Here is a 233888-nt window from a genome sequence, read left to right as displayed (position 1 = left end):
TCGACATAACCTGAAAGGCCGCTCAGCAAGGAAGAAGCCACTGCTTCAAAACCACCATAAAAAAGACAGACTACAGTTTGCAACTGCACATGGGGACAAAGATCGTACTTTTTGGAGAAATGTCCTCTGGTCTGATGAAACACAAATAGAACTGTTTGGCCATGATGACCATTGTTATGTTTGGAGGAAAAAGGGGGAGGCATGCAAGCCTAAGAACACCATCCCAATCGTGAAGCACGGGGGTGGCAGCATCATGTTGTGGGGGTGCTTTTCTGCAGGAGGGTCTGGTGCACTCCTCAAAATAGATGCCTTCATGAAGAATGAAAATGATGTGGATATATTGAAGCAACATCTCAAGACATCAGTCAGGAAGTTCAAGCTTGGTCGCAAATGGGTCTTCCAAATGGACAATGACACTCCCAAAGTTGTGGAAAAATGGCTTAAGGACAACAAAGTCAAGGTATTGGAGTGGCCATTACAAAGCACTGACCTCAACCCTATAGAAAATGTGTGGGCAGAACTGAAAATGCGTGTGCGAGCAAGGAGGCCTACAAACCTGACTCAGTTACACCAGCTCTGTCAGGAGGAATGGGCCAAAATTCACCCAACTTATTGTGGGAAGCTTGTGGAAGGCTACCCAAAACTTTTGACCCAAGTTAAACAATTTAAAGGCAATGCTACCAAATACTTATTGAGTGTATGTAAACTTCTGACCCACTGGGAATGTGATGAAAGAAAGAAAAGCTGAAGTAAATCACTCTCTACTATTATTCTGACATTTCCCATTCTTAAAATAAAGTAGTGATCCTAAATGAATTTTTACTAGGATTAAATGTCAGGAATTGTGAAAAACTGAGTTTAAATGTATTTGGCTAAGGTGTACGTGAACTTCTGACTTCAACTGTATATTTTGCTTAGAACACTTCTGGGGCCAAATAATATCATCAGTAGGTTGCCGTTTGGGGAACCCTGCTATAGTTCCTAACCACGGATTCTACTGATGTCTAGCTAAAGTCAAATTAGACCCTTGTCTGTCGGATATCCATACATCTCTGAAGATATTGCTTTGGATTTCCATGAGAAGAAACTTCATAAATTGTTCATAGCAAAGAAGGTGTCTGATTTCCAGCAGATTTCCTCCTGTAGCCTACTGTGTGGGTCTTCCTACCTTATGCCAAAGCTACTTCTCACTGGAATGAGCAACAGAACAAGAAGGTTGTGGCAGGTTTTTACCCAGTGCCCACCCTGTGCCTACTTCCTTTCAAAGTGTCAGCTCCTGTAGTGTTCAAAGAAATGAACGTACCCTCCTCATTAGTTCACTTGTGAGGTCCATTCTTGAGTGTTTGTTTAGACAGTTACCTTTCCTGTTACATAGCCTAAGTAGGGGAGACTTGGAAAGTTGTAACACTTTTGGGCTTTCTATGACTTGGTGCTCTCTAATGGTGTATCTTCACTAACTGTGACCTATACAATATTTACAGGCCTTTTCAATTTACACTCCAATTATTACATTATAATAGGGAACTAAAATATAATTGCAAAGAACAAGACTGTAACTGTATTTTACTCACCGTCTGCATAATCTCCCGTGGACAGATTCTGCGCAGCTGACCAAATTGCACAAGATCTTACTTCTGGGTTAAGATTTTACAGTCTGCATACCAGCAGCCAATTAACACAGCAAGGGCGGATGTTTCCATAATACACTAGAGCACATTCCTGGAGACGGTCTTCTGAAAGAGGACCGGGAGGCAGAGCAGCATAGCCACCCCATGTGATCTGAGGTGAATAGGATGTTCGACTGAGGCAGATATCGGAGATCTTTTTTTTTCATCCTTTTTTTTGTGTGTTTCTTGTATTCCTAAAGGTTATATATTCAAGATAATCTTTGAAAGACTGCAACTTTAATTTTAGCTGGCCAGGTTCTGGGTTCCCGAGAATATATTCCAGAGGAGGTTCTGGCTCTGTCTTTTTTAATGCACATTTGTGATCAAAATGAAGTTATAGACTGGAGAGACGTATTCTCAAAACAAGTATTATCACTTAACGGCAAAATAGTGATTGTGGGCTTCCTGCTTGGCTGAGGAGAATAGTACTAAGTATAAGGTGTGTTGTGGATGGTTTAGAAAAGAGATGTCTTTAGTCTAAATATAGGGCCCATGACAAAACCCAGGTGCTCCTAGCCTTTTAATTCAAACTTTTACGTCCATGTTTGTGTGATAATAGATTATTTATTTCAGACTGACTAAAAGTAGGTAGGTAAGGTTTTTCATTAAAGAGATACTTTACAAGAAACGTTGAAATATAATTGACCATTTTAATGGCAATCATTTTCCTGTCTTCGAACAATACCTCTGTCTCTCCCTCACCCTTCTCTATCTCTCATCAGAAGGCAAAATCAATGTGTCCTTCAATGCTGATATCTTTTGAAGCCATACACTATTGTGGCCAAGCACTAGTAATACCATGTTTCATCGCATTGCTCAAATCCTTTTTTTGTTGCACCTAAACATAGCCGCCAAAAAGAAGGAGAAAATGCTGTTAACAAGCCTAATTGGGGATAGAAGTCCTGTATCATCATACTTAACTTCCCTCTCTGTGCCTTTGAAAAACGTTGTTCCTCTCCACTGCGGCACTCAAAGTAGTAGCCTACTCACGGTAGTTAAAAGCTAACTTTGCAGGGGAGAGGGCATTATCTAGAAGCCAATTGATGTCCTCTCGCTCCCTGAGAACGACATAGGCGCTCCCAGGCCTAACGTTAGACCTTGAACAATACCAGATGTCACACAGCTTTTTACTGTGAGAAAACATGGGACTGAAGAATGGAATGTCGATAACAGCATTTCGCAACATACTGGATGCCAATTGTGCATGTGTTGTTGTTTTGAGTGATTTACAAAGTGGCATGGGTGGATTGAGAGATGAATCCATGTTGATGGATTTCTTGTTAGTTAGAAAGGAAGGGATGAGCCTATCCATCTATGAGTGACAGTTTTCAAGTAGTGTTGACTCCCGTGAGCGTCACCAACCAATGAAAAGACATCACTCAAGAGTAGCATTCCATACAGCAATACAGGGCTCCCAGCAAATAAGCTACTTTCAATGTATAATAAGGTGTCTGCTAGCCATGAGTTTCTCTCACCTTTTCAATCTGGATACTCTGCGTGGCCCTTGGTTAGAGAGGGTGGGGAAAATCACAGGGAGGCTGACAACACAACCAACCCTCTGCAGTGTGTGCGGGCAGGTGTGCTTTCAGATAAGGAGCAGCTAGTGGAATTAAACCCTGCCTAGTAGAAGACAGAGGAGCTGTGAGACTCATTCCCCGGAGGAAAACACAATCCATGTGCATGTAGAGCCTGAAAATCATTCTGAGCACAAGGATACAGTACATTGAATAGTAGTGCCCCACACAATCTCATGAGTGATCACATCGTTTAAGTCATTTACTGTTCTCCGTTGCTTTTGAAGATATCTGGTCATGGAAACATATCCCAAAACGTGATCATGTACAACAGATCCCTGGTTTTGGTGCTGTGGCTTAACTGAGAAAGATATAGGACATTTGCAAGAATGCAGTGACGCAAAACAGCTTAGGGGACATATAGTGCCCCCTACTGACCCAACAATTACCACCCCCAAAGACAATCAGCAGGTAAAGGAACAGTCCTGGGCTCAGATGCTACTGTTCTAACGATGAACTTAGCCTGAAGACGCTTTCGGGAAACTGGGCCCAGACATGTTTACTCAGTTGCAATGTTTTTTAAAGTCTGAGCAAAAGGTTTGCAGTCAAATTGGGGAACCAGAGGCATACAACAATACATTTTTATATAAAAACAGCAACACAATATATGTATATAGATGAGCAGTAGTGTACTTGAAAGGTCAAGAAACCCCCCATTTATTACATAGCGATGCACTGTACAGTTTTGTATAAAAGTACGACGCCTAATATCTTGTCAGAAAATACAAGCCAAACTGGACATATATAAATCATATATAAAATTATAAAACGTCTGTTACATCTTTTTATCGTCATTTGAGAAGGTAAATACGGTATACATGAATGTAGGCTGTGACACCATAGTCACTTTCTTTTTGTTGTCCTATCCTTGCGACACATTGATTAGCAATTGATTAGTGATCGGCTGGTAACAGTTGCGAGCTCAAAGCATCATAGCAGGTACTACTTTCTTTGAAGGAAAGTGTTGGAGGGAAAGTCGTTTTCAGTGCAATGCAAAAGATACACATCGCAGTGTTGCCTGATGATGCCTCGGACATAACATGAAAACAGAACATTCTAGTGTGATATGGACATATAAAAAAATCCTTCTTTTTCATTTTGTACATTTTATACAGCTCATATAAAACATTATCCCAATAGCGTACTGCAAAAGGCTATGCAACTGTCTCTCGTATAGTTGCCTCCAGTTTCTTTGGGAGTGGCTCTCTTCTCTCTTCAATATTGATGACGGGCTTCCGACAGTTCTGTCCCTGATCAAGGTATAACTTAGCGTATACTGGGTTGGAGTAGTTCATGGCCTGGGGGGGAAAAAAGCACAAAAACCCAAGGAGAGTATTACTTTGACACTAAACATGGCCCGGATGAGCTAATAACCATTTCATAGGCCAGGCATGATTTCAATTAGATTCATTATTCATTAAAGTATCTCGTATCTTTCAGATGCCCAGCCTATTTGGGTGTAAACAACAATTGACAGTGTTAATGTGAATAAAGTATTTTGCAGTAAGTCCAGAGCCTATTGTTGCTTAACAAGGCAAGACAAGGACACTGTCGCTGACATCCCACCAGGTGACTGTAGACAAGCTCTAGCCATGTGGAACACCAGCAGATGGTTTCTTTCAATTATAAAACTGGGTGGTTCGAGCCCTGAATGCTGATTGCCTGACAGCAGTGGTATACCAGACCATATACCACGGGTATGACACACATTCTGGAGGAAGCCTTTACCGTAGCTTTCATGAATACAACATGAGATCCTGGATTGTCTCATAAACCCTACTAGGAACCCAATGGCCTTGGCTTTGTATCAATATAGAGTAGGCTTTTATACAGCATCTCTCCCAGAGAGGACAGGAAATTCACAAGGAGTTTACCTGTCCAGGAAGGATCTCCTTAGGGAGATGATGTACTCTGTCAGGGTGAACTGACAGAGTGTGCAGGTGACTAGACCTCACACCAACACACCAACCCTACAACACATAATGAACACATTAACATCACACACCAACACAACCATTACAGTTTAACCTTCCAGAATATAATACAGTACATCTTTGCCTATTGGCTACATGCCAATATCCACACTGGCACAACACTGAATCAATGTATTGGGCATGCATTCTATGTAGCACGCTAGTGTGGGTATTGCGTAGCCCTTGTTAGTAACTCAGGGAAATGAGAGGATACAGGAGTAAGCGTTTCCAGACCTTGTGTGGGTCCAGGGTGAAGCTTGGCTGAAGGTGATTCCCAGCATCAGAGTGATTGTCGTGGTCCACCTCATACATGTTGTACGAGGGGTTACCGATCTCTACGTTTAGCCCACCATTCACCATGGGCTGCCGCTGGACTATTTTCCCCCTGTAAATCATAACATTGAAAGGTTAGGAGAGCATTATAACATTGATGGAGGTTCACCATGGGCTGCCAGAGCATTATAAACCTTCATGACTGCTTACTACGTTTAGCCCACCATTCACCATGGGCTGCCGCTGGACTATTTTCCCCCTGTAAATCATAACATTGATGGAGGTTAGGAGAGCATTATAAACCTTCATGACTGCTTACTACGTTTAGCCCACCATTCACCATGGGCTGCCGCTGGACTATTTTCCCCCTGTAAATCATAACATTGATGGAGGTTAGGAGAGCATTATAAACCTTCCTGACTGCTTACTACGATGCGCATGACCATTAATCACACAACAGAACATGTACAGTGCCTTCGGAAAGTATTCAGACCTCTTGACTTTTTCTGCATTTTGTTACCTTAGTCTTATTCCACAATGGATTCAATAAATAAAAATCCTCAGAAATCTACACACAATAACCCACAATGACAAAGTGAAAACAAGTTGGTAAAAAACTAAAATACCTTATTTACCTAAATATTCAGACCCTTTGCTATGAGACACGAAATTGAGGGCAGGTGCATCCTGTTTCCATTGATCATCCTTGAGATGTTTCTACAACTTCATTGGAGTCCACCTATGGTAATATTCAACTGATTGGACATGATTTGGAAAGGCACACAACCGTCTATATAAGTTTCCACAGTTGACAGTGCATGTCAGAGCAATAACCAAGCCATGAGGTCGTAGAAATTGTCCTTAGATCTCCGAGACAGGATTGTGTCGAGGCACAGATCTGGGGAAGGGTAACAAAACATTTCTGCAGCATTGACGGTCTCCAAGAACACAGTGGCCTCCATCATTCTTAAATGGAAGAACCACCAAGACTCTTCCTAGAGCTGGCCACCCGGCCAAACTGAGCAATCGGGGGAGAAGGGCCTTGGTCAGGGAGGTGACCAAGAACCCGATGGTCACTCTGACAGAGCTCCAGAGTTCCTCTGTGGAGATGGGAGAACCTTCCAGAAGGTCAACCATCTCTGCAGCAATCCACCAATCAGGCCTTTATGGTAGAGTGGCCAGACGGGAACCAATCCTCAGTAAAAGGCACATGACAGCCCACTTGGAGTTTGTCAAGAGGCACCTAAAGACTCGCAGACCATGAGAAACAAGATTCTCTGGTCTGATGAAACAAAGATTGAACTCTTTGGCCTGAATGCCACGTGTGGAGGAAACCTGGCACCCTCCCTACAATGAAACGTGGTGGTGGCAACATCATATTTTTCAGCAGCAGGGACTGGGAGACTAGGTCAGGATCGAGGCAAAGATGAATGTAGCAAAGTACAGAGAGATCCTTGATGATAACCTGCTCCAGAGCGCTCAGGACCTCAGACAGGGGTGAAGGTTCACCTTCCAACAGGACAACGACCCTAAGCACACAGCCAAGACAACACAGGAGAGGCTTCGGGACAAGTCTCTGAATGTCCCTGTGTAGCCCAGCCAGAGTCCGGACTATATCCTGATCGAACAACTCTGGAGATCCTGAAAATAGCTGTGCAGCAACACTACCAAAAATACTCTCAAAGTGTTCCAAGCAACAAAGAAGACTTGAGGCTTTAAACGCTGCCAAAGGTGCTTCAACAATGTTCTGAGTAAAGGGTCTGAATACTTAAATAAATGTGATATTTCAGTTTAACATTTAAAAAAAAATTAATTTGCAAACACTTCTAAAAACCTGTTTTTGCTTCATCATTATTGGGTATTGTGTGTAAATTGATGAGGGGAAAAAACGACTTAATCAATTTAAGGCTGTAACCTAACAAAACGTGGAAAATATCAAAGGGTCTGAATACTTTCCGAAGGCACTGTATGTAGTATGAAGTGACTGGGTATCTTTTGGAATCTGTCTACATAGAAGTAAAGACATACCTTTGCTTCCTCTTGCATATGAAAACACCAAAAGCCATGGTAGTGATGAGAATCACCAGCAGAACCAGTGGGACAATGATGGCCATGCTTCCTGTAAACACACAGATCAAACTTTTAGAGTTAACCTCTTGAACCTATGGGGGCGCTGTGTCATTATTGGATAAAAAGACGTGCCCGTTTTAAGCGCAATATTTTGTCACGAAAAGATGCTCGACTATGCATGGAATTGACAGCCTTGGAAAGACAACTCTGACGTCTCCAAAACTGCAAAGATATTATCTCTGCGTGCCCCAGAACTAATGCAACATGCGAAACCAAGATGAAGTTTCATACAGGAATGCCCCGGATTCTGAAGGCGCTGTGTTCCAATGTCTCCTTATATGGCTGTGAATGCGCCAGGAATGAGCCTGCGCTTTCTGTCTATTCCCCGAGGTGTCTGCAGCATTGTGACGTGTTTGTAGGCATATCATTGGAAGATTGGCCATAAGAGACTACATTTATCTGGTGTCCCGCCCGGTGTCATGTGTGCGTAATCTGTAGGTCCATGCGCGTTCCATTTCTTCAGAATTGAAAGTAAACTGCCACGATGGATTTTATCGTCGATAGATATGTGAAAAACACCTTGAGGATTGATTCTAAACATCGTTTCCCATGTTTCTGTCGATATTATGGGGTTAATTTGGAAAAAAGTTAGCGTTTTAATGACTTATTATTATTATTTTTTCCTTACCCAAACGCGATGAACAAAACGGAGCGATTAGTCAACACAAATAATATTTTTTGTAAAAACGGAACATTTGCTATCTGAGAGTCTCCTCATTGAAAACATCTGAAGTTCTTCAAAGGTAAATTATTTTATTTGAATGCTTTTATGGTTTTTGTGGAAAATGTTGCATGCTGAATGCTAACGCTAAATGGTACGTTAGCCATCAATACTGTTACACAAATGCTTGTTTTGCAATGGTTGAGAAGCATATTTTGAAAATCTGAGATGACACTGTTGTTAACAAAAGGCTAAGCTTGAGAGCAAATACATTAATTTCATTTAATTTGCGATTTTCATGAATAGTTAACGTTGTGTTATGCTAATGAGCTTGCGGATAGATTTACACAATCCTGGATACAGGTTTTTTTTTTCGTAGCTAAACGTGACGCAGAAAACGGAGCAATTTGTCCTAAACAAATAATCTTTCAGGAAAAACTGAACATTTGCTATCTGAGAGTCTCCTCATTGAAAACATCTGAAGTTCTTCAAAGGTAAATGATTTTATTTGAATGCTTTTCTGTTTTTTTGTGTAAATGTTGCCTGCTGAATGATAACGCTAAATGCTACGTTAGCCATCAATACTGTTACACAAATGCTTGTTTTGCAATGGTTGAGAAGCATATTTTGAAAATCTGAGATGACAGTGTTGTTAACAAAAGGCTAAGCTTGAGAGCAAATAGATTAATTTCATTTCATTTGCGATTTTCATGAATAGTTAACGTTGCGTTATGGTAATGAGCTTTGAGGCTGTAGTCACGATACCGGATCCGGGATGGCTCGACGCAAGAAGTTAAACAGGTTCAATACGTAACATACTTCCCTCCTCTCTGTAGTGAAACAATACAATATGTTAACATCCAAAAAGCTTCAGGGGTTGGAAAAATAACTTTCCAACAAGGTTCTATATATGGGGACTGCATTTCTATGGCTCTGCTAAAGTTAAAGTCAGTCCATGGAGGTAAAAGGCTCAGTCTGCACAGTTAAGCCTTGAGAGCAAGTCGACAGTGAAATTTCAGACTGCAGACCAAGATGAAATACCAATCTCTGGGAGGGTAGGGTGGTTCAAAGAGTCTGAAAAGGTCTCCAAATCCAGACAATAGCACTTTTAGAAGTGAAAATAGACTGTATTTTTTTTGTAGGATTTTGTGTCTATGTTTGTGTGTGTGAATGTGTGTGTGTCTGTACAGATGCAGGATCTTAATTTGAGCCAGTTTGCTACAACAGGAACATAATCCTGCAGCAACAGGAAATATGAATTATCACCTGGATTATAATTAATGGACATTTTTGTAGGGGTTTATACATTTTCCGTAGTGGACATCAAACTTTAGAAGCCTTTTTAAACTCAAATACACCACAAGTTTGCACATATTAAGCAACAAAATAGTGATCAAATTAAGATCTTACATCTGTATGTTTGTGAGAGAGAGCGAGCGAGCGAGCAAACAAGTGAGAGAGAGAGAGTCTCTTCACAACTCTTTCCAATAACTACTCACCCCCGCTGATGTTGCCAGACAGACTGTTCTTGGGGGCAGGTCTCTCACACTGTGTACCTGACCAATCAGCTGGACACCTAGAAAAGTCGCAATGAGTATGAATAGCTGTCTGTTGGTCAAACCAAATCTCTTTAACAAGAAGGCTATGGTGTACACACACTATAGCCGTCTTAATTAGGGAGGACGGGCTCGTGGTGATGACTGTATCAAATACATCAAACACATGGTTTCCAGGTGTGCCGTTCCGGCCCTTATTATGAGCCGCCCTCCCCTCAGCAGTCTCCTGGTGACACGCACACACATCTCTTAATTTCATCTCCTCATTTGGTAAAGTCTCAGGGAACATGCATGCATAATTCATTCCCTCATCGAGTGAAAGAAAATAAGCATAATCTCACACGAAGTCTGCATCCCAAATGGGACCCTTTTCCCTTGATTTTGCACTACTTTTGACCAGGGACCATATGAATCTGGTCAAAAGTGGCGCACTATGTAAGGAATAGGGTGCCATATGGGACCCATCAAGGTTTGGATGTAATCCAGAGACAATGATCCATTACTACTTTTCTCATTCCCCTCCCTTGCCCAGAGGAGAGTAAGACATGCAATTACGCTATATGTAATCTGACAAGGGGGACCGCATGATGATGAAATGATATTAGCTCATATTAAATAGACTGTAAGCAGCATTTAATCAAACTTTCATTAGAGGGACTGTGGCTCACTGCAGGTACCACATGAATCATAGTCCTGAAGGGCATGACAGCTTGTAGCTGACCTATATAAATCACACCATTGGTTGCTTGGGAATATGCTTAGCTGCAGAAAGTTGTTCTCGATCACTTAGAGACTTCGTTATTGTCCTGTTTTCACTGCATGCTTTGAGAGGCTAGGGCGAAGAGAGAAACGTAAGGCGTGTCTGTGCTGTGAATGAGGGAACGAGGAACATGTGTTGTAAGGGGTTCTATTGTACAATATGTTAGACAACAGACAGAGACAGAGGTACTGGTGAGATTCTGAGTCGGGGAGTGATGTACAGAGTGGACGCTGCTGGATAGTGAGAGAGTGAGGGCTGGTCTCGGAAATGGCAGGAGAGGAGGAGGGAAGGAGATGAGGAGAGGAGGAAGGAGGGGAAGGGAGCCAGGGAAGAGAGGAGGGGTAAAAGTCAGACCTACTTGCACTGGGGTTTGTTTAAGGCGGTTAACGTGCAAATCCCTTTATTCTGACAGTAGTTATCACATGGATTGGCCCGCTGGTCACAGCGCTGGTTCAAGAACCCAGGCGTGCAGCTGCAGCACAGAGAAATTATCGCCACATGAACGAATCATATATTGAGGAACACAGAGACAAAGTCTGCATCTGAAATGGCACCCTATTCTTTATATAACGCACTCCTTTTGACCAGGGCCCACATATGGAATAGGGTGCCATTTTGGACACATAGATAAAAGAAGGTAGAGCACAACACATTCTCACAGACCACCAGCTCGGGCCATTGGAGGATACGAAGTATGAAATCGAACAGATGCAGCTAGGCCCTATTTCATCCTAGTGTTTCCATAGGATGTGTGCGTGTTCAGGTGAGAAAGCAAAGCATTTATGGCAAGCAATCCATCTAATGTCACGCCAAGTGGGAGCAAAATAGGTTCAACTGCAGGAACAGCCCCAGATTGTTGTTTGAGACCTAGAGAATGACACACACTACCGGTCAAATGTTTTAGAACACCTACTCGTTCAAGGGTTTTTCCTTATTTTTTACTCATTTCTACATTGTAGAATAATAGTGAATACATCAAAACTATCAAATAACACTATCAAATCATGTAATAACCAAAAAAGTGTTAAACAAATCTAAATATATTTTACACTTCAAATAGCCACACTTTGCCTTGATGACAGCTTTGCACACTCTTGGTATTCTCTCAACCAGCTTAATGAGGTAGTCACCTGGAATACATTTCACTTAACAGGTGTGCCTTGATAAAAGTTCATTTGTGGTATTTCTTTCCTTCTTAATGCGTTTGAGCCAATCAGTTGTGTTTTGACAAGGTAGGAGGGGTATACAGAAGATAGCCCTATTTGGTAAAAGACCAAGTCCATATTATGGCAAGAACGGATCAAATAAGCAAAGGGAAATGACAGTCCGTCATTACTTTAAGACATGTCAATACGGAACATTTCAAGAACTTTTAAAGTTTCTTCAAGTACAGTGGCAAAAAACATCAAGCTCTACGATGGAACTGGCTCTCACGAGGACCACCACAGGAAAGGAAGACCCAGAGTTACCTCTGCTGCAGGATAAGTTCAATAGAGTTACCAGTCTCAGAAATTGCAGCCCAAATAAATGTTTCAGAGTTCAAGTAACAGAAACATCTCAACATCAACTGCTCAGAGGAGACTGAGTGAATCAGGCTTTCATGCTCTAATTGCTTTAATTGCTGCAAAGAAACCACTGCTAAAGGACACCAATAAGAAGAAGAGACTTTCTTGGGCCAAGAAACACAAGCAATCGACATTAGACAGGTGGAAATGTGACATTTTTGGTTCCACCAGCCATATCTTTGTGAGACGCAGTGTAGGTAAACGGATGATCTCCGCATGTGTATTTCCCACCGTAAAGCATGGAGGAGGAGGTGTGATGGTGTTGGGGTGCTTTGCTGGTGACACTGTCTGTGATTTATTTAGAATTCAAGGTACACTTAACCAGCATGGCTACCACAGCATTCTGCAGCGATTCGCCATCCCATCTTCAAGGGCTTAGTGGGAATATAATTTGTTTTTCAACAGGACAATGACCCAACAGACCTCCAGGCTGTGTAAGGGCTATTTTACCAAGAAGGAGAGTGATGGAGTGACCTGGCCTCCACAATCACCCGCCCTCAACCCAATTGAAATGGTTTGGTATGAGTCAGACCGCAGAGCGAAGGAAAAGCAGCCAACATGTGCTCAGCATATGTGGGAACTCCTTCAAGACTGTTGGAAAAGCATTCCTCATGAAGCTGGTTGAGAGAATGTCAAGAGTGTGCAAAGCTGTCATCAATGCAAAGGGTGGCTATTTGAAGAATCTCAAATATACTTTGATTTATTTAACACTTTGTTTGGTTACTACACGACTCCATATGTGTTATTTCAGAGTTTTGATGTCTTCACTATTATTCTACAATGTAGAAAATAGTCCAAATAGGGGAAAAACCCTTGAATGAGTAGGTGTTCTAAAATATTTTGACCGGTAGTGTAAAGCCCTCTAGGTGCGTGTTGTCTTTCTCCACCACCAACCCAATACAACAAGCAATTGGATGACAAAGATAAAAGCAAAAAAACGAACTAAACAAGGACACACATTATTATATATATATTTTTTTATTTCCCAAAAGGGAAACCGCTCATTCAAAGCTGTAGTATTGGAGGCGGTGTTATCTAACAGTATCTAGGCATACTGCTTAAATCTAGAATCCTTAATTGAAACAATAACAAAGCTGCACCCCACCTCTGTTTTGGTAATATGCTGAGGGGTGGGCCTGGAGAAATGTAACCACTCTCAAATTGATAGACAGAGCTACGGATGCAAGGGCTGGCCGTCCATGATATGCCAATTGTAGTTTAACAATGCTTTAAGGATACACAGTGTTTGTTTACATTTACATTGTTTACAAGCATTTGGAGTAAAATAAGATTACATTTTGGGTTCTGATGGGGTAGGAGAGTTGAACTAAGCTCATGAGGCATTTATACGTTATATTATTCAAGAATCTTTAGGTTGAGTTTAGTTTATTCATTCGACCATTTTACAAAACAAGCACACAAAAAACTTGAAAAAGCCATACATGCACATGAATAAAATCATTGAGGATAACGCACAATAAAGTCTGGGACTTATTTCCATTGTGGTCCTCTTGAATCAATGGGTATATATTATTAATTTGGCTATACAGACTGTATAATACTGAATATGATTAATTCCAAAAGTTAAAAAAATTGATGACGCAACTAAGGATTGATCAACTTTGAAAAGCGTCTTGTGAGTGATGCCAGCCCTAGAAACAAACACAACCAAAAGCCTCTGTGTACTTGAATGTAGGAGATCATACAATTTGCAAGAGAGAAAGGAAAATTGAAACCCTTTTCTCTTGGAAAAAAACATGGTAATAGCCACCTCAGGGTGAGACCTCATTGTCTTCTACTACGTTCCCATTTTAGTATCTTGGGTCTAATCCCGTCTCTACTACAGTACTCGCTCTGTCTCGCACAGCAAAACCACACAACCACTTTCAATACCACTAATTGTACTGCATCAGTGCTGTGTGTGTGTGATACAACTGAAAGCAGAATGAAGACAAAACACAATGGCTGCGTTTACACAGGCAGCACAATTCGGATCTTTTGCCACTAGTTGATGATGACAACTGACGATGACAACCTACTCAGTTGAAAGAAATATCATCAATAGAAATACAAAAACAAATGTGCTGACTTACTGGCAGAACGGCAGGCTGGTCTCAGGCTCTTGGTGACAGGTTCCTCCGTTGTAACAGTATCCATCACACAGTTGACAGGTGGCTGCCACTCTGCCATTACTGCAGCTGTAAGGACAGGAAAGGAATATGGCAATGACTTCATAAAGTGTTGCAAAGCACATTTATAACGCATGAATAAAATAACGCAAGGCCTGAACCATGGAGACAGGAGTTCAGGAGAATACTCTAACCCCTGTTCTAACCCTAAACTAATCCTTCCTCTAACCCCTGTTCTAACCCTAAACTAATCCTTATCCTAATGCCTGTTCTAACCTTAAACTAATCCTTACTCTAACCCCTGTTCTAACCCTAAACTAATCCTTACTCTAACCCCTGTTCTAACCCTAAACTAATCCTTACTCTAACCCCTGTTCTAACCCCAAACTAATCCTTACTCTAACCCCTGTTCTAACCCTAAACTAATCCTTACTCTAACCCCTGTTCTAACCCCAAACTAATCCTTCCTCTAACCCCTGTTCTAACCCTAAACTAATCCCTACTCTAACCCCTGTTCTAACCCTAAACTAATCCTTACTCTAACCCCTGTTCTAACCCAAAACTAATCCTTACTCTAACCCCTGTTCTAACCCTAAACTAATCCTTCCTCTAACCCCTGTTCTAACCCTAAACTAATCCTTCCTCTAACCCTTGTTCTAACCCTAAACTAATCCTTACTCTAACCCCTGTTCTAACCCTAAACTAATCCTTACTCTAACCCCTGTTCTAACCCTAAACTAATCCTTACTCTAACCCCTGTTCTAACCCTAAACTAATCCTTACTCTAACCCCTGTTCTAACCCTAAACTAATCCTTACTCTAACCCCTGTTCTAACCCTAAACTAATCCTTACTCTAACCCCTGTTCTAACCCTAAACTAATCCTTACTCTAACCCCTGTTCTAACCCCAAACTAATCCTTACTCTAACCCCTGTTCTAACCCTAAACTAATCCTTACTCTAACCCCTGTTCTAAACCCAAACTAATCCTTACTCTAACCCCTGTTCTAACCCTAAACTAATCCTTACTCTAACCCCTGTTCTAAACCCAAACTAATCCTTACTCTAACCCCTGTTCTAACCCAAAACTAATCCTTCCTCTAACCCCTGTTCTAACCCAAAACTAATCATTCCTCTAACCCCTGTGTTAACCCTAAACTAATCCCTACTCTAACCCCTGTTCTAACCCTAAACTAATCCTTACCCTAACGCTTGTTCTAACCCTAAACTAATCCTTACCCTAACGCCTGTTCTAACCCTAAACTAATCCTTACCCTAATCCCTGATCTAACCCTAAACTAATCCTTACCCTAACCCCCGATCTAACCCTAAACTAATCCTTCCTCTCACCCTTGTCTAACCCTAAACAAATCCTTACTCTAACCCCTGTTCTAACCCAAAACTAATCCTTCCTCTAACCCCTGTTCTAACCGTAAACTAATCCTTACCCTAATGCCTGTTCTAACCCTAAACTAATCCTTATCCTAATGCCTGTTCTAACCCTAAACTAATCCTTACCCTAACCCCTGATCTAACCCTAAACTAATCCTTACTCTAACCCCTGTTCTAACCCTAAACTAATCCTTACTCTAACCCCTGTTCTAACCCTAAACTAATCCTTACTCTAACCCCTGTTCTAACCCTAAACTAATCCTTACTCTAACCCCTGTTCTAACCCAAAACTAATCCTTACTCTAACCCCTGTTCTAACCCTAAACTAATCCTTCCTCTAACCCCTGTTCTAACCCTAAACTAATCCTTCCTCTAACCCTTGTTCTAACCCTAAACTAATCCTTACTCTAACCCCTGTTCTAACCCTAAACTAATCCTTCCTCTAACCCCTGTTCTAACCCTAAACTAATCCTTCCTCTAACCCTTGTTCTAACCCCAAGCGAATCCTTACTCTAACCCCTGTTCTAACCCTAAACTAATCCTTACTCTAACCCCTGTTCTAAACCCAAACTAATCCTTACTCTAACCCCTGTTCTAACCCAAAACTAATCCTTCCTCTAACCCCTGTTCTGACCCAAAACTAATCCTTCCTCTAACCCCTGTTCTAACCCTAAACTAATCCCTACTCTAACCCCTGTTCTAACCCTAAACTAATCCTTACCCTAACGCCTGCTCTAACCCTAAACTAATCCTTACCCTAACGCCTGTTCTAACCCTAAACTAATCCTTACCCTAATCACTGATCTAACCCTAAACTAATCCTTACCCTAACCCCCGATCAAACCCTAAACTGATCCTTCCGCTCACCCTTGTTCGAACCCTAAACAAATCCTTACTCTAACCCCTGTTCTAACCCTAAACTAATCCTTACTCTAACCCCTGTTCTAACCCTAAACTAATCCTTACTCTAACCCCTGTTCTAACCCAAAACTAGTCCTTCCTCTAACCCCTGTTCTAACCCTAAACTAATCCTTACCCTAACCCCTGATCTAACCCTAAACTAATCCTTACTCTAACCCATGTTCTAACCCTAAACTAATCCTTACTCTAACCCCTGTTCTAACCCTAAACTAATCCTTACTCTAACCCCTGTTCTAACCCTAAACTAATCCTTCCTCTAACCCTTGTTCTAACCCTAAACTAATCCTTACTCTAACCCCTGTTCTAACCCTAAACTAATCCTTCCTCTAACCCCTGTTCTAACCCTAAACTAATCCTTCCTCTAACCCTTGTTCTAACCCCAAACGAATCCTTACTCTAACCCCTGTTCTAACCCTAAACTAATCCTTACGCTAACCCCTGTTATAACCCTAAACTAATCCTTACTCTAACTCCTGTTCTAACCCTAAACTAATCCTTCCTCTAACCCCTGTTCTAACCCTAAACTAATCCTTATCCTAATGCCTGTTCTAACCTTAAACTAATCCTTACTCTAACCCCTGTTCTAACCCTAAACTAATCCTTACTCTAACCCCTGTTCTAACCCTAAACTAATCCTTACTCTAACCCCTGTTCTAACCCCAAACTAATCCTTACTCTAACCCCTGTTCTAACCCTAAACTAATCCTTACTCTAACCCCTGTTCTAACCCCAAACTAATCCTTCCTCTAACCCCTGTTCTAACCCTAAACTAATCCCTACTCTAACCCCTGTTCTAACCCTAAACTAATCCTTACCCTAACGCCTGTTCTAACCCTAAACTAATCCTTACCCTAACCCCTGATCTAACCCTAAACTAATCCTTACCCTAACCCCTGTTCTAACCCTAAACTAATCCTTACTCTAACCCCTGTTCTAACCCTAAACTAATCCTTGCTCTAACCCCTGTTCTAACCCCAAACTAATCCTTACTCTAACCACTGTTCTAACCCTAAACTAATCCTTCCTCTAACCCCTGTTCTAAACCCAAAATAATCCTTACTCTAACCCCTGTTCTAACCCAAAACGAATCCTTCCTCTAACCCCTGTTCTAACCCTAAACTAATCCCTACTCTAACCCCTGTTCTAACCCTAAACTAATCCTTACTCTAACCCCTGTTCTAACCCCAAACTAATCCTTACTCTAACCCCTGTTCTAACCCTAAACTAATCCTTACTCTAACCCCTGTTCTAACCCCAAACTAATCCTTACTCTAACCCCTGTTCTAACCCTAAACTAATCCTTACTCTAACCCCTGTTCTAACCCCAAACTAATTCTTACTCTAACCCCTGTTCTAACCCTAAACTAATCCTTACTCTAACCCCTGTTCTAACCCTAAACTAATCCTTACTCTAACCCCTGTTCTAACCCCAAACTAATCCTTACTCTAACCCCTGTTCTAACCCCAAACTAATCCTTACTCTAACCCCTGTTCTAAACCCAAACTAATCCTTACTCTAACCCCTGTTCTAACCCAAAACTAATCCTTCCTCTAACCCCTGTTCTAACCCAAAACTAATCCTTCCTCTAACCCCTGTTCTAACCCTAAACTAATCCTTACTCTAACCCCTATTCTAACCCTAAACTAATCCTTACTCTAACCCCTGTTCTAACCCTAAACTAATCCTTACCCTAACGCCTGTTCTAACCCTAAACTAATCCTTACCCTAACCCCTGATCTAACCCTAAACTAATCCTTCCTCTAACCCCTGTTCTAAGCCTAAACAAATCCTTACTCTAACCCCTGTTCTAACCCTAAACTAATCCTTACTCTAACCCCTGTTCTAACCCTAAACTAATCCTTACTCTAACCCCTGTTCTAACCCCAAACGAATCATTACTCTAACCCCTGTTCTAACCCTAAACTAATCCTTACTCTAACCCCTGTTCTAACCCCAAACTAATCCTTACTCTAACCCCTGTTCTAACCCTAAACTAATCCTTACTCTAACCCCTGTTCTAACCCTAAACTAATCCTTACTCTAACCCCTGTTCTAAGCCTAAACAAATCCTTACTCTAACCCCTGTTCTAACCCTAAACTAATCCTTACTCTAACCCCTGTTCTAACCCTAAACTAATCCTTACTCTAACCCCTGTTCTAACCCCAAACTAATCATTACTCTAACCCCTGTTCTAACCCTAAACTAATCCTTACTCTAACCACTGTTCTAACCCTAAACTAATCTTTACACTAACCCCTGTTCTAACCCTAAACTAATCCTTACTCTAACCCCTGTTCTAACCCCAAACTAATCCTTACTCTAATCCATGTTCTAACCCTAAACTAATCCTTACACTAACCCCTGTTCTAACCCTAAACTAATCCTTACTCTAACCCATGTTCTAACCCTAACCTTAGCAAGCAGTTGCTTATCAACAGATAGTCCGTCTTTACAGATGGTCATACTGTCTGGACTATCCAAATCAAGTGTGACCTATTCTACTCAGATGATACTCACTTGCAGGACACGTTGTCTGTCTCCGGGTTGACAATACACGGTGCCCCTCGACACTGGAGACATCTGTCCACTTCACACTTCACTCCCTCATATCTGGTTGAACACACACACTCCACGTGGCTCTTGCTCGACAGAGTACAAGCCTTCGAATTGGCACAGTAGTGATGGCAGATATCTGGAACCAAGGTGGATGTAAACAAGCTTATTTATTTCACGTGTTACGTTCCTGGCCTTCCACTGTATAAATCAGTGCAACATCTATTTGTTCAGCCCTTGATATTGAGCCATTGCAAGCAAGCAGCTTTTGAAGTGAGACTGAATGCAACACGTAATATGGATTGATTGCTTGTCCTAAAACAGGCCAATCTTAGTGTGTGTGTGTGTATGTGTGTGTGTGTGTGTGTATCTGACTCACGGTGGAGACACCGCTCCCCAGTGTACTCGGCCATACAGCGACACACTGGCTGGTTCCCCCTGCTGACGTCACAGGTGCCCCCATTCAGACAGTAGTTGTCACACACCTTCCTCTCACAGACCGGCCCTGTGAACCCCACAGCACAACGACATGTAGGCCTCCCTAAGAGATATCGAGAGAGAGAGAGAGACATAGATGGATGGAGGTAGGGAGAGAAAGAGAGGGAGGGAGGGGAGGGAGGGAGGGGGAAATAAGAGAGGAGAGAGAGCGAGAATGAGGAGGAGGGAGGAAGAGAGAGAGAGGGGGGGGGTTGTAGTTTGATTTATTTGACAATCTATTGAAATTGGCTCCAAATTCTGTAGCTGATATAAATATAATCACAAGCATGTCCTCTGTCCAACGTCATAATGGAAAAGCAAGCAAACACAAGGCAGATGTGATTTCTCTCACATTTCATATGAGAGATTCAAAACCAATTCCCATCCAAGGTGATGTCCACAAAGAGACCCCCAAGGTCCAATGTTTTCTAAACAGCCATGTCTATTTGCACTGGAAGGATTTTAACTGGTTTCACACTGGTCCTATGACCGCTTGGAGAGCTTACATCTGAAACACAACAATCTGCTGCCCGCTCCTGACTGGGATGAATAGAAACTTACTGTGTGTGTCTGAAGTTCTTCCCCCTGATGTTCCATCTGTCAGCTATAAGAGGTAAGTTGTCACTGATGTCGCCATGCCAACACTAACATTGAACTGTTCTTTCACGCCTAAATATTTGACCACCTCATTTCCTCCCAAAAATGTCATCGGAAGAGAAAGAAAAGAGAGAAGCTTGATCCATGCCATTTATTTATATCTCCACTCTCAATGATTTATTCTGAAGAGAGAGAAAAATAAACCTTGCTATGCATTTACTGTAACAGAACCTGGACTTTGGGGACTTTAGATGTGTTTTAACAACTGTTCAAAAATAGATAGCAATGCCAGACGTGAAGCGTGCCGTGCATATTCATGGTGGTACTGACGTCTTCGCTAATGCAATACCAAAGTGGGGCCATACATACTGTATTTTCAGATACATCTATAGCTTACATCTCTCAGGGTTAGTCAAACGAAGGGGTTTTGAACTGCACTTTCGTATGGCTCCCTGACACTGGGAAGCACTGGCACAAATGCTCACTAATGTCCCATCAACAACTACACAAAGCAGGAGATTCAAACTCATTCCATGGGGTGTCTGCTGGTTTGAGTTATTTCCATTAGATTGGTGTCCAATTAAGATCTAGACAACCAGATGTGGGGAGTTCCTTACTAATCAGTGACCTTAATTGATCCATCTAGTACAGCAGAGGAGTGAACCTGCAGACACTCTGCCCTCCATGGAATACGTTTGACACATGTGACGCAGAGCGATAGTTATTTAGAAGCAGATTATCAGTCATGAAGCCAGAAGTTGTCACAGCAGAACTGGCATCTGTGGGAAGGATCTCATTGGCTGACAGGACAGGGGCCTTGGTCCCAACGCTCATTTCCCATAGTCACGGATGGATGAGCGCCCTCTCCTGTCCTGGAGGTCCCAGTGGAAGAACAGGGAACACACACACACACACACACACACACACACACACACACACACACACACACACACACACACACACACACACACGTAGCAGAAGAGGCTTACCTATGGAAGAGCCTGAGCATGTGCCCCCGTTCTGACAGTAGTCTTTACAGTGGTCGACTTCACAGCGCTCCCCGGAGAAATTTGGCCAGCAGTAACATCGCAGCTCCCCCTTCTCGTTGGTGATGCATCGCCCTCCGTTCTCGCAGGCAGGGTGACACATTTCTCCTGAAAGCAAATGATGTAGGCCCACGTGTTAAGATTAAAACCATGGCAACCTTGACCTGCTCCCATTAATATCTAACGAGTAGATTAATCCACCTTTCTAAAAGGCTGGAACTCAAATGGGCTGTACTGACTGTTCTATGCAGGACTGCTTGCATGGTACCTTCACTTTCACTCCAATTTACTCAGCATAGGAAAGATATATATGAAAGATCCAGTCTCAGTTGGAGGTGGATCAAATGAAAGTACTGCAGGGTGACCAGGCCTACTGTACTGAGATGTTAGTGTCCCTGCAGCCTACTGTACTGAGATGTTAGTGTCCCTGCAGCCTACTGTACTGAGATGTTAGTGTCCCTGCAGCCTACTGTACTGAGATGTTAGTGTCCCTGCAGCCTACTGTACTGAGATGTTAGTGTCCCTGCAGCCTACTGTACTGAGATGTTAGTGTCCCTGCAGCCTACTGTACTGAGATGTTAGTGTCCCTGCAGCCTACTGTACTGAGATGTTAGTGTCCCTGCAGCCTACTGTATTGAGATGTTAGTGTCCCTGCAGTCTACTGTACTGATATGTTAGTGTCCCTGCAGCCTACTCTTCTGATATGTTAGTGTCACTGCAGTCTACTGTTCTGAGATGTTATAGTGTCCCTTCTCATTGCATAGCTAGCTGGTTGACAGGAAGGCGTATTATACCAAACTCATTGGTGTCTTAATGTACCTGATGTGTTGGTGTCCCTGCAAGTCCTGTTTACTAGCGTGGTCCCCTCAGGACAGAAACAGCTGGCTCCGGCAGGGTTGAGCAGACACAGGAAATCACAGTCCATCCTTAGGCACGGATTGGACACTGACACGTCCAATGGGATAAAGGTTAGAAAGCAGGATGTGTGAGTTTGTGGAGTGTAGCACATAGACGACTGTGCTCCGCACCACTGTGTTGTTTGTGGGGACCTGGCTGGTTGCAGTAGGTGTGAAATGCACAGACAGCACACAATACACTATGTAACACAGACAGCACGCAATACACTATGTAACACAGACAGCACGCAATACACTATGTAACACAGACAGCACGCAATACACTATGTAACACAGACAGCACACAATACACTATGTAACACAGACAGCACACAATACACTATGTAACACAGACAGCACACAATACACTATGTAACACAGACAACAAAATAATGAATATCAAGATGACACACACTAAGAGAAAATCATATTCTGTGCTTATGAAAGGCTCAAGCTTTTCAAAGTCAAACATGAGATCCTTTTTTATTGTGTTTAACTGAGAGAGAATAACAGTGTGATCCTCTGGGCTGGAGCTGGGGATAATGAGGCATCGGGGAGGGCTTCAACTGGCCCTTAGGAGTGGCATACAGAGGCATGAAGTAGGGTTCCCACCAAGCAGATGACCACATTGTCATTCAACTCTCACAGAACACCCGCAGAACCAGACGACAGTAAACAAACAACTGCCAGCAGTCATTGGAGAGAGGGAATAGGAGAGGAAAGGGAGAGGGAGCCAGAGATATTAAGAGAGACAAAAAGAGAGAGACAAAAAAGAGAGAGAGAGAGAGAGAGAGAGAGAGACAAAAAGAGAGACAAAGAGAGAGAGAGAGAGAGAGACACAGACAGACAGACACAAACAGACAGAGTGAGAGTGAGAGAGACAGAAAGAGAGAAAATAGGGAAAGAGAAAGTGATTGATAAAGCCTACCGTCTTGCTGTTTGAATCGATGGAGGACCAAGATAATGGAGGGTCTCTCTACCCCCAGATGGAGCCGTTCCATTGGCTGTTTTCCATACTTATGGACCCGGAAGACATCATTCCTCATCCCGATCCCATAGATATAGTCCTCAAAGATATCAATCCTTACAGGCTGCGAAAGACCTTGGGACAGAACAAGTGGTAACAACAGTAACACTAGACTAGTACGGGAGAAAGTGGGTCCTTCAATAATTCATCTGAATTCCAAATAATAGAAAACCATATTTAGCAAAATGTTCTATTGCTCTACCCTCCACCCTTGAAGGGATGAGCCGAGCACATTTGATAAGAATGACAACAACTTGAGGGAATGGACAATTAAAAAAGATGCAGCCTTTCCTCTCATACCTGTATAAGGGTTGAAAATGGCAGATTTGGACTCTGATAAGCGCCTACATTGGAAAGAAGTGGCTGTACAGTAACAGTAACATGCTATACAGGCTGTACAGTAACATGCTATACAGTACATGACATCAGAGCTCCATATGGGGGCTGACTGACAGCCACTCTGAAACTTGAGCACCACACGCGATATTTCACCCCCATCCCTCCCGCTAGCTTTAGCACATTCTTGGCTGTCTGAGCGAGGCAAACGCCATGAGTTAAGATGACTCAATGTAGTTTGAAAGACGAGATGTTGAGGCTGATTAAAATACTGCTTTGATGCCAAACACCCGCGAGTCCAAATGCGAGCTTCACATTTCCATATCATAAAACTCATGTAATATACACTGTCAACGTTTAGGATCACTACGTTAAGAGTTACAAGATGACATGGCATCATACCCTGGGTTGTCCTGAATCGATTGAGCCTGTGTTTGTTGCATTGTGAGGCGAATTTGCAGTGGCACACGCATCTCAATGCACTCATGACTCCATTCTATGCGCGCCAAAATGAATGACTTGCATCTCTGAATTGCCTTGGAGAAAGCCTAACACTGCACGGTCGTATTTTATAATTTAGCTAGTCATGTTGGCAATAGAACAAGCTCTCAACCAGCCATGCCCAACTGACTCAGATTACGATTTATAACATGGACCATTTTTTGGATTGAGCAAACAACAGTCATTGTGTAAAGGTGGGGATGCAGGGCTGTGTTCCCAACAAAACAACTACAAGTGTGCTTGCTCTAATTCCTCAACGGCACAGCTAGCAGAGCTCAGAAAAAAGTACCTTATAGTTGAAGGCGTTATTTGACTTCATTGAAACTACTTAGGATCTGTGCACACTTTGGAGAGGTGTGTGACCACTTGGAAACACCAGTAAGACCTCTCATTCAAACCCGCCATTTTTTGTCTTATGTTGCACCTACCCCCAGATTTTCTACGAATATTCTTATCACGTTACTGAACGTATCCCGAGCATTTTCAGATTTAGTTATCAGCATGTAAAATGCACATAAATTCAACCGGGTAATGGATTCAGTCTTGTGTTTGGTGAACTGTTGTGTCATCACATTTAGTCTAATCATTTCCCCATAATCCCCAAACTGTTCCCTTTTAATTGCTACCATGGTTACGCATAGGCTCTCCATATTTCTTCCTCTAGGAAACATTTAGATTCAGCCCCATCCACATAGGCACATTTCAACCAGTGTAAAGGGTTAAAGACATGCATGTCTTCTGTGTTAGTCAGTGCTTTGCTCACCGTGTGCACTGCTCACCACCAGCACAGAGTCCGATCCATCGAATCGAACGCTCCCAATCACAGACAACTCTGTATCAGCCCAGTACAGACGCTGGTTGAAATAATCGATGGCAAGTCCTGTGAAGATTTAAAACATACTAGTCGCTCTCTATGTGAGCCGTTGTAAAAGTGCAGCCAAACTTTCCTTCTGACCAAGTGGTGCTTTCTATCAAAATGTATCACTCGACACTAAAAGAAACAGGATATTGATGAGAAGAGATATGATATGTAGAAAATGAACAGACAAGTACACCGCTCCATACATCCTGCTTACGGGTGCTTCCTGAAGCACCGCTTGTTATATGTCAACAGGACCAGGAGTTCCAGAGCACCTACCACTGGGTCTCCTGAGGTTCTTCTCCACTAAGATTCTCCTCATAGACCCATCCATGGCAGCCTCCTCGATGAGGGAGTGGTCTCCTACCACTGTCCAGTACATCATCCTATGGGAAGTACAGGAAGTAAGTAAAGGAAGAATAGGTCATTGTAGCAGGTAATAAGGACAGGGCAGAGGGCCAGACATAATTTGTTGCGTATCTGCCCAAAGAGAAAATATAGTCCAAAAATGGGCAAATCTGATATGTGGTTGTTTTACCTAACAACTTTAGTTGATTGCACTAATTGTCAATTGCTAAGAACATCTGCTAAATGACTAACATGTAATTAATGTAAGGATTAACCTTACCCTCGAGCCGGGTTAACAGTGATCGAGTAAGGCTCCCCGGCGATGTCTGTGATGAGACGAGAGCAGTTTGTCCCTCCCAGCTGGCCCACGTTGATGGAATATCTGAGCCTCCTCCAGTGGGCGTTGTAGTAGCTGAACCAATGCATCCTGGAGTGGTCTGTCCAGTAAATGTTGCCGGTCACCCAATCTGCAGATATATCCCTGGGCCTTCTGAAGTCAGGACACTGGAGAAGAAGAATGTGTTTTCACATTTACTGACATGACTTTCATACTCCTTACCTGGAAATTGTTTTACAAACTTAGAGCATGCCGGCAAAAACACACATTCTCTCTCTCTCTCTCTCTCTCTCTCTCTCTCTCTCTGTCAAAATACACTACATGACCAAAAGTATGTGGACACCTGTTTGTCAACATCTCATTCTAAAATCCTGGCCATTAATATAGAGTTGGTCCCCCCTCTTTGCTGCCATAGCAGCCTCCACTCTTCTGGGAAGGCTTTCCACTAGATGTTGGAACGTTGCTGCGGGGACTTGCTTCCATTCAGCCACAAGAGCATTAGTGAGGTTGGGCATTGATGTTGGACAATTAGGCCTGGCTCGTAGCCAGCGTTCCAATTCATCCCAAAGGTGTGGATTGGGTTGAGGTCAGGGCTCTGTGCACGCCAGTCAAGTTCTTCTACACCGATCTCAACAAAATATTTATTTATGGACCTCGCTTTGTGCAAGAGGACATTGTCATGCTGAAACAGAAAAGGGCCTTCCCCATTCTGTTGCCGCAAAGTTGGAAGCACAGAATCGTCTGGGATGTATGCTGTAGCGTTAAGATTTCCCTTCACTGGAACTAAGGGTCCTCGCACGAACCATGAAAAACAGCCCCATACCATTATTCCTCCTTCACCATACTTTACAGTTGGCAATGTGCATTTGGGCAGGTAGCCTCCCCCTGGCATCCGCCAAACCCAGATTTGTCTGTCGGACTGCCAGATGGTGAAGTGTGATTCATCACTCCAGAGAATGCGTTTCCACTGCACCAGAGTCCAAAGGAGGCGATCTTTACACCACTCCTGCTGACGCTTGGCATTGCGCATGGTGAGACAAACAGTTATTGTGCTGACGTTGGTTCCAGGGGCAGTTTGGAACTCGGTAGTGAGTGTTGCAACCGAGGACAGATGATTTTGACCCACTACGCGCTTCAACACTCGCCGGTCCCGTTCTGTGATGCTTGTGTGGCCTACCACTTTGAGGCTGAGCCGTTGTTGCTCCTAGATGTTTCCACTTCACAATAACTGCATTTACAGTAGACTGGGGCAGCTCTCGGGGGGGAAGAAATTTGACGAACTGACTTGTTAGAAAGGTGGCATCCTATGACAGTGCCACGTTGAATGTCACTGAGCTCTTCAGTAAGGCCATTCTACTGCCAATACTTGTCTATGGCGATTGCATGGCTGTGTGCTCGATTTTATACACCGGTCTGCAATGGGTGTGGCTGAAACAGTCAAATCTACTCATTTGATGGGGTGTCCACATACTTTTGTGTATATAGTGTAATTACAGTTCAAGTGTCAAATCAGTGCTACAGTCCTCTTTAAAGTCATTGGCGGCTCCTGTGTTCTGTCCCCTTCACTCCCTTTCCCAGGGCTCAAATCAAACCAATTAATGTCAGAGATATTGAGTGGCTGTTAGATCCTGTTCTGTTCTCATAGGCAGAGCAGTTAAGGAGTATAGAGACCCACTGAGGAAATCCCGCTTTGCTACACTCATGGCTGTCGTATGAGCTACCATCAAAACAAATGTAATATATTCAAGTTTGTCAATGTGCGGGGGTACAGGTTGGCCGAGGTAATTTGTACATGTAGGTAGGCGTAAAGTGACTATGCATAGAAAATAAACACAGAGTAGCAGCAGTGTAGAAAACAAAGGTGGGTGTGGGTGGGGGGTTTCAATATGAATATTCCAGGTGGCCATTTGATTAATTGTTCAGCAGTCTTGGCTTGGTGGTAGAAACTGTTAAGGAGCTTTTTGGTCCTAGACTTGGCGCTCCGGTACCAATTGCGGTGTGGTAGCAGGGAGAACCGTCTATGACTTGGGTGACTGCAATCTATGACAATATATTTAAGTTTGCCTGCATGAAAGTCTCCGGCCACTAGGGTCACCTCTTCTGGAGGATCATTTTCCTGTTTGCTTATGGCCTTATACAGCTCGATGCGGTCTTATTGCCATCATCGGTTTGTGTTAGTAAATAGACGGCTACGGATAATATAGATGAGAACTCTCTTGGTAGATAGTGTGGTACACAACTTAACATGAGGTCTTTTACCCCAGGCGAGCAATACCTCGTGACTTCTTTAATATTTGACATTGCGCACCAGCAGTTATTGACAAATAGACACACACACACGCCTCTCGTCTTACCAGACGTAGCTGCTCTGTCATGTTAATGTACGGAGAAGCTAACCAGCTGTATATTATCCATGTCGTTGTTCAGCCATGTCTCGGTGAAATATAAGATAATACAGTTAATGTCCCCGTTGGTGGGATAGTCTTAATCGTAGATCGTCCAGTTTGTTTTCCAATGATTGCACGTTCGTCAATAATACATCTCTATGGGTCCGTGTAGCCTATGTGCGGTCTATAACCAGAACTGGTGGCTCGAGAGAAAGATTTTGAATGAAAAGATAGGAAATCTTTACAGATGTTTAGCTTAAAGTATATATGGATAATTAAGCAGCCCATATGATAGCGCAACACTTGTAGACTAGCACAGGAAAGGTTTACATGGCATCCACATATTGTGTCAGCATCCAAGGGACTGCCAAGTCAGGTCTACGGACCGGTCGATCTATCCGGGGTAAACCCGTCTGTCTCCTGGCATACTGGCCTTTTCTATATATTTTTTTAATGTTGGTTAATTTAAATACATTTTAATACTATAGAATTGTATGCATTCACAATTGTAGTCTGCACGATTAATTTTGAGTTTTATGTCATGTTTTTAATTTATGTGTCTGTCTAAACAGTATTTCTATCTCAACTCTGTGCAAAGTGTTTTCAAATGTCTGGCTCTTGGATATATTTACATCTCAAGCTGACTCATGGATAGACTAAACTGTGCCCCCGCACATTGACTCTGTACCAGTATCCCCTGTATATAGCCTCACTACTGTTATTTTGTTTTAAATATTTAAAAAAAAGTTTTTTTCACTCAACACTTATTTTTCTTAAAACTGCATTGTTGGATGTACAAATTACCTCAACTAACCTGTACCCCCGCACATTCACTCGGTACTGGTACCCCCTGTATATAGCCTCGTTATTGTTATTTTATTGTTAGTTTTCATCATTTTTTACTTTAGTTTATTTGGTAAATATTTTCTTAAGACTTTCTTGAACTGCACTTTTTGTCAAGGGCTTGTAAAGTAAGCATTTCACTGTAAGGTCTACACCTGTTGTATTCGGCGCATGTGACAAATACATTTGTTTTGATTTGATTCGTCTTAACTTGTTTAGAGTACTTACAATGCAAAAATATTGATTTCGGCTACTACAGTAGAGCCATTTGAAAGCCACTGATATCAATAGACTTCAGAACATATTTTATAAGATAATAGCCTCCTCTTGTGCCCCAAACAAAACCGAAGTAATTAAGAGGAATCTTAATATGAAGGTGGGGGTCTCTGGGGGAGACATTGATGAACAGTATTGTTATACCTCTGTTACTATTAATGGCACTACATTATGTTTGTCCTCCATTTACGCACCAAATGCTTTTGATAAATCCTTTTTTGAAAACCTGAAGCTTAAATTGTTAGACTTCCCAGACTCAGTGACCATCCTTGGGGGAGATTTTCACCTGACTCTAGATCCTACTATTAATATCACCAGTGCTAATATCTTGGCACTCTGGGCACCTTCAAATTATATTAAGACCTTTTTAGATGACATGAACACTGTGGATGCCTGGCCCCTAAGAAATCCTTGTACTAGAGATGATCTAATTTTCTCCCCATCATCAGTCTTTCTCACCAATTGATTATGTCTTCACCCCCCTTGTTTTTCTGAAATGTACATCCCATGCAGAGATTCAACTATGCTGTTATCTGACCATTCATTATCAATTTATTTTGAGATTTCTCCAGGATTCACAAGATTTAAGAAATGGTGGTATGGAATTCTTAAACTACATTTTGACTGGCAGTAATGATTTCTTACAGGTTAATGCACAACCAGGGGTAGGCCCACATACATTATGGGAAGTAATAAAGATGGGCAGAGATAACTCACCCCATTTAAAACTGAGAAAAAGATGGTGACTAGTTCTAGGGCTGAATTTATTCATTTGAAAGCGAGACAGAATGACTATGAGAACGCGAATAGACTGAGTAGGCACTTGGCAACGAAACTGAAGCAAACTGACCATTTGTCATCTATTGATGTCATTAGGGACAATAAACGGGGAACTTTGTACCCTCCCAAATTAATCAATCATAATTTCACTACTTTTTATTCAAAGAAGGATACTTCTGAGTTTCCTAAAGACTATAGGAAGATGTTGTCCTTTTAAATTCCTAGGTACTTCCTCCCCTTTCTCTTAAAAACCTCTTAAGGATCAGACCTTTTTTCTTCTTCAATTTTCGCCTAAAACGACAATCTAACTGCCTGTAGCTCAGGACCTGAAGCAAGGATATGCATATTATTGATACCATTTAAAAGGAAACACTTTGTAGTGTGTGGAAATGTGAAATTAATGTAGGAGAATATAACACATTAGATCTGGTAAAAGATAATACAAAGAAAGAAACAAATGCGTTTTAAATATTTTGTTTTTGTTCCATCAGCTTTGAAATGCAAGAGAAAAGCCATTATATTACTTAGGAGACTAGGCTCAGTTTATCTTTTGGACACTAGATGGCAGCAGTGTATGTGAAAAGTTTTAGACTGATCCAATGAACCATTATATTACTGTTCAAAATGTTGTATCAGGTCTGCCCAAATGTGCCGAATTGGTCAACTGATACATTTTCAAGTACATAACTATAGAGAACATACAATAAAACATGTCTGTTTACACACTCCCAGGAATGTCATAAATTATGGATAATTAGCTTCCCTACAGAAAAGACAGTAACCTTCACACATCTAGATGGGGGGGGGGGGACCCTCAGGATGACAAATCAGAGCAATATTACTGAAGGTAAGTACATTATTTACCTTCAGATGTGAAAGTATCAAACCAGTTGCCGTGATAAGTTTTTTTGTTGTACACTCTCCTCAAACAATAGCCTGGTATTTTTCAATGTAATAGCTACTGTAAATGGGACAGTGCTGTTAGATTAACAATAATTTAAGATTTTTGCCCATATAAGACATGGCTATGTCCTGGGAAATGTTCTTGTTACTTACAATGTCATGCTAATCACATTAGCTCAATCGTCACTCGGGGGGGGTCCGATAGAGGTTAACTTCTTTGGGATAGGGGGCGGTATTTTGATGTCCGGATGAAAAGCGTGCCCAAAGTAAACTCCCTGCTACTCAGGAACAGAAGTTAGGATATGCATGTAATTGGTAGATTTGGATAGAGAACACTCCAAAGTTTCTAAAAACTGTTTAAATAATGTCTGTGAGTATAACAGAACTGAATTTTTTTTAGCATACCACTGATTTCAATGTCTGGCACTTTCATAATAGGGCGAAATCATCCCCAATTGCAGTTCCTAGGGCTTCCACTAGATGTCAACAGTCTTTAGAAAGAGTTCCAGGCTGGTTTTTGGAAAAATTAGGGAGAAGTTGTAGTTTTTCTAAGTGGCTCCCATTTTGGCTGTAGTGTTTCCAAGTGCATGGCCGAGAGAGCGCACTCTTTTTGTTAATCGGTAAAGACAATAACGATTCTCTGTCTTAAATTTTATTGTTTATTTGCGTATTAGGGTACCTAAGGTTTGATTATAAATGTTGATTGACTTGTTTGGATAAGTTCATTGGTAACGTTTGGGATTCATTTTGTATGAAACCGAGTGGATTATTGATTGAAGCGCACCAGCTAAACTGAGTTTTTATGGATATAAATAAGGAATTTATCGAACAAAAGGACCATTTATAATGTAACTGGAACATTTTGGAGTGCCAACAGAAGAAGATCTTCAAAGGTAAGGCATATATTACATCACTATTTCTGACTTTCGTGTCTCAACTCCCTGGTTGAAAATGATTTGTTATGCATTTGTGTGCTGGACACTGTCCTCGGATAATCGCATTGGTTTGCTTTCACCGTAAAGCCTTCTTGAAATCTGACACCTTGGCTGGATTAACAACAAGTTAAGCTTTATTTTGATGTATTGCACTTGTCATTTCATGAACATTTCATATTTATAGTAATTTAATTTGACTTTGGCGCTCTGCCATTTCACCTGACGTTGGCCAGGTGGGACACTACCATCCCACCTATCCATAATTAAGCCATTTTGCCACAACTTTGGAAGTATGCTTTGGGCCATTGCTCATTTGGAAGACCCATTTGCCACCAAGCTTTAACTTCCTGACTGTCCTATTGAAGACTCCCTGTTAGAAGATGTTGCTTCAAAATATCCACATAATTTTCCCACCTCATGATGCCATCTATTTTGTGAAGAGCACCAGCCCCTCCTGCATCAAAGCACCCCCACAACATGATGCTGCCAGCCTCGTGCTTCACATTTGGGATGGTGTTCTTCGACTTGCAAGCCTCCCCCTTTTTCCTCCAAACATAACGATGGTCATAACGATGGCCAAACAGTTCTATTTTTGTTTCATCAGACCAGGACATTTCTCCAAATAGTACGATCTTTGTCCCCATGTGCAGTTGCAAACCATAGTCTGGCTTTTATGGTGGTTTTGGAGCAGTGGCTTCTTCCTTGCTGAGAGGCCTTTCGGGTTATGTCGATATAGGAGTTGTTTTACTGTGGATATAGATACTTTTGTACCTGTTTCCTCCAGCATCATCACAAGGTCCTTTGCTGTGGTTCTGGGATTGATTAGCACTTTTCGCACCAAAGTACATTCATTTCTAGGAGAGAGAACGTGTCTCCTTCCTGAGCGGTACGACGTCTGTGTGGTCCCATGGTGTTTTTACTTGCGTACTATTGTTTGTACAGATGAACGTGGTACCTTCAGGCATTTGGAAATTGCTCCCAAGGATGAACTAGACTTGTGGAGGTTTACATTTTTTTTCCCTGAGGTCTTGGCTGATCTCTTTTGATTTTCCCATGATGTCAAACAAAGAGGCACAGAGTTTGAAGGTGGGCCTTGAAATACATCCACAGGTACACCTCCAATTGACTCAAATAATGTCAATTGCCTATCAGAAGCTTCTAAAGCCATGACATACTGGAATTTTCCAAGCTGTTTCAAGGCACAGTCAACTTAGTGTATGTAAACTTCGGACCCATTGGAATTGTGATAATATAGTGAATTATAAGTGAAACAATCTGTCTGTAAACAATTGTTGTAAAAATTACTTGTGTCATGCACAAAGTAGATGTCCTAACCGATTTGCTAAAACAATAGTTTGTTAACAAGAAATTTGTGGAGTGGTTGAAAAACGAGTTTTAATGACTCCAACCTAAGTGTATGTAAACTTCTGACTTCAACTGTATTAGGTCCCACAGTTGACAGTGCATGTCAGAGCAAAAACCAAGCCATGAGGTCAAAGGAATTGTCTGTAGAGCTCTGAGACAGGATTGTTTCGAGTCACAGATCTGGTGAAGGGTACAAAAAAAAGGTCCCCAAGAACATCAGTGGCCTCCATCATTCTTAAATGGAAGTAGTTTTGAACCACCAAGACTCTTCCTAGAGCTGGCCGCAAGGCTAAACTGAGTAATCGGGGTAGAAGGACCTTGGTCAGGGAGGTGGAAGGTCTGGAAGAAACCTGGCACCATCCCTACAGTGAAGTATGGTGGTGGTAGCATGATGCTGTGGGGATGTTTTTCAGCATCAAGCACTGAGGGACTAGTCAGGATTGAGGGAAAGATGAACGGAGTAAAGTACAGAGAGATCCTTGATGAAAACCTGCTCCAGAGCGCTCAGGACCTCAGACTTGGGCAAAGGTTCTCCTTCCAACAGGACAATAACCCTAAGCACACAGCCAAGAAAACACAGGAGTGGCTTCGGGAAAGTCTCTGAGTGTTCTTGAGTGGCCCAGCCAGAGCCCGATCGAACATCTCTGGAGAGACATGAAAATAGCTGACAGAGCTAGAGAGGATCTGGAGAGAAGAATGGGAGAAACTGCCAAAATACAGATGTGCTAAGCTTGTAGTGTCATACCCAAGAAGAATTGATACTGTAATCGCTGCCAAAGGTGCTTCAACAAAGTACTGAGTAAAGGGCCTGAATACTTATGTATATGTGATATTTCAGCTTACATTATTTTATACATTTGCAAAAATTTATAAAAACCTGTTTTTGATTTGTCATTATGGGGTATTGTGTGTAGATTGATGAGGATTAAGAACTATGTAATACATTTTAGAATAATGCTGTTACGTAACAAAATGTGGAAAAGGTCAAGGGGTCTAAATTATTTCTGAATGCACAGTATATCACCTGTACTTGACCTCTTTAAAGAATTTGGCTCCTTCTCTGGCTATATGCCTCTAAACCCCACAGCCAAACAAGTCACATTACCCTCTGTACCTATCACTTTAGGGATTTACATAACTGGGCATTTCAATTCGATCCAATTTGAAAGTCATAGTTAATGAGAATTTTAGTGCAACATTCGAGAAAATAAAGCTCTAAGTAGATGGTGTCCATTTCGTGTTACTCTTTATGTGAGCATTTTGGTTATTCAAATGAATATACTCTCCGGTATTAATTAACTTCCTCCCCCAACTTCATTCTTTAAGGACATAGGAATACACTACCAAAATCATGAGCATTAATATTCTGGGATCCTTATTCTGGGATAAAGCAAAATACTGCCTCATCTTTTATGGGATCGATTGCAAAAAATAGATTGACTGTTTGGTACCAAATTGATTTAATATATATATATTTTTTTTTAAATCTCGGACTCCATACAGTGTTGAAAACCTACAGGACCATAAACCAGGCTACCACTCTTTATTGAAATAATTGAGGTAATGAATGTCCCCAATCTGAGGTGGGCAATTATATGCATATGTTTTGGAGCTGTGTACCAGTGAAGACTCTTTGGGTTTATGTTGTTAATATTATACATGTTATTCAAGGCAGGAACATACCTGCACATACCATCCCTCCTCTTGCTTGGTTGTAGCCCTAGCATTTCGTTATCTTATCAAGAGAGGCGGATTGTTATGGTTGCAATAACAGCAGGCAAGGAATTGGTTTGAACCGGGTATTGCCCTTTACAGATTTTGGTTGCTTATGTACTTGGACATTGCACAGCTGGAAAGAGCCACTGCCAGATTGTGCGGGGCCAAGCCCGAAACTCTGGTCAATTGGACACATGCTATGTCCCACTTGCAAGAGCTAATTTAACAACGATGTTTGGTCTTGCGGATGGGAGATAGCATTGTCCATCTCTGTCTTTTTAAACAATCTGTTTTCCTATGTGGCTCTGGGTTGGTAGCCTTTGAGAATCAAACGTGAATAGACTGACTGCATTTGTAAACACTGAAACATGTGTATTTCATCTGTTTTGTTATTTTTTATTTGTATGTTTTTTAAAAAAAGTATATTTTTATATCTTGTTTGTTTCTTTTCCCCCTGTACATATTGGTATGTTTGGTATCTTGAAACTGTAATTGTCTAGGACTTGCAAGAAAAACTAAAGAATTATTGTTCACAACAAAAAAAGTAAAGCATCGCCATAGATGAAATGAGAAATTAGTGATCAAATCTGAGTTAGCAAAGTAGCCTATATTTGATAGAACGTGAACTGCGAGAGTTAGAGATTTGTTTCATGAAAGTATCACAAAGTACTATAATGAGTAATACAATGCATTTACTTTCCACAAAGTAATATATTACCTTTTCAAGTAACTAATCCCAACACTGTTAATATGGAACAGATGAATATGTTAAAGCAAACCCCAAAATGTTTAGAGGTGCTGACTGAGGGTAAACTGTATAAAAAAATAAAGTCGCATACTAAATGATGCTCCCAACAATTTAACGGGTACAACTAAATTGTTGGGAGCATATTTAGAGTGTATATGGTCTAATATACCACGGCTTTCAGCCAATCAGCAATCAAGGCTTGAACTACCTAGTTTATAATAAGTAATAACCCTCCACCTCCAGCCCACTCAAACCCTTTACTTACTATGATTCCGCTATTTGACTTAGTGAGACTTCTGTCAACGATGTCTTTGTAAAACATTCCACCAGGATTAAACTGTGTGGCCCAGACAAACTTGTGTCGGTGAAAAAGAGCGTCCATCCCAATGATTTTAGCATTGTCCTCGATGCGAGGATGCAGCTTCTGTCCGTGGCTCTGCTTAAACGGATAGACAAAACTTCGGATTTCAGTGTCATTAGCAACGTAGAGCACTTGATCCTCTGGTCCTGCCCGTCGAGTTCATTAAGGTAGAAGAAAAAACACAAAGGAAATAATATAAATAAAGAGTGTACATTCCAGACTACACAATTAGCATATTTGAATCAAAACAGATCGTAGCAATCAGAATAATTGTGATGCATCAAGCATAATTAAGTAGAATTTCGATGTGATGTGCGCATATCAAATTGTCATGCATCTGATTATGTACTGTAATGTGTAATCAAAATAGTAATGGTAAGCTCTTACCTTTGGTAATACATTCACCATCGATTTCTTTAAAGTTACGGTCACACGTGCATTTAAAGGATCCTTTAGTGTTTGTACAGTAGTGAGAGCACATGCCAAACTGAAGGCATTCATTGATCTCTGAGAAAAAGACAAAGAACGAAGGCTATAATTCCCATCAAGCCACAAATAATCAAAAGAGCTTTCGCCACAATTCTGTCTGAGCTCTGTCCTTCAATACACAGGGATAACCTCTTAGGAGTAGTACAAACTCTATCTCTGATGGTTCATATCTAAAACTCGCCCGACACATTTATCCAAAAGAAAGCAAAGGCAGAGTAGCTACGCTGCGCATTGCCATTGTCCGGTGAACAGGAGCCATCAGAGCTTTTCTGCAGTGATAACCACAGACATGTACTGTGAAGTGTGGCCTTCTCGCCATCTGCTCTCTGTTTCGAAAGGCGACGTGACGTTTCAAACTCTCAGCAGCAAGTGAATGCCAAAGAAAACCCGGAGACGGAGGAGGTCAAAGGCGACATCATCACCGTACTGTACCTTCACACTGCCTCGTCGTCTGGCTCCTCTGAAAGCCGGCCTTGCACTGACAGAGTGAATCGGTTCCTGTATCATTGCAGAATGCGTCATCTCCACATAGACCCGCTCTCTCTCCACATACTCCTTCCTCGGAAACCACTGTATAAAATACGGACATCACAATAACACATCGTTATATGGTGGAAGTTGGATGCTGTTTGTGCACTCTTTAGAAAAAAGGGTCCCGAAAAGGGCTCTTCGGCTGTTTCCATAGAAGAACCCTTATTGGTTCCAGGTAAAGCCGTTTTTGGTTTTCTACATGGAACCCAAAAGGGTTCGACCTGGAACCAATAAGGGTTCTTCAAAGGGTTCTCCTATGGGGACAGCCGAAGAACCCTTTCATGTATTTTTCTCTAAGAGTGTAACATGGTGATCTGAATAATAAAAACATCTATTAGCACAGCCCTTTTCTCTCTCATTCAGCTTTTGTAAATAGAGTACTCTACATGCTGGGAATAAACATACCCTGAGTGCACAGATTTTTTATTTATTTAACCAGGCAAGTTAGTTAAGAACAAATTCTTATTTACAACAACAGCCTACTGAGGAACTGAGTTAACTGCCTTGTTCAGAATAACAGATTTTTACCTTATCAGCTCGGGGATTCAATCCAGCAACCTTTTGGTTACTGGCCCAATGCTCTAACTACTAGGCTACCTGCCGCCCCAAATGCTGACAGTGCCCAAAATCAGGGGCTAGAATGCATTATTTTATGGTTTTATTTCAGCTTTGTTTTTATTTCAGAATGTTCGATCCAGAAGAGAGCATTTATTTGGAAGATTGTTGTAGGACTTATCCTGCCTTCTTTCCTTATACAATCTTTCTTGGGAGTACTGAAATGAACTGAACCTGAACTGAAATGTGCAGAGAGAGACAGACAGGCATAGAGAGAGAGAGACGGATATACACAGAGAGCGAGAGAGACAAAGACAAAGACGAGAGAGACAGAGACAGAGACAGATCAAGATCGATATCGACATTTAGAAAGAAAGAGAGATAGAGGGACAAAGGAAGAGCGAGGGACTTTAGAAGCCACGTACCACCTTTACAGTCCTGTTCATCCGAGCCCCCGTCTCCACAGTCATCGAACAGGTCACACTGCAGCTCCTGTGGGATGCAGCGATGGTTGCTGCAGGTGAACTCCACCTTACCACAGGGCCTTGGGGTCCGCATCACATCTTCAGATCCAGGATACAGGACAAGCCAGGGGGAGAAGGTAACAGCCATGGGGCCAAAGACAGAACAGGCATGTTTCAACACCATAGCTAGGCTATTGCTATCTCCATTTTTTACACTAACAGTGATGGACGTGTGCGTGCGTGCACACACACAATAGCTATTAGTCAGCTATATAACTAGATGTAATGGTGCCTCTCGAGCAGTTCAAAGGATTGATTGGGGACCTCTTTGCTAACAAATGGGATTGTTTCTCTTGAGTATGATTTGTAATCTTGTATGTTTGTATGATGTTATATTTGCAAATTGTGGATGTACAGGACTCCCTTGTAAAAGGTATTGGTCTTAATGGGACTCCCAGCTAAAATAAAGGTGTAATAGAACACTTAGACAAAACAGAGGAGCTCAGTGATTCTGGGTCATTTGTGATCATCTGAATGATTAAGTATAGTATCGCTTCCGGGTTGGAGCGATCTGGTCGCATCCGCGCTTCGGTCTGCAGGTTGTATAACTTTTTCATTACATTTCATTACATTTCATTATAGTACAACGGTCTGATTTGTCTAATCTTAGCAATTTCCTCTTAGCTAGCTACATAGTCGTCGTTGTATCAAAGATAATTGCGTAATTATCGTATTTCGTCGTCTCCTATCTGTCCAACACGTTCACCGTCTACCGTAGCACTGTAGTACTATCACACTCAACTGAACGTCTTGATTAGTGTAGTGTTAGCTAGCTACATAGCTAGCTACATAGTTGTCTTTGCTGTCTTCGTATCCAAGATAATTGTGTAGCTTAGAGTGTGGAGTCTTAGAGTGATAATTGCGTTATTATTGTATTTCGTCGCCCTCCTATCTGCCTAGCAGCTAGCATACGTTCACCGGCTACCGTAGCACTGTAGTAACTATCACACTCAACCGAACGACTTGATTAGTGTAGTATTAGATAGCTACATAGTTGTCTTTGCTGTCTTCGTATCCAAGATAATTGTGTAGTTTAGAGTGTGTAGTCTTAGAGTGATTATCTTAATTCACCGAGGTTAGCTAGCCAGCTATTTTGTCGTCCTTAACGTAGGAGACACTCCTAGCTAGCCAATAGCCAGCCAACGTCTACTGAATAGAACTTTCGCATTCCGGTCGCATTCCGCGTCGCTCCACAGGTAGTATCACTTTTTCACTTCATTTCATTACAGTCCCAACGGTGTGATTTGTTTGATCGTAGCTAGCTACATAGCCGTCTTTGTTTCAAAGATAATTGTGTAGTCTAGAGCGATTTTCTAGGTTAGCTAGCCAGCTATTGTCGTTCTCCTACGCAACGTAACGTAACCAACACTGCTAGCTAGCCAGCTAGCTCCCGATAAGCAGCATTGTAGAAACTTCACACTCAACGGTACGACTTGATTAGGGTAGTGTCAACAACGCAGCTAGCCTACCCCAGCAGTACTCTATCATTTTAATCATTTTAGTCAATTAGATTCTTGCTACGTAAGCTTAACTTTCTGAACATTCGAGACGTGTAGTCCACTTGTCATTCCAATCTCCTCTGCATTAGCGTAGCCTCTTCTCTAGCCTGTCAACTATGTGTCTGTCTATCCCTGTTCTCTCCTCTCTGCACAGACCATACAAACGCTCCACACCGCATGGCCGCAGCCACCTAATCTGGTGGTCCCAGCGCGCACGACCCCACGTGGAGTTCCAGGTCTCCGGTAGCCTCTGGAACTGCCGATCTGCGGCCAACAAGGCAGAGTTCATCTCAGCCTATGTCTCCCTCCAGTCCCTCGACTTCTTGGCTCTGACGGAAACATGGATCACCACAGACAACACCGCTACTCCTACTGCTCTCTCTTCGTCCGCCCACGTGCTCTCGCACACCCGAGCTTCTGGTCAGCGGGGTGGTGGCACCGGGATCCTCATCTCTCCCAAGTGGTCATTCTCTCTTTCTCCCCTTACCCATCTGTCTATCGCCTCCTTTGAATTCCATGCTGTCACAGTTACCAGCCCTTTCAAGCTTAACATCCTTATCATTTATCGCCCTCCAGGTTCCCTCGGAGAGTTCATCAATGAGCTTGATGCCTTGATAAGCTCCTTTCCTGAGGACGGCTCACCTCTCACAGTTCTGGGCGACTTTAACCTCCCCACGTCTACCTTTGACTCATTCCTCTCTGCCTCCTTCTTTCCACTCCTCTCCTCTTTTGACCTCACCCTCTCACCTTCCCCCTACTCACAAGGCAGGCAATACGTTCGACCTCATCTTTACTAGATGCTGTTCCTCCACTAACCTCACTGCAACTCCCCTCCAAGTCTCCGACCACTACCTTGTATCCTTTTCCCTCTCGCTCTCATCCAACACTTCCCACACTGCCCCTACTCGGATGGTATCGCGCCGTCCCAACCTTCGCTCTCTCTCCCCCGCTACTCTCTCCTCTTCCATCCTATCATCTCTTCCCTCTGCTCAAACCTTCTCCAACCTATCTCCTGATTCTGCCTCCTCAACCCTCCTCTCCTCCCTTTCTGCATCCTTTGACTCTCTATGTCCCCTATCCTCCAGGCCGGCTCGGTCCTCCCCTCCCGCTCCGTGGCTCGACGACTCATTGCGAGCTCACAGAACAGGGCTCCGGGCAGCCGAGCGGAAATGGAGGAAAACTCGCCTCCCTGCAGACCTGGCATCCTTTCACTCCCTCCTCTCTACATTTTCCTCCTCTGTCTCTGCTGCTAAAGCCACTTTCTACCACTCTAAATTCCAAGCATCTGCCTCTAACCCTAGGAAGCTCTTTGCCACCTTCTCCTCCCTCTTGAATCCTCCTCCCCCTCCCCCCTCCTCCCTCTCTGCAGATGACTTCGTCAACCATTTTGAAAAGAAGGTCGACGACATCCGATCCTCGTTTGCTAAGTCAAACGACACCGCTGGTTCTGCTCACACTGCCCTACCCTGTGCTCTGACCTCTTTCTCCCCTCTCTCTCCAGATGACATCTCACGTCTTGTGACGGCCGGCCGCCCAACAACCTGCCCGCTTGACCCTATCCCCTCCTCTCTTCTCCAGACCATCTCCGGTGACCTTCTCCCTTACCTCACCTCGCTCATCAACTCATCCCTGACCGCTGGCTACGTCCCTCCCGTCTTCAAGAGAGCGAGAGTTGCACCCCTTCTGAAAAAACCTACACTCGATCCCTCCGATGTCAACAACTACAGACCAGTATCCCTTCTTTCTTTTCTCTCCAAAACTCTTGAACGTGCCGTCCTTGGCCAGCTCTCCCGCTATCTCTCTCAGAATGACCTTCTTGATCCAAATCAGTCAGGTTTCAAGACTAGTCATTCAACTGAGACTGCTCTTCTCTGTATCACGGAGGCGCTCCGCACTGCTAAAGCTAACTCTCTCTCCTCTGCTCTCATCCTTCTAGACCTATCGGCTGCCTTCGATACTGTGAACCATCAGATCCTCCTCTCCACCCTCTCCGAGTTGGGCATCTCCCGGCGCGGCCCACGCTTGGATTGCGTCCTACCTGACAGGTCGCTCCTACCAGGTGGCGTGGCGAGAATCCGTCTCCTCACCACGTGCTCTCACCACTGGTGTCCCCAGGGCTCTGTTCTAGGCCCTCTCCTATTCTCGCTATACACCAAGTCACTTGGCTCTGTCATAACCTCACATGGTCTCTCCTATCATTGCTATGCAGACGACACACAATTAATCTTCTCCTTTCCCCCTTCTGACGACCAGGTGGCGAATCGCATCTCTGCATGTCTGGCAGACATATCAGTGTGGATGACGGATCATCACCTCAAGCTGAACCTCGGCAAGACGGAGCTGCTCTTCCTCCCGGGAAGGACTGCCCGTTCCATGATCTCGCCATCACGGTTGACAACTCCATTGTGTCCTCGTCCCAGAGCGCTAAGAACCTTGGCGTGATCCTGGACAACACCCTGTCGTTCTCAAATAACATCAAGGCGGTGGCCCGTTCCTGTAGGTTCATGCTCTACAACATCCGCAGAGTACGACCCTGCCTCACACAGGAAGCGGCGCAGGTCCTAATCCAGGCACTTGTCATCTCCCGTCTGGATTACTGCAACTCGCTGTTGGCTGGGCTCCCTGCCTGTGCCATTAAACCCCTACAACTCAATCCAGAACGCCGCAGCCCGTCTGGTGTTCAACCTTCCCAAGTTCTCTCACGTCACCCCGCTCCTCCGCTCTCTCCACTGGCTTCCAGTTGAAGCTCGCATCCGCTACAAGACCATGGTGCTTGCCTACGGAGCTGTGAGGGGAACGGCACCTCACTACCTCCAGGCTCTGATCAGGCCCTACACCCAAACAAGGGCACTGCGTTCATCCACCTCTGGCCTGCTCGCCTCCCTACCACTGAGGAAGTACAGTTCCCGCTCAGCCCAGTCAAAACTGTTCGCTGCTCTGGCCCCCCAATGGTGGAACAAACTCCCTCACGACGCCAGGACAGCGGAGTCAATCACCACCTTCCGGAGACACCTGAAACCCCACCTCTTTAAGGAATACCTAGGATAGGATAAAGTAATCCTTCTCCCCCCCCCCTTAAAAGACCTAGATGCACTATTGTAAAGTGGCTGTTCCACTGGATGTCATAAGGTGAAAGCACCAATTTGTAAGTCGCTCTGGATAAGAGCGTCTGCTAAATGACTTAAATGTAAATGTAAATGTATAGAAAGTGAACAGATATGATTGAACTCACCACAGTCCTCTTCGTCGGAGATGTCCCCACAGTCGTCGACTCCGTTGCACACCTGCTCCGAGCGCAGACACACCCTGTCGTTCCGACAGCGGTAGGGTCTGCTCGGTGGACACGGCAGTTTAGCACACATGTCCGAGTCTTCATCAGAGTTATCTCCACAGTCATCCTCTCCATCGCACACCCAGATGTAAAGCTTACACAGTGTGTTGGTACAGATAAACTCATCCGCACGGCAAGAGTGGGCTGCTGCAAGAGAAACAATTTAGTAGGAAACAAAATGTTTTTTTCCCTAAATATGATTTTTCACCAAAATGTTGTTTTTCACCAAAAATAAGATTTGTCCCATAAATATGATTGACATACCAAAAGACCAGTAGGCCTATTCTAGTAATTGTTGCTTGATGCCCCATTGATGGTGTGCATGCCAAATAAACAACTGCATATTTATGGCAATCCTCTCCCCCTACAATTTGACACTGCGCCGCACCCGATCCTATAGCTGTACAGCAAATTAGCAATCTGTTCACTAGCTCATCCAACCTGTGTTGATTGACCGTTTGCTGGTCCAATCAGTGGACAGTGTGTGTGTTTCACCAGCCAATCGGTTCCAATCGGTTGATTTATTTTGAAAGTGCGATGCTGCGACTACTGTGTTTAACTGCGTGGAAAGTAATCCACTAAGACTCTGACTCAAAATGACTGACAAACCTGGCCAGAGATAAGTGCATCTCTCCCTACTGCCTCTGAACTGGCAGATTCACTAAACACATGTGCTTTGCTTGTAAATGTCTGAGTGTTGGAATGTGCCCCTGGCTATCCGTAAATTTAAAAAAGCAAGAAATCAGTACTGTCTGGTTTGCTAAATATAAAGTGTTTGAAATTAATTATACTTTTACTTTTGATATTTAAGTATATTTTAGCAATTATTTATTTAGATACTTAAGTATATTTAAAACCAAATTCTTCAATCAATATTTTCCTGGGTGACTTTCACTTTAACCTGACTCATTTTCTATTAAGGGATCTTTACTTTCACTCAAGTACGACAATCGGGTACTTTGTTTACGCCACTGCACCCATCAAACTTTCCTCCCAATTACAGAGAGCACTCTGACTGAAGGGAGACCGCAATGGACACACAGTTTTAACATAATACAGACTGAGTGAATAATACATCACACATGTTATAAAGAACATTGTGTGTGTGTGTGTGTGTGTGTGTGTTAGTGTGTGTGCGCGCGCGTGTATGCGTGTGTGTTCTAGGCTCACCCTGGACACAGTTATGCTCGTCACTGTGATCCACACAGTCAGGCAGGGCATCGCAGTGCCAGCGGCTGGGGATGCAGTGAGCTCGGTTCAGGCACAGGAACTCATCCTCCCTGCACTCCCTCACACAGTCTACCTGTCGGCACAACACACACACACACCTCAAGAACAACAAACACACACACCCCTGTCTGCCACCAAGCCATTCCACTGCCAGGTCTCAAAAAGGCTTGTCCAAGCCTTAACATTACATTATGATGTATGCGTAGAAGAAGAAGACGAAGACGAAGAATGACAATGACCATTGTCATTTTCAGATCAAATGCTCATTTTATTTTTGACAAAACATGACAGAATGATGTGTTACAAACTCTGAGTTATGGGTTGAATTAATCAACATGTACTTGGCCTTTGGGGAAATTGCTTTAATATATAATGCATGAGTCTAGGATGACGTTGCTCTCTCCAGGGGACTCTGTTGGCTGTGGAGAAAGACCTTATTAAAAGAGGTAGGCTGCCACTGCATGGACGTGAACTACTGACTCTGAACCAAGAGCATGGTTGTAATTACACTGAGATCCTAAAGGGACCCTGATGTTTGGAGGAAACGAGCAAAAAAAAGACCAAACTATCTGTATCCAGGTATTTGAGAGATAAGGATGTTGATTGACAAAAGCAGGCTTTACATTTTACACAAAGATGAGTAGTGCTAGCCATCATTCAACACCATTTCATGGGGATACTCCATGAAAATATGACGCAAGATAATTAGGTCACATTTTCCAATGTTGATGACCTTAAGAACAAATGGCATACATTAAAAGCAAACAGACATGAAAGGTATCCTGCATTATCGCACAGATGAGGCTCAGCGACTACAATCAGGGCTTCATCAGGGAGCACTCACCTCATCAGATCCATCTGAGCAGTCTCTCTGGCCATCACACCTCAGGGGGGCCGACACACAGCCTCCCCCGACACACTCATACTCACTCAGGGCGCAGGACGGAAGGACCGCTGAAACAGGTAACATAACACTTTTATTCAAAATCACCTACAGTACAGTGAGCGCATACCGGTACATTCGTATTACGAGTAGTTATTGAACCCATGACCTCGATGATGCTAGCGCCACGCTCTTACCAACTGAACCACGCAGGACCACACTAGATAAAAAGAAGCTGACGACATAGACAATCCCCATTAAACCGGTGCTGAAAATACTTCTCAACTGGCCACGACACCACCTGGTATACAAGTGCAACACTGTTCATTCTGAGTGCTATTCCTAGCATGTTTTGGAGCACTTTGGACCAATCAAAGCAATTCAGTCTCGCTCTCACCTGGACTCACTGGGAGAGAGGGGGGAAAGCTTTTTCATGCATGTCACGGTGTGGCCCTTCCAATTGGAGGAATTTACAGTGCAAGTGCAGCCACAGCTGTCCACAGGTACTTTCCATATAAATATATAAAGAAAATATTTGTAAAAAAACGAGTTGTTATGAGAAAGAGAGAGAGACAGACCAACAAACCTGCACATGCCTTCGTGTTATTTATTTTCTTAGCGATTTATATTTCTAATACAACCCCATCCACCACACCCTTGATTATTGTTCTTAGTGATTTTCCTCTTTGTGACAATCTTGAGGATTTTTGATGATGTTGTTAATGAATCATTCCATTGCCAAAGTATGCTTTGGCAATGTGTACATTGTTAAATCATGCCAATAAAGCAATTGAATTGGCAGACAGACACAGACAGACAGACAGAGACAGACAGAGACAGACAGACAGACAGACAGAGACAGAGACAGACAGACAGACAGACCAGGCAGGCAGACAGGCAGAGGCATCTCGGTGAGAGAGACAAAGCTCATTTTAATTTCACACCTTCGGTTAGCAGACAGGAGAGAAGACCAGCTTGCTGATATCGAACCATCTGCTCGAGATTTGAAGTGCCTTGAAGCTACTCTGGCCTTGCATTTATTCCTCCACAAGACTTCAAGTTTGGCATACATTCAATTCATGCAATGAAGCACAAAGGGATTACGAATCTTCGAATAAATGTGAATGCCAGGATATACGAGAGTGGAGTGAAATCTGTAATTGCTGTCGACGGAGAATTGGTCCACGTGTGGGAATACCTCTGTTGGTTTCTAAAGGCATTAAGGGTTATTTTCTAGCTGTCAATGCAAGACAGTAAGCCAACTGTATCTACGCTTACTGGGGACATCATAAAACTGCAACTGTTGCTGAACACAAACAAACACAGACGAACAAAACAGTCCCCCTATCACAAGATGTGTGACACACAAGCATGCTTTCCAACGGAGGGCAGTATCAACACGGTTGTTTTGAGTAAGACAGTGAAAGCAAGTCCCTACCTACAGCCGCAGCCAGCAACAGCTATCCGACATATACCCAACAGCTATACAGTAAGTAATCAAGTGTGCATGTGTACGTGTGTGTGTCCGTGCGAGCGTGTCTGTGAGCTCATACCAGGTCCTTGGCAGTTCCTCTCGTCCTCCCCCGTCTTACAGTCCTCCTGGCCGTCACAGAGCCACTTGTTGGAGATGCAGAGGTGATTGAGACACTGGAACTGGTCCGCGGGGCACGAGCGCGTCTCACAGCCTTTTTCATCAGAGTTATCAGCACAGTCCCTGTCACCGTCACAATGGAAACGAGCCGAGATGCACTCTCCGTTGTCACACACAAAGTCACTGGAGGGGCAGGTGGCTGGCTCTGAGAGGTGTACGGGAATAAGGAATGACAGTGATGTTCGGCGCATGACAGTGAGGCATGGTTCCCCAGGACATTCCTCATCATACCAAGCAGAAGTATTTGTTGGTGGTCATATTAGGTGGCTGTATTTTGCGCAGTCATGTAACCTGACCTGGCTTTGAACCTTTGAAGCGTTTTCATTGAATGTTCCCCTTTTCTTTTTGTGTGTCAGATGATCCAGCATCATACTCAAGACAATCGCTTTCAATTCTGGCGCAATTGTCATTTCTGGAGAAGGCTTCGGATACAAGATAGCATTTTGCTACGTCACATGATTGCTCAAAACACAAGGCTCTAGTTATAGTGTCAGGGAGTGAGCAAAAGTTCATTCCAAGGTCATTCCTTCCAGCGTGAACAACAGACCGAAGACGAGGGAGGGACTTACTGCAGTTCTGTTCGTCTGTGTTGTCGCCACAGTCACTCTGTCCGTCACACCTCCAGTGTTCCGGGACACAGTTGTTGTTCTGACACCGGAACTCATGAGGACCGCATGTCTTCTCATCTAGGCACAGAAACAACAAGACAGTCCATGAAGGCGTAAAACAAGCAAAGTGTTCCGACACGGGATCCATGTTGACGTTTTTGCATATTGCCAGGTGTGTGTGATGGTGATCGTCGGTCCCTTGAGTTTCCTCTAAGGAAGACGAGGCGATGACCGATAAAGAGTAAGACATTACATACTGCATATAAAACGCCTGCTACTGTCAACAAGAAAGACTGGAAGAGCAGTAACTTTCCTGTTTCCTGTCTAAAATAACAACCTAGTAATCCGTCTTTACATGGTGTCCCAACTCTGTAGAATCAGCAAAGTGATATCCTCTCATCTCCCTGTCAGACTTTTAAATCGAACTATGGGGAGAAAAGATAAATGCATCATGCATTATTAATTGACAATCACACAGTACCATGTCTGAGAGCTAATTACCAAACTTAGTATGACATTAACAGAATTCAAACTTGACCTGAGCACACTGCTGCGGTTGAATACTAAATCCATTCCTTCCCATGCCTGAAAGATTTATATCACATTCTAGAATTAAGAAAGAAAAATACGATGCTGGGAATTCCAGAACACTAAGTTGTAGCCTCTCGTGAATTAAGGTAAGTCAAAGCCAGTGGGTGTATACAATATGTTCTGTAAGTGTGTACGTCTCCTCTCATGCTTAATATCTGTCGGGATATCATCGGTAAGAGAAGAAACCTTTTAAATATGACCCATAGAGAAAATGTTTTTTTTTAAATTGAGCACTCACTGAAAACCAGAGAGAACGACTCAAATCACGGAGAGAACTTACTGTCATCCCCTCGATCTCCCGAAATGTCACCATTAAATGCACAGGCAGCAGTGGAAATGCCAAGGTCAAGCCCTAGCAGTCCATTTGATGAGAGGAAGAGCCAGTGAAAGGACTTAACCTCTTCCAGCTAATCTCTGGAGCTGGCCATATTAACAAGTGCTTTATGAGCATATCAAAGACCAGTCAGCATGAATGAGGTGGTCACCAGTAAAAAATGTCAGTTGATGTCTGCATAACGTTATCACATTCAGTTTAAGTCTACACATTTGCGTTTACCTGCCAAAGCTTGCATGTAGTACAATGAAACACAAAGTCGAGCTACAAATGTCCCCTTAGAGTAGGCCATTCCATTGTGATCAAAAACTGCTACAATAGACTAGACTACAAAAGATTAGACTAAAAAAGTTGCTATCTAGAACCTAAAAGGGTTCTTCGGCTGTCCCCATAGGAGAACCCTTTGAAGAAACCCCTTTGGTTCTAGGTAGAACCCTTTTGGGGATTCTACATGGAACCCAACAGGGTTCTACCTTGAACCAAAAATGGTTCTCTTATGGGGACAACCGAAGAACCCTTTTGGAACCTGTAGACTGTAGACTAGAATATAATATAATATAACATACATTGCCTTCAGAAAGTATTCATACCCCTTGACTTATTCCACATTTTGTTGTATTACGTTTTGTTAGAATCGCCATTGGCAGCGATTACAGCTGTGAGTCTTTCTGGGTAAGTCTTAAGAGCTTTGCACACATGGGATTGTACAATATTTGCACATTATTATTTCTAAAAATCTTCAAGCTCTGTCAAGTTGCCATTTTTTCATGTGTTGCCATACTTTTTCATACCATTTTAAGTCAAAACTGTAACTAGGCAACTCAGGAACATTCAACGTTTCCTTGGTAAGCAACTCCAGTGTATATCTGGCCTTGTGTTTTAGGTTATTGTCCTGCTGAAAGGTGAATTTGGTGAAAGGTGAATTCTCCCAGTGTCTGGTTTAAAGCAGAGTGAACCAGCTTTTCCTCAAGGATTTTGCCTGTGCTTAGCTCAATTCTGTTTCTTTTTATCCTAAAAAAACCTCCATAATCCTTGCAGATGAGCATACCCATAACATGATGCAGTCACCACCATGATTGAATATATAAAGAGTGGTACTCGGTGATGTGTTGTGTTGGATTTGCCCAAAACATAACGCTTTATATTCAGCACATGAAGTAAATTTATTGGCCACATTTTATGCAGTATAACTTAACTGCCTTATTGCAAAAAAGGATGAATGTTTTGGAATATTTTCCGTCTTGTCACTTCGTCATTTAGATTAATGCTGTTAATCCAGCCTCAGTTTTCTCCTATCACAGCCATTCAATTCTGTAACTGTTTTAAAGCCACCATTGGCCTAACGGTGACAGCCCTGAGCGTCTTCATTCCTTTCCTGCAACTGAGATTGGAAGGACGCCTATATCTATGTAGTGACTGGTTGTATTGATACATCCAAAGTGTAATTAATAACTATATTCAATGGACTGCTTGTTTTATTTATTTTGCCCATAGTTGCCCTTCTTTGTGAGCTATTGGAAAACCTCCATGGTCTTTGTGGTTGAATCTGTCTTTGAAATTCACTGAGGAACGTTACAGATGATTGTATGTATGTGTGGGGTGCAGAGATGAGGTAGTTATTCAAAAGTCATGTTAAACACTATTACTGCACAAAGAGTGAGTCCATGCAATTTATGTGACATGTTAAGCAAATCTTTACTCCTGAACTTATTTTAGGTTTGCCATGACAAAGGGGATTTAACCCCCTAATGACTCAAGCTCTTCATTTAAAAAATTTAAAAATTGTAAACATAATAAAAAATAAAAAAATCCACTTTGACATTACGGGGCATTGTGTGTAGGCTGGCCATTTACAAAAATAAATCTCAATTTAAACCATTTTAAATTCAGGCTATAACACAACAAAATGTGGGCGGGGGGGGGGGGGGGGGGTCAAGGGGTGTGTGCATACTTTCTGAAGGTACAATAGCATAGAACAGTAGAACTCACCGCAGTCGGCCTCGTCCGATCCATCGGCACAGTCCGGGTCCTCGTCACACACCCACAGGGCTGAGATACAGTGCAGGGAGGTCTTACACTGGAACTGGCTGGCAGAACAGGTGCTCTCAGCTGGGGGTGGAGACCGATGGCACAGGAGATAAACAGGGCGGACAAAGGTGAGAAGATATGCCATCACGAGCGTTACAATTAACGGACAGTTCTAAAATTGCAAAACTTGTCGGCAATTGAAGGTACCAAGATGATAAAGACATTACCAAAAACAATAGCAATACACATGTATTGTAGCTACATCAAATCCACACAAATTGTTTTATATGTGGCATACAAAACCTTGGGCGTGGAGCAATAGAGAAAGTCAAATTCATTTTTCCTCTGCACCCCTCCTTATGCCATCTGCACCCCTCCTTATGCCACAGTGCCTTGACACCCAGAGCATCCCATCCCCCTCATCTTTCCCAGCAGGAGGGGGATGGAGGTGGTTAGAGCTCCAGCTGCATCTCTAAACCCTCAGCCCTCCCAGCATGATTAGCCCTGGTTAAACCTCTCTCTGTCTCAGAAAGGCATCCCCCTCAGACGCAGGCTAAACCAACCTTCTGTCTGCCCTAATCTGCACCCTGGGTGAGACTCAGCTCCTGGAATACCCTCTCTGTGTCTCTCTGCCGCTCACACGCGCGCACGCAAACACACACGGTGCTCTATTTTCGGTTGGCGGTAAGGAGAAATGCACGTTCGTCATGTAAAAACTGGCGCACTGGCATTTTCCTGCCCTGACGCCAGGTTTGTCCGTTTACCTGTCTAATGTCAGCTGGTTTGCGCTGAGGTGGGAGGGGTGGAAATATTTGAGGTGTGTCCTTAAGAACTTACGCCGGGTTCGGAATTCTAATGCCAATCATTGCAGAATCCTATTTTTGCAGATAGAACCTTATAATCCCAAGCTCTTGACAACTTGAAGCAACCACATATTTAGCCATGGAGCATGTTCTGATTGGCCAGTGAGAGGTCAAGCCTCGATACACCGTCAACCTGTTTATTAATCAAAACCCAGCCCTTCCGCGCTACCGCCAGCAACTGCGCCCATAAATCTGGTTGTGAAAATAGCAACAAACATTTCTGACACACCCCCCAACCTACAGCTCTACCGCCAGCGCTTAGATTTACACTTGTGCTAGGTTTGTTCAAACAGAGCCTACAGAGACACACTTTACCTGGTGCTGTACATTCCTCCAGCCTCCCTATCCTTCCCCTCCCTCCCTCCCTCCCTCCAGCCTGGCTCAACCCCCTGCTGGTGCAATTACCAGTGTCTTCCTCTCTGTTCCCACTCTGTTCCCAGTGGCCTCAGGGCAACACAGCTCAACCACTGAGCCAGGCTGGGGCTGGATGTGAGCCAGAGACAGGGGCTCAGGGGGTGCAGGGAGGGAGATTAGACTGCTTCTAGGGACTGGAGCTGTGAGATGAGTCGTTAGCCCATCACTGGGATCTAATAAGGTGTTCATGGATGGTGTGTGTGTGTGTGTGTGTCTTGAGACCTTGCTCCAGTGTATCTTAGAGCTGTCACTTTGATTCGTGATGACAACCAGACAGGTGTGATTCCAGGTACTTATTAAGACCCTTCTTTCTGTCTCTCTCACACACGAGGAGTTGTCTCAACCTTTACCTGGTACTGTACATTTCAGACAAGCGAAAGAAGCATCCAGAAGTTCGGAACTTTAAAATGTCAAGCTAGAGGGATAACTAGCATGGGATGAAACTCCAATCAAACTCCACAGCGAAGTCAAACTAGGTCAACTGAAAAGAAATGCGCATCCTTTTCGTGTTATAACAAGGACATGTGGCTTTTATTAATAATGGACCTTCCTTGTGTCTTTGAGCAGAATTAACCAGGTATGGCAGTATGAACATAGAAGGCTGGGGGCTTTCCATAATCCAAAGAGAATTGTTAACAGGGTGAATGATTGACCAAGACTTAAAAATCAGAGGGGAAGTCACAGATTCTGTCCGTTCAAGGTCTGAGTTTCTCTCTACTGTTCCTTTCTTGTCTTTTGTCATTCACCAAAAGGGTTGTCTCTCCCGCTAAAGAAATGACCAGAGTGCTAACAACAAAAGCCTTTTCAATACTTCATTATCTATGTCTTGCGCAGGCTCATTATTCATGGCCAAGTGAAATTGAAATCTCCCGATAAAACGTACAGAGCTGGCAAACTGTCATCACGTAGTCAGCCTGTTCTTTAAGACCGTATCTATAGAGATCCATGTATGGATGATTTGATTCTTACGGCAGTCTGTCTCGTCCTCTTCGTCTCCACAGTCGTCCTGTCCGTTACAGCGCAGGTTCAGTGGGATGCACTTCTGTCGCTTCCTGCATTTGAATTGTCCAGATAGACAGATGTAGGATTCTGTAGATAGTATGAACAAAGGTGTTAGCCTTAGCCAAGGTAGTCTACAATGTAGTATTTGTTAGTTGTGGGAAACATTTGGGGCGGATTCAGAATAGGATGGAGAGTGTCATTTATTTCCTTTATTTAACCAGGTAAGTAATGAGTATGCATTGTCTTTTACAATAACGACCAGACATGTGAAGAAATGTGTATAATATGATAAAAGGTCTTTACCACAGTTGGCTTCATCAGAATTGTCCCCACAGTCGTTCTCCCCATCACAGATAAACGGAGGCAGAGCACAGAGACCAGTCCCACACTGGAACCTCCCTGGCTGGCATTTAAACTCAGCTGTGAGGAAAGGACACACACACACACACACACACACACACACAAACAGCTAGTAAACAAGACCAGGAAAAAGGGTTGTAAACATTTTCTTAATTTTTAAATATATATATTTTTTTATCATTTTTTTCCAATTTATTTTTCATTTTTATTATGAACACAACAAATAATTAAAAAAAACAGAAATACACAAACAAGAGTACATAATTACATATCAAGATGAATTTTCAATTTGTTAAATACTTTTATGGGGCGTATTGCTTTTTGTTTTTACATTTACTGATCATTTCAAAATAATATTTTAATTATATCTTAAATAATGTGAAAAGGGGTTTGTTCTCTGTCCACTTCCTTTTATGGATAAAAAATCGTTGTAACATTTTCTGTACTGTACTGTGCAGTTAGTGTCCTGCTCCACCAGGGGGCTGTGAATTGATTGAGTAATGGTGAATTGGTGTGTACAGAAAATGTACAAGCCCTAATGGGACCTTGTCAAGTGTATGTGTGTATGTGTTGATGGTGACTCACGGCAGTCTGGAGGCTCGTCCGACCCGTCCCCACAGTCATCCACCGTGTCACACTTCCACCAAAAGGGAATGCACTCATCTGTCCCACAGCGGAACTATAGGACACAACAACAGCAGAAAGCTTCAGATATCATCACCATCATCGTCATCATCATCAGCGTCGTCATCATTGTCATCATCATCATCGCCATAATCATTCAGGAAGATTGTGGGAAAACTAAAGTACTTTACTTGAAACTACAAATACTAATGTCAGAGCCCCTGCTGGTCCCTGCCCATCTTCCAAAAATACATTTTTAAGAGGTACTTTTTAATATATGTTGAATTATCCCACAGCAACCCCCCCCAACTAGCATGGACTTAGCTGGTAGCTGCTTTATTGGGTGGCAGATACAGTAGCCTTTGAGGTTAGAGCAATGGGCCAGTAAACCAAAGGTCGTTGGTTTGAATTCCGAATCCAACAAGGTTAACAATCTGCCGCTGTGCCCTTGAGCAAGGCACTTAACCCAATTGATCCAGGGGCGGTGGATAATGGTGACCCCACTCCCTATGGGTGTCTCAGGGGGAGTTGGGATAAGCAAGTGTGTAACAGGTCAAATATAAGCACTCCTCCAATTATTACTAAGGAAACATTTACTTACTATGAATGTGAAATGTAGTTGTCCCACCTAGCTACCTTAAGATGAATTCACTAACTGTAAGTCACTCTGGATAATAGCGTCTGCTAAATGACTATGTCAAATATTTTTGTAAGCAGTAGGAGAAAAGTGCCACTGACCTGGCTGGCTGTGCAGTTGGACAGGCAGGTCTTGTTGTCTGCAGCCAGGTAGAAGTGGGTGGGGCAGGCACACCTGTAACTTCCCCCGGGGGAGAGCAGACACAGGTGGCTGCAGCCTCCGTTGGTCACCTGACACTGGTGTTTGGGCACTGCGGCGAAGAGAGGGAGGCTAAAACCAACATCCACAGCTAGAGCCCTTTCCCCTCCACTCTGCTGTCAGCATCATTAGTCTGAGGGCACATTTCCTCATTACAATTCAAAAGAAACCTCTCTCACACACACACACACACACACACACACACACAGATGATTACCGTCGGGCTGGCGGAGAGGGTGGTACACCTTGATGTTGTGGATGGCTCTCCAGTATCTGAGCAGCTCTGTTCCCTGAGCCCCGGAGGTCTTGTGGGCCCGGTTCAGTGACTTGGACTTCTCATCCGTCCAATAGATGACATCCTCAAACAGAGTCAGCCCTGTCACCTCCCGGATGTCTTGACTAGGCACTGGAATGGAATACACACTGATTAATCAGAGTCTGGAACACAGCCAGATCTCACACACATGCACGCGTGAACGCACACACATGCAGGCGCACACACAGCTCGCCCTGAGTAATTGCTGTGACAAGCTGCCAGGCTCTGGGGTGTTTTATTGCAGGTAAATGGGAGTAAAGACGTGACTAAATGGACTGTCTGTCTGCCAGCATGGCTTAGTAGAGAAAGGAGTATACTATAATAAGTGTTACAGCTAATCACAAACTGGCTGTTGAAGATGAAAAACTGAAATTAAATTAACAATAAAAATAGGTTGAGCCTCGTTTAATAACATAATGTTTTGTCTGTGAATCAAATAGTACTTGGGGGGGAAATTGCGTTAGACCAAATGAATAAAAAAAGTGAGAAAAACATTTCTCTCATGTCTCACAGGTTGAATGCCAGAGATGGACAGAGACGCATTTCAATTAACACCTTGTTTTGAAGTGTATGGAACAGGCATAATAATGACTTGGCTCACACTCAGCTTCTATGGAGTTGAATCAATCACGAACAAACGTTTTCACAGTAAAGTCACGGCTTTTATCTAAAGTCTGAAAAAGTACAATCAATGACAAACGGATCTTAAATCTGCACAAACCATTATTTACAAAGCCAATTGAGCCATCACATTTTGAGAGTTGACAGAGAGAGATAGATACAATGTAAAAATGGTATAGAATCAGCTTGGATCTTCTTTTTTGATATTTTCAGTGGTATTATTAACAAACACACCCCCATAAATAAAATTAGAATTACAATCAAGTTCAGCCACTGGTTCGACCGTGGTCTTGAAGAGTTACTCCACCTCAAGAACTGCATATGGCTCGGCACACACATACTCAGGCTGACTGGCTCTCGTTCGGGCAAATGAGAAATAAGTGCACTCAGACTATCCGGAAGGCCAAAGTTAGTTACTTTAAGGAGCAGTTCTCTCTCTGTGGGTCTAACCCCAAGAAATTCTGGAAAAGACCTGGAGAATAAACCCTCCTCCTCACAGCTGCCCATGTCCCTTAAAGTTGATGATGTTGTTACTGACAAGACGCACATGACTGAGCTCTTTACTCACCACTTCCATTAAGTCCGGATTCTTATTTGACTCAGCCATGCCTCCTTGGTCGTCCAACATTTCCTCATCTCCCACCCCTTCTAATGCGACTAAACGATGCTTCTCCCTCTTTTTCCCCTGCCCCGCAACAAAGTTTCAACCTGCAGGCAGTCACTGAGTCCGAGGTGCTAAAGGAGCTCCTGAAACTTGACCCCAAAAAAACATCTGGGTCAGATGGTTTAGACCTTATCTTCTTTAAGATTGCTGCCCATATCATCCTTTCTGGGGAGGTTCCCATTGCTTAGAAGGCAGCCACGGTTCATCCTTTATTTAAAGGGGGAGATCAAGCTGTTCCCAACTGTTATAGGCCTATTTCTATTTTGCCCTGTTTATCAAAAGTGTTGGAAAAACTTGTCAATAATCAACTGACTGGCTTTCTTGATGCCTATAGTATTCTCTCGGGTATGCAATCTGGTTACCGCTCAGGTTATGGATGTGTCACTGCAACCTTGAAGGTCCTCAATGAAGTCACCATTGCCCTTGATTCTAAGCAATGTTGTGCTGCTATTAATTTCATTTTTCCCATTTTTTATTTAACCAGGTAGGCTGGTTGAGAACAAGTTCTCATTTACAACTGCGACCTGGCCAAGATTAAGCAAAGCAGTGCGACACAAACAACACAGAGTTACACATGGAATAAACAAAACATACAGTCAATAACACAATAGAAAAAAGTTGATATACAGTGTGTGCAAATGAGGTAAGAATAAGGGAGGTAAGGCAATAAATAGGCCATAGTGGCGAAATAATTACAATTTAGCAATTAAACACTGGTGTGATAGATGTGCAGAAGATGAATGTGCAAGTAGAGATACTGGGGTGTAAAGGAGCAAAAATAAAATAAATAACAGTATGGGGATGAGGTAGTTGGATGGGCTATTGTACAGATGGGCTATGTACAGGTGCAGTGATCTGTGAGCTGCTCTGACATATGGTGCTTAAAGTTAGTGAAGGAGATATGAGTCTCCAGCTTCAGTGATTTTTGCAATCCATTCTAGTCATTGGCAGCAGAGAACTGGAAGGCGGCCAGATGAGGAATTGGCTTTGGGGGTGACCAGTGAAATATACCTGCTGGAGCGCGTGCTACGGGTGGGTGCTGCTATGATGACCTGTGAGCTGAGATAAGGTGGGGCTTTACCTTGCAAAGACTTGTAGATGACCTGGTGCCAGTGGGTTTGGCAACGAATATGAAGCGAGGGCCAGCCAACGAGAGCATACAGGTTGCAGTGGTGGGTAGTATATGGGGCTTTGGTGACAAAATAGATGGCATTGTGATAGACTGCATCCAATTTGCTGAGTAGAGTGTTGGATGCTATTTTGTAAATTACATCGCCAAAGTCAAGGATCGGTAGGATAGTCAATTTTACGAGGGTATGTTTGGCAGCATGAGTAAAGGATGCTTTGTTGCGAAATTGGAAGCCGATTCTAGATTTCTTTTTGGATTGGAGATGCTTAATGTGAGTCTAACCAGACACCTAGGTATTTGTAGATGTCCACATATTCTTAGTCAGAATCATCCAGAGTAGTGATGCTGGGCGGGCGGGCAGGTGCTGGTAGCGATCGTTTGAAGAGCATGCATTTAGTTTTACTTGCATTTAAGAGCAATTGGAGGCCACGGAAGGAGAGTTGTATGGCATTGAAACTCGTCTGGAGGTTAGTTAACACAGTGTCCAAAGAAGGGCCAGAAGTATACAGAATGGTATCGTCTGCGTAGAGGTTGATCAGAGAATCCCCAACAGCAACAGCGACATCATTGATGCATACAGAGAAAAGAGTCGGCCCGAGAATTGAACCCTGTGGCGCCCCCATAGGGACGGCCAGAGGTTCGGACAACAGGCCCTCTGATTTGACACACTGAACTCTATCAGAGAAGTAGTTGGTGAACCAGGCGAGGCAGTAATTTGAGAAACCAAGGCTGTCGAGTCTGCTGATAAGAATGTGGTGATTGACAGAGTTGAAAGCCTTGGTCCGCTCTATGAATAAAGCTGCACAGTATTATCTCTTATCGATGGAGGTTATGATATTGTTTAGGACCTTGAGCATGGCTGAGGTGCACCCACGACCATCTCTGAAACCAGATTGCATAGCGGAGAAGGTACAGTAGGATTCGAAATGGTCGGTGATCTGTTTGTTAACCTGTTGCTTCTACTCGGGACGCTTGCGTCCCAACTAGAGCTCTGGAAATGCAAATGCGCTACGCTAAATGCTAATAGTATTTGTTAAAACTCAAAAGTTCATTAAAATACACATGCAGGGTATCGAATTAAAGCTACACTCGTTGTGAATCCAGGCAACAAGTCAGATTTTTAAAATGCTTTTCGGCGAAAGCATGAGAAGCTATTATCTGATAGCATGCAACACCCCAAAAGACCCACAGGGGACGTAAACAAAATAATTAGCATTTCGGCGTTACACAAACCGCACAATAAAATAGAAAACATTCATTACCTTTTACCATCTTCTTTGTTGGCACTCCTAGATGTCCCATAAACACTATTTGGGTCTTTATTTCGATTAAATCGGTCCATATAAAGCCTAGATATCGTTATATGTAGACTGTGTGATAAACGAAAAAAACATCATTTCAAAACGTAACGTCATTTTTTAAAATTCAAAAAGTCGACGATAAACTTTCACAAAACACTTCGAAATACGTTTGTAATGCAACTTTAGGTATTAGTAAACGTTAATAAGCGATAAAATTCATCAGGAGGCGATGTAAAGATCATTAGCTGTCCGTCTGGAAAAATGTCCGGCTAGAAACTCAACGAAAATATCCGGTCCTAGACCGGAGGAGATACGGTGTCCTGTATGTGTTTGACCAAGAAAAAACTCGAAGGGAAATGACAAGACTCTAGACACCGTGTGGAAGCTGTAGGTACTGCAACCTCAGTCAATTAATTGTGGTTCACGTTTATCAATGGGTTCAAGTAGCGCATGGATATATTTTCCCATTTTCAGTGATCAGTTTTTCCTGTGCTTTTCGATGTAAATGCCGTTCTGGTAAAGCCACAGCAGTGATTTAACCAGTTTTTTAAACGTCTGAGTGTTTTCTATCCACACAGACTAAGCAAATGCATATACTATATTCCTGGCATGAGTAGCAGGGCGCTGAAATGTTGCGCGATTTTTAACAGAATGTTCAAAAAAGTAGAGGGTCGACTTAAGAGGTTAACTTCTCTAGGGTAGGGGGCAGCATTTGGAATTTTGGATGAAAAGTGTGCCCAAATTAAACTGCCTTCAACTCAGTCCTAGAAGATATGATATGCATATAATTGGTATATTTGGATAGAAAACAATCTAAAGTTTCCAAAACTGTTAACATAGTGTCTGTGAGAATAACAGAACTGATTTGGCAGGTGAAAACCTGAGAAAAAATCCATTCAGGAAGTAGGATTTTTTGTTGTTGTTGTAGTTTTCTATTCATTGCCATTACCGTATCCATTGACTTAGGACTCAAATTGCAGTTCCTATGCCTTCTACTAGATGTCAACCGTCTTGAGAAATTGTTTCAGGCTTGTATACTGAAAAATGAGGGAGTAAGAGCAGTCTGAATGAGTGGACCCTGCAGTGTCACAGCTTTTTCATGCGTACGACCGAGAGAGTGTCTTTCTTGTTTACCTTTTATATTGACGACGTTATTGTCAGGCTGAAATATTATCAATTATTTAGGCTAAAAACAACCTGAGGATTTAATATAAACATTGTTTGACATGTTTCTATGAACTTTACGGATACAATTTGAATTTTTTTGTCTGCCTGTTGTGACTGCGTTTGAGCCTGTGGATTACTCAAGAAAACGCGCGAACACAAAGGAGGTTTTCAGATATAAAGAGAGACTTTATCGAACAAAAGGAAAATTTATTGAATAAATGAATGTATTCTGAGTGCAACCATATGAAGATCATCAAAGGTAAGTGATTCATTTTATCTCTATTTTTGACTTGTGTAACTCTTCTACTTGGTTGGTTACTGTTTGTAATGATTTGTCTGCTGGGCTATGTTCTCAAATAATTGTAAGGCATGCTTTCAATGTAAAGCACTTTTGAAATCTGACACCATGGTTGGATTCACAAGAAGTTAATCTTTAAACCTATGTGAAATAGTTATATATTTTCTGATTTTTTAAAAGTAGTATTTCTGTATTTTAATTTGGCGCTCTGCAATCTCACTGGATGTTGGCTAGGTGGGGCGCTAGCGTCCCACATACCCTAGAGAGGTTAACTTGGACTTCGAAGACCTTAGAAAGACAGTGTAGGATAGATATAGGCCTGTAGCAGTTTGGGTCTAGAGTGTCTCCCCCTTCGTAGAGGGGGATGACCGTGGCAGCTTTCCAATCTTTGGGGATCTCAGATGATACGAAAGAGAGTTTGAACAGGCTAGTAATAGAGGTTGCAACAATGTCGGCTGATATATTTAGAAAGAGAGGGTCCAGATTGTCTAGTCCTGCTGATTTGTAGGGGTCCAGATTTTGCAGCTCTTTCAGAACATCAGCTATCTGGATTTGGGTGAAGGAGAAATGGGGAGGCTTGGGCAAGTTGCTATGGGGGGTGCAGGGCTGTTGACCAGTGTAGGGGTGGCCAGGTGGAAGCATGACCAGAAATGGAAAAATGCTTATTGAAATTCTCAATTATCGTGGATTTATCTGTGGTGACAGTGTTTCCTAGCCTCAGTGCAGTGGGCAGCTGGGAGGAGGTGCTCTTATTCTCCATGGACTTTACAACGTCCTGAACCTTTTGGAGTTTGTGCTGCAGGATGCAAATTTCTGTTTGAAAAAGCTATCCTTTGCTTTCCTAACTGCCTGTCTTTATTGGTTCCTAACTTCCCTGAAAAGTTGCATATCGCGGGGTATATTCGATTCTAATGCAGTACGCCATAGGATGTTTTTGTGCTGGTCAAGGGCAGTCAGGTCTGGAGTGAACCATGGGCTATATCTGTTTCTGGTTCTACATTTTTTAAACGGGGCATGCTTATTTAAGATTTTGAGGAAAGCACTTTTAAAGAATAACCAGGCATCCTCTTCTGATGGAATGAGGTCAATATTCTTCCAGGATACCCGGGCCAATTCGATTAGAAAGGCCTGCTCGCAGAAGTGTTTTAGGGAGCGTTTGACAGTGATGAGGGGTGGACGTTTGACCGCAGACCCATTACGGATGCAAGCAATGAGGCAGTGATTGCTGAGATCCTGGTTGAAGACAGCAGAGGTGTATTTGGAGGGCAGGTTGGTTAGGATGATATCTATGAGAGTGCCTGTGTTTACAGATTTGGGGTTGTACCTGGTAGGTTCATTGATCATTTGTGTAAGATTGAGGGCATCAAGCTTAGATTGTAGGATAGCCTGGGTGTTAAACATGTCCCAGTTTAGGTCCCCTAACAGCACGAGCTCTGAAGATAGATGGGAGGCAATCAATTCACATATGGTGTCCAGAGCACAGCTGGGGGCAGAAGGTGGTCTATATCAAGCTGCAATGGTGAGAGACTTGGTTCTGGAAAGGTGGATTTTAAAAGTGGAAGCTCAAATTGTTTGGGAACAGACCTGGATATTAAGACAGAACTCTGCAGTAGATTGCAACTACGCCCCCTTTTGGCAGTTCTATCTTGTCGGAAAATGTTATGGTTAGGGATGGAAGTTTAAGGGTTTTTGGTGGCCTTCCTAATCCAGGATTCAGACACGACTAGGACATCCGGGTTGGCAGAGTGTGCTAAAGCAGTGAATAAAACAAACTTAGGGAGGAGGCTTCTAATGTTAACATGCATGAAACCAAGGCTTTTACGGTTACAGAAGTCAACAAATGAGAGCGCCTTGGGAATGGGAGTAGAGCTAGGCACTGCAGGGCCTGGATTCACCTCTACATCACCAGAGGAGCAGAGGAGGAATAGGATAAGGGTACGGCTAAAGGCTATAAGGACTGGCCGTCTAGTGCGTTTGGAACAAGAGTAAAAGGAGCAGGTTTCTGGGCTCGGTAGAATAGATTCAATGCATAATGTACAGACAAAGCTATGGTAGGATGTGAGTACAGTGGAGCTAAACCTAGGCATCGAGTGACGATGAGACAGGTATTGTCTCTAGAGACATCAATTAAACCAGGTGAGGTCACCGCATGTGTGGGAGGTGGGACAAGAGGGTTAGCTGAGGCATATTGAGCATGGCTGGAGGCTATACAATGAAATAAGACAATAATCACTAACCAAAACAGCAATGGACAAGACATATTGACATTAGGAAGAGGCATGCGTAGCCGAGCAGATACGGAAGACCATTCCATTCTTGTGGGCTGGCTAAGGAGTATTGGTGTCTCTGAGGGGTCTTTGGCCTGGTTTGCTAAATACCTCTCTCAAAGAGTGCAGTTTATAAAATCAGAAAATCTATTGTCTCAGCCACTGCCTGTCACCAAGGCTCAATCCTAGGCCCCACGCTCTTCTCAATTTACGTCAACAACATAGCTCAGGCAGTAGGAAGCTCTCTCATCCATTTATACGCAGATGATACAGTCTTATAGCCCATCCCCAGATTCTGTTTTAAATGCTCGACAACAAAGCTTTCTTAGTGTCCAACAAGCTTTCTCTACCCTTAACCCTGTTCTGAACACCTCCAAAACAAAGGCCTCTCCCCACAGGTGTGATTACTACCTCTGAGGATTTAGAGCTTGATGTAGTCACTTCATACATGTACTTGGGAGTATGTCTAGATGGTACACTGTCCTTCTCTCAGCACATATCAAAGCTGCAGGCTAAAGTTAAATCTATTCTTGGTTTCCTCTATCGTAATCGCTCCTCTTCCACCCCAGCTGCCAAACTAACCCGATTCAGATGATCCTTCCCATGCTAGATTACGGAGACATCATTTATAGATCGGCAGGTAAGGGTGCTCTCGAGTGGCTAGATGTTCTTTACCATTTGGCCATCAGATTTGCCACCAATGCTCCTTATAGGACACATCACAGCACTCTATACTCCTCTGTAAACTGGTCATCTCTGTATACCTGTCACAAGACCCACTGGTTGATGCTAATTTGTAAAACCCTCTTAGGCCTCACTCCCCCCCTATATGAGATATCTACTGCAGCCCTCATCCTCCACATTCAACACCTGTTCTGCCAGTCACATTCTGTTAAAGGTCCCAAAAGCACACACATCCCAGGGTCGCTCGTCTTTTCAGTTCACTGCAGCTAGCGACTGGAACGAGCTGCAACAAACACTCAAACTGGACAGTTTTATCTCAATCTCTTCATTTAAAGACTCAATCATGGACACTCTTACTGACAGTTGTGGCTGCTTTGTGTGATGTATTGTTGTCTCTACCTTCTTGCCCTTTGTGCTGTTGTCTGTGCCCAATAATGCTTGTACCATGTTTTGTGCTGCTACCATGTTGTGTTGCTACCATTTGTTGTCATGTTTTGTTGGTACCATTATGTGTTGTCATGTGTTGCTGCATTGCTATGTTGTTGTCTTAGGTCTCTCTTTATGTAGTGTTGTGTTGTCTCTCTTGTCATGATGTGTGTTTGTCCTATATTTATATTTTGTTTTTTAAATTTTTAATCCCAGCCCCCGTCCCCGCAGGAGGCCTTTTGCATTTTGGTAGGCCGTCATTGTAAATAAGAACTTGTTCTTAACTGACTTGTCTAGTTAAATTAAAGTTAAATAAATAAATAAATACAATAAATACACAGACAGACAGACAGACAGACAGACAGACAGACAGACCAAGGGCCATCCTCAATTCACTGTCACTTACCTTTGCGTCTTTCTGAACCGTCCATGTTTGAGAAGAGAATATGATGTGAGTCAGCCCAGTAAAGTCTTTTTGCTGTGTAGTCGATGGTGAGAGCTGCAGGGCTGAATATGTCTGAATCGCTGATCACCGTCCGGCTGCTGCCGTCCAAACCTATCCTCCCGATATGGGGATACTCTCCACTGTCGATCCAGAACACATAACTACAGAGGAATGACACAGTTTTCAGCTAGATACCTTAAGCTACACTTCTCCACTCCCTTGGTCAAATGGGCTATGTGAACTGTGAATTGTAGTTGTCTCACTTTGCTATCTTAAGGTTAATGCACTAACTGTAAGTCGCTCTGCATAAGAGTGTCTCCTAAATGACAAAAATCATGTAAATGTAACTGTGTTTACTTTCCATTATGGAGTAGCTTATGTGAGATATCAAATTCAACATCAAAATGAGTACTAGACTTCAAAGCCTGAGCAGAAAGTTTGCTGCCTCAGAAACAAAATAGCATAGTTACACTTACACAGTAACATACTGATTAGCCGGTATTTATTTTGAGAGTCTGTGGTACTGTCTCTCTCAACAGACATAGCTAAATCCCGTTCTGGATGACCCTCTCCAGATTATACTGTGACAGATATAGAATCTAGCATGATGTAGAGACAGACAGAGAAGATGGAGTGTTGTACATGCCCGGTGTCAGCATCCAAAGCCAGGTCAGTTGGGTTGTCCAGACCAGTGCTGACCAATACCACAGGATAGAGGCCGTTAGCCTTGGACACCTCCAGACTCTTCTTCACTATGTCACACCAGTATAGGTTCTTTCCTATCCAGTCCACGGCTAGAGCACTGGGGGCAGACATCCTGTGGATGACCTGTGGGTCAGAGGAGAGGAAACAGGTAGGGGCATTTTTATCTCAATGTCAAATCATTTCCCGGGTAACAATTATGTACCTTACTGTGATTGTTTTCAATTAAATTTGGCAAAAAGAAAACTTAACAAAGAGCGATTTCTCAAGCAAGAATTTTGCCAGGACTGTCTGGGAGCTGTTCGAAGTGGTGGAGGGGAAAACTGAGCTGTTATTGGCAGAACCTTAGGAAATATATTCATTGGTCTATTAACCAATTTACTGCCTGGTGAAGTCACCGGGCAGGCCAGATCTTCCTCCCACCAAAACTGGCTGAAATGTCTGGCAGTCTTTCTAAACAGCTCTTACACTAAAAGGACATCATCATTTTCACAATTTCACAGTGCGGATGTATATATATACAAATCAAATCAAACTTTGTCACATGCGCCGAATACAACATGTGTAGACCTTGTCGTGAAATGATTACTTTTACAAGCCCTTAACAAAAAGTGCAGTTCAAGAAAGTCTTAAGAAAATATTTACCAAATAAACTAAAGTAAAAAATTATGAAAAGGAACAATAAAATAACAATAACGAGGCCATATACAGGGGGTACCGGTAATTTTTTGGGCTTTCCTCTGACACTGCCTAGTATATAGGTACTGGATGGCAGTTAGCTTGGCCCCAGTGATGTAGTGGGCCGTACACACTACCCTCTGTAGCGCCTTACAGTCAGATGCCGAGCAGTTACCCTACCAGGCAGTGATGCAACCGGTCAGGATGCTCTTGTTGGTGCAGCTGTATAACTTTTTGAGGATCTGGGTACCCATACCAAATCTTTTCAGTCTCCTGAGTCTCCTCAGTCTCTTCACAACTGTCATGGTGCATTTGGACTATTATAGTTCGTTGGTGATGTGGACACCAAGGAACTTTAAACTCTTGACCCGCTCCACTACAGCCCCGTCGCTGTTAATGGGGGCCTGTTCGGCCCGCCTTTTCCTGAAATCCACGATCAGCTCCTTTGTCTTGCTCACATTGAGGGAGAGTTTGTTGTCTCTGACCTCCTCCCTATAGGCTGTCTCATCGTTGTCGGTGATCAGGCCTACTACTGTTGTGTTGTCAGCAAACTTAATGATGATGTTGGATTCGCGTTTGGCCACGCAGTCGTGGGTGAACAGGGAGTACAGGAGGAGACTAAGGACACACCCCTGAGGTGTCCCAGTGTTGAGTATCAGCGTAACAGATGTGTTTTTGCATTGTGGGCACAATGGTGTTGAACACTGAGCTGTAGTCAATAAACAGCACTCTCACATAGGCGTTCCTTTTGTCCAGGTGGGAAAGGGCAGTGTGGAGTGCGATTGAGATTGCGTCATCTGTGGATCTGTTGGGGCAGTATGCAAATTGGAGTGGGTCTAGGGTATCCCGGAGGATGCTGTTGATGTGAGCCATGACCAGCCTTTCAAAGAACCTCATGGCTACCGACACAGGGAAATCATGTTTGCGACTGCACTGGGCCTTTAAAGCCCTCAAGATGAATCAGAAAATCAGACAGTTGGGTTCAGTTACCCCAGTGTTAACAATTGATCGTGTGAATGGAGGGTAAGCGAGCCCTGGTGTGATTTTAACCCCAAATTAAGAAGATACATTGTGAAAAGCCCTTACGATTCAGAACAGCCTTCTATGGGTCTGCACGGCAACAGTTCTAATATCGCCCTTTATAGTGATTACATTGGTCTAATAACTACAGAAATGGTCTCTACTCTGAAGAGTTTTGGCAGCAGTGAGCTAAAGTACGAATCAGACGGGAGGGATCCTGGGTACAGTAAAGCTATAATGAGTCATTATCCCTGTATTAATGATAACGAGCCAAGGGGAGCCCCCTAAGGTACTCAGGTTCTGTTGGCACTCTAAACTCACCCAGACTCTGGCTCTGGCCTTTGCAAAGCTAAATGGGGAACCATGATAGGAGACCAGCCATGTTCAAGGAAGCAAATACAAGCATATACAACCACACTGATACTGTATCCTTGACATACTATGTCATCTTCCTCTGTGTGCCAATGTCACTGATTTTAGGAGTGGAAATCAAACCCCCCCAAAGAAATAAGGAAGCACATTCAGTATTGTACTGTATCTATGGTGCATAACATGATCATAACAGGGTTCAGTTACACTCTATTTGAACTGTACGACAAAAACAAAACATTTCATAAAATACAGCTGCACCTAAACCAACAGCCATTGTTCTGTGCCAAACACCATAAACTAATACTCACGTAAGCCATCAACTACATAATGCTGTGCATTATTAGCAGGTGGCTTAGGTCCAAAATAATGAGGTATTTCCAAGGTATAATGAAAACAAAGATGTCTAAGGAATTATCCACACACTCACATTCTATATTGCACATTTTATGACATAATGGAATGCATTAGGCACTACATGGCCATAAACCCTCATATAGAATAAATGCCATTGTTTTATGTGACTCGGCTCAACCTTCAGCCAGGGAAGACTGTCACCTTCATTCACATTTAAACCGGTACACAGTCATGGTGTTAAATTATAGATTTATAAAGCACCTATAAAACCACCTCAACATCTCATCTCCAGCAGTATAATCTTGCCCGGTGGGGAGGAGGAAAAAAAAAGAAAGAAAAAAGAGAGAGAGAGAGAGAGAGAGAGAGAGAGAGAGAGAGAGAGAGAGAGAGAGAGGGGGGAGGGAGGAGGAGAGAGAGAGAGAGAGAGAGAGAGAGGGAAGGAGAGAGAGAGAGAGAGGGGGGAGAGAGAGAGAGGGGGGAGAGAGAGAGGGGGGAGAGAGAGAGGAGAGAGAGGAAGGGGGAGAGAGAGAGAGAGGGGGAAGGAGAGAGAGAGAGAGAGAGAGAGAGAGGGGGGAAGGAGAGAGAGAGAGAGAGGGGGAAGGAGAGAGAGAGAGAGAGAGAGAGAGGAAGGAGAGAGAGAGAGAGAGAGAGAGAGAGAGAGGGGGAAGGAGAGAGAGAGAGAGAGAGAGGGGGGGGAAGGAGAGAGAGAGAGAGAGGAGGGAGAGAGAGAGAAGGAAGGAGAGAGAGCGAGAAGGAGAGAGAGAGAGAGAGAGAAGGAGAGAGAGAGAGAGAGAGGGGGAGAGAGAGAAGAGAGAGAGAGAGAGAGAGAGAGAGAGAGAGGGGGGGAGGAGAGAGAGAGAGAGGGGGAGGAGAGAGAGAGAGAGAGAGAGAGAGAGAGAGAGGGGGGGAGAGAGAGAGAAGGAGGGAGAGAGAGAGAAGGAAGGAGAGAGAGCGAGAAGGAGAGAGAGAGAGAGGGAAGGAGAGAGAGAGAGAGAGAGAGAGGGGAGAGAGAAGGAGAGAGAGAGAGAGAGAGGGGGGGAAGGAGAGAGAGAGAGAGAAGGAGAGAGAGAGAGAGAGGGGGAAGGAGAGAGAGAGAGAGAGAGGAGAGATCGAGAGAGGGGGAAGGAGAGAGAGAGAGAGAGAGAGAGAGAGAGAGAGAGAGAGAGGAGAGAGAGAGAAGGAGAGAGAGAGAGCGAGGGGGAAGGAGAGAGAGATAGAGAGAGAGAGAGAGAGAGAGAGAGAGAGAGAGAGAGAGAGAGAGAGAGGGGGGAGAGAAACAACTTTGGAAATAAACAGCTTTTCCTCTTCCGTTTTTTGGAGAAGTAATTGAAAATGGCTGCCCTTTTTCAATTTTCGAATCGGAATCTCTGTTCACTTCCTGAATTGACTAACTTCAATTGGAATTGACCTCAACCCTGCTGTGTAAGCTGCTGCTCTACTGTACCTTCAGGTCGCTCCCATTCAGTCGCATTCTGTTTATCCTCCGCTGGGTTAGAGCAGGAGAGCTCGAGTCAATCCAGTAGATCAACTCCTTCCTGTAGTCAAAGTCCACTGCTATAATGTTACTGAGGCCCTGTGGGACAAAATCATCATGGAACATGTTGTATTGTTGTTACAAAAAAAAAACATATTGAGCAATTGCTTTGCATAATTGGTTGGGGAGAGACACACAGGCAATATAAGGATATACTCAATGTACTCAAGTGAGATGACCAATGAAATGATTCTGTGCATAAGAAACCTTTCTCCATCCTTAAATATCAAGCTGGTTCAAGAACAAAGGAACACTTCCCTTTGTGTGTCTTACCTGTTTTAGAGGAGCATAATTGGATCCATCAGTGCTTATTTTCCTGATGTCATGATGGTCGGCCAGAATCAGGAAGGGCTCTTCAGCTGAAGAAAATACAAGAACAAAAAAATAAATACAGCAATTATAATACACCATGGCTCCTATGACTAACATTATAGTCAGAAAAAGTGATGATAGTGATGGTCCTAAAGAGTCACATATGATTATGCAGGGGTGACTGTAGCAGTATGCTCTCAGAGATGGCTCATCATTACTCGTAAGTCATTACTTTTAATGCACCGTCTCATTATCGTACTGCAGAGGCAGTAACGTTACAGTCAGAGGCTCTGGAGGTGTCAGTCTTATACAACCACTGATTGCCTCCCTAGCTCCAAGCCCTAGTATGTATATCACTGTCACAGGCTATTATTTGACTGGGCTCACTACAGGTACATTCCCATGGAGACATATTCTAGTGTTCTCTTTTAACCAATCAGAATCCTTGTTCCAATTCAAGGTAATTCCCCTGTGATTTCCAGAAGTCCCTGATTTAAAAAAATCTAATAAAAAAAATCAAGAGTAAGGTGGCTGAGAGAGTTGCAGACACATGGGCAGATGGGTAAGAAGGAAGAGAGAGAGAAGGAAAGGACAGAAGAAGATAAGATGGAGAAAGGGGTACCTCAAGCATCAGAGGCACAGATACAAGGACAGGTGGGTAAGAAGAGAGAGAGAGAAAACAAGAAAAATAACAGAAGAGAAAATGATGGAGGTAGAGAAAGAGGTATACCTGAGAGAGACCTGCAGATCTGCGAGTTCTTAGTTGGCGCCTCGTAACCGTCTGCACACAGACACTTGTACGATCCGTATGTGTTGACGCAGAGCTGGCTACAGGGGAAGTCGGATGAACATTCGTCAATGTCAACACACGTTTGGCCATCGTTCTTCAAGCGGAATCCGGGCCAACACTTGCACTGGATCGGACGTGAGGGAGAAATTGAGAGCCATTATTTTTCAGACAGAATCCATGTGTGGGCAAAAGTGATGGGGTACTGTCGCCATTGGGTTGGAGTGACTATGGACTATACAGGGATACTATGACACAAAGGGATTTAATAGGTTCTGAGCGCAAAATCCATGGTTTGTTTTGTTGGCGAACCACTCTTTGACGGTATGAACACCTTACAGAGTATGGATTTAAATACATTTTTCTCTGACAACCTATAGCTTACAGCAACCAGGCAGATCCCAACATACATACTCTACTGTATGTACCAGGGTCATGGTTATTGAGTATGAATAGCACAAGCAAACACATATTGTTAGCCAGGAGCAAAATGTTCTGGAAAACAGAACCGTTTCCATTCTGAGAAATATCATGTCCACATAGTATGTTGATTTAGGTTCTGTTTGTTTTATTGTTAAACATGATAATAGATGTAATGTAATAACCCTGGTGCTATCACACAGAAATCCTATCATTATAGAGACATTTGCAAAACATCAATAAACAGTTAGCAGCTGAGCCTTAGTTTTATGTTGTAAGAGCTTAGTGGGCTTACCATACTTAGGGCTATACCGTGTGTGTGTGTGTGTGTGTGTGTGTGTGTGTGATACTGTGAAAAATAACCTTGTACAGTTCATGACTTGTGATTGTGTGTGTATGTGTGTGTGTGTGTGTGTGTGTGTGTGTGTGTGTGTGTGTGTGTGTGCACTTCTGAGAAAGCAAGCAGGGGTACCTTCCTACCTTGTACCCTACAGGCAGGTCTTGACAGTCCTGTGTGCATCCACTGACTCGGCGGTTCAGACACTCGTTGACATGACAGTTTCTCTCGTCTGATGCGTCCCCACAGTCGTCCCTCCTGTTACACAGGCTGGCCAGCGAGACACAGCGGCCGTTGACACACATGAAGAAAGAGCCGTTGCACAAGCTTTCTACAGAACAAAGTGGCAAGTGTTAGATTTGAACTTTCTGTGAAAGCCAGGAATGCAAGACTTCTGTATTCCCAGAACCAGATTAAGCCTAGTCCTAGATAAAAAATATATACAGTATATATATATTTTGTTGTTGTCCAGTTCTAGGCTTAATCTGGGTCTGGGGAACCGGCCAACATAATGAAACAGTCAAATAATCATATTTCTATCAACCAGGAACGTGTACACATAGGGGTCTCTGTGTCAGAGCACCTGCCCCATTGCCCTCCCTCTCAACAACTGCCCTTTTGGGTGGTGGTATTTGTATATATTTTTGTACACAGTTTTTGACATTGTTGTTCTGAACCCACTGCTTGAAATTCGTTGTGATGTCATCAAGTTCGCCACCCCAAGTTGGCTGGTTGCGCCTGTTTGTTGGCCCTGTATGGAGTTCGTACCCAGTATCCAAACATGTATCGTGTCATGATGTGGCCCTTTCTGGGTATAGATCGTGGAATTCTGAACGGTACTCTGAATATCTGAATGTTACTCTGAAGGACCCATTCTAACCACGTAAGACTTTAGGGAAGCAGAGAGACGCTCGGATGAACTTTCCAACAGATGGACTGACAATTCCATCAGAGATCACGACGACACACTGGGTAAATACATATTGATTGCAATTATTCCCAAAATGAGTGAGCGTTCATGTGCAAAGGATTAGCATTTCAATTCATATAATTATCAACTGTGTAGTGACTTTTTTTGTCTTTCCTGCCATTCTCAGTCCACACCCACTTCCCTTTGTCCACCAAGCCGTCATATCGGCTTAGCCCACTAGGGAACCTCCCTTATCATTTCCTTGTAACCATATCTACTGTGTTGTTTGTTTATGCATTTCTGTGATTATTTAGTTAGTTGGTAAATAAATGATTAAGACAATTGATGTATGGATGATTCAGAGTAAATGCTGGGTTTGGTGCAGTTAACTTACAATTTAAAACGTTTGGAATGAGACTAACATGAGGTAAAGAATAATTAATGAATTAGAAGACTAATTGATCAGATATTAAAATATCAGAATAGTTATGAGGAAAATTATAACTTTGTAATCTGAAGATTTTCCTTGTTTCCCCGACTTCCTAGTTCATACCATTTACATGATTAGTTTAATCACTTAATAATAATTACAGAGAATTGATTTTATAAAATAACAGTCTAATGATGCCAAAGACACAACAATGGCTTGAGACGCAGTCACAGGTCGAGTGTATGTAGCAAGCTACCAATTATTATTATTATAATTTTGTATACTTTTACCCCTTTCTCTCCCTAATTTTGTGGTGTCCAATTGAGAGGCTATGGTGGGGAAATGACAAGATGATGTTATAATGCATCAAATGGTTGTTTATTGCAACAAAATAAGGGGTTGTTAGAACGCTCATCTGTGTATGTTCTACTGAGGATGGGCATCTGGAAGATTTATGATGTCTTTGGGTGATACCGCATTCCAGAGCATGGGTTAATGTTTCTGTACTGGGGTACCAGCGGGAGATGGTTCCAGTATCGAGTTGGGGGGCCAGACCCTGGTCTCTACACAATGAGGACAGATTTTACAGCAGATACTGTCTGCTTTGAATTATACGTATCTTTCATACAAATATTAACCTTGTGACCCATTCCATACATCTGTTGTTTGTCATCGAGACTGAAGGAGAATGGACTTTTCTATAAAATGCCGTGGCTCAAACCAGCTTGTTAAGTTCTCAGTGATCACCCCCAGGGTTGATTACCGACCAGCTCCATTACTGCAGTAATTAAACAATAACGTTTGATTGTTTGGAAGAAATCTAAAAGTCTCTCCTTTTGATTACAATAATTCCACCACAAGGCGCAAGCTACAGTACCTAATTTAAATATCAACAGTACTGCTACAGCAGCATAACATTCGATTAACACTTGATAACACTTGGTTTACATCATCATCAATATTCTGCCTGGTTGGCTGTTAACGTCTTGGATATAGGGGGCGCTATTTTAATTTTTGGAGGAAAAACGTTCCCGTTTTAAACAAGATATTTTGTCAAGAAAAGATGCTCGCCTATGCATATAATAGAATTGGAAAGAAAACACTCTGACGTTTCCAAAACTGCAAAGATATTGTCCGTGAGTGCCACAGAACTGATGTTACAGGCGAAACCCAGATAAAAATCCAATCAGGAAGTGCCGCATTTTTTGAAACCGCCTCATGCCAATGACTCCTTATATGGCTGTGAATGGGCCACGAATGAGCTTAGGCTTTCTGTCGCTTCCCCAAGGTGTCGACAGCATTGTGACGTATTTGTAGGCATATCATTGGAAGATTGACCATAAGAGACAACATCTACCAGGTGGTCGCTTGGTGTCCTCCGTTGCAATTATTGCATAATCTCCAGCTGCAGTATTTTTCTGTTCGCTTCTGATGAGAAGCCAATGCCACCACTGAGAGATTATCGAATAGATATGTGAAAAACACCTTGAGGATTGATTCTAAACAACGTTTGCCATGTTTCTGTCGATATTATGGAGCTAATTTGGAAAAAAGTTTGGCGTTGTAGTGACTGCATTTTCCGGTCTTTTTCTTAGCCAAACGTGATGAACAAAACGGACCTATTTCGCCAACACAAATAATATTTTTGGAAAATGAACATTTGCTATCTAACTGAGAGTCTCGTCATTGAAATCATCCGAAGTTCTTCAAAGGTAAATGATTTTATTTGAATGCTTTTCTTGTTTTTGTGAAAATGTTGCCTGCTGAATGCTAGGCTTAATGCTATGCTAGGCTATCAATACTCTTACACAAATGCTTGTGGAGCTTTGGTTGAAAAGCATATTTTGAAAATCTGAGATGACAGTGTTGTTAACAAAAGGCTAAGCTTGTGTTTCAATATATTTATTTAATTGAATTTGCGATTTTCATGAATAGGAAACGTTGTGTTATGGTAATGCACTTGAGGCTATGATTACGCTCCCGGATACGGGATTGCTCGTCACTAGAGGTTAACCTACGTGCAGCAGAGAGAGGCAGAAAGACAGAGAGGAGCGGCTGCATCTACGCCCCTCCGACCCAACTCCATCCCTTCTTCAGTCGGGAGTTGCACACGAGTGTCATGGCAGCAGCAACAGAGGTAGTCAAGACGTTCATCCATGTTTCTCAAACGTCAAATTTCTAAGTTGTTCCAAACAACAAATTTCGAAGAGTTTGATTACGTCTCCGTATCGTTCCAAGGTTAAGTTTAGGCATCAATCAATAAGAATATAAAAAACAACATATCGGTTGATTTGAACATGCATCCTTTGGGCTCTTTGGAACCAGAGGCGGATGCTTACGCCCATCTGCCATCCACGTCCACTATGCTTACTTGAAGGTAACAGTGCTCACTGTTGCCCCTAGTGGCCGGTTTCCACGACATCTCCCGAAGTCCTCAGACATGGATGGACGTCGAATAATGACTTGTATCACAGGTGATCTGCCTGATCTAACAACCATATACTAAAAATATCCACACAAGCTACTAGCCAGCCAGCCCATATATCATGATTCAGAAGATTATGAATATTATATTGTAAAGATGATAAATCACAATCAGTTAACCGGGAGTCGGTGGGTTCATTTTGAGCACCTGGATCCTGAAAGGTCTGTTCCCAGCAGGTCTATGAGCACAAAATGTGTTTGTAATAGGCTAAAACCAGCCGGAACATGGTGAGACTGGGGCAGTCTGTACCTCGTCTGTTCTCTCTCACACACACACTTGTGTTGTATCAGATGAAAGGCTTGCCTGCAGCGGAACACTTGGTGTTGTGTGGCAGCTCGTCTGATTGGTCGAGACAGTCGGGATGGCCGTCACACTCCCACTGAACTCTGGGTAAACAGCGGCCATCTGTGCAGCGGAACTCCCCCAGACTGCAGGACCTGTACTCTGTAGGACACAGGAGGCAAGAGGTGGGATGTGCAGTCAGAACACAACAAGAGGAAATAAAAGTCAGACAGACAGAGAGAGAGAGATTCTTACCACATTCCAGGGTCTCATCGGAGCCGTCTCCACAGTCATCGTCACGGTCACAAGCGAACCGCTGTGGGATGCAGATCTGATTACGACACTGGAACATTCCCTCCATGCACGTGTTGTTGGGGGCTGTGATAAGAAATATGTGGAGGGACAATTTGTTAAAGAAATACCTGAGATTTTGTCATATCATACACCTCTCTCAAAAATGATCTGAACTTCTATAGGAATGTGGACATTATTAACAAGGTACACTATATATACAAAAGTAGGTGGACTTCCCTTCAAATTTGTGGATTTGGCTGTTTCATCCACACCCGTTGCTGACATGTGTATAAAAATCGAGCACACCGCCATGCAATCTCCATAGACAAACATTCACAGAAGAATGGCCTTACTGAAGAGCTCAGTGACTTTCAATGTGGCACCGTCATAGGATGCCACCTTTCCAACAAGTCAGTTCGTCAAATTTCTGACCTGCTAGAGCTGCCCCGGTCAACTGTAGGTGCTTTGGGATGAATTGGAACGCCGACTGCGAGTCAAGCCTAATCGTCCAACATCAGTGCCCGACCTCAATAATGCTCATGGCTGAATGGAAGCAAGTCCCCGCAGCAATGTTCCAACATCTAGTGGAAAGCCTTCCCAGAAGAGTGGAGGCTGTTATAGCAGCAAAGGGGGGACCAACTCCATATTAATGCCCATAATTTTGGAATGAGACGTTCGACGAGTTGGTGTCCACATACTTTTGATAATGTAGAGTGTGTGTCAAGGTGAAATATGGTTTTACAGCACTGTAGAAGATGGAGTGCCGATTATTTTTCAATTTTTTTGTTGTAACAGAAACGTATTGAGTCATTTTTGCTTTGCAATAGCGATTCTGAATACACAATATTGACCGAATGTATTGACCAATGCACAATGACAGAAATGTAATGAGACATTTTTGCTTTACAAATGGGACTACGCTATGATTGTCTGCTGTTTGTTTTCTGTCTGGAGGCCTTCAGACGGCAATACCCTATGACAGACATGTATTGAGACATTTGTGTTTTACAAAAGGGACTTGGACTACACTGTTAGACACATGTCCTTATTATTATCATTATAATATGTGCTTTAGAAAAGGGAGTGAGTACACTATGACTGTGATTTCTGTTGGAGAACTTCAGAACAATATTATTACCACAGCCAGCAGCAGAGAGCTCATCACTCCCATCTGGACAGTCCCTCTCCCCATCACAAAGCCAGTGTTTGGGGACGCAGCCGTACGACTCTGGGCAACTAAACAACCCTGGGCCACAGGTAGCCGTACCTGGATATGTACAATAGGATTCCTGGTCAAAACATTATTTTACCGAACTGAAGAATCTGTAGCCTGAGCGCCAGTCTGTTTCAGCTCAATAGCCAACTCCTTAAGGAATTGCCATGCCAACCATGTTTGCTATGATAATGATTTGGCAAGACAGCAAAAACAGACTGGCAATCAAGGATACAGAATCTGCACAATTACAGTAATAGAAATACAGATATTTACAAGACTTTCTGAAGAGTCTGTGCAAATATTACTGAAAAACATGAAATCCACATCTCTGTAGCAAATTGCTCATCTATATATCTCCACCAACGATGTATCTCGTAAAATGTCAAATATATTAACTGAATCTTTCCCTGTCCCTTTCTTTTTGTTGTACTTTTTACGCCTTTTTCTCCCCAATTTCATGATATCCAATTGGTAGTTAGTCTTGTCCCATCGCTGCAACTCCCGTACGGACTCGGTAGAGGCGAAGGTCACGTCTGCACCTCGAAACATGACCCCGCCAAGCTGCGTTGCTTCTTGACACATTGCTCGCTTAACCCGGAAGCCTGCCGCACCAATGTGTCGGAGGAAACACTGTACAGCTGGCGACCGAATCAGCGTGCATGCGCCGGGCTGCCACAAGGAGTCGCTAGAGCGCGATGGAACAAGGACATCCCAGCTGGCCAAACCCTCCCCTAACCCGGACGACGCTGGGCCAAATGTGCGCCGCCTCATGGGTCTCCCGGGTGCAGCCAGCAGCGACACAGCCCGGGGTCGAACCCGGATCTGTAGTTTGACACATTTGAGTCAACATAGTGTTAATAAATTCAGCTGTGTTTTTATACCACAGATCTCTGCGCTCTCGTCCAATCCATCCCCACAGTCGTCCTCTCCATCACAAAGCCACTGCTTGGCTATGCACTTGTTCTTAGAGCAGGCAAACTGGTTCCACAGGCAGGATAAGTCTAGACAAAATGAAATATAACACATTATATGGTATTTCATTGGGACAGGAAGCATGTAAACATCTTCACAATTAACCGTGCAGAGAGCAGTGATAAATGAATGATATAGCACGGTAGTGTGCAAGTCCAAATGGGCCCAGGTTTCAACCGTTATAGAGTAATATGAAATTGCAGTCAAGTCACGTACAATAAAAGGTAGGTCAGTCTTTGAACAGAAAAGGTGAAGAAAATAATATCACATACGGAGGTGAAGGTAAACAATTTTGAAGGGAGTCTCTATTCTAATGCAGGTGGGAAATGATATCACTATATCAATGTCATCTGTGAAATTAGATACAAACAAACAACATTCCCTCAGTCGTAAGCACTTTCAAAGTAATGCTTGTCTTACATTCAAACCATGTACAAAAGGAGTGAAGGAGCGCCAAGTGAGGTAAAAATGATTCAGCCTTAGCAAGCAGAGAGAGAGAGAGAGCGAGAGCGAGAAAGAGGGAGAGAGAGAGAGGAGGGAGGGAGAGACATAAAGAAAGAGAGAGAAAGAAATGTCTGTTTATTTGTTAGCATTTCACATCAATTTTATGATGACACTGTGGAGCTGCTTCCTTGGGCAGCCAGAGAGCAACCATTAACAATAACTGTATGGCTACATGGACAAGGTCAGTGTGAACTATGCCACACAAACAGCGGGCACCAACAACACGGTGTGAACTATGCCACACAAACAGCGGGCACCAACAACACGGTGTGAACTATGCCACACAGACAGCGGGCACCAACAACACGGTGTGTGCATCCAACCACTACTGGCTGGGACTCATTCAAATAGACAGACGATGAGCAAATCCACAACAAATATAAATAGGATATTTGTTATTGCTATTCTGTTTGGGTTACAGCAGCATAGTCTACTGCTCTGCCCTGAAGAACCAACAGCAGGAGTGAAGCATCTCCTCCCATCATTATTCCTCAGGGGAGGCTTTGAACAGTGATTGTGGGAGATTTCCACATAGGGATCAAATCAGGGATGGAAGCATTGGGCTCAGCAGGAGACACCCCTTCACTGCTTCCTTTAATGACCCACATGAACAAACCAGCAACACTGGGTTATCTTATCTTCTTATCTGTCCGTATTGACCCAATGTATTGACCAGACACAACAGGGGATACAGGACAAGAGGAGAAATCTTTCAACCTAGAAATTCTCCATTATATTTGGCCACCTTGAGCATTGTCAGCATTTCATGCAGGACGTACCCTACAACATAATGATCCAACCGTTACTTTAAACAGAGTCATTTGAATAATTTAGACTCTCTCAAATCAATGGCAGTGGCTACAAATCAGTGCAATGTGCTTGCTGAAATAAATGTAATGTAAATAAATATTAGGTAAGTAAATATCTCTGATATCATACCACACTGGAATTCATCTGCTCCGTCTTCACAGTCTTTCACTCCGTCACACAGCCAGACAGTGTGGATGCAGTTTCCACTGGGGCAAGCAAAATGGCCTTCCTCACATCTCTTTCTGAGGGAAGGAGCTGGGGAGAAACCAGAAGCCAAGACACAATTTCAAGATATCTTAAAATGCATCCCACTAGGCCTGGTGTCTGTCTGGTACACGGCCACATCAACAGTAGCCGACAGAACTGGCGTCACAGAAGAGAAAAAAGGAAGGATAAAAACATACTCTGGCAGTTGGTTTCATCTGCATAATCCCCACAGTCGTTGGCTCCATCACACATCCAGGAGGGGTGGACACAGAGGGAGGTAGAGTTGCAGCTGACGAACACTGTCTCCTTCACCCCCAGCATGTAGTAATCCAAGCAGCCTGTGTTGCCTAGAGAAAGTGGGCATTCGACCGGCATATCCAAAGCCTAAGGTTAGGGATTGATTCCTGGCTACACACTGTTTTATCTATAATAGCATAGTGTCCTGATATAACAATGAAAAATAACTTCAAATTCCGAGGTGCGGACGTTCCTTCTTCTCTTTTATCTAACATTAAAAAGACACATGACCAGGCTAGACTACAGACCAGCTACGTGGAAAAGCTACATGGGAAAGGCAATGTCGTAGTGTGGCGCCTTAACAAAGTTACGGTATGGCGCTTTAACAGAGGCTTATCTTACTGCAGTTCTTCTCATCTGAGGCGTCGGGACAGTCGATGATCTGATTGCAGCGGGCCGAGGCCGGAATACAAACCCCATTCAGACAACGCCAGTCTGAGGGGGAGCATGAGGAATCTGGAGAGAAAATACAGGTCCGAAATGAAAAGATTAAGAAATGAGGGATAAAAATATGTTGTATTTGAAGTCCATCTCTTTGGTTCGTCGTCAGGTGAAGAGATAGATAAGAATAGATAACATTGGACTCCCGGGTGCCACAGTAGTCTAGGGCACTGCATCGCAGTGCTAGCTGTGCCACCAGAGACTCTGGGTTCACGCCCAGGCTCTGTCGCAGCTGGCCGCAACCGGGAGGTCCGTGGGGCGACGCACAATTGGCCTGGCGTCGTCTGGGTTAGGGAGGGTTTGGCCGGTAGGGATATACTTGTCTCATCGCGCACTAGCGGCTCCTGTGTCAGGCCGGGCGCATTGCATGCTAACCAGGTCGTCAGGTGCACGGTGTTTCCTGGTGCGGCTGGCTTCAGGGTTGGATGCGCGCTGTGTTAAGAAGCAGTGGGGCTTGGTTGGGTTTTGACCTTTGTCTCTCCTGATCCCGTACAGGAGTTGTAGCAATGAGAAAAGATAGTAACTACTAACAATTGGATACCACGAAATTGGGGAAAAAGGGGGTAAAATAAAAATAATAGATAATATTATCCTTGCTTGGAGAAATGTTCCTCTATGAAATCTAATAGGAGGGACAGGAGTTCTAAAGCTATTTATTTGTTTATACAGTAATAATATAGTACAGATTATGTTGTCTGTCGGACAGGGCATGTAAATTCATCAGATTCTTATTACTCACTGTTACAATAAACCTCGTCGGAATCATCTCCACAGTCGTTCACCCCATCACAAACCCGCCTATTGACCACACAGCGCTGGTTATAGCAGCTCTTGAAGCCCCGTCTACAGTTTCTGTTATCTGTAAGAGAGGAAGAAAAACAAAAGTGATACAAAGACACTTCAGGAAGAGATTCGACCAAAGGAATTACATGACATTCACTTGAATACTGTTTCTCTTCTCCTTCATGGATTTCAGGAAGTGAGTGAGTCTGAACTCATTCTATTGGACAAGAGCCCCGCGGGGGCTCGGTAGGGATTTTCATCTGAGGACCGGTGAACTAGTACAGTAAAGCATATTGGGTGCGTACTTACCACAGTATTTCATTTTCTCATCAGACTTGTCTTTGCAGTGTGCTATTCCGTCACATGTCAGCTGATAGTCGATACACTCCCCGTTCCCACACTCAAACTCAGTGTGGATGTTGCAGGAGGAGTTTTCAGCTGTAAAAAGAAGAGAAAATCATTTTGGGGGATTCTTCATACAAACAGAAGTGTCTGCTTTCTGCTATATCCCTCCCAGACAGTCTCCAACAAACATCCTTCTTCAATGCCCATCTTCATTGATTCATCTGACAGTGACACTATCAGATGCCTATTGTCTATTTGTCTATTAGCAAGACATTCACATGGTCCTTCGAGCCAGATGCTGTTTACCCATGAATTAGAGGGGAAAAGACAAGGTACTAGACTTACATACACATCTGTTATCTTCCAGTATTAGTCTCTCTCCTCTGCAGCTACAGTTGACTGTGCCGTGAGGGGTCAGAAGACAAAGGTCATGACATCCACCGTTCAGCACTGTGCAAGGGGACAGTTCACCTGGGAAAACAGATCATTGTGGGTACTGTAGTACATCATGTTACAGAAAACACACATCAACCTCAAAATAAACAGGACAATATATTGCTCATTTTTTATAATCCAAATGGCATGCTTTATTTCCTACTTGCAGTGCCTCCCATAAAGAGTTTCAGCTTCCACATTTTTCTAAATCAAGCACTGAAAACTTTTCAAGGGCAGTGTTGTGGTAGAAAGGTAGACTTCTCTGTTGGGGACCATCTTTGAACTCTGTTTGGCTTGAACAGTGGAATGGAGCGGTAAGCTATAAACTACGCCATCATGCTGCCCCCTTAGTACACACACACACACACTCACACACACACACACACACACACGTCTGCTCACTCCAGAGAGAGAGAGAGAGAGAGCGAGAGCGAGAATATATATTTCTCTGCTCGAATGGTACAGATTCAGCTGAAGCACTGTGCCAAGCTTGGGCTCCACTGAAGCACAGGCCCGACAACATGGGATAGCCTGTGGCACTGGAGGTTGGGATTGTTGGAGTTGTTTATTCAATAACAGATTTATATTGAGTGGTAATTAATCAGGGAAGGTAGCTGGGTCTATAGGAAGTACTGCATAATGTTCATGCCAAATGGTCAAACACAGCTACACAGGGTTGTAACCACATGCAAACCATCACAGGCTGCAGTTACATTTTATCACCCACAATTGCAAAATAGTCTACTCACAAAAATACCACATTTTGTGTGTATATTTTAGACAACGTATAGAAGATTCCATGTTGACAAGTGAGTTGTGCTTTGATGTACTGTATAGAATTCACTTACAATTGTTGGTATTGTTGGAAACTGCAACAATTCCCATTGGCTGGTGGGGGATGTCGGCTCTAAGGACCTTAATTTCGCCACCTGTGTACTTATTGGAGCGTACCACCGCCCTCCGTACCCAATCAGACCAGAACAGGAAGTTCCCATAGATAGCCAGGCCAAAGAAGGTTCCTGGACCTGACTTCATAATTACCTACAGATTGAACGTAAGAAGAAAATGGTGTTAAATTGGTTTTATGCTCATGTTTTAGTCATTTGTTTAGTCATATTAATTTAGGTTGAAATACATCAACAGATACTTGGACGTCACATACTCAAGCATGAGAAGAGGTATGAGACAGCTGGAATCATTTCTAAATCTGATGGTACACTCTTAGAGAAAAGGTTTCCAAAAGGGTTCTTCAGCTGTCCCCATAGGATAACCCTTTTTGGTTCCAACTGTCTGTGCAAATGGTTATTCATGGAACCCAAAAGGGTTCTACCTGGAACAAAAAGGGTACAAGCACCTGTAAAGGGTTCTTCAAGGGGTTTTCCTGTGGGGACACGCCGAAGAACCCTTTTAGGTTCAAGATAGCACCATTTTTTCCAAGAGTGTACAAGATGTGACTTAATCATTCTATTCAGAATAACATACAGTGTATGTATAAATATAAATATATATATTTATTTCTCCTTACATATCTGTGTGAGCCATCATATTCACATCGTTCAATCTTTCCCAGACTGCCATCGGAGAAGAAGAGTTTCTCAGCGGTGTGGTCGATGGTGAGTCCATTAGGTGTGAGGATGTCCGCGGTGATGACACTCTGGATGTTGTTCCCTGACAGGGTGGATCTCATAATGCTGGGGCGCAGTTCATTCCAGTTAGTCCAGAACATCAGGCTGCATCAGCAGTGAAAACAAAAACACTATTGAGACTTTCACAGAAGCTCACCCTCTCAAACACCTAGATCTCACCCAGATCTCCTGAACGCAGCTCACTCTCCAGATCCCAATCACCTGTTCACACACCTGTATGCCATTACCACACACTATTTAGTTCAGTTCTTTGCACCCCATCACTGTGAGGTATTGTTTGTTTTGTGACACACGTCTTTCAGAGCTCTGTTTTTCCCCGTGATTGACTCTTCCCTGCCTGTACTTTAGCTTATTGGATTTCTGTTTATCTACCTATTGCCGGATCTCCCGGACTACTTTACTAGCCTTTTCCCTGCCTGTCCCTGGACCCAGCTACCTGCCTCCTCCTGTGGTCCTTTGCAATAAACACCTGCACTTGAAGCCCTGCACTATAAAACCAGCTTTGTCTCCCCTCGTGTTCATTACAAATGTATAGTAAACATCCAACGTCTACACTGAATGATTATTTCCATTCTCCAGGGAAACGCAAATCTACTTCTTCTTTCTCTATTTTCTAAAGATATGAACATGTTCCCATCCTCACATTCTAAAGCAAAATAATTGTGTGATGTTTTTAAGACTCTCATGTTCTTGTGAAGGATAATAAGGGATAAAAGGGAGGTAAAGAAAACATAAAAGAACCATCCACTGTAAGACATTAGGATCAGTAACGAATGATGATAGAACACTTCTGACACTCCCCCAGAGCAGTTATAAACCTCATTCCCCTGATAGCAGAAGTTTTCAATAGATTTGCTAACCGAGTACATAACACAAACCATATACCCAAGTGAGCATCTAATGTAGGCCACTAAGGGCCTGTGTAAGACATTAGGAGCAGTGAAGGTTTAACACCTACTTCTGACACTCCTCCAGAGCCAGGTTATGTGGGTGGTCTTCCTCTGCCAGTGTGACCACAGCCTCTCTGGTGAAGGCCCCGGGGAGACTCTGGTCCAGGCTGTGCCTGCTGACGGTGGCTGTGGTGGAGCTGGTCCAATAAAGTGAGTCCCAGGCTCCATGGTACGCCAGGCCCTCTACTGACCCCACATCTACACGGCAACAATAATAATGATATAATTAAGCAATAAGTCACGGGGGGTGTGATATATTGCCAATATATCATGGCTAAGAGCCATGTTCTTAGGCACGACGCAACACGGAGTAAGCCGTGGTTAACCGTGAGATATTGGCCATATACCAAAATCCCGAGGTGCCTTATTGCTATTATACACTGATTACCAACATAATTAAAACAGTTAAAAGTAATTTTTTGTCATACCCGTAGTGTACGGTCTAATATACCACAGCTTTCAGCCAATCAGCATTCAGGGCTCCTACCACCCAGTTTATAACACTGAATATAACATTGACAAATACTGAATAACAATAATCTGACCTTTGCTTGAGTAAGAAGAGCTCAACAAACACACGTGATACAGTCAAACACAGTGAGCGAATTAGTCTTTTCTTTCATGGTAAAGTAAGAAAAAAAAAATATATATATATATGTATATTACCGTTCAAAAGTTTGGGGTCACTTAGAAATGTCCTTGTTTTTGAAAGAAAAGCAACATTTTTGTCCATTAAAATACCATCAAATTGATAAGAAATATAGTGTAGACATTGTTAATGTTGTAAATGACTATTGTAGCTGGAAACGGCAGATTTTTTAAATGGAATATCTACATAGGCGTAGAGGCCCATTATCAGCAACCTTCACTCCTGTGTTACAATGGCATGTTGTGTTAGCTAATCCAAGTTTATAATTTGAAAAGGCTAATTGATCATTAGTAAACCATTTTGCAATTATGTTAGCACAGCTGAAAACTTTTGTGGTGATTAAAGAAGCAATAAAACTGGCCTTCTTTAGACTACTTGAGTATCTGGAGCATCAGCATTTGTGGGTTCGATTTCAGGCTCAAAATGGCCAAAAACAAAGATTTTCTTCTGAAATTCCTCAGTCTATTCTTGTTCTGAGAAATTAAGGCTATTCCATTCAAGAAATTGCCAAGAAACGGAAGATCTCATGCAACGCTGTGTACTACTCCCTTCACAGAACAAACTGGCTCTAACCAGAATAGAGAGAGGAGTGGGAGGTTCCGGTGCACAACTGAGAAAGAGGACAAGTATATTATAGTGTCTAGTTTGATAAACAGATGCCTCACAAGTCCTCAACTGGCAGCTTCATTAAATAGTACCTGCAAAACACCAGTCTCAACGTCAACAGTGAAGAGATCCGGGATGCTGGCCTAGGCAGAAAAAAGCCATATTTCAGACGGGCTAATAAAAAGAAACGATTAAGAGGCCCATGGGACCGGGTTAGGGAGGGTTTGGCCGGCAGGGATATCCTTGTCTCATCGCGCACTAGTGACTCCTGTGGCGGGCCGGGCGCAGTGCACGCTGACACGGTCGCCAGGTTCCTCCGACACATTGGTGCGGCTGGCTTCCTGGTTTGATGGGCATTGTGTCAAGAAGCAGTGTGGTTTGGTTGGGTTGTGTTTCGGAGGACGCATGGCTCTCGACCGTTGCCTCTCCTGAGTCCGTACGAGAGTTGCAGCGATGAGACTGTAACTACTACCAATTGGATACCATGAAATTGGGGAGAAAAAAGGGGTGAAAAATACAAAAAAAAAAAAAGAAACGATTAAGATGGGCAAAAGAACTTAGACACTGGACAGAGGAAGATGGGGGGAAAAAGTGTTATGGACAGACCAATCCAGGTTTCAGGTTTTCGGATCACAAAGAAGAACATCTGTGAGACGCAGAAAAAATGAAAAGATGCTGGAGGAGTGCTGTCAAGCACTGTGCAATGTGATGGTCTGGGGGTGCTTTGGTGGTGGTAAAGTAGGATATTTGTACAGGGTAAAAGGGATCTTGAAGAAGGAAGGCTATCAATCCATTTTGCAACGCCATATCCTGTGGACGATGCTTAATTGAAGCCAATTTTCTCCTACAACAGGAAAATGACCCAAAGCACAGCTCCAAACTATGCAAGAACTATTTAAGGAAGAAGCAGTCAGCTGGTATTCTGTCTATAATGGAGTGGCCAGCACAGTCACCTGATCTCAACTCTATTGAGCTGTTGTGGGAGCAGTATGGTACGTAAAAAGTGCCCATCAAGCCATTCCAACTTGTGGGAGGTGCTTCAGGAAACATGGGGTGAAATCTCTTCAGATTACCTCAACAAATTGACAACTAGAGTAGAATGCTGTAGATCTGCACGGTTGTAATTGCTTCAAATGGAGGATTATTTGATGAAGGCAAAGTTTGAAGGACACAAATATTATGTCAATTAAAAAAACATTTATATCCTTGTCCTTGTCTTGACTATATTTCCTATTCATTTTACAACTAATTTCATGTACCATGTTTTCATGGAAAACAAGGACATTTCCAAGTGACCCCAAGCTTTTGAATGGTATTGTGTATATATTGAGATATCTTGCACGCCTTGTAAAAGTTGTCTCATGTGGTGGTGTCATGAAGGTTTCCACATAACGCATTTAGGCGTGAAGGAATTCAGTGGTCAACTGTACTGGGTAGCGATCAACACTCTGAACGCTTTGATTTCAAACCGGTTGGGTCTGAATTTGAATAACCTTCATCGGGATACACCTAGATATCCCTGTGAATATATCCCCATTATTTCATATTTTGCTGTACCGAACTGTAGAGTTTCTTCCTAAAAGATAAATCAATGCCAAACTCATTTGAATGGAACCTAACGAGCCTAGGCAGGTGTAGAAATGTCCCACTGTGCTAAGAGATTAACAATAGAAGACTGTGGTGCTGTGTCACAGCTGCTCACTGTTTCACATTCAGACGGGACAATAGCACAAACTAGGACATAAAAATCTACAGCCACTACCAGTAAAAAAAGGAAAAGTAATACAAAGAATTGAGAATAGAGCCAGGCAACACCACTATGAAATCTTTAAACAAACAGAAAAATCATATTCTCTTCATCTGCCCTGCCCAAATGTATTCAGAATAAATTCTGCAAATAGTGTAAAATCACACACTTGTTTGGACATGGGGATAGGCCTATATGGATGACAAAAATATTATTTTAGGAGATACTTAAATATCATATTCGTTAATCATTAAATAGCAATAGTGCTGGTGCTTTCTCCAGCCTCCTTTAAGTGCAACCATTATTCCCTTTCCTCTCCAACATCCAACCCCCCTCAGTTATTTTGATGGATCTTCCTTCCCCGTTTCTGGTCAGTCAGATATATTTGAGCCAAGTCAGCATGGAGCCTAGCCTACTACAGTGAAGCTACAGGGGCTATGGGGTGATGGGGATCTGCTGTCTATGTGCATTAGGGAACTACAGACCTCTGTGTGTGTGTGTGTGTGTTCACCTGATTCCCCCTAAAACACTGTATCAAATGGACATACAGAAGAAATGTCATATTCATCTATTGGCATTGATATTCACTGTATGTCTATCAGTGGAGGCTCCTCAGAGGAAGAAGGGGAGGGCCATCCCTCAGTGAATTTCATAAAATATTTTTGCAAAGGTTTACAGTTTGTAAAGGTTTACAGTAGCCTCAACAGCACCATGTAGGATAACACCATGGTGTAGCCGGAGGACTGCTAGCTTTCGTCCTCCTCTGGGTAGATTGACGTCATTACAAAACCTAGGAGGCTCATGGTTCTCACCCCCTTCCATAGACTTATGCAGTAATTGTGACAACTTCCGGAGGATGTCATCCAACCTATCAGAGTTCTTGCAGCATGAACTGACATGTTGTCCACCCAATCAAAGGATCAGATAATTAATATAGTTCTGAAAGCATAAGCTACAGCTAGTTAGCACTACAGTGCATAAAATGTGGTGAGTAGCTGACTCAAGGAGAGAGAGAAAGGCAGTAGTTGAACAGTTAAATGAATTTCTTCCAAAATGAAGGAGAAGCAAGAGAGAAATAGAGAGTTTTTTTTGTCATTTTCAGTTTCAAATACTTAGCTAGCAAATGCAGCTAACTAGTTTAGCCCACTGAAACACCTGGCTCAAACAGAGGGATGTTGTGTTAGCTAGCTGGCTATGACTTTCCAACACAACCCTGGAACTCTTCTAAGTCAAGGTGAGCTTTTGGTTTTACAAATTGACTGTACACTGTAATACTACTGTGAGATTGTAGCAGGTTTACTAACGTGTTAGTTCTACTAGCTATGCTAACCATGACGTTACTTTAGCTAATGACCGCCACTGATGTCTATATAGGATGAGAGTAAAGGCGTCCTCGTGCTTCCCATCTGAAAGAGTTCGTAACAGTTTGTGCATATATTATGATGACATTTTGTGACGATTTTGTTTGTTTTGGTCTTCGTAAAGTTTTTTTGGGGCTGCTCGTTCACATTTTTTCTCTCGAGGCAAGCTGAAGTCGGTAGCTGAAATCTACGCCCCTTCGTCGGTGATTGGTCAAGAGTGGGGATTCTTCAATGAAGTGGTTGTTGTCATTCAACAAGAGACGACTTGTTTTCATGAAAACATTTTCATTGGGTAATACTACAAAATTGCGTGACTAACATCTCCTCTGAAGAAACGTCAAAATGAATGACAGATTTTCTTTTGTTATCTTAGATTAATTCTGACTATGGCGTCTCAATATGGACAAACATTACAATTACTGTTTTTTTTCTCATTTTTAAAATGAAGGTTTTTTAACGGAGTATGTGAGCACACTCGTTCGGTTCGCGTATAGGCACCAGCCAAACTGAAGCATACGGAAGTTTTAAGTCCCCACCATATGAGTCATGCTTTCAACATAGCACAACATAGAATGCCACCTTTCCAACAAGTAAGTTCGTCAAATTTCTGCCCTGCTACAGCTGCACCCTGTCAACTGCAAGTGATGTTATTGTAAAGTGGAAACATCTAGGAGCAACAACGGCTCAGCCGCAAAGTGGTAGGCCACACAAGCTCACAGAACGGGACCGGCAAGTGCTGAAGCACATAGATATAAAAATGGTCTGTCCTCGGTTGCAACACTCACTACCAAGTTCCAAACGGCCACTGGAAGAAAAGTCAGCACAATAACTGTTTGTCGGGAGATTCATGAAAGTGGTTTCCATGGCAGAGCAACTGCATACAACTCTAACATCACCATGCACAATGCCAAGCGTCGGCTGGAGTGGTGTAAGGCTCGCCACAATTGGTCTCTGGAGCAGTGGAAACGCATTCTCTGGAGTGATAAATCACATGCCCCATCTGGCAGTTTGATGGATAATTCTGGTTTTGGCGGATGCCAGGAGAACGCTACCTGCCCCGAATGCCAAATGTAAGGTTTGGTGGAGGAGGAATAATGGTCTGGGGCTGTTTTTCATGGTTCGGGCTAGTCCCCTTAGTTCTAGTGAAGGGAAATCTTAATGCTACAGCATGCAATTACATTTTGAATGATTCTGTGCTTCCAACTTTGTGGTAACAGTTTGGAAGAGCCCTGACCTCATCTTCGAAAACCTTTGGGATGAATTGGAACGCCGACTGCGAGCCAGCACTAATCTCCCAACATCAGTGCCTGACCTCTCTAATGCTCTTGTGGCTAAATGGAAGCAAGTCCCCGCATCAATGTTCCAATATCTAGTGGAAAGCCTTCCCAGAAGAGTTGAGGCTATTATAGCAGAAAAGGGGGGGACCAACTCCATATTAATGCTCATGATATTGGAATGAGATTTTCAACAAGGGTGTCCACATACTTATGGTCATGTAGTGTATTTAATCACAGTATTTATCGGTTTATCGGTCTGGGCTCAAAAATGTTATAGAATAATAAGTCAATTTTCCTGTTGTTTTAGTTACTGTCTATTAATATTATTTTTCCTCTATTTCTTATGTTTGTATGTAACCGGTGTGAAATGGCTAGCTAGTTAGCGGTGGTGCGCGCTAATAGCATTTCAATTGGTGACGTCACTCGCTCTGAGACCTTGAAGTTGTTCCCCTTGCTCTGCAAGGGCCGCGGATTTTGTGGAGCAATGGGTAACGATGCTTCAAGGGTGGCTGTCATCGATGTGTGCAGAGGGTCCCTGGTTCGAGCCCAGGTTGGGGCAAGGAGAGGGACGGAAGCTATACTCTGTTACATGTACATCAGAAAGAAACAGGAATTAAATAAATATATTGTGATGATTGTTGGACAGAATTTGAATTAGAATGCTGAAAAAAAGTGAGAGGAAATGCCAGTAGTAGTCAGCTGTCCCTGACAGTGTGAAAAGACCAGGTAATATGTTATGGTGGAACTGATTTAACGTGTTTGAAGGTTTTGCGGAGTGATTTACAGTGGGGACAGAAGGGGTCATCACATCACTTCCTGTTTGCCATCCATCACCTATTACAGTTGGCTGCAAACGAAGATGGATTAACCCCCCTGTATGAGAGGAAATGCCAATACCAACTACCAACCACGCTCCTCACCTGCTCACAGCAAGTCTCAGGCCAACCCTTTTATACACCTACACCAAATCCTGGTCTTCTCTAGCACAGTTGGTAGAGCACAGCCCTTGCAACACCAGAATAGTGGGTTCAATTCCCCGGACTACCCGTATGCCTGTAAGTCTTTGGATAAAAGTGTCTGCTAAATGGCTTATACAATATTAATACACCTACAGCTTCTCTATATAGCATTCCTTTCATCATATACAACTCCCGTAGAACTAGATAACATTTACTGTATCACTTCTAAAAATCATTGCAACTGACATCTCATCTTGCTGTACAATGCAGTCTTTGATAGTTTTGCCACTTCTGTCAGCAACCAAATGAAAGCAATAGAAGTGGCAAAAGATCAGAGTTTCTGTCAGAGACGTACAAAAGAGGCTTGAGTCGGTCTCTAAATGTTGACATCAGTGGTACATGAAAGGCAGTCAGATTATGTGGGATCCCTCTGGTTTCACACTCCAAGTAACAGTTTGAGCTCTTGTCAATGGAGAGTTGAAGACCTTTGAAATTGGGGGAAAGAAATGTTCACTACTTGAAACAGCAGCTTTACTTGCTCATCAGTCTTCTCTCTCATCTTCTTTCTAAAGGCAGGGAGGAAGCTATGGCGCCCGAAATAAAATAATGAACGCATCCAATGTGAAAGGAGGTGAGAAGTGAATGCAAGTACATTCTACAAGGGATTTCCACTTCCCCGTTACTCTTTGCTACAGATGTAGGATCTTAATCACTCTTTTGTTGCTCAGACTTTTCCTGCACAGCAGTGTATTTGAGGTTTAAAAAGGCTTCTACAGTTTGTTATTTCCACTTTGAAATGTCAGACTTGATTTGCCCTCACAAAAAGCAGGATAGGTTAGCAGGATAATTTTTCCTCCTGTAGCAAACTGGCTCATATTAAGATCCTACATCTGTAGATTAACCAACTGTTTTCAGCTTTTCAAACTGTTAGTAATTCATTTAGTAATGGATAAATGAGCAGACAAACAAATACCACACTTACTCTCAACGATCACTCTCCGTCCAGTCCAGTCGTCATTGACAACCTGTATATTCCCAAAGTGAACGTCACTATAGAAAATCCGGTTGGTGACTCCAGAGTTCTGTTGTCGGTGATGAAAGGTCAGCGCTATCACATTCTTGAAGTAGGCAGGGTTCTCATAGGGCCTGATGGGAGAGTTGAGGTCGCTGTCGTCTGATAGGTGGATGCTCCTCAGGATCGACCTCTCAGAGTAGAGAAGGTAGCCATCGTACTGGTGACAGCTGAGACCGTCTAATCAAATCACAATGATTATGTAATTGAACCCTTGAAACTGTGATTATTTTAAATAAACATTTGATGTGAAAAAAAAATACAAAAATAGAATAACATTTAAGTGCATTTAAAATCGCTACACACTTAACAGTAAAACAACTATAAATGACAGAATACAAATCAAACAAGAGGCTATAAAAGAGATTAATAAAGGAACATAAAAACACAACAGATCACTGATGACCTTTAGCTAGGTAGCCGTGAGCACAGGAACACGTCCTCCTCCCACCGCCCAGGTGGAAACACAGCTGATGGCAGCCTCCGTTGTTCTGGCCACACGGGTTGGTTCCTGTAAGAAAGCCAACAGCAGGGTCAAAAGTCAACACAGGGTCATAAGGAATAAGATTCCATTATGAAGTTGCAGTGATATTGCAGTAGCGATGTTAGTCAATATGCAGATATTAGGTTTCTGTATTGCAGGACGTTAAAGGGGCAATCAGCAGTTGCTGCATCCATTTTTGGACTTATTAATGAATTATTTGTACCTTGATTCTTGAAAACTTCTAAATAAATACCTCACGAGCTTAGTTTAACAGAACCCCAAAATATACGCTTTTTTTACTCCAATGTTTGTAAACAATATAAATGTAAACAAAACATGGTTAAACTCTAATTTTGATATCATGGATATCCTTGCGTACGTAGCTCTGTTTATGAATTTGTTACTGTTTCAACTGCTGATTGGCCCTTTAATCTCAGGTCGATTCTAGAACACTTAACAACCGCAGGTACCGACTGGTAAGAACATTAAATAATACAGATGTGACAATGATGTGAAACCTCAACCTTTCTCCCGTCCTCGGTTAAAGACTTTGACATCGTTCAGGTTGACCCCCAGGCCACTCCTCAGAGTCATGGCTCCCTCCATTGCATAACTCTTGACACCTCGGCGAATGGAGCCATTGGCATGAGCCCTATACACACACACACACACACACACACACACACACACACACACACACACACACACAACAGGAAGAGGAAGAGGGGGAGTTTGACACCAGGTAACAGAAAGTTTGACACGGGGATAATCAATGGCCCTTGACTAATTAAAACAGAAGAACTCATTAAATTACACAAGACAGAAGCTAAAATATGCTCGGCAGCTGGTCTGACAGAAGGTGACGGGACCTAGCTACCCTTGTGGATGACATTGAAGTAGGTACGCACAATTTAAATAGAGAGACGGTGTCTTTTCTCCCTTTTTCTGCCATTTTCTCTGTCAATTAGATTGTTATTTCAAGTGACCTTGTTTTGCAGGTGGTTAATTCAACAAGGGTAGAGCAGCTGGCGAAGGCTTCTTTGGAGCCTGTTTGGAGAGACTGTACTATACTGTAACATTTACGGAGGAATAAATTACCTGTCAGCCCAGTATATGTAAGGCCCATAGACGGCCATTGAAAAGAGATCCGCTGTGTTGCTGGCTGAGGATGACAGTACTACCTCCCGGTCCTCTCCGCTCTCAAGGCTGATCCGTTCTATCTTGTCGGCGCGGGCGTCGCACCAATATAATTTATTTTCCTAGAGTACAGTGTGGAGAAAATAAACTTCAGGTATATGATGGTGGGAAGAGTATCATTATAAAAAGATGACACAAAGCAGAGTGTAATGCCACTTCAGCCAAGAGGATGAGAGGGAGGCTAAAGTGCTGTGTGTACACTCCGGGGGACAAAAACACCTGGTCCTCCTGTTTGACTCAGTAGGTAAGAGTGTGGAGCCAGCAACATCAACATCATGGATTCGATTCCCGCTCTACAATACCTGCTGCACCCACTGATTGCCAATAACTTTGATGGCAATCTTTTTTTTAGATGTTTTATTTACTTGTTCAACAAAATCTCTTTCTCTGAGCAATTGATATTACTTTGAAATAATATCATATTTTTTTGCATATAATATAGCTCGATATTTGTATTATTTATTTTCTACAGTCATTTTGCTCATCTTTATCAAGGGTGCCGTACCGTATATAAGATGTTTGGGATAAAAGCATCTCCTAAATGGCATTAATTAATCTATTATATAAACTGGGTGGTTCGAGCCCTGAATGCTGATTGGCTGACAGGTATATCAGACCGTATACCGGGGGTATGACAAAAAAAATACTGTTTACTGTTCTAATTACGTTGGTAGGCAGTTTATAATAGCAATACAACACCTCGGGAGCTTGTGATATATGGCCAATATACAGTACCATGATTAAGGGCTGTATCCAGGTACTCTGCATTGTGTCGTGCAGAAGAACAGCCCTTAGCCATGGTTTATTGGCCATATACAACACCTCCTCAGGCCTTACTGCTTAAATATACCTCATAGTCTATGGAGATCCCATTGGGCCATGCTATTCCAGAGTTGACCAGAATTACTCGGTCTGATCCGTCCAGCCGGGCCCGACAGATGCAGGGGCTCTGGCCCCATTCTGTCCAGAACAGAAACCTGGCCAAGAGGACAACAGAAGGGTAAGAAGAGTCCACAGCCACCAGCACCCCCAAACAATGCTCATACTTTACAGTCACCTCATACTTTGACAGGAAATGCTTTGGGTTGATCTAATGAGTATTGTTCATAATCGGTAGACCATTTTTATTTGGGGGGGGGGGTCTAGTTAAAGATCTATTTTTCAAGATAGAGCTGGACCAAGCCAGCAGCATCAACACAGCAGTATTAGACAAATAGGCACATGACGAAAATGACATCAATACATTAAGTAGCACGTCAGTAACAAACATATACACGGCACAAGCCAGAAAAACAGACGGCGATACGTTAAGCGTCAGAGCTTGCAAAGAAATCGCAGGGCCATAACAGTATCAATGGATAACTCAAGGAGGCTCAACTCCTTGGATGGACAGGGGAGTAGACATGTTCAACTCCCTTTCAGAATACTAATATTGAAGCAAGCAGTTGATCGACGTTCCAACGGTTATGGCTCACTAACTGTGAACGCACCAATTATAAAAAATAAAAAATAACATGACAGTATGCTCTGGTTCCAAATCCCATCACACAAAATGGAATATCCATAGGGGGCCAGTTGTTGACATATTTCTATATTGGCTTTAATTTAAGCAATCAGTGTGATTGCCACATCAAGGTCTCTCTCACTTCATGAGACCTCAGGGTAATGCATGCATACAATGTTATGAATAATAGGGGTTAGAGGGAGACAACATTAATTAGCCCGGCGCAGGTGAGGCACAAGCTGTGACAGTAGACAAACACAGCGCCAGTAGACTCATCTCTATTCTCCTCAGCTGCTTATCCTGGTTCATTAGAGTCTCTCATCAGGGGAGGAATCAATAGGAAAATGCCCTGCAGTCTAAGCTGATGTGGGGAAATGGACCCGTCCTTTCTATTCCTGTTATTAATGATTGAGAAGCTGAACATGTGAGACAGTGTAGTCAGTTATTAATGCAGAGAGTGGGGAAATACTGTATTTATACTTTATGGTTTGCTTTGGATGAAGGGCAGAGAGTTTAGATTTTATTGGTTGGTAAATGCTTGATGTCGTCTGTACATTTTGTTGTGTTACAGCCTGAATTTAAAATGGATTACGTTTATAGTTTGTGTGACTGATCAACAATACTCCATAATGTCAAAGTAGAGTATTTTGTTGTTGAAATGTTTTGAAATGATTGAAAAATGTAAAGCTGAAATATCTTGAGTCAATAAGAATTCAACCCCTTTGTTATGGCAAGCCTAAATAAGTCCACGAGTAAAAAATGTGCTTAACAAATCAAATAATAAGTTGCATGCCGGAGAGGAAGGAAACTGCTCAGCGATTTCACCACAAGGCCAATGGTGGTTTTCAAACAGTTACAGAATTTGTGATATGAGACAACTGAGGATAGATCAACAACATTGTACAGTCAAAATGCTTGTAATTATACTTCAGTATTCCATAGTAACATTTGACAAAAATATCTAAAGACACTGAAGCAGCAAACTTTGTAGAAATTAATATTTGTGTCATTCTCAAAACCTTTTGGCCACGACTGTATATTAGTGTTTTATTATTCATGATTTTTATAAATGTTCAAATTCAGTTTTTTCTTCCACTTTGACATTAGTATTTTGTGTAGATTGAATCAATTTAATTAAATCAATTTAATCCCACTTTGTAAGATATCAAAAATGTAGTTTAAGAATTCCCTACCCTGCAAAAGAAAAACACTGAAACGCCATCTCTTAAAACCTGTGAATACTGGAGAAATAAATCAATAATGGAGAATGGTCAGATAACAGCATAGTTGAATCTCTGCATGGGATGTACATTTCAGAAAAACAAGGGGGGTGAAGACATAATCAATTGGTGAGAAAGACTGATGATGGGGAGAAAATAAGATCATCTCTAGTACAAGGATTTCTTAGGGGCCAGGCATCCACACTGTTCATGTCATCTAAAAAGGTCTTAATATAATTTGAAGGTGCCCAGAGTGCCAAGATATTAGCACTGGTGATATTAATAGTAGGATCTAGAGCCAAGTTAAAATCTCCCCCAAGGATGGTCACTGAGTCTGGGAAGTCTAACAAATTAAGCCTGAGATTTGAAAACACTTTGCACAGAGTTGAGATAGAAATACTGTTTAGACAGACACATAAAATCAAAACATGACATAAAAACCCCAATTTGATCGTACAGTCTACAATTGTGAATGCATATAAATTCTATAGCATTTAAAAATGTCATTAAAATAACCAACAACAAAAAACTGAATTGAAAAGGCCAGTATGCCATCGGACATAAAAGTTTACTCCCGAGCGAGCCAGTAGCCCTGAGTTGGCAGTCCCTTGGATGCTGACACAATGTGGGGAAACCAAAGGGTGGAAATACTTTCTAAAGGCACTGTAATTATATAATTCTACTATATAGTCTTGCAAAGATCGTTTTACGACGTTCATTATTACTGGCTCTCAAAATCAATTAGAACATTGGTTATTTGGTGGCCATTTCTTGGGAATACATTATGGAGCTAGGATGTGTTCATTACATACCAAGCGGGTGGACTTTAAAGTGTTGACTGAAATGAAAGACTGTACACACCCTTTCACCGGGTGCACAGCAATGGCTTTGGGCTGGTCAAGTCCTTCAGCTATCACCACGGCTCGGTACAAGCCACTGAGTCGAGCAACCTCGATGATGTTGAAGCCATGGTCCGTCCAATAGATATTACCTAGTAAACAACACAAACATGACTTTGTACAGTGTTCAAACCATTGCATTTACAAGTCAGTCAATTCATTACATTTGATGTATGTCTTACTTGAGAAGTATGTCCTATGGCTCTTGTCTCTCTGTATGTCCTACAGTTGCAGTCGAATATATTGGCACCCTTGCACTTTACAATGGAGCAGAATGCTCTGTTGTCTTTTTTTGTGGTTGAACTGCTATTTTTTTTACTGTGTATCCTCCTGCAACTTACCACAGGTAAGATGTTAACACTGTAAACGAGAATCAGCTGCCTCCAAACAAATTCATTTTAATTCTGAAAAATTTTGTCCAGGCAAAGTGAAAAATATTATTTGGATATTTTTTTCTTAGTCCTGTGCGGTTGCAAATCAAACAAATACGTGTGAACAATGTAAAAATTTAAATTTTAAAAAACTTATTTCAGAAGAAATAGTGAATCGTGTAAGGGTGCCAATATACAGTGCCTTTCGGAAAGTATTCAGATCCCTTGACTTTTTCCACATTTTGTTATGTGAGAGTAATCTACACACAATACCCTATAGTGACAAAGCGAAAACAGGTTTAGACATTTTTGCTAATTCATTTTTTTTATAACAATAACTTATTTACGTAAGTATTCAGACCCTTTGTTATGAGACTCAAAATTGAGCTCAGGTGGATCCTGTTCCCATTGTTCATCCTTGAGATGGATGCTTCTACCACTTGATTGGAGTCCACCTGTGGTAAATTAAATTGATTGGACATGATTTGGAAAGGCACACACCTGTGTATATAAGGTGTGGGACCTTATATGGTTGACAGTGCATGTCGGAGCAAAAACTAAGCCATGAGGTCGAAGGAATTGTCCGTAGAACGCTGAGACAGGATTGTGTCGAGGCACAGATCTGTGGAAGGGTACCAACAAATTTCTGAAGCATTGAAGTTCCCCAAGAACACAGTGACCTCCATCATTCTTAAATGGAAGATGTTTGGAACCCCCAAGACTCTTCCTAGAGCTGGCTGCCCTACCAAAGCAATCGGGGGAGAAGGGCCTTGGTCAGGGAGGTGAACAAGAACCCGATGGTTACTCTGACAGAGCCCTAGAGTTCCTCTGTGGAGATGAGAGAACCTTCCAGGACAACCCTCTCTGTAGCACTACACCACTCAGGCCTTTATAGTAGAGTGACCAGATGGAAGCCACTCCTCAGTAAAAGGCACATGACAGCCCACATGGAGTTTGCCAACAGGCACCTAAAAACTCTTAGACCATGAGAAACAAGATTATCTGGTCTGATGAAACCATGATTGAACTATTTTCCTTAATGCCAAGCGTCATGTCTGGAGGAAACCTGGCACCATCCCTACGGTGAAGCATGGTGGTGGCAGCATCATGTGGGGATGTTTTTCAGTGGCAGGGACTAGGAGACTCGTCAGGATCGAGGCAAAGATGAACAGAGCAAAGCACACAGCCAAGCACACAGCCAAGACAACGCAAGAATGGCTTCAGTACAAGTCTCTGAATGTCCTTGAGTGGCCCAGCCAGAGCCCGGTCTTGAACCTGATCGAACATCTCTGGAGAGTCCTGAAAATAGCTGTGCTGCAATGCTCCCCGTCCAACCTGACAGAGCTTGAGAAGATATGCAGAGAATAATGGGAGAAACTCCACAAATACAGGTGTGCCAAGCATGTAGCGTCATACCGAAAACTCCAAGCTGTAATCACTGCCAAAGGTGGTTCAACAAAGTACTGAGTAAAGGATCTGAATATTGTGATGTGATATTTCAGTTGTTTATTTTTAATAAATTAGCAAAAATGTCTAAAACCTGTTTTGGCTTTGTCATTATAAGGTATTGTGTGTAGATTGATGTGGAAAAAGCTATAAATTAACAAAAATGTGGAAAAAGTCAAGGGGTCTGAATACTTTCCGAAGGCACTGTTTTTGACCACAACTACTTGTATGTCCTACTTTGCACTTGACATTGTATTCCCTTAAGTAAAGGTTAACTTTGAGAGCTCGGCTACTTACCTCCAATCCAGTCCACTGCAATCCCCTCCACACGGCCGATACCACTAGTGACAATGTCCTCTCTCCACGTCTGATCTCGCATGACTCTGGATATTCTGTTCAAGCCCATGTCTGTCCAATATAACGTGTCATTTCCTATTAGGGAAATCAATTAATTGAAAAGGATTAATGTTCTTCCCTTCATTTGTTTTTTTTTCAAACTATAATTAAAAAAAAAACATTTAAAAAAATGAGAACGATTAATTTGCATACCGAAGCAGGAAGAATAGTCCAAATAATCACAAAAAAACAATGCCAATACACTCACCAGCATGGAAGTCAATCCCCACAGCCATCATTGAGCCGGTCACCGGCATCAAGGCTTCACTGTTATCACTCGGTTCCAGGGATATCCCTCTGATGCCCTCATGAAATGAGTACATCAGGAAAGACCCTATGCCTTCAAGTTCAAACACAAAGCCAAAACCAATCGACTATATGGCATCTACTGTGCATGTAAAATGTAAATCTAACCTTCATATCACATCAGGAAAGACCCTAGTCATTCAAACACAAAAAAGCAACACTCATAGACAACGCCATATTTCAATGCCACTATGGGATCTGCAGTACATGTCAAATCAGATTCACATCATGGTTTTCATATGTTGTGTTCCCTGTTCAATGTACTCCCATGAGAAGCCGGTACAGTACCTTCACATGACATGCGATCAGAGTGGAGGTTGTAGCCCATGGCACAGGAACAGCTCCTTGTGCTCTCTGATGTTGGGAAGCAGAGCTGAGAGCAGCCACCATTGTTGTCCTGACAGAGATTCCTCCCTGCACAGCAGTGGAACATGGTTAGGTTACATTGTACGTTACACTGTAAACAAACAGTGTACATTAGACATCACACTGTAAATTTAACACGTAAGCATGGCCATTGCCTGTGTATTCATTCAGGAAGCAACGCAGTAATGACACAGCAGGACAACATGCTTATTATTTAACTGAGCATTACGGTGGGAAAAAGCAGAGTTAGACCGAGTACATCTGCATTGCATTGCGTTCCAATTATTTTCATGAGATTACAGTACTTCCAAGGCAGCATTAGCACTCCCAGTGTGTGAGATTGAGTGAGTGAGAGAGAGAGAGACAGAGAGTGAGTGAGAGAGAGAGAGAGGATGAGAGAGAGAGAATGAGAGAGAGAGAGAGAGAGAGAGAGAGAGGATGAGAGAGAGAGAGGATGAGAGAGAGAGAGAGAGAGAGAGAGAGAGAGAGAGAGAGAAGACTAACGAGACATGACCATACTCCCATGTGGTCTGTGTCAAAAAAAGAGAAATTAAGTAGCTAATCGGTCAGAGGAATTGAGAAGGAAGTTGAAAGATTTACATTTAAGACACCTTAATTGCCATTTTTAAATACTGACGGAGATCGAGAGCAATCCTTCTATTGGACCTGTCAATAAAATGGATGATACTGCCAATGACTCTACAAAACTGCTACACAGAATCTCAATGAAGAACCATTATTTTCTGGCCAGTTGGATTAAAAAAAGGACCATTTCTTCTGAAACACACATAAACACAATAAAAAGCCACGTCGGTACATTCTCAATAGAGGATCAAAGCACGTGGCAATTTCGAGTCAAAAGGTTACAGCAAAGCTTTAAAAGGAGGTAGGACATAATCTGAGTGAAAGCATTGAGTAGCAGTCATACTCCTTGCATTACCTGTCTGGCTGTCCTCGTCATACACCTTCATGTGAACAATCCCCGTGGTCTTGTTGCGTAAAATCACCATGTCCAGCCCGCCTCTCTTACTGACGGTCCCCAACTGGGCCAAGTTGTCATCGGCCCACCACAACTTGGCACCTGAAGACAGAAAAATCAACCATTGTTCATGACTAAATTGACAAGTATACTGATAAATCAGAGCTATTCAAGAAGACCATGAATACTACACGGTAGCAATAGTGGTTCTATGCCGTATCTGCGAGTAACCCTTGAATTAAAAGATAACGGCCCATTTGTTCTTGAATAGTAGGCTATAGAGCATGTTCACTAAAAATATCACTGGACCCAAATAACACATTGAATGATCGCTTTCCTAGGAACTTTAACGTACAATTGCAACTGAATCGAATACATTATAGGAACTGTATAATACTGTGTTATTCATAAGGTATGTATAGCTCTCACTGTACAATATTCCCTTGCTGATGAATACAGTAGGCCGGGGCTCACTCCTGGGATGCTTGTAAACGAAGGCACACGGAGGGAGCTGTGCAAAGGAGGACTTTCAGGTTTCGTCCTCTGAGAATCGGGTGATACGAGACGGAGAGACAGGATCTCAAGTTCATTCCCCTACGCATAAATCTTAGGGGCACAGGTCCAGGGAGGAAACAGAGGAACTGGGCCATGTGACATATTTTTTTTCTTCTTATAATATGAGCCCATGTACTATACTTGCACCCTTGACTGACAAAACACCGAGGTACCAGTCAGCCCAGCACAAAGGGACATAGGACGGCGGCTCAGCAGTCAGAAAACCTCTGAAGCCTGGCCAATCCTGTGCCTGTAGACAGGGAACTTAACGTTCTCTTCTTCTTCTTCTTCTTTTTAACCTGTCTGCATACTTGAATGGGGCACAGTGCAGTGGGTTTGAGACATACCATTCTTGGCTTTTGGCCTGCTGGACTACAGCTATCAACAAAGAACATCATCTCCTCGGAGAGCATGCAAAAAGAGGCCGTGTTAAAACCAAAGAGGAAAAAATACACGTCTTTCAGATAGGATTTCTGTAAACAACAGTCCCTCTACAGCTGCATTACATCAGAATCAAACAGTATTCCCAACAGAGTTACGGCAGACCATACTGTAGATAGGTAGATGGGACTTTAATATCCCAGAGGCTATTACAATATCCCAAGCAGATAAGAGAGGTACTATAAACTAAGGAATCATAGCAAAACCAGAGCAAGAAGCCCATCAATAATGACGTATCTCCCCTGTCTCCCCTAACTCTACTCCCTGTAGGGTTACTCAAGGGGAATAACCACTAAAAGTAGGTTAATGCACATCTGATAAACAAATTAATACAACCATCTAATCAACATGAAAAATAATTATTCCATCCTGTTAATAGCATCATGATCGACTTTCTTGAAGAGCATGGAGAGAAACTCCCCCTCAATGACCTGTACTATTAAAACGTAATAGATGTACAGTATTTATACAATCACCGTTATAGCTATAAGTAAACCTGGAACCTGGATGGATCCAAAGCCCAGGTTGCCCATCACTATGTCAGAAAGCCTGGTTACTGTGTTCTGTTTGTGTAGCGTGAGGCGGCTATGTCGCCCATCCCTGTAGAGGCTAAACAAGTCCCAGTGAAGCCAGAGAACGTTCCCTAATGTATTCTGTCGGGATGAAGCATTTTATCAGATGGGATGCAATTTTAAACGTGAATTGGAATAGTTTCAGAGACAGACATAAACAGAAATGGGGAATTGACAAATAATATAATGCAAGAAGACAGCAAAGGTTCATCACTGTCAAAACCCCTTTTACTCATGTACGCCAGATCAAAAACAACTCAGAATTAATGGACTAGTACTTAAAACAAAATACAATTTGGGCAGCAAATGCTTTTATGAGCTGGAAGAGCACAACATATTTATATTTATATTATATTTCCAAGACAAAGAATATGCACAAAGAGTCTCGGGGTAGTAGTGCTCATCCATAGAACCATGCTCCCAAAAAGCAAAACTGATCCTAGACCAGCGCATCTTACTCTGAGACACTTTATGAACACGGGCCCAAGCTCGAAACTCTCGCCACTCACCCATAACAGCTAGAGCCGTGGCTTTAACAAGCTCTTTCTTCATGGTCTCCAGCACTTCCAGACCACTGCCGTCCAGACTACACCTGTTGATGGTGGCGTTGCCTCCACTGATCCAGTACAGCTTGTCTGATGTGTAGTCTATCGACAGGCCTAGAAGAGACATCATTGATTACAGTTATGATTGACATATTATGGGGGTTGCTGTCCTACCAATCATCTCACTCAATATTGCAATATGGTTTGTTTACCAGATAGTGGTACTACTGTTGTCATGCAATATACAATGTCAGAAGATAACTGGCACTGGCCACTTAATGTGGATGTTTTGTACGTAAGAACAAATATTCAGAATTGTCAATGAATTACCAATGGGCTCTCTCTGGTTCTGGTGAATGATCTTGCTATTGCTTCCATCCATGTTGGCCACGTTGATTGTGTTGCCGTCTGTCCAATACATTTTCCTGGGAGGTAAAAACTCCATAGGATAACAATATTTTCCATACAGAAGACCAACACAAAAGTGCATCATTTATCCTATCATGTAACGAGCATTCACTTGACTATGTGTTGTTATACCTAATCAATATCAGATGTTGAACTGTATAACAGTACATACAAAAATGGAATCCTACCCTTTAGACGGATGTACGGTGAGACACCTGGGCTTCTCAATCCCGTGAAGCACAGAGGTTTTCAGGGACCCGTCTAGCCTCGCCACGTTTATCTGTGACTCGTCGCTTTCTGAACTAATCCAATACAGGTTCCTGGAGAGCCAGTCCAGGGCCAGACCTCTTACATTAACAATACCTGCAAAAAAAAATCATATGCTGAAAGACGACATCAAGGTGGCCATTTTAATCTCTTCAACGAAATAATGTACTGAGTTTATCGCTTGAACAACCTGACAGGTGGACTATGAATATTAGAACGGGTAGCTATGAAAAGGACATCAAATGGACGCAAAACACTGTAACCGTCTGATAAGACATTTACGACAAACATTTCGTTTCGTTACATAAGTGTCAGAAAACCGACACATTTCAAAACACAGAGGTGAACATCTTTCTCTACCTCCGGATATGATCGTCTCTATTGCGGTTCCGTTGATGGAGGACCGTTTGATGGTTTGTGTTTTGACGTCAGTCCAGTAGATTCGTTCCTCTGACGCATCGTAGTCCACCGCTGTGACATCGTCTATATCTGGGACCGTCAGGGCTGTGATGAGATTCAGGTAAGGGTTGTCAATGTCCACGCCACGGATCTCTGTTCGCCTCACATACAGAAGGAATCTCTTCAGTGCTGTTGAAGGACAAGAGAAAACTGGACATTGACATTGCTTTCAAAGTTCAGAATCAAGCGGGTGTTATTGGTGGCCTTGCTCTTCAACACTCAAACCACCTGAGGATGTCTCATTCAGGGTTATGAGTTTAAAATCCCATGCTCTTAACAATGTCATTGTAGTGTGAACATAATCACAGTCTGTGTCAGATACCTTTTTCACCTTCTCAAAACAGTAGAAACCTGTCGTGTTTGGAAATGACTCACTTTTGACGGACACGCACTATGATGTATGAATGTGGAGGATTGTATGAATGAATGAATGGCTGGCTAGAAGGAGCGATGGATGGGCGGAGAGGCTGATGTAAGGAGAGACCAACTGACAAACGGCTGAAAGGGTGAGGTTCACTCACTGAAGCAGGAAAAGTTGTCTGCAGATATCTTCATGAGGTGAGGGCAGGCACAGGACGCGGTGCGGTTGTAGTTGATAAGGCACAGATGGGAGCAGGGTCCACGACCGCCATTCGCCTCGCAGGGATTTGAGGCTATTGCCGAGAGAGGGAGAGAGGGGGAGAGGGAGAGAGGGAGAGAGGAGGAGAGGGGGAGAGAGGGAGGGAGAGAGGAGGAGAGGGGGAGAGAGGGAGAGAGGGGGAGAGGGAGAGAGGGGGAGAGGGAGAGAGGGAGAGAGGAGGAGAGGGGGAGAGAGGGAGGGAGAGAGGAGGAGAGGGGGAGAGGGAGAGAGGAGGAGAGGGGGAGAGAGAGGGAGAGGGGGAGAGGGAGAGAGGAGGAGAGGGGAGAGGAGGAGAGGGGAGAGAGGGGGAGAGAGGGAGGGAGAGAGGAGAGGGGGAGAGGGGGAGAGAGGGAGAGAGGGGAGAGAGGGAGAGAGGAGGAGAGGGGGAGAGGGAGAGAGGAGGAGAGGGGGAGAGAGGGAGGGAGAGGAGAGGGGAGAGGGGGAGAGAGGGAGAGAGGGGAGAGGGAGAGAGGAGAGGGGGAGAGGGGGAGAGAGGGAGAGAGGGGGAGAGGGAGAGAGGAGGAGAGGGGAGAGGAGGAGAGGGAGAGAGGGGAGAGAGGGAGGGAGAGAGGAGAGGGGGAGAGGGGGGAGAGAGGGAGAGGGGGGAGAGGGAGAGAGGAGGAGAGGGGGAGAGAGGGAGAGAGGAGGAGAGAGGGAGAGAGGGAGAGAGGAGGAGAGGGAGAGAGAGGGGGAGAGGGGAGGAGGGAGAGGGGGGGAGAGGGAGAGAGGAGGAGAGGGGAGAGAGAGGGAGAGAGGAGGAGAGGGGGAGAGGGAGAGAGGGAGAGAGGAGGAGAGGAGGAGAGAGGGAGAGAGGGGGAGAGGAGAGAGGAGGAGAGGGGGAGAGGAGAGAGGAGGAGAGGGGGAGAGAGGGAGGGAGAGAGGAGGAGAGGGGGAGAGAGGGAGGGAGAGAGGAGGAGAGGGGGAGAGGGAGAGAGGGAGAGAGGAGGAGAGGGGGAGAGAGGGAGGGAGAGAGGAGAAGTTGTTCAATAATCAATTAGTCTGGTTTATTTTAACCCTCCTGTTGTGTTCGCTTCACGTGAATTAATTCTGTATTCCCCGGACCACAATGGCCGCCCCCATTATAGCTGTTTATAAATTCATAATAACACATATATTATCAACTAATGTTGTGTTAGATCTTTTATCAACTTAGGTTCTTAGGTTAGGTGATCATTACACGTTTTGAACTTGTATTTGCCAGTTATAGGCCTCATTGACCTAAGCTCATACAACTCACTTTTGAATAAAGAAAAAACATCATGTATGCATTATTTTGACTGTAACAAATACTCAGATGAAACATATTGTGCTATTTATCACAGACTACTTTCTCCTCTAATGCATCTTCACTGTCAGTTTCCTGGCCTCTCCTCCTCACCAGTACCGTGATCAAAGATATGATCAAGAGCCTCACATACAGTATATCGTTTGGTCATTGTGCTGCCACAGAATGAATTGTGAGCAAGACCTCAAAAAAGCTTTATATACCAGAGCTGTGAGAAAAGTTCTATATAATATTGAAACAATGTTGCGATTGTTTGTGAGAATGCCAACAGGTGTGGTTCCCGTAGGGGAAGGATTCTATTGGGGAAAGGTTCCTGTGGGGGTTGCCATGGAAGCCAAGAAGGGGAGTGATGTGTGTGTGTGTGTGTGTGTGTGTGTGTGTGTGTGTGTGTGTGTGTGTGTGTGTTTGCTCAAACACACATACATTTGGGGGTCTGGGAGAGGAAGTGTGTCCATCTGATGAATGGGCATGTGCCTGAACTCAATTTTATAAACTAATTGTAGTCTCACCCATTCATTTCTAATGACCGGGAATACCACAGGTGTACAAAGGTTAAATAAAACACCCAAAATGTTATGAAAATATCAAAATGTATTGTGTGTATTCAGATGCCCTGTGTGGACAAAGGCATGGAACCTAATGGCAATCAGATTAAATTAACTACATTTGTCAGAGGACAAACATGTAAATCGGTCCAAATTGACCGGAACACAGCAGGAGGGTTAATACAAGATTCTGATACTCCTGGAAGGAAACATATTTGATTTGTGAAAGGCAGAGAGAGTCCTGTAAGTGAACCCTATGGCCAAAAGTCCAGACAGAGAACATGAAGCCAGATGAACCAATTCATGGGTTGCATGTTTCGTCACAATATTGTTTTGAACGTTCATTTTTGGGCTGATTGACTAGCCTACTGAGCATTCTACTCAATGCATTGTCAATGAGCGCTGATAAAGATTTCATCCAAAGTGCATTACATTGCCTTGGAAATACAATGACATTCAAAAGGAGACACATAATTAGTAGGAAACCTGTTGTTTTAATTTTGAAGTAGCAAGATTGACTTTAGACGCAGTATAATTTTAGCTAGCTAACATTAGCATTGCTAGCTATTTTTTGACAAACTTTGCAAGCTAATGACAACATTGCCGTCTGTCTAAAGTCAATTTGACGACATGGAAACGCTGGCAAAGTTGTTTCCTACTAAATAGTTGACTACTTTAGCAACGTCGTCGTCTTTCCAGGCGCCATAGTGTAATTTAGACTAAACAGTAGTCAGCCCCTGTCCAGAATGACTGGGCTTATCACCATTTTAGGGCAACACCATGGTGCCGCCGATAGAGGGTGGCCTGAGAACATTCATAACAGTGGCATGACGCAACCAAGTGATGGAGGTACAACCTATGAATAGTGACAGTTGTTATGATGTTTTGTTTCCAGCATTAAAACAGAGAATGTCATTTCTTTTGACAAGCCAGAGCAGATTTCTTATCTCTCAGACAACGTTGGATATAGAAAGCGGAAAGTATTTTGTGAGACACAGCTGGAACACATTTAAATGCAACCATACAATAACTGATTCGTTATGATCTAACTAAACAAAACTCTTCAACCAATCCAGATGGACTGAGGGTCAAGACAGAGAACACGCCACTCAAAACACGCCACTCAAAAGACGCCACTCAAAAGACGCCACTCTCTTTTCAACCTTGTGATCTGAATGTTTGAGACAGTGCGGTAGCCTACCTTGTGGTTGTCTGCTGGGGTGGTATATCTGAAGGTCAAATGGCTGGGCGCTGGTTTTCTGGATGACTGTCACATTGGCCCCTGTCCACTTGTTAGCCCTGGCCAGAGTGTTGGTCCTCCAGTCAGTCCAGTAGACACTACCCCCGTAGAGACAGACAGCGAAGGGATGTGACAGGTACTCATGTCCCTTCAGAATCTCTATCATACCAGTCCCATCGTACAGAGCGGAGAATATGGCATCAGACCTGTTGAGATGAAAATAGATGTTTGTCTATTATAATCATTTGATTCCACCAGCAGGGTTGGGGTGAATTCCAACTCAATTCAGCCAATTCAGGAAGTCAACTGAAATTCTCATCAAAATTGGCATTTCAGTTGACTTCCTGAATTGATGGGGAATTGACCTCATATAGACAGGTAGAGGCATGTAACCCACCTGGCATCGGTCCACACGACCCTCTTCTCCATAAGGTCCAGAGTAAGACCATTAGGCCAGGCTCCTATCTCCATGTCTCTGAAGACAACATGGCGTCCTCCTCCGCTCATAGAAGCAGCCTCGATCCGAGGGAAGGTGGCATCCCAGTCTGTCCAGAAAAGAATTCTAAACCACAAAATCATCAAATAAGAATGATCATCCATGTGTAATGGATTAAGGATGAATCAGAATCAAGTCAACCTCACCCTACGGTCATTCATAGCAAAAGGATTATGTAAGAAATGCATATCCTTGTTAAAGGGTACACTCACTCACTCACTCACTCACTCACTCACTCACTCACTCACTCACTCACTCACTCACTCACTCACTCACTCACTCACTCACTCACTCACTCACTCACTCACTCAGAGATAACTAACCCCTGTTCAGGATCCAGAGCGATGGCTCGTGGGTGCTCCATCCCTCCGGCGATCAGTGTGGTCCGGAGCTCCCCGTTTAGTTTGGCCACCTCTATCTGATCTAAGTTGCTGTCGATCCAATACAGGTTCCCTGCTATCCAATCAACGGCCAAACCCTCCGGAGTAGCCAATCCATGTTGGACCACCACTTCAATCCCTGTCACACCTGTAAGGAACCAATGACAGTAAAATACCAACACAATAACACATAAGAAGGCAAGAGGATGTGCTGAAACACAGGTAAAAAAAAAGGCTTAGGTTTAGGAAGTCTTCAGTGGAGCTAAAAGGAGAACTAAATATAACGAATGCAACACTTTCCCCACGACCTCAATTAAACATCGACAACTCAGCTTAAACAAAACACATTTCCAACCAAATTCTATGTGCTCCTACCAGCAGAGCCTAGCAGCTTCCCTCTGTATATCTTATCCTCAACCACATCGGTCCAGTAGAGTCGACTCTGATCGAAGTGGAAGTCTAAGGCGATCGTGTTCCTCAAACCAGGAACTAGAAGGCTGTAGTCTCGCCTGTGGAGATCGATCCTCCTGATCTCATGGCGGATGGAGAAGATGACGAATGCCTCAAAGGGATCTGAGGAAGGAGACAACAAATAAGTCAAGAAATGCATTTTTGACAATAAATATTGCATACTACTGCAGATTCTCACACACATACACAAAGAACTGTCGTGTTTCTTTGCTAGAATAGCAATTCATGTTCTGTCATAAAATGAGTACAGAAACCTTTGGAGGATTCATCTCCAATCGAAAGTGTAACATTTTAGATGGAAAAAACGAGCTTATTCAATACAATTGCCAGATGTTACATTAAATAACTGGAAGAAATTGATGAAGAGAAAAAAAAAGGCCTAGAAAGCTACTGGCGTATAAATGGCCAATGCTCATTGGGTACTGCTTCCAAACTATTTAACTACTATATAAACGGAATGTCCCAAATAACTGCTTTAGAATAGAAAGTACAATTAGGAATATAACCAATTTATCACAATGCTTTTTATCTGTTGGCTTCAAGGCACAAGGGTAAGTGATGGCTGTCCCATAGAATATAATAATATATGTCATTTAGCAGAGGCTTTTTAACCAAGGTGACTTACAGTCATGCGTGCATACATTTTACTTATGGTTGCTCCCAGCAGGTCAAATCCATGACCCTTGGCATTGCAAGCGCCATGCTCTACTGACTGAGACACACAGGAACACAGCAATAGAATCGGAATTCTCATTTCTATGGGCTGTCATTGGGCAGTTCCACAGAGCGCAGGTATATGTCAGAAAGACTTATCAGCCATGTCACACAGAGCTTAACACCAGCTACCTGTACTCTGGCAGCTGTCCCCATCTAGTTCCAGCCTCCAGCCTGGATAGCAGGAACACTTGACGGTTGCTTTGTACTGCTCACACACTTGGCTGCACTTGAGGTGCCTGGAGCAGTAGTCCAGGATCTGGCACGTCCTGCTGTCTGGGCTAAGACTGAGCCCCGGTGGGCAGGAGCACGCCACGCCCCTCCCAGGAGCCACTGCACACTGGTGGCTACAGCCGCCGTTACCCAAAATGCAATCGTCTGAGTTGGTGAAAGAAGCAGACGAAGAAAGGAGATGAGAGGAGAGCAGATTGATTCAGAGAACACAGACAGATGTATGGATGGAAAGTCAGAGAGTCGTGTTGAATGGAGACCGATGTACTGCACGTCCTCGTCGACTAGTGGCATAGGGGCTCAGTACACCACAAGAAAGTGAACACATCTTTCCTGACACATCTGTCTTCGCATTTTTTCTTTCTTCTATGGGACAAAGTGTCGTGTGGTAATCTCTGGGCAGGTCATTCATCTGGCCTAACCCCCATCAACATTGCCTAAGCCTGACCCCACTGCTACGATCATCTAGCCCATGTGGTCCAAACAAAAGACTCGTCTCTGTCATAAACCATAATCCCCTTCACTATTCAATATGTCTCCTCTGTCTCTTCCCTGCGGTCTTTGGAGTGTTTCCAGAGAAAACTAAGGGTCTTGGTTCTCCCTGAGGTTCTCCCTGAGTTCAGTGGAGAATAAGAGGACAGATGGTACGATGCCAAAGTAAGCACTGCTGCTCATTTACAACAGCTCAACACGGTCTGTCAACATACATTTTCTGGTCGGACTAGCGGAGAAAGCATGGATGGAACGATATTTAATAATTAATTGAAGTGGGGGACCGAGAGAATTGACTCAAGTGAGAGAAATGGGACCAAGAGAATTGGTGAGAAGTGATCTGAACAAAGGTCACACCACAGAAGTGTCCCTCGTCAGAGTGGTCAGAGCAGTCGTATCTCCCGTTGCAGATGCTCTCGGGAGGCAGGCAGACGGAGGTGTCGTTGGCACAGAGGTATCTGGGGGGCTTACAGGGCGACGTCTCACAGCCTTCCTCATCAGACAGATCCTCACAGTCATGGTCCCCGTCACACACCCAGCTCTTACTGATACACTTGCCTGTGTGGGGAGAAATAGAGAGAGATGGTGATGAGGCAGGGGACAAAATTGCAAGAATGTTCTAATTTTGTCCTTGTAAGAGAGATTGTGAATGATTACAAAACCCACATTTCAACAATTTCAAAAATAAGAATTGATTGTCCATTTTCTTGGAGAAAACGGAAACTATCAGAAAAAAACTGGCGAGAAAATTGTCATAGTGATACCCAAGACTAAACTGTCAATACCGAATGAAGCAATTCTGCTGAGTCTAGGTAGTTGGTGAAATGCTTCTAAAGTGATTGGAAATAGAAGCTTTTAGAAACAATTGCAGGAAACAGGAAGCAATTATTGGAAGCAGCGAGGTAAAAAGCACAGTCTCAGAGGAATCCTGAAAAGTGGAGGAATACAAGCCCTATAGGCATCAGAAGAAAGTAGTGTATGGAGTGAGAGGCAGCCCACCTCAGCTTTAATCTGTGTTATTGATGAGGAAACCCTGGAATAAACATGTGGTTTGCAATGAGGCCTAATGAAAGGCTATCTATCTGTCCCAAATGGCACCATATTCCCTATATAGTGCACTAGTTGTGACCAGTGCCTTATGGCTCTGGTCAAAAGTAGTGCACTGTATAGGGAATAGGGTGTCATTTGGGATGTCTCCTATATATTTTCAAAGGCTATACTTTGTCTGCCTCAGCGTAAGGCAGTCAGCTTAGTCTGGACAGACACAGTGAATACAGATCAGAGCTGAGTCTGCCAATTATTTCAATTCAAACAACAGTATGTTGATCTATTGTTGGAGGTATGTTCTTTCTGTTCGCTTTAATTTGGGAGTGTTTTGGAGTGTTTCACAAAATACTGTGATTCCAAGCTAGCATCCTAATGAAGCCGTTTCAGAATCCACGCTGAGGGGGGATCTATTTTAACAAACCTAACGCAATGGTGAATCTTAGTGCTGGCGGAAATCCGTTATAGCCAAGTTCGTTAAATAGCCTGCTCCATATTTGCTAAATATGTTGAACATTTTTTGCATTTCACACTGTAATATTTGCATTGCTTCCATATGGAAATACATTGTTAAACATTTTCTACTGCATTCACTCAGATATAGGGGCTATCCCCACTGAGCATTGTAGTCTGGGCATGGACATGCCAAACGTAGTCAATATGCAAGATTAAAAATTCACTGGGCTACTTACTAAGGCCTGAAAAGACTGTGTATAATTCTTAGCAAATTTGAATAAAAATTGAAACAACTTGTTAGTAGGCCATGTCTCAATACAGTTACAGGCACAATGCTCCCTGTCGGCATATAATACAGGCAATTTAGACTGTAAAGATTCAATGTAAAGAGAAAGGGTGGGGGGGGGGGGGGGGGTGTCCACTCACTGCTATACTGCTCGCAAATGTAACGTTTTATAAACATCATGGAACCATCTTACAGATCATATTTGCACTTCTCCAGAAATTGCATTGTATTCAGTCATGTACATTCTCTAATCTTTATAAATAAGTTTTGTTTTAATCAAATTAAACAAAAAAAAGACAACAATATTTCTAAGTCGGACCGGGTCACCATATCATAAATCGCTTCCCTCGTTCCATGGCACTGTGTGCACACTTAAGCCTCAATGTCTCGAAGCATCACATTCACACGTCTATACAAAATACTAGGCCCCTGACAATTGTATAGTCGCTTATATGCGAAGGAGATTCTCTCCTCCTCCTCCCCCCCAAGAAAATTGCAGTTGATATGGCATTATAGGAGGTTTGAATAGTTTGGAGGAGCGAGTGTCTTTGGTAATCGGACGCTGTGGGCTCTTTGAAAAAGGTGTTAGATAGCCGACTGAAAAAAGCGAAATGAAGTATACAGGTATGTGAATTGGGAATAAGGACATTTGATTGAAGTTTGCACGGTAATAAGTGAATGATGTATATTAAGACTTTTAACACCGTGAGATCAGTGAACTAAAAGCCAGAGGCTTTTCCCGTGTGAATTCTCCACTTTAAGACCAGTGATATATAACGCAGTGTACCTTGTTTGGGTGTAAGCCAGAGGCTTTTCCCGTGTGAATTCTCCACTTTAAGACCAGTGATATATAACGCAGTGTACCTTGTTTGGGTGTAAGCCAGAGGCTTTTCCCGTGTGAATTCTCCACTTTAAGACCAGTGATATATAAACGCAGTGTACCTTGTTTGGGTGTAAGCCAGAGGCTTTTCCCGTGTGAATTCTCCACTTTAAGACCAGTGATATATAACGCAGTGTACCTTGTTTGGGTGTAAGCCAGAGGCTTTTCCGTGTGAATTCTCCACTTTAAGACCAGTGATATATAACGCAGTGTACCTTGTTTGGGTGTAAGCCAGAGGCTTTTCCCGTGTGAATTCTCCACTTTAAGACCAGTGATATATAACGCAGTGTACCTTGTTTGGGTGTAAGCCAGAGGCTTTTCCCGTGTGAATTCTCCACTTTAAGACCAGTGATATATAACGCAGTGTACCTTGTTTGGGTGTAAGCCAGAGGCTTTTCCCGTGTGAATTCTCCACTTTAAGACCAGTGATATATAACGCAGTGTACCTTGTTTGGGTGTAAGCCAGAGGCTTTTCCCGTGTGAATTCTCCACTTTAAGACCAGTGATATATAACGCAGTGTACCTTGTTTGGGTGTAAGCCAGAGGCTTTTCCCGTGTGAATTCTCCACTTTAAGACCAGTGATATATAAACGCAGTGTACCTTGTTTGGGTGTAAGCCAGAGGCTTTTCCCGTGTGAATTCTCCACTTTAAGACCATTGATATATAACGCAGTGTACCTTGTTTGGGTGTAAGCCAGAGGCTTTTCCCGTGTGAATTCTCCACTTTAAGACCAGTGATATATAACGCAGTGTACCTTGTTTGGGTGTAAGCCAGAGGCTTTTCCCGTGTGAATTCTCCACTTTAAGACCAGTGATATATAACGCAGTGTACCTTGCAGATGATTCACATCAATTCCACTGAACTATTGGCCCAATAATATTACCTTATACACACACACACACACCTCATTCAACTTACTTACTTGCTAAATCTGCAACTCCTGGGCCAGATTGGTTTACCACAACCATGTGGAACTGTTTTAGGAGTCACATTAAATTCTCCCAAGTGTTCCCATTTTACTGTCATGCCTACATCATAAAGCATTGGAGAAGTCTACAAGATATCCTGCGGGTATCATAAAAGACATGAAAGGCGCTCTGGCTTTTTCTCACCATTGTGTGTGAATGCTAACCCTATCGGCTTATATCAGCTTCCCAATGTGTGCCTGTACACCAAGGACACAAATGAAGACAATTTGAGGGTAATAACCAGAGATAAATCAAATAAATGTATGTCTATGGTAATAACTGAGAGGTCGACATTAAAAACATGGCCGCTGAGATTTTACAGGTGAGCTTGGTGTCACAGTAGCTACAGTCCAGATGAAACCTTGATGAAAGCAGTGTAGCTTTCGACAGTTAAACATGGGTATTTCATTATACAGTACGCGCTGCATTAGAGCCACAGAGTGTGCAGCTTTTCCAAAGTGTTTTCACAGCAGCCTCAGTGCCGTACCTGAGGTTTGACAGGTGAACTTTGCGTGCGGGTCGCACATTCTGCTGGTGCCTTCACAGTCTGCCTCGTCACTCCCGTCCTCGCAGTCCTTGTCCCCGTCACACCTCCAGCGCTCGGGGATACAGGTGCCACCGTCGTCCCGGCAATGGAACTCATCTCCGCTGCAGTCATCAGCTGATACCGGGGCTATAGGAGAGACAGAGGTTCAGAGAGATAAACATACATTTACAAGTACAGAGTTCAGTTAGGGCTCCGCACTTTAGCAAATAAAGTACTTCTTTCTTGGGTAAGGTCTATTTTTACAAAGACAGTTATTGTACATCTCAAACCCATATTCCTAACTGCATCCCTTGAAGTGTGATGAATAGCATCCCCATTTCAAAGACTATATTGAGCATATTCCCCAAGTCCATTACACCTTCACAGATCTAAGACTTCAATCCAAAGGGTGTGTGTGTCCCATGAGGCAGATAGAAGAGTGAGAAGTTAGTGTGTTTTTCCTCTCACCTGTCCCAGAGCATGTGGTGTCCTCATCACTGTTGTCCCCACAGTCGTCGTCCCCGTCACAGGCCCAGTGGTCAGGGATACACTTCCCACTGGCACACTGGAATTGGGCACTGGAACAGGCATGGACACAACCCACCTCGTCACTACCATCCCCACAGTCATCATCTGGGTGAGGTGGAAAGGGAGAGAGGGAAAGGATGGGGAGATGGGAAAAGGATGGAAGAGAGAGGGAAAGGAAGGGGAGAAGGGAAAAGGGGGGAGAAGAGAAAAGGATAGAAGAGAGGGAAATGATGGGAGAGAGGGGGAACAGACGGAAGAGAGGAAGAGAGAGGAGGAAGAGACGGAAGAGGGGAGGAACAGATGGAAGAGGGGGGAACAGACGGAAGAGAGGGAGAACAGACAGAAGAGAGGGGGAATAGACGGAAGAGAGGGGGAATAGACGGAAGAGAGGGGGAATAGACGGAAGAGAGGGGGAACAGACGGAAGAGGGGGGAAACAGACGGAAGTGAGATTAAGAAACAGTGCAAGAGTCACAGCGTGGTTCAGAGAAAGTCAAATATGTTAATCCAGCAAGCTGCTTCCTGAGAGTGCGGTTCCATCCCATGGCATTTTCCCAGTAGGGAAAACTGGTTGAAATGATGCTGTTACTACCAGATTACAATACATTCTGGTTGTTGTAATGAGGCCATTTCAAATCAGGCAGTTTTTCACACTGAGATAGAAAATGGAACTGTAAAAAGAGAAAAGAAAAGTGTTCACAGAAAAGTGCCACTCACCTGAGTCACAGTGCCATTTCACGCTAATGCACCTTCCATTGGAACAGCTGAACTGTGTGAGGGGCTCACATGTGGGGAAATCTGTCAAGAAAGAAAGAAGAAAAACAGTGTTATTGTTGTAATACAAGAGGTTTGGACTTCAATTTGGGATTTTTTTCTAACAAAGCACTTTTGATGACAGGAATTGATCGATTTTCAACTGTCCAGAATCACATTGGCCAGTAATTTACACAATGCATGAACTGAAAACCTCAGAAACAGTGTGGGTAAACATTTTTATTGTTACACATTGGATGCAGGAGACATTGGCACAGTTATGTGAGTTGGCATTGCCTTTGAATTCTGAAGTTACAAAAATGAGAGTGAGCGAATTGTAATTCCTGTGAACACTGTCTGTCTCTGCTTGTACTTGTGAAACCGTTTATAAGTAGCACCTAAGGTTCACAGCTAAGGTTCAAATTGTTCTTGCTGATTGTTTTTGCAGACTGTTCTACTGCCTGTTACTTTTCCCTATTATCTCAAACTTGTGGAGAAGGTGATATCAGATAATTACTTTACTTTGGCTTTAACAACTGTGGTGATGGTGATACACAGTACTGTTAGATGTATCCTCGCCTCGAAGAGGGTGCATTTACACTGTGGGATACTTGACCTGGGAAAAGGTCATTTGGGGTTCATGTGCTTGTGTAGTGGCTGTCTTTGAACCGGTTTGAACTTGCATATGTGTCTTCATTGACATTTTCAACCTCTCCCTGACCCAGTCTGTAATACCGACATGTTTCAAGCAGACCACCATAGCCCCTGTGCCCAAGAACGCCATGATAACCTGCCTAAATGACTACCGCCCAGTAGCACTCACATCTGTAGCCATGAAAAGCTTTGAAAGGCTGGTCATGGCCTTCATCAACACCATCATCCCAGAGGAAAAATGTGCAGTTTTACAGCTAATTTCATGCACATCTACACATTTTATCATAGGATAGAGAAAATTGTTTCCGTTTTTAAATATGATATCTGAGTAAGAGTGACTAACAAAATCCATGAGGGGCCCTCCGGTCGGTAATTTGACGCTAGATTAACTTACCAATATAAAAATGTTAGCTGACATTGCTAATTGTGTGACTGTCAGTGACTGACATAACAAGAGAAAAATTGCTGATGCACAAATTGCATCTTGTGTACTAACTCTCAACAGTAAGGGGGTGGGGGGGGAATTGAGTCAGTTGCCAAACTCAGATCTATATTTTTGAAAGCCCATGCATGCTATTGTTTCAGAGAAGGAAGATATCATTATGACAGGGAGAGTCCCAGCTATTTCACATTTTAAATATTAAAAGCCTTTGTCTCCATCTCCGTGTTGAGCTGTCTGCTCCAGAGTATGTCAGACCATGCCTGGAGGCTAGCCTACATGCTAAATTGAATTAAAATGACGGGTAGGTAAAATACCAGGCTTACAGTGGAATGATATAATGCAACGACAGAAAAAGTCTCAAAAACATCGTGAATGATTTCTGAAATGTTAGGCTAATGTTGATATCATAAGAAAATGCCCACGCCAACATATCACTAACAATTCCTTGTCCAATGGACTGCTTCATGAGCCAATTGGAAACTTGTCCAGAAGCTCACCACAAGAGGCGGTCTCATCAGAGTGGTCCCCACAGTCGTCATCCCTGTCACAGCGCCAGGACTCTGGGATGCATCTCCCGTTCTCACAGGAGAACTGGTCCGCTCGGCATGATCCCGCTGAAAACATTAACAGTGATAATAAAACAGCCTTTTATTACACTGAACGTCGTTCTTCTATCATGCAACATTTACATTAGTGCTTTTCATGACCAGTATGGTCTCAAAAAGTACTTAAATAAAGTGCATCGACTAGGCCTAGGCTATTTGAGTGAGTGAATATACATCATGATAGTATGTGACAATTATAAGCCATGTCTAATATTTTGCGTTTACTGTTCATGCTATGTGTTTTGGAACGTTTGATTCCACATAGACAGCCAACAGACCCATGTGTGTTGGATGTCTTTCCTGTTCATGCTATGTGTTTTGGAACGTTTGATTCCACATAGACAGCCAACAGACCCATGTGTGTTGGATATCTTTCCTTTAACGCTAAGGCATCTGTATTTGGTTTCCCCGTGACTGGTCGTCCTAGAGAATTGGCTCGCTATCTATTCCCAGCAATCCATCTATTCACAGCGATCAAAGAAAGTGGACGTAAAAACGTGACACCCGGATATCGTTCATATAAAAAAAAAAAAACGCCATTTTCTGTCTCGTGGAATCATCCCATCCGTGTCCAGGATCCGGCGTTGTGTCAACATCTGGCAACTGAAACTCATTGATAAGGATGAAGTGAAAACAAAAAAAAAACATTTCTCCTCTACATCCCCTAACAAAAACCCCTTATGTCCCCCAGAGGAGGTGTGCATATCCTGGTCAAGTCTTCTGGATGGAGCAGATGATGAATTATCCCAGTATATAGATACATTCATGATGTGCAGCAGCACAGAGGCCATTGGGACATACAGGTCCCCCACCACCACGGGAAAATCATGCAGTAGTGTATGTATAAATCGTGTAATGGTTGTCTTCTCCTCTCTGTGTATTCTCCAATGGCCTCTGGTCTGACAGAACCTCTCCCAAATGACTATCTCGTTGGAGAAACTTGGGAGATCACCCAAGTTTGTTCTACAACATGGAATCTGGCAGTTGCATCCTGGTCCATATGAGCTAGACGGGCCTCTAAGTAGAGCAGACAGCGGCATACCAGAGCAGGTGAAGTTGGACTCGTCCTCGTTGTTCCCACAGTCGTTGGTCCCGTCACAGAGCCACCTCTTGGGGATGCAGCGGTTGTTCAGACACTTGAACTGATCCGCAGGGCAACTACGATTATCTGTAAAAATGGGCAAAATTGCTTTGATATTTAGTCTTTGATGTCAACTGTCATGCATTCATATTAATGTTCATTATTTGTTACTTTTATTTCTTATTTTTCTTCAGGTATTTTTCTTAAAACTGCATTGTTGGTTAAGGGCTTGTAAGTAAGCATTTCACTGTAAGGTGAAATACCTGTTGTATTCAGCGCATGTGACAAATAAAAATGTATTTGATTCGATCATAGACATTGGATAGATAGCTAGAAAGCATGACAAAAAAAAGTAAGCCTAGCAATTTCAGTCTTGCATAGATGATGTATGTTGTTAATTTCAACTTAATTAATTCACAAAAATGTCTCTGGGACATGTCCTGTTCTCCACAAATGCAAAATGAGATATGTTTTCTAACATGCAGAATAAGACCCCTACAGCAGATGTACGGTTCCTCATCACTTCCGTCCAAACAGTCATGGTCCCCATCACATTTCCAGGAGGCCTGGACACAACGCTGGTTCCTACACTGGAACTCTTCATTCCCACATCTCTGTGGCTCCCCGTGGTCCCCTGAATCTCCCAATGTGGCTGCAAGCACACACATACATCCACTTGCTGGCCCATCTTCACACTCTGCAGAACATATTCCTCAAAAGAGCCACAACTCAGGAAACATTTATTTTATGTTATATGCTGGCATTCAAAATCAATACTGGGATTTTGAGTTCTACATGACCATATCATATCTGCTGTCATTTATTCCTATTGATTGCCGTGGTCATTGATGTGGAGTGTCAGGCTGAACGGGCCTTGTATGTTTGAGACAAGAGTGTATTTGACAGGGCTTACAGGAGCAGGTGAGGTTATTCTTGTCCAGGTACTGGTTGTCAGCGCAGGCACACACTCTGCTACCGGGAATGGCCAGACACAGGCTACCGCAGCCACCATTATTAACCCCACACGCATTGTCACCTAAAGATCAATTAGATAAACCAAAGTAGGCTAAAATCTGCTCATTTTTCGGGGCAGCTTTAGCCTTTATAATGCAACCTATTAGGAAGACAATGACATAACTCAAAACTGTAATACTAGCAGATGTATGATCCTAGAGGCAATGACGCTTTTGTACCAAATACTCTATTCAAAAACGTTCATCGATTAAAACGGCTACACGTCTATATTCCTATCCGCATGCCAGGCTGTTCACATGACTCAGCCAAAGGCAGAATCATCCATACCCCGCTGCTACAAAAAGCCTGAGCGACAACATCAGATGAAAACAGAACAACGCGTCTGACGGATCCTTTGACACATCCCCCTTGAAGTCGACGAAACTGTATTTGGAGAGGGGGATATGAAGGGTGGTAAAAAAAAAAAGGAGGGATGAAGGCTGAGGTAAAAAGAAGGCATATGAAGGCGCGGCGAAGGCTGAGGTGGGTGGCACCCAGCCGAGTTCGGCGTTCCTTTTGGGGTAGTGAGAGACAGTACAGACAGGTGCTTCAATGTGCCAACCGATGACTGTTGTCATGACGAGCCCAGTGCAGCTGAGTCTGGAAACACGGCCTGGGGTTACTATAAGTAGCTCTTAAAGGATTAGAGTCGGTGTACATTTGAGGACTGCCTCAGCTTCAATTCCCATTGAATCAATCATTGGTCTCTCTCTTTGTTCATGACTCGTCCTCTGTGGCTATGAGAGGTTTGGTTGTTAGAGAAGGCTAGCACCAGATAGACTAAAATATGCCTGACCCCCTACTGTTGGGAGCCTGAGTTGCGGCATATCAAATATGCTAAAAGGGAAACATTGAAAGAGAATCTTCTGATTTATTAACTGTCATGCATTTCAAACTCCCTGGCTGGAGCAAAGCCCAAGTTTAGTACTTCAGTCATTTTCAGTGATGTAATTTCCTCAAAGGTCATCTCAGTTCACCATCTCATCAGGTTTGATATACTGAAAGAATTGGTTTCAGAGGGTTGAGAGACACAGGGATGCTGTACTGTACATAATGATTACATCCCCTCGTCTCTTATATGTTTATATTACAAAAAGTGAGCCAGTCTTGTATTTAAATCGTTTTGGTGCTTGACAATGACAGTGTGATGGTGTATTTACCTTGCTGCCTTTGAGCATCGTACACAGATAGCCCAAAAAGAGGGGGTTTCTCACTTCTCATAAGAGCAACCTGCCCTGACTGCAAGTCCAGTTGGAAAATAGAGGCGTTCATGTAATCTGTCCAGAAAACGGAATTCTGGTGCAGGGAAATTCCAAAGGGATGGTTTAATTCTTTGCCGTTATACACCACCTTTGGATAAAAGAAACAAAGAACACGTTAGACAATAATTCACAGTTAAAACCAATTTTATTTGACGAGGTCATGTATTTGCAACCATACAAATATTGAAAATAAATGTACATGTTCAAAATGTTACGATGCATATTTGCTCATTGTATCGTCTTGATCAGTAGAAAAGAACACTCACTCATTTACTAACCGTTCTGTGGGTACCGTCGAGGGAGATTTTCTCTATGTGGTCATAATAAGCATCGCACCAGTACATGTTACTGGAGCCATGGTCTAAAGTGAGTCCGTTAGGCCACAGGATGTCAGAAGTGACAAAGTCCTGCCGGTGGGATCCATCCATCCAGGCTCTCTCTATCTTGCCAACACTATCGTTCACCTCATCCTCCTCCCAGTCTGTCCAGTACATCCAGCTGAAAACCAGACAAAATGAATTATCAATATGATGGTTTCGCATAGAGAGATAGATCATTTAGCCCAAATAATACTGAGTATACAAAACATTAAGAACACCTGCTCTTTCCATGACATAGACTGAATAGGAGAATCCAGGAGAAAGCTATGATCCCTTATTTATGTCACTTGTTAAATCTGCTTCAATAAGTGTAGATGGAGGGGAGGAAACAGGTTAAATACGGATTTTAAAGCCTTGAGACAATTGAAACGTGGATTGTGTGTGTGTGCCATTTATTGGGTGAATGGGCAAGACAAAAGATGTAAGTGCCTTTGAACGGGGTATGATAGTAGGTGTCAGGCGTACCGGCTTGTGTCAAGAACTGCAATGCTGCTGGATTTTTCATGCTCAATAGTTTCCCGTGTATATCAAGAATCGTCAACCACCCAAAACATCCAGCTAACTTGACACAACTGCGGGAAGCATTGGAGTCAACATGGGCCAGCATCCCTGTGGAACACTTACAACACCCTGTAGAGTCCATGCCCCGACGAATTGAGGTTGTTCAGACTTCAGAAGGTGTTCCTAATGTTTGGTATACTCAGGGTATATATATTTTTTAAGACATGACACCAAATGTGTGAATATCAAATCACTCTAAAGTTCCCGAAAAGCAGCAGACGCTAGTCTGCTCTGAAACTGTTAAGCCTCTCATACCAGAGAGCAACACACTACTTACATTTTTGCCAGAGAAGCAATTCACAGCATTTCAGTCTCCATCTCACCTTTAAGCTCATTTTTATAATTAACTGACCGAGAACTGACTGTGTCCAAACTCAGCTCCTTTCCTCAGATGGAGATTTAGGCCGCGATTCAATCCAATCGCACTTTGTCAAGTTTCAGCATTTGCAGAGACCGCATTCTCGTAAACGCTGCATATGTCGTCTCAAGTGAAAATGACCTTTAAATGTCAAGAGTGCTATAACACAGATCTATCACGGATTGAATCGAGAGTTGATTTACTCAAAACAGTGCCAAAAAATGGTGTCCTAGCATCTTATGTACAAACCGATATCTATTGAAACGTCACTACATAAGGTGACCTGATCAGGGTGTCAACTGCAAAAGACACACTCACCTGTGCAGAGGGTCCACCACGATCGCTCTGGGGTGAGACATATCTCCTTCTAACAGAGTTCTCCTTGTTTGTGCAGCCTTCTCCAATCTGGCAACGTTGATGGTTTTCCTGTAGCCATCATTTGTCCAGTACAAGTTGTTCCCTATCCAGTCCACTGAGATCCCCTCCACGTTATCAAGGTCTAGGACAGGATGTGAGTCAAAAAAAATGTAATGCATAAGAGTATGCTGTTGTTATCCTCTACTTGATCATCCCTGCAGGAGCGTAATCTATCACTGTCTCCAGATCCTCGTTAATGGAATCGAAACCCCAAAGCATTGTTCTAGAATCTACTGTAGCAGATATATTAATCACACACAACACAATAGCCATGCAAAAATAATGCTGCTTACACAGAAAGCTTTTGGGTATTAGAGATCGACCTAATTCGGGGACACAACTTTAATAAGACCTTTTAAAGTATGAATCACCTATGATTCATTTGTGTACAGAGGTGTACAGGTACATGCTACAGTCAGGATGTAAAGAAGACATAGGACTTCTATACTCACATAATCCCATAACTTAAATCTTGCGTAATTGCGTCAGATGCTCGATTATGTTCTGGGGAAGTTGTATGAGAAAATGTGCTAACGAGACTAGAATAGTTCACACCGCTTCTAAATGGAAACTCAACCAAAGCATGGGCCAAATTATATATCTTTTTCTTTTCTTTTTTTAACAAGGCAAGTCAGATAAGAACACATTTTTATTTACAATGGCGGCCTATCCCGGCCAAACACGGACGATGCTGGGCCAATTGTGCGCCGCCATATGAGACTCCCAATCACAGCCGGATGTGATTCAGCCTGGATTCGAACCATGGACTGTAAATACTGGAATATCTCATCTAAAGGTCACTTGAAGTTGTTACCTAACAAACAGAACCATCTGAATGCACTGACCATCTTTAAGGATCGTTTTTCGATTGGTCCCATCCAGTCTTTGTCGGCCAATCAGAAAGCTGGTTGTGTCGGCAAAGTAGATGTGGCTGGTCTCTGCATGGAAGCCGATCGCCCGAGGGTTTACAAGATTGTCAATCTGTACCATGTGCTCAGCCTCCGACTTGCTATTCAGGTCCAGGCCTCGGATGACACCGGGTCTCCCTCGTCCGTAGAACAGGAATACCTCCTTCATAGGCTCTGCAGAGGGAGGTTATAATGCATTATGAAGAGGGTGCTTATAGGAAGTGTTATGAAGTTTACATAAACAAACCACTAGCTACTAATCTTCTTCACCCTGATCTCTGCCAGTGTATAATTAATTGACATAATTAGCTTTTCTTCCAACGAACACAGTAAATTAAACTATTTGAAAAAATGTATTCTAAGACCAAGTATAATAAGCTAATTACAATGACCTAAATTAAAGCAAGAATTAGTTCTGCTGATTAAACCTTATCAAATCAATCAATCCCTTTCTCCAAAAGGAGTCTTTGCCAAAGCAACGCTTGAGACTAAGTTACCGGTAAAGCGTTGATGCTGACCAAAACAATGTTGAATTGGGCTTTTTCACCAGTCATTAGTGACAGGCAGAGAATGAGATGCTGTTTGGGTTGACTAAATGTGATGTTCAGGAGACCTGACAGAGGAGTGCACTGGAGCAAAGTTGCAGGCGTTTTGTTCGCGCGGACGCTGTCACTAATTATAGACGTTACTTTGCCCCTGACTGACACTATGACCGTCAACACATGACATAATATGCCCTAATATGAACTTACTCTTGCAGGATTTTCTGTCACTTCCCAGTACAAAGCCTGTTCCACAGCGGCAGGATCGGGATTTGTAACTTCCGCTGAGCAGACACATGTGAGAGCATCCTCCTTTTCTTCCAGACGGATCGGGATCGCAGGCATGAGTCCTGACTGCAGAGAGAGATAGGAGACGAGGGTAGATACCAGACACACGAGACACACACACACACACACACACGCACGCACGCACACACACACAGCTATCTTTTAAACATGCAAGAAACACTGTATTTGCTTTTTACCTGTTGGTTGGGTGAGTTTTTGGTAAACACGTATTCCCAAGCAATTCTCCACGGTGGTTACAGTTTGAACATCTGCTACGCTAAACCGATTTATCTGTAAAATGTCCACTTTTGTTCCTTTAGAGGGCTCGGTGCGAGTTGCAAACAGATAATCTTCAAAGAGTGATAATCCGTGGAGGTGCAGCAACTGGAAGACAAAGAGAGCAGTATGACAAGAGGAAGGAGGAGTACAGTGCTATAGAGCAACGCTAGGCTACATTTACATGTTTCCTTCATCTCAACTTAATCCCCAGGTAAACACCTTTTCCCCCAGCTAGCACAAAACGCTCAGAGAATCCTATGTTTCTTAGAGCTTGGTGAGAGCGTGTTTGTCCTATGGTTGATTTACATACAATATTCCAAACACAGGAGGTTGGTGGCACCTTAATGGGGGAGGACAGGCTTGTGGTAATGGCTGGAGCGGAATAGGTGGAATTCCATTCACTCCATTCCTGACATTATTATGAGCTGTCCTCCCCTCAGCAGCCTCCACTTATTCCAACAACATTCTGGGAATGGTGCAGGATACCCAGCTAGCACATAACATTCTGAGAACCATATGTTTCTTAGGTAGGAATTTCTGTACATCAGCATAACGTTTCCCCATGGTTCTATTTAAAGTAATGTTCTCAAATTGTTCAGAGAATGTGAAGAAACAATTTCTTTCTGTGGGAATTTCAGTACTTCATAATGTTTTCTACAGGTTTCCTCATGATTCTATTTGAAGTCATGTTCTCAGAACATTAAGAAAACTTTCCATGAAAACCTCAAGAAGACATTAGTATTGTTCAAAGAACGCTCTGAGCATGTTATTCAACATATGCATTCCGTTCTCAGCGTCAACAAAACTCTCTGTCCTCTATCTTGTTAAGTGTGTTCAGCTGTGTAATTGGCCACACCTGATCTTAATGAGTGCTTGTTTCCTTTGAAATGCGGTCTGTTTGAATAGAATAAAATGAACAGCTTTGTATGAGTTTTAAAAAAGCTTGGCATGCTACAGTAGTGCCATCCTGGTTGCACAGTGGAATAATTCCACGGATAGAGAACAAAAGATCATAGGTTTGAATGTCACTGATGCCGTGCCACAAAAAAAAAAAAAAAATGTGTTCGCATGTCCTATCTGTGCTTCGAGTTCAAAACAGTTCACCCAAACTAAACTAAGCAGTGTTATTAATAGTCTTATCGAAACATGCTCTCAGAACATGACTTAATTGCCGTCAAATAACCTATAACTTAGAAAACCATAGTGAAACATTCTCAGAACCTTCCTGCAACCTAAAAATGTGTCTCCTCAGAAGAGGCAACATTTTCACTTATGGCTTCGTTCCCAGAACAAATGGGAACCAAATGTGCTAGCTGGGCCTGCTCCTCCACTCCATTCTAATCCATTGGAAAAGGCTGTGACTAGGGGATATAGCAGCAGCAGGAATGTACAGTAGCATTGGTTACGTCTCTCTCAACCCTATTCCCTCTGTAGACCACCACTTTTGACCAGAATAGGATGCCATTTGGGACGTAAACACTGTATCTATGTAAACTCTCTAGCACACACAGCTCGATGGCTTCTTCACTTCAACCCCCTGGCAGGTATCCAGGGTTAGGACTATGTAGTTTGGGGCGGCAGGTAGCCTAATGGTTAGAGTGTTGGTCTTGTAACTCAAAGGTTGGCAAGATCGAATCCCTGAGCTGACAAGGTAGAAGTCTGTCGTTCTGCCCCTGAACAAGGCAGTTAACCCAATGTTCCTAGGCCGTCATTGAAAATAATATTTTTTTCCAACTGATTTACCTAGTTAAATGAATGTAAAAATTGTGAACACTCTCAAAAGGCAGGGTCCAAGAAAGTTCACTCTCAGCAGAGCACCCACTCCACGACTCAACAAACAAAAGCTTATCTTATATGGACTATCTTTTTGAATCCTCGCGAAGTACCACTTGAAGTGAGACCAACTGGTATGCCCTTTGATAAAATAGTATATGGTTTCTCTGAAACAAAGACTTATTGAACATTGGAAATGGGCAGATCATAGGATAACAACTGTCACACGCTGTACTTACAGAGCTTTCATGGATAACAGTGTGCCGGTTGCTCCCATTGTAGTCCACCACTTCGATATAGTTCAGGACAGCATCTGCCCAGTAGACCAGCTTTCTAACCAGGTCCAGAGTAACAGCTGTGGGCTTCTCTATTCTGTTCTCCACTATCCTGGTCCTGTTGGTGCCGTCCATATTGCACTGTTCCAACTTGGCCGTACTCCCCGAATCCGTAAAGAACATTTTCCTGAAAGGTAAGTTGAATCCCAGGGTATAAAACGGTTTTTAACAGAATCAAACCACAATTGAGAATCGATGTACAGTAGGCCGACAGTTTGGGACTACGGATGGGAATTAGCTTTGTCGCTAACGCCGATACTTTAACATTATCACGTTGAACCTGAAACATTGAGCAATGTGCACTGTCCCACAAACAGAAGGGAAACGGGGTTGTGGAGAAATCAACTGTGGAATCACAATAGAAACGGTCCCTCCTTGTGATTCCTTATTTCACACGCCAGTCACATACAGAATTTGTCACATGCAATGTTGTGCTGCAAATTGATGGTTTTCATTCAACCATATTTGAAAGCTCATTCGAACAGTTAAGTAGTGTTTCGTAATTAAATAAATCAATGTCACCAATCAGAAAGCCATTCTAAATGCAGTCAACCAAATGCACCACACCAATTACTTTATTTCAGCATCAAGGCTCTTTTCAACACTGAGCTTCAGAACAGAAATATGACTGCATGTAGAGTTTACCTTCACCCTCCACTTGTTTTTGATGAGACCCAGTATGATTAATCTATTAAAAATGTATCAACCCTAAAATTACTCATTTGAAAAATGTAATTGGTCTATGCAAAACAAATGTATCAGATCACATCAGACTGAGACAACATCGCTTCATTCATTTCTACAATCTAAATCCATTTTAGCACAACACGATAACATTTTAAGTTAACTCAAGTGGAATCCATTGGAAATACGCGGATTCCTTAGATATTAGACATTCCCTTTGTCATCTGACAGATATCATGGGAGTAGACGGGAGTCATTTTCCCCTGAAGGAATATCGCATCTATAATTGAACACATTGGTCCTGGAATATTAACCCTGCTCACTTTGATGATGTCAAAGCAACTCGGTTGCGTGTGAGTGGTAGAGATAACACATTCTCCTGACAGCAACTGACTGCTAAGGTGCAGGAGCCGCTTAAATCCAAGTCAGGAATACCACAGGTTTGGAAGTCTAAGCCTTAACATAGACTGTCTCAAACAGCATCATATTCCCTATACAGCGCACATTTTTTTTTTTTACTGAGGCCCATAGGGCTCTGGGCAAAAGTAGTGCACTATATAGAGAACAGAGTTCCATTTAGGACGCAGACATAGTTTCTTTTTCAGCTGACGGTGGCACTCAGTTTTGACAGCTGGTACAGCTCTGCGTCATGTACAAATACAGGTCTGTAAAAATTGAGTTGTCAAATGTTGTGAGCTGAGTCAGTTTGATTTAAAGTTTAAAAATATATATATATGTAAAACATCTGTAGAATTTGAAAGTGAATATAGTGGTGTCTGTTGCTGCTTTTAGAAAATGAAAATATATCATATGGTTCCACTACAATGAACCTTAAATCAAACAGAAAAAGATGTGTTGGTACAAGTACAGCAGCTGATGACAAGCTGAGGCATATTTAAAGACTGAAAAACCTTGCACAAGATACATTTCTCAATTTCTCAACTTACCCCATCAATGAATCTAGAGCAATTCCACCAGGGTTTTGCAGATCGAGATCGACTACTGTGACACATGTGTCGTCTTGTTCATTGCAGACATACATTCTTTCACTTACTCTATCCACAAAGTAAATGTTTCTTGTGAGCCAGTCTATGGCAAAATGTTCCACATCTACAAACAAATGAAAAAAAGTACATAATAACAAAGACATTGTGACAAGAGCAAACATTTCTTGTTAGGGCAGCAACATCCAAACCCTTATGATCAATATTTCTACATCATTTGGAACGAAACTTACTCTCTAGATTCTCTCCTATCCCTACTCTTCGCATCCGTGAAAAGCCTTTTAACTTTGTCATGGTGGCACACCAAAGCTGACCGTTGGAGTTTGTAGAGGAGATCCAACATAATGATTCCTCCTTGTAATAGAAATCAAATGTGTGAATCTTCTGATTAGTATCCAATTGCTTTAGGTTGGGTATAGAAGACCCATTGAGGTGTGTGACTGTGATATGTTCTGTACTCGCAATCAGCAACACAGGTGGTCTGTCCCCAGGATCTGAGACAGAGAGAAGAGTGAGAAGAGTGAGAGTGAGAGAGAGAGAGAGAGCGAGAGAGAGAGAGAGAGAGAGAGAGAGAGGAGAGAGAGAGAGAGGAGAGAGAGAGAGAGAGAGAGAGGATGAGAGAGAGAGAGAGAAAGAGAGAGAGAGAGAGAGAGAGAGAGAGAGAGAGAGAGAGAGAGAAGAGAGTGAGAAAGAGAAAAAGAGAGAGAGAGAGCGAGAGAGAGAAAGAGTGAAATTAGTATCCATCCATAAATTCTTATAGGAAACTTACAGGACTCAATCCAACAGCAGAAAAGTCCAAACAGAGCATCTGAATGAGGTTGCTTGCAGCTAATGACCCATCAGGTAAACATTAATTTGTTTCCACAGATCTCTGATTAATTCTCTATAACAAATTGATATATAGTCTATATAGCTTTGACCATTACAGTGCAAGCAGCATGTTAGCATGTTAGTAGTCCACCATTCAGCTAGTTTGGGATTTTGAATTTACTGCCACTTTCACAATTGCTGCTAATGTCCAGTCACTGTTTAGGTTCCATTATTTATGGACTACTTCAAAGAAGAAAGCCAACTACTGTCGATCTCTATCTAAGGGATAGCCCACCACAGTAGATCTCTTTCTAAGGGATTGCCAACTACTGTAAATCTCTTTCTAAGGAGTAGCCCACTTCTGTATATCCAGCAGGAAAGAAAACAAAGGATTGTCACCGGGTGTTTTACAACTGTTATTGACCTGGTAGACATATGGGTGCTGAAAGTATGGGAAATGTAAGGAGTTGTGTGTGTGTGTGTGTGTGTGTGTGTGGCCTGGACTTCTATTCACCCATGAAGAGTGTGATTTACCACTCTAAGGAAAGTTTAGCTCGCACAGTACTTGAGTAATGGAAGTACTGCTAGTCATAAATCAGGGTTCCCTCTCTTGCTAAATCCTTTCCATTAAAGGTTTTGTCTTAAAGGTAACTTTAAGGAACACTTCAAGATTTTGACAATGAAATCCTTGATCTACTCCCCCAGAGTCAGATGAACTCGTGGATACCATTTTTATGTCTGCATGCACTTTGAAATAAGTAACTAACTAACAATAACACAATTGCTAACTAGCGTTAGCTCAATGACTGGAAGTCTACTGAAAGTGCTAGCGTGCTATCCGCTAACGCTAGTTAGCATTGGCGCACCTCTATAAAAATGGCATCCACGAGTTCATCTGACTCTGGGGAAGAAGATAAAGGGCTTCATTGCCAAAATCCTGAAGTGTCTCTTTAACATCCCTCTTGTACTATCTGCAACAATTGTAAAGTTACCTGATTGAATCATCACATTACGTTGTGGCCCTAAGGGGCAAAGTAACACAGAACAGCAAAGACGAGTAGACATGAAATAGCTCAGGTCGTGTTACAGGTCGGCTATAAAATGTTCATCAGATGAGTCTTCAATATAAAGTTCAATTCATATTGATTAGATGTAAACCCCTTGGTTTACTTCATGAAACAACACATTCTAGAGGTAAAACCTCTCCATCAAAGACATGCTGCATTCTAAAGCCATGATACATAACTCATCTTACCGGTCTTGGCTTTACAGGACCTTCTGTTGGGTTGTAGGATGTATCCATCTGTACAGCTACATCTATATGATCCAAAGGTGTTCATACAGGTCTGGCTACATGTATCATATACTGCGCAGTCGTCGTGATCTACAGTGAGGACAAGATGTTGTTAGAAACTAAGTGCAGTTCAAAAATGACCTAAATACAATGCATTCGGAAAGTATTCAGACCCCTTGACTTTTTCCACATTTTGATACTTTACAGCCTTATTCTAAAAGGGATTACATTGTTTTGTAATGACAAAGCAAAAACAGGATTTTAGAAATTGAAGAGGAAGAGTCTTGGTGGTTCCACACCTTTTCCATTTAAGAATGCCACTGTGTTCTTGGGGACCTTCAATGATGTAGAAGTGTTTTTGTACCCTTCCCCAGATCTGTGCCTCGACACAATTCTGTCTCTGAGCTCTACGGACAATTCCTTTGACCTCATGGCTTGGCTTGTCAATTGCAGTTGACAGTGCAGTTGACAGTGTTGACAGGTGTGTGCCTTTCCAAATCATGCCCAATCAATTTAATTTACCACAGGTGGACTCAAATCTAGTTGTAGAAACATCGCAAGGATGATCAATGGAACAGGATGCACCTGAGCTCAATTTCGAGTCTCATAGCAAAGGGTATAAATACTTTTGTAAATCAGTTATTTAGTTTTTTAAATTTCTAAAACCTGTTTGTCATTATGCGGTATTGTCACGCCCTGACCATATAAATCTGTTTATTCTCTATGTTGGTTGGGGCGTGATAGTGACTAGAGTGGGTCATTTAGGTGAATTATATTTTTATGTTGGCCTGATATGGTTCCCAATCAGAGGCAGCTGTTTTGGGGGGGGCACATGGAGCAGTCGGCAGAGCCGAGGAGTGAACCAGAGCAGGTCTGGGAGAAGAAGTAGAATTTGGAAGAGAGAAAAATGGGAGAGTTGTTGAGTTGGTGGAGGATGCACGGATTTGGAATAAAGGAACGTGTTGCCAGTTTGGTGCCACCTGGGTCAGCTCCCCGTACTCGTCCTGAGAAGTGTGTTAAAGTTCCGGAACAATTGATGCCGGCTATACACACCAGGTCTCCAGTGCATCTTCACAACCCAGTGCGTCCTGTGCCAATTCCTAACACTCTCCCTCAAGTGCGTGTCCCCAATCAGGTCCGTCCTGTTCTTGCTCCCCGCACTCACCCTGAGGTGAGTGTCATCAGCCCGGTGCCACCTGTACCGGTCCCACGCATCAGGCCTCCAGTGCGCCTCCACAGTCCAGAGCTTCCGGCGACATTTCCCAGTCCAGAGCTTCCGGCGACTGTTCCCAGTCCAGATCTTCCGCCGACAGTTCCCAGTCCAGAGCTTCCGGTGACAGTTCCCAGTCCAGAGCTTCCACAGGCAGTTCCCAGTCCAGAGCTTCCACAGGCAGTTCCCAGTCCAGAGCTTCCACAGGCAGTTCCCAGTCCAGAGCTTCCACAGGCAGTTCCCAGTCCAGAGCTTCCACAGGCAGTTCCCAGTCCAGAGCTTCCGGCGACTGTTCCCAGTCCAGATCTTCCGCCGACAGTTCCCAGTCCAGAGCTTCCGGTGACAGTTCCCAGTCCAGAGCTTCCACAGGCAGTTCCCAGTCCAGAGCTTCCGGCGACAGTTTCCAGTCCAGAGCTTCCGGCGACAGTTTCCAGTCCAGAGCTTCCGGCGACAGTTTCCAGTCCAGAGCTTCCGGCGACAGTTCCCAGTCCAGAGCTTTCTGCGACAGTTCCCAGTCCAGAGCTTCCGGCGACTTTTCCCAGTCCAGAGCTTCCGGCGACTTTTCACAGTCCGGAACCTCCAACGACGGTCCTCAGTCCAGAACCTCCAACGACGGTCCTCAGTCCGGAACCTCCAACGACGGTCCTCAGTCCGGAACCTCCAACGACGGTCCTCAGTCCGGAACCTCGGTCCGGGGGTCACGCTCTGACCATAGAAAATGTACTGTCACGCTCTGACCATAGAAAGCTGTTTATTCACTATGTTGGACGGGGCGTGATAGTGACTAGGGTGGGTCATCTAGGTGAATTATATTTCTATGGTGGCCTGATATGGTTCCCAATCAGAGGCAGCTGTTTTTTGTTGTCTCTGATTGGGGATCATATTTAGGTAGCCATTTTCCCCATTGTTAGTTGTGGGATCTTGTCTACAGTAAGTTGCCTTTGTGCACACCAGTAGCTTCACATTTCGTTTGTGCTTTATTGTTTTTTGTTTGATGAGTTTCGATTTATAAAAATATGTGGAACTCTACGCCTGTTGCGAATTGCTCCAATCATTACGACGAGCGTGACAGGTATTGTCTGTAGATTGATGATATAATAAGGGTGTAACGTAACAAAATGTGGAAAAAGGGAAGGAGTCTGAATACTTTCCGGTACATAAACCTGGTTTAATGCGGCCCCAAAAAGTGTCACCTTCACACATAAAGTGTACAATATATGTGTGTCCATTTTGCAGCTATTCCAAAATGATCCAAATATGACTTACTGTATTGTCAAACTTAAAAGAGCTACCATTCTTTTTGTGTCATCAGTTTGTCAATATCCACCACCCATCCTTTTGATATAGATGAATAGCCTTGTTGGCTGTCGGCCCTTACCTCTGCAGGCTCGACCATCCTGTTCCACCTCGAAGCCATCAGCACAGAAGCAGAACGTCACGTTTCTCATTTTGACACAGCCGTACTGACACAACAACTCTTGGCATTTTGGCTGGAGTTCTGGAAGACAAAGTTTTAAAAAAAACATGAAAATATACCCTTTTGTTGTGTATAGGTGGTTGACATTGCCGTGGAAATGGCAATGACAGGTGTTATGTCATGTTAATACATCACTAATATCTCTGGGATTCAGACTTTAAGTTTCTAAGTTGAATTGTAATTTCCTTTCTTACTGTCAGCAGAAGGGGAAGAGGTGTGAAAGATGTGAACGCCCCAAAAGAGGACATAGAAACCCTTTTAAAATAAATGAGCTGTTTATCATTTGGTGTGGATGAGTTATTTCACAGCGATTTCAGAAAGTTAATTGCTGTTTAAAAGCTGCTTATGTTGATACATTTCTCCGAATTAGATGCCACCTCAAGGTTGCTGTCAACAGGAAAACAGTTAAGTAGAAATGTAAGGTCCATTGTATGAAATTCATCACTTCCTCCAACAGCAATAACTGCTCTTAATCACATTCATCAGTCAGAGAGCTGTCCAAGGCTATGTCCCAAATGGCCTGTAGCCTATTCCCTATATACTGTATGGCGCTACTTTAGACCAGAGCCCTGGTCAAAAGTAGTGCACTATATAGGGAATAGAGTGCCATTTGGGACATACAGGCTTCCTGCTCTTCTGTCAGCATCTCTCTACACGTATTTTGTATTTATTGATTGGTGGAAAAATTTCAGTGATTTATATTCTTGCACAACATGCGCCACTGCCACAAATTGCAATGACTTCAATAGCCAAAATATCATTCAAAAGCATTTATTTCCTCATAAACCTGTCAGCGGCTAACCTTGGGAGTGTGAAGCAGAGTTATATCTATTTGTGTCAAGCAGGCTAGATCGCTAGAGCCATCACATACAGCATTAATACATCAATTAGTCAGTGAACTTCACTTTAACTTACATGCATTCACTTTGATGCAAGTCTAGCTTTTAAACACACTCCTTTCGGTACTGAAACATTTCCAGGTCAGCTCTATCCCATCTCCCACTGATTACAAATAGCCTATTCATTCTCCCATGATGCCTCACCAGGAGCACTAGGGAGTTGACCAGAACTCATAACAACTTTTCCTTCTGTGAAAAGCAATATGGCTGTTCTGGTGGCGTTTGAGTAATATAGCTGTCCCCCAATTCCCATCGTATGTACTCCCCACAGAGATGGCGATGGTCCCCCACATGGATGGACATGGATGTGGGTAAGGGCTCCACTGCTGTGAGGAATTGTATGGGTGCTTGTGGAGACTGGGGAACTTTTGCTCAGTGTTGTTGTAAAGGTACAGTAGATCATAGTGACCCCCTCCTGGTGGTGAGATGGATCACCTCAGCGGGCCAGCGTCCCAGACCTCAGCCCCACAGCAGCCCCGTCAACCCCAGGCAGACCCGACAGCTCTATATCTTGTTTACTGATTCCCATAGCAAACACCTGTGTCTGGTCCTGTGTCTGGTCTCTGGTTAGTGGAGCGCGACAGTGGCGGAATCACCTTGAGGATTCACTGTGTGAGTTATGTGGCTGTAAATTTACCACAGTGCCATGGCAGCGGAGCGCAGGGGAGGTTCACACACTGTCAGGTGTCTTGTTTAATGGCCTGTTTCACAGTCAAACTACATTATCAGGAATAAGAAAGGCAAATAATGCCTAGCGTTCCTTGACTTTTCACTATATTTTCACTTAAGCGTAACTTTTTCCAGAACATAATCTGTAAATCTAAACTAGTCCACATTTTTGTTTATATTGGATAGAACGCCAACACACCACAACTAAGGCTTCTGGTTTAGCATGTGAATGGAGAAGAAGCTTGTGGATGTGGTTCCTTTGGATTAGTTCATTTTGCCAAATTTGTACTTTTGCATTCCACTTTTTTACATATCATATTTGATTGGTGAGTTTGTAAGTTATCTGTATGATTCTGAAGGCACATGACATGAGGAGGAGAAGACGTGTAACTAACGTTTCAACCGCGGTGGCAAACGTGAATGGTAATGGCACCGACTCCAGTCCAACTGTTACAGAGCCTCATGCGGTCACACTCCCCACAGATCTTCAGAACCTCCGTACGATTCTGGTCTCGGAAATTACAGCTACCACTGCCACTCAGCAGAGCTTTCCTTTGTCTAGATACCTACTGAAGGACTTTTCATCACGCCCTATTGATCATTCGTAGATGTAAAGAAACGTGGCCCCTTTTTCTTTTTTCGTAACAAGGTAGCATACTGTGGGACACATTGTACGTGTTGCACTGATTTGAAGACTCCCCGAGTCAGGACAGTTCCGTTTCACTGTTATGGGGTCTTTGTTTTGGTTGATCTGTTTTACTTTACCGTTTAGTGAATGACTTTTCAAATGTATTTCACTACTGGTGCTATAGGGCCTCTCCGCGTTAGGATAGGAAGGTTTTCTGTTTATATGCACTGAAGCTGCGCAAACTTCATCCTGCTGTCTCCATTCGCTGGGGAAGGAGACTTTGGGTTTTGGTGGGAGGGGAGGGGGAGTGAACTTTTTTGGTCCTATTTTTGTATTATTATTATTTTATTTTGTATTTGCTTTTTTATTCAGTTCTCTCTGTTATCTTTGCAAATGCTTGGTCTGTTTTCACCCCTTTTTCATGTCAATATTTTCAATGGCTAACAACGCTAATAATAGTAATATGGGAATAGGTAGACCTAATCCGATAACGTTTTCATCTTGGAATACTAAGGCAATCTTGTCAAGAGGTCTAGGGTCTTCTCCCATTTGAAAAAGCTCACATCAGATGTGGTATTTTTTTTACAAGAGACCCATTTACACATTAAAGATCACTCAAGGCTACAAAACTCAAAGTTTAGTCAGGTGTTCCACTCAGACTTTAACTCTAAAGCCAGAGGGGTTGCAATTTTGGCAAGTAAAATAATACATTTCTCTACTACTAATGTTATGTCAGACAGTAATGGGAGATATTTAATCATAACTGGCACCATTTGGCACACACCTGTAGTACTGGTGAATGTATATGCTCCCAATGTTGATGATGTTGAATTTGATAAACGGTTGCTGGGGGAAATCCCTTCTCTGAACACCCATCTTTTGATGTTTGGTGGGGATCTGAATTGTGTTATTAGCCCGGCTTTAGACCGCCCCAACCTCAGAACTATGTCTCCTTCTGCTATGTCAAAGTCCTTCTCAGATTTGATGGTTTAGAATGAGTGTTTCAGATTTCAGAATCCCCAGGCAAAAGAGTATTTTTTCTTTTCACATGTACACCCTTCTTTTTCTCGTATTGACTATTTCTTTATTGATCATAAGTTATTTCCAAATGTCACCTCTTCTGAAAATGTACCCATTGTAATTTCTGACCATGGACCTTAAGCCCTCGACATAGTCCTATCAGGACAAACTCGTACTCCTCTCTGTTGGAGATTCAATTCTCTTCTCCTGTCTGACGCAGACTTCTGTAACGTTATCTACACTTCTATTGACAATTTTCTGATTTTCAAATCAGACAAGCTCAACCTCTCATTCTCTCTTATGGGAATCACTTAAGGCCTATCTTAGAGGAGTATTATTTATTACTCTTCTCATTTAAACAAAACTCGGAAAGCTAAACTAGAAGAACTCTTAAGCCATCCTTGACTTCGACCATCAATATGCCCTGACGCCATCTCCAGAGCTATATAAGCAACGCTTGACCTTACAATCTGAATTCAATCTCTTGCGCACTACAGACACAGAACGGTTACTATTCCATTCACTTGGTATGAACATGGCGATAGGGCAGGTCGTCTGAACGCACACCAATTAAAACGCAGAGCTGCTACTCGTCTGATTCCCCAAATTAAAGATTCCTCTCATAGCTTGATTTCTGACCCTACGGGGATCAATGACACCTTCATGTCTTTCTATTCCTCCCTGTATACATCTTAATTTCCCTCAGATACTTCCAATTTGACTACATTTTTGGGTGAACTGGAGACTCCCACAGTTGAGGCTGAAACTACAAATGACCTTGATTCTCCTCTCAGCCTTGAAGAAGTTATTCAGCCTATCAAGTCAATGCAGAGCAGCAAGGCTCTGGGGCCTGATGGGTTTCCAACTGAGTTCTTTAAGAAATTCTATACCAAGTTAGCCCCTTTACCTTTATCTATGTATAATGAATCACTTGAACGTGGCTCATTGCCACCTACCCTAACAAAGGCTTCAATAGCGCTTCTCCTTAAGAAGGGAGAAAGAAAGACCCCACTTCCTGTTCTTCATTTAGGCCCCTAAGCCTCCTTAATGTGGATGTAAAAGTGCTGGTGAAGGTGATAGCGAGCCGTCTGGAAGTAGTCTTACCAGGATTCATATCACAGGAAGAAACCGGCTTTATTAAGGACAGATATTCATTTTTTAACATCTGGACGCTGTTTAATATAATTTATTCTAAACAATTCTCCAACTCCCCTCAGGTCGTAATCTCCCTAGACGCAGAGAGGGCATTCGACAGAATTGAATGGGAGAACCTATTTTCTGTTCTTAAAAAATGTGGATTTGGAGACAAATTTAGCTCATGGATCTGTCTCTTGCATACATATCCCCAGGCCAGTGTCTGTACCAATGACACCTGTTCAGATTATTTTGCCCTGGAATGTGGGACACGCCAAGGCTGCCCACGGTCCCCTTTATTTTTTGCCGTCGCCATTGAGCCCTTTTCAGTAGATTTACCTTCATACTCCTTTTTCCAAGGTGTAACACGGGAAGGAGTTGAACGTAGGTTATCATTATATGCAGACGATTTGTTACTCTATGCAAATAACCCTGTAACCTGTTTACCTTCTATCCTTTCTATTTTGGAGAACTTTGGCTCCTTCTCTGGTTACAAGCTGAATCTCCAGAAAAGTGAGTGCTTCCCAGTCAATCCAGAAGCACTAAAGCTCCAGCAGACAGACTTTCCCTTTCAGCTTAGCCGCTCTGGTTTCAAATACCTTGGAGTATGTAACTCATTCATTACATGCTCTTTTTTTCTGAAAACTTTTCTCTCTTCTTGCACAAATGAAAACACATTTTCAGAGATGGGGTAGCTTACCACTATCACTTATAGGAAGGATTACTGCTGTAAAAATGAACAGTTTACCCAAATTCCTTTATCAATTTCAATCTATTCCATTGATTTGACCAAAGTGCTTTTTTAAAGTCAACCAATCAGACTGTTACCACATTTATCTGGGGAGGAAAGGTACCCAGAGTCGGTAGATCTTTATTTCAGTGATGTTTAGTGGAGGGCTGGCACTACTCAACTTTTTATACTATTACTGGGCAGCCAACTTTCAGAAATTGCCATTATGGTTACATGCTCCAGATACCCCATTGTGCCACATTCTTGTTTTTCTGCTTCTCTTCCTGCTTTACTCTGCTCTTCTCTCCCAACATCCCCCTCTCGCTATACTTGCAATCCTGTAGTGCTTACCATACTTAAGATTTGGTACCAGTTTCAACAGCATTTTAAATTCTCCTCTGCATCTACTATGGGTCCTATTAATTAGAATCACTTATTCCCCGCTTCCCTAATAGATCATGCTTTCTGTCACTGGACAAGGAAAGGTATTAAGTCCTTCCCTAATAGATCATGCTTTCTGTCACTGGACAAGGTATTAAGTCCTTCCCTAATAGATCATGCTTTCTGTCACTGGACAAGGAAAGGTATTAAGTCCTTCCCTAATAGATCATGCTTTCTGTCACTGGACAAGGAAAGGTATTAAGTCCTTCCCTAATAGATCATGCTTTCTGTCACTGGACAAGGTATTAAGTCCTTCCCTAATAGATCATGCTTTCTGTCACTGGACAAGGTATTAAGTCCTTCCCTAATAGATCATGCTTTCTGTCACTGGACAAGGAAAGGTATTAAGTCCTTCCCCAATAGATCATGCTTTCTGTCACTGGACAAGGAAAGGTATTAAGTCCTTCCCTAATAGATCATGCTTTCTGTCACTGGACAAGGAAAGGTATTAAGTCCTTCCCTAATATATCATGCTTTCTCTCAATGGACAAGGAAAGGTATTAAGTCCTTCCCTAATAGATTATGCTTTCTGTCACTGGACAAGGAAAGGTATTAAGTCCTTCCCTAATAGATTATGCTTTCTCTCAATAGACAAGGAAAGGTATTAAGTCCTTCCCTAATAGATGATGCTTTCTCTCAATGGACAAGGAAAGGTATTAAGTCCTTCCCTAATAGATTATGCTTTCTCTCAATAGACAAGGAAAGGTATTAAGTCCTTCCCTAATAGATGATGCTTTCTCTCAATGGACAAGGAAAGGTATAAAGTCCTTCCAAGACTTATATGTAACATGATTTATTTCTAGTTTTCCCAACCTTGCCTCTAAATATGCTTTGCCTCCATCTCACTTTTTCCGTTACCTTCAAATTAGGCATTGTGTATCCTCTCAAATTTTCTGGTTTCCCTGCTTCACCCCCTTGCCAACCCTGGGATGGCATATTACCTCAACAGAAAGCAGTAATTTGTCAGATCTATCTGTGTATTTTGTCATTGGACAAACACTCCAACAACAAAACTAAATCGAGGAGGGTGGACTGAGGTAGGGCGGAGAGGTAGGGAACGGACTAGGGGGCTTGGGTTTATGTGTTGTGTGGAGGGAGGGAGGGGTATGGTAAAATCTTTGTACTTAAATTGATGTACATTTAGTAAAACTTGAATATTTGTATTTTATTTTTTAAAACACACCACAATTACCTAAACTAACATTAGGGTGGTGAGCTATTCCCAGTGCATTGTAATGTCTTGTTTCCTAGTAAACACGCATTGCATCTCTCCTGCTTTGCCTCTCATTGAGAGTACATGGCTGTACTCTTGAGTAAAATCTCTTAAACCCCTCCTGTTGTGTTCCGGTCGAATTGGACCGATTTACAAGTTTTCTATCTGAAAAATGTAGTTAATTTAATCTGATTGTCATAAGTTTCCATGACTTTGTCCACACAGTGCATCTGAACACTCTGAACATGGCTTCCATGGCAACCCCCACTGGAACCTTTCCCCAATAGAATCCTTCCCCTACGGGAACCACACCTGCTGGCATTCTCACAAACAATCGCAACATTGTTTCAATAATATATAGAACTTTTCTCGTAGCTCTGGTATATAAAGCTTTTTTGAGTCCTTGCTCACAATTCATTCTGTGGCAGCACAATGACTAAACGATATACTGCATGTGAGGATCTTGATCATATCTTTGATCATGACACTGGTGAGGAGGAGAGAGGCCAGGAAACTGACAGTGAAGATGCATTAGAGGAGGAAGTGTCAGAAGTTGAAGACAACACAGAATATGATCCAGACCAAGAAGCAACCGATGTGGAACAATCCAGTGATGAGGAAGAGGGCCCTGTTGAGGTTGTTGTTAAATTCCGGTCAAAGAATGGGAATTTGTCCTGGTCTTCATCCCCACCTGAGAGGAGAGGTCAGCTGTCGGCTGAAAATGTTATCAGGTAGATCCCAGGGCCAACGAGATACACCATGTCCAGGGTTGATGACATAAAATCCTGCTTCGAACGGTTCCTGACAGAGTCAATCAAAACTATAGTGATAAACATGACCATCTTGGAGGGGAAGACGCGTTTACAAAGACAACTGGAAGGTGGTAGACCGGACAAACGTCCAAGCATACGTGGGCCTCTTGATTTTGGCTGGTGTGTACAGATCCAGAAACAAATCTACCACCAGTTTATGGGATGCAGAGTCTGGTCGGGCAATTTTTCATGCCACTATGTCAATCCAGACATTTCACGTGTTGTCACAGGTGATTCGCTTCAACAACCGTGATACAAGACCAGGCCGCCGTCAACAAGACAAGCTGGCAGCTATCAGAGAGGTTTGGCACAAGTGGGTGGAGCGCCTGCCAATTATTTATAACCCAAGTCCAGACATCACAGTGGATGAGTGTCTGGTCGCTTTTAGGGGACGCTGCCCATTCAAACAGTACACACCAAGCAAACTGTCTAAATATGGAGTAAAGATATGGGCAGCATGTGAAGCCAGGACAAGTTATACCTGGAACATGCAGGCTTACTCTAGGAAACATGCTGACGGTGTTCCCGAAAGGAACCAGGGGAAGCGGGGGGTCCTGGAAATGACTGCATGTCTCCAGGGGCACAACATAACAATTTCTTCACCTCATATGCTCTTGGTCAGGAGCTGCTCCCCCAAAAATGACCATGGTGGGGAGGGTCAGAAGGAACAAGCCTGAGTTGCCTCCTGCCTTACTCACTACCAAGGACAGGGATCGTTTTTCCTCTAAATGTGCCTTCACCGATAGGACACAAGAGTGTGTGTACTGCACAAAGAAAAATAAGAATGTGCTCCTGATGACAACTCTGCACAGGGATAATAATTGTTATGATTTGATCTTTGTGATTATGAATTTGATTGGATACCTGTTATTCTGTTTCCTTTGTTATGCAGCACAGACTACCCAGTAAATATACCACTTTATGGTTAAAGGAATTCCTGTCTCAGTCTCATCCATTCCTCTGTCAATTGCCCCGTGACAACCTGTTCACAATCACTGTCAGTCATCCTACCTGTCCAGCTACCCACACAGATTCCACTAATCTTTCAATGGTCCTTCGAGTCGGATGATGACTGAACCAAAGGCCGGTGAAAAGGAAATGGAGAAGAAAGAATAGTCTCCACTGGAAGGAATGAGAGGGGAGGGAAGAGCAGCTGAGGGAAAGGTCTTGGAACAAAGAAAAGATCCAGGTGCTAAGCCTGAAGCAACAAAGAAGGCTTCTTCCTCAACCACCAGCAGCACCAGAAGAACCAGACAAGCACCTGGTTATCTTATTAATGTGCAGGTCTCCACCTTATGGCTACGGGCACACTTGTAGCATCGCTCGCCTGATCCAGGCCTTCAATTGAGGTTGAGTGTGCTTTTTTACCCTAGGGCATGAGCCAAGGAAGTGCCCCTTGCTATTGCAATGGGGGCAGTAAGGCAGGAATTTAATGGTCTTGCTCTTGAGAGGGGTCTTCTTCCCGGGTTCCTCCCCGGTTTCACTATTTAAGAACATGGTAGTGGGATTTGGCCTTTTCTGTCCCTCCTGGCGTTCAAACCCCTTCCTTCCTCCGGAGGCTATGGCTGAGATGGTGGCCTGGTGAGCGATGGTCTTTGCTCTTGCCTTCACCTGAAACCATGCGGCCAGGTCTCTGAGGGCATAGGTGCTTCTCGAGCCCTCTTTCAGGATGCCCTTGTTCAAACAATGTTCGATGAAACTGTCTCTGAGGTAGGCTTGAAGCTTGCTAAGAAGCCTGTCCACGTGGGAGCCACATTTCAGCTCGTTCCCGTCTTCTCCTTCAACGGATTGGAGCATCAAGGTCAGGGATTGGTCAGCGAGGGAGAACTCTTGTAAGGCAGCATGGTCTCCCATTTTAATTGGAGACGTGTTCAGGATGTTGTTTAGTTCATTCTGGACAGGCGTGGCTCACCATATCTCGCTTTCAGGGCCTGGAGAGCGGCAGTGTATGGTGTTGCGGAGTGCATAAAGGATTGGGCCAGCTTATACGCACTGGGAAACCGCAAGTGATCCATCAGTACTTGGTACTTGTAGCGTTCTGACCGATGACTGTGAATACCCAGTAGGCTCTCCAATGCCATTTCCAAAAGCACAAATCCACTCTCCTTTCCGCTCTCAAAGTATGGCAGTTTGGGTCTGGCAATTCCATAGGCTGAGGCTACTAGCAGTTTCATAATGTTGGCTCCCTCTTCTGGTTGTGTGAAGGATAAACCCGAGACTGCTGATGAGCTCACTGTGGCTTCATTGGGCCACAGTGAGGGCGTTGGCGGAGTGGCCTGTCTCCCATGCTCCGTATTGGCTGTTGACCTCGGAGCCTCCGGAGACTGTGTGCCATGCTGTACCAGAGGGGTAGATTGGGAAAGAAAGGCAGACGGGTCAGGTCCATGTGGAGGGGTGGTCAGGTCAACTCCCTGTTCGTTCCTCTCCAGGAAGGATGAGACCATCCGTGCCTCCTCCAATTCCCTTCTTGTTGACGGTGCCATCGCTGTTGTGCCAGGTCCTTGGCAATGAATTCCCGTTCCTGTAGAGCTCTACGGGCCTGCACATCCAATAGGTGACATTGTTTGTCGTTCCTCCTCAATCTGACGCTCAATTTCCTCAATCGCTAGTAGTGAATCGTGAATCGCTGAGGGCTTATGAATGGCGGCTGCCATGGCCACTTCCAAAGGGCTATCCACTGGTCGAACTCTCACTCCGTCTAGAGTGCCTCTGAGATTTCCCATTAGTTAAGGGGTGAGCAGAGCCTGCCTCAGGAAGCTGGTCAACCTGTACGGTGGGAGTTACCTCCTCCATGGGTTCTTCCTGTAGACCACTTTCCCGTCCCAAAGCAGTTTCCGGTCCTTGGCTCGGAGGGGATGGTTGATGGCTGAAACGTACAGTTGATCCATCACCACTTTGAGCACTGGTGGGCTTGCCCTTTGATGTGGGAAACTCGACCACATAATCCTTAATCTTAGAACTACCCCTCCAGGCTCCGGGGGAATTGTCATAAGCAACCGCTGAATAGCATAGCGCAACAGTCAAAAAATATTACTAGAAAATATACATATTCATGAAATCACAAGTGAAATATAGCGAAACACAGCTTAGCCTTTTGTTAATCACCCTGTCGTCTCAGATTCAGAAATTAGGCTTTACAGCGAAAGCAATACAAGCATTTGTGTAAGTTTATCGATAGCCTAGCATAGCATTATTTCCACTTAGCATCAGGAAGCTTGGTCACGAAAATCAGAAAAGCAATCAAATGAACCGTTTACCTTTGATGATCTTCGGATGTTTTCACTCACGAGACACCCAGTTAGACAGCAAATGTTCCTTTTGTTCCAGAAAATGCTTTTTATATCCAAATACCTGGTTTAGTTTGGTGCATTATGCCCAGGAATCCACCAGAAATAGCGCAGACAAACGCAGACAAAAATTCCAAATGATATCCATAATATTGACAGAAACATGGCAAACGTTTTTTATAATCAATCCTCAAGGTGTTTTTCAAATATCTATTCGATAATATATCAACTGGGACAGTTGGCTTTTCACTTATACCGGGAGGAACAATGGCTGCCTCTCTCTTTTGCACAAGAATCACTCTGAGAGCCCCCACCTGACCACTTACGTAATGTGGTCGTTCACGCTCATTCTTCAAAATAAAGGCCTGAAACTATGTCTAAAGGCTGTAGACACATTAGGGAATCTGGTTGATATCCCTTTCAATGGTCAATAGGGATGCATAGGAACACAGATGTTTCAAAATAAGAGTCACTTCCTGATTTGATTTTTCTCAGGCTTTCGCCTCCAATATCAGTTCTGTTATAGTCACAGACAATATTTTTACAGTTTTGGAAACTTTAGAGTGTTTTCTATCCTAAGATGTCAATTGTATGCATATTCTAGCATCTGGTCCTGAGAAATAGGCCGTTTACTTTGGGAACATTATTTTTCAAAAAATAAAAATTGTGTCCCCTAGCTTCAAGAGGTTATCTTCTTCTAACTAGTGGGCAGTATTTTCATTTTTGGATAAAAAACGTTCCCGTTTTAAACAAGATATTCTGTCACGAAAAGATGCTCGACTATGCATATAATTGACAGCTTTGGATAGAAAACACTCTGACATTTCCAAAACTGCAAACATATTGTCTGTGAGTGCAACAGAACTGATGTTACAGGCGAAACCCAGATAAAAATCCAATCAGGAAGTGCCACATTTTTTTAAACCGCCTCATGCCAATGACTCCTTATATGGCTGTGAATGAGCTACGAATGAGCTTACATTTTCTACGTATTCCCCAAGGTGTCTACAGCATTGTGACGTCTTTTTACGCATTTATGTTGAAGAATAGCCGTAAGGGACCACATTTAGCAAGTGCTCACATGATGGCTCCCGCAGACAATCTTGCGTAAAGTACACAAGTAGCCATTTTTCCAATCGCTTCTTATGAGAAACCAATTGTCCTGACGGATATATTATCGAATTGTTATGTGAAAAACACCTTGAGGATTGATTCTGTCGATATTATGTAGCTAATTTGGCAAAAAAAATTGCCGTTGTAGTGACCGCATTTTCCAGTCGATTTCTCAGCCAAACGTGACGAACAAACGGGAGCTATTTCGCCTACAAAAATAATATTTTTGGAAAAAAGGAACATTTGCTATCTAAATGGGAGTCTCCTGAGTGAAAACATCTGAAGTTCTTCAAAGGTAAATGATTTAATTTGATTGCTTTTCTTATTTTCGTGAAAATGTTGCCTGCTGCCAGCATAGCCTAGCATAGCATTATGCCATGATAAACTTACACAAATGCTTGTCTAGCGTTGGCTGTAAAGCATATTTTGAAAATCTGAGATGACAGTGTGATTAACAAAAGGCTAAGCTGTGTCTCAATATATTTAATTTGTGATTTTCATGAATAGGAAGATTTTGTAGGAAGATGTATGTCCGCTGCGTTATGCTAATTCGTTTGAGGCTATGATTACGCTCCCGGATCCGGGTTTGATAGTCGCAAGAAGTTTTAAGGAAACCCTGCAATCGCTGTAAGAAAATCCATCTCACAGTATTGCATGATGTAATTCCCCAAGCACAGAAGGAGCAGAGTATGCTCATGGTAGGAGCTGCAAAGGAGCTCTACCTTGAACAGCAGAACCGGTCTCCACGGGTCATGTTGAAGGTGGTCAAGGTCACTCTGCAAAGTGAAGGAGCATTGATACATTCGCCGTTCTAGATGATTGGTCTGAAAGAACAATCATTCTCCTGGTGGCCACTCGTCAGCCCTGGAGGGGACCCACGAGACCCTTCATCTCAGAACGGTGCGACATGATGTTAACCCAAGTGAAGGGCTCTGCTGTGACCTTCAGCATTTCACCTTCAGGAAACAGGGACGTGGCCTGTTGCATCACCAATGAATCTCGCAGAGCACTCCTGCCGGGTAAGTGATCTACAGAAACAATATCCTCATCTCCGAGGATTGCCTCTTCCTAACCTGGCCAGGGTTGTGCCACTCATCCTGATTGGGTCAGACCACCTACATCTCGTCACCCCGACTGAGCCTATACGAGCTGGACCAGAAGGAGGGCCCGTTGCTGTCCATACATCCTTGGGTTGGGCTGTGCATGGTCCAGCCCATCTACTTCTCTCCACCCAGGCTGTACAGTCAAGCTATACAGTCACCAGAAGCAATACAGCTCCATCCCCCTGTCCAGCCACTGACCTCCTTCGGAATGTGGAGAAGCTCTGTAAGATGGACAGCTTCTCCAACCGGAAGCTACAGGAAGTCACCAGTTCAAAACATGACTCCTATGCATTATACCTCCTGGAAAAGCACACCAGCACCACTGAAATGGATGGCGTTCAGATGTACGCAAACCCACTGCTACGGGTGTCAAACCATGCTCCTCTATCAACCACGACACGGGCTGTACTCCCACTACTGCGTGGAAGGGAGCGACGCCTGGTGAAGAATCCTGAGCTTGCTGAAGTTCACAACCAAGAGATTCATAACCTTGTGAAGGCAGGCTATGTCACCAAATTGACAGCTCATGAAGCTGGTAACCCACTCAGCGAATCTTGCTATCTCCCTCACCATGTTTTCCAGCAACATGGTGGGAAGTACCGACTTGTCTTCAACTGTTCATTCCAAGCTGCTGGTCAAAGCCTGAATGACTGTCTACTCCTCGGACCAACCTTAGGTCCTTCCTTGCTCTGTGTCCTTTTCCGGTTACGGCAGCACTCCACAGCCATCAGTAGAGACATCAAAGCCATGTTTCATCAGATTTGTCTGCTGCCTTCCGACACCACACTGCTCCGGTTCATATGGCGAAATATGGAATGCGACGCAGAGCCCACAATCTATAAATGGCAAGTACTCCTATTTGGCACCACCTGCAGTCATTGCTGTGCCACACTCTGCAGAGACACTAACGGGAGCCCCCAGACAGTGACCCAGAAGTATGGGATTCAATGGAAAATGCGGTCTATGCGGATAACTGCTTACAGAGCGTCCCATCCACTCCTGACGTGATAGCACTCCTTGATAAAGTACAGAATCTCCTGTCCAAAGGGGGATTTGAGGTCTGACAGTGGGCGAGTAACAGAGTGGAGGTTATCCAGCACCTCCCGCCACCAGCCAGGTCCAGTAGCAGTGAACTATGGCTATCGAAGTCTGGTGATAACCAACAAGAGCCTACTCTAGGACTGAGATGGAGCTGCATACCGGATACCCTGGGGTACAAGCACCGCTCAGCCCTGAGTACCGAAACCCCCACTCTGTGCACCATCTATCGGACCCTGGCCAGCCAATACGATCCCCATGGGTATATCCTGCCATACACAATGCGGGCCAAAGTCTTAGTCCAGGACCTGTGGCAGACCAAGAGGGCCTGGGATGAAACAATCCACCCGGCTAACTGGGATCATGCCTGGAACTGCATGTGTTCTGTGACACTTCGGAGCGAGCTTATGGGGTGGTATCCTACCTAAGAGTGGAGGATAAGGCAGGCCACACCCATGTCTCTTTTGTCAATGCCTAGGCTGGAACTCAGTGCTGCCCTTTCCGGAGCCCAGTTGGCCTCTACCTTGCGAGCCGAGCTCACCTTGCCAATCCAAAGGGTCATCTACTGGAGTGATTCGACCACTGTATAGATCTGGCTCAAGTCGGAGTCCTGCAGGTATAAGGTGTTCGCCGGAACTCGCATTGCAGAAAGCCAAGACCTAACAGAAGTCCAGAACTGGAGGTATGTTGACAGTGTAAACAATCCTGCTGATGACGTTACTCGTGGTAAAACCCTTAAGGAACTGGCTCAACTCCATCGCTGGAGCTTGGGACCACCATTCTTGTCCCAACCAGAGAATGATTGGCCGGCAGCCCCCAGGCGTGCGGCCCCTCCGCAACCAACTGAAGCTCATGAGTTAAGGAAATCCGCCCAATGCTACAGCATCTCTACAGAACCTACAACAGCTCTCCCTGACCTAGCAGAATCCTAAACACTGCCGGATCTGATCGCCGCCACAAACCAGATCTCAGATGGGGTGGCTTCCATACCCACCACCCTCGGGGCAGAGACACTACTCCCCTAGCATACACAAGCAGTTAGCTTCCCTGAGGAGCTAAAAGCTCTGAAATCCGGTAGGGAAGTGGCTAAGGACAGCCATCTTCTCTCTCTTGCCCCAGAATATGACCAAATCCTCAGAGTCGGAGGGAGGCTGCGCCAAGCAGAAGTCTTGGATCCCGATGCCAACCACCCAATTCTCCTTGACTCCAGACACCCTATAATGAGAGGCTTCTCCACCCAGGGCCAGAGAGAGTCTATGGGGAGATGACGTGGAAGTACTGGATACTTGGAGGACAAGGAGCCATTTGTAAGCACCAATACGCCTGCGTGGAATGTCAGAGATGGCGGGCCGGAGTCACTGTGCCCAAAATGCAGATTTACCCCCTGCTCGCTTGCGCCTCCTCAAACCATCCTTCTGGTCAACAGGAGTAGATTGCTTTGGCCCCTTGACGATCAAGCTAGGTTGTCGAGTGGAAAAGCGCTGGGGCATTCTATTCAAGTGTTTGTGAACTAGATTTGTCCACCTGAACCTACTGGAGAGTTTGGATACTAAAGCCTTCCTCATGGCCCTACGGCGGTTTATCCCCCGACGGGGGAAACCCTATGAGATCATGGCTGACAGGGGCACAAACTTCAAGGCAGGAGAAGCCAGGTTGGAGGAGGTCTTCCAAGCCATGGAACCCAGCCTCCAGGATCATCTGATGGACCAACAAATCTCATTCAAATTCAACCCTCCAGGAGCTCCTCATTTTGGAGGAACATGGGAGCGAGAGGTCAAATTTGTAAAGACACCCTTACGAGTCGTCCGGGGGATCAAACTGTCAGTGAAACGGTCTTGCGGACCGTCCTGATAGAGGTGGAAGGGATACTGAACTCCAAAACCTTGGGATATCTCTCTGCAGGCATCGCTGACCCCAATCCGGTTTCACCGAATATGCTCTTGATGGGAGGCCGAGAGGCGTAACTTCCTCAAGCCATGTATGCCGATACCAACCTCGTTGGCAGACACCGGTGGCGGGCCCGATTCATTTGGGAGGCTAAGACTAAGACTATGCCTATGACTATGTCACTAAGACTATGCCAGGGGCCGATGGTCATGTTAGATTAGTGGAGATCCAGGTAAAGAACCGGACATACAGTATATCCAGCCAGTCGCCTGACTGACAGAGGACGGGGAGCAATGAGCCATTTTGAAGAATGTGGAATTTAACAAATTCCCGGGGTGGCTGTAGAAAAGGACCATTGAGTTGGTGGAAGAATCCTTTATTTCATGGCCACTTGCTCAGCTGGGCCAGAGGTGCTTTGATTAGGTCAGGTGGAAATGTCCGACAGATCTCAACTCCATAAAAGGAGGAAATCGCCATCGCCTGATCTCCCTACTTTCTCTTCCTTCACGGTCTAATCCAGAAATTCTGTGCGTCCATGAATCCGCGTAAGTCCACCGAATCTGTTACCTTTCATCTGAACTATCTGTTGCGATCGGGAGAGTGGGCCATCAGTTATTGTTTATAGTTATTACCGCGGAGCGCGGCTTGGGGCACACGCTTCAGACCTATTGTGTAATGTGAATGATCAATGAGCCCTACTGATCATCACAGGCCAATTATGCCATCGATATATGGTTAATATGTAATGAAATTACATGTACACATGAAGACACTTGAAAGGGTGAAATATGAAACGTCATTGTTTGCTGAACTGATCGATTCTGATATCAAACTAATTGCGATTATAGATTGAATAACCGATCACTGTTTGTATTATTCTTCTCATGATTATGATAAATAGTTACGAGCCTAAATGACTTAAGGATGATTCCTATTGACTTCTTAATGAAGTGGATTGCTGAATTCCCTAATTATGTTAATACTGAATGATTGTTATGACTTGATCTTTGTGATTATGAATTTGATTGGATACCTGTTATTCTATTTCCTTTGTTATGCAGCACAGACGACCCATTAAATATACCACTTTATGGTTAAAGGAATTCCTGCCTCAGTCTCATCCATTCCTCTGTCACCTGACCCGTGACCACCTGTTCACCTTCACTGTCAGTCATCCTACCTGTCCAGCTACCAACACAGATTCCACTAATCTTTCAATTTGAATATGTAAATATGTTTTAGATATGTTTTTGATAAATTAAAACAATGCTATTGATGCAATTTTTCACTTTACTATGCAAGACATGAAATATCACTTGTATGTACTCATTATTTTATTTACTGGTTGTTGCACTTTTGTAAGTTAGTGGCACATACTCTTGTAAGAGGATGACGGCACGTTGGCCCATGGTGGTGTTCTTCAACATCCTAGATGTGTTGGCCTATAACGTGTTTGTGGTGTGGATGGAGGTGAATCCAGGCTGGAAGCAGGGGAAATTCTTCAAGACGAGACTATTCCTAGAAGAGCTGGGGAAAGCCATGGTGGCACCCCTCATTCAAAAGGTACCAACACCTTCCTCCAACACCATCCTCTGCTGGATTGGTGAGAGATATACAAGGGCCAGAAGCAAGATCATCCCCCACCAGAGACAGAAGAGACAAAAGGAAGCCGTGTAATCTGTGTGCACCAAGAGATGTCAAAACGAGCATTATGTGCCATAAATGCACAACGTATATTTGTAATGCACATGCAACAACCACCAGGTATTGTCCAACATGTGCATGAGAACACACAAAATGTAACCACCATTGATTGACAGAATGTGACATTTTTTATGTTTTTGTTATTGTTAGTAATACTGTCATTGTTACTGTTGTTCTTTAATGTGTTCAGGCATAAATGTTTTCATGTGTAGTTTTGTCCTTTCTTTACCAATAAAATCATACCGGTTAGTTTTGACCAGGAACACAACAGATGTTATTTTGTGCCACTATTTAAACATTTGAAATGGTTTCAAAACAAATGTCCTTGTTAAACTTTGCCACAAAGGAGTCTGTGATAAATAGCACAATATGTTTAATCCTTACATTATGCTTTTTTTAAATTCTGAAACCAATTGTATGAGCTCAGGTCAATGAGGCCTACAGGCCATAAATAGTTCAAAATGTATAATGTTCACAATAAGTTAAGTTGATAAAAGATCTAACACAACATTAGGTGATAATATATGGTGTTATTATGGATTTATAACTAGCTATAATGAGGCGGTCATTTTGGCCCGAGAACACAGAATTAATTAACATGAAACAAACACAACAGGAAGGTTAACTCACTCATTGATCTCTTATGATTAGTTGCTAATGTCCCATCTGCTATTGTCATCCTCAGACCATAAATAAGGCCACTCATGCCAACAGAAACAACCCAAGATGAGGAGCTGAGTGGAGTTAACAGTCTTTTGTATCCAATCACAGTGTTTGTACAGTATACTCTTTTATTTTTAAGAGACTGTTTTCGGGCCCATAGACTTAAGGAGTAACTTAAAGACAATGCATCTCCATCCCTTTACAGAAGCTACAATTTGGCTTATTGGACCATTATTTACATCACAGCAGATAATTGGTCAATCTGGATGTATTTGCGACAAAGTCTTATGCTCTAACGGTACAGCATAAAGCAGTAAACAAACTTCTCTACTTGTCATCTTTCTTCTATTTGTCATGCATTAACTAAAATAGATGTGCATATATTCCTTCGGATCACCTCTCTACACGACAGGATCCATTAAGTGCTCTGTCTGTAGCCTCACTGACTCTCTAAATTGGCGGTTTGTTCCATGTCTTTTAATAAAAGGGCAGTTTATTCGGTCTTTGTACGTTCCTATTCTTAACTCTATTCTGTGAATGCAGTATTTATTCAACTGCTTTGTATTCATCAGAGGAGAAACCGGATGAGAAAACAGGGAAAAGTGGGCAGAGCGGAATACTGTAGTTGATTATTTCCACTGGGAGATGAGAGTTCACAGTGAGGCTTTTTATAAATCTCTTTTCTACAACACCTGCAACGTTTTTTTGTTGTGTTTTAAGTGTTTCACAGAACAAGTAAGACATATAGCAGCCTTCAAGGTTAAGTTATAAAACGTTGTATACTTTGTAGGCGTTGTACAATATCCATTGCTGTTTATGAAACATTTATCATAGCTTCCTGTAATTATTGCATCATTCTGCTTAACAAAGTCAGAGTGACATCTTGCTAAAGACGTTTCCTTGAAAGAAGTAGCCTAGTCCTAAAAATAGTCCTCAGTATCATGAAAATGGTCATGTGATTGCAGTGTCATAGCACATGATGAATCATTCAAACGATCAAAGACGCCGTTCAGGTTTGTAGAACAGTCTTTTATACTAAGCTTGATTGAGGACTCTTTAGCCTTGTTCACACCGCAGTCCTTAATGCTCAAATCCTTTTTGTTTTTCAAATCAGTTTTGGAGTACTGACTGTCCAAACAGCAAGTTACAAGTGACCACATCGGATTTGCGTGTTTTCAGACAGCAGTCATTTGCTGAGTTGACTACACTTATTGTCATAGTTACTATGGGTGTGTGCACAGTGGTGTAGGCTGATTGGTGGTGGTGCTTGTGCTTCCTATCACTCAGAAGTTATGTAGCAAGCTAAGGTGACAACAATGGCTGACATGGACGTTTCCCAGTTACTTTGAATGTTCAACATCATAGTGTAAGAACACATGTAAAGCCTCAAAGGATAAAATGATCCAACTTTCAAAACAAGTCCTTTTTGGCTAGCCACAGCAGTCAACTAGCTAGCTGGGTAGCTGTTTAGCTTTCTAGCACATTCATAAAAGTGTTTGTGAACAATAAACTAGCTATTTAGCTACCGCAAACTGTCAACAGAGTAGATAAAAAGCAACAAGATGTGCCAAATAACAGTATAAAAACCACTTGAGGGCAAATAAATCAGATTGGACCATTCAGACAAGTCACATGAATAGGAATCAGATTTTTATCTGATTTCAAACCACCTACGAAGATGGTTTGAAATATGTCTTGAAATATCCAATTACATGTGCTTTTTGGCAGTTCAGACTGCAGGATTGGTATCTGTCACGCCCTGACCTTAGAGAGCCGTTTTATTTCTCTATTTGGTTAGGTCAGGGTGTAATTTTGGTGGGCATTCTATGTTTTCTATTTCTTTATTTTTGGCAGTGTGGTTCCCAATCAGAGCCAACTGTCTATCGTTGTCTCTGATTGGGAATCATACTTAGGCAGCCTTTTACCCACCTAATGTTGTGGGTAATTATTTATTTTCTATGTGTTTGTGTGCGCCACGGTTGCGTCACGTTCGGTTTCTGTTTACCTGTTTTTTTGTGAAGGTTTCACTTTATTTAAAAAAAAAATGGAATTACACGCACGCTGCGCTTTGTCTCATCTATGACAGGGAGTTTGAAGACAGTGAACGTGACAGAATCACTTAAACTGCCAGTATGAACAAGGCTTTATTGTAATGACGGAATTCAATTCAGATCTTTTGCTGCTATATATATAATATAGATATTTAAACATTATGATTGATTCATAATGTAGACATATTGTCAACATACATTAACTATACAAAATAAAGAATAAAAAAATGATGTAGACAAAATAAAAGTTGTCAGGACTACCTGACATGATGACTCCTTGCAGTCCCCAGTCCACCTGACTGTGCTGCTGCTTCAGTTTCAACTGTTCTGCCTTATTATTATTCGACCATGCTGGTCATTTATGAACATTTGAACATCTTGGCCATGTTCTGTTATAATCTCCACCCGGCACAGCCAGAAGAGGACTGGCCACCGCACATAGCCTGGTTCCTCTCTAGGTTTCTCCCTAGGTTTTGGCCTTTCTAGGGAGTTTTTCCTAGCCACCGTGCTTCTACACCTGCATTGCTTGCTGTTTGGGGTTTTAGGCTGGGTTTCTGTACAGCACTTTGAGATATCAGCTGATGTACGAAGGGCTATATAAATAAATGTGATTTGATTTGATTTGATTCTTTGTCCCTCTTGAGCCACCGTAGTAACAACATAACCAGAAACACTTCCTCAAAATAGTCAGAATTATTCTAAAATACACTACAGTGGCTTGCGAAAGTATTCAGCCCTTGGGCATTTTTCCTATTTTGAATTAAAATAGATTTTTGGGGGGGGTTTGTATCATTTGATTTACACAACATCCCTACCACTTTGAAGATGCAAAATATTTTTCTTGTGAAACAAACAAGAATTAATACAAAAAAAGAGAACTTGAGCGTGCATAACTATTCACCCTCCCAAAGTCAATACTATGTAGAGGAACCTTTTGAAGCAATTACAGCTGCAAGTCTCTTGGGGTATGCCTCTATAAGCTTGGCACTGGGATTTTTGCCCATTCTTCAAGGCAAAACTGCTCCAGCTCCTTCAAGTTGGATGGGTACAGCGATCTCTATGGCATATGATAGATTCTCAATTGTATTGAGGTCTGGGCTTTGCCTAGGCTATTCCAAGACATTTAAATGTTTCCCCTTAAACCACTCAAGTGTTGCTTTAGCAGTATAATCAGGGTCATTGTCCTGCTGGATGATGAATCTCCATCCCAGTCTCAAATCTCTGGAAGACAGGAAACAGGTTAATTATTAAAATTACATAATTTCCCTGTATTTAGCACCACCCATCATTCCTTCAATTCTGACCAGTTTCCCAGTCCCTGCCGATTAAAAACATCCCCACAGCATGATGCGCCACCACCAAGCTTCATATTCTCGGGGTGATGATAGGTGTTGGATTTGAGCCAGACATAGCGTTTTCCTTGATGGACAAAAAGCTACAGACAAGTATTTTTTTTTTCATTTCACTTCAACAATTTGGACTATTTTGTGTATGTCCATTACATGAAATCCAAATAAAAAATCAATTTAAATTACAGGTTGTAATGCAACAAAATAGGAAAAATGCCAAGGGGGATGAATACTTTTGCAAGGCACTATATATATAGTGCATTCGGAAAGTATTCAGACCCCTTGACTTTCCACATTTTGTTAAGTTACAGCTTTATTCTAATATAGATTAAATAGTCCCCCCCCCCTCATCAATAAACACACAATACCCCATAATGACAATCTTCTTAAGCTCTGTCAGGTTGGACGGGGAGCGTCCCTGCACAGCTAATTTTAGGTCTCTCCAGAGCTGTTCGATCGGGTTCAAGATGTTTAAAATCGGCCACTTAAGGACATTCAGAGACTTGTCCCGAAGCCACTTCTGCTTTGTCTTGGCTGTGCTCTTAGGGTCGTTGTCCTGTTGGAAGGTGAACCTTCGCCCCAGTCTGAGGTCCTGAGCACTTTGGAGTAGGTTTTCCTCAAGGATATCTCTGTACTTTACTCAGTTCTTTTTTCCCTCGACCCTGACTAGTCTCCCTATCTCTGCCGTTGAAAAGCATCCCCACAGCATGATGCTGCCATTACCAAGCTTCACCGTATGTATGGTGCCATGTTTCCTCCAGACATGACGCATAGAATTCGGGACAAAGAGTTAAATATTGGTTTCATCAGACCAGAGAATTTTGTTTGTCATGGTCTGACAGTCCTTTAGGTGCCTTTTGGCAAACTCCAAGCGGGCTGTCATGTGCCTTTTACTGATGAGTGGCATCCGTCATTTAAGTATGATGGAGGCCACTGTGTTCTTGTGGACCTTCAATGCTGCAGATATTTTTTGGTACCTTTCTGTGGGACCTTATATAGACCGGTGTGTGCCTTTCCAAATCATGTGCAATAAATTGAATTAATCACAGGTGTTCTCCAATCAAGTCATAATAACATCAAGGATGATCAATGATCAACAGGAATTCAATTTCGAGTCTCATAGCAAAGGGTCTGAATACTTATGTAAATAATGCATTTCTGTTTTTTATTTTGAATAAAATGTGCAAAAATTAAAAAAAAAACTGTTTTTGCTTTGTCTTCATGGAGTATTGATGAGGCAAAAAATGTATACAATCAATTTTAGAATTAGCCTGCAACATATCAAAATGTGGAAAAAGTCAAGGGGTCTGAATACTTTCCAAATGCACTGTATACAAAAGTATGTGGACACCCCTTCATATTAGTCGATTTGGCTATTTCAGCCACACCCATTGCTGACAGGTGTATACAATTGAGCACACAGCCATACAATCTCCAATCTCCAGACAAACATTGGCAGCAGAATGGCCTTACTGAAGAGCTCAGGTACTTTCAACGTGGATGTCTGTTTTCCAATAAGTCAGTTTGTCAAATTTCTGCCCTCCTGGAGCTGCCCCGTTCAACTGTATGTGCTGTTATTGTGGAAATGCCTAGGAGCAATAACGGCTCAGTCCCAAAATGGTAGGCCAAACAAGCTCGCAGAACGGGACTGCTGAGTGCTGAAGCGCGTAGCATGTAAAAATCGTCTGTCCTTGGTTGCAACACTCACTACTGAGTTCCAGACTACTTCTGGAAGCAAGCTCAGCACAATAACTGTTAGTCGGAAGCTTCATGAAGTGGACATGAATGAGCAGCCACACACAAGCCTAAGATCATCATGTGCAATGCCAAGTGTTGGCTGAAATAGTGTAAATTTCGCCACCATTGGACTTTGGAGCAGTGGAAATGCATGCTCTAGAGCAGTTATTCCCAAACTGGCTGCCAGTTACGGTAAAAAGAACCCGACATTTTTCTACAGTGCAGGTTGCAAAGGGAGGTAATATAGCTTTCGACTTTGGTTTACAAAAAAACACATAATAGTGTCACCTATGTCACGCCCTGACCTAAGAGAGCCGTATTATTTCTCTATTTGGTTAGGTCAGGATGTGATGTGAGGTGGGCATTCTATGTTTTGTTTTCTATGTTTCTTTATTTCTATGTTTTGGCCGGGTATGGTTCTCGATCAGGGACAGCTGTCTATCGTTGCCTCTGATTGGGAATCATACTTAGGTAGCCCTTTTCCCTCCTTTCAGTGTGGGTAGTTAACTTTGTTTGTGGCACTTAGCCCTGTAAGATTCACGGTTGTTTCTTTCGTTTGTTGTTTTGTTGGTGACATTTTAAAAGAAAAGAAAATGTACGCTCACCACTTCTTTTGACGGCCGTGACAACCAAAGAGATATTGTTTTGTTTGCCATTATACCACAAGACTACAGTCAGTGACATCCAGTATTATTATGGTGGTAATGCAAGGTCTTGCACAAACAGCATCTTCAAATTTCATATGTACATTTGGGTTGTGAAGCTGTTGTTTAGAATGCTATTTCAATATAGAAACGTGATAACCCAATGTAATAACAGGTTTTCCTCCATAATCATGCATGCCAATTGAAAAACACAATGCTTGTCATTTGGCATAGCAATCACAATAAATATATTCAAAACTATGTACAACCATAACATTAGTGTACTAAATACTTATTCCTCCTACACTGCAGCTATTGGGTTACAGTCTAAAGTAAGACACCACAGCCAATTAAAGGAGTGGTTCCTCTAGGACAGGTATTCCCCCCAGGGGTGCGCGCAAATGCAGTCAGGGGTATGCCAAATGAAAATGTAATTCCCATTAATTTTTTTAATCACATTTTCAAACAGTCCATTTATATGGGGCTATACACGGCGCTATACATTTTGGGTGAGTTTTTGTTCTTGCCTGAGTAGCCTCGTTTCACTGCCAATTTTTTTTTTTTTACCATCTAGCGAAATAACAACACAATGTCCAATACAGGTAGCCAAGTAAATTAATTGACATCCAATCACATTAACCACTACTCTCTAGCAGGAATTCCACTAACGGTCCATATCCATATGTAGCCAAATGAGCTGCTGCTCATTCCATTTGCTCGAAAATTGAAAAATGGTAAAAAAAAAGTAAGGCCCGCGCCCATAGAGACACATACCAGCTCTACTGGTAGTACGGCTACTATCAGCAGTACTGCACCTGCACCTGTCGATGACAAGTTGTTCTGCATCCACGAGCACATCCAATGCTAGCATCAGTAATTCTACATTTGTTGTTAGCCCAGCTAGCATGGACACTGACAGTTGTGAATCTGATGCAGCCAAAGAGCTACTGCCCCCTTACCCGGGAAAGCACCGAACAACAGACAGGGACGTTGGACCATCGAAGAGGAGCAAATAAGATGTGAGTACTGCCTTTCCTCAGACACAGTGTGTTATATGTGCAAAAGTACTATCCCTCAATTTGATGAAACCTTCATTCTTACGCAGACATTCAGAAACAAAACATGCCAATGAGAAAAAGTTGAGCGAGGATTAAGACGACTTTCGAGTAGTAAGACATGTATAAAAGCAACAGATACTGTCATGTTTAGAGATTGATTAGATCAAGGTGCAGCGTGGTAGGCATACATACCTCCTTTTATTAAATGACACCGAAAAAAACAACAAAATACAAAACGAACGTAAAGCTACATGCAGTGCAGAAACTACACAAAACATAGTCAAGATCACAAACTAAAGGTGGAAAAAAGGCTGCCTAAGTATGATCCCCAATCAGAGACAACGATAGACAGCTGCCTCTGATTGGGAACCATACCCGGCCAACAAAGAAATAGAAAAACTAGAATGCCCACCCAAATCACACCCCGACCTAACCAAATAGAGAAATAAAAAGGCTCTCTAAGGTCAGGGTGTGATAAATACCATCAATAAGAAGGGGCTAGAAGCGTCTTATATAGTGAGCTACCGAGTGGCTAGGACAGGCACGCCCCATACTTTTGCAGAGGACTTCATTCTTCCTGCTGCTGTGGATATAGCTGGGACAATGCTGGGGGAAAAGTCCCAAAAAACTATACAGACAATGCCTTCATCAAACAACACTGTTTCACAACGCATCAGTGACATGGCAGGAGATGTTTTGAAATAATTATTGCTTCGCATACAAGCCAGTGACAGCTGGAGGAGTCAACAGACGTGGCGTCAACAGACTTGGCGGGCCTGGCACAGCTACTGGTATAAGTCCATTACGTTTATGGGGGTTCAATTAAGGAAGACATCCTCTTCTGCAAACCACTGGAAACCAGGACAGCAGGAGAGGATTTTTTAAATTACTAGACAGCTTTGTGACATTAAATGGACTTTGGTGGTCAAGATGTGTTGGTATCTGTACTGATGGCGGAAAAGCCATGACAGGGAGACATAGTGGAGTGGTAACGCACGTGCAAGCAGTTGCTCCCGACGCCACTTCGGTACACTGCATCATCCACCGAGAGGCTCTTGCTGCCAGAGGAATGCCTGACAGCTTAAAAGACGTTTTGGACACCACAGTGAAAATGGCTAACTTTGTTAAAGCAAGGCCCCTTAACTCTTGTGTATTTTCTGCACTATCCAATGATATGGGCAGCAACCATGTAACGCCTTTACAACATACAAAAGTGCACTGGTTATCAAGGGGCAAAGTATTGACACATTTTTTGAGAGATGAGCTTAAAGTTTTCTTTACTGACCATAATTTTCACTTCTCTGACCTCGTGCATGATGACGAGTTTCTCACACGACGGGCCTATCTGGGTGATGTTATTTCTTGCCTGAATGATCTGAATCTAGCATTACAGGGACTCTCCGCAACTATATTCAATGTATGGGACAAAACTGAGGCTATGATTAAGAAGTTGGAGCTCTTCTCTGGACAACACACAGGTCTTTCCATAATTGTATGATTTTCCCTGTGCAATGAACTCAAGCTTAGGGACAATGTCAAATGTGATATGTTTATCTAAGTACCTGAGTGAGTTGGGTGCGCAAATACGCAGGTACTCTCCCGAAACGGATGACACAAACAATTGGATTCCTTATCCCTTTCATGCCCTGACTCCAGTAAGACTGAGACTCTCTCCAATACAACCCAACATTGCAGTTATGTGCATCCTTTCAAGCACACCCTTCTCATTAACCTGTGGTGAGTTATTCACAATTTTCAATGAACAAATAAAGTTGTATATGTAAGATGGCTAAATAAAGAGCAAATTATTGATTATTATTATATTTTTTATTTGTGCCCTGGTCCTATAGGAGCTCTTTGTCACTTCCCACGAGCCGGGTCGTGACAAAAACTCACACTCATTCTTATGTTTAAAACATTTATCGTATAGTGTGTGTGTGGCAGGCTTACAATGATGGCAAAAAAACAGAGGGGGGTGTGCAGCTGGAGGTTGAATGTTTGAAGGTGTATGGGACTATAAAAAGTTTGGGAACCACTGCTCTAGAGTGATGAATCATGCTTCACCATCTGGCAGTGAGACGGACGAATCTGGGTTTGGCGGATGCCAGGAGAACACTACCTGCCCGAATGCATAATGCCAACGGTAAAGTTTGCTGGAGGAGGAATAATGCTTTTTCATGGTTCTGGCTAAGCACCTTAGTTCCAGTGAAGGTAAATCTACAACATACAATGACATTCTAGATGATTCTGTGCTCTTGTGGCTGAATGGAAGCAAGTGCCTGCAGCAATGTTCCAACATCTAGTGGAAAGGTTTCCCAGAAGAGGGGCGGCTGTTATAGCAGCAAAGGGGGGACAAGCAGGTGTCCACATACTTTTGGTCATGTAGAGTAGATCAAGAACTCTGTCATTCATTTGGAAGTTTTTGCAGAGGAGTTGCACAATTTTATAGCTAAGATGTTTGGTGCAGTATTTCTCAAGTGGAGAAATGTGCATGAAAACACTTCATGTTGCCACTGCTACTAGGAGTATTACTATTGACCAATCACAGACAAAGTGGCGTAGACTTCAGATTAAGGAACTTCAAATTGCCTAAAAAAAAATGTGTTTCCACCAACAGATGAAATGTTATTTCCCCAATAATCACCCAATTAAATCACCAGTTAACTTTTTAAAATTATTTAAATGTTTTTGAGCTTACGGCACCTGGTATTCCCAGGGGGTCTCCTGTCACAGTACTAACCAGGCCCAATCCCGAACAGCCATGTTTAGGGTGGTATGGCCACAAGTGTATTTTTTTACACCTTTTCCTCCCCAAATTAGATCCCTTGGCTCATTTCTGCAACTCCTCAATGGGTTCGGGAGAGGCGAAGGTCGAGTCACACATCCTGCGAAACATGACCCGCCTGGCCGCCTACTTGTTATCACACTGATCTCTTAACCCAGATGTCAGCTGCACCAATGTGTCGGAGGAAACACTGTTTGACTGACGACCAGAGTCAGCCTGCAGGCCATTGGCCTTGTCACAAGGAGACGCCAGAGCCTGATGTGCCAAGGAAATCTCCGCTACCCCGGATGGCGCTGGGCCAATTGTGTGCCGTCCCATGAGGATCGAACCCCAGACTGTAGTGGCGACTACACACTGTGGTCAAATCAAATCAAACTTTATTTGTCACATGCGCCGAATACAATAAATGTAGAGTTCACCATGAAATGCTTACTTACAAGCCCTTAACCAGCAGCGCAGTTCAAGGAGAGTTAAGAAAATATTTACCAAGTAGATTCAAATAAAAAGTAATAATAAAAACTAACACAATAAGAATACCAATAACGAGGCTACATACAAGGGGCATCGGTGCCGAGTGTACAGGTTAGTTGAGGTAATTTATACATTTAGCTGGGAGTGAAGTGACTATGCATAGATAATAAACAGTGAGTAGCAGCAGTGTACAAAAAGGAGGGGGGGAGGGGTCAATGTCAATTGTCCCGTTGGCGATTTTATTAATTGTTCAGCAGTCTTATGGCTTGGGGGTAGAGGCGGTTGAGGAGCCTTTTGGTAGCAGAGAAAACAGTCTATAACTTGGGTGACCGGAGTCTCTGACAATTTTCTGGGCTTTTGACCACTGCACCACCCAGTTTACTATTAGGCAACTAATTCATCCTCTGTTTGAATCAAGTAGTTGATGGGATCATTTTGGTGGCTAGTTTTCATACTAATGATAGTGAAACTTTATTCACAACTTATTGTTGTTGTCATGAGACATTTATTTCGTCATCTGTATTTGTCATACATTGCAGAGTAGGATATCATGTTAATGTGTGCACATTCACTGTATTGCTATTTGGAATGCTTTCCAAGTCTTCACAAATAGTGATGTGTCATCAACTGTGAAACGAACTCCGATGATGGGGCCTGACCTGTCCAGCTAAGTCACACACTGTCTGATGGAGGGGATGAAGGATTCCACAATGGGATAGCTGACCATTCTAGGCAGGGTAGTCCTGGAGACTGACGTTGCACCCTGGTGGAAGGATACCTTCTATGACGAGAGCACCAAGTCTCTAACGACCATGGACAAGAAGTTCATGCAGGCCCAGCAGATGGTGACCATCTTGTTGAGAGTTTAAGGTCTAATCACCTCTCTCCACATATGTCTCTGGTTCCTCTGATTGTTTTCTACAATGCAGAGTATCCACAGGGGGAACACTGTTGTGGAAACATTTGAGAAGGTGACACTCGTGACTAGTGACTTGCAGGCACTGAGGCCCAGCATGATGACTCCACGGGAGGCTGCTGAGAGGAAGACGGCTCATAATAATGGCTGAAATGGAGTAAATGGAATGATATCAAACACATAGAAACCATGTGTTTGATGTCTTTGATACCATTCCACATTTTGTTCCAGCCATTACTATGAGCCCGTCCTCCCCAATTAAGGTGTCAATGATCGGGCTGCTGATTGAGGCCTGTGGAATGTTGTCCCACCTCCTCTTCAAGGGCTGTGTGAAGTTGCTGGATATTGGCGGGAACTGGAACACGCTGTCATACACGTTGATCTAAAGCATCCCAAACATGTCTGGTGAGTATGCAGGCCATGGAAGAACTGGGACATTTTCAGGTTTCCAGGAATTGCATACAGATCCTTGCGACATTGGGCTGTGCATTATCATGCTAAAACATGAGGTGACGGAGGCGGGTGAATGGCATGCCAATGGGCCTCAGGATCTCGTCACGGGATCTCTGTGCATTCAAATTGCCATTGATGAAATACAATTGTGTTCGTTGTCCATAGGCTTCCCATACCATAACCCCACCGTCACCATGGGACACCCTGTTCATGTTGACATCACGTTGACATCACACGACACCATACACGGTACAGTTGGAACCGGGATTCATCCGTGAAGTGCACACATGCCCACCGAAGTCGGTTACGATGCCGAACTAGTCAGGTCAAGACCCTGGTAAGGACGACGAGAACGCAGATGAGCTTCCCTGAGACGGTTTCTGAAAGTTTGTGCAGAAATTCTTTGGTTGTGCAAACCCACAGTTTCATCAGCTGTCCAGTCTCAGATGATCCCGCAGGTGAAGAAGACGGATGTGGAGGTCCTGGGCTGGCATGGTTACACATTGTCTGCAGTTGTCAGGCCAGTTGGACGTACTGCCAAATTCTATAAAACGAAGTTGGAGGAGAAAATTAACATTAAATTCTCTGGAAACCGCTCTGGTGGATATTCCTGCAGTTGGCATGCCAATTGCACACTCCCTCAAAATTTGAGACATCTTTGGCAATGTGTTGCGTGACAAAACTCAAAACTCACATTTTAGAGTGGCCTTTTATTATCCCCAGCACAAGGTGCACCTGTGGAATGATCATGCTGTTTAAGCGGCTTCGTGATATGCCAAACCTGTCAGGTGGATGGATTATCTTGGAAAAGGAGAAATGCTCACTAACAGGGATGTAAACAAATTATAGAAATGACATTTTAGAGAAATAAGCTTTTTGTGTGTATGGATTATTTCTGGGATCTTTTATTTCAGCTCATGAAACATGGGACCGACACTTTACATGTTGCATTTATAATTTTGTTCAGTATAAATTATCATGTTTGGATTGTTTCAAGAGTTCATAAAGAGCTACGAATTCTGAGATCTTCTATTGTATTGTAACTGCTCTGGATTTATTGTTACAGGGACACTGTGTTATGCTGACGGCAGATAGTTAAAACAGGAGTGCTCTTATCATTTAGTTGATTCGATTAGAATCTTGGTGTGTTTTCCTGCACATTGTTTTAACTAGCAAAGTGCAAAGAAATGTTCATTCAGGTCGGGTGTGAGTTTCTGCCTGAATCGTTTTTTTTTTTTTTTAAGTCAGTGAATTCGTTCATACTTTGAGAACTTGTTAGTAAGCTCCTTAGTGTATCAAACATAGACTTTTCTCTTATTTTGAACTGAAGATATGTAACCACATTAAGTCTCATTTAGCTGACAGTCATCTACTTTGTAATGTATTTCATGTAGACTGGAATTGTTTGAGCGCAAATTATTTTGTGACTTAATACATCCCTTTAGTTGAATTGAGTAAATGCATTCCTCGTTTTACAGAGTAATTAGTAGGCATATTGGTAAACACATATATACACTACACGTATATGCTTGGGTTCCACCTTGACATCCCTGCTTGACACGATAAATGAATGCTAGAACATTGTTCGCCAGGAATAGCTATTTGTATCCGTCTCTTGATAATTGCATATCGGTGCAAAATAGACACATGCTCATTATAGTCATACTGAGAGGTAAGGCTAGATCCTCCATAGATGTACAGTGCCTCTTGCATTTATTCACATAATAATGGAGTTAATGATTATATCCACCATAGTTTCATTCAACGACACACTCACCTCGACAGTGTACTCCTTCATCATATCCGTCCTCACAATCTCTCGCTCCATCACAAAGTTTATTGAAGTGGATGCACCTTTTGGAGCCGATGCACTGCACGTGATTCGCCGGACATCTCACCAACTCAGCTTTGGTACCTGTAAATGAGAAGAGAAAATGATTCATTTAGATTTTCCCATGATGTCAAGCACAGAGGCACTGGGTTTAAATGTAGGCCTTGAAACACATCCACAGGTACACCTCCAATTGGCTCAAATGATGTCAATTAGCCTATCAGAAGCTTCTAAAGTCATGACATCATTTTTTTGGAATTTTCCAAGCTGTTTAAGGCACAGTCAACTTAGTGTATGTAAACTTCTGACCCACTGGAATTGTGATACAATTGAATTATAAGTGAAATAATCTGTCTGTAAACAATTGTTGGAAAAATTACTTGTGTTATGCATAAAGTAGATTTCCTAAACGACTTGCAAAATTATAGTTTGTTAACAAGAAATGTGTGGAGTGGTTGAGAAACGAGTTTTAATGACTCCAACCTAAGTGTATGTAAACTTCTGACTTCAACTGTATATATTTTTCAGCACAAAGTATTTTTCATAACTTTTTTAAAAAGAAGTCTAGAATCAGTCTGTAATTAAATCACACAGAATGGGTTAATTTATTATATTCTGACAGGGCTACACAGCTATTATGTTCACTAAAGCAATACTTATGAATAGGTTTTGAACGTAAAACAATGCCTCAGCGAACCATTCTTTTCTTATTGCAATGCAAAAATGTATCTCAATTTGATCTAACCTAATAGTCTGCAGCAAATCTATCACAGAGCAACATTACCACAGAGCTATTCCAACATTGTAGAAATGTGACATTTTTTATGATTATACAAATAACAGACGGAACACACACGGATTCCCTAGCAGATTACCCCCCCCCCCGCTCTAACAGAGACCCACCTCAAAACCAGACTTAAAACAGGCATGATGTACAATGAGGGTTACATTTTTTAAATCCCGTTTTCATGGTATCCAATTGGTAGTTACATACTTGTCTCATCACTGCAACTCCTGTACGGACTCAGGAGAGACAAAAGTCGAGTGCCATGCGTCCACCACCCAAACCGCGCCACACTGCTTCTTGACACAATTTCCCACTTAGCCCGGACGCCAGCCACACCAATGTGTCAGAGGAAACACCATGCACCTGGTTACCGTGTGAGCATGCACTTCACCCGGCACGCCGCAGGAGTCACTGGCGTGCGAATGTAAACTTCTGACCCACTAGGAATGTAATGAAAGAAATAAAAGCATCCCGGCTGGGCAATCATTCCCCTAACCTGACCGACGCTGGGTCAAAAGTGCTCTGGGTTCAAGCCTGGACTCGAACCCAGAAATCTCTAGTGGGACAGCTAGCGCTGCGATGCAGTGGTCAATCTAAGCGCTGGGCAGGTGTATCAGGTGTGCCAGAAATATTTTTGCTCTTTTCAAAAGCACAGTTATCGCCACTGTTGCTGGCAGTGGAGTGAAAGGGCTGGGTTTTGATGAATTAACAAGTTGTGGGTGTGTTGGAACTTGGCCCCCCACTGGCCAATCAGGATGTGCGCCATGGCTAAATATGCTGTTTCAAGTTGTGATTATTATTATTTTTTTTTTACCTTTATTTTACTAGGCAAGTCAGTTAAGAACAAATTCTATTTACGGTCTTGTGTATTGCTTTGGAATCAACTCTGATTCCAATTTTAGGCCATTATAGTTTGTTAAACAGTTTACAAAAAAAATGTACAAAATGTAGACCTATCCCATTTTAGCTAAATATTTAACCTGTTTGCAGTCCACATTGTTCTAATGTAATACCCTTGTTAGAACCAAGTATTGAGTTTATTTGTTATAATTAATTGGTATAATATTTAAAAAGTCATTCAATTGCTCCCGAATTGTAATGTTGTTAATGCATTTCTTTTGAAGAAATATTTTGTTAATGTATAAGAGAATAGTTTGGTTTACTTTGTGGCGGCAGGGTAGCCTAGTGGTTAGAGCGTTGGACTAGTAACCGAAAGGTTGCAAGTTCAAATCCCCGAGTTGATAAGGTACAAATTTGTCGTTCTGCACCTGAACAGGCAGTTAACCCACTGTTCCTAGGCTGTCATTGAAAATAAGAATTTGTTCTTAACTGACTTGCCTAGTAAAATAAAGGTAAAAAAAAAAACTGAAGTTTTAACCAATAAGGTCGCTTGTTAAGCTGTGGTCAATGGGAGTTGACCTGGTTAACGGGAGGCTGAGGAAAAAAGAGAGGGAGAGAGAAGATGAGAAAAGGATGGACATGAAGAAAAATGATAAAAATAGAACAAAACCCATACCTACTGAGTTTTGAAGGGAAAATAAAAAACATAAATACCTTATTTACATAAAAATTCATACCCTTTGCTATGAGACTCGAAATTGAGCTCAGGGGCATCCTGTTTCCACTGATCTTGAGGTGTTTCTATAACTTGATTGGAGCCCACCTGTGGTAAATTCAACTGATTGGACATGATTTGGAAAGGCACACACCTATCTATATAAGGTCCCACAGTTGATAGTAGAGCTCCAATACAGAATTGTGTCGAGGCACAATCTGCAGCATTGAAGGTCGCGAAGAACACAGTGGCCTCCATCATTCTTAAATGGAAGTTTGGAACCACCAAGACTCTTCCTAGAGCTGGCCGCCCGGCTAAACTGAGCAATCGGGGGAGAAGGGCCTTGGTCAGGGAGGTGATCATGAAACCGATGGTCACTGACAGAGCTCTAGAGTTCCTCCGTGGAGATGGTAGAACCGTCCTCAGTAAAAGGCATATGACAGCCCACTTGGAGTTTGCCAAAAGGCACCTAAAGACTCTCAGACCATGAGAAACAAGATTCTCTGGTCTGATGAAACCAAGATTGAACTCTTTGGCCTAAATGCGAAGCGTCACGTCTAGAGGAAACTTGGCACCATCCCTACGGTGAAATATGCTGGTGACTGTATCATGCTATGGGGATGTTTTTCAGCGGCTGGAACTGGGAGACTAGTCAGGATTGGGGGAAAGATGAACAGAGAAAAGTACAGAGAGATCCTTGATGAAAACCAGAGCGCTCAGGACCTCAGACTGAGGCAAAGGTTCACCTTCTAACAGGACAAGACAATGCAGGAGTGGCTTCGGGGCAAGTCTCTGAATGTCCTTGAGTGTCCTTGAGTGGCCCAGCCAGAGCCAGGACCTGAACCCGATCGAACATCTCTGGAGAGACCTGAAAATAGCTGTGCAGCGACGCTCCCCATCCAACCTGACAGAGCTTGAGAGGATCTGCAGAGAATGGGAGAAACTCCCCAAATACAGGTGTGCCAAGCTTGTCGCGTCATACCCAATAAAACCTGAGGCTGTAATCACTGCTACAGGTGCTTCAACAAAGTACTCGGTAAAGGATCTGAGTACTTATGTAAATGTGATATTTTAGTAATTTATTATTTAATTGTTTTGCAAAAAAATTGAAGAACCTGTTTTTGCTTTGCCATTATGGCACATTGTATGTAGATTGATGAGGGGGTAAAAAAAAACAATTGAATCAATTTTAGAATAAGGCTGTAACGTAACAACATGTGGAATAAGTCAAGGGGTCTGAATATTTTCCAAATGCACTGTATAACACATAACAAAACAAAGGACTGGACTGCATTGTCGTAAGCTAAAGCAGAACTCCCTCAGTAGATCAGCGATCTCAGGCTCTTAAACTGAGTTAGATCATGGTTGAGGATGGTGATGCCAGATGATGGTAATGCCAGATGATTTCCATCAGGAAGTCTGGTCTCATTGATCAAAAAGCAGCCGGTGCTAGCCAAACCAGACAAGTCAACCTGCCATCAGTCCTGCAATGCCATGGGTAAAAACAATCAGATACTCTTTATCCAATCAACAATGACATGTAATTAAAAAACAGCTACAAAAAAAATTATATACACTACTGTTCAAAAGTTTGGGGTCACTTAGAAATTTCCTTGTGTTGAAAGAAAGCTAACTTTTTGTCCATTAAAATAACATCAAACTGATCAGAAATACAGTGTAGGCATTGTTAATGTTGTAAATGACTGTTGTAGCTGGAAATGGAAGATTATTAATGGAATATCTACATAAGCGTACAGAGGCCCATTATCAGCAACCATCACTCCTGTGTTCCAATGGCAGGTTGTGTTAGCTAATCCAAGTTTATCATTTTAAAAAGCTAATTGATCATTAGAAAACCATTTTGCAATTATGTTAACACAGCTTTAAACTGTTGTTCTGATTAAAGAAGCAATAAAACTGGCCTTCTTTAGACTAGTTGAGTATCTGGAGCATCAGCATTTGTGGGTTCGATTACAGTCTCAAAATGTGCAGAAACAAAGAACTTTCTTCTGAAACTCATCTGTCTGTTCTTGTTTTGAAGATGTTTCTTGGCTGTCAGGCACTTAAACCTCTGACAGCATCTTTTCTGCTGCTCAGCTAAGCCTCCAGAGAAGCTGTTTGTGTATGTGTTTTAGACTTTGTTTCGTCTTCGATCCTTTTCTCTCCAAAAATAAATATACCTCGGTGTGACAGCTGCTTCTAAACTGACACTCCCTAAAAGGACTTTGGCGCAACTTCAAAATATGTTTTTTTTTCAGAATTTGATATTTTTGTTTTTTAATGACTTGATCCATTTATATTGTCAATATTGAATTGATGTTGTTTTGGGTGAAATCTGATACGCTGTTTTAGAATCTAATTATAATAATGTCACAGGAAGGCAGTAGAAAAAGAGAGCTCTGTACATGTTGTACATACACTACTGTTCAAAAGGTAGAAATGTCCTTGTTTTTGAAAGAAAAGCACGTTTTTTTGTCCATTAAAATGACATCAAATTTATCAGAAATACAGCGTAGTCATTGTTAATGTTGTAAATGACTATTGTAGCTGGAAACGGCATATTTTGTATGGAATATCTACATGGCGTACAGAGGCCCTGTCACGTTCTGACCTTAGTTCCTTTGTTTTGTCTCTGTTTTAGTATGGTCAGGGCGTGAGTTGGGTGGGCAGTCTATGTGTGTTTTTCTATGTTGGGGTTTTGAGTTCAGCCTAGTATGGTTCTCAATCAGAGGCAGCTGTCAATCATTGTCCCTTATTGAGAATCATACTTACGTAGGTAGCCTGGGTTTCACTTTTGGTTTGGGGGTGTTTGTTTCTGTGTGAGTGTTTGGGCCACACGGTACTGTTTTTGTTTTTGTTTTGTTCACATCGTTTATTGTTTTGTATTTCAGTGTTCAGTTCGTTTTGAATAAATCATCATGAACACTTACCACGCTGCGCTTTGGTCCGATCCTTCTTCCACCTCTGAATGCCTTTACAGGCCCATGATCAGCAACCATCACTCCTGTGTTCCAATGGCACTTTGTGTTAGAAAATCCAAGTTTATAATTTTAAAAGGCTAATTGATCATTAGTAAACTCTGGAACGAATTGAAAATATCACTAAAGCTGGAGACTCATATCTCCCTCACTAACTTTAAGCATCAGCTGTCAGAGCAGCTCACAGATCACTGCACCTGTACATAGCCCATCTGTAAATAGCCCGTCCAACTACCTCATCCCCATATTGTTATTTATTTTTATTTTTTTCTCCTTTGCACCCCAGTATCTCTACTTGCACATTCATCTTCTGCACATCTATCACTCCAGTGTTTAATTGCTAAATTGTAATTACTTCGCCACTACAGCCTATTTATTGCCTTACCTCCCTAATCCTACCTCATTTGCACACACTGTATATAGATTTTTCCTATTGTGTTATTGACTGTACGTTTGTTTATTCCGTGTGTAACTCTGTGTTGTTGTTTGTGTCGCATTGCTTTATCTTGGTCAGGTCGCAGTTGTAAATGAGAACGTGTTCTCAACTGGCCTACCTGGTTAGATAAAGGTGAAATAAAAAAAAGGCGACTCCGGGATGCTGGCATTCTAGGCAGAAAAAGCCATATCTCAGACTGGCCAATAAAAAAAAAGATTAAGATGGGCAAAAGAACATAGACACTGGACAGAGGAACTCTGGCTAGAAGGCCCACATCCTGGAGTTGCCTCTTCGCTGTTGACGTTGAGACTGGTGTTTTGCTGGTACTATTTAATGAAGCTGCCAGTTGAGGACTTCTGAGGCGTCTGTTTCTCAAACTAGACACCCTAATGTACTTATCCCCTATTGGAGATCAACAATTTAGAACACCTGCACTTTACCCAAACACAGTATAACACCACAACAATACATGTCAGAATTGTACATTGACAATTACATTGGTAATCAAACATTTTACGTAACAGCCTACTCCTCAACTTGAGTATCATCAAACTATGCAAATAGACTATACTGTAAATAATTAAATGTGTAAATAAACTATGTGGTTGAAATGACTTTCTGAAAAATTACAAATTGTCTGTGATATTACAATGATAATTTGTCAAAGTTGAACAAACATATTACTTTGGTTAGTTTCTGAAATAGATTTGCTAGAAATAACTGCACGGGCTCATACAAACAGACCCTACAGGCATGTTTAAGTCTTCTGCTCCTAAAAAGGAAGCTTTGCTGAGAACGTTGACAAGTTCACCACCTCCTTCTGCCTGTCAGACTCACAGTCTGTGATCACTAGGAGAAGTGATGTGCTTCGCTAAAGATTTCAGACCTTCACAATAACTAGAGCAAGGGCAAGCCACGTTTTTACATTAGAACAAGCTGAAAGGGAATGTTAAATGGTTTGGTGAACGACAATTTAGAAACGTAATTCAATTCATGGTTAGGGTCATATTAAATCTGTTTTATTTTTTGCCAAATTCCGGTAATTGTTTGTTGCCACATTTCCTTTTCTCGTATATATATATATATATATATTTCTTTTTTTAAGCAAAACCAAATTTGATGTTCTAAGTCCACAACAATGCTTAAACCACATCAGAGGTCCACTTTTTTGGAGGGTCTAAAGAGTTTCCACTTTATGTAAATTGTGCAGAGACTTGTGTTTGGCTAGCAGTGTTTTGTAGGCTATTGCACATGTGATGGCAGAGTTTGCCCACTCGATTGATAAAAATCATCATGATATCATTTTGCCAGGTAGGTCTATTTTGCAGTAAACATTTAACTGGGACGGTTTGTGGTAAAGCCTTTGTGTTGTAGCTAATTTCCATCATGCTCTTACTTCTTCAGAAAGTTGCAGGAAATACAAATCCCTGACGCATTATTTTCATTAATTATGATAAACTAGTGCAATTAATAACTACTTTTCTAATAAGCTCAATGAATACATTTTCTACCAAGTAAAAAAAAAATGCATGTATTGTTCAAAATGTCTGGATTCCGTGATTCCGTCTGCATTTTCTGCATCACATATTTATAGTAAACTACAGTTTATACTGAATGGAGGTGACTCAGTCTAATGTATTACTGGATTCTCAATTACAGTACAGTACTTCACAGGGATCATTGTTCTGTCATGAAAGTGGCCTCTTATAATCTCATGTTTTTTCTCAAATTACACACCCTGCTTTTTTATCATCAATAATATCTACTGGTAAATATCAGATAAATAACAGAACAAAGACTCAAGCAGTGTCACACAGTTAAAAAAAACTCCAAATGACAGTCTGTCCACATGGGAGTTGAATAAATATTTAGTGATGAAAAATTAGTCAGGCAGAATTAAACTATATTAAGCTGCAGCTATCCCCCAATGGGGGGGAGGGGTATGTTTGGTGTTTGGAATAGAAAATCCTCTACTCTCTGAAAGTGCATTTCCCACTTTGGCACAATTGAGTGCAATTTTCAAGAGGAGCTCAGCCCTTGTGACTTTAGGGCAACATTCAGCACTGGGACTTCCATTCAAAAGAATGGCTGTGGGTCTTCACAGAGTTAGCTATAACTTCATGCCAATCCACTTGATGTTGGCCATCCTAACAAACATAGAAACAAGACCATGAGAAGTATTTTTAATTTAACTAAGCAAGTCAGTTAAGAACAAAATCTTATTTACAATGACAGCGTAATGGGGAACCATGGGTTACCTGCCTTATCCAGGGGCAGAACTACAGATTTTTACCTTGACAGCTCGGGGTTTCAATGCCGGCCCAACACTCTAACCACTAGGCTACCTGCCGCCCCCGAGTGCAAGTTAATATTGATAAAGGGCTACTATTGAACCAAATATCTATTCCTTACATACTTTACTCCTGTAGTTCACATCTCACTTTCCAAGGAAACAAGATGCATTGCGTCACCTACATTTGAGGGTGAACCAGAGGAAAGCATATTACCATAACAGCAGGATATATTCTGTTGGAACCTTCATGATTGTTTTATTAGGAGCTTTATTCCTTGCGCCCCGCAGAGATAGTGGGCAGGACACCTCGCCCCATAAAAGCAAAAGTCACTGTACGTTCATCTGCTTTCACAAACAAATTAATTATTTGTGGAAAAAACCAAGAGAAGAGAGACGACCTCAGCAGAATCGGTTCAAAAGGAGCTGCTCCACTTCGCTGTGTCTTAACCATCCCAAAGTGAAACCGTTTGTTTGTAAAAAACTCTTCCTCCAAGTCAGATGTCGAATAGTGTTGTTGTTTGGTAGCTTAGAGACTCATTCTCAAGAGCACAAACTGGTTTAAAAGTATTTAGTCATCTGTCTTGGAACATGTGGCTCGTGGTTTCAAACAGCATAGCCAATATAGAAACACTACAAATAATAGCCTAGAGAACAAAACGCTTTCTGACTTTCCCAGTACTTTCTCGGGTCATTTTCATATTGTACACCTCTGTAGCTATTGGAAAAACGACTCATATCATTGAGTATTAGGAACGCCAATAAATCCTTAATATTTCAATATGTTAGGATGCAAAGCACTGTAGGCTAACTTAACAGGAGTCAAATCAATGTCAACTTTAAATGAACAAACCTTCATGAGTAGTGCAACGTTCCATTCTGTAGGTCAGGTCTTTTCCCCTCCACAACAGCAGTCTATCAAGCATTTATCAACACGCAAACACACTCACAGTCAGTCAGAGTCATGATCCTCCAAAATAATTCCTCCACTAAGAACACATGAATCATTTATTGGGCTCATTTTAAAAAAATCAGAGTGGATTTCACAGTCATGGTACTTAATATTATTTCCCTTGGCATGGACTGAAACACCTTTAAAACAGGAGTGCTGGGTGCCAGTGTGTGTTATGAGTTTTGTTTTTGGCTGTGGGACGTTCAGCGTTTCAAATAAGATACCTTAATTGTTCCTATACAGTATGGGATCACAAACTGATCTGAACAAATCTCTCTCTCTCTGCTACATGATCTTTGACAGCCTCCTAACCCTTGCCTCGTTCTCCGGCCTAATTGTGTGTAGGTAAAAGGTTGTGGTTTGTTTGTATGACAAAGTAACAATGACTGCCCTGCACAACAGCAGTCAGAGCAGAATTGATTTAGCATATACCTGGACCCTTAGACTCTGCATGGATCCAATTCACTTTGGTTCTCGGCTAACATCACATTTGACAAATACAATGGTTGTTGTTGTAGTTGTTGACCTTGGGATAGCTTCTATTACTTTCAGCCAGTGATCATGTCCAGACCTTTATTAACCTTTGACCCTGTAAGGCACTGATCGAAGGGGTGTTGTTATCCATCATTGAGTTTATTTGAGAGAACTTTTCAAAATAGAAACACCTAGAGTAAATCAGTCAAAAGGGTTTTTCTTTATTATTATTTTTTAAACTATTTTCTACATTGTAGAATAATAGTGAAGACATCAAAACTATGAGATAACACATTCGGAATCATGTAGTAACAAAAAAAGTGTTCAGGAAATTAAAACATATTTTATATTTCAGATTCTTCAAAGTAGCCAACCAGCTTCACGAGATAGTCACCTGGAATGCATTTCAATTAGCAGGTGTGCCTTCTTAAAAGGTCATTTGTGGAATTTATTTCCTTCTTAATGCTTTTGAGCCAATCAGTTGTGTTTTCACAAGGTAGGTGTGGTATACAGAAGATAGCCCTATTTGGTAAAAGACCAAGTCCATATTATGGCAAGAACAGCTCAAATAAGCAAAGAGAAACAACAGTCCATCATTACTTTAAGAATCTTGAAAGTTTCTTCAAGTGCATTCGCAAAAAAAAACATCAGGCTCTGTGACGAAACTTGCTCTTATGAGGACCGCCACAGGAAAGAAAGACCCAGAGTTACTTCTGCTGCAGAAGATAAGTTCCTTAGAGTTTTAACTGCACCTCAGATTGAAGCCTGAATAATTGCTTCACAGAGTTCAAGTAACAGACACATCTCAGCATCAACTGTTCAGAGGAGACTGCCTGTGCCATTAAACCCCTACAACTCATCCAGAACGCCGCAGCCCGTCTGGTGTTCAACCTTCCCAAGTTCTCTCACGTCACCCCGCTCCTCCGCTCTCTCCACTGGCTTCCAGTTGAAGCTCGCATCCGCTACAAGACCATGGTGCTTGCCTACGGAGCTGTGAGGGGAATGGCACCTCAGTACCTCCAGGCTCTGATCAGGCCCTACACCCAAACAAGGGCACTGCGTTCATCCACCTCTGGCCTGCTCGCCTCCCTACCACTGAGGAAGTACAGTTCCCGCTCAGCCCAGTCAAAACTGTTTGCTGCTCTGGCCCCCCAATGGTGGAACAAACTCCCTCACGACGCCAGGACAGCGGAGTCAATCACCACCTTCCGGAGACACCTGAAACCCCACCTCTTTAAGGAATACCTAGGATAGGATAAAGTAATCCCTCTCACCCCCCCCCTTAAAAGATTTAGATGCACTACTGTTCCACTGGATGTCATAAGGTGAATGCACCAATTTGTAAGTCGCTCTGGATAAGAGCGTCTGCTAAATGACTTAAATGTAAATGTAAATCAGGCCTTCATGGTCGAATTGCTGCAAAGAAACCACTACTAAAGGACACTAATAAGAAGAAGAGTCTTGCTTGGTCCAAGAAACACAAGCAATGGACAATAGACCAGTGGAAATCTGTCCTTGGTGTGAGTCCAAATTTGCGATTTTTGGTTCCAACCGCCGTGTCTTTGTGGGATGCAGAGTAGGTGAACGGATGATCTCTGCATGTGTGGTTCCCACCATGAAGCATGGAGGAGGAGGTGTGATGGTGTGGGTGTGCTTTCTTGGTGACACCGTCTGTGATTTATTTTGAATTCAAGGCACACTTAACCAGCAAGGCTACCACAACATTCTGCAGCGATACACCATCTCATCTTGTGACGTGGTAACGTTGGACCCAGGCGCAGAGAAGAGACCAGACGAGGAATCAGTGGTTAAGGATAAACATAATACGTTACTGAGAAAAGGTGGCCGCAGGAAACGAACGCACAGGGTAAACAATTCAAGCTTCTGCAAAGGACAATAGAAAACACCTCTTTTAACAGGGAAATCATAATGAGTAAATTGGACACATCTGAGTGTCGTTAATGTCTCTAGGACGGTGTCTGCCGCCCTCTGATGACAGGTGGAACCATGACACATCTGGTTTTCCCTTAGTCCCTCTATCATTTGTTTTTCAACAGGACAATGACCCAAAACACACCTCCAGACTGTGTATGGGCTACTTGACCAAGGAGAGTGATGGAGTGCTGCATCAGATGATGTCTCATTTATAAACATTGCGTAGGCACAAAAGAAGGCTTACACCACTTTCTAAGCAAACATTGGGATTTATAAAAACAAACTTGACGGGAGACTGTGCGGCCCTCCTCGGACAATTTGACCCATATGTATGCACATAACCAGGAGAAATGAGAAACTGCGACTCCGATGACAAAAGGATGAAACTCGAGAAACGCTTTAAAATTGATACCATTGTGTAAAAATAAATCGAAAAGTTCCCTGGAGTGCACACAAAAAAAACACACACAAAAAACATGATTTAGGATAACAAGTACAAACGGAGATATCTGTTTTTGCAAAATAACCCCTCAAATATATTGTACAGTTTAATCGGGAATCATATTTAATTGGATCTGTAATTATTAAACAATACTTGCATGTTATCACATTTATTCTCATAAATAATAAGGTGAACAGCAAGACAAATTACGTTAAACCGATGCCGTTTTTGATGCCTCAGTCGGGCAGATAAGAGTGCACAGTTTCATATATTGTTATCACATGTTGGTTGCGCAGAACTGTCAATGTGATAATGGCCCTGTCATTTACAATTTAGTCAGTTACAATCAGGGTTAATACCACACCTGAAGGTGTTGGGTAGCTTAGACAATCAAATGGGTGCGGGTAAAAAAAGGCATGCAATTACAATGCGTAACGACGCACAATGGCTGCTTTGGCGCTGTTGGAAGACTTGGCGAATGGAAGAATTCGGAGAGAGCGAATTCTCACAGACCAGCAAGATTTACTGGCCAGTGATGATGAGTGGCTTATTATTATTAGCAAGAGCTGTTCTCATGGATCTCTGTGCTGTAGTAGGCCCAGCTTTACAGAGAAGCACCCGCAGAAACTAAGCCGTGCCTGTCCCACTTCAACCCCTTGGCAACCTCGTTAAAATCGTTGATGGTGTCTCTGCGTTTGCAGGACTGCATCTGTGAGGACGCGGCCGTGGAGGGTTTGTGATGCACGAGGTGCAGTGGAGACGCCGGGCCTGAGCGCACTCAGCTCCTGCTCAGCTGCAGCACCACCGACCCCGCTGGAACACAGCTACTAAAAACAATATTGTCACAATTGTTTGTGTAAATAAATGTTTCACTTCATTGGGATAGGGGGCAGCAATGTCACAATTGTTTGTATAAATAAATGTTTCACTTCATTGGGATAGGGGGCAGCATTTTCACTTTTGGATTAAAAGCGTGCCCAGAGTAAACTGCCTCCTACTCAGTCCCAGGTGCTAATATATGTATATTATTAGTAGTATTGGATACAAAACAGTTTCTAAAACTGTTTGAATGATGTCTGTGAATATAACAGAACTCATATGGCAGGCAAAAACCTGAGAAAAAATCCAAACAGGAAGTGGGAAATCTGAGGTTTGTAGTTTTTCAACTCAGCCCCTATTGAAGATACAGTGGGATATTGGTTACGTTGCACTTCCTAAGGCTTCCACTATATGTCAACCGTCTTTAGAACACGGTTTGATGCTTCTACTATGAAGGGGGGCTGAATGAGAGGGGAATGAGTCAGAGGTCTGCCAGCAGCCACGAGCTCAGTCACGCGCATTCACATGAGGTAGTTCCCGTTCCATTGCTTTTCTACAGACAATGGAATTCTCCGGTTGGAGCATTATTGAAAATTTATGATAAAAACATCCTAAAGATTGATTCTATACATCGTTTGATATGTTTTTACGACCAGTAATATAACTTTTGGGAATTTTCGTCCGACCTTTCCACTGGAAGTTGCACGCACATTTAGATTTGTTTACCAATGGCCTAACAAAAGGAGGTACTTTAGCGAACAAATCAAACATTTATTGTGGAACTGGGATTCATGGGAGTGCATTCTGATGAAGATCATCAAAGGTAAGTGAATATTTATAATGCTATTTCTTGACTGCGCAACATGGCGGATATTTCTGGTTTGGGCTCTGAGCTCCATACTCAGAATATTGCATGGCATCCTTTTTCCGTAAGGTTTTTAAAAATCTGACACAGCGGTTGCATTAAGGAGAAGTTTATCTAAAGTTCCATGCATAACACTTGAATTTTCATCAACATTTATAATGAGTATTTCTGTAAATTGATGTGGCTCTCTGCAAAATCACCGCATGTTTTGGAACTAATGAACATAACACGCCAATGTAAAATTAGATTTGTGGATATAAATATGCACTTTATCGAACAAAACATACACATATTGTGTAAGATTGAAGTCCTATGAGTGTCATCTGATGAAGATCATCAAAGGTTAATGATTACTTTTATCTCTATTTGTGCTTTTTGTAACTCCTCTCTTTGGCTGGAAAAATTTGCTGTTTTTTTCTGTGACTTGGTGGTGACCAAAGATAATTGTTTGTGGAGCTTTCAGAGTAAAGCATTTTAAAAATCAGACACTGTGTCTGGATTAACGAGAATTGTAGCTTTAAAATGGTGCCTAATACTTGTATGTTTGAGAAATTTCATTTATGAGATTTCTGTTGATTTGTATTTGGTGCCCTGCAATTTCGTTGGCTGTTGGCGGAACCCCGTTCCCAGACAGGTTAAACACAACTTGAATTTTATACTCTTTTCAAATGAGGAAATACTTATTACATACCTGGATCATCCGGTGCATCATGCATGTGTCCCACTCCACCTCCGTCACTACTCCACTCAGGAGAGATTCCCCTATAATACTGGCAAGTCACTCATCAAGGGGGTTGAGCTCCGGTGTCCCAGTGGCACAAACACTTTGTCTGTGTAAGGCTATGCGCCTTTTGACCACGTCTTTTTTTTTTCTTTCTGAGAGGGTCCGACCTTTTGAGCCAGCAGCATTCACAGCGTCCGCCACATGTTGCCACTCTAACGCCTTTTTGGAATTTGTAATTCCCACACTGTGTCCAACAAACAATATATTTTTTCTTGTTTCAACCTTCCCTACAAGAACTTCCATTTTACACTGGGTGAATTTTCTTTTTTTAGCCATTCTGTCGGGATTTGCCGCCATTGTCGTCATGCAGTCAGTGTGTGTGAATATTAATTAGGGGCATTTCACTGACTATGTATGGGCAACCATGGGCAACCATGGGCATGGTAAATTTGGAGTTTATTGTGATTTATAAAGGGCGACTGGCGTGGGACATGCGTGCGCACTGACCTCAACCCAAATGAGATGATTTGGGATGAGTTGGACCGCAGAGTGAAGGGAAAGCAGCCAACAAGTGCTCAGCATATGTGGGAACTCCTTCAAGACTGTTGGAAAAGGTGAAGCTGGTGAAGCTGGTTGAGAGAATGCCAAGAGTATGCAAAGCTGTCATCAAGGCAAAGGGTGGCTACTTTGAAAGAATCTCAAATATAAAATATATTGTGATTTGTTGAATACTTTTTTGGTTGCTACATGATTCCCTATGTGTTGTGTCATAGTTTTGATGTGTTCACTATTATGCTACAATGTAGAAAACTGTAAAAATAAAGAAAAACCCTTGAATGAGTAGATGTGTCCAAACTTTTGACAGTTAATGTTTGTTATTGAAGTTATACTGCCTATGTAATTAGTAGGTAGAAAAGTACAGTGCTGTGAACACATATTTGCCCCTGTCTAATTTTCTCTACTTTTGCATATTTTTGATACTGAATGTTTTCAGATCTTCAACCAAAACCTACTTTTAGATAAAGGGAACCCGAGTGAACAAATAACACAACAATTACATACTTATTTCATTTATTTCATAAACAAAGTTATACAACACCCAATGCCCGAGTGTGAAAAAGCAATTTCCCCCTTACACTCAATAACTGGTTGTGCCAACTTTAGCTTCAATGACTCCAACCAAACGCTTCCTGCAGTTGTTGATCTGTCTCTCATGTTTATGTGGAGGAATTTTGGTCCATGCAGAACTGTTTTAAAGCATGAACTGCTCGTTCCAAGTCTTGCCAGGACATCTCAATTGGGATTGAGATAATCAGAAAGTGGACAAATACTTTTTCATGGCACTGGTTCCAGAGTCGCTTAAACACAAAAAAATACTTTTGTATATGCAATGGTTTTCTAAGGAATGATAAACACCAATGGGCAAAGTGTGACCGAAGGTTTAGAATCATCCTTCGTAACCCTGGGAGTCATAGGATGTTTAATCCTTTAAAAGCGTAAACATTAATCAAATTTTTCTTCAGCCAGACCACACACACTGCCCCCCTTAGTAATTGTATAAGTGTGCCCTTTGTTCACCATTGTCCTGTAGGATTATTGTTACAATGTCCGTTGGTTGTGTGAGAACCTGTACTGTGTTGTTTTGGCTTTCGTGTCACTTGTATTGTGCAAATGACTATGGGTTTCGTCCCGTGTGGAATCATTGTATGCGTGTATGTTATGGGTCTCGCCTCGGTGTATTTATTTGAGGTACTCCTCGCTCTTTTGTTTGGGTTTCAACCCTGTGTTTTGTATACGTGTTTGCCTGGTCTTTGTCCCCGTGACTTTACATGGCACGCTGTAATTTGGGTCAATAAAAACCCTATTATGCCTTCCCGCGCCTGTCTTCCGATCCCTTTATACCAATGTGACACCACCAATTTTTCACATTTGTGTTTTGTCCCCAGAAATGATTGCTTGCTGGTACCTTCATGTGTGTGTAAAATATAACTGTTCTCCGATTTTTTTATTCATTGATTTTAGGTGTATTCAAATGTATATCAATTGTTTAGCTGTAATAGAATGTTCATACACTGTATATTTGACTGTGATAATGAGGTTGTCTCAACTAGCTATCTATTATTTATTTAACACCCTATTTCTCCCCAATTTCGATCTTGTCTTATCGCTGCAACTCCCCAATGGTCTCGGGAGAGGCGAAGATCGAGTCATGCGTGCTCCGACACATGACCCGCCAAACCACGCTTCTTAACAACCGGAAGCCAGCCGCACCAATGTGTCGGAGGAAACACAGTTCGACTGATGACCAAGGTCAGCCTGCAGGTGTCCGGCCCGCCACAAGGAGTCGCTAGAGTGCGATAACCCTGACGACGCTGGGCCAATTGTGTGTTGCCCTAGGGGACTCCCGATCACGGCCGGTTGTGACACAGCCTCTAGCACTGCGATGCTTCTCAACTAGCTATCTTAAGATGAATGCATTAACTGTAAGCCACTCTGGATAAGAGCATCTGCTAAACAACTAAAATGTCAAATGTAAATGTTTTTTTGGGTTCCATGTAGAACATTGTAGACATTTCGTCGGGGCACGAACTACAAGGTGCTGAAAGCGTTCTACAGGGATGCTAGCCCATGTTGATTTCAATGCCTCTCAAAGTTGTGTCAAGTCAGCTGGATGGATATAATATATAGCATTTGCATAGGAGAACCCTTTTGGGTTCCATGTAGAACCCTCTGTCAAAAGGGTTCTACATGGAACCCCAAAAAGTTCTACCTGGAATCAAGGGTTCTTCAAAGGGTCCTCCTATGGGGACAGCCAAAGAACCTGTGATGGAAATGTTTAAGTTTGTGCTTTTCTAATAACCGATTTCTATATTCTATTCATGTGCTTTTCTAATAACCGATTTCTGTGTTCATGCAAGTAACTGATTGAACGAATCCTCACTATCAGTATCTGCAATTTGGCAGTATGCCCAAAACCTTGTTTTGAGAAAGAGATATCTCAGTTTCAAGGTCTCAGCTTAGAGAGAAGCAGCCTTGGGAGGTATTAGTCTGTCACATGCATGACCCAGTATTGGTCAGTCACATGAAGGAAGCAAACTTTAAGGATGAATTAATTATGAATGATGAATAAGCTAAATCCTGCAAATATAATTTGTCTATATATATAAGAGAACTAACAGGACTGCCCCGGGTAGAGCTCCTGGTCGACATGTGTACTTGGTGCATTGAGTTGGTTGGTACCTCTCTAGAGTGCTGATAATAAACCATGATTCATTTAAGATGAACTTGTCCCTGTGTAGAATTTCCACGACAAACCCTTTAAGGTTCTAGATAGCACCTTTTTTGTAATAGGAGATCAGTATGTAAAACATTTACATTTTACATTTAAATTACCTGGTGCTATGATTGAAAAAACACACCTATCTCTTTCATAAGTTCTTTAAAGTTGTTTAAAATAAAAGCTCATTTAAAAACGTTTTTGAAAATGGATATAGAGCGTTATATACAAAAAAAACATAATGTAATCATGAAGTTACTTTAAATTCAATATCCTCTAAACAGGAAGTCACTTTAAATTATTGCATAATATACAATATTTTGAAAGCAACTTGTTTGTTGCTTGGCAGCCGTCGCATTGGCTGGATCAATTATGCAATAAGGAGAAATGATTGCATGATTAAAAAGTTAAAACTGCTAATTCATTTAATTAATGGAGCATGAATACAGATATTGGTGCAACACTTAAAGCTGGAATCCTTAATGCTGAAACGGCCACGTCCGTATGCGATATTACAACAACAAAGAAGTGACTGCAAACAGTGAACATGTCATTGTACTGCAAAAAAATGTTTTATCATGCTGCGCAACCCTCCTCAGCTCGGCAACAAAAACAACAACAATGGTGGTGACATTAGTATGGAAATTATACCTTTGACTGGTTTCCCAAACACAGGAACAAGTAGCTGTAATGACAGTCTTTTAAGCTGGATTTTGGCCCCTCACAATCTCCATACAAATTGACTTTCCTCAAGAAGAAATTTAAAAAGCTCCGCTGTCTAAGACAGTCTTGAGCAGAGAAATCTTGAGCAGAGTAATTGGATTAATGGGAGAATGAATCTAGAGACAATGGTTACAATGCATATGTCCTCATCGCTTCTATCGTTTAAAATTATCATTAGCGAAGAGAAGGTATGTTTACTGTGCTTCGATCCTTTCCCTATTCATCTGTTTCATCACTTGTCACAATTGATCTTCTTCCCCCGTCATTCCTCGTGCCCTCCATCCAATGTCAAGAACGTAAAGGGATCTATTACCAATAGTTTGCAGCCCATTGCGGCTCATTTAGCAGTTACACTTTGAGAGATCAATCTTCCCTTCCTGATGACACATTTGGCTAGTCACCGTGATCCTGTTCTGTTCAGCTAGCCCGCCCGGTGCCATTCAATTTCACATGCTGTCTCTGTACCCCAGGCAGGCTGTCTTTCTCTCTGTCTCTCGTGCTCTGACTCCCTCTCTTTTTATCCTTCTCTCCCACCCTCTACCCCTCACTCCTCTCTCTCTTTACCTCCCCCCTCCACACCCCCCGTACCTAATCTAGAGGCTAATTACCACCAGAGGTGATGGAGGGACGCAGGTTTAAATTACACTGCATTAATCAAACCGTCCTGAAACAACACATTATTTTAACATACTCATTAGATTGAATTAGATGAAATTATCGAACCTTCCCTCTCTGCAGACAGGTCAGTTGATCTATAGTCTATCTAGAAAACAGCCTGTCCAGGAAATGTACAAATAGTGGATCCTAAAACATGTAACTAACTCTGTCTGACACTGCCATTAAGGGTAAATAAAGAAGGCTAAATGATTATGCAGACTAAACAAAGTATGGTAAATAGTGTGTCAGAATGCAAACGCACTGAGTTGTCACTTGGCAGTCATGCCATGTGTGCATGTATTGGTATTTAAGTTAATGTCGTCAGAGGGGATATGCATAATATCATATTGTGATGAGATAGGTTTCTCTGCCCTATTCACTGCCAGTTTTAATGCATCACAGCTTGACAATCCAGGAAATTAGACATTTGTTGCAACCGGGGTAAAACCCCTTTAGGAACCATGCTTAGATATGCACCACTGCAGACATCTGTGTCATGGGGCCACCCCTATTGCTCCTTCCTTCATCTTCTCCTTACACCTCCTCCCTAAACCTCTTTTCATCAACAAAGGACGAAGCTTGCTGATCAGTGCTCACATTTCCCATGACTAAACAATGCCAATTCCTTGTAGTGTGCCCAACATGTATTCTATTGAATATGTAAATACTGTACAAATACACAGATCACTACCAGCCCTGTTCTGTTCTGACAGTTACATTTTGAGTTTAAGGCTAGTTGGGGTAAGTCAATAGTGAAATTGAATCAAAGGAAAGGTTTATCTTATTTCTCTGAATAAAGTGTTGGCTGGCAGGTCTGCCAGACAAAATAGTTGTGATGTTTGATTAATAAACCAAATAGCTTTGTTACACAAAACGTTCCCTCGTAAGAACGTGAACATTTGTGGAAGTCCTTACAACCAAAACACAATGTTTCAAAACCAAACGGAAATCACTTAACTTCTCATTCAAAACTTCTCTATACATACAAGCTTTCTCTCTCGAAAAAAACTTCTGGACACTGAACAGCCAAACGTCATATGGTGATGCGGAGCGGAATTGAATGCTAAACAGAGCAACAATTTCTTTGTTTCACACTGAGTGGTGATGTGATGTTTCCTCTGAAGGCTTGCTGGGAGCAGATGGCGATACAATATGAGGACAGGGCCATTAGTGAATTCTTCAGTACTTTGGACACTTTGGAGCTGTCTGTTCAATGGGAGGATTGGGGACCACACGTACACACACACACACACATACACACACATATGCACACACATACAGGCATGCAGGCACAAAGGCACACTCATATACACACACACACACACACACACACACACACACACACACACACACACACACACGTACACACACACACGCAGACTCTCACTGCCTGCAGGCATGAGCCAGCATAGTCAGATGGCTACCGACCAGCCTCAGTCTGTAAAATGACATGCCCACAAAGCTCACAGGTGGCTGAGAGGAAGAAACAGACAACCATTCCAGCATATTGGCGCCACATCTTTCCGCTTGTTTGTTTGCCATTGGCGTTGTCTAACTGTCTATACGAGCCATGTGCTGCCATCACACAACCACCTCACCACAAAATAGATCACATACAAACTGGAAAATGCAATGAAACCATATGGTCTCATTAGAATATGTGGAAATAGTAACATTTAATCACTGAAGTTAAATGTCAACCAATCTGACATATTATGTCACTAGAGGTGACATTACGCAGCTAGGCGAAGATACAAATCTAATCTCTGCGGAGTATTGAGTTGTGAAATGAGATTGTAATACAGTTGGATTACCACAGACAGTGCAAAATCCTCAAACTAAATCATTGACTTTTGTGACTGTCATGCTTCATGAGGCCTGTGTCTATTTGTCGTGCAGCTCCCAACTGTGCCCTAACTGTGTTTTAGTCACAAACAAACAGCCACACAGCTTCCATGCAGAAAATGTGGTTCCCCACTTAATAAAACACGCTGTTTGTTTTTGATAATATCAATTGGATGTATTGCTTGACCAGTTAACTGTGAAAGGTCAACTCAGTCATTTGAGAAACATGATGAAATACCACTGTATCGAAGTACTAAATTATTGATATAAAACAGAGTAGATACAGTAGATGGCTGGTACAGACAAAAGGAAATTGATGCTGAGTTTATGTTTAAACAATCAAACAGATTAGCCAGCCACTCAACCATTTTGCCATTTTGTAGTGGAGTGTGTCGAGAGCTTCAAGTTCCTCAGTGTCCACGTCACTAAGGACCTATCATGGTCCAAACACACCAACACAGTCGTGATGAGGGCATGACAATGCCTCTTCCCCCTCAGAAGGCTGAAAATATTTGGCATGGGCCCTCAGATCCTCGAAACGTTCTACAGCTGCACCATTGAGAGCATCTTGATTGGCTGCATCACCACTTGGTATGGCAGCTGCTCGGCAACCGAACACAAGGCGCTACAGAGGGTAGTGTGTATGGCCCAGTACATCACTGGGGCCGAACTCCCTGCCATCCAGGACCTCTATACCACACGCTTTCAGAGGAAGGCCCTAAAAAGACTCCAGTCATAGATTGTCTATCTGCTACCGCACGGTAAGCAGTACTGGAGTGCCAAGTCTGGGACCAAAGGGCACGGCATCTACCCCCAAGCCGTAAGACTGCAAAACAGTTCATCAAATGGCACCCCGAGACGATTTAAATGCATGGACACCCTTCATTATTTATTTATCTTAATTGTTTTGCACTGACTCCCTTGCACTGGCTCTATGCACACTCACTAGACTCTACCCATACATACTACACTGACACTGCAACACACACACACACACACTACATACGCTCACACAAGACACACACATACACACATATTGATGTCACACACACACAGACACGCACACGCAAACACACGCACACGCACACACACACACACTCACACACTGTTTATTATCTATCCTGATGGCCTAGTCACTTTTACAACTACCCACATGTGCATACTGTATTACCTCAATCACCTCAACTTCCTCATACCCCTGCACATTAACTCGGTACTGGTACTCCTTGTACGTATATAGCCTTGTTATTGTTTTTATTGTGTTACTCTTTCCTTTTTTATTTAGCAAATATGTGTCTTACTTTTTAACTCTGCATTGATGGGAATGGGCTCGCAAAGTAAGCATTTTACTGTAAAGTCTACACCTGTTGTATTTGGCGCATGCGACCAATAAAGTTTGATTTGAACTGACTTTACAGTACAAATGTACCAATATACAGGACTGATCAAAACAGATTACAGATTACAGACGAAAATAGCATCAATAGGACAAACATATGGTTTTCGATCAAATCGTGGATTAACAAATTTGGGAATAAGGCTGTAAAAGCAAAGTGCTCTTACTGTAAGCAAAAGGTGTCTATGAACATGTTCGAAACACATTTAAATGTCTCAATTAAACCTGAAATTGAACTAGAAATCTAGAAAATCACAAAGGCATTAAAGCGCAACCTTTCTCTTTGCTTTCGATCTGATCAATATTCAATTCCAGTTTCAATCATTTGACATAATCTGCATGGACATCATTTGAGCAGTAAGTTCTCCCTGCTTATTTGGGTGGCGGTGCTCGGCACTCTGCACCTTGAAGCTGGTGTCATAAGGTCAAGTCGTGGAAAATGAATTGTATTTTATTAATGCAGCGAAGGAGAAACCGAGAGGCACTAATGATAAAGACCACTTAGCAGCAAATTAAGAAGAATCCTGGTGATTGATGACATTAATAGGAATACTGATCTGGGTGCTGTTGTGAATATCTAAGATTTCAGAGTCCATTATCTCATACACATTTAAGTAGGCTAATTACCATTGCAAGGACAAGGAGGATACAGGATCAACTTCTCCTAGTGAGATGGTTGTTATCCATTTTCAAACAAAGGACAAATGGAAAATGCTCTATATCCCCTTTTCTAACTGTGGATTCAGGGATGGTGCATTGCAGAGCAAATGTGCATTATAGTGTTACAAAAGGCTAACAGCCTCTTTGAGACAGAAGTGGGCTTAATTCTTTGCAACCTGATGCAACCCAAGCTTACTGCTCGCTCTCTCTCCCTCTCTCTCTCTCTCTCGCATTCTCTCTCTCTCTCTCTCTCTCTGTGTCTATATCCCTCTCTCTCACTCTCCCTCTCTTCTTTTTCCTTCTATTTCACCCTGGGCACTCATGAGGATGTGTGCCCGCCCATGCAGAAGCAGAGTACAGACTTTTAAGGGGTCTGTCAGGAATGACTTTTCATATAAAGAGGTACAATTCCAAGGAATTATATTTTGTGATTCTTCAGTGTAGATGGCCCACAAACATACATGAAATCCAGAACAACACACACCCACATGCACGCACACACACACACACACACGAACACACACACACACACACACACACACACACACAGGATGTCGCTATTAAGCACGAGAATGTTATTGTGATGCAGTGATGATTTATTACAGTCTGACGGGGGAACAAAGCGACCCACTTGGAGAATAATTAGAAATGGGCTGAAACACGACATCATCAATGTTTACCCTCTTTTACCCTTCTATAACTGTGATTACTTTTTTTAAACATTATTTTTTTTGTGGTAAATATTAACCAAAGTCAGATCGACGACGACACCTGCTAGGGGAGTCTAGACAGTGTAAAGTCTGAAGTACTGTTTGAGAATAGGTCATAAGGTCATAAAGTCATAAACATAGCACCATAAGGTCATAACACAATAAGGTAATAGCACCACAAGGTCATCGCACCACAAAGTCATAGCATCATAAGGTCATAAGGTCACACAATAATTGTACTGTCCTACAATTGCATCAAACAAGTATAAATATTCTCAAGCTACCGTCTAGGGTCTTTTTGACCCCAGAGGCATATTTGTGATCATAGCCCAAAGGTGGTTTATTCAATTGTTCCACATAATCGTGATTTGGTCAATCAACTTGTTCTAAACAAATCTCAATCATTGCTTAGTGTTCCCGTATCAATTCTTTTTTTAAATTCAAGTCCTTTAGGGTAATTTAGACCCCAGCCAAAAACACCCAATTCTGCCTATAGTAATTTTATAAGTAGAACCTTTATTTGAATGAGCCAATTGGAAGCTGGGGATGATTATTAGGTGGCCATGATGGTGTGAGGGCCAGATTGGGAATTTAGCCAGGACACCGGGGTTTTTGTTTTTGAATTTTAAAAAATCTTTATTTAACTAGGCAGGTCAGTTAAGAACAAATTCTTATTTTCAATGATGGCCTAGTGGGTTAACTGTCTTGTTCAGGGGCAGGATGTCAGATTTTTACCTTGTCAGCTCGGGATTTGATTTTGCAACCTTTTGGTTATTAGTCCAACGCTCTAACCACTAGGCTACCTGCCGTTAACAAGCCTACTCTTTCCATGAGAGCCATGGAAAGAGTAATGTCATAACGTCCCATCCAAAAGACGGATTATGTCATCAGAGGATGGAGGGGGACCTGTATCAATGATTTTGACCAGATAAGACAGATCACCTTCAGAGATGGAGAACCTTAATGTAGTCACCTATGAATATAACTGTATAACCAGATCTCCAGACTGAGTGAAGCATCTATGAACGTTGGAACATCTTGAAGAACAAGTACCATCTCCACCCGGCACAGCCAGAAGAGGACTGGCCACCCCTCAGAGTCTGGTTCCTCTCTAGGTCTTCCTTTCTTCTTCCTAAGTTCCTGCCTTTCTAAGGAGTTTTTCCTAGCCACCATGCTTCCTTCCACATGGGCATTGCTTGCTGTTTGGGGTTACAGGCTTGGTTTCTGTATAGCACTTTGTGACATCTGCTGATGTAAAAATGGCTTCATAAATACATTTTATTTATTGATTGATTGACTGACCATGTGCAAAAATCTAAATGACCTTAGATATATGCTTAGTTGCAGTCAATGTAGCTCATAAAGCTATCTCAATAGCATGCATACTTGGTAAAACTGTAATACAGAAACCAGCTACCCATGAATATACACATAGGGGGTGCATTTTCACACAGGTTTTACGCCAGTGTTTTATCCAAAAGGCAAAAAGGTTTCTGTTTCCATTTATGCTGGCCAGCACCTGTGTCTCACTGCACTCTTAAATAAATAATAAGAAAAGGGTTCTATTGCTTTCTTCATATATGTCACCCTTAACCTTTTTGAGTTTTTTTTTTGATCAGAACTCCAGGGGTTCTTCTTCACTGAACCAAAACTGGTTCCATATAGAACCTTTGTGTTCCATATAGGGTTCTTTGTATAGGGTTCTATATGGAACCAATTTCTGTTTTATATAGAACCATAAGGGGAGCCATATATGAAGCAAACATAGAACCATTTTTGGTTCTATCCAGAACCTTTTTCTCTAGGAGTGTATGGCTCCGGCAGACCTGCTCTTACCTGGGACCAAAGCCAGGCCACTGGTACTTTTCAGCCTGCATTTACATAACAATGGCCAGCTGTACCCTTTAACACTTTCTCACAGAGCAACTGTTTTGATTATGCAGAGGTTGTTGATTCTGCCCTTCACAAGTCCTTACTGTCAGCCCTAGCTATGGAAACAACAATTTCCCTAGTTTAACATAATGGTGTATACACTAGTGTCACACTGGTGTTACAGTTGAAAAGCAGCATTAATGCTGTGTTGGTGTGTATGATCAGAAAACAAAAAGATTATACTGAAAACGTTCTATAAATACCAGAATTCCTGTAATATCCTCCAATATTCTATATGTGTAACTTCCTATGATATGATAAGCTATACCATTTGGTTTGAAGTGAATTTGAGGATTTGGGTATGCTTTTTGAAACATCCCGTCATAGTCTGTACCACCATCTTTTCAATAACAGCAATGCTAATGCTGACTGTGGGGTAAGTTACACTTTTTTGGTCACTGTCTCCCAGGACCACTTTTTTAACTGAATTGAATCACTAAAATTATGTTTATTTTAAATGTTGGTCAACTGCCACTTTAAATGGCAGTCGTTGATACCACATAAATACAACAAAATAAATATTTACTTCAAAATTCTGAAAACGAAATGATTATTTAATCAAATGATGGTAAAGATGTATTTTTTTTAGTACTATTGTATATTGTACATTGGAAAACAGCTGCACATTTTCTAAAGAATATGCTAATCAAATGTAATTTTGCTAAAATAACAGTATGTTTTGGTCATTTTTTATTTCATATAACATTAATTACATGTGTAATGATGTTTTGATAAGAAATAAGTTGATACTTTGTGATGATTGTTGCTTTTTCCAAAAGTTTGTTATTGGGGTCAAAATGACTCCAGAGGGTTAAACGTGTAGCAGTAATGGTATTATATAAATAACTTGTTTTTTAGAAGAAAGAGAATATTACTAATATACTAATTAGTATACTAATACACTAATATATACTAATATATATTAATATACTAATATACTAATATATAATATACTATATATAGTTATCTTAGTTACTTTACACACTTTGCCAAATGTTCAATTGTCCTATACCACCTTATTTTCAAATATTCAGGAACTGACCTCCAAGACAAACATTCATTCTGCGATTCATTTTAAAGTGTCACATCTCAGCATATCAGAAAAATAATTGTAATTTAATCATTTAACCTTTGTAGAGGAGAGATCCTTGAATTCCTCCTAGTTTAGACACACACGGGCCTATAGCCAGGCTTTGCTTCGACCCTCATCGGGGAGAGAGGAGGTACAGTAATATTTAATAGGCTAGAGTCTCCACTGCTATTTCTCTGGAGGATACGGTGCCTCAATTCATATCTGAGTCCTTGGAAGAAAAGTTATTACTGTGCTTTCGTCCCAAATGGCACCCTATTCCATACACGGGCCCTGGTCAAAAGTAGTGCACTATGTAGGGAATAGGGTGCCATTTGCAAGATTCTGAGCTGTGACATTCCATTGGTTCAGCTACATTGGATTGGGCCAACTAGTCTGTCGGGATGATAAGCACAAAAAGCTTCCTTCCACTTAACCATGAAGGAGATGCATAGATAGTGCTGCCAATGTGTGGCATGAGGTACTTGCTATTACACACTTGAAAATGCGGAGGCTCAAAATGCACCGTAACTGCTCAGTGAATTAGGTAATGTACCACAGCCACCAGGGCTGCCAGAAAACTTGTGGCGAGACAGCATTTGCCCCAGTTCTTTTCAATCACCAAACACGTTTACCAGACATATTCATTAGTTTATGTTATGGGGGGAAAAAATGCAATGGAAAAGAAGGCAGGCGTTTCTTATTGGCCAAGTTGACATAGTACCTCACCCAACTTTAGCCTGTTTGCCTCTATATTGTCTAGTGAATACAACCCTGTTACTGGGAATTCACACGGTAACCCCCACGCTCACTGCGACAGGGGGATTCACTTATCAGTCACAGTGGTTTCCTAGCTACAGCCCACAGAGCCTTATCGACCACGCCTCTTAACAACTAGTTTGGTTCCACCAGCACCTCGTTGTTTGACTCGGCATTCGGTTAGTGCTATCCGGGTTCCTTGGGACATCTCTACTCTAAACCCTAACCCTAATCTTAACCCTTACCTTAACCATTTTAAATGTCAACTTCCATTGGGTAAAGTCCGTGTTGGGACATCCCAAGCATCCTGATAGCACTGACTCTCTGCACTCTGCACTGTTTTATTCATATCATATGTACAGTATATACTGTATTCTAGTCAATGCCATCTTATTCAACTATTGCTGTATATATACATCATTCTATCCTGCGTATTCTATAGATATACAAAATAATCTATCCACATACTGTCCATGATGTCTCTATTGTCTGTACATCCCATCACATACAGTACCAGTAAAAAGTGTGGACACACCTACTCATTCCAGAGTTTTTCTTTATTATTACTATTTTGTACATTGTAGAATAATAGTGACGACATCAGAACTATGAAATAACACATATGGCATCATGTAGGAACCACAAAAGTTAAACAAATCAAAATAAATTTCATTTATTTTTGATTCTTCAAAGAGCCAACCTGACAGCTTTGCACACTTTTGGCATTCTCTCAAGCAGCTTCATGAGGTAGTCACCTGGAATGCATTTCAGTTAACAGGTGTGTCTTGTTAAAAGGTCATTTGTGGAATGTCTTTCCTTCTTAATGCGTTTGAGCCAATCAGCTGTGTTGTGACAAGGTAGGGGTGGTATACAGAAGATAGCCCTATTTGGTAAAAGACTAAGTCCATATTATGGCAAGAACAGCTCAAATACGCAAAGGGAAACGACAGTCCAGCATTACTTTAAGACATGAAGGTCAGTCAATATGGACAATGTCAAGAACTTTTAAAGATTCTTCAAATGCAATGGCAAAAACCATCAAGCACTATGATGAAACTGGCTCTCATTAGGACCGCCACAGGAAAGGAAGACCCAGAGTTACATCTGCTGCAGAAGATAAATTCATAAGTTAACTGCACATCAGATTGCAGCCCAAAGAAATGCTTCACGGAGTTCAAGTAACAGACACATGTCAACATCAACTGTTCAGAGGAGACTATGGGAATCAGGCCTTAATGGGTCAAATTGCTGCTAAAGGACACCAATAATAAGAAGAGACTTGCTTGGGCCAAGAAACACGAGCAATGGACATTAGGCCGGTGGAAATCTGTTCTTTGGTCTGATGAATCCAAATTTGAGATTTTTGGTTCCAACCGCAATGTCTTTGTAAGACACAGAGTAGGTGAACAGATGATCTCCGGAGGTATGATGGTGTGGGGTGCTTTGCTGGTGACACTGTCAGTGATTTTTTTAGAATTCAAGGCACACTTAACCAGTATGGCTACCACAGCATTCTGCAGCAATATGCCATCCCATCTGGTTTGCGCTTGTGACTATCATTTGTTTTTTAACAGGACAATGACCCAAAACACACCTCCAGGCTGTGTAAGGGCTATTTGACCAAGAAGGGGAGTGATGGAGTGCTGCATCAGATGGCCTGGCCTCCACAATCACCTGACCTCAACCCAATTGAGATGGTTTAGGATGAGTTGGACCACAGAATGAAGGAAAAGCAGCCACAAGTGCTCAGCATATGTGGGAACTCCTTCAAGACTGTTGGAAAAGCATTCCTTGTGAAGCCGGTTGAGAGAATGCCAAGAGTGTTTAAAGCTGTCATCAAGGCAAGGGTGGCTACTTTGAAGAATCTAAAATCTAAAATATATTTTGATTTGTTTAACACTTTTTTTGGTTACTACATGATTCCATATGTGTTATTTCATAGTTTTGATGTCTTCCCAATTATTCTACAATGTAGAAAATAGTACAAATAAAGAAAAACCCTTGAATGAAGTAGGTGTGTCCAATCTTTTGACTGGTAGTGTATACGTATATATTTATACTCAGGACTCCGACATTGCTCATCCTATTATTTATATATTTCTTAATTCCACTTTTAGATCTGTGTGTATTGTTGTGCATTATTAAATATTACTGCACTACTGGAGCTAGGAACACAAGCGTTTCTCTACACCCGCAATAACATCTGCTAAATATGTGGATGCGACCAATAAAATTTGATTTCATTTGACTTGGTTTCTTTCTTTGCTCACACTCCTCTCTGATCTGTGGAATCTGACTTTGTGAACGTGTTATCTAGTGGAAACTCTCCTCTCCTGTCTGCCTGGTTTCCTGCCGCATGATAGAGTGAACACACATTTTCATGAAAAACAAGGTATGTGTTAATAAAAGCAGTTTAAAAAAGCAGTTGAGTTGTCCTCTAAAATGATCTAGAATTATCCAATCTATAGCTAGCTAACAAAACTACTAATGTTTTTAGAGTAGGCTAGCTAAATAGCTAGGTAGCTAACATTAGCTAGTTTTATGCAATCATGCAGCCAGCAGCTAACCAGTATTGTTCTTTGGCATATTATTTTATTTCCACTGCTGGTAAATACAAACAAATGTTTTTGTTCAAAGTACAAAACCTACCAATTCTGCCACAGAGCAGTCTACACAGACAATATGAACACATTTGTCCAACCTTAACAGATGGATGGCAAATGCAGAAATATAGAATTGATGGTTTCTAGCACCACCATAACTTTCACAAATACAGAGACATGATATCGGTCTTTTCAACTAGCTAGTGCATAGTGACACCTATTGTTATGAACTGGTAATGCAGGTTTGGTTAGAATAGAGTGCTATAGAAATGGGGGTATTATTTTCAATGAAAATGTTGAAAGTAGCTGATTTAATGATTGAATATATGAATTCTAAAGGCAATCAGTTCCTACAGTGAGCACCAGGGAACCAATCTCTGGTGGGCCAGATAGAGACCAAGACAACAACACAAGCATATTTGTTTTATGACTTACACATAAAGAATTGTGTTCAGTGTAACCCTCCCTGCCTTGTTAAAAAGTGTATAGTCGTGGCCAAAAGTTTTGAGAATGACACAAATATACATTTTCACAAAGTCTGCTGCCTCAGTTTGTATGATGGCAATTTGCAAATACTACAGAATGATATGAAGAATGTTCAGATGAATTGCCATTCATTGCAAAGACCATATTTGCCATGCAAATGAACTGAATCCCCCCAAAAGTTTCCACTGCATTTCAGCCCTGCCACAAAAGGACCAGCTGACATTATGTCAGTGATTTTCTCATTAACACAGGTGTGAGTGTTGACGAAGACAAGGCTGGAGATCACTCTGTCATGCTGAATGGGTTCAAATAACAGACTGGAAGCTTCAAAAGGAGGGTGGTATTTGGAATCATTGTTCTTCCTCTGTCAACCATGGTTACCTGCAAAGAAACGCATGCCGTCATCATTGCTTTGCACAAAAAGGGCTTCACAGGCAAGGATATTGCTGCCAGTAAGATTGCAGCTAAATCAACCATTTATCGGATCATCAAGAATTTCAAGGAGAGCGGTTCAAATGTTGTGAAGAAGGCTTCAGGGCGCCCAAGAAAGTCCATCAAGTGCCAGGACGGTCTCCTAAAGTTGATTCAGCTGCGGGATCGGGGCACCACCAGTACAGAGCTTGCTCAGGAATGGCAGCAGGCAGGTGTGAGTGCATCTGCACGCACAGTGAGGTGAAGACTTTTGGAGGATGGCCTGGTGTCAAGAAGGGCAGCAAAGAAGCCACTTCTCTCCAGGAAAAACATCAGGGACAGACTGATATTCTGCAAAAGGTACAGGGATTGGACTGCTGAGGACTGAGGTAAAGTCATTTTCTCTGATTAATCCACTTTCCGGTTGTTTGGGGCATCCGTAAAAAAAGCTTTTCCAGAGAAGACAAGGTGAGGGCTACCATCAGTCCTGTGTCATGCCAACAGTAAAGCATCCTGAGACCATTCATGTGTGTGGTTGCTTCTCAGCCAAGGGAGTGTGCTCACTCACAATTTTGCCTAAGAACACAGCCATGAATAAAGAATGGTACCAACACATCCTCCGAGAGCAACTTCTCCCAACCATCCAGGAACAGTTTGGTGACGAACAATGCCTTTTCCAGCATGATGGAGCACCTTGCCATAAGGCAAAAGTGATAACTAAGTGGCTCGGGGAACAAAACATCGATATTTTGGAACCATGGCCAGGAAACTCCCCAGATTTAATCCCATTGAGAACTTGTGGTCAATCCTCAAGAGTTGGGTGGACAAACAAAACCCACAAATTCTGACAAACTCCAAGCATTGATTATGCAAGAAGTTAATTGACAGCATGCCAGGGCAGATTGCAGAGGTCTTGAAAAAGAAGGGTCAACACTGCAAATATTGACTATTTTGCATCAACTTCATGTAATTGTCAATAAAAGCCTTTGACACTTATGAAATGCTTGTAATTATACTTCAGTATTCCATAGTAACATCTGACAAAAATATCGAAAGACACTGAAGCAGCAAACTTTGTGGAACTGTGTGTCATTTTTGTGTAATTCTCAAACCTTTTGGCCACGACTGTGTAGTGTTACATGTAACCATGCCTTGTATAAAGCTTACATAATTAATAATTGTTGAAGAGCTTTGTAGATCAGATGAACAAATAAAAGGTTTTATGACATAAAATGACAATATTTTTTATTTCAAATATTTATTTTTCAACGTCTACTGATTAACACGTTGTGTGTGTGTGTCTGTGTGTGTGTGTGTGTGTGTGTGTGTGTGTGTGTGTGTGTGTGTGTGTGTGTATAGAGTGAAATTAATATTTAAAGACATGTTTAGCATAACACAGCCCTGCTATAGTAAACTACAGAATGTAGTGCCTTCAGAAAGTATTCACACCCCTTGACCTTTTCCACATTTTGTTGTGAGATTTGTTGTCACTGGTCTTTGTTGTCCAATGCAATTGTTGTCTCTGGCTCTTTTGAAATCAGATCCAGAATGAAAAATAACAAGGCTTGTGGTCGTTTGAAAGGGTTTGATCCACCTAGGGACAGGAGTGTTTCCAAATCACATGACCCGACAAGAAAAAACCCAACCCTATAGTCATAGCACAGATGATAAGGGAAGCGATCTATGGCAATAATATTTTGTCATAGCCTACGAATAGTACACAGAGTTTTACCTGACCAAGTCATGAGACCAGGAAAAACTCCATGCCCCAGAAAAAAAAAAAAATCATTTTGCCATACCATTTTCTTTAACTTGTGGTGTCACCTCTGCCAGCCACTGAAAACACGTATGGAAGGAACAGATCTATTTCTGTCCGAGTATGTTTACTCCATATCCTCTATCATTAAGACACAATTCGTATTTGCTAAGGCAGCAATGGAGTTGTCAATATTGGATTACCTCTATAAAAAAAAGTCGACTGTGGATAAACTGTATTGATATTGGTCATTTATGGTCGATCTAGTGTTGGGCGTAAGGTCTTCCTCCAGCAGTAGCCTAGCACATATTTCAGAGGTTGATATTGGTCCGGCAGGCTAAACAGGTGAGCATGTATTGAACAAGTTGACCGGATGGGTTTCATTAACCAGTAGCCAGTATCTTAGTGGACATACTGATGTTGAGCAAGTATACAGCCTACTACCGTATTTGAGTATTTGGTACCATTGTATGGAGTTTCTTTGCGTGATTATTTTTTTCATTGACACATTTTCAACTGCATATAGCCCTAAACATTAGCAATCAATGGTGAATTAATTCCCATCTGTTATAAATATATTTGAACAAGCCCGTATTGTTAAGGCTTTGCAACAAAATGGTTCATGTGGGTGGGTTATAAAGTTAAAACAACACATGGAAAGTGGTAGCCTACCTAATAGTCAGTTATACAATATCAAAGAATCATCTTATTTGGGTTAAATAACTGGATGAATAGAGCAGACTTCCGTTCATCTCCTGCATCATGCATGTTCTCTATAATAATAGCATACAAAAACTTCCATCGGAATTCGCATTATTAGTGACAGTGCACATCACACACACAGTAATTCAGAGATTTGTCATTCGGGGATTTGTTACAAGGCTTGCTAAAGAACACAACACATAGGCCGACATGACAAAAAGCCAAGGACAAGGTCATAAAATGATTTTGGAAATCTATGATTGTGAGGTGGTGATGATGATGATGATGATGAAAATATACGAATAGATGGCTTTTCGACAGTAATAGCACAACATGAACTTGTTTTACCTTGATCTGCCCCCGCAGTTGTCAGCATTTTAGCAATTTGAAATAATCCCGATATGGTCAAAAAAGCTAAAATAAAGTCGGACATCGTTGCGGATCAAAACTGGCCGCAGCACTTCATTCACTCACGTTCCGGTCCGGTTGTAATGTTCAGAAATGTCAAATGAAGATAGCCACTTCGCTTGTCACGCAAACCTTTCCGTTTTACCTATACCCCTTCCCAGCTGTATGCGAGCGAGTGAGGACACTGTGAAAGCATGCGAGAGATAGAAAAGGTAGGAGGGGAGGAAGGCGGGAGGGAGGTAGGGTTACCGGCGCGGGGAGATAATGTTTCTATCACTTTTCAACACTGAGGGTCTATATTACATAGCCTGGCCTCTCATTTGAAAACGTGACGATGTTTCTCGTGTGTGTGTGTGTGTTCGTGAGAGAGAGAGAGAGAGAGAGAGAGCGAGAGAGAGAGAGAGAGAGAGAGAGAGAGAGAGAGAGGGACTATAATTTAATTGACAGTAGGGAAGTACATATATGTGTATCTCTTCGCCTTCATCTACAGTAGTGTATTCTGAGAATTGTCAGTAATATTGAGGTACACAAATCTCAGCACTTTTAAAGGGATAATGTTTTCCAGAAGAAGTATTGGATTTACTTAGTCCAGGTTTCCTAAACTAAGTGGTGTAAAATACTTAGGTAAAAATAATTTAAAGTACTACTTAAGTAGTTTTTGGGGGTATCTGTACTTTACTTTACTATTTATATTTTCTACAACTTTTACTTTTACTTCACTACATTCCTAAAATAATGTACTTTTTACTCCATACATTTTCCCTGACACCCAAGAAGTACTTGTTACATTTTGACAGGAAAATTGTCCAATTCACACACGTATCAAGAAAACATCCCTGGTCATCCCTACTGCCTCTGATCTGGCGGACTCACTAAACACATGCTTTGTTTGTAAATGAATGTCAGAGTGTTGTAGTGTACCCCTGACTATCCATAAATAAATAAAAAACAAGAAAATTGTGATGTCTGGTTTGCGTAATATAAGGGATTTGAAATTACTAATACTTTATTTTAGATTCTTAAGTACATTTTAGCAATTCCATTTACTTTTGATATTTAAGTATATTTTAAACCAAATACTTTTAGACTTTTACTCAAGTAGTATTTTGCTGGGTGACTTTCACTTTTACTTTAGTCATTTTCTATTAAAGTATATTTACTTTTACTCAAGTTTGACTTTTGAGTACTTTTCCCACCACTGCCCAAACTCGGCTTTGCCCCTCCCCCCAAAGAATGTGCACTGGGGACGATGGCGACGACCTAGGACCGATTTTGGGAATTCCTGATTTAGTCCAGCAATCTGAGTAACTAAGGGCTTCTTCTCTGCAGGGCCCATTGTGTATATGAACCCCATTTTAGTCTGTTAAAATTATTAGTCTCCTCTCCTTTCCTCTCCTCTCATTCAAGTCCCACCACTGAGCCTGCCAGATCTTAAACTGTAATTATTCAGCCACTGCCTGATCTCTCTGGTTTGGTTTCCCCTGAGGTGATGCAGCAGGATGGTCCCTCCATTCTCTCTATTAGCCTGTGGCAGCCCCACTCTCCATGCCCTTTTTCAAATATGGAATATGCAGGCCAGGGGCAGCCTAACGACACAGATAAAATACTCCAACTGATGTGGATGTAATAATGTAGTGTAATTGCAAAACCATTCACTGTATGTCCATGCTGTGTGTGTGTGTGTGTGTGAGTGTGTGTGTGTGAGTGTGTGTGTGTGTGTGTGTGTGTGTGTGTGTGTGTGTGTGTGTGTGTGTGTGTGTGTGTGTATGTCAAAGGTCAAATAGGGGGTGCTTATATTTGTCCTGTTTCACTGCATGTACAAGTGGATAACCTGTACGAGTGTCAGGTAATGTAAATGTATTTTTTGCATATCCCACTCCCAGAGTGGGATCACAGCCAGGGATCCCATCTCATCACATCCAGTCTCATCCCATCTTTCAGTTTTCAGAGATTGTCATTCCTCACCCATATGCCCCTGATTGTTTACAAGACTTGTGCTGGACCTGGGGTACTGGTAAAGTGGCAGGCTCCTGAATTTCAATCGAGCATCACAAAGGAGGTCAGTGTCCTAGGAGGGAGTTAGCTAGCTGAGTGTTCCAGTCCCCCGGCGTAGTGGATGAACAGAAGCAGCTGCTGTCTGCCTTGCTAACTGTCTTATACTACACTGGTGGAGCCAGAGCCACACCAGTGAAGCTTACAGTACAGTCTCAGTCAGAAGACAGACAGGTCCAGAGTGCAAGGGCCTTCTCCACCCCCTCCTGGGCAATCATAGAGATGAAGTACTGAAATTAGAAATGGCATCCAACATACACATCTAGAATCTCTTGTGGAAGGCTAATGTACCCAGCTTCGAAAGACCTGCAGCTTATCCTCACCCTAAGATTTATTTCCACTCCCTTGTCCTGGCTTGGCTTTTGTGATATTTTAGGTTCCTTATTATCATGTTCATCCAAATGAATAGTGTGTGGTACTTCGCTGCCCCCTACAGGGCTTTCTTTTCATGTACACACAGACAGAGTGAGAGAGAGAGAGGGAGAGAGAGAGAGAGACTGGGTGAAATACCACAGTGTGCCATCACAGCAGCAATATTTGTGACCTGTTGCCACAAGTAAAGGGCAAACAGGGAAGAACAAACACCATTGTGAATACAACCCATATTTATGTTGATTTATTTTGTACTTTAACTTTTTGCACATCTCTACACTGTGTATAGACATAATATGATATTTGAAATGTCTTTATTATTTTGTCATTTCTGTGAGTGTAATGTTTACTGTTCATTTGATTGTTTATTTCACTTTTGTTTCTTATCTACTTCACTTGCTTTGGCAATGTTAACATATGTTTCCCATGCCAATAAAGCCCTTGAATTGAATAGAATTGAATTGAGAGAGAGAGAGCGAGAGAGCGAGAGAGAGAGCGAGAGAGACACAGAGAGAGAGAGACAGAGAGAGAGAGAAGATGAAAAAGATAGGAGAAAATCCAATAATAGAGACCAATTCCAGCATCACTGTCTAGAAGGCTAGCTGACAACCAGTCAATAGTGCTCAGTAAGGAGGCCATGTAGCCCATAAAGATGCGTTATCCTCCATGTTTCTGAAGAAGAGGGCCCTGGAGACCTGTCCCAGCACAAAGCAGAGGCAGCAAAGAGCTCCTCTCTTCTTACAAATGAGCCACAGAAGAGTCCATTAAAACCATGGAGGTCAGCACTTGTCATATCCCAACATACAGTACAAGCTATCCAAGACCTTCAATATATAGCTGACATTGAAACAAAATAAAGTTATCTGTGTGAGTAGACTGCAATGGAGATAGAGGATAGTGGATACACTCTTCGAAGTTCACAATTTACTTTCAATCGTATTGTGAAGAGATCTACACATGGGTATGCTGCTTTTAGATATTGTTACAATGTGAGATGCTTGGGCTTGTTTGAAGAAGAGCAGTTCTGTTCGTGGTGAAAAAGCAAAAGCAGCAAGGTTTACCTCTGGGACAGCTCCATTGTATACAGTACCACAACAAACAACTATTCCCTATGTAAGTGCACTACTTTTGACCCGGGCCCATATGGCTCTTGTCAAAAGTAGAGCACTATTTACAGGGAACAAGGTGGGTTGGAACCAACCTCTTGCTCAACCTCTCCTTCTTCAGAATTGACTACTTCCTACACGAGATATGTCGATGTAATTGTCAGACAGATATCCCTCCTGAAGCCACCAAACATCCAAAATGATCCGTTTATAGTATGTAGAAGTGAAACAAATATGCAAAGGCTTATTATGACTTTTGAAGGGTTTGTGTTCGACCTCCCTTTGTGACTGGTGCCTTAACGGAAGACTGGTTATTTGCTATGACACTGTTAAGCTAAGGATCACCTCCTGCTGTCTGCAGCATTGAAGGGGATGATTTGGTCGAGGCAGCCTACCATTGGGATGCATGCAGTGAAGTAGCGCAAGGACGTGGGCAGAGAGAAACCTTTGCAGTTCCATAGCTAATCTCATGCCGTTCTACACATGTTGACATGGCGCTGTGAGGTCGCCGAGGCAAAGAGCTCCTGTACATTTAGTAAATATTTAATATTTTGTATTCGTTTTTTGTAAAAAAATAAAATAAATTGTATTTTGCTTTTGAATAGCTAAATCAGTATAGATTAAGTCTGGGTTATATCTATATGTTTTTTGCCCATGAATTTGAAAATCAGCTCTTTCAACGTAGCTACTGTATGATACAAGTTTTCTCCTGTGGTACTGTATGTCAGTGGTAATCTTAAAGTTGGATAAGGGCTAGGGAAATGTGGTGAAGGAGGATTGGAGTTGAGATATTATTCAATATAGTAACTTTGTCTTGCTCTTCATGGTGCTGAAACTCCTCTCTCTAAATTGATAATGGAGCTTCCTGTAGAGCTTCCTGATTTCTTCTATTCGTTAACTATTAGGCCTGGCAGAGGAAATTTTCCACTACGAATGAAGAGGAGAAATCGGTTACACTCAACTCCTATAGACTGACAGGTTAAATAGGCACCACCAGGAGATTTCCATCAGCTTGCCATGGAATACCACAGTACACAAATAAGTAGACATAATACGCATTGTGTTGTCTATTGTAAACTTGTACGAAAGGTGGATCACACTATTGACTTCATTCTCTATCTGTATGCAGGTGGGAAGACTGAGGAGCATAAAGGCATTTACATTTCTCCAGCAGCACCAGGGGAAGGCAGTACAGCCTCCTAGAACCACTCAGAAAATAACAGCCTATTAATACCTGACTTGCTCCCCCCCTAGCTTTCACAGGGACAGAAATCATCTCTCCCTGACTGCTTTATCCATCACAAAAAATGTACTCCTTCCTTCCCACAAAACCTCCCTGTCTTCTCACCTGGCTACTGTAGAAAATATTGTTTATGTGAGCTTCACCTCAAACTACAATTTGAACGTTTTTGATGTCCTCACAAGGGGCGGACTGGGAATAGAAATCGACTCTGGGATTTCTAACACACTGGCCCATTCTTTTCCCCCTTGAGGACCCCACAACAACCACGTTTTTCTTCCTCGAGGCCCCCATTATCAGCCAGATAATGCTAATTTTGCATTTTTCCCACTAGGCAAAAAAGGACCGGCCCTTCTGGAATTTGCCAGAAATGCCAGATGGGCAGTCTACCCCTGTGTCCTCTACTGCGAGTTATTCTGAGCCCTGTCCAGAAGAAAAGTTTGAGAACTTTTCGCGCGACATGCCGATTAGAGGTCTGTCAACCAATTAGATACATGCAACGGTGTTCTTCCTGCCTCAATGCCCTATGCTCATCACGTACATCCGCCCAATCGAAGGAATGGAAGAAATAATAGGCTGTCCTGAAAAGTAACACATGACAGTCTATGAAGGAAGTAGGTCTACATAGTGCCTATTCTTCGCCCATTTTGGATATAGGTGCTGTTTACAGTATCGATAATACCTCGCCAGTGAGTTTATCTCTGAGGTCAATTATTAGCTAACTGCGGGATTAACAGAGGGGTGAAAGAGCACTCGTGAATGTGTCCGAATAACTCTCAAACTGGTGAAAGAGACTGTGATATATTCAACTGAAATTGGAAATACTTGCATTATCTGGTAATTTCCTAATTATTTAATTGTTTCTCCACGTTGAATTGTCATAATATAATATATTGAGCTTTGGAATGCAGGCAGTTGTTTCGTGCATAAATGTAGTTTTAGCCAACCTGTCAAAACATTTGAGGTGGGTATATAGCCTGTGTAGATAGTGTACATACTGAAGGACTAGCTTTGTTTGATAACTATTTGTAAATGGCATATTACTCTAAATCATTTTCCTTTTTTCAATTTCAGTAATGGACCCATTTGACACCATGTCTCCGCGCAAGGTTCTGGAGCGCGTCTCTACTCTACTGGGATGCAGCCAGACATCGAATGAAGTAGCCACATATCTGGACAATCACGACGAACTAAAGCATCTACGTGAACAGTTTCTATTACCCAAAGTTGCAGAACTCCCTCCTTGTAAGTAAAATGGCAAGCAGGCCTTTTTTATGCACTGGCTAGTTGCTTCTCCGTCTCCCCATAGCAGTCTGTGGAGTGTCATGATATTATTATTATCTTATGTGTAGGAAAACCTCTGACCTTTACTAACTTGTGGCCAGAGATTTTCTGGCTACAATGAGCCTTGCTTGCCCCAATTTAGTCGAAAGAATGGTCTGCTGTATAGTCACTATGGGGAGGACTTTCTAGAGCAACCGGTTAAATTGTGAATTAGAGCATTTTAAAAACATATTTAAATGTTTAAACTAGTGAGATATATACTGTATGTGATTATTGAAAGCATCTGTGAGTTTGCTTGATTTACTGTCATCCGAAATTAAGATATTTCATTATTTTGCCATATATAATTCATGTATATTACACTACTTTACAACGGGCTGGCGTTTTGACCACATCGAATTGGTTGGAATTCCACATGTTTTTTTTTACCTCAGATTGGTGATGCTCGTATATAAACGTTTTATAGTCAACATGACACAAAATCAATTGCTTATAACCTATCAATATCTTTAGTTATGTACTGTTGATTTTGTCATACAGGCTGGGCGTTGCATGATTAAAAAAGCAGCTATCATTTTCTCAAATTGTACGGACAATTCGGGGCGGTCTCTGTAAACGTCGCTGGCCACACACCAATACACTGTTTTGACAGTCAAAGTAACACGTACATAGCTGCGAACCGTTGTCACTGTTGATATATCCATATATCCTATGGTGTGTCTTGATTCGTTGAAGTTAACTTACAGAAAAACATATTTTTGTTTGTTGGTTTCCTTTTCCATGATGGTAGCCTCCCAAAATCAACATCCGCCATTGCAAAACATAGACTTCTACAAGTTATTGTCTAACCAACCGTGTGTAGGTCATTCAACTTTCCGTGGGGCCTTTGAGTCTGTTAGTTTAAACAGTGCTAAACCTGAACGTTTGCCCCCTGTTCTATTGATTTCAGTGTATCGATGGAAGTGATTAACAAAAAAGTGTTGCATTACACTTACCAGGTTGGAGACCCACTTGAAACAAAATGCAACACTTCAAAATGTAGCCAGCTGTTTTCTACAAATTGTCCTCTAACCAGTGATGCACACATTATTCCCATGTTCTGCGTGGTTTTTGAGCTGTGTTAGTTTTAACAGGATGTGCAACCTTATCTCCCCCTCTTGTGCAAATAATTTAAATGTTATAATCGATAGGAGTGATTTATTTTATTTAAGCTTTATTTATCTAGGCAAGTCGGTTAAGAACAAATTGTTATTTACAATTATGGCCTACCCCAGCCAAACCTAGACGATGCTGGGCCAATTGTGCACCGCCGTATGGGACTCCTAATCATGGCCGGATGTTATACAACCTGGATTTGAACCAGGGACTGTAGTGACGGCTCTTAGCACTGAGATGCAGTGCCTTACACCGCTGTGCCACTCGGGAGCCCCAAAACACTGTTGCTGTTTCTATTTCTGTTTTGGTGAACCCTGTATCATTGTGGTAGTTTCAACAGTGGCCCACTCTTACATGCAGAACTGCTTTGACTCCGCGACATTTGTGGGTTTTCAAGCATGAACTGCTTGTTTCAAGTCCTGCCACAACATCTCAATTGGGATAAGGTCTGGACTTTGACTAGGTCGTTCCAAAACTTCAAATGTGTTGCTTTTTAGCCATTTTGATGCATACTTTATTGTGTGTTTTGGATCATTGTCTTGCTGCATGACCCAGCTGTGCTTCAGCTTCAGCATACAGACCGATGGGCTGACATTCTCCTGTAGAATTCTCTGATACAGAACAGAATTCATGGTTCTTTGATTAAGGCACAGTCCACAGGTGAAGAACAAATTGTCATCTTGACTGGTTTTGCTTGTAAATCATTTTGTTTTGTTTTATTACAAACATGTTCATATTTTTTTCGAGTGAGGTCCTGAGACAGCAAAGCATCCCCAATTCACCACACTACCACCACCATGCTTGACCTTTGGTATAAGGTTCTTACTGTGGAATGCAGTGTTTGGTTTTCGCCAGGCATAATGGGACCCATGTCGTCCAGAAAGTTATACTTTTGACTCACCTGTCCATAGAACATTCTTCCAAGAGTCTTGATGATCATCCAGGTGCTTTTTTGGAAAACGCGAGTAAACTTTTGGGATGAGATGATACCCATGGACACTCACAGAGTGAAATTGAGTGTTGAGAAATATTTTATTAACAGTTATTAAAATGGACATTTATGTTCCCTGATCAACTGCCATGTTTTCAACTTGTCAGTACGAGTAGTTATTGAGTCTAAGGGGGCAATTACTTTTTCACACAAGGGAATTGGGTGTTGCGCAACTTTGTTAATTAAAAAAAAAATGTATATTTTAATTTATTTGTAAACTCATGTTCATCTTATATTAGGTTTTAGTTGAAGATCTGATAACATTCAGTATCAAAAATATGCAACAATAGAGAAAATCAAAAGTGGCAAATACTTTATCATGGCACTATGTATAGATAGTACATTATATGTATAGATAGTACATTATATGTATAGATAGTACATTATATGTATAGATAGTACATTATATGTATAGATAGTACATTATATGTATAGATAGTACGATAGTACATTATATGTATAGATAGTACATTATATGTATAGATAGTACATTATATGTATAGATAGTACATTATATGCATAGATTTTCAATATATCACACCGTTTCTGCATATTGGTTATTGATTTGGACACTTTAAAACTGTCTTGACATTGGGCTATTTATTAATGACTTGTCATCAAGAAGCGACAGCATCATTTTCAACTTAAGTTTTAGGAATGTAAATGTAACTTTCAACATAAATTTTCCAATGCTATTGTACTTAATCAGGTAAAAACTGCTGAATGAGTCCGAAAGTGTGCTGGGATTGATTTATTTTGTTGATACTGTCTACCAGAAATCACCTAAATGGTTTTACCCTGCCTACTGTATACAGTTGAAGTCGGACGTTTACATACAATACATTTAAACTCAGTTTTTCACAATTCCTGACATTTAATCCCAGTAAAAATTTAGGATCACTTCTTTATTTGAAGAATGTGAAATGTCAGGATAATAGTAGAGAGAATGATTTATTTCATCACATTCCCAGTGGGTCAGAAGTTTACATACACTCAATTAGTATTTGGTATCATTGCCTTTAAATTGTTTAACTTGGGTCAAACGTTTCGGGTAGCCTTCCCACAAGCTTTCCAAAATAAGTTGGGTGATTCTTGGCCCATTCCTCCTGACAGAGCTGGTGTAACTGAGTCAGGTTTGTAGGCCTCCTTGCTCGCACACGCTTTTTCAGTTCTGCCCACAAATTTTCTATAGGATTGAGGTCAGGGCTTTGTGATGGCCACTCCAATACCCTGACTTTGTTGTACTTAAGCCATTTTGCAACAACTTTGGAAGTATGCTTGGGGTCATTGTCCATTTGGAAGACCCATTTGCGACCAAGCTTTAACTTTCTGACTGATGTCTTGAGATGTTGCTTCAATATATCCACCTAATTTTCTTTCCTCGTGATGCCATCTATTTTGTGACGTGCACCAGTCCCTCCTGCAGCAAAGCACCCCCACAACATGATGCTGCCACCCCTGTGCTTCACGGTTGGGATGGTGTTCTTTGGCTTGCAAGCCACCACTTTTTTCCTCCAAACATAATGATGGTCATTATGGCCAAACAGTTCTATTTTTGTTTCATCAGACCAGAGGACAATTCTCCAAAAAGTGTGATATTTGTCCCCATGTGCAGTTGCAAACCATAGTTTGGCTTTTTTATGGCGGTTTTGGAGCAGTGGCTTCTTCCTTGCTGAGCGGCCTTTCAGGTTGTGTCGATATAGGACTTGTTTTACTGTGGATATAGATACTTTTGTGCCTGTTTCCTCCAGCAAGGTCCTTTGCTGTTGTTCTGGGATTGATTCAAACTTTTTGCACCAAAGTACGTTCATCTCTAGGAGACATAACGCGTCTCCTTCCTAAGCAGTATAACGGCTGCGTGGTCCCATGGTGTTTATACTTGCGTACTATTGTTTGTACAGACGAACGTGGCACCTTTAAGCGTTTGAAAATTGCTCCCAACGATGAACAGTCAACTTAGTGTATGTAAACTTCTGACCCACTGGAATTCTGATACATTGAATTATAAGTGAAATAATCGTTCTGTAAACAATTGTTGGAAAAATGATTTGTCATGCACAAAGTAGATGTCCTAACCGACTTGCCAAAACTATAGTTTGTTTTAACAAGAGATTGGTGGAGTGGTTGAAAAACGAGTTTTAATGACTCCAACCTGAGTGTATGTAAACCTCCGACTTCAACTGTACATGTAGGTCTACAAGATCCTACATACAGAGAGGAAACGGCCTCCCTGGTCGGGTACAATGAGGTCAGGAAAGATTTGCTGCTGGGATATGTATTATAGCTGGAAGCGAGATGCTCACAACATATGGGTTGGGCTGAAAAAAGGAGATGACTAAGCACTTTCATTTAGCTAACTAAGTGTTTGAAAGTTGAATCATTTGAATGACATTCTTCAACCGCAAAACAAAAGCATCTTTCTGGGGTCAAGAAGTAGGCCGTGATTTGAACAATACAGGGAAACTTCAGTAGAAATGTGTGGATCGATTGGGCTAATGCACTGTTATTGTTCCCTTAGCTGACCTTACGCTTGTGGATGGCACCAAGGAATGCATTTACTTTGTGGGGAACTCACTTGGCCTCCAGCCCAAAATGGCCAAGAAGTACATCGACGAGGAGCTGGATAAATGGGCTAAAACGTAAGTTGTTCCCTCAACGTTTCCCCCAATGTCCGCTTTATGACACTGAATCAGCTAAAGTTTTAGTCAACTATTTCAAGTACAGTAATGGTCATTTGAGGATGACATGTCCCCCCCCTGAACCGTTCTCTTTAAAAAGCTCTTGTCCTATCTGTGAAATGTGTATCCTATCCTTGTAGCTGTGCGCATAGTTTTATTGCGTTCTGTTTTACAGGGGGGTTCATGGCCATGTACAAGGCTCTCGACCTTGGGCCTGGGCGGAGAACAATATAGAGGGACTCATGGCTAATGTGGTTGGTAAGTTCATACAATAACACATGTTCAATGCATTATCTAACATAACGTTCTATGTTAGTTGTATGATCGTATTAGTGAACATGAGCTCGGGCTGAGATGGGGCTGTTTAACGATGCATGTCGGCACCTTTACAGGCTTTTTACACTGATGTGCGAACAAAGGGTTTTAATACACAGTCATCACGGTTCCCTATATCGGCATTGTTCCATTTTTCACACAGCACCGTCAAAAGCCTGTAAGTTCCACCTCTCATAACATCCATGGTTAAATTGTCAGGTAATTCTGATAGGTTATTATCGTTCGGTCCGGCTGTTGAAAATGTGTGACAGAGATACCTATCTGTGACTGGTTTTAAAAGGTAATTGCACCCTGACATCTTTTGCAGAGTGCAAAGTACAACCAAGCCAAACAACCGAAGGCCATTGTGCAATCACCTCAGATGCCTTTTTGTGTGGAAAATGTACTTTGGAAAATGTAGGTTTTGATAGCTTAAATGCTATTAAGTAAAAAATGTGTTTGAAAGTTATATCAGAGCAATGGGAATTAAATCACCTTTGTGTGTGTGTGTGTGTGTGTGTGTGTGTGTGTGTGTGTGTGTGTGTGTGTGTGTGTGTGTGTGTTTGCGTGCCAACAGGGGCTAAAGTTGAGGAGGTTGCCTTGATGAACGGGTTAACAGTTAATCTGCATATTCTGTTGGTAAGATAACGTCAAACTTTTATACAAATTGCCAACGTAAACATACACTATACATTATATACCAAGATTTACATGAACAACATGTTATATATTTGCTTTACAGCTGTCTTTTTACAAACCTACAGCCAAACGTCACAAAATCCTTCTTGAGGACAAGGCTTTCCCCTCAGACCATGTGAGTAATTCCAACGACACAGCACTTGTTTTCAACCGACAGGATGTTGGTGTAATGACTGCAGGTCATTTTGTGTTCAAAAGGCATTTGCGTTCTTCAACTGCGTTTCAACCATAATTCATGTTTTTGCCCTAAAAAGAACCCGTTTTGACAGTTGTAATCTACTTGTTAAAGTGTGCAGAGACTACTCTTCGTCATTTACACTGTCGTAATAGAAACGTCCGCTGTTGTTATTCCCACTAGATGTTATCTGTTGTCTCTGTGTTAGTGGGGGTAAATTGACCCACTTTTTTGTTTTTTTACCATGTTCATCATGTGTAATTTCTTCAGTATGCTGTGGAATCTCAGATCCAGTTGAAAGGTTACGACCCTAAGCAGAGCATGCTGCTCATGAAGCCCAGACCGGTAAACTAGTCTTCATTTTTTTCTATAATCACCTTTAGAGGAATAGGACATAAATAATATTTTTTATTTGCACCTGTTTATTAACAGTTATTAAAAGTGACATTTTATATACCCTGATCAACTGCTGTGTTTTTTAAAACCGGCAGGGCGAGGAGGTGCTGAGAACTGAGGACATTCTGGACACGATAGAAAAGGAGGGAGATTCCATTGCGGTGGTCCTGTTCAGTGGAGTGCAGTACTACACCGGGCAGCTCTTTGATATGGCCGCCATCACTAAAGCAGGGCAGAAGAAGGTTAAAGGACGACTTTAGAACCAATCCTCTGTCTTTTTCTCGCCTACAGTGAGACCCAAACATTTTTTTTTTGGGGGGGGGATGTTATTTCAACTTTTGAACGAATTCTTTGTCTATAAACTACTTCTAAACCCTTTACAAATCCCCTTAGAGCAGGGTTCCACAATGCTCACCCCAACTATATATACAAACGTATGTGGACAGTACAGCCCTTCACATTAGTGGATTTGGCTGTTTCAGACACACCTGTTGCTGATGTGTATAAAATCGATCACAGAGCCATGCAATCTCTGTAGACACATACTGGCAGTAGAATGGCCTTACTGAAGTGCTCAATGACTATCATCGTGGCACCTTCATATTTTTTTTTACTTCTTTTTCGCCAATTTTGTGAGATCCAATTGGTAGTTAGTCTTGTCCCATCGCTGCACCTCCCGTATGGACTCGGGAGAGGCGAAGGTCGAGAGCCGTGCGTCCTCCGAAACACAACCCCGCCAAGCCGCACTGCTTCTTGACACACTGCTCGCTTAACCCGGAAGCCGGCCACACCAATGTGTTGGAGGAAACACCACATACCTGGCAACCGTGTCAGCGTGCATGCGCCCGGCCCGACACAGGAGTCGCTAAAGCGCAATGGGACAAAGACATCCCGGCCGGACAAACCCTCCCCTTACCCGGGTGAAGCTGGGCCAATTGTGCGCCGCCTCATGGGTCTCCCGGCGCTCAACACAGCCCGTTATCGAACCCGAATCTGTAGTGATGCAGTGCCTTTACCCGCTGCTCCACTCGGGAGGCCTAGTTCGTCAAATTTCTGCCATGCTAGAGCTGCCCGTTTAACTGTAAGTGCTTTTATTGTGAAGTGGAAACAACAATCGGCTGGAGTGGTATAAAGCTCGCTGCCATTGGACTCTGCAGCAGTGAAAACGTGTTCTCTGGAGTGATGAATCAAGCTTGACTATCTGGCAGTCCGACGGACGAATCTGGGTTTGGTGGATGCCAGGAGAACACTACCTGCCCGTCTGCTTTAATGTTTTAATCAAATTGTATCTCTATTTGGGCTTCTTGCGGTCAAATTGTAGTCTACAAATGATTTGTTATTATGTTCCGGCCTCTGAGCCGCCGCTCAAGAAAAAATCAGCCCGCGGCTGAATCTATTTCATGATCCCACTCTTTAGAGGGTACTCCAACATTATCTTGATGGAGTTTTATAAAGGTTCAATTTAAACAGTCAACACTGCCCTCTGGTGTCCAAACTGTGATACTGTCACTACATTGCGACAAAGAAGTGAAATGGATGAGTCTTTGTTTATAATCAGTGGTTAAATTGGGCTGGAGTCGCACCCGCCTACTTTCCTTCTAGTTTCTATTTTTATAGTGAACCCTTGTATCAAAGGGGGCATAAGCTTGATCTATGCGTTATTATACTCGCACAATCTGGATTCCCTGAGCTCTCTTTAGAACCAATGGGAAGAGGATTTAGGTGAACAACTTTCCGACGAAACTTGGCAGAGTATGCTTCAGAGAATACATGTTTAATCTATACGTCGAAGACATGCTGTAATTCAATTTAAAATAGATAATAGGCTGCATTGGTCAAAGGCACAATTATCCAAGATTAGACCAGAAATAGATACCACTTTTTGACCGATGTAAGTAGGCTCCTGCTACTTTATTACACGTTTTGGACATGCCCGGAATTGACAGATTTCTGGATATCCATTTTTTTAGACGTTTTCTAGACTTATAGAACCTTCTGATTTTTTTGCATTATTCGGCGTGGCACCACAGGAGGCCCCTCTAAACAGTTCTATGGGCAACATGCTGGCATTTACTTCTTTTCTAGCTAGGCGTCTTATACTATTTAAGTGGAAGGATCGGTTTCCTCCTGCTTTTAACCACTGGATAAAGGAAGTTATGCAACATCTCAAGCTAGAGAAAAAAACCTCTACTCCGTCCGGGGATCTGCGATTACATTTTATAATATCTGCAACCTTCCCTATCCTTTGTAGAAGACCCAGCTAATTTCACCCAGCTATCTCCATAAACCAACCCAAATTAGAATTACTCATTGTATATCATGTCTGCTTTAAGTCTGGTTTTGGGGTGGGGCTCTGTTTGCGCATGGAGGGTGGCTCTGATTTGGTGGGGGATCCGTGTGTGTTCTGCCCTCAGACCTGTTCTGTCTGTTATCTATATAATCATAAATGCCAAATAAATAAAACTTGGGGTCTAGAACCGGGCTCCTGCACCTTGGGTCAAAAGGAGAAACGGACGGGGCAAAGCTCCATCAATGTTAAGGTTTTGAAGAGAAGAATAGGATTAACCAAGGTTAGGGTTAGGATTGAACATATGGTTATAGTTGAGGTTAGATTTATGCCAAGTTGGGGTTATGGTTGTGGTTGACCTGGGATGTGGACATGAAGCTAGGGTTAAGGTTGTGGTTAAGGCTGTGGTTGTGGTTGACCTGGGATGTGGATATGAAGTTTGAATTGTGGCCGAGGGTTGGAGTAGAACCAGGAAGTGAACATGAACCTAGGGTTAGTGTTAGAGGGGCTCCACTGTATTCCTAATTCAACCCCTGTTTATAATGCATAACAGCCATGGTGTATAGTCAACGTATTTGATCATGCTTCTATCTATTGTATAATGTTATGGTTAACATTGGCTTTTGAGTTAATGAAGCATGTTATTTAAAACAAAAAAGCATTTTGTCAGACACAACAGCTGCTCCAACAGCGTCCTCTGTTGTCAGGGATGTGTAACAATTTGACATGATTGGTTCGCCGGATTTGTCTGCGTTCGCCTCATGCAAGTGTATGATGCCCATTCCAAGTCACTACATGCGGAGAATGACATTTGTCAAATAAATAGCAGTGTGTTGACAAGGAACTAAATGTTGACACTCGGGAGATGTCAAACCAAACACACACACACACACACACACACACACACACACACACACGCACGCAGGCAGGCAGGCAGGCAAAAGCCTTCCCTCTCTGTCACATTTAGCAGGGCAATCAAAACAACCAGACTTAGTCAGTCCTAATGATCCTCAGAATAATACCCCTACTAGGAATACATGAATAATTTATTAAGCTTGTCTTAAAAAGACATGCACGCACGCAAATGAACACACACACACACACACACACACACACACACACACACACACACACACGCACGCACGCAGGCAGGCAGGCAGGCAAACAAACACACACACACACACTCACGCTGATGAACTGCCTCTGATGTGTCCTGACTGCACAGCTTCGGCCTGCTGCCCTTAGCATCTGGCATGACGGTGCGTTTTTGTTCTTCCCACAGGGCTGCTACGTTGGTTTCGACTGTGCACACGCAGTGGGCAATGCAGAGCTGAAGCTGCATGACTGGGGAGTGGACTTTGCCTGCTGGTGCTCCTACAAGGTCAGCATTGGGGTTTGTGTGGCGAAATCAAGGCAAATGAACTGCTGACAGTGGCTTCACTCTGTTTCCTGTCCAACACCTGCTGACACAGGAAGACAACAATATGTGGGGTCGAAATGTACTCGTTCGAGCTTAATATTGCCAACAATTATTTTCTTGCCGTTGTTATCGATGCCCATTTCAAATATTGTAGATTATCATTGGTCTTCAACATTGTAGAAAATAGGCAGACAAACTATGCAATGTGTTGGTAAGAGTTATTTTTGGATTCACGTGTAGTATGTGAATTCTGGAGCTGGTGGTCTGGCTGGAGCTTTTATCCATGAGAAGAATGCACTTACAGTCAAGCCTGCGTGAGTATGACGGTGCAGTACAGCTCAGATTTGTGTTCCTATTGCGTGTTTGACTATGGTGTATGTTTTAACTGCTCGTTACTTTCTCTCTCAGGCTCACGGGATGGTGGGGACATAACTTGAAAACAAGGTTCCGCATGGATAATGGTATCAACATGTTTGTGATCATGTTCTCATTCTAGTCCCTGTACTGGGGACACATTGCAGAATGTTGCTTCGAGTTGGCCCTGTCGGTCTGTAAGCAGAGATACCCACGAAGCTTGATTTACACTGACATCTTGTGGTCATTTTAGGGTATTACAGAAAATAGGTTCTACTGTGTTCATTTCGCCATTTCAGTCAAGCCAGAACCCAAATGAGTTCATCACGAACATCCTACATTTTTTCTGACCATAGAAATGGATCTACTACCTGGTATAAGTGGCTTTCGGCTATCAAACCAACCCATCCTGCTGGTGTGTCCACTGCAAGCTAGTTTAGAGGTGATTGGAATCATTTTGGTTTTTCATATCTATTTCATACAGCAGATATTAGAACTTGTTCGTACTCATCTCTCTAATCATGGAGTTTAAAATTGACCTGTAAAAGGTTGTAACTGTTATAATAAGCAGGGTTGGGGTCAATTCCAGTCAATCCAGGAAGTACAGTGAAATTCAAATTCTCTTCAGTGTTTTTCAATTAGGGGAATTTGGAATTGGAATTTGGTTTACTTTCTGAATTGAAATGGAATTGAGTCCAGCTCTGGCAATAACTGATTAGTTGTCAATCTTTGTCAATACATCCAGGTCTTTGCTATGACCAGTATGGCAGCTCTGAGGAAGAAGTCCAGACTTCTGACAGGTTACTTGGAGTGTCTGATCCAGCACTACTACAACAAGGACGAGGCCCAGCCTCACAAGCCCTACGCCCATATCATCACTCCCTCCCACCCTGAGGAACGAGGCTGCCAACTCTCCCTCTCTTTCTCTGTCCCCATCGCAGCCGTGTTCCAGGAGCTGGAGAAGAGGGGTGTCGCTGTGAGTGGCTTCATATATAATAAACTCAGCAAAAAAAGAAACATCCTCTCACTGTCAACTGCGTTTATTTTCAGCAAACTTAACATGTGTAAATATTTGTATGAACAGAACAAGATTCAACAACTGAGACATAAACTGAAACAAGTTCCACAGACATGTGACTAACAGAAATTGAATAATGTGTCCCTAAACAAAGGGGGGGTCAAAAGTAACAGTCACCAGCTGCATTAAGTACTGCAGTGCATCTCCTCCTCATGGACTGCACTAGATTTTCCAGTTCTTGCTGTAAGATGTTACCCCACTCTTCCACCAAGGCACCTGCAAGTTCCCGGACATTTCTGGGGGAATAGCCCTAGCCCTCACCCTCCGATCTAACAGGTCCCAGACGTGCTCAATGGGATTGAGATCCGGGCTCTTCGCTGGCCATGGCAGATCACTGACATTCCTGTCTTGCAGGAAATCACGCACAGAACGAGCAGTATGGCTGGTGGCATTGTCATGCTGGAGGGTCATGTTAGGATGAGCCTGCAGGAAGGGTACCACATGAGGGAGGAGGATGTGTTCCCTGTAACGCACAGCGTTGAGATTGCCTGCAATGACAAAAAGCTCAGTCCGATGATGCTGTGACACACCGCCCCAGACCATGACCTCCCCAGACCTTAGTCCAGCCTCTCTCAGCCTATTGCGGACAGTCTGAGCACTGATGGAGGGATTGTGTGTTCCTGGTGTAACTCAGGCAGTTGTTGTTGCCATCCTGTACCTGTCCCGCAGGTGTGATGTTCGGATATACCGATCCTGTGCAGGTGTTACACGTGGTCTGCCACTGCGAGGACTATCAGCTGTCCGTCCTGTCTCCCTGTAGCGCTGTCTTAACGACCATTCTCACAGTACGGACATTGCAATTTATTGCCCTGGCCACATCTGCAGTCCTCATGCCTCCTTGCAGTGTATTCACGACCATTCCACAAGTGCCTGTTCATTCATTGTTTGTGGTTCATTGAACAAGCATGGGAAACAGTGTTTAAACCCTTTACAATGAAGATCTGTGAAGTTTTTTGGAATTATCTTTGAAAGACAGGGTCCTGAAAAAGGGATCTTTCTTTTTTTGCTGAGTTTACAAAGTAGTACATTATTGACGAGTTTCCCAGACCCATATTAAGCCTAGTCTGGACTGAAACTTGCACTAATATTTTTTACATCCTTGTTAGTGAGCATTTCTCCTTTGCCACGATAATCCATCCATCTGACAGGTGTGGCATATCAAGAAACTGATTAAACAACTGCAGACCACGTGTAACCACCCCAGCCCAGGACCACCATATGCAGCTTCTTTACCCTGCAGGATCGTCTGTCTGTAATAAAGCCCATTTGTGGGGGGAAAATTATTTCTGATTGGCTGGGCCTGGCTCCTCAGTGTGTGGGCCTGGCTCCCCAGTGGATGGGCCTATGTCCTCCCAGGTCCACCCATGGCTGGGCCCCTGCCCAGTCATGTGAAATCCATAGATTAGGGTATAATTTAATTTATTTCAATTGACTGATTTCCTTCTATGAACTCTAACTCAGGAAAATCTTTGAAATTGTTGCATGTTGTGTGTATATTTTTAGTCAGTATAAATGTTTTATGCATGATTACACAGACATAGATTTGAATCTATGTTTTGTAATTGACTATTGCTGTTTTGATCTGTTCTCTCCATGCGATCTCAAGTGTGACATGAGGGAACCCAACGTTCTGCGCATCGCTCCGGTGCCGCTCTACAACTCCTTTAGCGACGTGCACCGCTTCATCACTGTTCTAGGATCAGCTTTGGCTGCCAGCAAAGAACTACAACAATGATAGAAACAGTCTTTTACTGTTACCCCACCTTTCAGAGTATTTTTGACAGTGCGGTATGAAAACAAGATGTTTTTATCGACTATGTGCTGGAGTCACTGACAGGTCTTCTGAACTACTGTCCCAAAGAATTGCAATATGTTTTGCCTAGGATACTCAGTAAAACAAAATTGGTTGGAATTGTATTCCTACTCAAAATTTATTGAGACAAGTTTGTTGCTATACAATGTCAAATAAAATCAAATAGTCAATTACTGTGAATCTCAATTCAAGATGAGCTTCTGCATTTTTATTTTGAACCTTTATTTTGAAAGGGAGTCGATGCTGAGACCACGGTCTCTTTTCCAGATGAGCTCTGTGTAGATCAACAGTACACATCAAAATACAATTAACACGTGAAACTACAACTCGCATGCAAATTAATGCCGGGATAGAGAAAAGCTTGGACTGGGCTGAGCCAGATCTGCCCTTCCGTGGGGGTGGGAGGGCCAATAGACCAGAGCTGCCGTTCTGTGGGGGTGGGAAGGCCAATAGACCAGAGCTGCCCTTCCGTGGGGGTGGGAGGGCCAATAGACCAGAGCTGCCCTTCCGTGGGGGTGGGAGGGCCAATAGACCAGAGCTGCCCTTCCGTGGGGGTGGGAGGGCCAATAGACCATAGCTGCCGTTCTGTGGGGGTGGGAGGGCCAATAGATCAGAGCTGCCCTTCTGTGGGAGTGGGAGGGCGAATAGACCAGAGCAGTTCCTCTTGCTGTTCTGTAGGCAATTACCATGGTCTTGAAGTGGATGCGAGCTTTGACTGGAGGAGGTTGAAAATCAGGCGGGCTGTAGCGTTCTGGGTAAGTTGCAGGGGTTTGATGGCACAAACTGGGAGCCTGGAATCGGACCTGTGTGTAGGGTCGTACACTACGGATGTTGCAGAGCATGAACCTGCAGGAGTGAGCCACTGCTTTGATGTTTGCAGAGAACGACAGGGTGTTGTCCAGGGCCACGCCAAAGTTCTTTGCACTCTGGGAGGGGGACACTGGAGTTGTTAACCATGATGGAGAGGTCTTGGAGCGGGCAGGCCAGCTCTTTCTTGTTGAGCTTGGGGTGGTGGGCCGACATTCAAGCTGAGATATCTGCCAGGCACGCAGAGATGCTTGACTTGACCTGGGTGTCAGAAGGGGGGAGGCGAAAGGTAGTTGAGTGTCATCCACATAGCAATGATAGGAGAGACCATGTGAGGATATGACGGAGCCGAGTGACTTGGTGTATAGAGAGAAGAGGAGAGGGCCTATATCCGAGCCCTGGGGGACACTAGTAGTGAGAATACGTGGTGCAGACACAGAACCTCTCCACGTCACCTGATAGGAGCAGCCTCCAAGAGTGTGCGTAGGCTGAGATGCCCAGCCCTAAGAGGGTGGAGAGGAAGAGCTGATGGCTCATGGTGTTGAAGGGAATGGATAGATCTAGGAGAATGAGAACAGGGAGAGAGTCAGCTTTGGCAGGGCAGAGAGCCTCCGTGACACCGAGAAGAGCAGTATCGGTTGAGTGACCCGTCTTGAAGTCTGACTGGATAGGGTCAAGAAGATTGTTCTGAGGGAGAGAGCAAGAGAGTTGGTAAGAGACAGCCCATTCAAGTGTGGAAAGAAAATAAGTGATAGCAGTCAGAGGGGTAAAATCAATCGAATATATTTATAAAGCCCTTTTTACATCAGCAAATGTCTCACAGGGCTGTACAGAAGCATGGTGGCTAGGAAAAACTCCCTTGAAAGGCAGGAACCTAGGAAGAAAACCAGAGAGCAACCAGGCGCTGGGGGGCGGCCAGTTCTCTTCTTGCTGTGCTGAGTTTGAGTTTATTTTATTTTTACAGGGACAGTGCACATTAATCAACGTTTCAGTAAAAGTGCCGGTTTTAGCCAGCCGGCTAATTTTCAACCGCAGTCCCTGGACAGGTTATTAAAAACAATTACAATATAGACAATCATTGAGCAGTGAGCACATGCAGAGCAACATAGGACAAGCAAGACGTAGCATACAGACAGCAACATAGGACAAGCAAGACGTAGCATACAGACAGAGCAACATAGAACAAAAAGCAGCAAGGCAAAATTCATAAAAGTAACAAAGTCTTTCCACACCTCACAAGCTACAGACAACAGACAACATGGCAAGCGGTAATACACAGCTAGGGACCATGTTGACAAATCTGATTGTCCTTTAGCCATGTCTTCATGCATTTTGTGAAAGTGTAATATGTGGTGCAGTTATGTGTGTCTGATGGCAGTGTATTCCAGACATGGGAAGCTCTCACAGAGAAAGCGGATTTACTAAAGGTGCTTTTCCTTAAGGGAACTATACAGTCACCTCTCATGGCAGACCTTGTGGATCTGCTGCCATAAAAATCAAATCAAATTTGATTTGTCACATACACATGGTTAGCAGATGTTCATGCGAGTGTAGCGAAATGCTTGTGCTTCTAGTTCCGACAATGCAGTAATAACCAACAAGTAATCTAACTAACAATTCCAAAACTACTGTCTTATACACACAAGTGTAAGGGGATAAAGAATATTTACGTAAAGATATATGAATGAGTGATGGTACAGAGCGGCATAGGCAAGATACAGTAGATGGTATCGAGTACAGTATATACATATGAGATGAGTATGTAAACAAAGTGGCATAGTTAAAGTGGCTAGTGATACATGTATTACATAAAGATGCAGTAGATGATATAGAGTACAGTATATACGTATACATATGAGATGAATAATGTAGGGTATGTAAACATTATATTAGGTAGCATTGTTTAAAGTGGCTAGTGATATATGTTACATAATTTCCCATCAATTCCCATTATTAAAGTGGCTGGAGTTGAGTCAGTGTGTTGGCAGCAGCCACTCAATATTAGTGGTGGCTGTTTAACAGTCTGATGGCCTTGAGATAGAAGCTGTTTTTCAGTCTCTCGGTCCCAGCTTTTATGCACCGGTACTGACCTCGCCTTCTGGATGATAACGGGGTGAACAGGCAGTGGCTCGGGTGGTTGTTGTCCTTGATGATCTTTATGGCCTTCCTGTGACATCGGGTGGTGTAGGTGTCCTGGAGGGCAGGTAGTTTTTCCCCGGTGATGCGTTGTGCAGACCTCACTACCCTCTGGAGAGCCTTACGGTTGTGGGCGGAGCAGTTGCCATACCAAGCGGTGATACAGCCCGCCAGGATGCTCTCAATTGTGCATCTGTAGAAGTTTGTGAGTGCTTTTGGTGACAAGCCGAATTTCTTCAGCCTTCTTCACGATGCTGTCTGTGTGGGTGGACCAATTCAGTTTGTCTGTGATGTGTATGCCGAGGAACTTAAAACTTGCTACCCTCTCCACTACTGTTCCATCGATGTGGATAGGGGGGTGTTCCCTCTGCTGTTTCCTGAAGTCCACAATCATCTCCTTAGTTTTGTTGACGTTGAGTGTAAGTCGCTCTGGATAAGAGCGTCTGCTAAATGACTTAAATGTAAATGTAAATTTAAATGTAAATGAGTGTGAGGTTATTTTCCTGACACCACACTCCGAGGGCCCTCACCTCCTCCCTGTAGGCCGTCTCGTCATTGTTGGTAATCAAGCCTACCACTGTTGTGTCGTCCTCAAACTTGATGATTGAGTTGGAGGCGTGCGTGGCCACGCAGTCGTGGGTGAACAGGGAGTACAGGAGAGGGCTCAGAACGCACCCTTGTGGGGCCCCAGTGTTGAGGATCAGCGTGGTGGAGATGTTGCTGCCTAACCCTCACCACCTGGGGGCGGCCCGTCAGGAAGTCCAGTACCCAGTTGCACAGGGCGGGGTCGAGACCCAGGGTCTCGAGCTTGATGAAGAGCTTGGAGGGTACTATGGTGTTAAATGCTGAGCTGTAGTCGATGAACAGCATTCTCACATAGGTATTCCTCTTGTCCAGATGGGTTAGGGCAGTGTGGTTGAGATTGCATCGTCTGTGGACCTATTTGGGCGGTAAGCAAATTGGAGTGGGTCTAGGGTGTCAGGTAGGGTGGAGGTGATATGGTCCTTGACTAGTCTCTCAAAGCACTTCATGATGACGGAAGTGAGTGCTACGGGGCGGTAGTCGTTTAGCTCAGTTACCTTAGCTTTCTTGGGAACAGGAACAATAGTGGCCCTCTTGAAGCATGTGGGAACAGCAGACTGGGATAGGGATTGATTGAATATGTCCGTAAACACACCAGCCAGCTGGTCTGCGCATGCTCTGAGGGCGCGGCCGGGGATGCCGTCTGGGCCTGCAGCCTTGCGAGGGTTAACACGTTTAAATGTTTTACTCACCTCGGCTGCAGTGAAGGAGAGGCCACATGTTTTGGTTGCAGGCCGTGTCAGTGGCACTGTATTGTCCTCAAAGCGGGCAAAAACGTTATTTAGTCTGCCTGGGAGCAAGTCATCCAGGTCCGTGACGGGGCTGGTTTTCTTTTTGTAATCCGTGATTGACTGTAGACCCTGCCACATACCTCTTGTGTCTGAGCCGTTGAATTGAGATTCTACTTTGTCTCTATATTGACGCTTAGCTTGTTTGATTGCCTTGCGGAGGGAATAGCTACACTGTTTGTATTCGGTCATGTTACCGGTCACCTTGCCCTGATTAAAAGCAGTGGTTTGTGCTTTCAGTTTCACACGAATGCTGCCATCAACGGTTTCTGGTTTGGGAATGTTTTAATCGTTGCTATAGGAACGACATCTTCAACGCACGTTCTAATGAACTCGCAGACCGAATCAGCGTATTCGTCAATGTTGTTGTCTGACGCAATACGAAACATATCCCAGTCTACGTGATGGAAGCAGTCTTGGAGTGTGGAATCAGATTGGTCGGACCAGCGTTGGACAGACCTCAGCGTGGGAGCTTCTTGTTTTATTTTCTGTCTGTAGGCTGGGATCAACAAAATGGAGTCGTGGTCAGCTTTTCCGAAAGGAGGGCGGGGCAGGGCCTTATATGCGTCGCGGAAGTTAGAATAGCAGTGATCCAAGGTTTTGCCAGCCCTGGTTGCGCAATCGATATGCTGATACAATTTAGGGAGTCTTGTTTTCAGATTAGCCTTGTTAAAATCCCCAGCTACAAAGAATGCAGCCTCAGGATGTATGGATTCCAGTTTGCAAAGAGTCAAATAAAGTTCGTTCAGAGCCATCGATGTGTCTGCTTGGGGGGGAATATATACGGCTGTGATTATAATCGAAGAGAATTCCCTTGGTAGATAATGCGGTCGACATTTGATTGTGAGGAATTCTAAATCAGGTGAACAGAAGGACTTGAGTTCCTGTATGCTTTTGTGACCACACCACGTCTCGTTAGCCATAAGGCATACGCCCCCTCCCCTCCTCTTACCAGAAAGATGTTTGTTTCTGTCGGCGTGATGCGTGGAGAAACCAGCTGGCTGCACCGACTCCGATAGCGTCTCTCCAGTGAGCCATGTTTCCGTGAAGCAAAGAACGTTACAGTCTCTGATGTCCTTCTGGAATGCTACCCTTACTCGGATTTCATCAACCTTGTTGTCAAGAGACTGGACATTGGCAAGAAGTATACTGGGGATTGGTGCACGATGTGCCCGTCTCCGGAGTCTGACCAGAAGACCGCTACGTTTCCCTCTTTTACGAAGTCGTTTTTTTGGGTCGCCGGCTGGGAACTATTCCGTTGTCCTGGGTGAAAGGCAGAACACAGGATCCGCTTCGCGAAAGCGGATCCATATGTTTGGGTTTTCTGTTTAACAAACATGCTGAGTGGAGGGGGAGCCAGGCCATTTAGGATCTTGAATACAAGGTGTATTGCACAAGATTCTTCCAACTCAGGAGCTCATGCTTTCTGAGGATGTAACAGTGATGATGGATATTGTGCTTCCTTGTCAAGCACTTTGAGAGCCTGTTTGTAGACAGACTGAATAGGTTTTAATGTTGTACAGCAATCTTGGGCCCAACTAGTCAAGCAGTATGTCAAGTGGGGGAGTATCATAGATTTGAAGTATTTTTGTAGTTTTGCTACCTCTGTAGTCAAACAATTTCGTATAAATCGGAAATTAGCTAGGTTGAATTTGGTTATCTGAATAACCTTTTTGACATGCTTTTTAAACGAGAGGTTGGAATCAAGTATGATGCCAAGGTACTTAAAATCGGATACCACCTGGAGCTTCTCCCCTGACACATAGACATCTGGCTCAGTAGCATCTGTTGCCCTCTTTGTGAAGAACATGCAAACAGTTTTTTTCACATTGAGATGCAAACATGAGTCACTGAGCCACTTTGTAACCTGGACCATTACAGTAGTGAGTTCTTGTGCAGCTTGTTGTTTGCTCTTTGCATGCACATATATCACTGTATCATCTGCATACATTTGAACTTCAGACCCAGTACAGACAGAAGGCAGATCATTAATGTACAGGCTGAACAGGAGGGGCCCCAGTATTGACCCTTGGGGCACGCCCACATCATAGCTACGAGTGGGCGACAGCTCATTGCTCACTCTGACACACTGAGTTCTGCCTTTAAGGTATGATTTCATCCATCTCAAGGCATCAGGGGAAAAGTTGAACTTGGACAATTTTGTGATGAGAATCTCATGGTTAACAATATCAAAAGCCTTCCTTAGGTCCAGAAACACAGCCCCAACAGCACCCCCTTTGTCCATCTTGGACTTCACATTTTCCAGAAGAAAGCAGTTGGCCGTTTCTGTGGAGTGTTTCGCTCTGAAGCCAAACTGCATGGAGTGTAATGTGAAGGGGCTGTTGTTGAGGTGGGAAATCAGTTGTTCTGCTACACACTTTTCAACAACCTTTGACACCACAGGTAGTATACCTGTAGTTACTCACGTCAGCAGGGTCTCCCGATTTAAAGATGGCCGTTATTATGGCTGACTTCCATACCCTTGGAAACACCCCGAGACCAATAGATATGTTGGGGACCTTAGTAATGGGGCCAATGAGTGACTCTTTGTAGTTTTTAAGAAAGGTAGAGTCCAGCCCAAACACATATTTGGCTTTAGAGTTCTTTAGTGAGCTAATCACCTTGTTCACCATTGACTCAGAAACCTCCCTTATGATCAAGACAGTTTGAGTGTCATTTACTAGCACTGAGCCCAAGAAACCAGTGGAAGGGTTCTGTGTCAGTACCCTGACAGTCAATAAAGTAGGAATTGAAGGCTATTGCTATTTCGACTGCATCCTGTGTTAGATTGTTATTCACCATGATTTCTAGTCTTTTTGCAGTGTTACTATGGTCTTTCCCTGTTAACTTTTTTAGATTCTCCCAGATCAATTTAGAATTTGCTTTTGCTTCACCAATTATGTTAATAAAAAAGTTTGCCTTGGCCTGTCGGATTTCTTTCATCACCTTATTTCTCAACATGGTAAACCTACGTCTGTCATGCTCTAATTTGGATCTTAGGGCTATTTTTAGAGCATAATCTCGTTCTTTTCCAGATTTCTCCATTCAGCCAAGGAAGAGGGCTCTTTTGGCCAGGTTTGGATTTGATTTTCTTTAGGAAACCATTTATTGTAGTCTGGATTGTGGATAGAAAAACCTGACTATCAGCTTCCACGTCTGTATAGGACAAGAGATCCTTCCAGTTAATTCCCTTAATTGCGTTTTCAAAATAGTTTAATTCACTCTTAGGTATTCTTAGTTCATCCAGCTTTCTAACAGTAGAGAGGTTAAACCTGCTCTTAGACAGCTTTCTGGCTATAAGTGTCAGATTATGATCAGATAGCCCAGTAACCATATTGAATGATTTAGTCACTCTCTGGTTTATTACTGATCACCAAATCAATCTGTGTTTTAGAGCAACAAGTCACATTTGGGGAGACAGTGTAACGTTAGGCCAATACATTCTAGTTCATTATCACATGACCACTCCATTTGTTTACATCGGATATGTTCTTTAATGTAAATCATCACACCCCCTCCTCTTCCTTCAATCCTGTCTCTCCTGAAAACATTGTAGCCAATCACAACCAAAGCAGCATATAGAGAGTTTTTATGGAGCCATGTCTCTGAGAGGCAGAGGAAGTCAAGGTTGGAGTCTGTGAGGTAGAAGTTGAATTTGATCACTTTTTGGAATGACACTACGAATGTTCAAGTGCCCCCCTAGTAGTCCCTTGGGCTTAGCTCGTGGGTCCCAGATTTCTCGAGAGTGATTGAAAAAAGTTAAACTTCCGTGTTTTCTGACGGCTGGGTTTAGGCCGTGAGTCGAGAGAAACCACGGGACTATCGCACTGACCCACTTCCACAGCGGCGACGATCAGTGGACGAGGCCATCCACTGCTTTCCACTCCGGTGAGTATCGCTGGCTAGGTGATGTTAGGCCCAGGATCGAGTTGCACATCCCCGGAGAGTAGGAGGGTAGTGAACAGGTAGTTTAAAAGTTTCAGGTAGTTTAAAATGTTGGACTTGTGTTTGTTACGCCTAAGCGGTTCAGTGGAATAGGGAGCGGGGTAGACTTGGCCATTATTCAGAACATTATGGTATGCTGTGTACTGTCCACTCCCGTGGAACGGTGAACCAATGTGTTTGGTGTTGATATTCTCCTGCAGTAGATTTGTGTCATCCCAGCAAGGACGCACTGAGATTATCAGTAGGTCACCTACATAACTGACAATCATGGCAAAGTACTGGAGATAAAACACATAATTGAGCTTTAACTCTTTGCATGAGTTACTTAGCTGGGGTCGGCGTACACCTGATGTTTTAGATAAAATAACAGCATTCGTATGAGAAGCGGCACTTGCCACACCACCCTGTCTTCCGTCCACTATTATCCATCCAATGCTGGGTGTAGATGGCCATTTAAGAGTACATAGCCATTTAAGGCCAGATTGTTCTTCAAATTGTTCAAATGTTCATAGATGACCAGCAGGGTCAAATAATAATCACTGGTTGTAGAGAATGCAACAGGTCAGTATCTCAGGAGTAAATGTCAGTTGGCTTTTCATAGACAAGTATTCAGAGGTCGAGACAGCAGGCGCGGTAGATAGAGAGTCGAAAACAGCAGGTCCGGGACAAGGTAACGTCCAGTGAACAGGTCAGGGTTCCCTAACCGCAGGCAGAACAGTTGAAACAGGAGCAGCAGCACGACCAGGTTGACTGGGGACAGCCAGGAGTCATCGGGCCAGGTAGTCCTGAGGCATGATACTAGGGCTCAGTTTCTCCGGGAGGGGAGGGAGAGAGGGAATGAGAGATGAGTCCTCGGTAATGACTTGAAGGTCGATACCAAGTCTCTCACATGGATAGGCAGACCATTCCATAAGAATGGAGCTCTGTAGGAGAAATCCCTGCCTCCAGCTGTTTGCTTAGAGGAGGCCTGCGTCTTGTGACCGTAGTGTAAGTGTAGGGATGTACAGCAGGACCAAAACAGAGAGATAGGTAGGAGCAAGCTCATATAATGCTTTGTAGGTTAGAAGTAAAACCTTGAAATCAGCACTTGCCTTAACAGGAAGCTGATGTGGAGAGGCTAGAACTGAAGTAATATGATTGGTTCTAGTCAGGATTCTAGCAGCCCTGTTAAGAACTAACTGAAGTTTATTTACTACTTTATCCTGGTAGCCGGAGAGTACCGCATTGCAGTAGTCTAATCTAGAATTGACAAAAGCATGGATTAGCCTTTCTGCATAATTTTGGAACAAAAAGTTTCAGATTTCTGCAATGTTACGAAGATGGAAAAAGCTGTCCTTGAAATATTATTGATATGTTCGTCAAAAGAGAGATCAGGGTACAAAGTAACGCAGAGGTCCTTCACAGTTTTATTTGAGACTACTGTACAACCATCAAGATTGCCAGATCCAACAGTAGGCATCTTTGTTTCTTGGGACCTAGAACTAGCATCTCTGTTTTGTCTGAGTTTAAAAGTAAAACAATCCGCCATCCACTTCCTTAAGTCTGAAACCCATGATTCCAAGGCTCAATTTTGGGCCTTCACCATGTTTCATCAAACTGTACAGGTGTGTTTCATCCACATAGCAGTGAAAGTTGACATTGTGTTTTCGAATGACATCACCAAGAGATATATAATATATAGTGAAAACAATAGTGGTCCTAAAATGGAACCTTGAGGAACGCCAAAACGTACAATTGATTTGTCAGAGGACAAACCATCCACAGAGACGAACTGATATATTTCCAACAGATAAGATCTAAACCAGGCAAGAACTTGTCTGTGTAGACCGGGGTGGGCAACTCCAGTCCTCTTGATTGGCATCACACTTTTTCTCAGTCCCTAGAAAACCCAGTTGATTAATCAAATTGTATTCTAAACTGAAGATCATTATTAGGTGATTATTGGAGTCAGCTGGGGCTGGGGCAAAACTGTGACACGAATCAGGCCCTCGAGGACTGGACTTGCCCAACCCTGCTGTAGACCAATTAGGGTTTCTTATCTTTCCAAAATAATGTGGTGATCGATGGTGTCAAAAGCAGCACTCAGGTCTAGCAACACGAGGACAGCTGCAGAGCCTTGATCTGACGTCATTAAAATGTAAATTACCACCTTCACGAGTGCAGTGTCAGTGCTATGATGGGGTCTAAAACCAGACTGAAGCATTTCATATACATTATTTGTCCTCAGGAAGGCAGTGAGTAGCTGCGCAAGAGCTTTTCAAAAGCATTTGATAGGAATGGGAGATTTGATATAGGCCGATAGTTTTAACATTTCCGTGTCAAGATGTGGCTTTTTCAAGAGAGGCTTTTAGTGAGTTTGGTACACATCCGGTGAATAGAGAGCCATTTATTATGTTCTGTTCAACATAGGAAAGCCAAGCACAGGAAGTATCTCTTTCAGTAGTTTAGTTGGAATAGGGTCCAGTATGCAGCTTGAAGGTTTAGAGACCATGACTATTTTCATGAATGTGTCAAGATACAAGATTAAAAAACTTGAGTGTCTCCATTGATCCTAGGTCTTGGCAGTTCTGTGCAGACTCAGGATAACTGAGCTTTGGAGAAATATGCAGATTCAAAGAGGATCCCGTAGTTTGCTTTTTAATGATCATAATCTTTTCATCGAAGAAGTTCATAAATGTATCACTGCTGAAGTGAAAGCTATCCTCTCTTGATGAATGCTGCTATTTAGTTAGCTTTGTGACAGTATCAAAAATAAATGTTGGAATGTTCTTATTCTCCTCAAATAGGTTGGAAAAATAGGACGATCGAACAGCAGTGAGGGCTCTACGATATTGCACGGTACTGTCTTTCCAAACTGGACGGAAGACATCCAGTTTGGTGGAGCGCCATTTCCGTTCCAATTTTCTGGAAGCTTGCTTCAGTGCTCGGGTATTTTCTGTATACCAGCGAGCAAACTTCTTGTGACAAATGTTTGTTTTTAGGGGTGCAACTGCATCTAGGGTATTACGCAAGGTTACATTTAGATCCTTAGTTAGGTGGTTAACCGATTTTTGTACTCCAACGTCCTTGGGTAGGTGGAGGGAGTCTTCTAGAAATCTTTGGGTTGTCCGAGAATTTATAGCACGTCTCTTGATGATCCATTGTTGGGGTCTGAGCAGATTATTTGATGAGATTACAAACGTAATAAAATGGTACTCCTATAGTCCATTGTTACGAATCCCTTTTGGCCCGACAGTCTAGGGGGGATGGTAATGAGACCCGTAACATAACTCATGCAAATTATTATTGTGACAAAGTAAAAGTGTGCACGAAATAACCACGACAACAGAAATCTACCGTCAAACTCTAGGTTTATTTATAAACACACGGTAATGGGGGGAGCAGGAAAAGGGGCTGAGCTGGACCCAAGGAAAGAAACAACAAGTATTCAAAAACACCCCTAAGCTAGACTAGCCTACTTTAACAACAGCTAACTAACTAACCAAAAATACAGTGGGTGGTCCGCCCAGTTCTAACTAGTGTATTTAACAAAGTTCACCTACGGGTAGTGTATGCCCATGGGCGACTTGTCTTGGTTTCCCCCTTTTCCCACCAGCAAACAAACAAACACCATAACCCAAAAACAATACTCACAGGTGATGACAAAGTGCTATGGAGGTGCTTTAAACAAAAGAGAGGTTAAGACACAAAGCAAGAGTGAAACACAGAGACCTACAGACATGGCATTTACAGAGAGATTGAGCTAGAGATTGCTCTAGAGCAAACAAATGATGGGGTTTTTAAACCATGGGGAAGGAACTGTGATAGGGTAGGAAATAGGAGGAGGTGTGTCTTCTGATTGATGATTGATTGTTGACTGATTGGGGAGTGATGGTTTTCACCTGTGAGGGGAGAAGGAGAGAAAAGAAACACACACAGGATACACACACACAGGATAACTGTATCCGTAACATCCATGATTATGAGGAAAAACATTTAGAACCACAATATTTATTCCATGGGACAAAACTAGATCCAGTGTATTTCTGTGGCAATGAGTATGTCCGGAGACATGTTGGACAAAACCCACTGAGTCGATGATGGCTCCGAAAGCCTTTTGGAGTGGGTCTGTAGACTTTTCCATGTGAATATTAAAATCACCAAAATTGTGAATATTATCTGCCATGTCTACAAGATCCGACAGAAATTCAGGGATTTCAGTGAGGAATGCTGTGTACGGCCCAGGAGGTCAGTAAACAGTATCTATACAAAGTGATTGAGTAGGCTGCATAGATTTCATGACTGACTAGTAGCTTAAAAGATGAAAACGCAGTCATTTTTTATTGTCAATTGAAAGTTGCTGTCATAAATGTTAGCAACACCTCTGCCTTTGCGGGATGCGTGTAAATAAATGAGAGGCCTCATTTAAGAGGTTTCCACAGTAAATTTATCAGTCTTGAGCCATGTTTCAGTCAGGCCAATCACATAAAGATGATGATCAGTGATTAGTTCATTGACTGTTGGTTTCTTGAGGAGGGGAGCGACTCAGGACATTTTGAAGTCCGAGGGGACGCAGCCAGTGGTCAGGGATGAGTTAATGAGTGGAGTGAGGAATGGGAGAAGGTCTCCAGAGATAGTCTCCCTACCAGGGAGGAGGGGATTGGGTCAAGCGGGCAGGTTGGTGGGCGGCCTGACTTCACTAGTTGCAGCATTTAATCTGGAGAGAGAGGGAAGAAAGAGATGAAGGCATAGGTTAGTTCTGTTTGAGTGGGTCCAGTGGCTCAATAGGCTGAGTGAATGAAAAGTGGAGGAAGGAGTTTCCTAGAAGCCTAATTAAAAAAACATTTTTTACTAACTCATCAACATGCTTTTTGAAAAATAGCTTTTCGTCAATATAGCTTTTCGTCAAAATAAAATATACTTGGTTTTACTTGCATTAAGTTCTGAAGGAGCCTGGTCAGCTGTGGGGCAATAGCATTCACCACAGTGTCATCTGCATACAGGTGAAAGTAAAATAAATTCTACAGTTAAATCAATATTGTTAATTTAAATAGTGAAAATAACCGGACCAAGAATCGATCCCTGTGGGACACCCTTTATTATGTCAAGAAACCCGGGTTTAAAAACACTGTTTTCTGTCCTTTAAATACATTTCAAACCAGCCTCTGAATAAGTAATGAATGAGCCACCGTGTCGAAGGCTTTAGACATGTCGGGGAAAAAAGTACCACAGAATGTTTATTTTTACCTGGTCTGAAACCTGACTGGTGTACATTTAGAATACATTTTATAGTTAAAGTATCTAAGTTGAGTATTTACCAAGGCTTCTAGAATTTTTGCTAGTCAATGACGGTCGGTGGCATTTATTTATATTTTTTGAGTATGGTCATTACTTCTATTACAGCATATTGGATGACTGTAATTCATTCACCCAGCTCAATGTAACATGGATAGATTTATGCAACTTACTACATGTATCACGCTTTAAGGTATGACTCAGGTGCAGACATTGTTGAAGAAACAAAATGTTATTCCTCAAACAGGGAGGCAAATGACAGGTCAAGGCAGGCAGGTGTCAATAATCCAGAGAGGGTGTAAGGTACAGGACAGCAGGCGGGCTCAGGGTCAGGTCAGGCAGAGGTCGGTAATCCAGAGTAGTGAGGCAAAGGTACAGGACGACAGGCAGGCTCAGGGTCAGGGCAGGCAGAACGGTCAGAACTGGGAAACTAGAAAAAAAGGAGCAAGGAACAGGCGGGAGCAGGGAAACAAAACGATGGTAGGTTCTATGAACAAAACGAACTGGCAACAGACAAACAGAGAACGAAGGAATAAATACACAAGGGATAATGGGGAACACCTGGAGGGAGGGTAGATAAACACAAAGACAGGTGAAACAGATCAGGGTGTGACAATGACACCAGTAGCCCAGTCAAAAGAGGGATTGTGTTGCTGGAGCCAAGAGAATCCCAATACCACGGGAACCTGCGGAGACTCAACTAGCAGGAATTGCATCGTCTCGCTGTGGTTCCCTGACACTCGTAGGTTGATGTGGGTGGTATGGTGGGTGACCCGGCCTATAGAGCACCCGTACAGCGCTCTAACATCCATGGAAATGGAGAGGGGTTGAGTGGGGATTCCCAGCTCAGACGCCAGGGTAACGTCCATAAGACTCACATCGGCCCCAAATTCGATGAGTACCTGGAGAGACTTGGACTGGTTGCCCCACAGCAGGATGGCATGGAGTGGGGGGGTGAGTAAGGGGAGAAGAAAAATTATCTTCAACCTCTCTGGGATGAAAATGCAGAGCGCCAAATTCAAATAAATTACTATAAAAATTTAACTTTCATGAAATCACACATGTAAGATACTAATATTATATTAAAGCTACACTTGTTATGAATCCAGCCAACATGTCAGATTTCAAAAAGGCTTTTTGGCAAAGGCAAAAGATGCTATTATCTGAGGATAGCACCTCCGTAAACAAAAAGAGAAAAGCATATTTCAACCCTGACCTCAAAAAACAAAAATGTCCTTGGGGTTTCGCCTGCTAAATAAGTTCTGTTATACTCACAGACATGATTCAAACAGTTTTAGGAACTTCGGAGTGTTTTACTAATACTATGCATATCTTATCTTCTGGGGATGAGTAGCAGGCAGTTGAATATGGGCATGCATTTCATCCGGAAGTGAAAATACTGCCCCCTGTAAACCAAGAAGTTAAGACCCACTGGAGTACTCACTTCAACGAATGAGCTAGGTCTCTTGAAGGTACGGGTAGACACATAATGACCAGCAGTACCACAGTACAGACAACTATGGGTGTTAAGTCAGTGTACGCGTTCAGCTGGAGACAACCTAGACCTGCCGAGCTGCATCGGCTCGGGAAGAGGTGAATCGGCAGTCTAAGCCTCTTGGAGGAATCTGGGTAAGCTCGGATCCTCTCAGGGACGTAGACACCGGGGACTTCCGGAGTTCATCAGATGCAAGGTGGGATCCTTGAGTGAGCAATTGGGACCGCAATCAGACCTCTTCTCCCTCCTACATTCCCGTAGCCGACCATCAATTCGGATAGTTAAAGCGATGAGTGAGTCGAGATCCGTCGATAGTTCATCCTTTACTTCCTCCGATAATCCGTTCAGGAACGTGTCGAACAGCGCTTCCGGGTTCCAGGCATCCTCCGCTGCAATCGTGCGGAAATCCACCGCATAGTCTGCCATACTGAGGGAGGCCTGCTGAAGCCGAAAAGAAAAATTTAAAGAAAAATGAAAATACAAAAGTGAAAACAATCTCTCTCTCTCTCTCTCTCTCTCTCTCTCTCTCTCTCTCTCTCTCTCTCTCTCTTTCTCGCTTCTCCTTCGTTTTTGAAGAAATGTACAGTATTTGTTCAAATGGTTTAACCATTGTCTTTCTCTTTGAGTAAAATACTACCACATTTTATGCACTGCAGTGCTAGCTAGCTCTAGCCTATGCTTTCAGTACTAGATTCATTCTCTGATCCTTTGATTGGGTGGACAACATGTCAGTTCATTTCATGCTGCAAGAGCTCTGATATGTTGGAGGACGTCCTCCGGAAGTTGTTATAATTACTGTGTATGTCTATGGAAGGGGGTGAGAACTACGAGCCTCCTAGGCTTTATATGGAAGTAAATGTACCTAGAGGAGGACGGAAACTTCCTCCCCTTTGGCTACACCATGGTTAGACCTTCATTACAAAACAGTGTGTCTTGTGAATATATTTAGTGTAGTTTTATCTAAAATTGGCAACTGTTTTTATATTTAACTTTTTTTTAAATGAAATTTACTGAGGAGAATGGTCGTCCCCTTCCTCCTCTGAGGAGCCTCCACTGTTGCTAGTGTAGGCTTTGAAAATGGGTAGAATTATTTAGGTCACACTGGTCACCACCTTTGTGAAGGGGGAATATATGGGCCACCTTCAAGACCCGCCTTCCAGACCTTGCCGAGATAAAATGCTGATAAAAAACATCACTTATTAAAATTTTCTCAGTAGTGATGCCAGTCTGACACAACTTGCTTCGGTGAGGAAGGAGAGTAATTTCCACGCTTCATTGCATTAACTGTTTTCCAACATTTAGACGGATCACTAGCGGAGTCTGAGATAGAACTTAGAAAGTATTTAGATTTAGCTTTCTTGATTGAGGAACTGCATTCATTTCTCAATTTCCTGAAAAACAGTTTTTTCTAGCCTTGGCCCAAGCCTGATTTATCATCATTACAAGATCTGAAAGTTCTGTAGAGAACCAAGGATTTCTTGTATTTTTTACTCTAAGGCATTTAATGGGAGCGTGTTTGTCTGCCAGAGAGATGAAATAGCACTCCCCCCATATTTTGGTTAGGCTCCCCTGCCCTCCCATGCCCCTCCCCCCTATGTTATGATGAGGCCTGCCTCCACCCTCCCATGTACTCTCCCCATTTTCTTTTTAGGCTTGCGTCTGCCCTCCCATGCACCCCCAACCCATATTTTGGTA

General features: G+C 42.7%; 2 protein-coding genes and 1 pseudogene across 2 annotated transcripts; 2 read left to right on the top strand and 1 right to left on the bottom strand.

The window, feature by feature from the left end:
* Window positions 1-3869: 3869 nt before the first annotated feature.
* On the bottom strand, window positions 3870-132435 carry LOC115129643 (low-density lipoprotein receptor-related protein 1B-like). The gene is made up of 87 exons (XM_065018194.1): window positions 132366-132435; window positions 129739-129867; window positions 127907-128167; window positions 127617-127779; window positions 125890-126112; window positions 123796-123982; window positions 123521-123664; window positions 122706-122942; window positions 121762-121942; window positions 120423-120642; window positions 120043-120232; window positions 118782-118904; window positions 118368-118520; window positions 117830-117955; window positions 116680-116796; window positions 115051-115131; window positions 114275-114439; window positions 113768-113953; window positions 110003-110203; window positions 109055-109300; window positions 108113-108310; window positions 107681-107885; window positions 107259-107423; window positions 106823-107067; window positions 103694-103825; window positions 103074-103301; window positions 102635-102809; window positions 102369-102463; window positions 102003-102152; window positions 99887-100027; window positions 98869-98994; window positions 98483-98614; window positions 98176-98310; window positions 96024-96153; window positions 93289-93415; window positions 92340-92500; window positions 91766-91893; window positions 91164-91268; window positions 90668-90937; window positions 83095-83284; window positions 82016-82220; window positions 81339-81531; window positions 80401-80526; window positions 80020-80148; window positions 79667-79786; window positions 78829-78942; window positions 78387-78536; window positions 78112-78237; window positions 76578-76697; window positions 75619-75747; window positions 74442-74564; window positions 74208-74348; window positions 70223-70410; window positions 69266-69449; window positions 68497-68582; window positions 68134-68262; window positions 64210-64391; window positions 63525-63724; window positions 54463-54651; window positions 54149-54297; window positions 53372-53465; window positions 52730-52846; window positions 52394-52513; window positions 50109-50228; window positions 47156-47272; window positions 46489-46731; window positions 44897-45006; window positions 43993-44125; window positions 42724-42969; window positions 37894-38031; window positions 36815-36952; window positions 36281-36400; window positions 35798-36039; window positions 25523-25746; window positions 25174-25280; window positions 24799-24915; window positions 23100-23273; window positions 22095-22220; window positions 21219-21383; window positions 19535-19696; window positions 19120-19294; window positions 14253-14357; window positions 9778-9854; window positions 7516-7606; window positions 5449-5599; window positions 5116-5211; window positions 3870-4539 (listed from the first exon to the last, which is right to left on the bottom strand). Exons 1-87 carry the CDS (start codon window positions 132433-132435, stop codon window positions 4396-4398), a joined length of 13476 nt encoding a protein of 4491 aa, XP_064874266.1. The 3' UTR covers window positions 3870-4395.
* Window positions 132436-139630: 7195 nt separating this feature from the next.
* Window positions 139631-140919, top strand: LOC135571701 (piggyBac transposable element-derived protein 4-like; annotated as a pseudogene).
* A 62178-nt stretch (window positions 140920-203097) lies between these two features.
* On the top strand, window positions 203098-217357 carry LOC115129650 (kynureninase-like). The gene is made up of 14 exons (XM_029660250.2): window positions 203098-203358; window positions 203596-203766; window positions 208470-208590; window positions 208805-208887; window positions 209522-209583; window positions 209687-209758; window positions 210089-210163; window positions 210310-210456; window positions 213784-213882; window positions 214162-214235; window positions 214330-214382; window positions 214632-214717; window positions 215021-215251; window positions 216960-217357. The coding sequence occupies exons 2-14, from the start codon at window positions 203598-203600 to the stop codon at window positions 217086-217088; spliced, it is 1401 nt and encodes a 466-aa protein (XP_029516110.1). The 5' UTR covers window positions 203098-203358; window positions 203596-203597; the 3' UTR covers window positions 217089-217357.
* Window positions 217358-233888: the final 16531 nt, after the last annotated feature.

This window comes from Oncorhynchus nerka, linkage group LG5 (assembly GCF_034236695.1).
Source record: "Oncorhynchus nerka isolate Pitt River linkage group LG5, Oner_Uvic_2.0, whole genome shotgun sequence".
In the NCBI taxonomy this organism is placed as follows: domain Eukaryota; kingdom Metazoa; phylum Chordata; class Actinopteri; order Salmoniformes; family Salmonidae; genus Oncorhynchus; species Oncorhynchus nerka.
The sequence above is the reverse complement of the archived record's forward strand: the minus strand, read 5'-3'. Positions and strand labels throughout refer to the sequence as shown.

Bases quoted from the DNA above. Each gene is read 5' to 3' on its own strand.
- LOC115129650 (XM_029660250.2), top strand. From the start codon at position 203,598: ATGGACCCATTTGACACCATGTCTCCGCGCAAGGTTCTGGAGCGCGTC. The intron at 208,888-209,521 runs GTAAGTTCATAC...GCGTGCCAACAG, and splicing joins ACTCATGGCTAATGTGGTTG to GGGCTAAAGTTGAGGAGGTT. The intron at 214,718-215,020 runs GTGATTGGAATC...CAATACATCCAG, and splicing joins CACTGCAAGCTAGTTTAGAG to GTCTTTGCTATGACCAGTAT.
- LOC115129643 (XM_065018194.1), bottom strand. From the start codon at position 132,435: ATGAGAAACGTGACGTTCTGCTTCTGTGCTGATGGCTTCGAGGTGGAA. The intron at 96,154-98,175 runs GTAAGTAGCCGA...GTTGTTTACTAG, and splicing joins TGCAGTGGACTGGATTGGAG to GTAATATCTATTGGACGGAC. The intron at 25,281-25,522 runs GTAAGGTTAATC...TACTTCCCATAG, and splicing joins ACTGTTAACCCGGCTCGAGG to GATGATGTACTGGACAGTGG.